Source organism: Oncorhynchus nerka, linkage group LG3 (assembly GCF_034236695.1).
Source record: "Oncorhynchus nerka isolate Pitt River linkage group LG3, Oner_Uvic_2.0, whole genome shotgun sequence".
Classification (NCBI taxonomy): Eukaryota; Metazoa; Chordata; class Actinopteri; order Salmoniformes; family Salmonidae; genus Oncorhynchus; species Oncorhynchus nerka.
The window spans coordinates 28725627-29013984 of NC_088398.1; the positions used below are offsets into that span (position 1 = coordinate 28725627).

At 42.9% G+C, this 288358-nt stretch overlaps 5 protein-coding genes and 1 long non-coding RNA gene across 7 annotated transcripts; 3 read left to right on the forward strand and 3 right to left on the reverse strand.

Moving 5' to 3' along the window:
• Positions 1 to 26217: 26217 nt before the first annotated feature.
• On the reverse strand, positions 26218 to 101843 carry LOC115106313 (R-spondin-2-like). The gene is made up of 5 exons (XM_029628914.2): positions 101641 to 101843; positions 65577 to 65765; positions 52531 to 52674; positions 51952 to 52140; positions 26218 to 27518 (listed from the first exon to the last, which is right to left on the reverse strand). Exons 1-5 carry the CDS (start codon positions 101738 to 101740, stop codon positions 27400 to 27402), a joined length of 741 nt encoding a protein of 246 aa, XP_029484774.1. The 5' UTR covers positions 101741 to 101843; the 3' UTR covers positions 26218 to 27399.
• Positions 101844 to 105164: 3321 nt separating this feature from the next.
• LOC115106326 (eukaryotic translation initiation factor 3 subunit E) lies at positions 105165 to 147260 on the reverse strand. The gene is made up of 13 exons (XM_029628934.2): positions 147148 to 147260; positions 142074 to 142191; positions 141658 to 141775; positions 135816 to 135858; positions 133297 to 133401; positions 127678 to 127803; positions 126972 to 127096; positions 124539 to 124665; positions 123676 to 123777; positions 112447 to 112556; positions 107158 to 107260; positions 106500 to 106634; positions 105165 to 105363 (listed from the first exon to the last, which is right to left on the reverse strand). The coding sequence occupies exons 1-13, from the start codon at positions 147235 to 147237 to the stop codon at positions 105328 to 105330; spliced, it is 1338 nt and encodes a 445-aa protein (XP_029484794.1). The 5' UTR covers positions 147238 to 147260; the 3' UTR covers positions 105165 to 105327.
• An 11955-nt stretch (positions 147261 to 159215) lies between these two features.
• Positions 159216 to 214952, forward strand: LOC115106333 (ER membrane protein complex subunit 2). 2 transcript variants are annotated; one of them, XM_029628947.2, is made up of 11 exons: positions 159216 to 159323; positions 161836 to 161949; positions 171422 to 171486; positions 178722 to 178807; positions 187804 to 187861; positions 196379 to 196464; positions 196835 to 196894; positions 199786 to 199867; positions 200137 to 200247; positions 203304 to 203408; positions 214406 to 214952. In XM_029628947.2, exons 1-11 carry the CDS (start codon positions 159284 to 159286, stop codon positions 214490 to 214492), a joined length of 894 nt encoding a protein of 297 aa, XP_029484807.1. In that variant the 5' UTR covers positions 159216 to 159283; the 3' UTR covers positions 214493 to 214952. The 2 variants fall into 2 exon arrangements, with proteins under 2 accessions (XP_029484807.1, XP_029484815.1); XM_029628955.2 differs by lacking the exon at positions 203304 to 203408.
• A 2447-nt stretch (positions 214953 to 217399) lies between these two features.
• On the forward strand, positions 217400 to 222064 carry LOC135564938 (uncharacterized). The gene is made up of 2 exons (XR_010461292.1): positions 217400 to 217837; positions 220314 to 222064. It is a non-coding gene; the product is annotated as an uncharacterized LOC135564938 (long non-coding RNA).
• Positions 222065 to 264511: 42447 nt separating this feature from the next.
• Positions 264512 to 267790, reverse strand: LOC115115050 (transmembrane protein 74-like). Its single transcript, XM_029643519.2, has 2 exons — positions 267649 to 267790; positions 264512 to 266990 (listed from the first exon to the last, which is right to left on the reverse strand). The coding sequence occupies exon 2, from the start codon at positions 266926 to 266928 to the stop codon at positions 266080 to 266082; it is 849 nt and encodes a 282-aa protein (XP_029499379.1). The 5' UTR covers positions 266929 to 266990; positions 267649 to 267790; the 3' UTR covers positions 264512 to 266079.
• A 7990-nt stretch (positions 267791 to 275780) lies between these two features.
• LOC115115058 (thyrotropin-releasing hormone receptor-like) lies at positions 275781 to 284951 on the forward strand. The gene is made up of 2 exons (XM_029643529.2): positions 275781 to 276636; positions 279975 to 284951. Exons 1-2 carry the CDS (start codon positions 275854 to 275856, stop codon positions 280410 to 280412), a joined length of 1221 nt encoding a protein of 406 aa, XP_029499389.1. The 5' UTR covers positions 275781 to 275853; the 3' UTR covers positions 280413 to 284951.
• Positions 284952 to 288358: the final 3407 nt, after the last annotated feature.

Genomic DNA, 288358 nt, shown 5'->3' on the forward strand with positions numbered 1-288358 from the left:
TGTTGTTAGGCATATCTTGTCGCTTGCTAGCTACTCTGTTGACAGTTAGATAACTAGCTTGTTAATTGTTTACAAATAAATGAGTGCATGTGCTAGAAAGCTAAACAGCTAGCTAGCTAGCTGGTTGACTGCTTTGGCTAGCCAAAAATGACTTGCTTTGAAAGTTGGATGCATCACATTACATTTACATTACATTTAAGTCATTTAGCAGACGCTCTTATCCAGAGCGACTTACAAATTGGTGCGTTCACCTTAAGACATCCAGTGGAACAGCCACTTTACAATAGTGCATCTAAATCTTTTAAGGGGGGGTGAGAAGGATTACTTTATCCTATCCTAGGTATTCCTGAAAGAGGTGGGGTTTCAGGTGTCTCCGGAAGGTGGTGATTGACTCCGCTGTCCTGGCGTCGTGAGGGAGTTTGTTCCACCATTGGGGGGCCAGAGCAGCGAACAGTTTTGACTGGGCTGCGCGGGAACTGTACTTCCTCAGTGGTAGGGAGGCGAGCAGGCCAGAGGTGGATGAACGCAGTGCCCTTGTTTGGGTGTAGGGCCTGATCAGAGCCTGGAGGTACTGAGGTGCCGTTCCCCTCACAGCTCCGTAGACAAGCACCATGGTCTTGTAGCGGATGCGAGCTTCAAATGGAAGCCAGTGGAGAGAGCGGAGGAGCGGGGTGACCTGAGAGAACTTGGGAAGGTTGAACACCAGACGGGCTGCGGCGTTCTGGATGAGTTGTAGGGGTTTAATGGCACAGGCAGGGAGCCCAGCCAACAGCGAGTTGCAGTAATCCAGACGGGAGATGACAAGTGCCTGGATTAGGACCTGCGCTGCTTCCTGTGTGAGGCAGGGTCGTACTCTGCGGATGTTGTAGAGCATGAACCTACAAGAACGGGCCACCGCCTTGATGTTAGTTGAGAACGACAGGGTGTTGTCCAGGATCACGCCAAGGTTCTTAGCGCTCTGGGAGGAGGACACAATGGAGTTGTCAACCGTGATGGCGAGATCATGGAATGGGCAGTCCTTCCCGGGAGGAAGAGCAGCTCCGTCTTGCCGAGGTTCAGCTTGAGGTGGTGATCCGTCATCCACACTGATATGTCTGCCAGACATGCAGAGATGCGATTCGCCACCTGGTCATCAGAAGGGGGAAAGGAGAAGATTAATTGTGTGTCGTCTGCATAGCAATGATAGGAGAGACCATGTGAGGTTATGACAGAGCCAAGTGACTTGGTGTATAGCGAGAATAGGAGAGGGCCTAGAACAGAGCCCTGGGGACGCCAGTGGTGAGAGCGCGTGGTGAGGGAGACAGATTCTCGCCACGCCACCTGGTAGGAGCGACCTGTCAGGTAGGACGCAATCCAAGCGTGGGCCGCGCCGGAGATGCCCAACTCGGAGAGGGTGGAGAGGAGGATCTGATGGTTCACAGTATCGAAGGCAGCCGATAGGTCTAGAAGGATGAGAGCAGAGGAGAGAGAGTTAGCTTTAGCAGTGCGGAGGGCCTCCGTGATACAGAGAAGAGCAGTCTCAGTTGAATGACTAGTCTTGAAACCTGACTGATTTGGATCAAGAAGGTCATTCTGAGAGAGATAGCGGGAGAGCTGGCCAAGGACGGCACGTTCAAGAGTTTTGGAGAGAAAAGAAAGAAGGGATACTGGTCTGTAGTTGTTGACATCGGAGGGATCGAGTGTAGGTTTTTTCAGAAGGGGTGCAACTCTCGCTCTCTTGAAGACAGAAGGGACGTAGCCAGCGGTCAGGGATGAGTTGATGAGCGAGGTGAGGTAAGGGAGAAGGTCTCCGGAAATGGTCTGGAGAAGAGAGGAATCACATCAGGCCGTGATTGGGAGTCCCATAGGGCGGTGTACAATTGGCCCAGCGTCGTCCGGGTTTGGCCAAGGTAGGCCGTCATTGTAATTAAGAATTTGATCTTAACTGACTTGCCTAGTTAAATAAAGGTTACATTTAAAAATATATATAATAATGATAAAATAAAGTGTCCCGGGACTCGTCTGAAGGTAACCCATACAAATTAATGGAAGTACGGAGGAACAAAATAGGGGTTAAATATGTGTCCAAAAAAGAACCATTTTCCTGAGCTTTCTTATATCTCTTAGATATAGGACATGATATGATTTATTTTTTGACTGTCATTTATGAATGTGTTAAATCAAATAGCTAGATGATCCATAGTATGACCATCTTTTTTTCACCTTTATTTAACCAGGTAGGCAAGTTGAGAACAAGTTCTCATTTACAATTGCGATCTGAAATGAAATAGGTTAGCTTTTTTTTACGCGAGGAGTATGCAATTGAGATTTTCCCTTGGTGTCCTATGGAGTTGTCTTCCTTGTGCTTTAGTAGAGAGTAAATTTCGTGGATAAATGAAGATAGTCCACTCAGGCCTTTTACCATTGAAAAAATGGTCAGTTCTGGTCAACTGTGTGTTTCTCCCATAGACACTAACGCAATAGCAGCTGGGTCTGGTCTACTTAGTTCATTGACCTTCATTGAACCAGAAAAAAATACAAAATACAACGAGTGCGGTGTCTCGCTTCCTCTTCTGTCTCTGGTAGAGAACACCTTTGTAATTATAAAATGGCTACCACAGCAGTTTCCTGAGCTGCAGCCAGGATTTGTGGGACAAATTAGTTCTGGACAAGAAAGACCATTGGCAACCTTTATTCATTAATCAAAAACAAAATTCTTATTAGTAGGTTATTTTTATTTGATAAGGATTCAGAGAAACAATGAATGGCTGATGCAGATGTTTCCTGTAATAGAGGGGATATGAAGAAGTGCAGCAAGCCATCCTGAAATGAAACTCACCCGGAGATATAATTATCTATGGCTGCTGTTAATGATACTTATAGAGCCAGAGAGAGAGTCAGCCCCAAGATGAGTGTAAGCTATTAGCCAGGGGCCTCAGTGGAGCCCTATCACAAGTTACAGCAGTAAATATATTTCCCACTTTGTTTTAAAGATGAGATGTTCTGTTGATAACCTCAGTTTTCCAATGATCACTTCTCTGCCTTCTGCCCTACTGATTTGGAGAGAAACTGAGCGTTTGAGAGATCAGATGATGTACCTCTCAACCCATGTTTCATCACTATAGCTCCATGAAGCACAGCTATTTGATCGTCTCTTGGATAATGTATCTTAGGGCTATGGTTTCAATAGTAACAGATTGCATGTATGCCATCATTCAGAGCAGATCTCAATAAAGTCATGGCAATCTGACTATATCCTCAGCAATTTTCAACAAACTTCTGTCTTTCTTTGGGCTAATCTAACATTCAGCTCACTCAGTCCTCTCATCAGTCTCTCTGAAGTCTTTGTTTGGATCCAAACCATCACTATAAAACCCCTAGATTTGGCCATGCAGCCAAAAGCATCAGAATGACTGAACAAAGCTGTGCACTGTGAGTGGTTAGGCTGCCGCTGCCCTTCTGCTTGTGTGGTGGTGCTGCTATTGAGACAATTCATTCAGTAGCACAGACCCTGTGTAACGGACTGTCTGGAGCCTCACTCATCCAGCCGTCTCTCACCCCACTCTGGCTGGGCTCTTCAGTGTGGGCTTCAGAGAAACAGCACTGACACTAACTCTCTGTACCTAAAACCAATCTAGAAATAGCCCACTTGTCAGGAGTCCAAGCAGGTCCACTTTCACAGGGAGCTGAGTCATTGTAATGTGCTTGGCTTGTCCAGCAAGGCTGTCCCAAGAGCCAAGAGGAGTCAGTCCAGTCCAAAAGTCCCCAGGCCTGGCCTAAATCCCCTCCATACCACTCTGAAATAGGTTGACTATTCAATATTCACTGAACATCATATTATTGAATTACTTAGCTAATAATTTGACGTAGGTGTTTGAGCTCATGCTTTATTTTTCTTTCACACATACTGCAATATTTATAGTTGTCTCTCACATATTTCCATAGGATATTTACATTTCGTTATCAAAAGTGTAACATCACATTTTGAGGAGACATTTGAGTGGTCAGGACAGGAGTGGTCATTTTCTTGGAGAGGGAAGGGTTAAGGCAGTGGGATGCACACAAAGGATCTTGGAAACCGACGGGGAGATGATCGCAGACCCATGTACATTGTTATTATCAGACTTACGCTGTCCTCCAGAGGACAGAAGAGGAAATACGTTACACAGAGCTGTTCCGTGCTCTCCCGTCTTGTTATTGTCTAATAGTCCACCTGTATATCAAGTCATGATAACACATATGATACATATGATTGGGCAAAGAGCTGTGACACCCTTGTTGTGGTCGTCTTTTAGTCACGAAGATGGAGCCAAAAAGTGGCGGCAATGGATGGTCATGGCCACAAGACAAAGCGGTAATGTGGCATTTTGCTCTGACATTCCCAAAGTCGTCCCCAATCACAATTTACACATCAGCCGGAGCATTTTGAAATGAGATCTGTTTGACAAGTAGCACACTCTCATGGCATTTACTTCCATAGCCAATACCTAATGTCACCCTTGCTTCTCAACGTCTTTTTTACATTTAAAACATTATGAGTGCGTGTCGAAATATACTTATTGTAGCTTCAGAGAGTAATCGCGCCAACACGACCACATTTGACATAATGCACGGATGGAAACCTGGCAAAATGGGGAAAAGTAGTGTTTTGGAACGGAGAGTAAGACTGATATGGTAGGGTACATTAGCATGTGGGCCCTGGAGGGCAGCAGAGTGCTTTATTTGGATTCTATTCACTGAGAGGAATGTTTCGTTGGAGATACCCCTCCCACAACCACACACGTATACTGTATACGTGCACGCTTAGGAAAACAAAGGTGCTATCTGGAATCTTAAAGGGTTCTTCGGCTGTTCCCATAGGAGAACCGTTTGAATACACTTTTTTTGCAGGTAGAACCTTTTGTGGTTCCATTCCTAGAAAAGGGTTCCTTCCTAGAAAAGGGTCCTACCTAGAACCAAAAAGGGTTATCCTATGGGGACAGCCGAAGAACCCTTTTGGAACCCTTTTTACACAAACAAACACACACACACACACACACACACACACACACACACACACACCAGAAACATCCTCCCTCTGTGTTGCAGACCCAGACACCGTGTACCAGTGCACCTCACACAGGGAGCCCCAGGCAGCAGGGGCAGTAGCAGCAACAGATGGGCACCAGCTGTATGCATCAGAGCCCTAAGTACACAGCTACTGAATGACACACACAAACACACGCATGCACACACACATTTACGCACACACATACACATGCATCCACCAACACACACACACTTTTGTGAGCATAGTCCACGGGTCCTGGAGGGCCAAAGTTCCGGTTCGTTATACCTAGTTAATTGATTGGCCAGAGAGTCCACTTACCTGGTGTCTCAGGTCTGAATCAGTCCCTGATTAGATGGAATGAATGAAAGACAGATAAGAAGTGTGTCTGCCCTCCAGGCCTGAAGTTGAATACCCCTTCACACAAAAGTAGGTGCTCCCGTGTCAGACTCACCGTGTACTAGCCACTGCTTATGAGCGTATTGCCATCCAGGGGGATGAACAGTTTACATACTACAGTGCACTGACCAGAACAGGTCTCAGTTGGGATATCGTTAGATTTACCATACTTACTGTAAGTCACAGCTTAGAAAATTGATTTATAATGACTAGTATAACTCTGTCTGGTGAAGAACGGTCAGCAAAAAAACATTTTCACGGGTTCCCTCTCTAACCATGGGCCTACAGTACATCCCCTGATCCCTCAAACAACCCAGGCTTAGTGAGGGGATGGATTCCGGAGGTGTTTTTCTTAACTTGCCCTCACCAACCCTGTACTTTCTGATCGAACCAAAGCCGTTGACTTATATACTATGTATCAGCTGAACTGGGTCCTTAACATATTTCTAAAACACGACCTTGTGAAAACCTAAGCCCTCGTTCTCTGCTTACTGCTAATGCCCCAAATTCTGTTGTGTCCCCCCCCCCCGAATGTCATTAGCTTCGTGTCTCAGTTACACTGCTGTTCCCTCTTATTAGATTGACTTTGAACACAAGCTGTCTCGTTAAGTAGATATACGGCATTGTGTAAAGTATACTTAGGGTGCAATTCATCAGTGCTTAAGATTCTGCTGTGACCACTGTGTCCTTCATCCCTGTGGGGGCTGCTCCGTTGCAATAAAACCTGACATTAAGGATGACAGGACGTCACGGGTTCTGACTGGCTGATGTCAACGTCACGGGTCTTACGGTTGCCTTGCGGTCTCAAGTGGTAAAGAGGACTGAGCACGAGTGGGAGGAAAAATAACCAAATGGAAACGGTATTGTGAGCGTGGCTGCCACGGTCGTCCTATGATTTCACCCCTCAGCCCCTGATGTGGTGGGCCCAGTGTGGGTTTAGAGGGCACTCTTCTGGAGCAGGAGTTTCATTGGGCCTGCCTCTCTGTGGTCACACAGGATGCCTTGTTGACCACAGTGTATTTGAACTGTCACATCTCACCATGTTACAGGTCAACCGTACTCACTGGCACATGCACAACATGAAAAGGAATGTGCAGAGTTAAATAAGAAAAATATGAAAGCTTGAAATTAAATCCGGGAAATGTAGTCGCTGTTAAAAAGACCACAACTGTCTAACAATAACAATAAAGAATGCCTTTAGTTGTGTATTCTTAAACCTGGTTTTAATCCCAGACACAGGCATGAGGCCTTCCTAAATGTTAGATCTAAATTTAGAGGCATCTAATCTAGAGAACCGTTCTCATCATACGGTAACTTTGATGTGACCTCAGACAAAGGTTATGGACCAAACAAGAGTAACAGTTTATTCCTGTGGTACCTGTCTATATAAGGTCCCACAGTTTACAAAGCATGTCAGAGCAAAAACCATGAGGTCGAAGGAATTTTCCGTAGAGCTCAGAGACAGGATTGTGTCACGGTACAGATCTGGGGAAGGGTACCAACAAATTTCTGCAGTATTGAAGGTCCCCGTTTTGTGTGCTGTTTGTTCTATACAAGACCAAGGTAATGCTGTTTAGAATTGTCTTTACTTAAGCATCACTCGGTAGCATGCATACAGCTCCATTCAGTGCATAGTAAGTAATGCCTAACTTGGCTAGTTAGTCCCAAAGAACACAGTGACCTCCATCATTCTTAAATGGAAGAAGTTTGGGACCACCAAGACTCTTCCTAGAACTTGCCGCCTGGCCAAACTGAGCAATTGCTGGAGAAGGGCCTTGGTCATGAGGTGACCAAGAACCCGGTGGTCATTCTGACAGAGCTCCAGAGTTCCTCTGTGGAGATGGGAGAACCTTCCAGAAGGAAATCCCTACGGTGAAGCATGGTGGTAGCAGTATCATGCTGGGGGGGGGGGGTGGGGGGGGGGGGTTCAGGGACTGGGAGACTTGTCAGGATAGAGGGAAAGTTGAACGGATGAAAGTACAGAGAGATCTTTGATGAAAACCTGCTGAGGACCTCAGACTGAGGCAAAGGTTCACCGTCCAACAGGACAACGACCCTAAGCACACAGCCAAGACAACACAGGAATGGCTTCTGGACAAGTGTAACGTCCGTCGTTCGAATGAGACCAAGATGCAGCTTGGGGTAGGTTAATCATATTCTTTAATGATAACCACAAAAACAAGAACGAGAGAACCAACGAAACGTACAGCCTTGTAGGGCTCAACAGCAACAATACAAGGACAAGATCCCACAACATAGGTGGGAAAAAAGGCTACCTAAGTATGACTCCCAATCAGAGACAACGATAGACAGCTGCCTCTGATTGGGAACCATACTCGGCCAAACGCAAAGAAATACAACACAGAATGCCCACCCAAATCACACCCTGACCAAACCAAATAGAGACATAAAAAGTCTCTCTAAGGTCAGGGCGTGACATTTTGCTTTGTCATTATGGGGTATTGTGTGTAGATTGATGAGGGAAAAAAAACAATTTGATCAATTTTAGAATAATGCCTGAACGTAACAAAATGTGGAAAAAGCCAAGGGGTCTCAATACTTTCCAAATGCACTGTAAATTCACATTTGTAGAGCATGAGGTTACCTACTACAGTATGTCCACAAGATGGGGTCACTGGTATGAGCATGTAGGAGCGTGAACCATAATGCCTGACTCTTGTGGCAGCCAGAAATAGAAAACAATATGACCCCATTATGTGGTGATGGTTCAGTGACCGCAAGTGTTGATATGGTGCATACTGTTTCCATTTCTCCGAATTGTTGTTCAAGACCATGCGATAGGAAACTCAAAACATTTTCTACCCAAGTTTGATCTTGTGGGCTCTTGTGAAACTGGAAATGAACAGTGATTAGATATGATAAACTACAGGGTGTCATGTGAAATGTTGAGTGCCAAAGAACAATTGTTTTCTAAATTGATATTACTGGTGATTACAACATATTTCTAGGATATAAACTGAGTATGCCAGACATTAGAAACACCTTCCTACACCTTCCCCCAGCACAGCACAGCCTCAAACCCAGCAGCATTGCAGTTCTTGACACAAACTGCCCGGCACCTACAACCATACCCTGTTCAAAGGATATTCAATATTTTGTTATTCCCATTCACCCTCTGAATGGCACACAATCGTCTCAAGGCTTAAAAATCCTTCTTTAACCTGTCTCTCCTCATAGCTTTCACCTGGATTCACCTGGCCAGTCTATGTCATGGGAAAGAGCAGGTGTCCCTAATGTTTTGTATACCCAGTGTATATGTTTCTTTGTTGAAAGTATAGATGTTTTCAGTACTATGTGTATGTTGCCATGTCCACTGTGGGCCAAGGTGTATGCAGTCACATGACACCACGTTCTATTCTCTTACTGACAAATTCATGGACCTTTAGTACCTCTAACTTCCCAGCCTCCGTGTTGATGTGCGTTGCAGTGGGAGATTGCGTTCTGGGGAGTGTTAGAGGGATATGGCTGTGATTAAAGCAGGCACTAAAGCAAAGGTGGTAATTGAGACCAATAAACACTCACTTTCCGTTCACCCCTCTAATGAAGCGCTCATGTTTATTTTGAGTGCGCAGATTCATCAAAAATACTGCCACCACTTAACTTCTCTTTAAGACGTTTTTGTTGTTGTTGTACCACCAATAAGATTTGATCAGTGGAACTTGTAACACCTCTCACCTTATACCGTTCCTGAACAGTTGCACACACATGCACATGCCAGGATGCAAATCACACACAATTCCCCCATGCATGCAGGCAAACACATGCATGCAGGCACGCACGCACGCACACACACACGCGCACACACACACACACACCTGCACGCACGCACGCACACACACACGCGCACACACACACACACGCGCACACACACACACACGCGCGCACACACACACACACCTGCACACACACACACACACACACACACACACAGAGAGAGTGTGAGAAGCAGACGAAGAAACACTGGGACCTAGATCAGAACATCTGCTGGCTGGGACTGCTCCTTCGTTTTTCACATGGGAAATTGAGACCATAAAACAGAGGTCTTTACAGCAGTGAGGATGAGATACAGTAGCACTGTGGCTCAGAAGGCACGAGGGGTCAAACCCCGGCCATAACTCCTTGGCATAGCACTCATTTTCACCCTTTTTCTCTCCTAACATCCGAAAGGACGGCAGCGTAGCTAACAGACGATGGAGCTGTCAAGCGTGGCAGTGCAGAGTTAGTTTACTGCAGCTGTGGGGCCTGGCTGGCCTTCCTGACACCCCGAGTGTTTAGCTGAGACCCAGCCATTGGGGTAGATAGCCCAGGAACTGGAATCTCATAATAATCATAAATATTAGGAGGATATTTACTTAGTTGCTTTTCTCATCAGTGCAGAAGTGTTTTCCATCAAGACAGAAGAGTGAAAGTCATAGCTTGTTCTATTGAGGCATGACACGGAGAGCTGTTGGACGGAGCCATAGTCACTGTCACTCTGTGTGATATTGATTTTAATAACGTACGTGTATTCCCCTCGCAGAATCAAGACATCCAAGATGTCAGAGAGGCTGAGTTAGGGACAACAACAAGAGTTTATGTTCACTGTTTTGACAGAATCTTTATTATCATTGGAAGTCTTTAACTAAATATCACGTTTGCCACCTGGCTGCCTAGACTGAAATCTATAAAACATGACCTTTGCTTTACCCTTCACCGCAACATATATCTATTATGGATCGTCTGCCGTTGAAGTTCAACCGAAAAAGTCAACCTGACTTTTCCATTGTTAACGTGATTCCTTTTGGACTTTAACTGTGCGCCCAGAATCTAGGCACGTTAATTCATGGTAATCCTTTGAAGCTTCGACCTGGAGGAAGCACACTCACAGTGTTCCCCTCGTTGTTCCAACTCTAAATGCTTTGTGGCATGTTTGACATAGGGAATGAAACAAATAACGCAGGTTGTCAGGTAGGAAGGAGCTGGGCGGCTACGAGGCCACAGCAATTAGGAAAACTCTGTCCTGCGTTAGGCACGACTTCAATAAAATACCTCCAGCACCGCTTTTAAAAAGCATTAGTCCAAGGCAAATTAAAAAGTCGAGCGCAATTAAAAGAAATCACTGTATAAATGTTAGCATGTGGAAGTTTTTTTATTTTCCTTTCTCTTCTCTTCTCTTTAGTGAAAAACAAAGAATGCCCTTGGGGGCAGGGTTGCACAGCTGTTGAATATTACTACGTACATGTGTATTAAATAAGGCGCCGTTATAATCAAAACACAAAGTTCATGTATTTGTGTATTTTTTTTAGTAGTTCATCGAATGACTTCGAGGAAAACAGCTTCAGCAGCAGTCGTAAGTACAAGGTCATGTATAATCTACAGTACATAAAGGGTGTACATTTTATTCTTATCTGGGGACAGATGATTCTTGCACTTGAGTGCACCTTGTTTTTGTGCTCAGTTTTCACAGTTTAGATAGACCTTTTCCGAATCAAACCTTGGGATTTCAGAACATCATGTATCAAACAGTTGGCAATAACATACCAAGGAGAAAAGAAAACAGAAAACAATCCTTCTCCACATGAGAAGTTCTTACACAGGCTCTTATCCAAAACAACTTTTAATCAGTAAATTCAACTTAAATCTAGAAGTAGGGCCTTATTAAATCCAAACAGGTAACCGGATACATACTACATGGCCAAAATGTATGTGGATACCTGCTCGTCGAACATCTCATTCCAAAATCATGGGCATTAATATGGAGTTGGTCCCCCCTTTGCTGCTATAACAGCCTCCGCTCTTCTGGGAAGGATTTCCACTAGATGTTGGAACATTGCTGCTGGGACTTGCTTCCATTCAGCCACAAGAGCATTAGTGAGGTCGGGCACTGATGTCGGGCGATTAGCTCTGGCTCGCAGTCGGCATTCCAATTCATCCCAAAGGGATTTGATGGGGTTGAGGTCAGGGCTCTGTGCAGGCCATTCAAGTTCTTCCACACCAATCTCGGCAAACCATTTGTCATGCTGAAACAGGAAAGGGCCTTCCCAAACTGTTGCCACAAAGTTGGAAGCACAGAATCGTCTCAAATGTCAGTATGCTATAGAGTTAAGATTTCCCTTGACTGGAACTAAGGGACCAAGCCCGAACCATGGAAAATAGCTCCAGACCATTATTCCTCCCCCACCAAACTTTACAGTTGGCACTATGCATTCGGGCAGGTAGCATTCTCATGGCATCTGCCAAACCCATAAAAGTCCTTCCAACTGCCAGATGGTGAAGCGTGATTCATCACTCCAGAGAACTCGTTTACACTGCTCCAGAGTCCAATGGCGGCGAGCTTTACACCACTGCAGCCAACGTTTGGAATTGTGCATGGTGATCAAGCTTGTGTGTGGCTGCTCGGCCACCATACAAATGCCTCTGGTTGTTTTAGCAAGGCTACTTAAAAATCAAGAACCTTGGCTTGTATATACATAACAAACATGAGAATGTTTTAATGCAGAAAATAACGTAGACAACGTTGCTTCCAGAGGCAGTTTGGAACTCTGTAGTGGGTGTTGCAACCGGGGACAGACGATTTTTACACGCTACGCGCTTCGGCACTCAGCGGTACCATTCTGTGAGCTTGTGTGGCGTACCACTTCATGGCTGAGCCCTTGTTGCGCCTAGACGTTTCCACTTCCCAATAACAGCACTTACAGTTGACCAGGGCACCTGATTTGACGAACTGATTTGTTGGAAATTCTATGAAGGTGCCACGTTGAAAGTCACTGAGCTCTTCAGTATGGGCCATTCTACTGCCAATGTTTGTCTGTCGATTTTATACACCTGCCAGCAATGGTGCGGCTGAAATTTGCCAAATCCACTCATTTGAAGGGGTGTCCACATACCTTTGGCAATGTAGTGTAAGTAGAACATTACATTTCACATCTGCATTCTTACAGTGTACAGATTTTAATCCCAGGAATTCAGAGTTTGATTAAATAAAGAACAGTATAGAGGGCAATACGTTTAGAAGATGCACGTCAGAGCAGGACAGTGTAGAATGCTGAAGGCTGTGAAAAGGCGAGCCACTCAAACCTTCCTCTTAAACCAATGTCTCCAGCTTCCTATTACCAGACCTCAGAAGAACCTTCATTTAAGTGACATAACTCCGTGCTTGCCCGCATATGCTCTCCTCTCCCTAAAGTCACTGGGTGTCGCCTCACATCAACGAGAGATGAGAGTCGGGACAGATGAGTTTCCACATGAAGAACGAAACTGTCTGGCCAAATCCACTTTTCCCCCATATTAAAATGGATATTTCCGAGCTGTCAGAGAGTCTGGGTTTTGAGAGTGTCTCTCCGGTGAAAGAGGACTTCGTTTCCCTATCGGTTCTCTCTATCCCTCCCAACTCCCTCCCTCTCATAACATGTGGGCAGTGGGCTCCCCACGGATCACAAACCAGTGCGGCGCTTGGCTGGCAAGCGGCTCACTTTTCACTTAACTGCACGCACTAATTTACTGAGACCCGAGACTGCTCCGTGTCCGCGGTGCGATTCCTACGTTCCAGCTGAGAAAATATATCATTAGTCCCTTACCATGTAATACTTGCCACATTACGTTATAAAAGCTGGGTGTAAAGCAACATAGATTAAAAAAAAGGAGTGATTTCCAAAGTGCCTCATTTTGACAGCATGCTGGAAGAAATGGTGGGCGAGAAACCAACGAAAGGAGGACATAACGTGGTGTTGAAAAAGCCCATTTTGCTTACTAAATGGTCCTGGGTGGCTGCAAGACAAGACTAAGCATTTCCATTGCGAATGTCTCCATAATGTAATACAAGTGCTAGTGTATGTCTTTACGAGTATGTTTTCAGAGTTCCTTTGCAAGCAAATTAAGATTTCCCGGCTAATTGCAGTCTAGTCTAGTAGGTAGGCTATGCTTACAAGTAGTAAGCTAATGAGATGTAGACAGAGGATGGAGATTCCACCACAAGCTATTTCCACCACTGGAGAGACATTGAATGAATATAGGATGTTTAATTGGCTTGCCTGAGGTTTAGCGTCTTACTTTACTGTACTGTTTTGTAGACATGGTTTTTAGGCGCTTTAGTAGTGAAAAGGTTTAATACTTGTGTTCACTGACAGCTAAAATAAGAACAGGTTCGTGTGTCATTCCCTTGGGTAGATAGATAGCTGAAGAAACTTGAGGGCTGCTCTGGCTTCACTTAGCTGACATCCATGGGACCTATGATGACTGACTGTGACCTGTGGATTCGTTTCGCTCTTTCATTACGCCCTACTATATGTGTGTGAAGACCCTTTTTCGGCATGAGCACCACAGCTCCGAGAGGTTTTCACTTCACAAACATTTTTACAACTTCAACTGTAATCTCCAACCGAGAAGGCCACGGCGCACAGCAACCTCCTTTAAACAACCACCCCGCGGTGCCACAATAGACGGCTAAATATATCTGCCTCCATCAGGAAAGGAAGATATAGAACAGTTGAGCCTGACGACGGTACAGGACCAGTGTTGGGGAAGCTACTCTCAAAATATAGCTTACAAGCTACCAATTACTTCACACTAGAAGAAGTTAAGCTATAACTAAAGCTACTTTTATAAAGTAGTTCACTACATCCAAACTACTTCATGAAAAATAATCATAGAAATCGGAAATGTCATAGAATACAATTTGCAAGAACAGATCACTATGTCATCAGATGTTAATATAATGTGTCATTTATAGTCATTTATAACATAATGTGTTCCAGTAACATGGTAAAAAAAAGATTAACTACTGAAAACACTACCAATATTTGAATTTAGTTCAGCTACCACCAAGCTACTGCAAAATGTAGTTAAATGACTAGTTGAACTACGTATAGTTCACTACTCCCCAACACTGCACAGGACATAAGAAACTAAGAGACCAACACAACTTGAGTAACTGGATGGATCCACATGGTGGCCATGATGTGATCAGCCCCTCTCACATCCCTCACCCTCCCTCTCCCACGCTCAGAGCCCCTTACTTAGATGATTGTGTTGTGTCGACACACTGGTCATCCCTCAGGCTGGATTGTGTAGATGCTAAAGATGCGTTCAAGTTTGGCCGTGTCCCTTTAGGGCTCAATTATGCACCATAGGAACCTATTTTCAACCCTTTTCCCCCTTCGTTTCCCAATCACAAGTGCACAAGGCGTTCATGTGGCAGCAATTTGGCCGGCTGACACCCAGTGGAGAGCGAGCCTGACCCCCTCCCTGCCCCCTCCAAACCCCCTGACACCCTCTGAAAAACCACATCTATAGGGCAGGAACCAGCAAAGCACTAACTGGCAGCCCCCGGCCCATTAAAGGAGGGCCGTCTGCTGTGTGCGCAGGTTCTAACCAGAGGCTATGGGCAAGCTGTTCCTAACCAGTACAGCCGTCTCCTCAGTAATGACCATGGCAGCCTATTGTAACAGTATTAAACCAGAAACATGTCACCCTGCTCAGTACCTCAGTACCTCTATAAACCACTATTCATGCAGTCTCTCATGGCTGTTTTTAATGGATGCCCCAAACAAGCATCCATGTTACCTAGCACATAATTAAAAAAAGAGAATCAAATCAGCATGCTCTCCTTATGCACTCCCTCGTCCACGTTCGTTCATATATCTTTTATCGGGGTTAATGCGATCATTAAAAAAAGGTCTTGAATTAAAACAAAAATCCACACGCACATTTTTATTGCATCCTCATATTATAAAAAATAAAGGAGAGCAGTTCCACATTTTGCTTCCTCGGTAGTAGAACACCGGATTAGTTAGTGCAAGTGCTCCCGTGAACTCGTTTCATTGCCACCGAATGAGAGAGCCCTTTGACACAGCGCAGAAGACATCATCCGCTTGCAAGGTCTCACAATAAAAGCCATGCGTGCCACAATAAAGCTCTGCTTTGTTTCCAATACATCCACGTTAAAACATTTATTAGGCTAATTACACCGGTCTCCCATATAATTTTCTTCCTGTGTTACAGTTGCCTTGGCAGAGTTCCCATGTCACAATGTATTTTTATTCGTGGCTCTGGACATTGCCAGAGGAAGGAGGGAAAGAAGCACTTTAGCCTAAATGTGAATTATGGAGAGACGTTCGCCCTGGTTGCCCTTTGTTCACCTTCACTCTGATGTGACGTCACCCACCATAAGTGACACATTTTTATTTATTTAACCTTTATTTAACTGGGCAAGTCAGTTATGAACAAATTCTTATTTACAATGACAGCCTAGGAACAGTGGGTTAACTGCCTTGTTCAGGGCCAGAACGACAGATTTGTACTTTGTCAGTTCGGGGATTCAATCTAGCAACCTTTTGGTTACTGGCCCAATGCTCTAACCACTAACCTACCTGCTGCCCCAAATAGGTCAGCTTGGGTGTCACTATAAATATTAAATGTCACTATATTTGAGGAAATATAGTATACCATACGTGCGTGTATGCATGAGAGAGTGACCTTTGTAACAAGGAAGAGGCTGCTTCAACCAATGAAAAAACATAGATGAGAGCGGAATAACCCCGGGGGGGCGGGGGGATCATAATTACAAATAATATAATTTATAGACTAAGAAGTTGTTGACTAAAATTATTTCAAATTATTTCAAACCTTGCTTACATTTGTAAACAATCACTTGTCTCTACATTATGCGTGGGAATACACATTTCCAAAAACGTTATCACTTGGATCGGATTTTTACAGAAAACTTGGGGGGCCATATAAAACCATCCGTGGGCCAAATTCGTCTCTTGGTCCGCCAGTTGCGGAGCCCTGCTCTAATTTGCAAATTCTCCAGAAAACAAAATAATCCCTGGAGATATGTATTCCTGGTAACAAGACCTCATGCTCAAGATGACATATTCAAATGAGACCATGTTATTTAACTTTATTTAAGAACAAATTCTTATTTTCAATGACCTAGTTGGTTAACTGCCTGTTCAGGGGCAGAATGCCAGATTTGTACCTTGTCAGCTCAGGGATTTGAACTTGCAACCTTTTGGTGAAAAGTCCAACACTCTAACCACTAGACTACCCTGCTGCCCCACGTAAGGATGTGAGGAGTAATGGTCACAGGTGTGACTGACGACCCCTTTTTATTCAGCTAATGAGGAAAACATTTTCATTGGACAATTGAACTGATTATGTGACTTCAATGTCTATTTAAACCCTACTCTTGTTGTGTTCTAGATGGCTGTCCACAGGAAGTGAATGCAGCCCGCAGGTATGGCGGGTCCTTGTGAACTACAGTGCCTTGCGAAAGTATTCGGCCCCCTTGAACTTTGTGACCTTTTGCCACATTTCAGGCTTCAAACATAAAGATATAAAACTGTATTTTTTTCTGACGAATCAACAACAAGTGGGACACAATCATGAAGTGGAACGACATTTATTGGATATATCAAACTTTTTTAACAAATCAAAAACTGAAAAATTGGGCGTGCAAAATTATTCAGCCCCTTTACTTTCAGTGCAGCAAACTCTCTCCAGAAGTTCAGTGAGGATCTCTGAATGATCCAATGTTGACCTAAATGACTAATGATGATAAATACAATCCACCTGTGTGTAATCAAGTCTCCGTATAAATGCACCTGCACTGTGATAGTCTCAGAGGTCCGTTATTCAGTCAGGCATACTTTCAGTCAGCTGTTTGTCAAGAACTCATTACTGGTGTACTCAGGTCTTGAAACGGTAGACAGTTTGAGCTGTGTTACCCAGTTGTGTTGTGCCCACAACCATGAGGTAATTCAGCCCTGCATTGACCTAGTGCTTTCTCGAATCTCTTAATAGTCTGTTGGTGACTTACCTTATCAACCATCGTCAATGATTTGCTCCCACCTAGAACCATTTTGAGTTGTTTCAGGGAGAGAAACTTTTTAGTCAATATGGGTAGTGAATGGTTGTGTTTTTTTTTTTTTTACCAGGATATCTAATCAAATTGTATTGGCCACATACACATATTTAGCAGATATTATTGCGGGTGTAGAAAAATGATTGTGTTCCTAGCTCCAACAGTACAGTGTATCTAACAATTCACAACAATACACTCAAATCTAAAAGTAAAAGAATGGAATTAAGAAAAGAAAACAATTATTTAATAATATAAATATTATGAAAAGCAATGTTGAAGTGGCATTGACTAAAATACAGTAGAGTAGAACACGGTACATACATATGAGATGAGTAAAGCAGTATGTAAACATTATTAACGTGACTAGTGTTCCATTGTTAAAGTGGCCAACGATTCTATGTATATAGGGCAGCATTCTCTATGGTAAATGGTTGAGTAACTGGGTGGTTGCCGACATGTGACGGCTATTTAACGGTCTGATGGCCTTGAGTTTTTCAGTCTCTCGATCCCACCTTTGACCCACCTGTACTGACCTCGCCTTCTGGAAGATACCGGGGTGAACAGGCCGTGACCTTGATGATCATTTTGGCCTTCCTGTGACATTGGGTGCTGAAGGTGTCCTGGAGGGGTTAACACTCCAATATTTGAGGTCAAGTTACATGTAAATGTTTGTTGTTCATACTATCCTTCTGACCTCTTGTCAGGTTGGCCTTACCAAAGAGGTTTCTAACCTCGGGTCTTTTCTGGTTAAATATTGGTTCAAGAATGATCACAGGGAAACAGAACCAGAAACAGTGAAGACTTTGAGCCGACCTCTTTCCAGCCTGGAATTTCCACTTGTGTACCACACAGGAGAATGGAGAGCCACATAGGAAAAAGCTTGTCTACAGGCTCAACATACCGGGGCAACTTGATTTTCCTAGGGTGGTCTTCCATCCAAGTGCTAACCAATCACAGCCCCACTCTGCTTCATTTCTTCACCAACAGGGGAGTTATGGCTGTTGGCCAGGGTGGCATGTGTGCTATTGTATTACGTTAAGCGTGGATGGGTCACACCTCGCCGTTATAATGGCCACTAAGTTCGTTAATGGCATGGTGTTAATTGAGTGAGAAAATGTGTAGAAAAACACAGACTGAGATGTGTTCACACATTGTAATCTGCTGTCAGTTGCTGTGGCATACAGTGGGGCAAAAAAGTATTTAGTCAGCCACCAATTGTGCAAGTTCTCCCACTTAAAAAGATGAGAGAGGCCTGTAATTTTCATCATAGGTACACTTCAACTATGACAGACAAAATGAGAGAAAAAAAATCCTGAAAATCACATTGTAGGATTTTTAATGAATTTATTTGCAAATTATGGTGTAAAATAAGTATTTGGTCAATAACAATCCCCTCTGTTGGCAATGACAGAGGTCAAACGTTTTCTGTAAGTCTTCACAAGGTTTTTGGCCCATTCCTCCATGCAGATCTCCTCTAGAGCAGTGATGTTTTGGGGCTGTTGCTGGGCAACACAGACTTTCAACTCCCTCCAAAGATTTTCTATGGGGTTGAGATCTGGAGACTGGCTAGGCCACTCCAGGATCTTGAAATGCTTCCTACGAAGCCACTCCTTCGTTGCCCGTGCGGTGTGTTTGGGATCATTGTCATGCTGAAAGACCCAGCCATGTTTCATCTTCAATGCCCTTGCTGATGGAAGGTTTTCACTCAAAATATCACGATACATGGCCCCATTCATTCTTTCCTTTACACGGATCACGACTGGCCTGGACATGTACTGGCTTAAGCAGGGGGGCACGTCTGGCACTGCAGGATTTGAGTCCCTGGCGGCGTAGTGTGTTACTGATGGTAGGCTTTGTTACTTTGGTCCCAGCTCTCTGCAGGTCCTTCACTAGGTCCCCCCGTGTGGTTCTGGGATTTTTGCTCACCGTTCTTGTTATCAATTTGACCCCACGGGGTGAGATCTTGCGTGGAGCCCCAGATCGAGGGAGATTATCAGTGGTCGTGTATGTCTTCCATTTCCTAATAATTGCTCCCACAGTTGATTTCTTCAAACCAAGCTGCATACCTATTGCAGATTCAGTCTTCCCACCCTGGTGCAGGTCTACAACTTTGTGTCTGGTGTCCTTTGACAGCTCTTTGGGGTTGTGGACAGGTGTCTTTTATACTGATAACAAGTTCAAACAGGTGCCATTAATACAGGTAACGAGTGGAGGACAGAGGAGCCTCTTAAAGAAGAAACCTGTGAGAGCCAGAAATCTTGCTTGTTTGTAGGTGACCAAATACTTATTTTCCACCATAATTTGAAAATAAATTAATTAAAAATCCTACAATGTGATTTTCAGGATTTTTTTTCTCATTTTGTCTGTCATAGTTGAAGTGTACCTATGATGAAAATTACAGGCCTCTCTCATCTGTTTAAGTGGGAGAACTTGCACAATTGGTGGCTGACTAAATACTTTTTTGCCCCACTGTATGTGTGATCTGTCTGATTGTAAGTGGATGTCAATAGTGTATGTGTGTGGGCACTAGTAAACCCATGGTCTCCATAAGCCTGTTAGATTGGGGCTTAACCCCACCACAGAGACTGGAGCCTGCCTGCTAGACTCCCACAGAGACTGGAGCCTGCCTGCTAGACCTCCGAGCAGCCAACCATTGCAGGGGGTTGGTTGAGCAGTACACTGCCATGCTTAGCGCCCAGACAGATGCCCGCTGTACACCCCCGTACCAGCACAAAACCACTGCCAAGCCGAGCCACACAGGGAGACAGACAATGAAGGCAGAGAACTAAGTCCGGCAGCTGTCTCTCTCGTGCGCACGCACGCACGCGCGCAGGCGCGCACACACACACACACACACACACACACACACACACACACACACACACACACACACACACACACACACACACACACACACACACACACACACACACACACACACACACACACACACACACACACACACACACACACACACACACACACACACACACACACACACACACACACACCATGTGGTTTATTTTTATTTCACACAATGCATACAAGCCAGGCAGGCAACAGCAATTAAATGTCTGTCTCATTGGTTTGCTCCAGTATACTGGCCTTATAAATCTTCACGGTAGTGTTATAAAGTGCAGGCATTTCCACGCAGGGCGGTAAAACTGAGGATCCCACAGGATGCTGCCATTGTTAGTCATTTGATTAGCAGACACTCGTCGCTGGATGGGTTACAAAACCGGTTAAATGCTACTGGGGGTCCTGCTGAAGTACTTTATTTGATAGTACAACCTGAATATGGCGTTACTGTATATTCTCTGCTCCAATGGCTTAACTGCTTACTCCTCGGCTCTCCCAGCTAATAAATACATGCTATGGATATATATGCCAGAACATCTACTGTATGTTTGTTTGGTAATGTGAGACTTGGTAGGAGGTGGATTTGCTCAGATTTGATAATGAGACAACCACCTTAAAATCCACACACGCACGCACGCACATTAACACATACACACACACACACCTCAGAGGGATGTAGCTTGTGCATGTACTGGATCATTGCTTGTTATTAGCATTTAACTTATTAGCATTTAACTTAAACTGATTGTTGTGGATAATGTGCAGTTATATGGATTGCGCTGTCTGTCAGGCTACCTCCCATTAGTCATTACTTTCTTACAATTGATCACTTCTACCAACAAAGAGTCCTGAGTGTGAACTAGTGGCTGAACCACAGATCACACTTCACACCAAGGCCTGGGAACCATTGACATGAGGTCACGACCTCCCCTATGGTTAGTTGATTAAACCCATTTCTGAGACCCACCGCACAATGCAGCCAATAAAAGCTGGCGCTGGCTGCTGAGGAGGAATGAAGGGCAGGCGGGAGTCTGAGGGAGGCTGATGGAGTGGAGGGTGTTCTATGGCTGGCTCCATGGCTCCAGACAACAGAGGAGTCAGGAGAGACAGCAGCCATGACACCCTGCTGCAGCCTGGCCCGGCTCCAGCCCAGATCAGACCCACACCTACCACCTCTAAGAGGAGACCGCCATCGCTGGCTGGAAGCAGGAAACAACAGGCTCCTTATTGTGGTGTAGATTGTGTGTGGTGTATGTGTGTTTGTGGGCGCACACGCGCGTGCATATGTGTGTGCATGCGTGCATGTGTGTTTGTGTGCGTGTGTGGTGTGTCTGGATGAAGATTTCCACTCAAGACCCTCCAAGTCGAGGCAGAGGTTGACTATGAAGCATGGCGCTGCATAATCCCCCTCTCAATGAAGACATGGGGGAAGGTGAGGTGAACATTCCAGGACAATGAGACCCTCTTACCCCCTACTTTATACCCTCCTAACCACCCTTACCCCCTCTCACCATGAATGCAGGACTCTTGGCTCTAATGCCTAAATGGCCCCCACTGGAACCTGTGCTCCCCTACACGATAGCGGACAGCCCCTTCTTCAGGGGCCACTTGAGTCGGCTCCATGGAACAGATATGGCCCTTTTGGGCCTTTGCTGGTCACATTATATCCAACACGAGTGGTCTTAACATGGTTTAATAAGAACTGTTTTAGATTAATTCTCCCTTGAAACCAGTGGTAACGCGGCTACTAGGCACATATAAAAAGTCAATGAATGGAGAAGGGCTGCCAAAAAAAGGGGGGGAAAATAGTAGTCTTCGTGGACGTCCTTAGCAGCTGGCTCCCGAGGTAAATACAGTTATGCCAATGGCTCTCTGTCTGCCAGTAAGGGGAATTGTTTGCTCCTCTAGGTGATCACTAATGTTTTTTAAGTGCACAGTATGATTCAGCTGGGGTCATAAAGACCATGTGTGTCACATCCTGAATGGAAGGACAGGGTCCCTGTGCTTATTTCCCTCAGGTGGGGGTGAGGGACAATGGTTGTGTGTTTTCATTGTTTGGGTCTCACTGTTGATTTATTGAACCTGAGGAAAATAGCAACACTCGCTCCGGGGTGCTGCTGGTGGTGGTTCACCATCAGTAAAATGAGTCATTGGAAAGGAGATGAGGAATGTTAGGTGAAACAGGCCGAAAGTAAACCTCATACCAGGTCAGGAATATAATATAGATTTGCTCTTCTGGGGAGTGTATTATGGAACTGCATGGTCCCATTTCTGCACCTGTTGAAATGTAGCCAAAGAAACACAGCCCAAGGAAATGAGTCATAAATATCCCCCTGTTTGACAAAGTCGAAGTCTGGACATCATAAATATCCCCCTGCTTGATAAAGTCGAAGTCTGGACATCATAAATATCCCCCTGCTTGATAAAGTCGAAGTCTGGACATCATAAATATCCCCCTGCTTGATAAAGTCGGAGTCTGGACATCATAAATATCCCCCTGCTTGATAAAGTCGAAGTCTGGACATCATAAATATCCCCCTGCTTGATAAAGTCGGAGTCTGGACATCATAAATATCCCCCTGCTTGATAAAGTCGAAGTCTGGACATCATAAATATCCCCCTACTTGATAAAGTCGAAGTCTGGACATCATAAATATCCCCCTGCTTGATAAAGTCGGAGTCTGGACATCATAAATATCCCCCTGCTTGATAAAGTCGAAGTCTGGACATCATAAATATCCCCCTGCTTGATAAAGTCGGAGTCTGGACATCATAAATATCCCCCTGCTTGATAAAGTCGAAGGCTGGACCTTTGAAAGAATCGAACAGAGCATGATGAGGGCAATGTAAACAGGAAACAATTGACTTCAGTAAGAGTCATTAGGTTGGTCCATCTCTCTCCAGCAGGTGGGACAGATGTTTAAGAGGTCAGACAGCTATAGTCACGAGCACTGCCTAAGATAGCCACCTTCAAAGCATCACTTCAGCTGCACTCAGGCAGAACACACCAGCATTAGCTATGGAGTCCCATTACCGGGCCTGGTCCCTTTCAATTTCCCGTCCGATTTGTCTCCCAAGAACGCAGAGAGAGGGTCACAGACAATTACCTTTTATTGACGTATTTATTTATGCCTGTAATAAACGTGTTACTTAGCAACTTTTTCTTAATGAAGCCAATCTGCTTTTCAAAAGGAAGTGGATACCGGATACCATTTTGCAATTACGAGGGAATTTGTCCGAATTTGGTGGATGAAAGACATGGCGTCTATGCCTCCACTCAGTACCCCTGCATATGATAGCTGACATATGGTAAACTTGTAGAAAGTCTTAGACTGGTTTCATTGTACCTACTCTGCGCGGCCTGCAATAGGCCGTGCCAAGCATCATCATAACCCATGTGAACACTAATAGTTCCAGATTTCCTTCAGCTCAAAGGGCAACCGATGCCCAATTATATAGTTATTAAACACAGCAAATGATTTCAACGTTTATTGTCCCGGGCAATGTTATTAACCCGCCAATGTCATAACTTCCACTTCTGCCATCTGGGGTTGGAACGAATGTGTCACTCACAAAGTGCTGCACATTTGAAGTAGCTGAAGAGAGGGACTGCAATATATGTACGCTTGAAAACCTTAAATCCGTCATCTGCATTGGCCGTGCAGAATTTATGGTGATATGGCCTCTGCAGAAGTCAGGGCATTCTTACTACTTGTGCTTCGCAGAGCAGAGCTGTTGAGCAGAACTGTTGTGAAGGAAGGTGTCAAGGAAGTGAGTTTGTGTTTAGAGAGGACCTCCCACCCCCACCTACCGTCAACCAATCATGTCAATGCGGAGCAATATGAAGCCCTCCAAATTGTTACAATAAAATTGGAAACGGAACGAAGCTCGATTTGGCCTCTTCATGCCTTCGGAGGCACCGCAATTGCGTCACAACCTCCATTCGGAGCATAAATGGGCTTTTACCTTTGTTACCTGCAAGATACACAGTTCTTAAAGATATAGCCATCAAATTTACAACATTACATGATTTTGGGCAATTTGGTAACCTGTCAAGACTGGATGTTAGTATACAATTTAGGTGAACTATCCCTTTAACAGTACTTCACTGTGCTACTCCTGTATTACAGTATGGCTCTCTAGTGTGCAGAGGCCACTGGGACATTTCCTGTTTGTGGTTTCACTTGTTGGGCCTTTGAAGAGGGCTTTAATAATAGGACTGAACTGAACTAATGACAATGCACCCAGTCACATGAAAAGGGAGCCTAGCTATGTCCTTCACACACACACACACACACACACACACACACACACACACACACACACACACACACACACACACACACACACACACACACACACACACACACACACACACACACACACACACACACACACACACACACACACACACACACGGTGAGAAACACAAACGCTTCCTTTAAGCTGCCTCGAAGTTTACAGAAGTGGTTTCACTAATAAAATGGGATTAGCATGGCTACCTTCTGATGTGTGGGTGAGCGTTGATGCCCTAACTAACATTAAAGAAACCCTGAAGGCAGTTTCTCACCGACGACCCAAATACACCCAGAATGGATGACAGACAGAGGAATAATTGGAAGCGGAGAGGTAAGGGAAACAAGACATTTAGAATTATGCATTGTGGGGTCCCCCCCCACTAGACATTGTGTAGTGTTTCAGTGGTGTTGGTGGTCTTCTCCTTAATGAATCCACTTCAGTGCAGTTAATTCCCAGTCTGAAGCAGTGACAGTCTGGCCCTGGGGATGACATCTGTAAATCGTTCATTAACTTTTAACCAGCAGCAGACGTCTTTTAAAACACTTAGTACTTTTACATTTCCATTCGCTCTTCACTCACTGTTCTGCACTCTAGGCTTTATGGATATCTCTACTTGCTATAAGGCGCATCAAAGAGGATATTCCCCTTTTATGATAATGAGTACCGGTACATCTCATCAAGGGGAAAGGTTAAGGGAAGTGTTAAGCTGTAAAAAATGAAGAGCACGTCAAGCATCCTACTCCGTGCTCCTTTCCAACACCTGTGAAAGACCTTCCTTGTACGTTGAGGCATTCGCCGTTCCCAGCGGAGGCTACTGTTTCACTGTCAGAGGTTGGTTTCACTCCTTTTCAGAGAAGGCTACATGGATAAACCGGGTATTATGGGTTATTTGAGCATCAACACCGTCACCCCTTTCCCTCTGGAAATATCATGTGTGACTTCAGAGGATTACTAGGAACAGGAAGCCTGTGGTCGGTGTCTCCCAGGATAATATAGGACACAACGTTGATTCATTCGCTACTGTGCGTCCATAAGCTGTCTGGCAGATACGGCCTCACATTTTCTAAGGGGCAATGATTATACAGTATGCATCACTAGGTTAATTAGCCGTGACTGCCGTTAAACCTTTCTTGGCAAGCCAGCACATTTTGGATTTATATATTTATTTATCTGATGTTTTGAAACCCCTGAAAATGAAAGAGATCTGATGAGTGCACAAATAAAGAGGGGGTGAATGTGTGTGTGTGTGTGAAGGAAGCATAGTAGGCATTTGTATGGCCAAATCAAGTGTAAGATAATGAGGATGGAAATGAATGATACGGTGGTGACGTGTGGTATTGCACCATCCGCGAGGTCACGTCAAGTCAAGATGACTTACAGGCCCGTTCACAGTGACGTCATGGTCAATTGACCATATCGAATCTCCCTGGCTCGAAGGCAGCTTGTGTCATTGCAGCGCACAGTGCATGATTGGGATCACAAATGTTTTACAAAATGACACAATTGTACACTAACAAGCTAAAGCTACCGCTCTTAGCTATTCATGAACAATAATACTGAAAAGCTACAACGACAGTCACATGACATGCATTTTAATAAAGCAAATGCACACACGTCGTCCTATGACCATATATTTGTTGAATCCTGAATATCAAACGAAGTCCGCATTTTATTTTGCCCTTTTTGAAACATTGAAATCGGTAGATGAGACCAAATGAACGCGATGCAACACTCAAACTGTTTCGCATGACCAGACACAAACAAGAGGCTCTTTTAAAGATATCTGTATTGTGGGATTCAAATCATATTTCAGCACAGAGTAGTAACAGTATGAGACAAAATTGTCACGAACACAAAAGTACAAAATAGAATCAATAAATAAATCAAATATATACCATATAAATGTAATAGCTATGTGGTGGCTATGTTTATTACTTTGTTTTCAATCTTTTTGAAACTGTGGCTTGATATTACAACCTTTTCACTAAAACATTTAGAACGCTGAAGGAGAGTCAATACCGAAAACACAGTAATAGGTTTTATAATTGGATAAACTCATCAACTATGTACACATGAGTTTTTTTGCCATGCTAAGTCAAACAACTACATTTATTTATCCACACCGTACAGTTAGAGAGCTGAAGCGGTTCTGGACGTAAACATTTTGTGCTGAGAATAAAATACATTGCAACTATGCAATGGTATTCCTTAACATGACTCTCAAAAATGTACATAGTGAACAAACAGGCAGTACATGGAACACACCGCCTCCGATGGGGGGAAAATACGAGTTGGCTTTGAAATAAATACAGAAAAGTCTAAATGATTTAAAGATGTCACTTAGAGCCGTCACCCTCGTTGCTTCTGCCAAATCTCTGCTCTTCTCTTGATCATCCTCTCATTCCATCTCTTTGCACGCTCTTCCTCTCTCCGTCGGAATCGTCGTCTCGACGTCTTCCATTGCCCCCTTAGCTGGACCGTCATCACTATTATCAACATCCATCTCATTCCTCATTCTCCTTCTGCTCCTTCGCGTCCTCAGTCCGTCCGTCTGTGTGTGTGTGTCGGTCGCCCCTCGTTTGGTTTGTTCTAACCAGACGTACATGACGTGTGAGCAAAGGGAACAAATGTTTCTATGAGTTCTATGATGTCACAGTGGGCTCAAAGGAGGAAGCTGATTGGCTGATCTGTCAGCGGTACACTACGATGCGGTACTCTACGGTACGAGGGAAGCAGCAGAAGGCAGAGAGAGACAGGGACAGAGGGCATATGTGTACTTTACTACAACCATAGACATGTGTAGGGTCATTAATAGGGTGTAGTGTGACTGTGTGCTGGGGTAGGAGGGTGGGTTGACGGGGTTGACGGAGGGTGGGGGGGATTTGTGGAGCAGCAGCTAGCAGCTTTGTGTTGTTTAGGTTCCAAGGGGAGGGGGGGGGGGGGTTCCAGTCCTCTATTGGCTGGAGCTCATGGAGGCCAGGTGGTCACTGTGCTGGTTCTGGGCCTGGAACCGGAGCCTCTGCTTGTTGGACTTCTTCTTTGGTTCTTTGGGTCGGTGCTTCCCTGATTCTCCTGAAACAGAAAGACAAGAAGGAAAAGAGAGCCTATTAGAAAAGCAGTGCATCAATGTAAAAAGGGAACACGTCCCTTTGGTGTCTCTAAAACCTGCTAATGTATTTACACTACCGTTCAAAAGTTAGGGGTCCTTGTTTTTGAAAGAAGAGCATTTTTTTTAACGTCCGTTAAAATAACATCAAATTGATCAGAAATGCAGTGTAGACATTGTTAATGTTGTAAATTACTTTTGTAGCTGGAAACGGCAGGATTTTATGGAATATCTACATAGGCGTACAGAGGCCCATTATCAGCAACCATCACTCCTGTGTTCCAATGACACGTTGTGTTAGCTAATCCAGTTGATCATTTTAAAAGGCTAATTGATCATTAGAAAACCCTTTTGCAATTATATTAGCACAGCTGAAAACTGTTGTCTGATTAAAGAAGCAATAAAACTGGCCTGCTTTAGACTAGTTGAGTGTCTGGAACATCAGCATTTGTGGGTTTGATTACAGGCTCAAAATGGCCAGAAACAAAGCCCTTTCTTCTGAAACTTGTCAGTCTATTCTTGTTCTGAGAAATGAAGACTATTCCATGCGAGAAATTGCCAAGAAACTGAAAATCTCGACAACGCAAACTGGCTCTAACCAGAATAGAAAGAGGAGTGGGAGGCCCCGGTGCACAACTGAGCAAGAAAACAAGTACATTAGAGTGTCTAGTTTGAGAAACAGACGCCTCACAAGTCCTCAACTGGCAGCTTCATTAAATAGTACCTGTAAAACACCAGTCTCAACATCAACAGTGAAGAGGCGACTCCGGGATGCTGGCCTTCGAGGCAGAGGTGCAAAGAAAAAGCCATTTCACAAACTGGCCAATAGAAAATATTGAGATGGGGAAAAGAACACAGACACTGGACAGAGGAACTCTGTTCATTTCTCAGAACAAGAATAGACTGACAAGTTTCAGAAGAAAGTACTTTGTTTCTGGCCATTTTGAGCCTGTAATCGAACCCACAAATGCTGATGCTCCAGATACTCAACTAGTTTAAAGCAGGCCAGTTTTATTGCTTCTTTAATCAGACAACAGTTTTCAGCAGTGCTAATATAATTGCAAAAGAGTTTTCTAATGATCAATTAGCCTTTTAATATTATAAACTTTGAGTAGCTAACACAACGTGCCATTGGAACACAGGAGGGATGGTTGCTGATAATGGGCCTGGGATATTCCAATAAAAATCAGCCGTTTCCAGCTACAATAGTCATTTACAACATTAACAATGTCTACACTGTATTTCTAATCAATTTGATGTTATTTTAAATGGACAACAAAAAAAGTCGCTTTTCTTTCAAAAACAAGGACATTTCTAAGTGACCCCAAACTTTTGAATGGTAGTGTATATACCATATATCTTGGTTCCCTCCTTACCCACTCACAACCAGCAGAGCTATGCCACTGGGCAGAGGGACTGGCAGGAGGATTCTGCCTTTTTTCAGCCCCATCACTTCTCCCTCTCGCTTGCTTTCTTTCTCTCTCTCTATCACTTCCACTCACTCTGCTAGGGTACACAGGGGGGAGAGAAACTGGGGAAATTGCATAACACTCTTTCCGAACTGGAAAAATCCTCGTTCGCAAGCCCAGGGTTAATGTAACTTAATGTATCCCAGGTGTCATTGGTGTGGGGCAAAGCATGTTGGCAATCTGTGCTATTGGAACCGTGTGCGGTGATACCTCGGTACCCATGGTTCGCTATGACAGAGGCGACTGCACCAAAAGGCAACAGTTTGTCTGCCAAAGGACACAAATGATATAACGAGGTGTGTGTGTGTGTGTGTGTGTGAGTGAGTGTAAGTGTGTGAGAAAGACGGAGAGAGAGAAGTAAAGAGGGGGAGAAGTGATGGGGCTGGATACAGGTTGGCTTTGGGTGGTGGTGGGGGAGGGCACAATCCTCCTGCCAACCCCTCTGCCCAGTGGCATAGCTCTGCTGGTTTTGAGTGGGTAAGTGATCTGAGGAAAAATTAAATCTGATAGTGTGTGGGGGGGGGGGGGGGGGGTTAAACTAGAGTCAGGCTTGGATGATGAGATGCTATCTGGATCCTGATTTGGCACAGCAAGAAACAAGGCATGCTATGGTTCGCCGAGGGGGGAAAATACAGAAAAATGCTACATAAATGGATGTCTCAATGGTAGATTTGCAAAACTTGGCTCCGTGTCCTATTATTGCACTTGCTAATGCCATTTCACTCAGGAAAATAAGGCTAAAGTGTGTCATATGTGGCAGAATTACCTCTAATTACCTTCTCATATGGCCTGGCCAAACGCCGCCCATTTAAAGCCGCCCCAAAAAAGTCTGGTTCAATTGAACATCTCAATATACACTGTAAAATATATTTGAAAATATTATTTCCAAGAAATGGGGACGTATAAAATTAGAAAAAAAGATATCTGTTTTTAACGAGAGTAATTTTACAGTTGCACAAATGTCAAACAATGTCACGTCCACATTTCACAGCCATTTCCTGCAATTAATTCAATCTAGCTAGCTATTGTTGGTCACATCGGCCATTCCGAGGGCGAAAAATAATGTTGCCTGTACCCAATATCTTATTAAAAAAAAAATCCCTCTTCAGAGCATAAAGGCTTTAAAATCACATCTCGTGAGGAAAACAAACATCTTGCTCTGAACTTTCCGTGACCTCCAACTGAAAAACATTAACAGCAAAGTTGCTATGCTCGTTTAGTAAATGTCGCTTTCGATTCTTTGGGTAAGCTACTGTATGGTTATGACTGCTAGTGCAGGCATAACGCTCAAGTCAATTTCGGACCACAGCCTTCAATTACGATCAACTCAAGACAAATTACATTTTGGTGGCTATAAAGTACACCTTGCTGAATTAAAAATACCTCTGTAGCTGAGTTAGGCCCACATGGGCCATTCCTTGGAGCCATTAGGCTGTTTGTGTGTAGCGCAAATAAATGTGTGAGAGCTCACGCTTAACAGTATAGATTTCCTAGATATAATCCACACGGCTTTAAGATGTTTGTGAACTGCATAACACATGTCTTACACCACACACAAACATGACTACAGCATGTTCATGGAAAATGTGTTTACACATCTCCATGGCATTACATAGACCGTGATTCCATGTCACAGTACTGCTCATCTTATAAGATGTAAGTAAGTCAACGCTGCCTCCAGACCCTGGGTCAAAATATACACACTTTGTCAAACCCTTTCAAAAGCTTGAGCCGTGCTTCATTTGGTTTCCCCCCAGTCCAACGTAACCAATGGGTTTAAAAAAAAAAAAACTATTACCTTGACATGTTATGTATTTGTCCCAGGTCCGAGGTCTGTTTTCCTCACGTCATTATTACGTTTCTCATATCTCAAAATATCTCGTTTATTCCAGGACAATGTGAAGTGTAAAAACCAAAACGTCCGGGAATGTCATCAGAGCTGTCCAAGTGAGCTGATGAACTCTTCTGTATCTGTTTGACCACCGTGTCCATGAAAGCATGGACCAGGCTGGGTTCTATTTCATAACCAGACAAGAGTTCTCTAGGCTGACAGCTAGAGGGCAACCAATACCAAGAGAACGTAGATCTTCCGCCCTCCTGTGCATCTGATATAAGGCTCGTGAGATGGCACATCATCTCAGGGTCTTGTCTCTTTCACTTTTAGCATTTACCAGGGTGTAACACAGAGTGAATACACAACGCTTTTATGATGTCATATTTACAACCAATGTAATCACTTAAGATGATTATGCAAGCCAGAGTTTCCATCAGGAACAAAAAAAAAAAGTTTAATTTGCCAGGAAATAAATGATTAAGAAGTCAACTCGATTACTTTCCAAACAAGGAACAAATTCATAAATCTTAGAGCGAGTACAGATAATTTGCCTTGGAAGGAAAATAAATCTTCAAATCATTTTTGCTATTTTTGTTTTACCCCACACTGACCCAGAATTGAAACTTGCTGCCAAAATTGAAGAATGGCTTTCGATTCATTAAATACATTAAGTTTCCCCCCCCCCCCCCATTTTCTTTCCAGTTTTGGCCACAATCGTTAATTGCATAATGTTTGTTTGTTTTTTGTAGATACAATCTGCCAACTAAAGCTTTGCATGTGGACAGGTTCGTAGTCAGAGTAAATTGAACAAACAAACAGAACATTTATAAGCAAATCTAAATGTTTTGTAGTTTTGAATGAAAAGCAGAAGCTGTTGTGGTAGCAGAGGATGACCCCACCATTATCACTGTGTGTGTGTGTATTATAGACGTGGTGTGTGTGTGTGTACATTAGTATTTGTACCTGTGTGTGAGGAAGCTCAATCTTGGTCTCACTGCATGAGCCAGGTCTGGTTCTGGTAAAGTTCTTGCTACCTGAAGAAAGACCTGGAATGCGCTCCAAGCCTGCTTTGTATCTGTGTGTTTGTCTAAGACGAGGATATGTACGCTCTTCCATATCAGCTCAAGGTCTTTAAGACATGTGTCTTGGACCCTCTAGTGTCAAAGCACCTGGCAGAGGCAGATTAGACTTCCCTTACAGGCACTGGGGTGGGAGTTCCACCCTGACCTCTGCTGACTGGGATATTCCAGGACCAGTCCGGTTGAGATCCATCACTTTCCATTTCTCATCTCTCTCTCTCTTTCGCGCGCGCGCGCGCTTTCCTCTCATTCGCATCCCTCTCTTTCTCTCTCTGTCCATCTCGGATGGTAATTGAGACATAGCCAGATATCCAAACAGGAATGCTGTTCTGTAGGCTTGTTGTATAGTAACAATAACACTATGCTATCTCTCAGGAGATATGGCACTCTGAGTTGCGGTCCATTCAACTTGTCTAATTGAATCACAATAACATTTTATACAGGGGAGTAAGACGGAGCCAAAACTCCCTTCACCTATCTCCAAATCCAATAACTTTGTTTTGGAGAACCAAATAAACCGGAGAAAATGTATTCTTTACAATGAGTGAGTGTTTGAATTATGTAAAAAAAAAAAAAAAAAAAATTGTTTTGTTGCATCATTAGGTCAATGTTGTGGTCTTCACGCTGCCAAAGAATGGGCTCAATTCAATGAGAACATTGACAAAAACAGACCTCGATAGAGACAGAAAAGGAAAGGGATGATTATTTTGATACGGACCTGGTGGCTGCCACTGTGGGAGTGTGTACCTGCATGCAAATATATAATCACTGAGGCCATGACCACCGTGTGTGTGTGTGTGTGTGTGTGTGTGTGTGTGTGTGTACTGACTGACGGCACGGCCAAGTGACTTCATCCACCCAGTGCTCGGGCTCCAGCAGGCAATGCACCAATCGAAGGCCTAACCTTATCTGCTCCGCTTGCGGTTGGAGGAAATCGATGGGACCAACCTTGAGAAGGCATTAAGACAAACGGTAAATGGGTTCCCCCTCTGAAGTAAACCCTCTCCTCTCCTGTTTGTTACCTCATCCCGCCAGTAAACGCCGCAATCATCCTGAGACCATCAATTAATACGTTTCTTAAGAGAAGGGGGGTTGAGGGTCAAAACAATTCCGAAGAAGATTCTGGTGGATTTAGTACGGTAAAAGCTGGAATTTTTTGGGCGGCTCATCTTCTTCATAAACATGCCAAAGCGAAAGCCATTATTTGTGAGGGAAGGAGGGGACTACTGGCGCCAGCGAGATTTGATTTCAGTGGCAGAAATTGGATTAGCAGCCATTAAAGGCCTCCTCACACATACTTTTATAATGCTGTGAAGGGGAACATATCTGTAGCCAGCTCATCTCACTCACACCGATGAGCTCTACTGTCTGGAATAAGATACACTGCATGGACAGTGTGTGTGTGTGTGTGTGTGTGTGTGTGTGTGTGTGTGTGTGTGTGTGTGTGGATATGTAAAATGGTAAGGACATATGGTGAGCCAAGGTCTACAGATGTTCACATGAAAAGATATGATCTAAAAGTGACAGAGAGTTTAGAGAGTGAGTACTAGGGAAGAGACAGGGGGGAGGATGAGGATGAAGAAAAGGAAGAAATGTAGGGGGGGCTTTTGAGTGACAGTGTATGAGAGAGAGAAAGGTAGGAAAGAGGGCGAGAGAGGGGAGAGAGAGACAGAGATGGAGGGAAATTGGAAGGGGAAAAAAGGGGAAATAGTTGAGAACAGGGAAAGATACACAGAGATGTGCCGGCAAAAACAACACGCCCTCTTTGTCCAGAGAGGACAATATTTTATGAGAACAAGTCCGTCTTGCCAACAGGATGACAAGAGCCTCTCTGCACAGCATCATTTATCCTAACAAGATTACTCCGAATCGTACTTTCTCTTCTCTCTCTCTCACTCTTCTCTGTTCTCATTCTCTTTCCCCCAGTGCTCTGCTTACAATCACCCATCCTGCTTAGCAGGAATGATTTAAAACATACGCATTCCGATTTAAAAAGCTAATGTTGGGATTAGGTGGGTCATTATTTTCTCATCTATGCGACGGAGGCTCTGTCGGGAGATTAAGCAGCAGGTTAGTCCACCGGTCCCGCCTTTGAAGCTCTTTTTTTGCTGACAATAAGTCAAATCGAAAACCCAACTCGGAGATTAACGTCTTTAGCAGGGAGAAGCCCCGGCAAATAATGCATGACTGACACCGTGATTAATCTGCCCGGTGGGTAATATGGAGTTGGGGTTCTTCTCCTTGGAGCTGCTGAGTGACTGTGACAAAGACAATGGAACGTTCCCCTGGAACGGTATCCAGGACTGGTCCGGTATCTAGGAATGGTCCAGCATTGAGGGAAGGACACTGTCTGACGATGAAACCACATTCAACTTTCAGTCGACGCTCGGTCCGTTTCTGATCTGTCAACACTGAGTCTGTATGCTTAGACTGTGCTAATGAGAGAGCTACCTGTAAATATTTGGTCAATATTTGGCTAACCGCTAACACCACACCGCCAACAACCTTAACATAGGCAAGCCAGCAGACCAGGCCCCAATTGTGGAAATCAAAACTGAAACCTCTGCAGAGTCACTCGCAACTCTGCTCCCCTGAACGGTACCCCTCTCCGGGTTAAAATCGGTGCTTGCTCACCACCTCTGGCTCTACTTTACGGATGGTGTCACCACGGCAACGGCAGAGGGCCACGCAGAGTGCAGGCGTGATGACTAGGCCACCGTGTCTGATACGCCTGAAACTCAAATTCATCTGCAGTCTGCTATCGCTCCCCCCGACTGACTCACACACACACACATCTGGGCCTAAATACACGGAGCTGCTGACAAGGAGGAATAATTAGCTTTAGTTAACTATAATGAATGGCTAAATGTTGCGTTTCATTTCAGACGGGCAAAATAGCTCTGTCGTTATGTGTGTGTGTGTGTGTGTGTCTGTGGACATGCTTGCTTGCATGCACGTGTGCGTATGTGTTTGCGTGCTTCAGTGTGTGTGTGGCTCAGCTAGTGTGTGTGCTGGTTGCGAGCGTGTGTGTGTGTGTGAGTGTTAGCGAGCTGTGGATAGCTGTAGCAAACCAGGGGGTGGTGTAAAAGTGGGCCGGGGGTCCAATTAAAAGATCAAGGGGACTATGGGTAGAATATTACACATTTATCATCGTGGCTGGAATAATAGGGGAGATGTCAATTACGTTCCACTTCAGTCACATAGCAGAGGAGAGGGTGGGGCTCTCATTCTCATGCTGTCATTGTGGGGCGTCTTCCATTTCCAGGTCACAATAAATGATTTGATCTCACTCATTCATTTAATTGAATCTATTTTATGTAAATATTTCCCGCATGCCTTAGAAAGGTGCCTTGGGGGGTAGAAACAGAATCATTGATCTTCGTTCCATCGCACCGTTACATGTCAATTGATAGACGCAGGGTAATTCCCTAACGAAACAAACCATTTTAAAACGGGGAAACATGGCGCTGACTTGGTTGCATTCTTGACTCTCCCTTTGTTTGGAGTAGAAGTACAATGATTGCCTCTGCGATTCATTATCTTACGCCATGCCATTAAACAGTAAAAGCTCATAAAAACAGGACTTGGCAGTGCACTTTTACACACTCTGCTGTTGCCTTTTAAAACCAACTAAAGAGAATGAGGAACTCACACTCCAGAGCACCGTGACCTACCCAGTCATAACTGTATACTTTGAAAAGCATGCTCGCTAGCACCGAAATGGCAAAACGTGCGTAGTCCTGCCAAGGAGGTGACCTCCTCGCACCAAGGATTAAACATTGGATGGAACATTTGTTTTTCATTTCAGGGTGGTGAAGATGCATTTCCTGTTGCCTGCAGGGGGGGTTGAGTGGGCCTGGGTCGGGGGTGTTGAGTGGGCCTGGGTCAGGGGTCAGGGGCCCAAAGTGGGCAGCAGAACAGGGAGAGGGGGCAGGCAATACGTGGTCTGGGTGGTGGGATATCTTTTTGTGGGGCCACAAGGCGGAGGGTTCTTCTGCTAACGCTCACGGTGCCATCTGGAAGACCCTTCCTTACACGCACACGCAAATAAATGGTGTCAGATATACTGTACTTACACCATCATGAGCCCTGCTGAGTACGTATGTATTATAGTGCAGACACACACAAGCACGCACGCACCCACACACGATGGAGTGTGTTCTCTTCCAGACAGAGGGGCTCACATTCACTGAAATATCAAGGCTGTGTCAACAGTGCATCATACATCCATAAAGAATATCGTGTCTGCCTTGTGAGGACACCAAGGGGGCATAAGGGGCGACTCAGAGTCTGTCACACAGGCTGTCGGCTGTCTGGGGCATGTGTGTGTGCTCTCCTCTCCCTGGCCTGCAACAGCCCCCCTTGGCCTGGGGGGTTTGGGGGGATCTAGGAGGAAATTGTCCAGCATGATTCACTGCTTTATACCTAATTTCTCCACCATGTCCCTTCATCCCCCGATCCTGCACTTTATCCCCTTCTCCTCTGGGAAAATGAATGGGAGGGGAGGAAATCCCCCCCCATGTCTGGACACGGAGCACAACTGTCCCGTGAAGAGGAACTAGGCCCTAACGAAGAGGGAGCCATGCTAAATCAGACGGGCTTAGACGCTAAACCTGTGGAAATCATGGCACAATCCCCATGCTCTAGCGGATGACAAAGGACTCAAGGATATAACCTTGTTTTTGTGTTTTTATCTTCTTGGATTGTTTGGGCAACTCTGGACGGTTTTCACCCCATCTCCTTGCACTCACAAAGTGTGAAAACACTACAAACCATTTTGTAAAAATAGTTACTTTCGACTAGACAAAGTCTAATTTGAGCCTTGAAGTCTCAGTCTGTTTGATGTCCTAGCAGAGCTCCTGTTGTGTGTGTGTGTGTGTGTGTGTTTCCGTTAGAGACCCAGAGCAGTCCGCTCTCAGTAGTCCCTGATCCTCACTAAGGCCTGAGCTCTATCAGAAGCCTGTCACGCGCCAGTCAAGCAGACAGCTGACTGAAGCTGACAGATCTCACAGATCCCGTATGGTCCAGCTATAGGCCGCTGCTGTAGTCTCCTCTCCTACCCAGGCACCAGCCGCCTCCCCGTCTGTCAATAATACTCCCAATTACCCCTCCACTCGGTCAAACACAAACAGGGGGCTATCCTGACGTCTTGACACGTGGAAAACATTTGATGGGTTTGTTCTTTAGCCTCCTTTGATTACAGTGCCATGTCCATTTCGACGTCCGTTTCAGGGTCTCACCGAGAATGAGAGAGAGGGTTGTGTATTTCAGGCAACAACATCCTCCCAGAGAGGTATGACAGCATGATGCTCATCGAGTAACTCGTGATTCCATTCAACGGCAATACCCAGCCTCAAGGCCTATTGGGGTGGGGTTATGATCCCAAAGCCTGCCACCAACGAAGCAAACTAGGTGCACTTTACAGGGGATTTAAAACATCAACGATAGGGCACCTGGGATTGGTCAAACTCCCTTTTGAGTAATTCACATAGAGGTCTGAGAGGTCGGATGAGCCATGGGAGGATCTATGGTTTCTCAAGTTTTCCTTTGTGTATATCCACAATCACATTTCAAATCAAATCAAAAGTTATTTGTCACATGCCCCGAATACAACAGGTACTACGGTGAAATGCTTACTTACAAGCCCTTAACCAGCGATCCAGTTAAGAAAACAAGAGTTAAGAAAATATTGACTAAATAAACTAAAGTTGAAAAAAGTAACTCAATGACATAACAATAACGAGGCTGAAACATTATGTACAAAATAACACACAAAATAGCACAATTGGTTAGGAGCCTGTAAACGACAGCCATCCCCTCACCTCAGCCGTGTAATAAAACACGTAGTACAGTTACAGACAGCCCAAACGGTTGCCGTCTCCTCAGAGCCCATGGCGTATTGCCTTCGTGTGCTGAGCTGAGTACAACCTTTATGAGCGGGCCTCAACTTAAGTGCTCTGCTTCTCCTTCCCTGTGTTTGTCTGTGTTCACAAACACCGACGCACACACGCACGTATGCTCGCGCGCACACGCACACGCACACACACACACACACGCACACACGCACACACACACACACACACACACACACACACACACACACACACACACACACACACACACACACACACACACACAGCGCAGCAGCTGGTAGGCCTGTACTTGTTGCTTTGTTGTGTCTGTGTGTCTGTTCCCTGGGTCCAAGCTCCTGGACATGAGTGGGTCAAAAGCCGCAGCCTCTCTCTGTGAATCATCAGGCTCTAATTAAAAGCTGTGATGTCTCTATGAAGACCAGGCCCGCCAGAGGTGGATGGAGAGGTGGGAGGGGAGGGGGGAAGAGAGAGATAGAGGGGGAGTGAGAGAGTGAGAGGAGAGAGTGGGAGGGGGGAGAGAGAGCTAGAGGGGGGAGTAAGAGAGAGAGCGAGAAAGAGGGGAGAGAGTGGGAGGGGGAGGTAGAGGGGCTTCTGGTGGCTGAGCCGGTGCAACTGTGCACCAGATGTTCCCAGCCGGCCCCCTTCCCTTCTCCTTACAGCCAGCACACTCAAGGGGGCGGACGCGGGCATGCCAATGTTCCCCTAGAAAATGTGCACAACTACCACCACACTAAAATGTTCTCCTGTGTTGTGTGCACTGCACATTGTCTGTCATTCCGATTGTCTTTGTCATATAGTGCTTGCATGTCTGAAATGTGTGTATGCTTGAGTGTAAGAGAGAGAGAGAGAGAAGACAAGAGTAGAGTAGAGTAGATAAACATAAGCTACACTATGTCCTTTTCTGCTTGAGGTCTGTTTGTCTGATTGTGTCTGTGTACGTGTTTGCACGTGTGTGTGTACGTGTGTGTGCTAAGATGTGTGTGTGTGTTGGTATGCTATGTGTAGTCTGTATGTGGTGATGGAAGCGTGTGCGGGCCACAGTCAGAGAGCTGGAGGTCTGGCAGACAGAGATGCATCCCGGGCAGGGGCCACACTGGGGGCTTTAGGGCCCTCACAGGGGCCATGGAGAAGGTTACTTACATTTGAACACATCCCCTCAATGCGAGTCTGTTGAAGCACCGACAAACCAAATGAACCCTCAGCAGAGAACCTGACTTTACAGCCCTAACGATGTCATGGACAACATCAAACTGTGACAGTACGTGTCTCCCACTTGTGAAACATGTTGATGGGGACTTGAAACGTTTTCCTTCTGCTCTGCTCCCCCTCCAGTGTGCTGCCACTTTGTTTGTTTGTGTACGTTCTGTTTTTGATGGGGCTGTTGCTGTTTAGGCATGTGCCGCCTCATTTCCTCCCAGCCAGAACCTCAGACAGGGAGGCTTTCCTGATCCGTGCTATTTCGCTCTACGCACACTGCCATGGACAGACACGCATACTCGTTTACATACACACGGTCCAAAACAGAGAAGCAGTCAGGCACCTGGACGGGCTACTCCGTGACACACAAATCATCTTGCTTAAACCCAGTCATAGTCCGTTGTTCCGTGGATGTTTCATCATTCAACGTGTCAGATTTCGTCTTAACGCGCCCCTAAACGTCCTCGCCTCACGTCAGAAAACCAAAGCAATAATTCACATGGTCATCGCCGTTAAAATGAACGAGAGAAATGCCTGGGATTTCCATGCTGTAATGTGACTACATGCGCCTAGCGAGTCCGTTCGGTAAAACGACTAGTTTGTCGGGCCAATGAGTGGGAGAACAAAAGCCCCCCCCCCCTCCCTCGTTCTTCCTGCTTGGAACCGACCAGATGACAATAACGTGGAGTATGGAGCCCCAGTGAGCACTAATGCACCCCCTCCTCCTCCACCCCCCTGGTCTTTGAAAGGCCTCCACATGTTTATGGCTCATGCCTGTGGTATGACGATGGATTCTCCATATAAAAGCCAGCAAGGATCATGGGGTGTTTCAAATATTGCTCTCCGAAGACAGTTGCTGACAAAATGACAGCGGCCATATTTATTTTGGTCAGGGAGCAGGGCACTTTGTGGGGAGTTAATCAGAGACTCCCTCCTCCGAAGCCTCCTTTGAGGAATGCAACCACGGCAGAGAAGGACCGGAGACTACTGGTAATGACTTTCTCCTCCTGTGGAAGATTTAACACCGCGAAAAACGCTCGAGAGGCAGAAAAATAAACCCAAAGTTTGGTCAGGGAACCGTCAGTATAAATCAAGTGTTGATTGGCTGTGCGCTTGGATAATCAATTCCCATCCGGTTAAGAGACGCAAGAAATAATATAATAAGTGCTTATAGGAAAAGGAATGATCTACGGCAGCGACTGGTGGGGACTGAGGATGACTGAAAGCAGAACTTGTGTGTTAACTTGTGAGTGCGACCGCAGCGTATGGCTATAACTGCCATTGGCCCAGGGCTGCAGAGGTCCCGGCCAATCCAATGGCAGGTTGATGTCTTTCCTTCTGACCCTCTATCTGAGTCTCAGAAACACGGCAGTAAACACTCTCTAACCTCTCTACCTCGCCATTCCAATAGATCTCAAATCTCAAGCTCAGAGGTGAAATGAATGCCACACAGCGCTCAACGACGGCCTCATTATCACCGAGAGCTACCGGTTCCCTGAATATCCTGACTCGTCACATCTTAATGAATAATCTTAATGAATCATTTCAGATACATTACATAGTTAATGCATGTCACCGTGTCACCAGCTCTGGAGAACAGTGGCGAATGGTAGATGTCAGAGGGGGACAGAGCTGCCCCTGTGGCCGCGAGGAGGCGCGGCACTTCTGAAGGCCCCACTTAGTGGCTACCGTGTCGGCCGTGCCGTGCGGGCTAATTAAATGAAGATTAGGCCATGGCTCTCGCAGTCACAACAGGCTGCCGCGTGGGGCGCGCATAATCACTCTGACAGGCCAGCAGCCAATTAGTGCTCTCCATCTGCCCTAGGAAAGCACTTGGCGGCTCACATTTATCACTTGGCGGCTCACATTTACATTAACCCGGGCCGGAGTTTGCCTGTTAATCATCGGCCCCATTCCGGATTTGCCACGGAATCATCAGGACTCCGGAATCATCATCTACAAATCATCTCCTTTTTGTTTCGCGAGAGCATTCAAGAGGTTTGGTCGAGTGTGGTGGCAGAGGCAAATCACTTGCTGTTCGGTTTGGACGAGGCCTGTCCCGTGAACTTCTCTGGGGAGGAAAAGGAGCGCACTCCATAAGAGAGGAGTCTGTCAGCCTGTGTTCCGCAAACTGGCGTGATGATGGCAGCAGGAGAGGGAGCGGGGTATGTCTGACAGGCACACAAACATCCAGAAATTTGTTGGGGGATATTGGTTTTCCAAATCAACAAACACGGACCAGAGTCAGATGTGATCAGCGGATAGCCTTTGCTAGCACCTAAATCTCTTGGCTTTCTGACTGTAAACAGGCAAATTCTGTGTGACACAGTACACATATACACACACACACACACTAGAGCTTGTAAGTAAGAACTTGAATGTAAGCATTTCACTGTATGGCTTGTATTCTGTATTCTGTATGGCTTGTATTAGTTGTATTCTGTCATGTGAATCAACTTTGATTTGACACACACACACACAAACACATCAAGCGAATCCTAGCTTGAGCTTGTTGGTGTCACGGACGGTGTGTGTTACAGACAGGCGGCCGCGCTTCCTCCCAAACGGATTTGGGGCAGTCACACTTCTCAGTGCATCGTTTTACAGGAGGACCAAACCGACCGCCACACATGGTTCCCAGACGGAGACGGCCAGGGGGTCCACAGAGCTGTGTGTTCCCTACAGAACCACACTGCAGAACCACACTGGGGTAGACAAAATCTACAGACCCACACTTAAGGGTTAGACAGAACCTGGTCCACAGCCCTGTGTGTTCACTTCACAACCACACTGGGTTAGACAGAACCTGTGGACACACTCTGAGGTGGCTGCTGAGCACAAAGTTGCTGCCTATCACTCTCTGTCCGATTCCATAGCTCTTTAATGGCTGACGAAGACCTCACAGGCCTTCTAGCTTTCATCTAGCCATGTTACTTTATATGGACACTGAAATACTGAAATACTACTAATACTGAAATACTAATACTGTATAACAAGTCACAACTTTTTTCATAGGCTGAAAAAAGGTACCGTATGCATTGCACAATTGTACAGACACGGAAACAGACACACACACAAGTGGTTTTCCAATGAGAAGCATTTGCAGCCTGGCTAAGGCAAGGCAAGTGCTCGGGGCCTGTTCTGAGACGTTTAGCTAAGTGTATGATTGATGATAGTGCGATGGAGGGCTTGGCCTCAGATGAGCTCTACAGCAGAGAAGGTTTCTCCTCTTACACACAGGGGAGATCATTAGCCCCCACCACACTGGCCTACTACTTCTGCTCCTCTCCGCTTCCAGCACAGGTACCTAACCCAATGACCGTAGACAATCATTATGGGGTCTCTCTTTCACAGGTACCTAACCCAATGACCGTAGACAATCATTATGGGGTCTCTCTTTCACAGGTACCTAACCCAATGACCGTAGACAATCATTATGGGGTCTCTCTTTCACAGGTACCTAACCCAATGACAGTAGACAATCATTATGGGGTCTCTCTTTCACAGGTACCTAACCCAATGACAGTAGACAATCATTATGGGGTCTCTCTTTCACAGGTACCTAACCCAATGACAGTAGACAATCATTATGGGGTCTCTCTTTCACAGGTACCTAACCCAATGACAGTAGACAATCATTATGGGGTCTCTCTTCCACAGGTACCTAACCCAATGACAGTAGACAATCATTATGGGGTCTCTCTTTTTCTAACAGTCTACCTTACACTCTCCAAATCCACGCTGTCGCCATGGTGCCTGGGAGTCTTGGCTCATCTCATGTCTCCGTCTTTTAGAAATGATCCCACTCTGGGCTGGCTAGTCAGTATTTACACAGAAAACGCAAACAAGAGTTACCCAAATGTCACGCTTGTCAATGACAACTGGCGACTTCAGAGCCGTCTGTGAATCTGAGAGCGGATTTGCAGAGCAGTAGAAAATTAGCCAATGAGGTTCAATGGTGTGTTTGTGTAAGACCTGACCACTCAGCCTAAATCCAAAAACCAGGGATCACAGAAAGATTAAGTAGGCGTTTTTAGAGCTTAAACATTTTAAGTTGTTTACACAGCATCTAATACTATTCAAATGGAATAACCCATCACTTGGAGGTTAGGAGAAGGATGGGGGGGGGGCTGTCTGCAATGAATTTAAGCAGAAAGAGGAAGTTACAGTGTAAAAGAGAGAGAGGGAGAGAGACAGAGAGAGGGAGAGAGAGAGGGAGAGACAGAGAGAGAAAGAGAGACAGAGGGAGAGAGAGACAGACAGAGGGAGAGACAGAGAGAGAGAGAGAGAGAGAGAGAGAGAGAGGGAGAGAGTGGGAGAGAGATAGAGGGAGAGAGAGCGACAGGAATAGAGAGAGAGCGAGAGAGAGAGGGGGATATGGAGAGATGTACATGTTATATCTCTGTTTGTAAACCAGAGTCTGATGACAGGATTAATGTTTCTATATTTTTAGGATTGCGGTGAAATCTCCTGAGGGAGAATCCTAATTGGAGGTGAATAATAAGAACACATACATTGACTATTGGCAGTCCCCCCCCGACATCATTGCAAGAGCACAATATGTACTGCAGTTTTGACTATGCTGTGCAACGTCTCTTCAGCTTGGCAACAAAAACAATAACAACGGTGGTGGGGTGGACGCTGCGCTGTTTCCACCTAATGCAGATTTAATCTTTAACTAAATACATAATTAGTAATCGTAGCCTGGCAATTGAAACAGGATGCCACAACAAAAACATGGCTGGCCAGAGCGACTATGTCATTACAGTGGGTCAGGAGAAATTGAAATTGAAGTACACTTTCTAATCTTTTGGCCCATACATATTGGTTCGAGATTCCTTCTTCCCCAAATGAAAAATGTAAATGTTCCCATTCACAGAACGATCAAACAAAGAGACACTTATACTCTATACTTTTGTGGGAAAGGTCTGATGTGTATTAGTGTGCAGCACAATATGTCACAGCTTGCCACAAGCTAAAGGAAAGTACTTCAAACAAAACAAATTCTCCATGTACTGAATTAGATTTCTGAACGTTCACCATTATTACATTTTTTGTATTGGATATATATATATATATATATATATATATATATATATATATATTTTCAATTCTTATTGAATTGTTGCTGTTGCTTTCCTAATTGTTATGCATCACTTTGCTTTGTCAACATTGACCTTGTTATCATGCAATTAAATGCATATTGAAGTTGAAGAGAGAGAGAGAGAGAGAGAGAGAGAGAAGAGAGAGATGAGAGAGAGAGAGAGAGAGAGAGAGATGAGAGAGAGAGAGAGAGAGCGTCAGCATGTCATTGCAGAGGCCAATGGAACAGCTACTGATAAGGCATGTTTATGGCCCTTTCAGCAGACCACCCTGGGGAGAGAAGAGAGGATGGAAGCAACAGAACAGCAGTCTGTCATCCCTGAGGGAGGGAAGAGGTGAGGAGAAGAAGACTGGCACCCAACAGCAGTGGTGGAAAAGGTAAAGATAGTCAAAATAAAGATACCTTAATGGAAAATGACTCAAGTAAAAGTCACCCAGTAAAATACTACTCGGGTAAGTCTAAAAGTATTTGGTTTTAAATATACTTAAGCATCAAAAGTAAACCGAATTGCTAAAATATCCTTAAATTGGCTAATATTTTGACATTGATCAATGAGATTACAACCTATATTAACCCACTTAAAGACAGCCAAAAGTTAGTTGAATTTCCAATATCATATTACTATGATTTCAACCATCTAAAAGCACAATCAAATTCCAATAAAAATAATAATTCACCCAATGTTTATCACAGTGCTTTCAATCATTTTAAAAGCATGGCAAGGTTCAAATAGGAATACAATGTCAGATATTATGTTTATTTATACCACATATTAATGTGTAATCACTGTGCTTCATCTAATAGCACAACCAAATGACCTGGATTGCAGATTCTGCACAGATTATTACAGTGATTGTGAAGATCTCACAAACCTGCGACAACCGATTCATGCCATCTTGAACATGCACACTTGATGATTACATGTGACGACAACTGTGGTTACAGTAACCTCAAAATGTGGCCATGGATGTGTAACTACTTTTGAGGTTGAATGTTACATTAGTTTGTAAGATAGCCTTAACTTTAGGCTATTTACTGTGAAAGTAATATTGAATTGTGTTTGGTTGACAACGCAACAAATTATCTACGTTTAAAAGAGCAGTATCTACAGTACTGCTGGAAAAGTTCCATTTGAGCCTTTGGCTTAAACCCATTTTTCAACTTTCATTTTTGGTTGAGTTGGAGACGTGAATCCAACATGTCATTTGTTAACTGTCGTCAAGTTAATAGGCTATTTATTTGACTTCAAAAGTGATATTCAATTGTTTGGTTGTCAACGCAACCAAATATCAACATTTGAAGGAGATGTATCTTCTGTTTGGATAGTTCCATCTGTGCACTGACTTGGTCTGGCTTTAATTCCAGTTGGTCTACAAATGAATAATTGCCATGTTGGATTCACGTCTCTATCTCAAAACAAAACAAAAATCTAAGTTAAAGAAGAAGTTATAGGACTAAATCAAATCCAACGTTAAATGCACTTTAATCAAATTAAGTTTGATTTGATTCACTCCTATTCTTTTGGTAAACAAACATACATACTGTACTCAACCAGACACGACACTACAGGTTTCTTCATGGTTCCCAAACCAAAAACAGATTTAATGCGTTGATCAGTTATGTATAGAGCCGTGTCCTCCTCTTTCTAAAGATCTAATTTAACTGTGCTGGATATAAGAATAAGAATATGTGAATAGTGCGTAAATAGTATTTTTTTTTGTCTCTTGGTGTCGTGAATATATCAGACACCCTTCAGACGCATCTTCCCATTTCGTTGAGAAATGCTTTGTTTCTTGACATCCTTGACATTATCTGGGCTTTGACTATCTCTCTCCATGTACATTTTCTTGATGAGGGATTATGTCTCTCAGAAGACACTGAGGAAGAAAGATCCTTGACTCGAGCTGGGCCATGTGCGTCAGAGTTAAGATGGGTGACATGAATCTGTAAAGGACTTCCAGTGTTATTTAGGTGCATGGAAATGCAAGCTGGAGGTGATCAGATAAACATTAGCATAAATAATGTATACTTACATACACGTAATATATACATTTATACATAAATATATATATTTACACACAGGTTTACATAAACTGAGTTTAAATGTATTTGGCTAAGGTGTTTCACAATTCCTGACATTTAATCCTAGTAAAGATTCCCTGTCTTAGGTCAGTTAGGATCACCACTTTATTTCAAGAATGTGAAATATCAGAATAATAGCAGAGAGGATGATTTCAGCTTTTATTTCTTTCATCATATTCCCGGTGGGTCAGAAGTTTGCATACACTCAATTAGTATTTGGTAGCGTTGCCTTTAAATTGCTTAACTTGGGTCAAACGCTTCAGGTAGCCTTCCACAAGCTTCCCACAATAAGTTGGGTTAATTTTGACCCATTCCTCCTGACAGAGCTGGATAACTGAGTCAGGTTTGTAGGCCTCTTTGCTCGCACACACTTTTTCAGTTCTGCCCACAAATGTTCTATAGGATTGAGGTCAGGGCTGTGATGGCCACTCCAATACCTTGACTTTGTTGTCCTTAAGCCATTTTGCCACAACTTTGGAAGTATGCTTGGGGTCATTGTCCATTTGGAAGACCAATTTGCGACCAAGCTTTAACTTCCTGACTGATGTCAATATATCCACGCAATTTTCCTACCTCATGATGCCATCTATTTTGTGAAGTGCACCAGTCCCTCCTGCCGCAAAGCACCCCCACAACAATGTGCTGCCACCCCCGTGCTTCACGGTTGGGATGGTGTTCTTCGGTTTGTAAGCCTCCCCCTTTACCCTCCAAACATAACGATGGTCATTATGGTCAAACAGCTCAATTTTTTTCTCATCAGACCAGAGGACATTTCTCCAAAAAGTACCATCTTTGTCCCGATGTGCAGTTGCAAACCGTAGTCTGGCTTTGTTATGGCGGTTTTGGAACAGTGGCTTCTTACTTGCTGAGCGGCCTTTCAGGTTATGTCGATATAGGACTCGTTTTACTGTGGATATAGATACTTTTGTACCCGTTTTCTCCAGCATCTTCACAAGGTCTTTTGCTGTTGTTCTGGGATTGATTTGCACGTTTCACACCAAAGAACGTTCATCTCTAGGAGACAGAACACATCTCCCTCCTGAGCGGTATGACGGCTGCGTGGTCCCATGGTGTTTATACTTGCTTACTATTGTTTGTACAGATGAACGTGATACATTCAGACATTTGGAAATTGCTCCCAAGGATGAACCAGACTTGTGGAGGTCTACAATGTTTTTTCCGAGGTCTTGGCTGATTTCTTTTGATTTTCCCATGACGTCAAGCAAAGAGGCACTGAGTTTGAAAGTAGGCCTTGAAATATATCCACATGTACACCTCCTATTGACTCAAATGATGTCAATTAGCCTATCAGACGCTTCTAAAGTCATGACATCATTTTCTGGAATTTTCCAAGATGTTTAAAGGCTTAGTGTATGTAAACTTCTGACCCACTGGAATTGTGATACAGTGAATTATAAGTGAAATAATCTGTCTGTAAACAATGTTTGTAAAAAATTACATGTGTCATGCACGTAATAAATTTCCTAATCAACTTGCCAAAACTATAGTTTGTTGATAAGAAAAAAAAAGATTTAATGACTCCAACATAAGTGTATGTAAACTTCCGACTTCAACTGTACAGTCGTTGCCAAAAGTTGAGAAAGACACAAATATACATTTTCACAGTCTGCTGCCTCAATTTGTATGATGGCAATTTGCATATATTCCAGAATGTTATGAAGAGTGATCAGATGAATTACAATTAATTGCAAAGTCCCCCTTTGCCATGCAAATGAACTGAATCCCCCAAAAACATTTCCACTGCATTTCAGCCCTGCCAAAAAAAGGACCAGCTGACATCATATCAGTGATTCTCTCGTTAACACAGGTGTGAGTGTTGACGAGGACAAGGCTGGAGATCACTCTGTAATACTGATTGAGTTTGAATAACAGATTGGAATCTTCAAAAGGAGGGTGGTGCTTGGAATCATTGTTCTTCCTCTGTCAACCATGGTTAACTGCAAGGAAACACATGCCGTCATCATTGCTTTGCACAAAAAGAGCTTCACAGGCAAGGATATTGCTGCCAGTAAGATTGCACCTAAATCAACCATTTATCGGATCATCAAGAACTTCAAGGAGAGCGGTTCAATTGTTGTGAAGAAGGTTTCAGGGCACCCAAGAAAGTCCAGCAAGCTCCAGGGCCATCTCCTAGTTGTTGATTCAGTTGCGGGATCGGGGCACCACCAGTACAGAGCTTGCTCAGGAATGGCAGCAGGCAGGTGTGAGTGCATCTGCACGCACAGTGAGGCGAAGACTTTTGGAGGATGGCCTGGTGTCAAGAAGGGCAGCAAAGAAGCCACTTCTCTCCAGGAAAAACATCAGGGACAGACTGATATTCTGCAAAAGGTACAGGGATTGGACTGCTGAGGACTGGGGTAAAGTAATTTTCTCTGATGTATCCCCTTTCCGATTGTTTGGGGCATCCGGAAAAAAAGCTTGTCTGGAGAAGACAAGGTGAGTGCTACCATCAGTCCTGTGTCATCCCAACAGTAAAGCATCTTGAGACCATTCATTTATGGGGTTGCTTCTCAACCAAGGGAGAGGGCTCACTCACAATTTTGCCTAAGAACAGAGCCATGAATAAAGAATGGGACCAACACATCCTTTGAGAGCAACTTCTCCCAACCATCCAGGAACAGTTTGGTGACGAACAATGCCTTTTCCAGCATGATGGAGCACCTTGCCATAAGGCAAAAATGATAACTAAGTGGCTTGGGTAACAAAACATCTATATTTTGGGTCCATGGCCAGGAAACTCCCCAGACCTTAATCCCATTGAGAACTTGTGGTCAATCCTCAAGAGGATAAACAAAAACCCACAAATTCTGACAAACTCCAAGCATTGATTATGCAAGAATGGGCTGCCATCTGTCAGGATGTGGTCCAGAAGTTAATTGACAGCATGCCAGGGTGGATTGCAGAGGTCTTGAAAAAGAAGCGTCAACATCGCAAATATTGACTCTTTGCATCAACTTCATGCAATTGTCAATAAAAGCCTTTGACACTTATGAAATGCTTGTAATTATACTTCAGTATTCCATAGTAACATGTGACAAAAATATCTAAAGACACTGAAGCAGCAAACTTTGTGGAAATTAATATTTGTGTCATTCTCAAAATATATTTCCTGTCTCATTTTAATCCATAGCAATCTAACCCAATACGTATCCCAAATACTGGTGTTCAGTGGGAAGAAATGACATGCAGTCCAAATGATATTTTCTTAACCCAGCCTTTCCTCCGTGTCACTCGGGATTCTACTCTAGTTCACACTCTAACTGATTTTCTTGTTGGTTTGTATTGTTGTAAAGGTATATTTAGAAGAAAAAAACATACATTGTGGTTATAGCCTGGGAAAAATCCTATTTACATCTAATTTGTTATACTGCGGAGCAAAGCCATGGTGTATTAGATTGCATTGGAGGGACTTACTGACCAAAGTCCCTTGAATATGTTGTAATTTAAAAGGTCAACTGGGAGGTATTTAATAATGAAACCGGGCATAATGAGGCCTTTCCATGAACCTCTTGATCTTCATCCACCAGCTTGGACCACTTCCTGGTCACCTGCACACCAAAGGGAAATACAGACATTCCTCCCATTGGATTACTCTTCACTATCACTTATGTGAAGTGATTATTTTACAATGTCAGTCGGTCTGGAACTGGGACTGGGTCCATGCTGCCTGCCTGAAATGAATCTCTGTGCTGTGTGGAACCCTGAGGATTTCTTGTTCTTTTCTTTCTTGGCATTCCCTTATCCCGCTCGACTTAAATGGCTTCCATTTTACATAGTATTTATTTAAACAGCTTGACATGGACGAGTCTTTCGTTTCACAGGCTTAGTTTTGGGGGATAGGATTTTTCACTACCACTTGAGCGGCTTGAGGGTCGGGGAGTTAACAGTTCCGTTTAAGTACAAAACTCAACTTTATGATACGAGCCACCTCTGCCATTCTTGTAACCAAAAAGAGCACACAGCAACGACTACAGACAGCTTTAACAACACAACTCAATTGAAGCCATGGACCATTCCCAGAAACATTGAATGGGGTGAAGACACTAATAGATGACCGTATCAACCATGAGCGAGGTTGACGTTAGAGGCCCCCACACTTGGTTTCTACAGGCTAGCAGAAAAATAGCTTTGCTATGCATTCAATTGAGACTTTTCACAATAACTCTCCATCACTGACCTCATACTAGATAATTGATGCCAGTAACACAGGCCCAACAATGGCAGGTTTTAATTAAAGAAGAGACCATAAAATACTTTGGAAAAGGTCAAGCAAGCAGTGCTAAATTAGGGGGAGAAAAATTCCTAAAGAAAAAAACAGAACAGGGGATAGGAACACATAATCACCCCAATGGGCACACATTATTTGAATCAATGTTGTTTATGCATCATTTCAATGTTTCCACGCCAGTTTCACTGGGCACAGTTAATTCAACGTATTTTCAACGTTGGTTCCATGCACATGGACCAGCTAGAGTCAAAAAACTGCCAAATGGGACAGTTTCCAAGCCAGAAAGCACTGCCTGCCTCAATATTGCTCAATCATGGTTTATTTCAAGTTTATTTACTCTCTCACCAACTCACTAAATGGTACTCGGATTTAACATGCAATAACAAAAATGGAGGAAGATCCTGGAGAGAGTAGGATATTTTCCTGCTTTTTTTGAACAATGTTCTCTTTCATCATTTTCCGAGAGGCTTGAACCCAATCTACCGTTCTGTCCCTATAACTCCTATATCTCCTTGTTTTGCCTAAGGAAGCGTATACACAGCACATCCTAATCCGAAATCACATTGACTGGAGTTAGGGACATATTTGAGTGAGGGGCAACTTTTCTGTCATCACCTCGTCAATAAGCACACTTGAACGAGGCCACCGCTCTAAATGGTGTGTTTGGATCATCTGTGAAGAACTGAATACCTTCAGAAAAAATATTTTCCTAGCTGTATTTACACAAAAAAATATTTCCAGATCTGACTTCTCATTTAATGGTCAACGTACATGCTGTGCGTACCGCAAATAACTTTCAAATGGACGGGAGGAAACAGAGAGTGCCATTGAGGAAACCTGCAGTTCATACTTTGAAGAATTCCACTGAAAAGAGAGAGAGAAATATACCCAGAAAAACCTGGTGAGCTGGCTTGAATGGGGCGGCCATGGAAAAATACTGATATTTCATGCATGAAAACACCACTGTGCACCCAAAAGGTAAAAAGAAAAAGGCAGAACGTGGTGGGTTTGTGTTTGAGGGACACACAGTGTTAAAGTGGGCTAGAGCAGCAGACATACCTGTTGGGACTCTGAGACCAGAGAGGGGAAATGGTTTCTCCCAAGAGGGAGTTCTGGCCCCTTACCCTAGATACAAGTCTCTAAAACACAGGTGTCAAACTCATTCCACGGAGGGTCGAGTGTCTGCAGGTTTTCGCTCTTCCCGTGTACTTGATTGATGAATTAAGGTCACTAATTAGTAAAGAACTCCCCATACCTGGTTATCTAGGCCTTAAATGAAAGGGAAAAAACTAATACCTGCAGACACTAGGCCCTCCACGGAATGGGTTTGACACCGCTGCTCTAAAGCACTATAATCCTTGAGGAGAGGCTAGACTTGCACACGACAGACACACCACAGACCAAAAACACCCTAAAGATAGAGATGGATGACACACACACACACACACACACACACACATTATCCATCTACCCACCCAAACAGCTGTCTGCCCATATGGCGTTACGTCTTACCTCTCCTGCAGTGCCTAATGGCCATTTTGCATCTCTTGGACTCGGCGATAGTGGGGCAGGGTATAGTGTCCTTGGGCGGCTTCTTCACGATGTGCCGCGTCCGGGTCTCCAGACCCCACTTGAAGCCGCAGGTTTTGTTTCTCCTGGTGCAGGACCCCCACTCGCTCCACTGGCCCACCTCGCAGCCTTCTGCGTGGGGAGAGACATGAGTCATTAAAGGGTAGCGCCAGGGAGACTCGATGGAGGGTCCAAATCAAGGTTCCCTACAGTACATAGTGAATAGACTAGGATGGCCATAACCTCCTGGTGTGTGGTCCTTTCCATCCTTCTACTGTTTCATTCAAAAAACATATACTAGAGGTTACAAGGCAAAATACTGTTGGGTAAAGCCAGAAGTTCTAGGAGATCCTGCCTCAATGTGATCCACATTGTCGACTTTCCACATTTCAAACACAGTATGAATTACTCCAAAAAGACACCCTATTCCCTATATAGTGCACTACTTTGGACCAGAGCCCAGTAGTGCACTACATAGGGAATACGGAGACACACACATGTCTTTGCTGTTTCCCGTCTTACCTCCACACTCCATGGTGTCCTCCAGGGGCGCAAAGCCCTCGGGGCACTTCTCGGAGCAGCGCCCTTTGTGCAGGTAAAACCCTGCCTTGCACTTGGTGCAGAAGTCTTTACTGAAGCAGGACTCACAGTTATCTATCCTGCACCCTGTGGGGAGGGAAGAGGAGACGAGATGAGAGGCGACGCGGGGAGAGGAGGGGAAGAGAGGAGAGAAGAGGTCTCGGCAAGGCCAGGACTAGGCAGCGGTACAGTACAGTATACACTCATACCATCTGGAGTTGATAGAAGACTAAGGGGGTTTGGGGAAGGAGATGGAGTTCTTGAAAGGATTACTGCCCCCCTCCAAAAGAAAGCCTCTGTGTTGATGTCCTGTGAATCATATAATCATATATCTCCAGGGCTGTGCTATATTTCAGCACACTCGGTTTTCAGTGTGAGCGGGTGAAGAGTGCGAACTGTGAAATAACAACAGCAAAGTTAGTGAAACATTACCTCACTGTGACCCCTTTCAACACAGGCAGGAAAACAGATCACTAGCCTGACATCCGACAGTCTGGAGACAACACAGAGGTCTGGGCCTGGTTCTCTTGTCCTAGCCATGAATGGGTTTGAGGGATTCCATTTTGTTTTGGGGGGTGGATTCTATTTCGATTTGAAATATATTTTTTTAAAGCAAGTTAGTGTTACCCATGATTCCAATGTATGTTTGATATGGCTTATTCTAATCTTAGTGTTATCAGACATTGCATCATTGGTGGGGGTAAGAATGAACTTTTGGTGATTAGGAAGATGGCATACAGCTGTGATAGAATCCTCAGTTTTGTGTTAGTTTGGGTTGGGGAACAAAAAGATTGCGAGCCCCTGCCAAACGAACTAACCAACGCTGATGTCTTTGGTGAGAAACACAACGCCACACTTATCGTCCCACGCCCCACCCTGCCGGGCTGAAACGCAGCACTGTGCGGCGAGTCATCAAGCCTTTTACTCTGCAATTAGCACGTTCAGGCAGGGGCCCAAATTACACGAGCCGCACCGACGGGGCGACGCACTGGGCTGCATGATTAAAAGGAAGCCCTCACCCGAGCTGTCTAATTTATGACACTCCTCAGAATCCCTAAATCGCCTGATTGGTTGGCTAACCCCAATCTATATCAGAGGAGGCCGGTGGGAGGACCTATAGGAGGATGGGCTTATTGTCATGGCTGGAATGGAATAAATGGAACGTATCAAGCATATCAAACTTATAGAAACCACATGTTTGACTCTGTTCCATTAATTCCATTTCAGCCATGACAATGAGCCCATCCTCCTCCTCCCACCAGCCTCCACTGACCTATAGGCTAGCGAACTAGCAGCAGTCATCTCTATCACTCGCTCTACTAGACTTTCTCAGGTATGGTGGTAACATCTGGTCTTCTCTGTGTCTCCCGGAGAGTCACCATGTGTGCATGTGAGTGTGTGATTGTGTGTCGAAGTAATTATCCACATGTAACAGATATAGAGTACAAGGCCCAAAACTCTTATCTAGGACCCTATTGCGGGCCCGGAGAAGGTTCTCACAATCACGCCCCTTAATTACACCATCTCCAGCTAACCATCGGGCCTCCTCTGCATTCCTCCGCAACGACGGAGGTCCCTCCCCTTTTCACTTTGAACCCCTAAGTATGGCCTCTACCCACTCACTCTGACTCTCACGCTTTTCCAACCCTGACCAGTCTAAACAAACCCGCCGCAAACACACACACATAAGTACACAAGTACGCACATATACACACACGTCACGTCATGTACACACACAAACATACACACGTGTACACACACATAATTGAAACACACAACCATACACACACACGCACATAATTATATATACACACACACCAGAGTTGGTTGGGGACACACCCATCGTGCTGTCGCCCCTGTTGCCTACCTTCTGAAAAGATGACAGGAGGACAAGATGTTCAAATACCAGCCTCCACACCATTCTTGATTCTTTACCTAGATAGATACAGCTGGTTCTCTGGCTGGTCATTGGCATAATGCTTGATTATCACCCTCATCAAAGTTTAATGGATGATGTTCCTGACGCGATATGTATAGGCCTGCTGTAGGCCTATATCTTGAGTTTCAATGGAGAAAAAACATAAATAAAAATGTATATATATATATATATATATATATATATATATACACACAGTTGAAGTCGGACGTTTACATACACCTTAGCCAAGTACATTTAAACTCAATTGTTTTCACAATTCCTGACATTTGAATCCTTGTAAAAATTCCTTGTCTTAGGTCAGTTAGGATCACCGCTTTATTTTAAGAATGTGAAATGTCAGAATAATAGTAGAGAGAATGATTTATTTCAGCTTTTATTTCTTTCATCACATTCCCAGTGGGTCAGAGGTTTACATACACTCAATTAGTACTTGGTAGCATTTCCATTAAATTGTTTAACTTGGGTCAAACGTTTCAGGTAGCCTTCCACAAACTTCCCACAAAAAGTTGGGTGAAATTTTGGCCCATTCCTCCTGACAGAGCAGGTGTAAATGAGTCAGGTTTGTAGGCCTCCTTGCTCGCGCACGTTTTTTCAGTTCTACCCACAAAATGTTCTATAGGATTGAGGTCAGGGCTTTGTGATGGCCACTCCAATACCTCGACTTTGTTGTCCTTAAGCCATTTTGCCACAACGTTGGAAGTATGCTTGGGGTCATTGTCCATTTGGAAGACCCATTTGCGAGCAAGCTTCAACTTCCTGACTGATGTCTTAAGATGTTGCTTCAATATATCCACATAATTTTCCTCACTCATAATGCCATCTATTTTGTGAAGTGCACCAGTCCCTCCTGCAGCAAAGCACCCCCACAACATGATGCTGCCACCCCCATGCTTCACGGTTGGGATGGTGTTCTTCGGCTTGCAAGCCTCCCCCTTTATCCTCCAAACATAACAATGGTCATTATGGCCAAACAGTTCTATTTTTGTTTCATCAGACCAGAGGACATTTCTTCAAAAAGTACCATCTTTGTTCCCATGTGCAAACCATAGTCTGGCTTTCTTATGGCAGTTTTGGAGCAGTGGCGTCTTCCTTGCTGAGCAGCTTTTCAGGTTATGTCGATATAGGACTCGTTTTACTGTGGATATAGATACCTTTGTGCCTGTTTCCTCCAGCATCTTCACAAGGTCCTTTGCTGTTGTTCTGGGATTGATTGCATTTTTCGCACCAAAGTACATTCATCTCTAGGAGACAGAATGCGTCTCCTTCCTGAGCGGTATGAGGGCTCGTGGTCCCATGGTGTTAATACTTGCGTACTATTGTTTGTACAGATGGTCGTGGTACCGTCAGGCGTTTGGAAATTGCTCCCAAGGATGAACCAGACTTGTGGAGGTCTACAATTTTTTTTCTGAGGTCTTGGCTGACTTCTTTTGATTTTCCCATGATGTCAAGCAATGAGGTACTGAGTTTGAAGGTAGGCCTTGAAATATAGCCATAGGTACACCTCCAATTGTCAATTAGCCTATCAGAAGCTTCTAAAGCTATGACATCATTTTCTGGAATTTTCCAAGCTGTTTAAAGGCACAGTGAACTTAGTGTATGTAAACTGCTGACCCACTGTAATTGGGATACAGTGAATTATAAGTGAAATAATCTGTCTGTAAACAATAGTTGGGAACAATTACTTGTGTTATGCACAAAGGAGATGTCCTAACCAACTTGCCAAAACTATAGTTTGATAGCAAGAAATTTGTGGAGTGGTTGAAAAAAAAGAGTTTTAATGACTCCAACCTAAGTGTATGTAAACTTCAACTGACTTCAACTGTATATATACACATACACACATATATATATATGTATCCATGCATGTATGTATGTATATTTATATTTTTTTAACCTTTATTTAACTAGGCAAGTCAGTTAAGAACAAATGACGGCCTAGGAACAGTGGGTTAACTGCCTGTTCAGGGGCAGAACGACAGATGTGTACCTTGTCAGCTCGGGGATTTGAACTTGCAACCTTTCAGTTACCAGTCCAACGCTCTAACCACTAGGCTACCCTGCCGCCACATATATGTACTGTATGTATACATAATATATTTGTCATGTGAATGCTGTATATAAAAGTACCATGTCTGTAGTATGTAATATGTCAAATGTATGTACGTGAAGAAAAAAAACTGGGAAGAAAGTTACAAAACAAAACATGTTTCATCTTTGGGACATTAATCAAATCAGCTACAGCCTAAATGATCTAATGGTAAAAGCACAGTGCAACCTAGGGCAATATAATGGCATTTAATATAAGCTTTTATCCAAAGGAAAAGAGAGAAACTCTCCGGAGGTGACAACCATGTGTGACAACCAGCTGCGATTTGCAGAAACGGGATGTTGGGTTAGGAACCGTGTAAATCCAGTGCTACTGGAACGGATGTGCGGATGTGGTATATGGAGGCATACAACAGTCACTCTCCGATTCAAGAGGTGGTCTGAGGCAGCCTGTAAGACCTCACTGCACCCCGGGATCTTGTTCATTAGGGCACACTAAGGCAATTCCGCAGTAACAGAGTGATAGTGAGACTCTGTTTTTTTTACTTAAAAAATGCATATCCAACAAAAACCAATGAATGAAAAGTTATACAGACAATAGAACTCTATGCCTAAGGGACAACGATTAGCAACTTCCACTGAACATTTGACAAAAACACATTTACTTGAAGAACAGCGCTGATGCAATGTTTGGTAACAGAACGGAGCCACAAACAGCACGAACCGTCATTCTGTGTGTTTAACTTGGCAATCATTGTTTTTTTTGTTGGATATACTGTACATCATAAAGTGAAAAATCTGAGTCTCGGCATCACTCTGTTACAGTGGAATTGCCCTACACTGGACAAGTACAAATAGTTTTATTCCGTTTGGTACCAATTGAAGACAACCTAGACAGAAGAAAACAAACGACACATGGAAGGCAGCCAACATTTACAATATAGACATTTCTGCCTTCTCACCATCTCATCCATGGTCCAACATATCACACACACACGTGCTTATCCCTTGCTTGATAAACACACTGAGCCAATAGAGTTCCGCAGTGCTGTAGAGATTTTGGCATGGAATGAGTGAAACAGGGGAGGTAAGGCAGAGGCCCACACAAATGCAGGATGCACTCGCTCTCCTTTCCCTCCTCCCTACTTTATTTTATTTTTATTTTTATAGCTCTCATCCTTCTCTCCTCTCCTCTTCATTCCCGCTGAAATTAGATATTGGTGGGGCTCGGTGTCAATACACGTCAGGCCCAAGACAGGGACCCAACAGCCAATAAATCAAAGGAGCAAATTGGAAAGCAGCGTTCCTCTTTACCTCTCAAACACAAGCATTCCCAGGCCTGTCATCACCGAAGTCTTTTTCTTTCTGAAGAAGAAGTAAAAGAAAAAAATAACATCTGGCACTACTACGCTCTCAAGCACCGGCATGTTGCGCAACCTGCTGTTACTGACAACAAACAGGAATGGAGACGCTGGTACACCGAAACACACACAACTAACGAGTGCCACAACATTGAAGTTCATCTTACAATATAGAAGTCAAAAACAAGCTTATAGTGAAATGTATTAGCAAACACCGGTGGTAGCGATTCCTGTCCTACTCCTTATCAGATATAATCAAATAAGATACAGCATTCCTTTACAGATATATGACATATGCATAATACAGATAAAGTCGGAAGTTTACATACACTTAGGTTGGAGTCATTAAAACTTGTTTTTCAACCACTCCACAAATTTCTTGCTAACAAACTATAGTTTTGGCAAGTCGGTTAGGACATCTATTTTGTGCATTACACAAGTAATTTTTCCAACAATTGTTTACAGACAGATGATTTCACTTATAACTCACTGTATCACAATTCCAGTGGGTCAGAAGTTGACATACACTAAGTTGACTATGCCTTTAAACGGCTTGGAAAATTCCAGAAAATGATGTCATGACTTTAGAAGCTTCTGATAGGCTAATTGACATCATGAGTCAATTGGAGGTGTACCTGTGGATGTATTTCAAGGCCTACCTTCAAGCTCAGTGCCTCTTTGCTTGACATCATGGGAAAATCAAGACCTCAAAAATAAATTGTAGACCTCCACAGGTCTGGTTCATCCTTGGGAGCAATTTCCAAACGCCTGAAGGTACCACATGCATCTGTACAAACAATAGTACACAAGTATAAACACCATGGGACCACGCAGCCGTCATACCGCTCAGGAAGGAGACGCGTTCTGTCTCCTAGAGATGAACGTACTTTGGTGCAAAAAGTGCAAATCGATCCCCGAACAGCAGCAAAGGACCTTGTGAAGATGCAGGGGGAAAATAGGTACAAAAGTATCTATATCCACAGTAAAACGAGTCCTATATCGACATAACCTGAAAGGCCGCTCAGCAAGGAAGAAGCCACTGCTCCAAAACCGTTTACAACTCCACATTGGGACAAAGATGGTACTTTTTGGAGAAATGTCCTCTGGTCTGATGAAACAAAAATAGAACGGTTTGGCTATAATGACCATCGTTATGTTTGGAGGTAAAAGGGGGAGGCTTGCAAGCCGAAGAACACCATCCCAACCATGAAGCACGGGGGTGGCAGCATCATGTTGTGGGGGTGCTTTGCTGCAGGAGCGACTGGTTCACTTCACAAAATAGATGGCTTCATGAGGAAGGAAAATTATGTAGATATATTGAAGCAACATCTCAAGACATCAGTCAGGAAGTTAAAGCTTGCTCAAAAATGGGTCTTCCAAATGGACAATGACCCCAAGCATACACCCATAGTTGTGGCTAATTGGCTTAAGAACAACAAAGTCAAGGTATTGGAGTGGACATCACAAAGCCCTGACCTCAATTCCATAGAAAATATGTGGGCAGAACTGAAAAAGCATGTGCGAGCAAGGAGGCCTACAAACCCGACTCAGTTACACCAGCTCTGTCAGGAGGAATGGGACCAAATTAACCCAACTTATTGTGGGAAGCTTGTGGAAGGCTACCCGAAACATTTGACCCAAGTTAAACAATTTAAAAGACAATGCTACCAAATACTAATTGAGTGTACGTAAACGTCTGACCCACTGGGATGTGATGAAAGAAATAAAAGCTTAAATAAATAATTCTCTACTATTATTCTGACATTTCACATTCTTAAAATAAGTATGTATGTATGTATGTATGTATGTATGTATGTGTGTGTGTGTGTGTATGTATGTCTGGGGTCAGAGTTGGGTGGATATGAGGGAAGTTCCCACAGGGAGCTGCATCTGCCCGGCTGCTTGTCAGCCTCTGTGGTGGCCAGGGGCCCAACGGAGAGCGCCAGACGAGGCCCCCAGGGGCCCATGGCCCTCAGATGCATAGGAGCAGGTTATAGCCCTCTTTGGGATTAACCTCTGTGCCACCTCCAATGTCTCGTCTAGGTGCCTCTGGGAGACTAATAAGAAATAATGAGGTCATCAGATCTGGCAGGAATCTGATGAAAGGAAGGCTCAATGTTCTTATTGAGGGTTAAAACACATTATCTCCTCTTAGCCTTGTTTCTCAGTTTTTAACTCAATATCAAATCATTTCTGGGTAACAATTAAGTACTGTACTGTGATTGTTTTCAATTAAAAATGGTCAAAAGGAAAAATAAATAGCTTCTTAGTAATGCAATTTCTCAAGCAAGAATTGCAGTAGGGCTGTCTGGGAGTGGGGAGGGGAAACTGAAAAGTAGTTGTTATTGGCAGAGAGGTTTGGAACTCTTTTTCTTATTGTTCTATTATGCCAAAACGCCAACCTGCCAAAACAGGCTGAAATTTCAGGTGGTCAACATCTTTTAAGGGAAAGTCATGGTTGCACTTGTATGAATGTGACTGTTTCCATTTTTTTTGTTTTTTCAGTTTGTGGTTTTCATGTCAACTACATTTGGAGTTGAATCATGGAGCTTTAAAAGCGTGATCTAACCCTGCGAGTCTAGCTGGCAGCGACTCTCCCCTCTCTCTCTGCTGTGGTCTGGATCGAAAATCAGCAAATTTGATCAGGGACACTCAAAGCAATTGTCAATTTCAGAGGTGTTCTGCCTGAGATTGGGTTGACATGGGACATTTGCCATCACTTGATTTATTTCTAAGAATATTCATGTTAAAAACTGTAAATCATTTTTCATAAGATGGAGAATCTGTTGGGAGCCCAGAGAGGGCCTTTCTTGTAAGCTATGGGGGTTAGGTTGTCAAGCCAATCATCAGTCTAATGAAAAGTCACAAAGTCTTCCAGGATGCTAACCAGGACTGCTGTTGAACAAGCAGGCAGCGGCAGTGTCCATGTCCACGATCAGACAGAAAGAAGCTCTGGCACTCAAGTGGGGGAAAACAAACCCCATTTTTCCAGCCTTCCTCTCCAAGCGAGTCTGAGTGAAGCAGCTAGCCTTGTGCTAGCCTAATAGCGCTTTGACCTACTCTCTAAATCAGACGGTTTGGCTGGCATTTAACCCTGGGCTTGCTAGCTGCCACCCGGCCATGTCATGGTGGATTGATGGATGGCAGGAGTTTATGTCACAGGGAAAGGCTGCATGTTCTCCCCTCTGACATTCTCTTTTCTTTCCACGTGGATGTTCTCCAACACCCTGGCGTGGGGCTGGTGGGCGAGACAGAGCCGGCGTTCCCGTCAGTCAGAATGGGCCAGTGGAGAGGAGACACGACAGGCCTGTCAGTTGGTTGTGTCCATTGTGTTGTCTGGCAGTGTGTCTAAACTGTGGTTTGTAAAAGCTGTGATGATTAACTGTCCCTTGGTAAGGCGCAAAGGCCAAAAGCAACTGGTATTTTTCTGGTTAAAATGTGCAATGGAAATACCCACAGGAAGACAGAGATGCAGAGTAGCCCGTTTCTGCCTGTGCTGCCAACGTAGCTCATGGTATTATGAGTTAGTTCCTTTACAGAGCTTCATACTTCGGTACTCAATTGGCCCGGAGAACTGACGTGTGGCTACTGTCCACCTCAGAATCCACCAAACTCCCACGATGCACTTTAAAAATGAACTATCTTACAAAGGTGTAACCAGTCATCCAAAACGGGACAAACCAGAAACAAAATGCAACAATGATATTCAGTTACCAATTTGTAGTACAAGAGAGGCAATAAAAATAAAATCAGAAATGGAGTTTAAAAAATCAGCTCGGACAAGGGGAGTCTCGAGTGGCATATATATTGGCACGGGACGAGCTGTGATATTTGAACCACACTTCCAGAATATTGGCCATATCTATGAGCTCAGCTCGACATGGTTTCCATCCTGGCAGGGGGGTGATCGTTGCTGGGGTTTCTGTGAGCATTACAGCTGTGTGTGTGTGTGTGTGTGTGTGTGTTTGTTAAATGGGGTGCATATAGGGACAATCTATCCCAGACTTAAATCCTTGTCCACCAGGACACACCCCAAACCTCTCCTCCCCCCCCCCCACCCCTCACCACCACCACCACCACCTCAGCAGTGTTTAAAACCATTATTACAGCCCCTGGGAGGAAGTTTTGCTCAGAGTATTACTCTCATGCTTTCCCTGTCAACACTTTCCCTACAGTTAAACTCCGCACACTGTTATCCACCATTCACCCCCTCTTCCTAATATTTTAAACCCATATGAAAATACAGTTGATGCATGATACAGTCTATGCCATAGCTTGGGAATTAAATAATGTCATAAAAACCTGCGTTAAACCTAAATCATGCAGATAGATGTCCCAGACAAGTGGAATGATTTGTTTGCATTAGCACCGGTGCAAATGCAACGACCTTACACATAGTTTGCTAACTTACACATCACTTACTGTATATATGTGCACTTATCAGGACTGGGCCGTATATAAAGCATATGTGAATCTCTATCCTTAGAAATGTCCCTGGTAGAGGAGGTTGACATAGAGACAGATGAGCATAGAGCAGTATTAGCCTGTTGAGCTGATAAGTGCCTCCATGACTGCAGCTGGACTTACAGATCACATCAAACTCTTCACCATTAGCTACTGAAAGGTGTGTGTGTGTGTGAGTGAGTGTGTGAGAGTGAGTGAGAGAGAGAGAGATGCGCAAAACGCGGACGGAATCACGTATGCCAGACATTAAAACTGAATTCAGCAATATTCAATAATTTATTGAACTTAGTAGGAAATGAACTAGGTATAGAAAATCCATGAACAAAATGCATCAGTGATTTGTATTTTCCTGCAACTTTCTCAAAAGGCACAGGAATGCCCTTGTCTGTGCTGTGTACAGTGTGCTTTTATCTAGTCTACACTTTGTGTAGCCATTAGCATGAATGCTAATGATAATCATCTGCTGGTACTGCAGATGGAAAGGCTTTCACCAAAACCTTCTTAAGTAAATGTTAACTACAAAGTAGCCTATACCTACCTGGCAGGATTATAGCCATTTGTTTAGCTAACTCTGCAATCCCATGAGTGCTACAGAAACACTGCTAACCAAACAAACGTCTCTGGCTGGTGCACACTTGCATTAAAGGGTAACTACACCAATATTTCTTTGATTTTTCCCAGACCTTAAAAGTTTTCTCCTGGTGGGGTAAAACATTGTTGTGGACTTAGAACATACAGTTGAGTGTGTTTTCCATTTTTTTTAAAAGTGTGATTAAGAGAGCGAAAACGTAAATAAATAAATAAATAAAATGAAACCTGGAAAAACTACATGGAGAAAAATGAATTTGAGAAAAAACTACACTGAATCAGGCATCTTCCTCCCCTCACATTTCCCAACCATTAACTTTCCCCCTCTCTCTTCTAAATTCAGCCACTGGCTGGTTCAGTTGCCTGGTTAGCTTCAGTCACCTAGTCTTACTGCACATTGGCACACAGGTTAAAGTGTGTGGCTACACTCTTTCTTCTCCTAATGCCAAGCTGTCAAGTGGCGGCTGAAAGAGAGTGAGGAACTTAGCCATGGGGTTCCAGCCTCATCACGGCTGGGCCTGAGTGTGTAAACCTCTCTATCGTGTGGCTTTGGTTTTCCTTTACCCATGCAGTCCGCAAAACATTCTTGAATGAGATAAGATCACACAGACAAACTCTGGTGTAGTAATAAGCAGCTGCTCCTTAAGTGATTTCAGAGGCTGTTTTGAAAGACCATGATAACAGAGACGTAATGCCACGTTCCCGGGCCTCTTAGAGAACAGGGGCAGGCACTGGCTCTGGGGCACTGGTGGCGGGGAGGAACTCCGGTGTCTTTAAGCTCAGAGGAGAATCCAGCTGCCTTGTCAGCCCACAAATCGTTCCCAGTGACCCGACAATTAGCTTCGTAGAGCCGAGCTGATAGAACTTCCCGTTATGGCCGACAGACCCAAACTGTTTAGTGGAAATTACATGAAGAGTGCAACTTAAGGAGGAAGGTCAAATGCGAAGTGGGATTACAAAGTTACGGCTCCAATTGCGATCACATCAAAGAAGACCTGTCCGCCGAGATTTGATGCTACTTGACAATGGTAAGATTTTGGTTCTGGGAGCAGTTTGTTCTGAAAAGGACTCAGATTAACTTGCCACACGTTGATGCCGCACGTCGGTAACGCTTAAAATCAAACTTCGCGCAGGACAGAGGGACGGTGTGGGGAGGGATGGGGAAGAATTACCATCCGCTGAAGAACAAAATGTCTTTCTCCTCGGATTTTCCCTGACTTGTGAAGAGAGGGTGAAATGACTGCAGGCCCTTCCTTCTCCTCTTTTATTGTGGGGAATGGAGAGATGAGCATGTGTGTGCAGGGGGAGTGAGTGTCTCGGGGAGGGGGGGGAATCCAATTGATACCAGCAGTTTACGACAAGCCAGGCATTTCAGTCGTCAATCTGCTCTATTTTTCTGACTGACAAAACCAGCGGACGTATTTGCATGGAGGTTTTGGAGAGAGCGAGTGAGCGAGCGAGTAAGCAGCAAAATGGTTTCTCCTCCGGTGTCTGCAGCGCGTCTGGATTATTGGGCCTAGAGGTCCTGACACGCTCCTCTGGGGCCTCATTTCAGCATGTCTGTCAGGAGTTTGGCTAACAGAACCCAATGGGTTCAAGTTCTTTCGCAGTTTTCACATGAAACACTCAGCCAACGCCTCGGGCTCTCTATAAACCTATAAAGCCGGTCTCTCTCAAGCCAGACTCCATGTTAAAATAAGGTTATGAGATGGGGGCGCAGCCTGGTCCAATAGGAGTGGAGAGGGATACATTTAATTAATTGGATATTGTATTATTATTATTTATTTATTTTTTAGCCCATTGTTGGGTTTGAGTTTTTCCCCTTTCAGTTTTTAATATAGACAACATAATTAACAAGACCTGCGTCTAAAGGTGTCTGTTTAAGTTTGTCATGAGACCAAAACAATCCTGATATCGAATACAGCTGACTACACACAGAAAACACGTTGAACACACGAGTACATAAATCCCACAAAAAAAATGACATACATTTATACTATTGATATGGATGAATAGAAATATCTAATATGCTTGATGTTTTTTCATCATCATCAGGATAGTTTCCCCTCAGAATGACATCCCCCGGCCCTCTGCGAGTGCCTTAACCTATTCCGCTCGCTTTAATCTGCACATGGCAGCGTTCCGTTTGTGCAAAGCCTACAAACTATTGGTAAGCGTTACTAATCTTCCATTAAAACGAAACACCAAGATATGCCTGGAACTTGAATAACAGCCCGTTTAAGTACGTCTGAATAGCCTTCGTTCTGAAGCCCATCCACAACACCCTCTAACGAGCCTCTAAAATGTTCACCAAGTGGGACTGTTGGTGGTTGAGAAGCCTGGATTAACCAGACATCTCCAGCCTCAGATCCCACATCCGGGCCTATACTGGTCGCCCCTGGAGGAAAGGCCCTTCTTAATAAAGTCTCTGCACTAACATCCACCTGTGTTAAAGGTTCAGCCGTTCAAAATGTGAAGCATGTGTGTCTCCCTCTTCCCTGCATAAGGAGCGTGTGAACGTGACAATAGATCATGTGACGAGAGAGGAGATAGATGGAGGGGACGGAGGGGATGAAGGAGGGAGGCCTTACGGGAGCACGTGTTGATCTCCGGAGCTCGAATGCCATAGTATCCCGTCGGACAAGCGTGGAGACACTCGCCGTACTGCCTCATCCTCTCCCTCCGCAGGAACAAGAAGAGCTTGGGCTGGCAGTTCACGCAGCCATTGTCCTTGGAGCACACCGAGCAGCCCTTGCAGATGGGGTACACACCATAGCTAGCTGCAGGAGAGAGACGAGAGACAGAGGGCACAAACAGAGAGTGTGATTAGTTTCGACTACATGTAAAGCAATCCAATCAAGTAATCAATCAGTCGATCAAATGTACTTACAAATGTACTTACAAAGTGCCGTACAGTAACTCAGTTTAGACCCCAAAAAGCACAGTGGCAAGGAAAACACAATGCTTGAGTTTGAGAGTGTGGAATACAGGCACCGTCAGTATGAATGATAACTGCCTTTTATAGTATATTCCGCTGTAACTACTGTACCTAACATGTGATAGTGCAGCTGAGTTCACTGGGCCTAACAACAACATTGTCCTCTCACGGTGGTAAGACAAAACTGCGGATGGCCTTAGAGCTGAGGACCACACTTGAGGAAACAGACTATACCAGAGGAAAAAGTCAGCCGTTGAAAAGTCCATCACACAGTATAAAGCCAAACAATAGTAACAGATCTGTAACAAAGATATTTTCAAATTTGTAGGAAATCCGTCTAATTCAGCAATTTGTCATTCATGCAAACTTTGGTTGCCCCCTGCAACTTTGAATACAGATTGGTTTTGAATGTGAATATTGCATTCATTCTGGTCAGAACTGGCCCTCCCGAGCGCTGTGTTGACGCTGTGTTGAGACAGCCGATGAACGCCCCAAACCACATTGACTCTGGGCCCGGATCAAGTTGCCGGCGGAGGACAAAGGAGCCAGTAACAGCCAGTCCATTCCACAATAAGCGTCTCTTAATGTAAACTCCGTAGCGATCCCGTTTACAAGAAAATGTCCTTGGGCGAACACAATAGCTGCAAACGAGAGACACTGCTATCGATCGGAGCCAAGTTTTAAATATCACAGGCAGATATAGGGTAACAGCTTCCACCGAATTGGCAATTTACCACAGTGCTTAATAAAAAAAATCATAGAGGAGAAGTCAACTGACTGAACAGAGCATGTTTCTCCATTGGCCATGAATTTGCATATTACATATCTCCAACCCGTTTAAAGACGACAATAAATTGCTAAGTGGAACTATAAACAGCAGTTTGTAATCATGTGAGAAGCAGCACGAAGGAGATGTCAGTGTTTGACATGGGGTTCACTCTTCCCCCCGTTGAAGACTGAAGCAGAGTACTGAGGATTTACAGAGGAGAAGACCCGCCTGGCAGACTACACGCAAAACACACCAAATCGGTGTTGGGGAGAGATGAGATGGAGAGAGAGCAGAGACACTGAGCTTTAGTGTTAATCAGAGTGTGTCTGTGATTGTCTCCAGGGATTAAGTTCACCCCGACACCTCGTCGATCACGTTCAGATTAGCACCCACTGTACTCCGTGGCCTATTCATCACTGATTGCTCAACTCCACACTGCACGACTACTCACTCAGCAACGAGCAGAGACCGCAATACGTCAGACAGATAACACATTTCAAGATATTTCCGAACTGTAGTCAAAAATGTAGTATTTGGTCCCATATTCCTAGCAAGCAATGATTACTTCAAGCTCGTGTCTCCACAAGCTTGTTGGATGCATTTTCTGTTTGTTTTTTTGGTTGTGCTTCAGATTATTTTGTATCCAATAGAAATGAATGATAAATAATGTAGTGTCATTTTGGAGACGCTTTTATTGTAAATAAGAATATTGTATGTTTTTAAACACTTCTACATTAATGTGGATGCTACCATGATTACGGATAGTCCTGAATTAATCGTGAATAATGATGTGTGAGGTGCTGTAGATACAGAAGCACAACCTCTCGCCAACACACACTAACCTCTCGCCAACACACGCTAACCTCTCGCCAACACACGCTAACCTCTCGCCAACACACGCTAACCTCTCGCCAACACACGCTAACCTCTCGCCAACACACGCTAACCTCTCACCAAACACGCGCTAACCTCTCGCCAAACACGCGCTAACCTCTCGCCAACACGCGCTAACCTCTCGCCAACACGCGCTAACCTCTCGCCAACACGCGCTAACCTCTCGCCAACACGCGCTAACCTCTCGCCAACACGCGCTAACCTCTCGCCAACACGCGCTAACCTCTCGCCAACACGCGCTAACCTCTCGCCACAAACAACACGCGCTAACCTCTCGCCAACACGCGCTAACCTCTCGCCAACACGCTAACCTCTCGCCAACACACGCTAACCTCTCGCCAACACACGCTAACCTCTCGCCAACACACGCTAACCTCTCGCCAACACACGCTAACCTCTCACCATTACAATAACAATTAGCATTTTTGGGAGGTAGGATATTTATGCCTCTGTAACCTTTTCACTCATAATTATTCACAATCCACAATCATGGTAGCATCCATGTAAAAGTGTTTAGAAACATATTCTATTCTTATTTACGATAAAAGTTACCTTAAAATGACACAATACATTACTTGCCATTATTTTCTATTGGGCACAAAATAATCTGAAACACACACAACAACAAAAAAAATGCATCCAACAAGTTTGTAGAGTCACAAGCTTGATGAAATCTTTGCGTGCTAGAAATATGGAATCAAATACAAAACTTTTGACCTACTTTAATACATATAAGTGAATTTGTCCCAATACTTTTGGTCACCTAAAATGGGGGCTACTACGTGCTAAAAGTGCTGTAATTTCTAAACGGTTCACCCGATATGGATGAAAAATACCCTTAAATTAAAGTTGACAGGCTGCACTTTGACCTCATAGTCATTGTATAATTTCAAATCCAAAGTGCTGAAGTACAGAGACAAAAAAATATATACAGTCGAAGTCAGACGTTTACATACACTTAGGTTGGAGTCATTAAAACTCGTTTTTCAACCACTCCACAAATTTCTTGATAACAAACTATAGTTTTGGCAAGTTGGTTAGGACATCTACTTTTTGCATGACACAAGTAATTTTTCCAACAATTGTTTACAGACAGATTATTTAACTTATAATTCACTGTATCACATATCCAGTGGGTCAGAAGTACACCAAGTTGACTGTGCCTTTAAACAGCTTGGAAAATTCCAGAAAATGATGTCATAGCTTTAGAAGCTTCTGGCTAATTGACATCATTTGACTCACTTGGAGGTGTACCTGTGGATATACTTCAAGGATACCTTCAAACTCAGTGCCTCTTTGCTTGACATCATGGGAAAATCAAAAGAAGTCAGCCAAGACCTCAGAAAAACCATTGTGGACCTCCACAAGTCTGGTTCATCCTTGGGAGCAATTTCCAAATGCCTGAAGGTACCAAGTTCATCTGTACAAACAATAGTACGTAAGTATAAACACCATGGGACCACGCAGCCGTCATAACGCTCAGGAAGGAGACTCGTTCTGTCTCCTAGAGATGAATGTACTTTAGTGCGAAAAGTGCAAATCAATCCCAGAACAACAGCAAAGGACCTTGTGAAGATGCTGTAGGAAACAGGTACAAAAGTATCCACAGTAAAACGAGTCCTATATCGAAAGGCCGCTCAGCAAGGAAGAAGCCACTGGTCCAAAACCGCCATAAAAAACAAAGATCGTAAATGGGTTTTCCAAATGGACAATGACCCCAACCATCCTTCGAAGGTTGTGGCAAAATGGCTTAAGGACCACAAAATCAAGGTATTGGAGTGGCCATCACAAAGCCCTGACCTCAATCCTATAGAAATTTGTGGGCAGAACTGAAAAAGAGTGTGCGAGCAAGGAGGCCTACAAACCTGACTCAGTTACACCAGCTCTGTCAGGAGGAATGGGCCAAAATTCGCCCAACTTATTGAGGGAAGCATGTGGAAGGCTACTCAAAATGTTTGACCCAAGTTAAACAATTTAAAGGCAATACTACCAAATACTAATTGAGTGTATGTAAACCTCTGACCCACTGGGAATGTGATGAAAGAAATAAAAGCTGAAATAAATCATTCTCTCTACTATTATTCTGACATTTCACATTCTTAAAATAAAGCGGTGATCCTAACTGACCTAAGACAAGGAATTTTTACAAGGATTCAAATGTCAGGAATTGTGAAAACACTGAGTTTAAATGTACTTGGCTAAGGTGTATGTAAACGTCCGACTTCAACTGTATGTGTCACTGTCCCAATACCTTTGAAGCTCACTGTATATCTGGCTTCATGGTGTCAATCTCTCTATATGGAGAGAAAATAAACGGGAGTATTTTTCTTCCTCATCGCCTCACACAGCCATACATTAACGTAGAATATACACTCTGGGCATGTTTACATTGACCTGACATCCACTGTAAATTGGCCAAATGTACTCCCCTTTCCCAAACCCCATCCTCACATGATTGCTAACACACAACGTTGAGAGCAGGGGAAACCGGGCATGGAATGAAGATGGAAACTGTGAGAAGTTAGCGAGTTCATTTCCCACCCGTTGGGAGAGAAGGGCTTCTGGGTTCTAACAGCTCGGAAGGCGGGTCACTACTATCACAAAGCATGTCCCTTTCTTTCGTCATCTGGGCGGGTTAGTTACTCACTTGATCTGACCAGCGGCGCCTCTGGCTCACCTCTTTTTAGTGGTTGAAGGCCTACCGCCTTCTATTAGCAGCCATTTAACTGTGTGTTCATTATGCCTGATCGCCTCAGCCCACTGGTCAATCAATCAGTGAGAAAGTTGTCAGTGAATCGCTTCATCACATCTCTGGGCTCACACTCCATGCCTTTCCTCTTTGATCCTGTTGGAAAAAAAAATGTTTTGCTCGTTGCTAATCTTGCAACACATGCTGATTAAGGATAACAACAACCATGCATGCACTGTTTGGATCCGATGCCGATCCCACATCCTACAGTTAGAAATGGAAAGAAGGAAGGAAACACTCTGCAGGCGAGCAAGATTTTTTTTTTTGGTAACTGTTCTTTGGAGACTTCTTTGGATCAGGTCGAAGTCTGGAGTGCATTCGAAGCGCAGCCCGCAGGTATGTCAGAGGGGAGGCAAGGATTAAGTCTATCCGTCTGTCTGTCTGTCCGTCTGCCTGTTTGGAGTGGCCCTGTCCAACTCAACTCGACCTACTGGAACGGTGTCAAGCGCATTCAAACATCAACATTGCCAGCTGGTTTCAGTCATTCATCAGTTCTCAGACACGTCGATGTCAACCAAACATGAAACAAGCTCAAAAAAGGACGACAAGGTGTCCAAACGAGTTCTCTCCAATTTCATGCCTTCATAAAGACATGGATATTTAGCAGGAACATATGTTCAAGATACAAACCTCTCACAATATTCGTGCAGAAAACCAACAATATCCTTGAAAAATCCCAATAAACAAAGTTTAGAAAATCAACAATTTGGGGTTTTTCTAGAGGAATATGGCATCCACCACCGGCAGCCCAGTGCATTGTAGAGAGAGACACCGTGCCAATGGGGAGATAGATCCATGGCGAAGCGATCAGATAGATATCAAAAGAGAAGCTTCTACTCCCTTAGCTCGCATGCTACAGGGCCTCCAACCCGAAACAGTGAAAGCCATTGGGCTCTGATGTGTAAACAGCATCTATAGCCATGTTTTCAAGTCACACTAGAGAGGAGAAGATCAAAGTGCGTCGGTCTGGAGGAATTTCGGGCTCGCTGAAAATGACAGCATCGTAACCTAATTTGGCACCCATGTGAGCTTTAAAACGCACAGCGATGGTATGTTGTGTGAACTTGCAACGCACATCGTACATGAATCGTTTTCCGAACAGCAGATAGATTTGAAACCAGCCAATCAACTATTGCAAACCATATTTTGACATGTTCACATGCTAGACTTTTTCAAGGCGTCTGTAGGAGCACAGGCCTTTTCTTTCATGTCATCTTTCATCACCAGAACATAGGCCTAGCCGAAATGGTCATCGTGAGATTATGGATGCCATGGAACAGCCTGTTTTTTTGTAACTGTGGAGAGAGAGAATGTAAGCAGTGAACACACCATTACAAATGCCACTCCCTCTCCATCAACCAACATAGTTTGCAGTTTCAACCACAGAATAAATAGGACTTAAAACAAAACATCTCTGCAGTCCCCACTTCTGATGGTTTATCTAACGATCCCTCTGTGCCTCAAGTATTGCATTTACAAAAACCAGGGCCTCTTTGAACATCGCTGGAGAAGACACTACCACGATGGTTCCTTAGCACAGCAAGCCAACCGAGCAGACGACAAATATTACAAATCATTTGGAGTGTGACGGCTCTACAGTGAAATGGGACTGACATATAGCTGCTAGTTAATACTGGTCTTCTACTGGCACCACATACAGTAGATCATGTGAGAAACCCCTCCCCTGCCACAGACATCTAACGGTTTGCTGTGGTGGGTTTGAGGGTTCTCCTTGTATGTGCCTGTGTGAGAAATGCAGGGAGCAATTGTACAAATACCTGAAGTCCTCCACTCTATTGGCAGCCTCAATTCTACTACACTGATTTTCCCAACTGAACCAATGTATGTTGTGTTTTTGTGTTGCTGGGAAGTCCTGATAAGTTTCTACGATTCAACTGCCTGGGTTGAGTAATAATCATTCTTCGTCTGACTCGCTCTTTGGGCTTCAATGAGACTCCATTTAACAAGCAGTTCTGGTAGAACAAACTGTGCAATTTGATCTATGAATGAGAGCAATATCTACGACATTCAACAATGATTTCAGGCTCCAGACTATGAAATCAAATCTAATTTAAACTGAGAGGCACCATGTTCCTCCAACAGAGTTCCAGATGTACTGCCCAGTTTGGAGAGAGACATTCTAGTTCATTCAGGTGAACAAAGTTTTGGTCCTCCATTCATGCAAAACACAGGCCCATAATGTGAGTTATGATGACAACATGTTTGGAGGGTAGTGGTTTCATTCAGCAGGGCAGCGGTGCTGTTGCTGGGAGGTTTGTTTTGAACGCAGCTCAGGAGCAATTAGGCCCACTGTGAGATCCAGCAGGAACACAGTCTGTCTCAGGTACGTTTAACGACTCTGAAACAAGCGTAATGGGCATCACCGGCAGTTGCCAAAGCCCCACATGCAGGCAGGGGAGTTAGCCGGGCCTGGTCTGAGCCAACCACCTCCTGCCTCTCACGCACCTACCGCTCTCCATGACATCATCAACCACACTGACTCATTATAACTTTCTGCAACCTATGAACCATAAAAAGGCAAATTGCAGATCCGTTTTTGGTGTTTCTTTTATGTGAAAAGTTTGATTGTTCCCTGTAGGAATCACACACTGACTCACCCCTCGATCCATCCACCGCCCGGGATGGAAATGTAAAAGGGAGCATCCCACCCACATTAATAAGGCTAATTTACTGTTGAACCCATTTGTTGAAGTTGTGTAGGGATAGATGGGATGTCATGAGAGGGCAGAGGAAGAGGGGTGCCGGGGCCAGGGATCCATTCTCTCTCATCATTGGGCTTTCCCTAAGTGAGTAACTAAAGCTGCTATGCATCAAACCCCACTCAGGGTCTGATTAATGACTAATGTTCATCTGTAGAGGGGGAAAACTCTTACTCAAACTGTTGTGACTGGGAAACGTGTGCTAATGATACAGTACAGGGGATTCAGGGTCAAACGCACCAAACACAACAGGTTATATCCTTATATGTCTCCTTAGCTACTCAGGAGGGCACTGGTATGTCAGTCTAATAACACTAGGATAGCTATATCCCTAGTAGCTAACCAGGGTTTTGGAAGAGTTCTACTCTAGATTAATGTATGGATCCAATCATATTGGATGCAAACGGTGAGGGAGGACACGGTGCAGGGAAACCTCAGGCCTCATATGTCACAAAGCCGCAGCCTGGTTAGGAGGTTCACTCTTCTTATGTGGTGAGAAGAACATTTCGCCAACAGAACTAAATATGTGGACTTTTCTTCATAGCATCTAGGTGATTATTGTATTTTTTTTTTTTACCCGCAATGATGGTATAAGCCTACTGTCAAAAAGAGAGAAGCCGTATCCCTCTCATTTCAGTGGGTCTGGATGTGCTACCCCTGGGCGAGAGACATGCGGGACACCATCACAACCACCAACAGGCTGGCCTCGTATCGAACTTGGAGACGCGACCGCTCGCTGTATCCCTCTTCAAACCACGTAACCCTTGAGGCTTACACGCTGTAGCAGCGAGAGGCTGAACAGCCAATTCTACAGTGTAAAACTCACAGACCATCCACCCAACATTAACCAGCCCCCGGAACGGCTACACATTGTTCTAGCTTGTTAAAGTCGGTACATGGAAAAGGACATCAAACCACCCACATTTTAAGCATATGACTTTATTTGTCACGGTTCTGGAAATCACACTTCGCTCAAAATTAGGGGGAAAATCTGAAAGGTGGGGGGGGGACACCAGCCCTATGCGCTGTAGGCACTTTTCTGTTCCAATTTAGCAGAAAATATGTTGGACTCAGCTCCGACTCCTTTCCAGCTGGAAACAGTCAGGATTTAGGATCTATGTTTTTTTTCAGAGTTTACTTTAACAGATCGTACTGTATGCACATGTTTATAATTTAGGACAATTCTGCTGCTTATAATGATTTTGCAGCATGTGTCTGAGCAAACACATTTGTTTTCAGACGTATTATTATAGCCAAAGTGTTCCTGTGACACAGACCCACCAGGCAAGGCAAGGCAGGCAAGGAGAGATTTGATCACATCACTTGAAAGGAGCTAGAGATCTCCAAAGCAAATGGGGAAAACAGGCAGCTATATGAGTAGGAACCTGCAGCTTATACTAGGGAATAGGGTGGGCATAAAGAATTGTGGCACAGCCTGTACCTAGCATGTGTTCTCATTTCCATGCAGAGAAAAATGACCCTGATAGAATCACTGACTCAATGTCAGGTGGATACACATCCTTGGCAGGCCACATTAAATTGACTTGTGGGGCAGATTTGGCCTGCAGGCCACAAGATGAAGACTTCTGGCCTACAGTAGGCCTCAGCATAGGTTATTTCTGGCTTTGGCCTCCCTCACTCAATCAATCAATCAATTACTCAGACAAACCATGACTGATTCATATACTCTCCTCTCTCTGAAGCCACTCCCTTAACCAAGTCCAATCAGTCCTTATAAGCCCTTCCCTTTTAGAATTCAAACAGTGTCACAACACAACTGTCAAGATTTTATTCACATACTCTTTATAAAGAGACCCTTGGTATTCCTTTAACGAAAAGCATATTTTACTCAAGGCCTGACTAATATTCAATCCTATACTTCTGTTTTTATTTTAATTTAATTATTTAAACTTTCGTATACAGGTAAGTCATTTAACAACAGATTACAACAGTTATTTGCAATGACGACCTGTCAAGAGGCGAGCATAGCAGAGCTACAGTAAAAACGGACTGCTCAGTTACACGTGCAGTTGGTTTCTCCGATTGAAAATAACTCCTCGGGGGTTTCAACATGGCTACGTGAAGACGCGTTCCGAGGCCTCTCCACGAAGGGTTGACACTTTTGTGTTTGAACCTTTTACCTATCAAAACGAGAACACACTTTGCACACCTACTGGCTCTAGCAACATTTGGGTGGCATCATTGGATACGTCTGCAACCCGGGAAAACGATACGAAACGGTAAACAAGAAGACATGATGAAAACTAGCAACACGACGTTATGGAGACGCTTGTCACCATCCGCGCAGAAATGGCTAGACCACGCTCTGATTTCATGACCCAGCTTTGTTCCTCTGTCAAGTCTATGAGCTGAGATTATGACATACAACTATCGCGACACAAACCCCCAAAAATAAAGGATATGGAAACGTTGTTGACCGACATCAATAAGCGGTTTACCGAATTGGAGACCAAAAACGATGAGTTTACCTCCGAGAACGTGACGCTAAAGGTTAGTCTGGGTGAACAGGGAAACCATTCCCAGAGAAAGAACATACGTGTGGTCGGAATCCCAGAAGGGACGGAAGGGCGTAATTTTACCGAGTTCATGACCTCTTTCCTGCAAGGCGTCCTCGGCAGAGAGACTTTTGACAGAAAAACCACTGCCCGGTCGCCCTCCCAGAGCAATGCTAGTCCGCCTATATTACCTCCAAATCTTTGGTTCTCCCGCGAAAGAGGGCAGCTGAACTACAATGGCAAGCGGATCCATATCTTCACAGATTACTCGGCAGATCTGGCAAGATGCCAAACTGCATACAAAGATGCGAAAGCCCACCTTCACAAGACAGGAGTCAGATTTGGCCTGATACACTCGGCTAAATTGAGGATTATTTTCCAGGGGGCTAGCCACACATTTGACGACACCCAGTCTGCGCTCACCTTCTACCGGGACAATATCCACTCAACAGCGGCACAGAACCCAGATCTGTGAAGGCTGCTAGTTATGTTATTAAGGGTGCACACATGGTCAGTTTATGGACGTGAACATGAGTAACATTTATGTGCCCTATTTGGGCAGTCCATGCACCGCATATAGATGGCTGACTAGCTCGGGAGGGAACAGTCTACCATGGTATATAGCTAATAAGCGTTATGGTGTAATGTAACGAAGCTTTTCATTTATAGAACTGAGGTTCTTTTTCATTTTTTCATGAATGAATAAGCCAAAGCCCTATGATGTAACTGTTACTTTGCTACTATAGTTGGGCCTCAAGGTAGGCAAAGGGGTGTAATTACTAGGCTATGTTCATTTACTTCAGGCTTGCAATTTGTATTTTTTATTTATTTATTTAATATATAGGCTAGGCTACATGTGACTATATGGTGTGTGTGTTCGTGCATGTGAATAAAATAGCGTTAATGCTTAGGACAATTTAAACAACTAGGCTATTCATTTTTCATCCACATGTCCATAGATCGATGTTAATTCCCCTTTATTCAACATAGGACAGGGTGAAACATGTCGTTTTTTTTTAGCAATGTGACAAAACATTTTCGGGGTCTGTCGTTTCATTTGGGGACTAGGCATCGGGGTTTTTCTAAATTGTATTTTTATGTTTAATTTTAGTTTAGGGTTACACAAATGTTTTATTAATTGTTTTGTTTTTGTGATGCACTATTTAGTCTGGTTTAAGTTATTCTTTAATACTACTGAAAACAAACGGTTCACTTAAACCAGTCTCCTGGAATGTTCAGGGCAGTGAGCATGCGGTCAAGAGGAAGAAAATTCTTACATTCTTAAAAAAGGAAAGGGTTTCAATTGCTATGCTACAGGAGACCCATTTATCTTCAACAGAACATGCTGAAGTGGGACTGGGTGGGCCAGGTGCACTTTTCTTCTTTAGTTCAAACAAAAATATCCCATTTATATTTTGAGCACCAAGATACAGACCCTGAAGGACGATTTGTTTTGATTACAGGTAATATACTTGGTCAACATATTACTATACTAAACGTATATGGCCCGAAACAGACTCCCCCAAATGTAAACTCAGCAAAAAAAGAAACGTCCTCTCACTGTCAACTGCGTTGATTTTCAGCAAACTTAACATGTGTAAATATTTGTATGAACATAAGATTCAACAACTGAGACATAAACTGAACAAGTTCCACAGACATGTGACTAACTGAAATAGAATAATGTGTCCCTGAACAAACCCTCCGATCCAACAGGTCCCAGACGTACTCAATGGCATTGAGATCTGGGCTCTTCGCTGGCCATGGCAGAACACCGACATTCCTGTCTTGCAGGAAATCACGCACATAACGAGCAGTATGGCTGGTGGCATTGTCATGCTGGAGGGACATGTCAGGATAAGCCTGCAGGAAGGGTACCACATTAGGGAGTAGGATGTCTTCCCTGTAACGCACAGCATTGAGATTGCCTGCAATGACAACAAGCTCAGTCCGATGATGCTGTGACACACCGCCCCAGACCATGACGGACCCTCCACCTCCAAATTGATCCCGCTCCAGAGTACGGGCCTTGGTGTAATGCTCATTCCTTTGACGATAAACGTGAATCCGACCATCACCCCTGGTGGGACAAAACCGCGACTCGTCAATCAAGAGCACTTTTTGCCAGTTCTGTCTAGTCAAGCGACGGTGGGTTTGTGTCCATAGGCAACATTGTTGCCGGTGATGTCTGGTGAGGACCTGCCTACAACAGGCATACAAGTCCTCAGTCCAGGCTCTCTCAGACTATTGAGGACAGTCTGAGTACTGATGGAGGGATTGTACGTTCCTGGTCCCGCAGGTGTGATATTCGGATATACCGATCCTGTGCAGGTGTTGTTACACGTGGTCTGCAACTGTGAGGACGATCAGCTGTCTGTCCTGTAGCGCTGTCTTAGGCATCTCACAGTACGGACATTGTCATGTATTGCCCTGGCCACATCTGCAGTCCTCATGCCTCCTTGCAGCATGCCTAAGGGCACGTTCACGCAGATGAGCAGGGACCCTGGGCATCTTTCTTTTTGGTATTTTTCAGAGTCAGTTAATTGCCTACCGTCTGTAAACTGTTAGTGTCTTAACGACCGTTCCACAGGTGCATGTTCATTAATTGCTTACGGTTCATTGAACAAGCATGGGAAACAGTGTTTAAACCCTTTACAATGAAGATCTGTGAAGTTATTTGGATTTTGACGAATTATCTTTGAAAGACAGGGTCCTGAAAAAGGGCCTTCTTTTTTTTGCTGACTTTATGTTTGACATCATTTTGTTATTTAATCAACAGTGCAAGGGACTTGGGTTTATTTCAGGAGATTTTAATTGTACTTTGGGTACATTTGATAAATCATCAACTGTTCCAGTCTCAAATCATAGAGCCTCAAATGCTCTCAGAAGCGTTTGTGATTCATCTAGTTTAGTAGATGTATGGAGAGAGCTAAATTCTAATGTCAGAGACTATACTTTTACTCAAGACCCCATTATTCATATTCTACATGCATGTTGTCCAGTTATGTGCTATTGGTTCTATAGTAAGTTCTGACCATGTCCCAGTGTATATAGATATTGAAATTGGCAACAAAAAAAATCCCAAAAAGAGATATTGGAAAGCAACCATAAGGGGTTATATCATTTCCCAAGCCTCTCTGATCAAGAAGCTTAGAATTGGTTGGAAAATAGGGAAAAATTGGAGGCTGAAGCAAAGCATTTATAATTTTTTCATCAACAACCAACCCAGGCGAACTGGAATTCACTAACTTGTGCTAAGGCCAAACTCAATTTAGATCATACAAAGCACGTAAGCATTTTCACCAAGCAAACATACTATGAGTTCAGTAACAGTCCAAGTCGTCTACTTGCACACCAACTTAACAAATAACAGAATGAAATATCGATTAAGTCTACAAGGATGGCAGATGGCTCCACTTCTTATGATCCATTGCTTGTCTATAATATGTTTTGCGGCTTCTATAAATCTCTTTATACTTATACAATGTACAAGATCGAACGACAAAATGACTAAATATCCGAATAAGATCATCTTGCCCATTTATATCAGATGAGCAAAGACATAGACTAAATGCCCCCCCCTTACTCCTAAAGAGGTTTGAGAAACTATGAAAAAAAATGTTCACCTTTATTTAACTAGGCAAGTCAGTTAAGAACAAATAATTTTTTACAATCACGGCCTACCGGGTTAACTGCCTTGTCACACCCTGATCTGTTTCACCTGTCTTGTGTTTGTCTCTACCCCCCTCCATGTGTCTCCCATTTCTCCCCATTATCTCCTGCGTTTTCTGTTTGCCTGTTGCCAGTTCGTCTTGTCAAGTCCTACCAGCGTGTTTTCCCGTTTTTGAGTTTCTATAGTTGCTGTTTTCTAGTCCTCCTGGTTTTGACCATTCTGCCCTGAGCCTGCCTGCCGTTCTGTACCTTTCTGACACTGCCCTGGATTACTGACCTCTGCCTGCCCTGACCCTGAGTCTGCCTGCCGTTCTGTACCTTTCTGACACTGCCCTGGATTATTGACCTCTGCCTGCCCTGACCCTGAGTCTGCCTGCCGTTCTGTACCTTTCTGACACCGCCCTGGATTACTGACCTCTGCCTGCCCTGACCCTGAGTCTGCCTGCCGTTCTGTACCTTACTGACACTGCCCTGGATTACTGACCTCTGCCTGCCCTGACCCTGAGTCTGCCTGCCGTTCTGTACCTTTCTGACACTGCCCTGGATTATTGACCTCTGCCTGCCCTGACCCTGAGTCTGCCTGCCGTTCTGTACCTTTCTGACACCGCCCTGGATTACTGACCTCTGCCTGCCCTGACCCTGAGTCTGCCTGCCGTTCTGTACCTTACTGACACTGCCCTGGATTACTGACCTCTGCCTGCCCTGACCCTGAGTCTGCCTGCCGTTCTGTACCTTTCTGACACTGCCCTGGATTACTGACCTCTGCCTGCCCTGACCCTGAGCCTGCCTGCCGTTCTGTACCTTACTGACACTGCCCTGGATTACTGACCTCTGCCTGCCCTGACCCTGAGTCTGCCTGCCGTTCTGTACCTTACTGACACTGCCCTGGATTACTGACCTCTGCCTGCCCTGACCCTGAGCCTGCCTGCCGTTCTGTACCTTACTGACACTGCCCTGGATTACTGACCTCTGCCTGCCCTGACCCTGAGTCTGCCTGCCGTTCTGTACCTTACTGACACTGCCCTGGATTACTGACCTCTGCCTGCCCTGACCCTGAGCCTGCCTGCCGTTCTGTACCTTACTGACACTGCCCTGGATTACTGACCTCTGCCTGCCCTGACCCTGAGCCTGCCTGCCGTTCTGTACCTTACTGACACTGCCCTGGATTACTGACCTCTGCCTGCCCTGACCCTGAGTCTGCCTGCCGTTCTGTACCTTGCGGACTCTCCTCTGGATTACTGACCTCTGCCTGCCCTGACCCTGAGTCTGCCTGCCGTTCTGTACCTTACTGACACTGCCCTGGATTACTGACCTCTGCCTGCCCTGACCCTGAGTCTGCCTGCCGTTCTGTACCTTACTGACACTGCCCTGGATTACTGACCTCTGCCTGCCCTGACCCTGAGTCTGCCTGCCGTTCTGTACCTTACTGACACTGCCCTGGATTACTGACACTGCCCTGGATTACTGACCTCTGCCTGCCCTGACCCTGACTGCCGTTCTGTACCTTACTGACACTACCCTGGATTACTGACTGACCTCTTGTAAATAAACATCTGTGATTTGAACTGTCTGCATATTATTCTACAATGTAGAAAATAGTGAAAATCAAGAAAAACCCTTGAATGAGTAGGCGTGTCCACACTTTTGACTGGCACTGTATATCTGGAACAATAAGAAAACTGGAACCAAATTTACCAACCAAATTAGGCCTAAGGATTTAGGAGTCTCTTTGACAAATCTGCAATTATAATACTGGTCTGCTCAGATCAAGCACATGATTAGTTGGTGCCTCGACAGACGCCACTCACTTTCGGTTAAGATGGAATCAATAGCATGTCATCCAAGCGCATTGGCTTCCTTACCATTTATTAATAGCCTTGAAAAGATCCTGGCCTTCTCTGACAATTTTGCACAACATAATACACTCTTAGCTTGGAAAGATGCAAGGAGGTATTTGCAGATTCCAGACCATATATCACTCTGGTCACGGATTGCCCTTAATCCACATTTTCCCCCCAAAATAAGGAGTATTGGACTTCTGGACTGGAAGACGAAGGGTATTGCTGACCTTAACGCCTTTATTTACTCAGGACACTCAATCGTTTCAACAGATAAAAACTGAGTTTGACTTACCCAAAAAATATATATTTTTAAGTACCTACAACTTAGACACTTCATAGAGGGTCAGAAGAAAGTCGATAAACTATGTTTTCAAATGACTGAAGTTGAAAAACTATTTACAAATACTACTGTTCGGTGAGTTTTAATCTCAAACAGATTCTATTTTATTGAACAGAAGTGCCTCAGCCTATGATGTGTTGAGACATGTTTAGGAGAGAGACATTGGACATGCATTTGTGAGGAAGAATGGGCTTCTATCTGGAAAAGGGTCTACCCCAAATGAACCTCCATAAGCATACAATAACTACATTTCAAATGTTTTCATAGAACCTACTATACACCTCTCCGCCTTCCCTAAATGTTTCCCAATGCATCACATTTATGTTTCAAATGTAAACAGGACACTGGCACCTTCATACGCGTTTGTTGGTACTGTAGCAGAATCCAGTCTTATTGGAATGATATTCATTTACACATCCAGAAGATCTTAGGTAGATTACTTGGTAGACAACTTATATTTGCTCTGCTTGGACTGTAAAGTTGTGTTAGACCCATACCCTTGTTTGCTTAGCCCCCCCCCCCCCCCAAAAAAAATGCATATCGTTATTATGGTCCACACCTGAAGTACCATCTGCAAGAATTCGGCTTTCTTAAGCTTCTGCTATTCTACCCCTAAAGAAACTTACCATTGATCTACATCAGACGTCTGATACATTTTGAAAAATCTGGTCTCCATTGTGGTCCTATGTTGAAAACCTCCCATAAATGACCCACGTTATAATTGTGATGTTTGTACATTATTTTTTTTTCTCTCCGTTTTATGACTGCCTTTCTGTGTGTAATATTTTTGCTGTCTCCTTATTCCTTTTATTGTACTTAGTCTGTATGGAGCACTTTGTTTGGTTATCTATGGAACCCTTGTTAAAATAAAATTACATTCTAATAAAAATATCCTAAAAAAAATAACTCCTCACCTGGAAATTAGAACCCAGTCAGTCTATGACCATAATACCAAGGTTTCGCTCTCTCTCTCTCTCTCTGCAATCCGGGTCCATATTATTGCATCAGGTCGTAGTGAAACGTAGTGCGTTTCAGACACAATCTGGAAACACTCTGAGAACCTTTCACCCATCTGTCTAACTCAGTGAGGGGCTCCTCTTAGCTCTCACCCTATGCATTCTTTCCACATCTTATATGAAGAATCCAGGTTGGTTCACATTCTTATTCATTTCTTTATGATGGATTCTGCCTAAAGTCCCATGTACCCGGGTGAGATCCGACATCTGGGTTTTCTCACGTGAAAGAAACCTCATTATTTTTGCTTTTATGAAAATTGAAAAGGTGACTGACCCAATGGTATGGTAGTATGTGTTGCGGTCTGTTCCCACGTTTCATCCAAGTTGTGGAAAACCAAATGAGAATAACCTTGGCCATTAAAAAAAAAGATATATATATATATATACACACATACACACTAAATATATTTTCTATTGTGCACATTTTCAGCTACAAAAGCTGAATTGCAGCATACATAGGCCTAAGAAAGTAAGTAAATAAAATATAAAAAATATGAGATGTACTATAGCACTGGATGGACAAAGCAGGTGTAGATTGTCAGAAGGTCTTCGGGGGAAGGTTGAAGTGGCAAAGACGGTTCATCATGAAGAGCCTTCGGATCCCTTTGGTGGTAATGTCGGCGATGTGTGTTTCCCATTTTAGGTTGGCTTGGAATGTCACACCGAGCGCTTTGGCACTGGACACCACCTCAAGTGTGTGGTCGGAGATGGATAATGGCAGAGGTGGGTCAGGATTATGGCTGGATCAGGTAGAACATGACTGTATTTTGTTGGGTTGAGCATCTTGTTTTGTTCTGAACAGTCGGCTAGTTGGTTGAGATCCTGCTGCATGGTGGAAATGTCACATTAAAAGGTACAATTTGCAATATCCTACAGCTGTGGTCATGTCAATTCATTAATAATATATACCTATTGATTCTATAAGAATCTTACTTATAAAACCCCGTGAACTTAGTGCAATTGTCTTACCCCAACATGTCCTTGTTTTTTACTCAATAGTTAACAGTAGTTGTTGTAAACGCAACACGTATTGCCTCAAAATACCTCTAGCATAATAAAGAAAATGAATGAAGGATTGTGCCTTTAAAGAACTGGAAAGGACTGGAAAGACTCATAGCCCCATTTGAACTGAATTGCACAGGAAAAGCAGTGAGAACTGCCTTGACGTGCAGCTGATAAGTCAGTGTCATCTCTACACGAGGTCCCATCAAATACTTTATCGTGCAATCAGGAGAGGAAAGTAGAAACAACAGCAATACTATTTAACGTCATTAATCACATTACTTAAACATCCCATTAAAAAGCATGACTATTTTGATAGCATCATTTACGAACGCGACTAAACTAATTTAATTACATGATGCATTTATAACTGTGTATAGTTGACCTGTGGCACATCTTTAGAGAATTCTCTGTGATCTACTCCTACTGCCACTCTGAATGATCTTCCAGCTACTGACTGGCACGGTGCTCTTGTCTATACAGCATCTGCCTCTGGTTTTCATGTTGCTATGCTGTTTAGATGCCCGTATGGCCAATAGGTCTGTGCAGGTGCTACAGGGTTTACTAATCTCCAGAGAAGAATAACAGAAAGAGTTAATGGGTGACTCAACACAATGGATCTTATCACTCTCTGGCCATGCTCGAAGACACAAACATGTGGTTTATGTTTCTGCCCTGTGGTTTATGTTTCTCTCTCTTTTCGCCCTTCTTTTTTGGGGAGAATTTTTTTATATTTGGTATTTTCCACTCCCCGAATTCCTCTCAAGCTGCGAGAGTGAAATGTGTTTTCCTCTCTCTGAAAAGGGGTTGAAATAGAGAAGGGGTGGGTGGAGGTGAAGTGGCTTAAATTAGCACACCTGTTGGTAATTTATCACACATAAACCTCACACCTAATTTTCACACCTGTACCGCAATGTGCTACGAGTCCCAGTAATTCACTCCCACGTGGTGTTTGAGTCCTGGGTTTCCCCGCAACGCCTGGCTCGGAATGAGAGGAGAGTGGACATGACAGCCTATGAAGAGTGGACATGCATGCTTGGCATTTTTGCACCACATGTAGCAGGGAACAGTCTGGCCTCTTCCATCCCATCCCCTCCCCACCCCTTCCTTTGCTCATACTGCTTTCACTCTACCAGCCATGGATACTTCAGGTTCTTCACATCTGAAGGAAAAGGTGGATGGATACCAAGCTTCTCCCTGCTGTGTAGCACGAAAACAAACAACCCTGAGGGCTCGGTTCTATTTGAGACATCCCAAACAAACAAAAACATCCACACAAATTAACACACACCACACACACACAGGGCTCTAAATTTAAAAGTTTACTTGGTAGCACTGATGCTTCCAACCTAAAAAAAATGTAGGAGCACAACATAGAATTTAGGAGCACCAGAAAAGCAGACATTTTTTATTGATTGAGATAAAGCCTATATTGGGTCTATATGAATTATAGCTACTTCTGATGTGCCCTAGACACTAATAAAGACATGGTTTATTATAAAAAGCTAAAACGTTTATACAAATAGCTGTACACCGAGATTTACTGCAGATTATTTTTTTAACAGAACAGCTTCAATGCACCTCAACATAGACTCTACAAGTGTCTGGAACTCTATTTGAGGGATGCGACATCATTCCTCCATGACAAATTCCATAATGGTGCTAGAAAACGCTCCAGAATCTCCCATAAGTTTTCAATTGGGTTGAGATCTGGTGACGCTCCTTTCAGACCCCTCCTTCAAAGTAACTGAGATCTCTTCTTCTAGCCATGGTAGCCAAAATTATCTCCAACTGTGCATTTTTATACATGACGCTAAGCATGATGGGATGTTAATTGCTTAATTAACTCAGGAACCACACCTGTGTGGAAGAACCTGATTTCAATATTACATTGTATCCCTCAATTGGGCAGTTACCGTATAGGATCACACTGGCAATAGAGCAGGTGTTGTATTACTTGTGAGGCACAGCTGAGTGAGCCTACATTTCAATCATTTGCTTTTTAAAATATTACTGGACTGATGTTGTCTGCATCTGATGGTCAGTTTCAGCAGAGGGAGGGAGCAGCAGAGGGAGGGAGCAGAGGGTCTGCCTCTCACCATCCCTCCGTCAGGACTGACCGTGACCAAAAAGGGGACGCCCACTGGGCACACACTGATTGAATCAATGTTTGTTTTTTTATGGCGGTTTTGGAGCAGCGGCTTCTTCCTTGCTGAGCGGCCTTTCAGGTTATGTTGATGTTGATACTCGTTTTACTGTGGATATAGATACTTTTGTACCCGTTTCCTCCAGCATCTTCACAAGGTATTTTGCTGTTGTTCTGGGATTGATTTGCACTTTTTGCACCAAAGTACGTTCATCTCTAGGAGACAGAACGCTTCTCCTTCCTGAGCGGTATGACGGCTGCGTGGTCCCCTGGTGTTTGTACAGATGAACGTGGTACCTTCAGGCGTTTGGAAATTGCTCCCAATGAAGAACCAGACTTGTTGAGTTCTACAAAAAAATTCTGAGGTCTTAGCTGATTTCTTTAGATTTTCCCATGATGTCAAGCAAAGAGGCACTGAGTTTGAAGGTAGGCCTTGAAATACATTCACAGGTACACCTCCAATTGACTCAATTAGCCTATCAGAACTATAGTTTGTTAACAAGAAATTTGTGGAGTGGTTGAAAAACAAGTTTTAATGGCGAAATATTCACTTCCGTTTTACCGGTCAGGAAAAGTATGGCTTCGTTCCCAGAACCAATGGTAAACCAAAAACTTCCAAGGAACCTTTTTCAATTTTTTTAAAATTTATTTTACCTTTATTTTACTAGGCAAGTCAGTTAAGAACACATTCTTATTTTCAATGACGGCCTAGGAACAGTGGGTTAACTGCCTGTTCAGGGGCAGAACGACAGATTTGTACCTTGTCAGCTCGGGGGATTTGAACTTGCAACCTTCCGGTTATTAGTCCAACGCTCTAACCACTAGATTACCCTGCCGCCCCAATGTGCTAGCTGGGTCTCTAGTCATGGTTTTAAAACTTTTGACATCTCATAGTATCAGCGCTCGAGGAAGCTGCAGACATGGTAATCTGAGCAAATCGATTAGCCAGCCGTAGGCCTATAGGTGCACTTGATTTGCTCTCCAGGCACGAGGGGTATGGCACTTGGAGGCAGTGGTACAGCAAAGCCTAATCATAACAACAATTATTCTGGTAGATTTTTTTGGTGCAAAACATTTAGGAGCATGAGACCAAAATGGTTGCACGTTAGAGCCCTGCACACACACTGTATACATAGTCACACTGACTACCACTACGGCCCTCCCTTTCTCCACTGGGTGAACATGAAACGTGCCACACAGTTCTACCTCATTAACCCTTTAACAAGATACAACCTCACACCCCTGCTCGGCCCTGCGGGATATCTGAGGTGATCTACAGGGTCAAAAGTGGAGCGCTCCACAGGAGGGGCCGATGGCCGAGACACGGTCTTACTTTCACACATGGTCCACGCCACAAAAAGACAACTTCAAAGCATTGTTCACTGGCTCCAATATCTCCAATCCCACCACCACCTTTCACTTGAGAGTGAGAATTGAACTGCCATGGGTTTTCAAACTTCAGTAATTAAGGACTGTTTCTTACCCTTTGCAGATAGACTTCATGGTATGTCGCCTGTTTTTCCCAATTCATACAGTCCCATTGAACCATATTCTTGTTGCAATAAGCCTTTTATATCTCCGTGCACATGCATTTGAGTGGACATGGGCCAAATTGGGTGGACTTCTATTTTAATAAATCCATTATTCATTTGTTTTAGGCAGGTCCTAAGAAACATAAGACTAATCATTTATTTTAAAAATAATAGAATGGCTTATTTTGTGTGTGTAATGTCGTTACTGGTCTGTGCAGCCTATATGCTACATGGCTGTGCCATGCCATGCACATGAAATCAATAGTTGTTGTGCTCATTAAACAGACGAGACACTTAGGTTACCCTGATCACAGTCGACACAGACGGAGATTACGTGAAACAAAATCACATTGATTGATTAAGACGAGTCATAGGCTTTTTGGTCGGAAGTAAACCTAGGCTACTAAGTGACTGCGAGTGAAGAGCATCATTATCCACTTGTTAAGCTACAAAACATGCTGACAAATGTTCTGTTCACCAGTGCTTATACATGAGCCAACGAGACAAGATGATCATGAGCAGCATTCACCTCGACTTAGCTCACGTTTTTCTACAGCCTAATTGTCACCAATATTCAAATGTGGATTCCGTGTGGAAGAAAAAAAATCTGACATCGATTGATTTATCAAGACGAGTCCCCACCCTTGTCTCAATGAAGCGTGAAACGGTGTTGAAATAGTTGACCACACGAGGGTAGGCTATTGCTTCAAATGTATCATAACTATTGGATGACTTTCATCCAGCGTTTCAGTAAGAAACAATTTGATGTCTTCAATTGCATGGGCTTACTTTATTGCAATATTTTCGTAATTCAGGGATATTTACTGGAAGAGTAATTTTTTATGGATACGCCAGTTGTGGTTAAGAAAACAGTGCATGCGGTGGGCTATGAGAAAGAAATAAAGAGATGGGTGAAGTGACATGCCTCGCAAAGTTTAGAACTGGCAGGAGAATGGTAGTAATGGGCACTGCCTAGCAACCATCAAGAGCTTAAGAGAGTAGTCCGTGTCAATGCCGCCTCAGCATTACGGCTACACTTCATTCCGCCGTCGGAAATTTACTGCAATTATGATTAGGACGGTTGGCTTTTAGCAAAAAGTTGGCGGGATGCTAAAGTTGGCGGGAAAAAAAATTACTGGTTTAAATGGTGTATAAGTGTCACGACTGCCCCCGCTCCCCCTCCCGGGAATCGAAGGTGCCAGGCTTCCCAGCATTACGCACTCCTGCCACCATCATTACGCACACCTGTCTTTCCCCGTCACGTGCATCAGCTTATTATTGGACTCACATAGACTCAATCACTTGTTTATTACCTCCCCTATATGTCAGTTCCCCATCTCTGTTCCCTGCTGCTGCAGTGATTGTCGAATGCTGGCGTTTTGCCCGTGTGCTGATGTTGTGCCTGTCTTGTTTCATGTCTGTTCCTTATTAAATTTTGACTCCCCGTACCTGCTTCTCATCTCCGGCGTCAGGCCGTACAGAATGCAGCAGCCATCTAACGAAGCATCGGGGAGTGCTGGCGTTCTGGTTGGTGGTGACGTCGTGTCCGGGGGCCGCCACTGATGGAACCGGGGGTGCCTAAGCCAGCTCGTCGGGCTTCCACGCACTAGCTGGCTCAAGAGGTTCTCGTCCCGGTTGGCTCGGTAGGCACCCATCCCACGTCAGGCCTCAGCCGGATCGCCAGGGTTTTACGCCTCAGCCGGCTTGCCAGGCATCAACGCTTCAGCCAGCTCATCAGGCTCCCACGTGCCAGCAGGATCATCAGGCTCCCACGCCTCAACCGGGTCGTCAGGCTCCCAGGCCTCAGCAGGTTTGTCGGGATTTTACGCCTAGCCGGTTTATCCAGTGCCCGTGCCTCGGCCAGCCCGTCAGGCTCGCCCAGGTGGGACACCGGGTGGTGCCCCTAGAGGGGGGTACTGTCACGACTGCTCCACTCCCCCTCCCGGTGCTCGAAGGTGCCAGACCCCCCAGCATTACGCACTCCTGCCACCATCATTACGCACACCTGTCACCATCATTACGCACACCTGTCACCATCATTACGCACATCTGTCTTTCCCTGTCACGCGCATCAGCATATTATTAGACTCACATAGACTCAATAACCTGTTTATTACCTCTCCTATATGTCAGTTCCCCATCTCTGTTCCCCGCTGCTGCAGTGATTGTCGAATGTCATTGTTTTACCCGTGTACTGACACTGTGCCTGTCTTGATTCATGTCTGTTCCTTATTAAATGTTGACTCCCCGTACCTGCTTCTCATCTCTGGCATCAGTCCATACAAAAAGAGTCCTATTAGAGAGCATTTCCCATAGAAGTAATGAAATCGGATGGCAAAGTACAGAAACATTTTTAAGCACTCCACACCTCTAGGGGCAGTATGGTATGAGCAATAGGTGTTCACATTAGGATGGTAAACTGTATGTCTAATTCACAGGGATGGTTGACATATTAGAGCTGTGATCAGCAACTTTGATGGGGGTAAGGGCCACAAAAAATCTGAAATCATCATGAGGGGCCGCAGTGGTTTGCGGTTCTGCGTTCCCACACATGCAGTCATGCCTTTTGAGGGCCCTAAAAGTGAAAAAAAAATATTTGAAATTTGAAACATTTGCAGTTTTACAGCTAATTTCCTGCAATTTTTCACATTTTGCCATAGTTTGGATAAAAATATTTGCAGCTTTGAACATGACATCTGAGTGAGAGTGACTAACAAAACCAATGGGGGCCACTCTGTCAGTAATTCGACCATGATTAGTACAAGTTTAGATAAGTTAGTCTAGCCAACTATCAATCAATTTTTGTTGTTGCTGTCAGGCTAATTGAGTGACTGTCAGTGACTGACATAACAAGAATAAAACTGCTGATGCACAACCAAATTTCGAAATTGCACCTGGTGTATTCTACTATTCTAACTCAACAGTAAGTTGAGACCCCAACAGAGTTCATAAAAAAAAAACGAACAAACAAAACAAATCAAGACGTGTTCGATAGGATAGATAACGCGATATGCGTGAATTAGGTGGTGGCTTCCATCCAAAGACATGGGTGGTAATGTAAGCCCTGAGTGTCTCATCACAAAGAGGTCATCAGCATAGAGTAGGCTAAGTCCCTACCTTGCAGGTGTCAACATACCACACTACCTACTGTTAAAAATTTGCAGCAATTTGTTTTTTTTATGCAAGAACCGCTGCTATTACTCAAGCCCCCCGAGGCACTGGTCGTGCTAAGGAGTTATGATAACCACAGGAGTCTCTTCTCTTGTCTAAACAATCCTGCCTGATGGAATTCCTAGCCCTGCTGTGGTAGGGTTACCATACAGCGTCAGAAAACTACACTCTTAAAAAGAAGGGTTCCAAAAGGGTTCTTCTGCTGGCCCCATAGGAGAACCCTTTATGGTTCCAGTTAGAACCCTTTATGGTTCCATATTTTCCTTGAGTTTCAAGTAGAAAGACCATGTGAACCCTCTGTACGGGGTCTACTTGGAACCCAACAGGGGTTCTACCTGGAGCCAAAATGATTCTACATGGAATAGAGTTGCAAAGGTGGTTGCAAAGTTTACCAGTAAACTACTAGAATTTTGGTATCTTTCAAGGATGTTATGTACTTCAGATTATCACAGGTGTCTGTAATTATCTCTGTCCCCCTGTGTGGCCTTATCACATGTAAAACATATGAAATAATGAAATAAGAATTTTACAATAAAAAATATGACAAAAATGAAAAAATATTATCCTAAATACAAACCATCAATTTAGTGAATACCATTGATGTTTAATATGAGGGTTTCAGCATGAAATACCCTTTATATTTTATTACATGTTTTATTAACTATGTCAATATGTATTTGTTGTCAATGTTTTGGCATCAAACTGGTGGATTTTATATTTCAAAGTTAATTGAAAGTCATGTCATTTGATTAGATGCTTTTTTCATTAATTGGACTATTTTGTCTTGAACCATATGGTCTATCTACTAGAAACTCATGGAAAATATGGGCACAGATATAATAAATTAATATGGTACGTGAATACATTTTTATAAATTACCAAAGTTAATCAAGATTGCCATAGATTTTCTGTTAATTACCAAAATTACTCAAGATTCCATTAACTTACTGGTAGGTTTGCAACCCTAACCTGGAACCAAAAAGGGATCTTCAAAGGGTTCCATTGGGGACAGCCGAAGAACCCTTTTAGGTTCCGGATACAGTCTTGCTATCCTCCTCTTCATCCTGTCTCTGCATCCTAAAAAAAGCTGATGGGTTTTTAGGTATAATCCTTCCTCTGGCTCTTACATTTAAATGGTGTTGTTTTCAACCAAACACTGCTTGCTAAAACCACACTGTACAGTGTGTGCGTGTGCACGTGTACAAGCGACTGTGCTGAAATGATGATATCCAGCCCTAAATGTCCATTACCCTTCAATACTGTCCATTACGGCATCATGGCCGTGTCATCCCAAAACCCATTAGTGCGTAAACATGTACACTACATGTGACCCCTGCCTACTTACACCTATTAGTTAGGGCTCCTGTCTGTGAAAGTTGTTTATACAGTGTGCTCATGAGACCTGGCTGCCGTTCAAAGAAATCATATTGAGTTCAGGAGAAGTCGGCCAAGATGTAATACAAATAGCTGTAAGAAAAAGAAAGAAAGGAATTTGAAAAATGTTAATGGGTTTTTTCCCCTCCTTTCACTTTTTCTTCACCAATCTTCCCTGCTGCAGTTCTGTTCCACTGTCTGGTCCCTAAACCAAGTTAGCAAAAAATATTGTTTTTCAATGAATGGAGTTCAGTACCGCAACAAAGAGTATTCAGTAACCAAACAAGCTGGAAATGTGGGGTAGCCACACGGGACATTAAAATCATAATGCAGCTTGTAAATTTCCCTACACTCTTTCTCATCTCTCTGTCTGTCTGTTCTGTGTGTCCTGTCTGTGTGGCATGCAGCCAGAGCAAAGCACACAAACAAGCATGGCTTTGAGTCAGCACAGACAACAACAAGACAAACAACAACAATGACCACAACCACGCACTGACCAAAACCCAACCAGCTATATTGCAGACACTCTTATGTCTGGGCCCTTGTGGAATGACTTGGGATGCATTCCATCTCTGACAAGGTCTGACGAAGAGGAGAATGCTTGTTCTGATGAGCAGAAGCCCCAAGTACACAAGACTAGGAACTATGGTTTTAACGAGCTCTGCCTTCACTGTATTTGGGTCTTGCCGGGACAATCATCCAGAGAAAGTAACTTGGTGCAACTAAATGGGACATTTCATTTTCAGCACTTGGTGAGAATATCTCACTGTTCACTGTTCTCTATCTACAACTCTGTAACTACATACTGTATGTAATGCCAGTGCCACCCATATGGTTTGGTGCATGGCATGACTAGAGGGCTCTGTTCACATCTGTTAGAGCAGAGTGATGGTGCTGTGTTGACAGTCCTTTCCAGTATGGGACTATCAACTGTCCACATTGTTAATAGCAGCAACATAGTGAGCCTAATTAGATGATTGACGAGGCATCTCATTTGTTCGTCTTGACAATCTCTCTCGCTCTCTCTTTCTCTCTCTAAGCTCAGCATCAGGGCCCTGTAATGACTACCAGCACTTGGCCCCAGCCCGAGACCTAATCCTAGATCCAACCTTGTGCCCAGATCCTTAATAAATACAAATACTGCCCCGGTTCCAGCCTCAGCCCCAGCTGAGTAGTCCCAGCCTAGTTCCAGCCCCAAACAGCACATGCCCAATATCCCATCCTAAGCTTCAGCCCAAGTCAAGCCCCTGTCCAATTCCAAGTCCTATAGCTCTAGCCTCAGATCAAACCCATGCCCTACCCCCAGCCCAACACCAATCAAGCCGCAGGTCCAGCCCTACCCCCAGCCCAGCCTCAGTCAAGCCGCAAGTCCAGCCCCCAGCCCAGCCTCAGTCAAACCGCAAGTCCAGCCCCAGCCCTACCCCCAGCCCAGCCTCAGTCAAGCCGCAAGTCCAGCCCCAGCCCCACCCCCAGCCCAGCCTCAGTCAAGCCGCAAGTCCAGCCCCAGCCCTACCCCCAGCCCCAGTCAAGCCACAAGTCCAGCCCCAGCCCCAGTCAAGCCGCAAGTCCAGCCCCAGCCCTATCCACAGCTGCACTCATAAATCCAAAAGCCTCACTCAGTGGGTAAGGTGGGTTCGGGAGCACCACCACCACCACCACCACCTCCAGTACAGTACATCCATGTCCGGCGGATTCCTAAATTACAGGCAAGTTCCACACAGTGAGACAGTTTATTGCATCTGACCGGCTCACTTCCTCCCCATACCGAAGGCATTGCATGCTGGGCCTTATTTTTGATGTGGCGTGTAAGCATAATTAGAGGTCCAATAAAAGCAGAGAGGGGGGAAAAAGAAGGCATGTCCATCTGTCGAGTGTTAAAGGGTGGGGAGGGGGTAGAGAGAGCCCTGCTCTGCACTCCGGATCACACAGCTCCACCACGCCTCCCTGTTTGTTGTTGTAGCAGCCATTAGAGCAGGCGTGGATGTAAATACTCTGCAGAGCCAAAGACCAACCCCACACACTTGTCTGCCTGCGTGTCGTGTGTGTGTGTGTGTGTGTCTCAGAGGGAGGGGGGCTCCTGATCTCCAGTTACCAGGGCCTTGCAGAGATCGATCCAAAGTAGGTACTAGTCCAGCACGCACACGGAGAAGAACACACACAGACATGGCAAACAAGAGTCAGATATGTGGCTCACTGCAGTAGTACAACACTGGACCATCCCTATTCCCTCCCTGCCCTTGTGTCTCTAGCTATGTCCCTAGGAGCGGTGATGTTAATGCAGCCCAACGACTGCGAACCTGCTGGTCATCGAGTTCCAGCTTCCAACATATGCCCTCCTTTTTTATACTGTTCCCCATACTTACAGTATTCCTTAAGAATCACACCAGTTGTGACCATGTTATTGTCAATACACTGTTCTGAGTAAATGCTTGAGTGTTGTTCTTCACATGAGTATAGTGAGAGGTTCGTTGACGAGGGCCTCCCTCTCTCTGTCGCTGGTCCGCTCTCCTACCTCTGAAGCCCTCGCACGACTCGCTTCTGTGCTTAAATGCTTCTTTTGTGTTGTTGTTTTATGCCCGCCACTTAGAAACGATCCCCACATTATGACTTTTATGGCCTAATAAACTCAAGAGTATCGAACCAAACTGGCTGGCCATATTTAGTAGCTTTATGCAAAAACGTATTACGGTGTAATTGCTGTAGGCAGGCGCGCTATTGAGGGAATAACATAGGTGAGGGCTACAAAATTTCCCCTCGCACTCGAAAGGGACACTGGACCTTTTGTCTGCTGCTCTGGAGTTTCCAATCACCACTGGGAAATATGGAGTGTATTATAAGATTTATATAATAAGTCCATTTTATTTCACATTTCCGAAAATGAACTTTTACAGTGTGGTAAAATGTAGCCGGAAAGAAAAACATCTGTTTGGCATTTAGCGTTGCCAACATAATGGAATCCTCTGATGACAATGATTGAGGGTGGAAGAGAAGATCCCCCCTTGTGCATTGCCCTGAGAAAAAGAAAAAACAGGGACCGAATCTACACACAGCGACTTTTTCTCTGCAGTGACGTGATAAATGGAAACGTGTAGAAGCGTTACAAAGCCAGCCTTCTCCTCTGTGTGAAATGGATCCTCCTCAGTCTTTGCTCAAGACACGAAACAGCGCACAGGGGAAAAAAAGAGAGAAAGCGGGAAAAAAAAACTAAACCCTCTAGTTTGCGAACCTACTGCAAACGCCATCGAATCAGAAAGCTACGTGTTGGTGCCAATTTAAATGAATTAGGGCGAATTGAGTTTATCGGGTGAAGGGGGCTAGGCAGAGGGTGAATAGAAAGAGGGTGAACAGATTTTTTTTCTTTTTTTCTGGTGAGAGATAATGAAGACAAAACAGAAACAGATAACCCTCAGCTTATCACGTGGGTCCTGAGGAATCTCTCCGAGCCTCACTACAAGTTCATGACACCTGTGTTGTTTTTTTGTTTTGTTTTTTTACCTCAGGGGGAATTTCCACCAGTGTAGCATGGCATCGGTGCACTGAGGACTGAGAACCCTTTCACTGGCTTCATTTGATACGGCTGTGAATGAGACCTAGTAGGTCTGCTACATTACAGACAGACAGACTGGACATGCTTGGGTTAGTGGGTCCCACCAGACTGACCACGCCGCAACAGGTACTGTCGTTCACAGATTTTGTTTTTGTGACTGAATTTATTTGTCAATACAGCTGAAAACCTGAATTATCTGCCATGATTTTCCACAAAACTGCCCAGACGCAAAAACACACCTGCATAAAGACTTGCACGCACACACACACGCACGCACAAACATATCCACACACACACACTCACATTAACGGCTTGGCTGATGGGGCCTGGAAAGAGAAAGGGAACACGGTTCCTCTTAGACGCTGCAGCCGGGGCTCAGGTCAGGACTTGGCGAGCAGTAAATCCCTCTCAGGTGATGCAGCTCACATTCAGCCACATCCAGCTGATCTGCTTAAATATGTTCTCTCCCGTCCCCGTCCCTCCACTCCCTCTCATCTTTAAAAAGCCCCCTCGGCAAGGAGCAGAACTTGGGAGGATGGACGACATTGCTATTCCACACCACGAACCTCGGATCGCTTTTCAGCGTTTGCGTAAAGTGATCGTTCCATGTGCCGCTTGGCGCGCTGACTCAACGCACAGGGCTCCTTCATAACCAGCCTGGAGAAATGCACTGCTGCTGTGGAATAAAAAAAATAAGTCACACAGTCCTCCTGGCTTAGGAGAGAAACGCAGGATACAGGGCACCCATCCCGTGGATTAGAGTGGCATTATGTGAGAAAGCCTTGTTAAAAGACATGCCATCTGCGGGCCCCTTTTCACTTTTTCCAAAGGCAGAGTGGCAAAGCTGGTTTAAGAGAGGCCCCGTGGGGGGAATCACTCAAACACACATTAATTCTCTCCAAATCATCTCCAACTTAAATTACAAACCTTCTGACTCACTCCTTCACATCTCTCTCACTCACTCACAGTCAGTTTAAAATGGTTTCATGTCCACCAAACAATAAGAGGGACAATAAGCTATTTAATAGACAGTCATAAACTATTAATATATAATAATATATGCCGTTTAGCAGACGCTTTTACCCAAATTGACTTACAGTCATGCTATTTGTATCCATTTCTCTCACAGAAAATTCAGAGTATTAGCAAGTGCGGTCTGAGTGCTTTCAGGATGGCAGGTAGTCTAGCGATTAAGAGCGTTGGGCCAGTACCCGGCTAGGTGAAAAATCTGCTGATGTGCCCTTGAGCAAGGCACTTAACCCTAATTGCTCCTGTAAGTATCTCTGAATGAGTGTCTGCTAAATGACTAAAACGTAAATGTAAGGCATATCCTTCTAAGTATTACCCACACTGTACTGCCATGTCAAAGAGGTGCTCTTGACTCTCCTCCCCCTTTGAATGTGTGTGTTCATACTACAAGCAACAGGAAACAGGGAAACAAAAATGAGTGTCTCTTATTGGTAGTCCCTCGCTGTTTCAGTTTGTTTCCTTCTGCTTGGTGACTAGTGAATACAACTTCAGCAGGTACCGTACTAACACATCTGATGCTTGGTGACTAGTGAATACAACTTCAGCAGGTACCGTACTAACACATCTGATGCTTGGTGACTAGTGAATACATCTTCAGCAGGTACCGTACTAACACATCTGATGCTTGGTGACGAGTGAATACAACTTCAGCAGGTACCGTACTAACACATCTGATGCTTGGTGACTAGTGAATACAACTTCAGCAGGTACCGTACTAACACATCTGATGCTTGGTGACTAGTGAATACAACTTCAGCAGGTACCGTACTAACACATCTGATGCTTGGTGACTAGTGAATACAACTTCAGCAGGTACCGTACTAACACATCTGATGCTTGGTGACTAGTGAATACATCTTCAGCAGGTACCGTACTAACACATCTGATGCTTGGTGACGAGTGAATACAACTTCAGCAGGTACCGTACTAACACATCTGATGCTTGGTGACTAATGAATACAACTTCAGCAGGTACCGTACTAACACATCTGATGCTTGGTGACTAGTGAATACAACTTCAGCAGGTACCGTACTAACACATCTGATGCTTGGTGACTAGTGAATACAACTTCAGCAGGTACCGTACTAACACATCTGATGCTTGGTGACTAGTGAATACAACTTCAGCAGGTACCGTACTAACACATCTGATGCTTGGTGACTAGTGAATACATCTTCAGCAGGTACCGTACTAACACATCTGATGCTTGGTGACGAGTGAATACAACTTCAGCAGGTACAACCGTACCGTACTAACACATCTGATGCTTGGTGACTAATGAATACAACTTCAGCAGGTACCGTACTAACACATCTGATGCTTGGTGACTAGTGAATACAACTTCAGCAGGTACCGTACTAACACATCTGATGCTTGGTGACTAGTGAATACAACTTCAGCAGGTACCGTACTAACACATCTGATGCTTGGTGACTAGTGAATACAACTTCAGCAGGTACCGTACTAACACATCTGATGCTTGGTGACTAATGAATACAACTTCAGCAGGTACCGTACTAACACATCTGATTCCGGGATGTTCTACATAACTTTTTCCATCAGATGCATCATCACTGTGTTTCATCTTATCTCACATCAATTGAGTCCGTTTCCTCAAATAAGGCCAAACTCCATATTCAAGTAGACTTTGACACAATCGAGATAATTTATTATCAGTTAGTGGTTACAAAGTTACTTAGAGATGCAATCTAGAAGTTTTGTATAATTTCAGCCAGTAGTTTTGAAAGTAGTGCCGTTTTCTGTGTACTATGTCATCAAAAGATGTACATTTTACATTCTCATTTGAGTGATTTAGCAGATGCTAAATCCAGAGCGATTTACAGGAGCAATTAGGGTTAAGTGCCTTGCTTAAGGGCACATCGACAGATTTTCACCTAGTCGACTTGGGGATTCGAACCAGTTACGCCCTGCAAATATTATTATAATTTTTTTTTTGCAATTGGTATGAATGATACATTACGAATTTGTTCTGCTTAAGATCCTGGAGTACATTTTTGAGTATCTTCATCACAAAATCTGTTTCATATCATTTTGAGAAAGAAGAAGAGTAGGCGGCCAGTACGTTGCAAATAACTTTAGTAAACTATTAACAGAATGCATTTGAAAAATACTACAGAGCAGTCAGCATTGTACATCACAACTGGACGCACAACTGGAAAACGCACTTTGACTACTAGACTCTTCCTCAGGCAACGTTGGAAAAATAGCTGAAGATTATTATTTGAACGAATCTGATTCGGATTCTTTTATTACTGTAAAAAAAAAAAATCTGATTCTGGGAACATTCAAAACCGTATCATTTCTATGATCTTTTGAAACAGCTGACCTACAAAATCTAAATTCACCTTGGAGTGATTACAGAACACTAAGGGTACATGTTTTCTTCAGTGCTGTACAGTCTTTCACTACTATAGCCATGTCCTAGGAGTGGATTTACAAACTCCCCTGACTCATGGTGCATCTCTTCCTCCAGGCAACATTGGTACTTGAGTCTGTTTTTATGTAGTCAGCAGGTGGCATCATTAGCCAGAAAATAAAAATGAAAACCAATATCCTTGAGTCTAGCAATGATATCATAGCAGGCTTCATTGGCATGATTTCCTCTTTTTTAGTGGGCGGAGTGTGGGAGTAAGGAGGTGTAAATCATTGGTTTTATATGAAGAGAAAAAACAACAACTGCAGTGTAACAGGGGATTGAGTCATGTAGTAGATTATGGGAGCTGCTTGCAAGACATGATCAAACCATTTACACCACAGATTCCCTTCATTTAGCCTTAGCTTGACTCACAGTTTGCCTTTGAACACAGACTGTTGCTGACTAGAACAGCCCTGCATCCTCTTACTATACACCCATCTCCTTCCCATACACTTCCCAAGCTAATCCAATTACATACTGTATGTCAACGGCAAAGGCTCTACTACTTATTTCAGCCAATTTATTTGAATTTATTTCAGCCTGAAAGGTAAAGACATTTGTTCCTCTACACACAGGATATTTTTCTTTACGCATAAAATATATATGCCTGGGGAGCTTAACGTGACCAATTCCATATTCAGTTTTTAAAATGTGTCTGGGACTCAACACTCCAGACTGATTTGGAAACCTCACTACGTTACTGCTGTGTTCCAGAGCTGTCATGGTGAACCTTGAGGGCAAGGCACAAATATTCAGCCCTCTCAGAGCATATTGAACAGTGATCTCTCTCTCACATTCTTCTCTCAATAACCATAAAAAAAATAAAGGAAGGAAGTGAAAACCTAAAGCCTGGCTGCCTGCCAGTGTCTGCTAAATGTCGCTTTTGGCCTCAGTTGGACCATTCCAATCCAAAACAACAGGAACCAATCCTCCACCTTCCCTCAAAAAACAATCTGTACAAAAGCCATACATTGCTGAGGGCTGGGGCATCCAGTTTGAGATGTTCAGAGGGTCAAATGTAAGAGCTAACATTTTGCTCTCATCCCCACATCCAGCCTCCACCCCTCCCTATCTCTCTCTGACACACACACACACACACACACACACACACACACACACACACACACACACCTCTCTAGCCTGTTAGCCAAAAGCATTTCAACCACTTCTATCAACAGCAAACACAGACAAACACACACACACATCTATGCCATTATCAATTTGCCTCTCTCCCTATAACATCTCAAACTTAACCAGTTCCACTCTGTGCCAAAACGTTTGATCCCATTTAAGAACATTATATTACGGCGCATCTGAGATCACCCCAATCCTAAGAGAAAAATAGAGGAGCAGAGAAAAGTGTGTCTGTGCAAGTACCACACAGTGATTGCTTGATTATTTGCAGATGGGCAGTGGAAGGCTTGCAGGCAGGAGTGGAGGTTCCCCCTGGCATGCCTTGCATATGATTCAATCTGTGATTGCCTTACATTGACTTTACATTGACTTTGCATTGAGAAGAGGACCATCCTACTGTACTCCACACCACACTGTATAGACCTAACATGTTCTGTTTAGGGTATTGGTGCTATAACCAGGCTACCATGGGATCAATAAGGAATAGCACATGCACTTCAGATTAAGCAGTGTTCCCTCTCTCCCTTGCCACCAACGGAGTAAGGACCTTGCTTATGTCACAGATCCAGAGGGGTGCTGCTAACAGCAGACTGCACTGATGGTCACAGTCTGTTCATTCATTCCACATTGCTGTTTTTACCAATGGGCTAAATCCCCAGAGGCGATTGTTATGCATGTACCAACTGTTCAAAGATAACTCTGCGGTTATGAGATCAATTAAAACCAGCTTAGGAGGTTGGAGAGGTCGAATTCATATGACAAGGGAAGGGGTTCCGCATCTATTCATTAAAACTCCCACAATACGCCCCCCTAAGCCGCTGCGCTCCACAATAGATAGACAGAGCCGCACTACCAGCGTTTTATCGTCTCGTCGCTGTAGCCTACTAAGCAGTACCACATTTAATTAAAGACACAGACCTCTCTTTGTTGGCACGGACAGTCGGACAGGTAAGAGCACAGAGAGCCCGAAGCAATTTGGGGTAAACTAGGCTATTTGACCAAACGACTCACCAACAGCAACTATGTAAGAAATATGAAGCAGATAATATCACAAATCTTATCAGGCATTTTATGGTTGGAAAACCATGACGGTTATGTGTCCAAGACGCACATTTTGCGCATTTGCCAAAATGTCCCCAAAACTGAGCTTCATGAATGACCTGTAATCTAGTAATACAACTAACAATGTCTTTAAGTGGTGAAGTCTCAACAATTTGTTCCAATTTAGAAAAATAGTTTCCACGTTGAACTCATGAAGTTCCGAACAGTTGCCTCGTAAAACATACCCACAGTCTGGACAGACTCGGCTACTGCTTTACATCGCTGTGGGACTTTTCGTTTTTGGCGGGATGGATATATTAGGTGGATCGAATACATTTTTTCACTGCGCTTTTAATCTTATACCGGCAGTCGGGTGATAATAGCAGAGTCCAGGAACTCACGAGCGCATTTACCAGATATGCATCACCTCAAATAGCCTAGCCCTAGTCTACAGGATGCTGGACGGTCACTGATCAATATACCGTGCTCAGGGCGATGATAGTGTCAGTGTGTAGGAGACGTGCCAACGAGTTTTGTTTGAAAACATTGGCACGGTAATTATCTAATCATGTTTATGATGACATCATCATAAGCAGAACCGGATATACAATGACAACAAATGTTGATTAAACTCTTGGTCTCAGAATGTTCAATATTATCTTTCCGACCATGTCGATTTTTCTTTTTCTAATGTTGCTGTCTCAGAAACTATCCAAAACTTATCGCTTTCAACTGTCACATTGTCATTGATGCTATATGCAGAGATGGACGATTTTTTTCACGTACCTCTTTTGTTCCTCCTCCAGCGATTTGACTGCGTTTGACAGTTGCTGTACTCCATACAGTTCAACACGATTAAAGTCAATGAGAAAAGTCGAAACTGCATCTGGACGGCTGGTGTTCCGACTCGAATAAGAAGTGCCAATGGTGTTTGGGATGAATTATCTGGTTCGCTTCCTCCAGTTTCTTGAATGATTCCAATTTGTCACACATTAAACGAGCAGCGACAACATAGTATCTCACCGCGGGATAATATCATTTTATGAAGATCACCGTTCCTTCATTCACAAGTGTCCCTTTGCGTGCTGTAAAAAAAAGATATGGGTTATTGTGATAACACACGTGACGATATCCACATCTATCCAAACATGGGGAAAATACTTGATCTAAAGAGTTTAGGAGGCTAAGCCTACTGTATTTAAATACACTGCAACAATGAAACATTTCTTTTCTGCCACACGTGTTAATTTTCTCTCCATTTTCGACAAAAAAAAAGAGCTTGGCATGAAATGAATTCTAACGCCTCTAAAAACAAGCAATAACCGTCCAATATAATGAGCGCAATAAGCTGTGTTTAACAGTGAACACAACATGAAACATACCTGCATATGTGACAGTCTAAATCCACTTCAGAAAGCCACAGCGGGTCTGGAGCATACAGCATCACCTCTTGTATGAAAAGTTATTCTGAAGAGAACAGAGGTCCGAGTGATCTCCCTTCTCCTTGAGACGCACGCGAGTTTTATTCCGGTAATACCTATTTCCCTGCGGAGAGCGTGTCCTTTTTCACTCCAACTTGTCTACACCATTCGGACGTCCCGTTTATCGTTGGGGTTTTTAAAAGCAAAGGATGTGAAGCCAGTAGATTCTCCTCTAGATTGTCTGCATTTGCGCTTCGAGCAGATGGTGAAGTGGTAGGTTACTACTGGTCCTGATGCTTGGGCTGCTTTCTCATATAGCTGCTCCTGTCACGTGGAGATGTCTAGATCTTTGGGGCTGCTCAGAATTAGAAGCCCCTTGACCAGAGTGAAGTGTTTTTTCTTATTATTTTAGATAATGAAGATGACACATGCTATTTAGCAGCCTAGGTCCTCACGCTACACCGAGGCTCCCTCAGGGTCCTAGTGCATGAATCAACTCAATCGCAGCCGTTTTGATTCTCGCGTGAAATTACGCACAACTCGTGACGTTAGAGTGGGGTATTGTTGAAGGCTATCAACCCCTAGTTTGGACGTTGAATGACCGAAAGACTCTCAAATTCAAAATGATAAAAACAAATATTACGGTACTTTACGTTAAAAAATAAATAAAAAGGTTTTCTATGGGGTTTGGAAACGGAGATTGTTTGGTCGTCCAAATTATTCACATTTGACCAATGAGAAGTGGTCTTTGCTAGTACCTGCATGGTTAAACTGTTATTTCCACTACATTACAAATAGGCCTATTCATGTCTCGAAAAGATAGTGAATTGCAGTGCAAGTTACTCATTTTAGGATTTCAAAGAAAACATAGTTGTATGGCTTTGGTCGAATTTTAATGGATAAATTGGTAAGACAATGAACATAACCATCAACATCAACGTTTTACCTTCATCGTTGCCATCATTCTTGTAATTTGCTCTCAAGGAACAAGAATGCATGCAACTTCAAAGATGCGAAGGCCTTACTCTAGGATAATGTAATTGTACAACTATTTACTCCCACTAATGGATGTGATATAAAGTTGGTAACAGTTAAACTATCTACCTAATCAACCGACACAAAACTAGACATACTTGCATGACCTCAAAACTAACTGAAAGGTAAGTCAATTGATTACCAGAGAATAGGCCTACCGGTCCTGCAAAAAAGACCAGAAAAACCCCAGGTTAGGCCCTACTTGAGATTCTGATACCCACCTAGGTCCATCATAGCATTCACCTCCAGTTCTGATAGAAATAGAATGTAAGTGCTGTACCCCCTTTGACCACTAGGTGTGGCACTTAATCTTTTATTTATTTTAGGAAATTAGTGTGTGTCGGGCACTTATCAGAACACAACTGTCTGCCCCCAATTGGGAAGCAATATTCTACTCAAAATAAACAGGAGGTAGAGTTTTAGGAAATGACTGAGGCCCAGTGGTTACAGATTGGTGTAATGCATATGGTACGCTCCAAACGTAGTCCTTGTATATAAAGCACACATCTAAACCTTGGATGTTTTCTTTTTGAAAAGCCAGAGGTCAATTCAGTCTGACTTGTCAAAAAGAAAACGGGGGACACACGCTATATATATATATATATATATATATTAGACACGCTATATAAAAAAATATTTTTGTAACGAATGTTAAACTCACTACCATAGGCTTTGTAGTGAAAACATTCAAATATAGCTATGGAAGAGCATGATTAAAAATGATTGTAGATAATGGAAAGAGGAGCAACATCATAAGAATACCATTCCAGAGAAAACCAGAGACCTTCCATGACATTTTTACACATTTTGTCAAACTGGTTTTCTACAAGACAAGCGTTCTAACCTCAAGCAATAAAAAGACAATGTAAGTCTTCCATTTCATCACTGGGACTGCTTGCAAACCTTTTGTGGGGGGAAAACCTTGGACAATATGTAAAAACAGAACCATGGAAGTTTCCCAGCCAAAACCGATAGTGACCTTTTGCCTGACTGTTTATTTCTTTATTCGAGTGCAGTGACAGACATTGTGGTCAAAGGGCTGTTTGCTGCAAGTCTGGTATTGGTCTGGACAACCTACTAAAACAATACAGGAGAGTGCACTGGTAAGGTGAATGATAATTAAGGGCTAGGATAACTTTTATTTTCATGATGCGTCATGGCAAAGGACTGGCAAACCAATCACTTTATCCTCCCTGCTGGCCTGGTCCAAGGTGACGTCAGTGTTTGAATCGTCTGGCTCCGAGCCCTGAGTGCCAATGGAAGCTGAAAGCACCTCTTCTTTGCTCCCCAGAGACGTAGCAGCCCATGAAAGTTTGTCTACCAAAGCACCACTAGTCACTCACAAGAGTAGTCACCTACCTGAAACCATCTCCCCTTTTAGAACAAGGTCAAGTTGAGAGGTAAAGGGAAAGAAAGTTACATGAGAAAGACAGAAGCTGAAGTAAGATTTGGTGAGAGAAGGGGGGCGCAAGAGGCACATTAAACTGATTAGTCTGGCTAATGGAGGTTTACGAGTCCCTCATGTCCTCAGAGGGAAAGATGACTGGCAGAGAATATGACCACTATTAACTGTACATCACCTCTGTCTGCTCCCCCTCCTCCCACTTCCCCTGCTGTGTGACTGCCATGGTGAACCGGGCCACTAAAACACCATGAAACCCAATAGCCTAAACACTCATTCATCATTACAGTGCATACATGAGCCGCATTACCTAAAACAGTATTAACTGTCCCACTCAGTGACTTAATTCACACATTAAAACTTCCAATTATTACCAATGCAAAAAAAGTCTAACCACTTAAGCCTCAACCACCATCTGTAATGTCCAGAAATAAAGCAATCATTGGTGAAAATGGTTTTTGCACGTCTGTTTTATTCAATCACTGATGACTTGAACCAAGAACAAAAAATAAATAAATCCTCTGCTCCTTGAGACAAGCAGAAAAAACAGGATGTTGTTGCTGGATGGGAATGCTGTGTAGGAACAGGAATAAAAATATTCTCGGTGGTGTCTTGCTAAAAGCCAGTCTCTTGACCTGCCCAGTTGGGTGTCTGGGGGGGAAAAAGGAAGGAGAGGTTAGACTACCAGTTGACTGACAGACATACAGTATTTTATTTCTGGGCTTTAATGAATTCTGTGATGAATTAGAAACAGAAATCCCCATGAGTGTATGTAGTCGAACACTAGAAGTTGACATCAAATGTGAGCAAGTGTGTATCCGCCCGTGTGTATAGGCATGCGTAACAGACCCCCAACAGCCCACCCAGATGGCAGGCAGTAAATGTATTAGAAGTGATTTGTAGCTCTGAGGATGTAATGACACTTGTTTGCAGCCTCTTATCTAATTAGAGAAATTCCTTAACGAGGGTCTCTGCTTTTACTAAACAGAGTTATAGCAGCTCTCTTCCTGCAGATATTCAAACAAGAGAGAGGTGGTAACTGAAAACATCAAAAGATACCTACTCAGAACTGGACAGTTAAAAGGGGACATTTATAAGCACACTTGGCCCCGTTGTGATTAGACATACGTTTATAATAACTAATTTGAGGGGGTCCTGGAGGCGGTGGGCTGACTCTTTTGAAAGTTTAAGAATCCGTTTGATTTTGGTTTTTACAGACATGTCCTTCTCTCCCTAACTTCAAGGAGTACTGCTGGCATGGGGAGAGGGTGGGGCTCAGGGATGTGTGTGATCATTGAGGATTACCTTCGTGGATTAGTCTTACATACTATTCATACATGGTCAAGATCAAAAACAAAAACAAATTTGGGCCCCAAGCCAAACATCTGTGGGGACCTGTACTAAGTGCAGGGAACTCCGTAGTTTGAGGCTAGTGTGAGAATCAACCTTATTTGCGCAGTGGTAGCTGAGTCACAGGGCACAGGCCCTGTTTTACGGCGGCATTGACATCTACCTTGTCATTAGGCCTATAAAGATCAATGGGATGATGAAAGTGCCTGCTAGCTCCGTTAAAACCTGCTCTTACTGGCTGATTCCATGTCAAGTGGAGTATTTTGTTGAAGCTGGTTCGTCGACATTCTTCTAGCCCTGTTCTCTCTGAGCTGATCATTTCGAGAGGGCTTTGAACTGTGTCCACCCACGTAAGAGACAGTCAGTTGGAAAAGGGAATAGGTAGTCTAGTCTTTGACAAGGGATGGGAGGGTGGGTAGTGGTGACAACTCGCTTACCTCGTTCCTGCTGGCGTGGGCCATCTTCTTCTCGATGTTCATGGCCAGCATCTGGCTCCTGAAGGACAGGCTCTTTGTCTTCTCAATCACCTGCTGGTACGGCGACACAGCGTTGTTCCCCATCACCACGTGACCCTGGATAAGAACAGGACAGGGCGAGGGGCGCACAGTTAGGCCTAATCACACAGCGGGGAGAGCCAATCACATCTGGTCTCACAGACACGCCAACCACCAGCCTCTCAGGACACATTTATGTAAATTTCAGTGCACATCTAGGTAATTCTATGTCATTCCAGGCAGGGTGGCTAGGGTATGATTTGCTGATTACAGAGAACTCGGTGCCGTGATGGGTACGCCAAAACATGCAAGACCCAATGTGGAGCTGTACAGAGGAGAACAAGGACTTAAAGGGTAAGGTATTGTGGTTGCTTACTTCGTACTGTGTTGTATACCCTCCTATTATGATAATGGCCCATCCCATGCCTTGTTATTCTCGTCTCAGTCATTCTACAGTTATGCACTTATATTGCATCTAGAGGTACACCGGAGAATAAGCTCCCCGATTATGAAGGAGTAAAAAAAACAAAACTGACTAATCAATTGCGTGGGAGCAGAGGTCATTGATTGTCGAGGCAGACAGACAGGGCGTCAGTCTTACCAGTTTGGAGTCTATCTTGGCATCCAGCCTGGCGTTGCGGATAAGGTTGACAATCCATCTCTCCGCCTCCTCGGGGGTCATGTTCAGCTTGTCTGCCAGCATGCTGAGGAGGAGCAGAGGAGAAACAGGATTTTTAGAAGGCGAGTGGAACAATACACACGTGTTCTCAGATTAAATAGGCGGTACAGATGTGAAGTTGCTAATTGTTTAAAGAAAAATGTGGCCTGAGTGTTGTCTATATAGTTCATACACACACCACATTAATCAACTGGGGTGTGGGAAGGTGTACCCCTCTGTCAAATGAGGTCATTTCTGGACAATATTTGACCCTTCGGGGGACCAAAGTAGGGTATAGCCTCTAACAAACTGAAGCAGACAGCAGAAAGGACCACACATCAAAAAAGCCAAGATCACACAGTGTACATAACATGCTCTTTCATTGTCAGGCTGACCAGGTGAAAGCTATGATCTCTTATTGAAGACACTTGTTAAATCCACTTCAACTCAGTGTAGATCGAGACGTGTTAAATATTATTCTATATTTAAAAATAAAAAAAATTAAAAATGGTAGCAGGCGCACCGGATTGAGTACGTCACGTACTGCAACGCTGCTGGGTTTCACGCTCAACAGTTTCCCGTGAACATCAAGACATGTCCACCATCCAAAAGGAAATCCAACCAACTGTGGGAAACAGAGTCAACATGGGCCAGCATCCCTGTGGAACACTTGACACCTAGTGGACTCCATGCCCTGATGAATTGAGGCTGTTCTTAAGGGCAAAGGGGAGTGCAAGTATATATTAGGAAGGTGTTCCTCATGTTTGGTACACTTCGCGTATATGACAATCCTTTTCAGTGGAGGTCTGAACCGTACCTCTACATTTGCTACACTACTAAATATGATGAATGGGCTGCATTGACTGTAAGAAAGTTAACAGGACAATGCTAATACATTACCAAGGCATACACATTCTTAGGCTAAAAAGGCCAATAAAGTAAAATACAAATGACATGTTGAAGAAACCAGATCAGGGGAACACGCGCAAATGATCTAACATGAACTCGAACAGAAGATTTCATGACTCCCCTGGCTAACACAATTAGAGGAGTAAGTGGGAATCCCGTTCTCTCCCTAGCCAGACACTTTACTCTTTGATGTCCTCTCCTGGACACACTTCGGTTCACCCCACCGGGCCCAGATCCTGCCGTGACAGAGCGGGACCTGCTACTGTCCCCAAATGAAAGCCAGGTTGCTGCCGTGGAGCTCTTTGATAGAGCGGTGGGACATGGATGTGTCACAGAGGGAGAGGGGGAGGTGGTGGGCGCCTGGCCACCTTTGATCCAAAGCCTTTTCCAGTGCAGCAGGCCTCCATTGCGGCTTTGAAAATAACTAAACCCCCTTGGTACTACTACCACCATCTAGAACCACTCCGTCCAGCCTGCCCCACATTCCCTGCTGGTCCTCCATTTCATAGTAGGGGCCTATAAATATACCCATCTCTTCCACAAGTAGTATAGCTAGTTCCTTCTCATCCCACAGCCCAGTCAACTAACACACACACACCTTTGAACGAACCTCATTAATACACACGTTCAACAACAGATACTAGTGTGCGTGTGGACCGTGGGGTTATGACGACTATGAAAAGTGCACCCCACTCATTACAATTTCCTGCTCCATTAATCAAGTTTCTTCTCCCCCAAGGAGATCGGAGAGACAGACCTGCGAGTATGCCAGACCCTGGCCACCCCAAACCACCTCTTGCCAATACCAGCAGGACAGTTTCAGTCACTTCCCAAACGCTGACTTCTTTAAGACTTTCTCTCTCGTAAATTCCCATTTGGAAATAACCTCATTTGGGATAATGTTTGCCTTACCTCAAGGCCCGACAGCAAAAACACATTCTCGCTGTTCTGACCCAGCTTGGCATCTTTTTTGAAAGTAGCAGCAAAACTACGTACGGAGGGGGTTGAAATTACATCAGTGTCTGGAAGGACTCAACCCCCCCCTAAAAAAAACAAATAATAAACAGCATTACCTCAGCATAAAGAGGCAGTGCCTTGGGGGATTCCAAGTAACAAGAGCATGATGATCCATCACCACTTTCACCACAGCACAGTGTTGTAGGTGGATACCAGAAGAGAAAAACACCAGTTAAGAATTGATTAATGTTGAATCCCCACGGGCTGGAGGAGTGGAAAGGGGTACGACAAACCTGTCACTCACACCCAAATGTGATGTTGCGGAAAACAAAATTGCACTTAAGGCTCACTATGAATTACCTGACAAGCAGGGGGGGGGGGGGGGGGGTCAGTTGTCCATTCACGTGAGGTTAGGTCATGATGGCTAACATGTGTCTGCCATCCATGAGTGACACAATCAACACTAACAGGAGACACAGGTCGCACCAGTTTGGGCAAAATGACTGGTGTAGGTCTATAAACACGGTTCAGTTTCCAAATGTAACCCAAGAGATGTGTGACTGCCGCAGAGGGGTATGCAGAGTGTGCTTGTTTGGTGATTCCATCAAGTGGAGGGCACATGTCAGTCAAACCAGACTCAGATCAGAGATCAAAACAAACATGACCCAGTTTCCTCATGGAGAGTTCACCTCAGCCCTAGCAGAATGTGATCTCCCCAGCATACCACAGTAACACACAGTGCCCCAAAAGTCCCAGGGCAGCCCCTGCATGCACCCAGGGCGACTTCGGTGATAACAACCTGCTAATTCATTACAGGAAATCTGGCAATGCTTTCCCGTGGAAGCACATTGATGTATCATATTTTACAAAGGACTCTGGTTTATCTTCCTTATAGACCAGGTCTCAACTTTTAACCTAGAACTTCAGAAAATGGGGAGGGGGGAGGCTAGACCTAAAAACGAAACTATTGACATATCCCTTGGCCCTTAAGCCAACTAGAACACCTCACCTTCACTGGTTTTGTTTTACACAGCCATAGCCCTGTTCCTTGAGGGGGGGGGGGGGGGCTTTCATTTCAAACCCTCACTTACTGGCTTCTCAGCACTCAATTGAGTCTCTCAACCACCCTCACACTCAGGGAGGGAGGTCAGGATGACTGTTAGAGGGAAAACTCCCATAAGGGGGCACTTCTAAAAGTGGCTGGGCTCAGACGAATGCATTGTTAAACACTACCATATGATAGCATTAAGAGATTCCAAGCCATTTGGAACGACTCCCGCTTTCGGCTTCTTGGTGTAAAATAGATTGTTCAGGAAAACGGAAAATGACCGCGTGGTTTTTCTAATGACTATTGTGAAGTGGAAAGATATTCCATTTTACATTCAAGTACACAACAATACTATTCCAACTATCAGAGAACTTAAGTGTTAGGAAAACATTTTGAGTGATGGGAAAGATGTCCACTACCTTTCTATGTGCCACATTTCAGTGTCGGCTGACCGGCTCGGTCTTATGTACGTACTGTCACTGGACCGTGTACCATCGGAGGTCAATGTTAGAAATATGACTGGCTATCAACATTCAAAGACAGTCAAATATGGTAATATTTAAGTTTGTGAATCCAGAAAATGAAATCAAAATTGTAAAAACATACCCAAGTCTAGACAAGAGGATATGTGGACGCAATTATGGAGCAAAACCTCAAGTCGTGGGGTCACATTTTCACAGCTTCCTTTTTTACATGAGCCTTTTTGCATAAAATAACTCAATTACCCGCACTTCTAGTCTACTTTCGTCCCAAGTTGTGGGCAAGAAAAAAGCAAGCTAAATATCTGTGAAACGTTCATAGCCAACAGCTGTAAAAATGTCCTCATTAAAAACGGGGATCAGATTCATTTAAGCCCATGCTTGGATGCAGAGGGCTTCTGGGTAGCAGACTAATGACATTGAATTTGAGCGTTTGTCAAAAAATAAACTACGTGTTCTGTCCATCGTCATCGCAACGGCTTTAAATAAACACGGAAATCCCTGACACTGCCGAGGACCGCTCTGTTTAACCTTTCCTTTACAATCTCAGCTCACAAAAGACGTACAAACACAGGACAAAAATTTAGAAACATCACAATTCTACTTCCTACTGTTACCACTAACCTTTGTGGTCTTTAACAAGTAAATGTATCCAATTGCAGCAAGTCTGCCAAAAAAAAGAGCCGGGACTCCTAATCAATTCCAGACAATCTGCAACTGGAGATTTCGACAGAGCCCTATCGTGTTCCATGGTTCAACCTTGACTACAGACCTCCACAGCTCTGTATAACAGGCAGTGCAATAATTTCTCTGTCAAAAGTTATAATTCATTCACCCTTTCCATTCAATGTCCATGACAGCATATTCTAAATATTCCATTCAAAGTTGTAGTATAACCATTTTTGCCTTAGTAGAGTAACTGTCTTGCTAAATGCATTTCCACAAGTGCAAATGTTCAGTGTACACTAAAAGCTGTGAGGTAAAACTAAAGTAGTATATCAGTCTAGAGTGAAGAGTGAGCGAAGTCCACAGTAAGATGAGAACTAAAATGGTAGACTGGGCCCTAGATGCACCTAATCTGTATAGCTATACATTTGTTATTTTCTAGAATTGATGCACAAGGGGCAGCCAAATCCTCAATTGTGGACCATTACCATCTCCCTCCCCTAATGCTCACCATAATTCGCTTTGACTAAATGTATTGTTTTGGTGACTGTCTAAGGTACATTTATTGTAGTGGGTGTAACTAGGCTTGGGAAAGAAAGAGAGAACTTCAGAACCCTCTGAACACTAGTCAGCCTGACCCAGGACGACTCAGAAGTGGAGCTACAATGTTCCTCTCTCAATCGCATCAGCAACTGGCAAAATCTAAAGCCGTCAAAGCCCATCTAAACCCTGACCTCTCCCCGAGAGAAACCTGTCCCTGGTTTGGTCTCTCACGGAGGTGGTCTTTAAAAGTTTAGTGAGCAGAACAACCAGGAAGCAGTTAAAGCTCTCATTGCCTAATCCCTAAAATGTGTATGTGGAGATGTGAGTGTATTTGACTGGGGAAAGGGGCAATAAACGCTTATCTATGGGGGGGGGGGGCATTCCTGTATTCACTGCACATATCCACCCCTCTTCCTGCAGCTGGTCTGCTTAGCAAGCTCATTGGCTGGTGACAGACTTTCATGACCTTCCTGTGTACTTTAGCTAGTCTGAGCTGCCCACTGTAGTACATGAAGCACATCTTAGCATTTGGACAGCGATGGCGAACAACGGTCTAGCAAAGACAGATCTCTTGCAAAGTCCTTCCTGTCAGTTCCCCAACTGGTGCTTTGCATCACTCCCTGGTCTCACCTGATGCTGATGCACTGGTGGATCCTGCAGAAAGTCTCAAAGATGAACAGACGGGCATTCTCAATGAAGTCCTCCAGGCAAGCCACCAGGAAGAAGTCATTCACAAGCACCTGGAAGAGATGGAGGAAAATAAAAGTTAGCAGTAATACAAATATTGTAGTGAGTATTTGCCTCGGTGTATGCATTTCTATAAAAGACCACTGCAGGGTTAAATGAAGGTAAAACAGTTAAATGAATGTTAGGCTTTTTAGTAAACTCATTAGGGCAATCAAGATTGGATTCTGACTGAGTGGCCCTGGAGCGCCATAAAAGTGCAGCAGTAACAGGTTTCCCCCTTGCAGTCCTTATTTGGGATTGAGGCCCCGATTAAATTGTGGGAAAACCAAATTCACTGTCAAATTAAAATAGAACAGAAGGATTATTTATATTTTTCTTCATACATGCAGAGTAAAGGGGGATGGGGGTCTTGCTCTAACCACATTTAAGTTACCAAGCGATTTACTTTGGCAAAAGCCTCAAAAGGAGAAACCCCCCATCTGCAAAAGAAGCACTCCCAGGCCACTCGGGGTGCTCCAAAATCGACCACAAATCTTTTAATTCAGCTGCCTCCACATGAAACGGGAGACAAGAATGGAGCCAGCCACTGACCACAGTGGCTGTGACTTATCCCTGTTCATCTGTGCAGGGTCAATTGTGCAGTGCGGGAGAAACCAATTTAAAACGCCACCACACTCTCAGGGGTTCTACAGCCACCATAGGGGCAAGAACACCCTCTGCCCAGCATTAGAAAACATGGGCTAGCTACACTGACAGATGGGCTACAGCAAAATTGAAATGTTTACGCCGCCATAAAATACTGTGTTCACGACCCCATTGTGTACGCAAACGTTGGGTCAAAAGGCTTACATTCCTTTGTGGTTATTACAGCGTTCCTACTCTCGAGTACTAGGTTCACGTCACAGACCTCAGTTTTCAAAAGTTCGAAGAACTCACAACCCTTTGCATGCTTAGAGCTGTTTTCACCCTCCATTTCTGCTTGAAGAAAACCCAATTACATGGCGCTATCAGGCAACACCACATTTCAGCTGTGACAACGCTTATCTAGGCATGATAAACTTTGAACATCTAAGTGTCCTAATCAGTGTCATCTGGGATTCAGCCCAAGATCCTCAAACACGTTTTGAAAGGGCTAGAAGTGGCCTTTCATGCACAATCTGATGAGCTAAACTTGGAGGTAGGCTTTCCCCCAACATGCAAAAGTTGCCAACATCTGACAGCGATTCCGGCTGGAGCGAAGAAGGAAAAAAAACTGCAAGGAGAAAAACACAGGCGCTTACTTACATGACGGGGGTGCATTCAAATCAGACTGGATTTCCCACTTCCTTTCAAATCAATTTCTACTCACTGTTGAAGGTTGCAGTGAAGACATGGAAGGTGGAAAACACTGATATCTGACATTTACAGCAATCAGTAAATAGTTGGTTATCACCCAGAGTAAATGTAACCCTTTTGTTCTCTCCTCAATGACTCCAAACTGATGCATTACACATGCTGATCAAGGCAAAAGCCCATCCCCAATGGAATATCTTTCTACCTCTCAACCATCACTACACAAAATTGAATGTTCTTTTTCGTGGAGTGTGTGTCTGCAAAATCCCCTTGCCTTTATTGCTTTCAAATGAGGCCATTTTGTGAAAATGTTTGCAGACCCATCACACTTAATGCACTTAAGGTGCAGCAGCTTAACTGTTGCACAACCACCCACCTCGACAGAGCGCGCTCCGATTAACCCGTTGGCGTGTAAGATCATGTGATAATTGTTGAGGTCCCTGCAGCGAGCCACGGCAAAAACGTGATTGAGAGAGTAGCAACTGAACGTATGATGCAACAAACGCCTAAAGAACATAGTCTGAAAAGCATCTAAACATTGTTTTTGCACCGATGGGAAATAAAAGGTCTTCAACCTTATTCCTCAATTTCACCTTCATTGTAAAATATATATCTTTTTTTATTTAACTAGGCAAGTTAAAGATAAATTCTTAAGATAAACGCGAACTTAATCATCCAAACATCACATCCACAGCCAAACTCATTCCAAAATGTGTTTTTTTTACCATTATTTAACTAGGCAAGTCAGTTAAGAACAAATTCTTATTTACAATGACGACCTAGGAACAATGGGTTAACTGCCTTGTTCAGGGGCAGAAGAACACATTTTTACATTGTCAGCTCAGGGATTCGATCTAGCAACCTTTTGATTACTGGCCCAACGCTCTTACCACAAGGCTACCTGCCTCCCCATAAATAAATAACAGATTTCACTGACAAAAAAACCCCTAAAAGTTCACAACCTAACAGTTAGACTTCTTTAAAAATGTACCATATCTCTGGTGAGCACAAGGGAGAAATGTAATATGGCTTGGAAATGAGATGCGTGTCAGCTAGCTAACAGCAGCTAAATACTTTGATGTCAAATATAAAACAGTCTCTCCGACTGGGAAAATGTGTTCTGCAAGAAACGGAATGCATGATTTGTCACCAGTACATGAAAAACGAGAACAAAACAGGAAACACATTAGACTCCATACAAAACAGCACTACAAAATAAGGCACTATGACAAGAATGCCAAATTATTATTATTTGTAAGGAAAACAATGAAGGCAATTCATGGGCCAGCCAGAAAGTGTGCCACGGGGAAAGTTTGGCCTGTTTTTTTTTTTTTACCCCTTCTCCCCAACTGGTAGTTAGTCTTGTCCCATAACAGCAACTCCCCTACAGACGAAGGTCGAGAGCCATGCGTCCTCCAAAACACGACCCTGCCAAGCCACAGTGCTTCTTGACAAACTTCTCGCTTGACCCAGCCGCACCAATGTGTAGGGGGAAACGCTGTCAAGCTGGCAACCATGTCATCTTGCAGGCGCCCTGTCCGCCACAAGAACGGGCCAGGACGCGATTGGACAAGGAAAATCCGTCCGGGCCAAATGACGCTGGGCCAATTGTGCACCACCTCATGGGTCTCCCAGTCACGGCCCGGCTGATACTGCCTGGAATTGAACCTGGGTCTGTAGTGATGCCTCAAGCACTGCGCTACTCGGGAGGCCGTGTAAGGCCTGTTCTAACTAGAGATGCGCAATGTCTTCATACTTGATCTGGGGAAATACTGGGGAAGTGCTTGGACTCTAAGAGAAGTTGTCTGGCTCAGTAAAGCCTCAAACAAATTGTAACAGTGAAATAGGCTACTTATGTGAATTCATTAACACACTTCAAGTCAAACTGTTAGAAAATAATTTGAAGTTGACAAGTTGAAACACAGCCTATAGATAATTAGTAGGCAGCGCAGGTTAACTGTCCTGTTGCATAAGACATCACACTTTGTTACAGTGAGTGCATTGACATGCGCATAACAAATTTAAAAAATATATAAAAAAAAAAAAACAGGGCGACCATTGGAGAGATTTGGAACTTGTGCGAAAAGAGTACGGTATGTGTGTGCTGGGCCTGCTCTGAGAAGACTAACAGGACACGACTCCCAAGACAATGATGCTAAAGCACCGAGGAGAACTGGTCTCCAACCTGAGTAGGAACACGGAGCAGCATCTCCGACCACATGGAGTCTCTCTAAACAAGACCCCAAGCAGGGAAGTCGAAACCAACCTCCAGGGGTCTTCAAAAGTGCACGCGTGTTCAACGAGCTTGGTGATTGAGAGCGCATAAGGTTTTTTCTGAAATGGGATTGTGTTACAATATTGTTGGTAGCATGACACTTAGCGATTGCTGCCGCCCCCTGCTGAGGCATTTGCACAGGAAAGATCAGTTTTGGAGGCAGTGCTTTGGATACTTTGTGTCAGAGCACAGATTTGGCAAATAAAAACTTCCAAATAAAAAAATGAATCTGTACAAATGCGTTTAGTTATAGGTTCCTCATTCGTTAAGAAAGACTGGGGGAGCTAGAGGCTCTTTATATTAGCTTAAAAATAGATTAGGATGAAATGGGAGCTTCAGTAAACCACTGACATGATTTACTTCTGTGAGAACCATTTGATCAGGCCAGATGTTTTTCATTCAGAGCGTTTATTGTCAAGAAGCAAAGATGAAGGGGGCCAAATAGCCCAAAGTTCAGCCTTTTATTTCTCAGCAGGTCCAAATTATCAAATCATTTGGGAAATCTCAATTATACTCATGTATGCAAAGAATGAAGCTGGGAGATTGGGTTTCAGAGAATATACCCAGGGCACTGCACCAATTAGCACACCTGGTTAGTCTCTAAACCCGATTCCTGTCCAGTGATTGAGTCTCCAGAACCTGTCCAGCCCCTCTTCAGTAAATTAAAGAACCACATAAGTTACCCTAAATGCCTGATGACAAATTTAGGTACAATTACAAACATCTAACCAATATTAGAAGTAGATGAAACACACCACAAGTTTTAAATATGTTCACAGGGACATTGTCAACACTCAAACCTAGAAAATCTTAATACCAACGTTGTATTACTAGTTCATACTAATGTTATTTTACAGCATTTCAAGCTGAGTGGATGAGTCTTCCACCTAAACTCTTGATGACTCTGAACAGTGATATTTTTGACAGAACTACTCCCAGATATTCCCTGAAAGGGCAGCTAGCTTCGGATTCAAATAACCATGGATGCCTTTTCCTTATTTGGCCAGTTGTCCAACTCCGTCTAGCTAAGAACAATCATATCTTAAGGATCAGCACCTTTAAAAAAAATGTTTTTACCTAAAATATCATACCCAAATCTAACTGCCTGTAGCTCAGGCCCTGAAGCAAGGATATGCATTTTCTTGGTACCATTTGAAAGGAAACACTGAAGTATGTGGAAATGTGAAAGGAATGTAGGAAAATAAACACATTAGATCTGGTAAAAGACAAGAAACAAAAACATGTATTTTTTGTACCATCATCTTTGAAATGAAAAGAGAAATGCCATAATGTATTATTCCAGCCCAGGTGCAATTTAAATGTTGGCCACTAGATGTCAGCAGTGTATGTGCAAAATTTCAGACTGATCTAGTGAACCATTGCATTTTTGTTCAAAATGTATCAAGATTGCCTAATTTGTTTATTCTTTAACTTTGCTTAAAACTGTGCACCCTTTTCAAACAATAGCATGGTATTCCTTCACTGTAATAGCTACTGTAAATTGGACAGTTCAGTTAGATTAACAAGAATTTAAGCTTTCTGCCAATATCAGATATATCTAAGTTCTGGAAAATTCTCTTGTTACTTACAACCTCATGCTAAATCGCATTTGCCTATGTTAGCTCAACCGTCCCACAGGGGACCCACCAATCCTGAAGATAACTAAATGTAATATCTTCAAGCGTTAGCATGGACACTTATAGTAGTCGAGTTTTGCTACAAAAGGAGAGACTCCAATGCATACAGCTTTGTGTCTACAAACTGCATCCTTTCTAAAATTGCTTTCACTACAACTGAAGCCTTCTGTAGATGCAAGGATCCATCTTTCTGTTGGCGTTCTACAACGTACGTCAAATAAAAGTGAAATTATTTGAGCCAAAAGGTCTTAAAAATCAGCCATGGTGGGGATTAAGTAGAGCGTTTCAACCTTGCCATCCACATGTACTAGAGAAGTAATTACTCTTGCCAAAGAGCCTGCCCTTGTACATCACAGTATTTTGCAGAACTAATCTACTCTTAATGTGGGCTTCAATTCCATTCAAGTCTGTGGCTAGTTAGCACAAATTAAACAGCCTTACTGCAAATCAAATTATACTTAACAGAAAGAAAATGCAACGTGTAACATGTCCTGTTGCATAAACTGGAAAAATGTTTCCAGAAATGTTCCACACAACAAAAGCTTCTCAAATTATGTGCACAAATGTGTTTATATCCCTGTTAGTGAACATTTCACTTTTGCCAAGATAATCCATCCAACGGACAGGTGTGGCATTTCAAGAAGATGACTAAACAGCATGATCATTACACAGGTGCACTTTGTCCTGGGGACAATAGAAAGCCACTAAGATATCTGTGGTGTTGAGACAACTGCACATCTCAAGTTGAGGAAGTGCGCACTTGGCATGCTGATTGCAGGAATGTCCACCAGAGCTGTTGCCAGAGAATGTAATGTTCATTTCTCTACCATAAGCCCCTCCAACCAGCCTCACAACTGCAGACCACGCAAGCCCAGGACCTCCACTTCTGGTTTCTCCACCTGTGGGATTGTCTGAGACTGGTCACCCAGACAGCTGATGAAACTGGAGTGTCTGTCTGTAATAAAGCCCTTCTGTGTGGAAAAACACATTCTGATTGGCTGGGCAAGTGGGTGGGCCTATGCCTTCCCAGGCCCACCAATGGATGTGCCCCTTCCCAGTCACGTGAAAGGCATAGATAAGGGCCCAATGAATGCATTTCAATTTCCTTGTATGGAATGTAACTTTGTTGCTTTTATATTATTTCCAGGATATGCACAGACAGAGCTTCGAAGTTTAGTTTGAGTCTGGGACACTCCAATACAGTAGATGGGGTTGTGAACAATTGGTGTTATGCATTCGTTTCCGTTGGTGAGAGAGTTGACAGCACTACTAGCCAGCCAACTTTTCACCTACATGGTATTTAATAATTTCTTGAAATAAACAAAATCAACTTAAGCGACCAGACTTGTTTGGTTAAGCTAACATGCTGACCACACCGCTCGAATCGCATGCGCTGCAAAATAAATGTACACATACATGTTATTCAAAGTCGGTTGCCAACCGCCATAGAACATCCAAAGAAGAAGCTTGAAGGAGGAGAGATGACTAGAAACAAACTCCGTTTACCCTTTTAATCAACATGTGCGTGATGGCACACGCGGTCTGGTCAGCAGCTAACTTATATCCAGTTTATTTCTAGCTAGCTATACCTAGTGGCAAATAACCAGCTACAGTAACATGAAAGAAGAACGCAATCAATCCTTACGGAAACTGTGTGTGTGATCATAAACCAGAGATTGGTATGCAGAGATTAAATAAGCCCACCACCTACTAGTCTGCACTAGTGAAGAGTTCTGCTAAAAGCAGCCAAGGCAGCAACCACCAGTAACCCGCCCACCATTGAATTTGACCTATCACAAAGTCCACCACTTTGGAGTAAGCCAGAGAGCCATTTTTTGTACGTTTTGAAAGAGTCATCTTCGCAGTCCACCACGAGCCAATACCTCTGACGAACAGCTGGCATCAAATACAATTTTATTTGTGGCATACTTACAAGCACTTAACCAACAAAGCAGTTAAGAAAATATCACCAAAAAAGAACAACTAATTAAAGAGCAGCAGTAAATAATAGTGGGGCTATATACCAGGGGGTGCCGGTACAGAGTCAATGTCAATGTGCGGGGGCAACAGTGGAGAGGTAATATGTACATGTAGGTAGAGTTATTTCAGTGGCAATGTATAGATAAGGGGGGGGCAAAGAAAATAGTCTGGGTAGCCATTTGATTAGCTGCTCAGGATTCTCATGGCTTGGGGGTAGAAGCTATTTTAGGAGACTCTTGGACCTAGCCTTGGGTATTCTTCCACAAGCTTCCCACAACAAGTTGGTGAATTTTGGCCCATTCCTCCCGACAGAGCTGGTGTAACAGTCAGGTTTGTAGGCCTCCTTGCTCGTACATGCTTTTTCAGTTCTGCCAACAAATTTTCTATAGGATTGAGGTCAAGGCTTTGTGATGGCCACTCCAATACCTTGACTTTGTTCTCCTTAAGCCATTTTGCCACAACTTTGGAAGTATGCTTGGGGTCATTGTCCATTTGGATGACCAATTTGCGACCAAGCTTTAACTTCCTGACTGATGTCTTGAGATGTTGCTTCAATATATCCACATAATTTTCCCCCTCATGATGCCATCTATTTTGTAAAGTGCACCAGTCCCTCCTGCAGCAAAGCACCCTCGTGCGTCATGGTATTCCTCGGCTTGCAAGCCTCCCCCTTTCCTCCAAACATAACCATGGTCGTTATGGCTAAACAGTTCTATTTTTGTTTCATCAGACCAGAGGACATTTCTCCCAAATCTACGATCTTTGTCCCCCTGTGCAGTTGCAAACCGTAGTCTGGCTTTTTTATGGAGGATTTGGAGCAGTGGCTTCTTCCTTGCTGAGTGGCCTTTCAGGTTATGTCGATATAATACTGGATATAGTTACTTTTGTACCGGCTTCCTCCAGCATCATCACAAGGTCCTTTGCTGTTGTTCTGGGATTGATTTGCACTTTTCACACCAAAGTACATTAATTTCTAGGAGACAGAACACATCTCCTTCCTGAGCAGTATGATGGCTGCGTGGTCCCATGGTGTTTATACTCGCGTGCCATTGTTTGTACAGATCAACGTGGTACGTTTGGAAATTGCTTCCAAGGATGAACCAGACTTGTGGAGGTCGACAATGGTTTTTCTGAAGTCTTGGCTGACTTCTTTTGATTTTCCCATGATGTCAAGCAAAGAGGCACTGAGTTTGAAGGTAGGCCTTGAAATACATCCACAGGTACACCTCCAATTGACTCAAATTATGTCAATTAGCCTATCAGAAGCTTCTAAAGCCATGACATCATTTTCTGGAATTTTCCAAGCTGTTTAAAGGCACAGTCAACTTAGTGTATGTAAACTTCTGACATACTGGAATTGTGATACATGGAATTATAAGTGAAATAATCTGTCTAAACAATTGTTGGAAAATTACTTGTGTCATGCACAAAGTAGATGTCCTAAAAGACTTGCCAAAACTATAGTTTGTTAACAAGAAATTTGTGGAGTGGTTGAAAAACTCCAACCTAAGTGTATGTCAACTTCCGACTTCAACTGAAGGCCCTGGAGGGCAGGAAGCCTGGCCCCAGTGATGTACTGGGCCATACACACTACCCCCTGTAGTGCCTTGCGGTCGGAGGCCGAGCAGTTGCCATACCAGGCAGTGATGCAACCAGATGCTCTCAATGGTGCAGCTGTAGAACCGTTTGAGGATCCATGCCAAATCAGTCACATGAGGGGGAATAGGTTTTGTCGTGCCCTCTTCACAACTCTTGGTGTGCTTGGACCAGTTTGTTGGGGATGTGGACGCCAAGGAAATTGAAGCTCTCAACCTGCTCCACTACACCCCCGTCAATGAGAATGGGGGAGTGCTCGTTCCTCTTTTCCTGTAGTCTCATTTCTCTTGGTCACATTGAGGGAGAGGTTGATGTTCTTGCACCACAGGGTCAGAGCTCTGACCTCCCTATGGGCTGTCTCATCGTTGTCGGTGATCAGGCCTACCACTGTTCTGTCATCAGAAAACTTAATGATGGTGTTGGAGTCGCAGACACGAGTGAACAGGGAGTACAGGAGGGGCCTGAGCACACACCCCTGAGGGGCCCCTGTGTTGAGGATCAGCATGGCTGATGTTATTATCTACCCTTACCACCTGGGGATGGCCCATAAGGAAGTCCAGGATCCAGTTCAAGAGGGAGGGGTTTAGTCCCAAGGTCCTTAGTTTAGTGATGAGCTTTGAGGGCACGATGGTGTTGAATGCTGAGCTGTAGTCAATGAATAGCATTTACACATAGGTGTTCCTTTTGTGCAGGTGTGAAAGGGCAGTGTGGAGTGCAATAGAGATGGAGTCATCTGTGGATCTGTTTGGGCGGTATGCAAATTGGAGTGGGTCTAGGGTTTCTGGGATAATTGTTTTGATTTGAGCCATGACCAGCCTTTCAAAGCACTTCAGGGCTATAGATGGTCTGCTTGAAACATGTTGGTATTACAGATTGACAGGGTGAAGTTGAAAATGTCAGCGAAGACACTTGCCAATTGGTCAGCGTATGCTCGTAGTACACATCCTGATAATCCGTCTAGCCCTGCGACCTTGTGAATGTTTACCTGTTTAAAGCTCTTACATCGGCTGAGGAGAGCATGATCACAGTTGTAGGGAACAGCTGATGATCTCATGCAAGTTATTTAGCTCGTCTGGTTGGCTTGTGTCACTGGGCAGCTCTCGGCTGTGCTTCCCTTTGTAGTCAGTAATAGTTTTCAAGCCCTGCCACATTCGACAAGCGTTGGAGCCGGTGTAGTACCATTCGATCTTAGTCCTGTATTGATGCTTTGTCTGTTTGATGGCTTGAGGGTAAAGCTTCTGGGATAGAGTCCCTCTCCTTGAAAGTGGCCACGCTACCCCTCATTGAGCCCAGTTTAGTGCCAGCATCGGTCTGTGGTGGTATGTAGACAGCTACGAAAAAGGCAGACATACTCTAGGTAGATAGAACATCTCATGATAAGCTCTAGACCACACTACCTCAGGCGAGCAAAACCTTGACTTCCTTAGATATCGTGCACCAGCTGTTTCATATATATGCCTCCGCCCCGTGTCTTACCAGAGGCTGCTGTTCTGTCCTGCCGATGGAGTGTATAACCCGCCAGTATGTTCTTAATGTCGTCGTTCAGCCACGACTCGGTGAAACGTAAGATACAGTTTTCAATGTCCTATTGGTAGGACATATGTGCTTTCAGCTCGTCCCATTTATTTTCCAGCGACTGAACAGTTAGCAGGGCGGAAGGCAAGGGCAGATAAGCCACTCCTCGCCTGATCCTCACAACGCACCCAGATCTTTTTCCACGGCATGTTATTACCTCGTTTTGTCACAGAACTTGGACGCGATGGACGAAGGCATTGCTGGAAGTGCAGCTTCTATTTTTAGCTGATGCACTACAGTTACTTCAATGGCAGTACACATCAAGCAATTACAAACCAAAATGGAAATAAATTATCCCAGCGGCTATCTATGACACATCTCTCAAATGAGTGTCTGAACACCCTGCAAAGACCTTTGCTTATAGAAGCTTTTACTGTTAACTACCAGGCTGATGGACTATTACAGGCCATCATAAAAATCTGGCCCGACCAAGGAGTCATAGGGTTTCCCAGAGGACTTCTGTATCACCCAAGTGACCTAATGCAATTCTACCATCGGCTATTATGTATGGCCCCATGTATTTAAAAAAAAATAGTAGTCCAGTCCAATGCTGTGAGAAAGGTCAGCCAGTCTTGCATGATCCCTAATGGCGTTTACTTCTGTGCTAGCTACAAGGGAACGTTGGGAGGGCTGGTTGGCTAATCCAAATCCCTCTGTAAAGCAAGGAATACAGAGTTGTGTTAAACTTTTAAAACATAGGTCTGAAAAGGAGAAATTATTCCCAATTGATTGCAAATTGATGGGTGGGTACGGGGGAGAGAGTCTGCTGGGACTTACCGACTCACACTCCCTCAGTTTCTTCTGAGCGCTGTCAAAGTCAAAGTTCACATACAGGCACTCCACAAACTCTGTGATTGGATCTTTGTAGGTGTAGGACTCCTGGAAACAGAAAAAAAACATGTCTAACAATTTGCATATGCCTGTGTGTGCTAGCTCTATTTTTCAGCAGTGGAAATAGCGCAGGTTATCTCGACAGGCAAGGTGGCATGCCTCCAACCCATTACTAAAAAATAAAATAGTCAAATGTGGAGAAACATGGCTAACCAAATACTAGAATTTACAAGGCAGTGAATAAAAGCAGATTCAAAAAGTTCCCTAAACAGTTCCAAACCATGGTAGCGGGGAGAGACCCAAGAAGACCCAAAAGACAGAACAAGCATCGAGCACATGTTTTAGTGATCAAAAAGAGCCCACCGAGACAGCGCTTATTTAGCTTTCAGAGCCATTGATCTCTGAAGAAGCTACCGATGTTGGGCTGGGGAAGAAATCGGTACTCTACAATCAGACAGTCTGCTGCCATTTATCAAATGTAATGGGTTCAAGACCTCTCTAGCCAGGACCAGATCTGATAGAGTATACTCTATCAGCCAACGCCTTGCATTGCTCATAGATGTGTGGTTCCTCTGTATTTTAATGGGGTTGGGTTAAATGCAGAAGACATTTCAGTTGTACACCTGACTAGGTATCTCCACCCCTTTTCCTAATTGTTGGTGACATCTTGTGTCAAAATGCCAAAACCTACACTGACAACTAAGGTTGGCTAACACGTTACTGTCCAGAAAGTGAGAGAAAATTAGTAGGACATGTGTTCAGAGAAATTGGGGTAAGGAATGTGATCAGATGTTTTTTTTTTTTTTTACCTGCTGTATGACCTTGACCAGATCTTTCAGGACCTGCCGCCGCTTGCGAACGTCTTTGTTTGTGATGACAGCTGTGGTCAGGTAACGCAGAATGTGTGGGCACATGGTCTGAATGGCGTTGAGGTACCTGAAATGACAAAACAAAGGTCACGACAAGAACAAATACATCAGGGGTCTTAAAAGGACTGGAGGAACTACATGGCAAAAAAGCAATGGCCCATGATGTGAGTTGATATTTATGGAGGTGAAGGCTATACAAAGTCGATAAACCTATGCATACACCAACACACAGTTTAAGGGCAGAAAGGTCTATTTATATACGCAAGTAACTTAGCAATTAGGCTCATGGCATTTAGGACGTCTGACCTTATCGACCAAACAGATATGTCCGTAACAGTGCATTCTCCGCATGACATAGGTTTAAGCACTCCCTTTCATTACCCCTGTATAAGCGGAGTGAAGGAAAGGAAACCCTGGCCTCTGCAGTAGATACAGATCACTGAGCAGGGGATCTGCCCAGTAGCTGAAACCCTATCCTTCAGGGCCTTGTTTTTCAGCCACAGGTCAACTTGCTAAGGGCTGAGCACGAGAGGGGGCCTTGTTAGAAGACGATTAGAACCCTAGACAAAATTCTTATTCTGTAGACAGTGTTTCAAGTCCTTTCCCAACAAGCTTCCGTCAAAAAAAACATCCCATTCCTTGTCAAAAGGAGTGGTCGACTTGAGTTAACTGTATAACTTCTTCATCCTTATCTGAACAGCCATCATTGACGACCCCCCCCCCCCCCCAAAGGGGGCCTTTGCCACTTGTGATGTTGCTGTCTAAAATCAGCAGCGAGCAGGCGGGCTCGTCAGTGAGCGATCATCAACCTGGTTAGAGAAGCCCTCTTTCCTCTCCCTTTGCAGTTGTCAGACTCAGTGGCAGACCACAACAAGCCATGCTCTGTTCCTGATTAACTTACACCTACTCTCTCTCCAGGGGGTCTCCAATAGCAAGCAACCCTGCATGAGAGTCATATCTGGGAATAGCTGAGGAAAAAAAGAAAATGTAACATTCGCCCTACCCCACTTACAGGACCTAATCATTTTGGCATTTGAGGGAGCAACATCGCTTTACTGGTTGCTGAGGACGCTTCACAATAATTGAACCAAGAATGAGTGTCAAAATCAAAACGATTTAGACCCAGGCACGAGCGAGTGTGTGAGTGAGGAGAGGATGGAGATGAAGGGTAGCGAGAGAGGTTACAATTTCATTGCCCATCTGAGAATGATTGAATAATGTAAAGCAAGTGAAACTCTGAACCAACTGCAAGGGCTTGAATAGCATTACTAAAGTATTAATTTTCCCCCTTTGCACCTAAATCATTGATCATTGCATGACAATATGCTCCCCATGAGTGCCCTTGAACTGATGCTTTCAATAACACTAAATAGGAAGGCCTGGTGCAACTTGTGCTGACTGTGGGGTTAACAGAGGTCAAACATTAAACAAAGGCCTAGCCATTGGTCACCAACTTCGGCCAAAGGAAGTAATGGTCAAGGGGTGAGGGAATGAGGCCAAGCCTCACTGTGGAATAAGTGGTTTCTTGACTGGGTAATTGCAACGCACATAAAACTCCCTCAAGTTTGTCCAAAACAGATGCTTGTGAGAGCTTGACATGACTAATTATTGGGCAGCCTTTCCTTCATTATCTGAATTAGTTTTTAATTTAAGTAAAACTCAAGAGAACCAGACATCCCTATCTGCTATGGTGGCATGTCATACTTTCAGATGACTACAAAAATTGGTTCAATTACACCAACCAGCAATCAGAACGGGGGGTGCATTGTGTAAATTTTATGCAGTGCATAGTTTGCGATCTGCAATACACGTGGACTAACTTGCAGCTTCGAGAGTAACTAGACCACACAAAAACAAATGGACTGCAAACACTTTAAAAAATACCTAGAGTAGGTTTTTGAATCTACCCCCTTCCCAAAGTTAAGAGTAAATGGCTTCTTTTTCAAAATCAAGTTTGTCTAATAAAAACGAGTCTACTTTCTACACATCAAGCAGGACCTGACCCAGGCGGCTGCCAGCAGGACCTGACCCAGGCGGCTGCCAGCAGGACCTGACCCAGGCGGCTGCCAGCTGAACCACTTTTGGTCCCTCCTGGGCCAGCAGCAAACCCTGGGGCCCAAGGTTCAGCCCTCTACTGTGCCTCTTCTTTAGGGATAATTTCCTTCCACCCCCCCAAGGATGCCAGCAGGCCACATTTTAACAATCACCTCTTGGGTCACTCAAGGGTTTAGTGTGGATCAGTGAAGACACTGTGCCTTGGACTGTAGAGATGGCAGCTTCTACAGACCAATATGTTCAGGGTTAGTCATCAGGTCTAAATAGGCCAACAGTGTTTTAATAAAGAACTCCAGTGTGTCAGAAGAAAATACTTACTGGGGTTGATACAGGAAGAGCTCAATGATGTTGTCTCTGCCTTTGGGGTGGTTAAAGAAGACGAATAGGGACCAGTGGATCAGCCAGGTCCTCTGCTGAAGAGACTGGAGGGGGGAGCTCACCGACTGGACAGGAGAGAGATGTCATTATTTACTAGTTCTGATTGAGGTGACACAGTATACTGTAAGACAATTAAAAAGTTCAGAGTACCCTAAGGGGCGGCAGGTAGCCTAGTGGTTAGAGCGTTGTGCCAGTAACTGAAAGGTTGCTTGATCGAATCCCCGAGTTGACAAGGTAAAAATATGTCATTCTGCAAGGCAGTCAGTTACGAACAAATTCTTATTCACAATGACGGTCTAGGAACAGTGGAAGAATTTGTTCTTAACCTTTCATTTAACTAGGCAAGTCAGTTAAGTAAAGAAAAATAACTTAAGGTCTCTGTTCCCTTCCAAACGTTTTCCTTCCAAGCCAGAGCCCGCACCCCTGCACCCTTCCCAGCTATCTATCCAATAAATTAAAATAAAAAAATCTAACTAGATCCACATAACCGCTCCATTTGCAGTTCCACTGGAGTCAAGACTGAAGGGTGGGGGGTGCATCAAGCCGCAACAGCGCTTTGCTGAAACCCAAAGCGGTCAATAAGGGAGTCGAATCTATGTAAGGGAATCCAAGTGCAGTGTCAAATTCTGAGAAGTGGGGCATTTACGTTGTTATCGATAGTCTCCCTCAGGCGGGTGAGGTCTTCCATCGCAGCCTCCCAGTTCTGCATCAGGATCTCAGAGGCCAGCTTCCCCCACAGGGAGTTCAGGGCGTTCCTGTCTGTGGCCGGGACCTGGGAAAAGACATGTCATACTTGTTAGAACATGAAGCACACAGCATCACCTCACACTGCAGCATAAGTCAATCCACCTGCAAAAATGACCAGGCACTGGCAGATCTAATCCTGATAAATGCCTCCGCCTACAAACAGTGTGCTCGCAAACAGGCACAGTCAGTGAAGGAGAGGCTGGTGCCACCGCCGCTTGGCTTTGGCAGGCAAAACTGTTCGGTGGAGTTACTTTTATTTATACTGGATAAACTGATTAAATTATGTCATCTTGAGGGAATGGGGCTTGACAGAAAGAGAAATGGATCATGAAAGAATGTTTAGCTTTTTATAAAAACCTAATTTGCAGCACTTCGTGATACGGCAACCGCTGCATTGCAGATGTTCTGCGATCCTTTCAGACTACCACCATAATTAGGAGCACATTTGAAGCACATGTGAGCTTCTCTGTACAATGTGCTAGAGCTAAAACATTTCGTTACTGTCATTTACTTAATGCTGCAACTCTTAAAAAAATAAAAATAATTGCAGGGTGGCACACGGCCTTGGGAAGACAAAACACATTACTAAGGATGCATTTCAGCTTCGGTCCTCCTCTCTAGAGTTAAGAATGGAATGTGTCACTTAATTTAGCTATGCTGAGTTCAAGCTACCACCTTGATGTTGTGATGTTTCTGGGGCAGGGGCAGCAGGTCAAAGGTCAGCTTGTCTGTGACATCGCCATTCCACAATTCTATCTAAAAAATAAAATTGTTGAAGGTACCTTGAGTTCACAACTCCGGGTCCAGATATTACTCCTTTGAAATAACTTTGTCCTCGTTTGGATAATTAACTTAGCAGTAAAATAGAAACTCCCCCCATCGCTGTTCCTGACTCTGCATTGACCTTCGGTCAATCCCCTCTTACTTTAAAGTGTCTGGTCTTCTGCCCCTCTCTGAAGGGACTTTAACGAAGTGCGCATGCAGCTACTACTTCTGGTGGTGGTTTTGCACAACGTCAGAGCATTGATCAACAAGGCTACAAGGAGAAGCATGCAGTAGAGGCAGTGTTCTCAAAATGTCTGTCAGAGTTCGCCAACAACTGATGTCCTGCTCCAGCCACAGAAACCTAGATGCACTGTGACCAGCAACAGCCTGGGTTTACTCAACACCATTTGGGAGTTGTTCGTTTTCTCAGAGCCAGGGTAATCCGTCTAGTCTAGATTAATGACTGTTTGGATGCTTTGATTGAAAAGGGGCATCAAAGACAAAATCTGTTAATGCCCTTAGGAAAATGTCCCTGATTGGCTATCAAGCTTCTCAAAACCAGGTAAAAATGCTTTTTTGAAGTCTATGCCTGGTACATTGCCAGTAGGACACTTAATTTCGGGTTTGATGTACAAACTGCATGTCTTTGAGAGGAATGTTTCAATAACTTCTACAGCTTTTCAAGCCTGTTAAAATATAATTGTGATAATCTACCATTAACACAGAAGGAAAACATCCTGTAGAATCATGCTAGCTATAAAGTCTTAGTACAACTCTTCCATTATCACAAGCTAAATGCATTGGTATGATATGAAATTGATGGGACAGACATCAAAAGGTCAGGAGATACCATTTTTTTGATGTAACTAGGCAAGCCAGTTAAGAACAATGACTGCATACACCGGCCAAACCTGGACCAATTGCGCGCCGCCCTATGGCTGCTTAATCAAAGGTTGGCCTCCACCCTACGGCTCATGGGAACCTCTGGCCCACAGTAGCTTATGATAACACCAAACGCAGTCAGTGACAAGAGTCAACCTGGAAGTGAGGGCGGGTGTCTGCTGTAAGGCCAAGGAAACCTAGACGCAATCCACCACACCCCTTCTTTCGGACAGCCAGAGGAGTGGACAAATTATCCATGAGTGTAGAAGGAAACCACATTTGTATTTCTATCAAATTTCAGCTGGGATCTCTTAGCGATTGAGAGCAGCAGATTCTACCTATAGATCTCTCTCATATACAACGGATATGCGCAGTGAGTGTTGTTTTACAGGGTCAGCCATAGCAGTACGGCACCCCTGGAACAAATGGTGCCTTGCTCAAGGGCACAGATTTTTCACCTTGTCAGCTCGCGTATTCGAACAAGCGACCTTCCGGTTACTGGCCCATCGCTCTAACCGCTAGGTTACCTGCTAGGCTACATGAAGACTATTAGGCTACACATTAACTTTTAAATGAACTGCTACATAAAAGATGATAAATGGTGGAAAATTATTCTGATAGGAAAAAACAAGTGGGGAATGTCAGCGGCAAGATAGTCTTCTAGAGTAAAACACAAAGAGGAGCAGAAGGCCATCCATCCACTCACAACAGTAGAGTTCTTTGATCATAAAACTTGGGATTGCTTTTTATTACGTTAAAAAGAAATAGACCTCATAAGATTAGCATTATAACTTAAAGCCAACCATGCTGCCAATTTAAAGGTCGTAGTTTCATCTCTAAAGAGGTTTGTTGTTTTTTCTGCATTGGAGGTCCCTGTCTGCTACGTTTAGCAGACATCCATGTCATTGTGGCAGCTTTCTACACACTGCCTGGCATTCACTAGTAGCCACGCAACAATAGTTTCACTACATGGGTTTTTCCAGCAGTTACCTAGTTTCCGTTGGTTGGCGAAACGGGGCACATTCACTGACTGACCAGCAACAATAAATTTACTGTGCTGGAGAGCAGTCGGGACACTCAATCTTTATTCGCAACATCCAATACCTGCATTAACTGATGATATGAATAAGTTGCTCTTTTCGCGCTACGCCACACTGTAACAGAACCCGAGGACTGGATTTTACAAGCCTGGCTTCCTCTGTTTAATTGACTGGCTTTCCCACGTTCGATGACTTATGGAGCCTCACCTCTACCTTACGGGGGCAGTCTGAGAAAATGGGAGGTCCACAACAATAGGGGGGAGAAATACAGGGGCTGGTATTAAGTATAAAGACAGACATTTAGGCATTTGTAAAAAGAAAAAGGAATGTGAGCCTTTGGATTGTCAAGAGTAGACAGCAGCTACCTGGTAAAAGTGCCTGCCCTGGCTGGGGGACACACAAAAAAAAACATAACTGAGCAATTTGGGTTTATTTAAACTGAGCTAAAAACCATAAACTATGCAGAGAGGGAGCGCATCAATTGCATGCTTTTGATGTGGGTTTTGCTCATGTCCGATCAAGAGCCACCATCAAGCTGTTTACAGAGAATAGGGCTCGTTGCTAAGTCGCCGCAAAGCCTGTTTTTCAGGAGGCCACCAGCATCACCAACGAGCATGACTAGTCACAGACTTCACGACAGAGGGAGAGCACCAAATGTCAATTAAAATGGGATTCAATTGGTTGTAATGAGTGTCATTCTGATGAACATGTAAATGTAGATTTTATTCTTTCGAGACTGGCTTTGGCACAAGTCTTTGCTATACCGCAGAGCTCAAAAGAGGACATATGCTAACAAAACTAAAACAATTGAATAAGACTTGGGAAACACTGGTTGTGCTTGTTTGGTGGGAGGAATTACAGGACACTGATAGTAGAGATGAAATAGTAAACAGTGGCTTTTGAGTAACAATGGCAAAATCTACCACCAAAAACATAGGCGCGTTTGTTAATCACATTTGCAAACAACTTTCCCAAAAAGAAACACAGGCTTCTGAAAGGAGGCACACAATAGTAGATGTGGTGCATGGTCAGACCATAGAAAAATAAACACACACCTCAAACCAAAAGCACTTACACTGGGTCTGGTGCTACTACAGTACAAATTAACCTCATTGGCCAACAGATGATTTTTGTTTGGAAATTAGGTTTGACGCAGAGGCTTTCTGAAGACTGAACTCGTTAAAGTCAACGATAGCACCAAAGGTCAGCCAAGCATTCAGACCCACCTTACAAGCCGCTGGTCCTGGAGAGTGACTAACAAAAAAAAGGCAGCACTGAAGATCTGGTGGCACCTTCCACTGAGGTCACAGGCTGTCCATTCCCAGGACTTATCTAGTGTTACACCACTCTATTGTGACACAAAACACTTTTCTAGCCTTCCCTCTCAGTCAGGTTACCACCCCTCTAGGCCTAAGAGGCTTCCAACTCTACATACAGCAGTGCACACAGTCCAACTGCACCTTGGCCATTCTCTGTGTAGTTCATCTTTCACTGATTTCTGAGGGCAGCGGGAGAGAAGCCACAAACACAAGAGCAATGATCCCTTTGTTTATAGAGGAAATAAGAAGTACGCATGTGTAACGAGAATACTGCCAGTACTTTCAGTGAACTGTAATTACCCCCCGCCCCAACCCTCTTTGCTATTATCTGATTTCCAAAGTATTTCACTGCTGCTGAAAATGATTTAATCCAAGCACTCCTCCATGACTCAAATTTTAGCCGTACAGGCCGAGAAACACAATGGAATAATGTGCAACATTCAAAACTAGGGATGTTCATGGTTAACCGAAAATATATTTGAACGGTCAAGCTCAGTCCGTTAAATTGCATAATTTAGTGGAACTAAATTGGCTACAAAACTTATAACGTACATCCCTAATTTGATTAATTCAAACAAGATAGGAGTAAATGAGTGGACTTTGCAAATGTATAGCCTAAGTGGTTGGCTAGTTCTTTGTTTAGTAAACCTGTTCGCTCAGTGACAGTCGATTCTTTATTTGAGTGCATATGACTTTCTCTAAGACCACCAGAACATGTTACGTAACTCATAAGCACTCTGATGCCTGACAAGGAGATATCTGGCTTCAAATCAATACGTCGTCCGCAGCAGCAGCAGCCCCCCCCGAGATGACTAAAGACAGATTATGAAGTCTGCTGCTGAACACTTGGCACAGTAAAACATTTATTTATTTATTTAATCCTACCCTTGTCCTTCAATATCAGCTCATCCGAATACTGAAGATGTGTAGAGAATTGAATTGAGCGAATGACGGAAGCTTTTCACATGCAATTACTGAGGGTGTTCCTTCCTCTTGTGCTAGCCCCTTGAAAAATGAAAGAACCCTGGCCAAACAACTGAGCAGTGAAGTAGGAAAATCCATTTTTCATAACAAAATTCATTGAGCCAAAAAAGTATACATCAACGAAGTGTCTAATTCTAAAAAATGCCATGTTAAGTAGATGTACACTGGTCATAATTGATGGGGTTTGGCACTGTGCAGTGCTGGAAAAATCACATAATGACAGTGATTAACGCACAAAATGGGAGTCGTTCCTGAGAAACTAATACTTCTTATTGAAGCTTCAAACATAGTCTAACCGTTTGCCCTTAAAGAGCTCGCTAATATAAAGCACTGCCCAATAGTGTCAACGTTTGAGTGGTCCAGTTTTCATTCAGAAAACTACTGATGAAGTTACAAGGGTACAAATCCATAATAATCTAAATAAAATAAAGTCTCTAGATCTATTAACTTGCTGTGAACATCTTGTATCCAAGGTTGCCAGTTTGATATTTGATAAGAGTACACTGAAATGAGGGCAACTTGACTTACCAGGACACGGAAGAAGTAAAGGTACTCGGCAGCCCCAGAGTAGTTTCCACACTCATACTGGAACTTGGCATATCTGTACAGAGTGTCCAGGTACTCCTGACGGAACTGGAAGAGAAAAAGGCTGATCAATGGTTTCGCTCGATAACTATTCAGAGCATAGACACAAGCAATTGTTTATTTGATGACTATATTGTCAGCTTTCTCGCACGCCTCATGTGAGATTATGGTCCTAGATGAGAGCCATGATGTTATATCATGTAAATGCCAGACCACGCCAGAGTGGCTGGAGTAAGAAGGGCAATTCTAGAATAATCTATGATTTCAGAGCCCATTCTGTTTGATTACCATCACTGATCAATGGGGTCAGCAGGTAGCCTAGCAGTTTGTATCTGTATTTATTATGGATCCCCATTAGCTTCTGCCTAGACCAGTTACAGAAGTGGGAGGGTTGCCAGTTCGAATCCCTGCTCAGATGGGAAAATACGGTGAGGAGTGCGCGGTCAACCAGAGGTTTACTGGTATCATCCTAGATACCGTTAACCTGCTGTTGTGCCCTTGAGCAATTTAAGTGTGGAATTGTATATACATGTAGCTCCATGTCAACATCCCATACAGAATGCTGCATTACCACATGTAGGCCTATTTACTTTGAAATGTAAGTTGTCACCTGTGGCTATTCGGGAAAAGCCTTCAACAACGGACCTGAGCCCTATACTACGAATAAGATGAGTCAACTTTGGTCTGACTTCCACTTGGGATAACTGGTACCACAAAAGTGGCTCACCTTTTAGCCAAGTAAATTTCTGAGTACAACACCTTCAGAACTAAACTGCTCCAGGGGGAGGCTAACACAAAGCCAAGTCCATTTATCCTCAATCTAGTGTCTGAGCCACCAATTGAGGAACAATGAAATCAGATACACTCCCTCTCACAAAGAGTCATCAGCCCCATCATTTGAGGGACAAAACTGATTAAATGTTTTAATAAAAAATGCTTTTTGTCAAAAACGTTACTACCTATCAATTTACACATTTAGTAATGGACAGCATTTGCTTTCCAAACTAAGTTTTTCACGTGGTCGTATTTTGACAATTGCAAAACGCTGACTGACAACCACAACCATAATCCATAGAAGGAAATTCCCATTCATGTCAAGAATGTGAGGCATTGCTAGTGTAACCATCACTTAAGTAAGCTTTTAACTAAGGTCTGCACCTAACGTATTCAGCTCAGCGTATGTGACAAATTGATTTGATTCGTCAGATCTTCCAACTGGCCTCAACCACAGACCACATGCATGGCGTCATGTGGGCGAGCGGTTTGCTGATGTCAACATTGTGCCCCATGTTTGCGGTGGGGTTATGGTATGGGCAGGGATAAGCTACGGACAACAACTGCATTCGATCGATAGCAATTTCAATGCACAGAGATACTGTGACGAGATCCTGAGGCCCATTATCATGCCTGTCACTCACTGCCATCACCTCATGTTTCAGCATGATAATGCACAGCCCCGTGTTGCAAGAATCTGTACACAATTCCTGGAAGGTGGAAATGTCCCAGTTCCTCCACCAGACATATCACATATAGCATGTTTGGGATGCTCTGGAACGAAATGTAAAGCGTGTTCCAGTTCAAGCCAATATCCAGCAACATCACACAGCCACTGAATTTAGAGTAGGACAACACTCCCCTACCATATTCAAGGTATCTGAGACCAACAGATGCATATCTGTATTCCCAGTCAATGAAATCCATAGATTAGGAACCAATTTATTAATTTCAATGTATTTATTTCCTTAAATGAACTAACTCAGTAAAATCTTTTAAATTGTTGCATATTGTGTTTCTTTATGTTCAGTACACAACTGTAGTAATGATAAATGACCGTTAGGTGGCAGGGGTAGGGGAACAGCATGTTGGGAAATGTCCATAGGGGGCACAGAAGGGGGGAGATTAGTGAATGAAACCGTAAAAACAATAACTGTCCATTTTGGGGGTGGAATCTCTCTGAATGGAGCCCTAAACGGTATACTCCTGCTAACTCCTGACATATCACAACGCGCTGACGTCAGTTTGGAAACAGAGTCCAGTCTCAGATGCAGTGTGGCTTTGACAGGCAGTAGTTGCTAGCCGCTGAGATGCGGAGGGAGACTGCCCTTTCCCACAGCCGAGTGGCCTACGGGCTGTGGAGGTGCACTGAGGACAGGGTGCAGGTCAGAGGGATGCCAGGGGAGGGGGGTGTATAAAGTGTCACACCAATTATAGACTCCCAGGCATTCTTGCGGCCAGACCCATATGTCCCGAGCTGTTCCATCTATTCTTGACAATTCACCACAGACTGTAAAATGTCCACAGAATTTTCTGCAAGCCGTAAAACCCAAAAAAATGAGTTACGGTTTTGGGAAGTCATTACGTCTCCCTGTTTGGGCCCCCCGTTCCCAAAACAGCGGGTTCACACAGGAGTCATGGGAAATGTAGCTTAGAATTGAGACGTAAGCAAAGTGGTCCAAACCTACACTGTGTTTCTCCGCCAGATAGTTAAAAAGGGCCTGTCCATCCCTGAAAGAGAAAGAGAGTCACAGTTAGTGGCCTTGTTTCGTTAAAGTAACCAGTTGGCGGATGCAGGTTAAGTGTTGAGCCCCATTCAGGTATAATTTTTCCATTTCTGGACTGTAGCAGTCCAGGCAAATCAAGGGACTTTCATTTTCAAAACAGTTTGAGCTGATCCCTGACAGGCAGCAAAAGTACTTTTGTGTGTGAACATTTACAGGCTGTTTACAACATTCATCTTCAACACTGACGCCATTAAACTGTCAAGGTCCAACATTTAGGTGGGGGGGATCAATCCCACTTAAAACTAGAATTGCAGCCTTAGATTAGTCACTTGCCAAATAAATATTATTTTTTACAATCAAATGAAAACACTGTTCATGTCAAAATAGAGGCATAAAAAAAAAAACACACTACATGACCATAAGTAAGTGGACGCCTGCTCGACGTACATCTCATTCCAAAGTCACAAGCATATATGGAGTTTGTCGCCCCTTTGCTGCTATAACAGCCACCACTCTTCTGGGCAGGCTTTCCACTAGATGTTGGAACATTGCTGCGGGGACTTGCTTCCATTCAGCCACGAGCATTAGTGAGGTCGGGCACTGATGTTGGGCACTGATGTTGGGCGAATAGGCCAGGTTCGCAGTTTGCTTTCCAATTCATCCGAAAGGTTTGATGGGGTTAAGGTCCGTGCCCTGTGCAGGCCAGTCAAATTCTTCACACCAATCGACAAACCATTTCTGTGTGGGCCTAGCTTTGTCGTGCTGACACAGGAAAGGGCCTTGCCCGAAGTTGGAAACACAGAATCTTCTAGAAAGCCATTATTTACTGTAGTGTTAAGATTTCCCTTCACTGGAACTAAGGGGCCTAAACCATGGGAGTATCAAATAAAATAAAACTTCCTCCACTTAACTTTACAGTTGGCACCAGTCGGGTAGGTAGTGTTCTGTGGCTTCCGCCATATCCAGATTCGTCCGTCAAACTGCCTAATGGTGAAGCGCGATTCATCACTCCAGAGAACACATTTCCACTGCTCCAGTCAGATTGCTGCGAGCTTTACCCGGCTTGTGTGCGGATGATCAGCCATTGAAACCCCTCAAGAAGCTACCGACGAACAGTTATTGTATTGAATTCCAGAGGACGTTTGGAACCCGGTAGGGAGTGTTGCAACCGAGGACCAACGATATTTACATGCTTCAGCAATTGGCAGTCCTGTTCTGTGAGTTTCTGCAGCCTACCACTTTGCCACTGAGCAGTTGTTGCTCCTAGACATTCCCCACTTCACAATAAAAGCACTTACAGTTGACCAGGGCAGATCCAGCAGGGCAGGAATTTGACAAACTGACTTGTTGGAAAGGTGGCATCCTATGATGGTGCCACGTTGAAAGTCACAGAGCTCTTTTGTAAGGTCATTCTACTGCCAATGTTTGGCTATGGAGATTGCATGGGTGTGTGCTCGATATTATACACCTGTAAGCAACAGGTGTGGCTGAACTAACCAAATCCACTCAATTGAAGGGGTGCCCACATAGGTTTAGACAATTTTGCAAATATGTAAACAAGGCATTTGTTTCAATTTGAATACATTTGCAAACATGTCTAAACCGGTTTTAGGTTTAATGAAACAAAATGTGGAAAAAGTCAAGGGGTCTGAATACTTACGTAAATAAGATATTTTGGTTTTAATTTGAATACAAGTATTCAGAACCTTTACTATGAAACTAGGAATTGAGCTCAGGTGTATCCTGTTTCCACTGATCATCCTTGAGCTGTTTCTACAACTTGATTCAGGTCCACGTGGTAAAATCAGTTGATTGGAAATTATTTGAAAAAGCACACCTGTCTATACAAAAAGGTCACACAGTTGACATTGCAAGTCAGAGAAAATACCATGCCACGAGGTTCAAGGAATTGTCCGTAAAGCTTAGAGACAGGATTGTGTTGAGGCACAGATTTGGGAAATGATACAAAAAAATACAAAAAAAAAGAAATTCTGCTACATTGAAGATCCCCAAGAAGAATGTCCTCCATTCATGAAAGGAAGAAAATTGGATACAACCAAGACTTTTCAGCTGAGTGCCCAGGCAAACTGAGTAATCAGGGTAGAAGGGCCTTGGTCAGGGAGGTGACCAAGACCCCAATGGTCACTCTGACAGAGCTCCAGAGTTCCTCTGTGGAGATGGGAGAATTTTCCAGAAGGACAACCATCTCTGTAGCACTTCACCAATCAGGCCTTTGGTAGAGTGCTCAGATGGAAGCCACGCTTCAGTAAAAGACATGACAGCCCGCTTGGAGTTTGCCAAAAGGCACAAAAATGACTCAGACCATGAGAAACAAGATTCTCTGGTCTGATGAAACCAAGATTGAACACTGAGCATCATGTCTGGAGGAAACTTGGCACCATCCCTACGGTGAAGCATGGTGGTGGAAGCAGCTCCAATCGGTCAGTCCATTCTGAATTTGTGATAAATCTGTTGTGATTTTGGCAGGCAATATAGCTTGCCTACAAACGTTTTACTTATCTTTTTTTTAATGAGACTGTCATTTCAGTAATCAAGAGCTTGTGTGCAAGGCATGCACACGTGTGTAGAGAGCCAGAATGGAAATGAGTGAGACGATATAACGATGGGAGAAGTTGAGAATTCTGTGATTACTGCAGATCTAATCACTCAGTTAATTTCTTGATGCGAGTTGCTAAGTTAAGATAAACACCTGAACTAGAGTCAATGTGAATGAACGGTGGACTCCGGGATAACATTTCACTTGGCTTTCTTTTCAGTTCATCGGGAAACAGTTAAATGTCTCCCTGTACGCTATATATGTAGTTTTGTCAGTTCTCACCATCTCCTGCCTAGAAACTAATGAAGGACAGTGACTTCGGTAGCTCCTGGGTGACCAGCTTCCCTGTAGAGAGGAATGTATCTCCGATGAGCATTGCGGGATCACAGTCCTGACCTGTCCCCAGTGATTAATCCAAGTTCTCAATCTCTCCATGTGGATTACATAGTCTTTAGTAGGGCTGCGGCGGTCACGAAACTGTCAGTCGGTAATTGTCAAGCAAGTAACTGCTAGTCTCACAGTAATTTACTTAATTAACATACACATTTAGCATCCTACAAGCCACTAATGCAGACCTTTGGAACATCTATAATTTAAAAAGTTGAATAATTACATGTAATATAGCCTCCACTTTCACAATATATTATTTAATTTATACAGGTCTAAAATGAGGTCTAATTCAAAAGAACAGAATAGCATACTCTGAGTTGTCCTTATGTTAGGTACAGATATGGCTATGCCATATGGTTGTGAATTCCACTGCATTATTTTATAGTATGAGGAATACAATTGAAAAAAAATAGAAAGGATATTTTCTGCAAACAATTTAAGGGAGTGCGCACATGCGGCTAGTCGGTTAACAAAGAAACAGAATCCTACATGCTTAACAGTTATTTCTGTAACTTTAGTTGTGATGCACACAGGGATTTTTAATACATTCTAAGGCTGCATGACGCGACTATTGATGACTTGAAAAAGTTGCATGAACGGTATGAGCTCTGCTTAGTTTTTTTGTGTAGGCTCTACACACTTCAGTCTCATTAACAATTGGACAAGCACTTAATAATGTCATGTAGTAGGCGATAACCGCTAATGTTCCATTAACAACATTACCAAGTGACTAACTGTTATTACGCATTTAATGCTTTTATTTATTTTTATGTTAATTTTTAATGGTGAAAATGATCTCTCCCACCTTGAAACTCACTCGCTGTATATGTATGCCAGTTAGGCTCTACATCTGGTGTAAAGCATATTAATGTGCTTAATTTTAAGTTATTTGGCCACTTTAGTTATGATAAAAACCTTATCAAAACATAAGCCTACGGGCTAAGCTACATGAGGTGTGCGACCAGGATTTGAAAAAAGTCCAACAAAAGAAAACATGCATTGTTTCATGCCTGATCATACTATTCTTGATTTAATCGTGTATTTACAAATAAATTACTTGCCTAGTTGAATAAAAAATAAGGTGAAATGTGTTTTTACTTAGGTGGGTGATAATCATCAATTTTCTGGAAACGGGAAGGATAAAACAAAAATACATCTCATCTATGTATTTCCCATTCCCATCAGCTATAGAAAGCTGATGGGAATCTTTTTTATTTTAATTGAGCCCATCACTGTCCTCACGCAATTGCATAGCCTAAAGAAATGTTGCCCAATATGAGCTCTCATTAAGTGTTTTATTAGATTTGCATTAATGTAAGAGTGATTAGAGAGGCAATAGATCGCCGAGTACCGGACAATTAGCAAGTTTGGTAGGCTACTAATGACCACCAGCAGAATCAGCACTTGGAAAAGCGTAACTACCGTGACTAAGCAGTCAGGTGGAATTTGACTGCCTTCACGACCACTGGTGTGGTGGTAATATGGTCACCTTAACAGCCTTCACCAAGACCTGCCCCAGGTTCTCACATCCACAACTGCCTTTCAAGCAACAGTCCCCACAGGAATAACGGCAAGATAATGCACATATCCAAATGTAAAGGTCTACATTGCGCCTTGAATACCCCTTCAAAAAAAGGTAGACAGCATTGCATTACTACCACCACCGTCTGCACCAAAAAGAGCAAAGAAGCTATGGAAGTTGAGAAACTCAAGATCAATAGAATTGTTTAATTTCCTCAACCTATGAACATGGATCAGAAACATTGCAAAAATAATCCAGAGAGTGAATGACAATTTTAAGCATTTATTGGCTAGGCATAAACTATATTGGATTTGCTTCTTAGAGATATTAAGTTGAGGGCAGGCCTATGAGGCATGATGGCATAAAATGCATCTAAAAAGACAGTCTCTCTCCAACACAAAATATTATCACACAGTATTATCCCAAAAAGATAGGACTAGGGGATCTAAATACTGAACCTCTTTGCCATTTCCGGTCAGGCATGATCCACTATATAAATCCAAGATTACATCAAAAACACACTACCGCATCCAGAGTAACTTTAGCAGATATTTGCTCAGTACACTAAAAATGGCGTGGCTTGCCCTTTTGGTTTTGTGAAGAGTTTTTTGGTGATCCGGGACATGTCTTGTACTGTTTTACAAATCCAATGGTATCAAAACGAAACTCCGCATAACAAGAGAGAAACATGATCCTGCCCACGAAGAGAGATTACTCAAACGGAAATCTGAATAGAAAATAGCAATAAAACAGAGTGCACTCCAAAAAGTTACGTCACATTCACAAGGCTTCAAAACTCCCATTACTATGGCATAATGGTCAGTATAAATGCCTGATTTGATAAACATGTTTTAAACCCAAACCTTTAACAAATAATTCTAGATTGGCAAGTGGATGAGAAGTGTCCTTTGATGAACTGAACTTACTCCTGCCAAGAAGCCAAGTAAAGAACGAGGACACGAGTTTAACCAAACTATTTTAATCACGGCAAAGTCAGCAGAGACCAAATGTTCTTAACATTCACCGCAGCATTGTGCATCGGTCTCCTCGTCTGCGTTTGCCGAGTCTGAGTTTAAGATGTAACCCTAAAGTCACTAGGGAAATACTTGTATGCAAAATGTAGGCATACCATTTGTTTTTTTATTACCATCATCTCAATTAAATGCCACTTCAACTTCATCCCTTAAGCCTGCAAAGTTAGAGAATCTTCCGACAGAGAACACAACTCTGGGACCTCAAGAATTGCAAAAAAAAGGCAATGATGGATCTATAAAATGCAAATGACACCTAAACCATCCATCAGTCAAGTGGTGGGACAGGAGGTTCTAACTCACCTGGTTGACTGCATCTGTTTAGTGGTCTCTGGGTCCTCAAACATCTTCACAATGGGCTCGGTCTCACCCTGCAGCTGCTTCAGCTGAGCCACCACAGTGATCCTCTTCTCTTTTAGGGCTTCACATGGACATAGAGCAACCATTAGAGGCTTTGACCAAGGCAATACCCAGGAAAATACCATTAAATTAAACATTAAAGATGACTGTTTAAAGTAGTTTTTGGGACAGTGAGGATTGTATTAGTCATGACTGTAAAATGTGAAGGGGGGATGGTGTGCAATCAGTTCTGGCGCCATCTTGTGATTGTTCCATCAATAAGTGTAAACAATACTGAACCATGCATAACCCATATCACTGTACAGGTTTCTTTAACAAAACATTTAGGAGGTAGACCAAGCAGTGTGCAGTCTACTTACTGGCGGGGATCTCTTTCTCAGGGAAGAGGTTTTTGTGTACATCCATGGCAAAGTCCACCATGTTGGTCTCGCTAAGGAGATCCAATTTCCCATGAAGCAGTTCTTTCTCATTGTAGATCTGAAAGAGGAAATGGTTAAAAAGGTGGGAAATTGGGTTATTTTGGAATATACAGTTTCAAATCCTTAACTTTGATGACCCAGTTTAAGAGAACTGCTGACAATGACAGATGTAAGGAGTTCATCTTCTAACCTGACTAACGAAGTTAGAAAACATGTTTAGCTGTAATGGACACCTGGTTGTTAACGTCACCCAGCAGAGGGCAATGCCGCCCTCATTTTGACAGAATTCCTGCCCTAAATGCTGGTTTTGGTTACACCGCCGAAGAATGATACAAGATACATGTACATATTCACGAATTGGAGCTGGAAAATAGCGTTGTGGTGATTTCCACGTGGAGTGGAGAAACATGAACAAATACAGAACTGACAACTGCTCTTGTAGCTAGCTAGCATGCTAACCTTCACTAGACATCCTGCTAATCTTATCTAGCTAGCTAACGTTCTGTTGCTCATTTATTTAATATATCGTATTCAAAAGATTAGCCAGCTGGCTAGGCTGAAAACCTCGCCACAGATGGAAACCAGTATCTTTGACTTCACCATCAATTGTTATTCTCGCATCTTTCACAAGACACTTTTTAAAAGAACATTATACCGCACATGGTGAGACTCTGGGTAGGTTGGTTACGGTATAGCAAAGCAAAGTCATCACATGGTTTCTCACAGGGGGAAGTGAAATGATAGGTGACAATGACTGCTGATGCACGTCGCAAATGACATCTAACACCTTGAGCGCATTGGACACGAAACACCAATACAAATGTAACAGCACAACAAAACAGATACATGTTCCTTGAATTGTATTTTGCAGGTGCCTGTTCATTAGAGAATAGACACTTGTGGTTAAGCTGCACCAATCAATGTGGTGAAGCAATACTTTAGCGGTAAAAACCATTCATCTTGGAAGCAGGGCTGTAAAATTCAATCATATCACATTTATAAAATGGTCATACATTTTGGGGGAATACAGACCAGCATAAATTACCCAACAAGTTTGCGCGCCTTTTTAGTCTCTTAGGCAGTCAAGTGTATGCTACTTCAAAAAGCATTTTTGCTCAGTTGCAACTTGCGAAGAGTAAGAACTTTGCAGGCGTTTCTGATTAATAAAAACAATGCCATGCCGGTGGGTGGGTGGTAGTATTCAAATAAATCCAAGGATGCGAAAAGAAAAAGGACTGAAATTATAGCACGTCATATAGGGGAAACAAAACAAAAATCATAAAATAACCCTACTTCGGATTTCCGACTTCCAAGTCCAAATACATCATACTTTGACTAAAAACGATAACTTAAGAGCCGTCCACACCAAGGACCATAATTATATGTTTTGTTATAATTCTAATTCACAGAAGAGTTTAACACAATAACAACAAAAAGAGCGGAGAATGATGTCAAGAGCTATCGTTTGGATCACTTTCAGAGCGATTTTCCCCAACGATAAAACAATGACAACAAATAAAAAGAAATGTTCTATTGAAGTGTTCTTGGTTCTAGCTACGCGAGGCTGCCCGGAGAATAGATAATTTACCTTTATTTAAGGCAAAGCACAGGATTAGCTTTCCTGAATATCTGAGCATGTGAGCATATTTGTGGCCACATTAATTGTAGTAAAACTTGGGAGAACGATGAGCCGCGACAAACAGAAGGCCATATTTTCCAAAGGAAATCCCATCTTTACTCCGATACATCCTGAAAAGCTAGACAACAAGCTATTGCAGTATACTTAATTTGACCATCATATTTACTACTAGCCTATCTAGGAGTGATTCCAGCTTGCTGAATGTAGAATAGGGGAGTTTGAAAGGAGAGTGTGAGTGATGGCCTGCTGATGTACATTTCTGGACCTTTAAGTTCCAACTATGGGATTTTGGCTGGTGAAAACCATTGTCTCTGTGTCCAGTACAAAGGAACCATGCTAGCAGATACCCATAGACTTCATTCAATCCAAAAATGATATCCATGAGTTCATCTGACTCTGGGGAAGTAGGTAAAGGACATCATTGCCAAAAACATGAAGTATTCCTTTAAACTGTGGAGAACAAACCCATAACTGATCCAAATGGTTGCATAATCAGGCCTTGGCTGTAGGCAGTTATTTTGTAATTAACTATTCAAAACAGTATGTTTGAGCGGTTATTCAAATTGGCCTACATCATTGCAGTTTACAGCCCTAGACAATTGTGGATTCACTTGATAATACATTCCACTGTGTTGTTGTAGCTCAGGTAGAATAATTGTATTTTCTAAAAAAGTAGGCCTAATCAATAGTGGAGCTTTGAGTGTCCGGGAATGAATGGTGGAGAGGCTTGAGATGTGTAGCCGAAGTAAGAAGCTAGATATTAGGCCATTCATTAGCTAAGTAAATAGGTTTAAATATTTACCCGTCAAAGTGCAAGGGAAATAAAGTTAACCGACTAGGAAATGGCAGATCTGTGCATTTAACCCGGTTGCGTCCGGGACTGGTTAAATGCACAGATCTGCCATTTCCTAGTCGGTCAACTTTATTTCCCCTGCACTTTGACGGGTAAATATTTAAACCTATTTACGTATTTAACGAATGGCCTAATATCTAGCTTCTTACTTCGGCTACACATCTCTAGCCTCTCTCCCAGCTGTTTCTGTGCGCAGTAGGCTATTCAAGCCTCTCCACCATTCCCCTTCACATGAAATCCCAGGAAAAGCCACGGGATTATTAATTTAAAAAAAATATATATTGTTTATGCGTGAAGGAGGCTTGCTCTTGCTAAATGTAAAGCAGTCCTAGGCCAAATGAACTGTCGCACAGGTCATTTACATTTAAGTCATTTAGCAGACGCTCTTATCCAGAGCGACTTACAAATTGGTGCGTTCACCTTAAGACATCCAGTGGAACAGCCACTTTACAATAGTGCATCTAAATCTTTTAAGGGGGGTGAGAAGGATTACTTTATCCTATCCTAGGTATTCCTGAAAGAGGTGGGGTTTCAGGTGTCTCCGGAAGGTGGACATGAGCACAGCGAAAAAGAGCCAAACAAATTGACAACCATTAGAAAAATGGAATTCACTTGCAAACCACAAGTGGCTAAAGAGCATTTATTTTTGAATGACTAAATTTAAAATATGAGTTTCTATATTACATGTACATTGAAGTATTATGTGCAGTTGTCTCTACGGACAATAAAAACACAAGACCATCCAGTGCTTCAGGGTGTGAACACCTTATTGAAAGGACTACAGCGTGCAGCGTTTCATAATATTAACAAATGTCATAGCTTTGAAGCAATCACGAAAAAAACTGGCCTTATTTTAGGGCATTTTTCACCCTGCCTGCTCCTATTAGTTCTATTGAGCACCGTGGCACCAACTCCCCTTCCGAGCATTCTATTCCCAGCCTATTGTTCTACGTCACAAGGCCTGCTTTGCTATTGTTGGCAACGAGACCTGCCCATGTAGGTATAGTTTAAATGTAAACAAAAAAGGACACCTGGAACTCTGAGGTCATCCCATTGTTTCTAGAAGGGAAATATAGGCATGTCTGTTTATTTAGCCAAATGTCCCGCAAAGTGTATATTTAGATTTTTACAAATTGTACACCATTTTAAATACGAGAATCTGTCCTTTCTAATTATGTAAGGCTGGGCACCGTACTCTGCAGTCATTGATCGCTAGAACAGAAATAGCCATGTCTTTCTTACTTCCTCGTTATGTGTTGTGGTCTCTACCTTCTTGCCCTTTGTGCTGTTGTCTGTGCCCAATAATGTTTGTACCGTATTTTGTGCCGCTACCATGTTGTGTTGTCATGTGTTGCTGCCTTGCCATGTTGTCATCTCAGGTCTCTCTATGGTGATGCGTTTAGTTTAGTCTCTATGGTGATGTTTTTATTTTATTTTTAAATCCCAGACCCCGCAGGAGGCCTTTTGTCTTTGGTAGGCCATCATTTTAAATACGATTATTTAATTAGGAAAGTCCAACAAAAGGTTAAATAAAATAAAACAATGCAGACATAATCACACTTGGCACCATCGAGGTGCTGATGTTCACTTTCTACACAAGTTCTTTTTCAGTTTAGTCCTAAGAACAGACTGGTGGTAAAATAAAAAGGGCATAGGCAAAATGGAATTCTAAGCGTCACGAGTCAAAAACGTTCGATTCCATTTATTTGCTAAGGACTCACGCTGGTGTTCCAGCTTAGCCAAAGTTCTTTTGCCATTTTCAGCCTTGGGTGAATTTTGACTCGTTCTATTTTCCAGCCTACCGCTGGTGTGGATGCTCGCCAAGGTTTCGAGTTGTGTATAATTTTTAGTTATGGACCTTGGTGTGGATGGCCCTTTATTAACTTCAAACGTTGTGCAACGTCACGGGTAAGCTCTGGGCATCGTGAATTTATGGTATTGCCTTGTGGTAACGTTACTTTAAATGCATACCTAGTGTTTATAGTCAACTAGTCATCAACCTTTCTAGCTAGCTAACTAACAACAATAACAGTTAACGCGTTACCTAGTTGACAAAGACACACTAGTATAGTTATATACATCGAGACGATGATCTCGCTAGCATCTAGGAGTCATGTTACCAATATCAGCAGATAGTAATGTTGAAAAACAAAAGCTCAATGAACGTAGCAAATGTTTGTTCACTAGGCTAGCCAGATAACTAACGTTAGCTTAATTAAATTAGCAGCAGCCGCCAGCGCCGGTTAACGTTAGCTAACTATTGTTAGCCTAGTTTTTTTTTTAAATTAGCTAACGTTAGCAAGTGTGCTGAAGTTATGGTTATACAATACGTTAATATACAGCAAACTAACACCAACATAGAGTTTACTAAATAACCAATATAGCTTGCTAGCAAGCGAGGCCCAAAATACATGGGTGACTCTTTCACGCACGTGGCGTTTACATTATTTACATGGGTTATTTACACACTTCTACCGAAAACTTAGATTGTGGGTACAACTTAACAGAACACACGCATTTACCTCTTTGACAGAAAGGAATTCCAGCAAAGGAAAGACGAGATGTCGGTCCAAAAAATGGGCAATTTTGGTGGTGAGGTCGTACTCCGCCATTTTCACCACGAGAGAGGAGGAAGTAGACGCAAGAACGTGTTACGTCATTTGACCAATCAGCGTCACTTTCAGCATCAGTACCTGCATGGATTGGCCATATTGATGATTAACTATTATTAACTACTATTTTAATAACGACGATAATGACCATGTCTAATTATACTGTACATTATTTTAACTGGCTGTTCCAAAAAAGCGAATTGGGGGCACATTGTATCGTTCAAGATTCATATTCAAAATGTTATTTTTTTCTTTGACAGTTTTGTTGACAAGATACAACAAATGAGTGGATTGAGTAGCCTTCAACTAATAAACCAAATGTACAACACTGATAAAGTACCTTGCGTGTAAGTGCAAATACTGTCTAACAATTTTCCAGTCCTAATTTATTTTTTTATTTTTAATTGTTCCCGATAATGGCATGTGCATGAAGACATTTTCTTCTAATTAGACTTTGCAATTAGAGTATTATTAAGTTATCCCTTTGGCAACCAATTAGTTAATATGGTTGAACTTGTGTTGTGAGTGTACAACTCCTTCTCTTGTGACTTGCAGGGCTGTCTCATGAAGATATTTTATTATGTGGTCTGCTCATATGGAAATGTGTATTCAGCTTTTCTCCTGCATAGGCCCACTCAAAAGGAAGCATGGCTATGTGGTAAACCTTTCAAGACTACCATCATTTCACTGTAGTGTTGATACAATGAAACATGTCATTTATGAAGAGGGAGTTCTTTGCCAAGTGAACTTGTTGAAATTGAAAACATTGGGCCTCCCCAGAACCCACCAATATTTCTCCAACAAGAGAAGTGTCTAATAGAGTTCACCAAGCTCAAAGACTGACTCTTCACAATGAAATAAAGCACACGGGAAAACACAGAGATGTAAATAAACATAGACGTGATTAAATAATAATAATAAGGCTAATTAAACATTTTGGTTTTCTGTCTGCCTACGCAGTTATTTGGGTCTTGACTACCCAGCAAAAGCAAACTATTTTTTCCTCACTTCAGCAGATGCCTCATAAAAATGCCCATGTGTTGGCCATACCCAGCAGTGAAGAGCCAATATCAGATACTAAATGGTCCATCTCTAATAGGTTCCACTACTACCTTGTTTGCTTGACAACCACATGGCACTGTCCTATAGCACCAAACAATTGCCCCCTTGTTACAAGGAAGCTCTCTCTCTCTCTGCCCTCCGACTGCAGCTAGAAATTAGTCATAAACAGACACCACTCACCATGGCCGATGCTGTTTTACTGGGCGCTTCAGACACAGCCAGCCCTGACTTAAAGTCAGTGATCTTTAAAACTTGAAGAATAAGAATAAGGTAAGTATAACACCAGCACTGCTCCTTTGTGTCCTCTGCCCAAGAGTTCTGAGTAAGGTTTTTTTGAGGAAAATATATTTCAGATCTTTTCATTGTCTTGTTAATGTTATTGTTTTTGCACAAATTTTCCCTGTAATTTGATCTCTAGATGCTCGCTAGTTTGTTATTTTTTTTCAGGGAGCGATATAAACCTTTCATTTCCCTCAACATTGCATGTTGAGTTCTCACAATCATCAATAACTGACACACTGATCATTTTGCATTATGTTGGCCAATGGTAAACTATATTTACCCAGCCAGCTCTGAGGTGGACAAAATATTTGCCAAAGAATAGACCCATCTTTCAAACATGCCTCCATTTGGCAGCCATACTTCCATTTGGCTCACATACTTGTAGGCCAAGCAGTGACTTCACTCTAAAAATAGTTTTTTTTGTTTTATGACATAGCCTAATCTTTTTTATCATTTGGATCACCACTGACTGAACAGCATTCCTTTTGTGAAAATGGTGCCAAATTTGCTTAGTGCCTTGACAAATTCTGCATATTCACTTATTTGCCAGTTTTACTACTTGGGAGTCCAAGTAGTAAAACTGTCAAATTATTCATGGTTTATTATGAAGAAATTAACAGCTATTACTAAGTGGTTTGGTTTTACTCAGAAGAAGTGTCTTTTGTATTTTTTAAATATTTTTTTATGTTAAGATTTGTCTTCCTCAGTTTTTGAAATCTTAAGATATAGGGATATATTTTTGCAAAGTGAAAATGTAAATCTTATGACAACCAACCCTGATATGATTGGTTCTTCTCTTCCAACTTTGATTGCAGATTTTGTATTTGACCTATTTTATTAAACATACCCAACAAAACACACCATGGTACATACATTTACAAATTAATCTGGAGAAGGCAAAACCTAACATTTGCAAACAACAGCCAATAAATATGTTTTAACCATAGGTTAAATTGCACGAGCTAAATTATAATTGACAACGAATATTGTGTTTGAAAGAGTGATTCAAACACTAAATTGTTTTGTTTTCTCTTATTTCAACCAGCCAGTGATTTTAATGAAGGTGCCCTGGGGAGTATGTTGGAAAAATTCAAGCAAGGGATTACTCTCTCTTAAGATGGAATCAGTTTTCTGTTGAAGGGAACATTTTTTATTTCAGAAGCTATTCACATTTCCCCCTAGTAGGACACTAAGAGGATAGATACTGTGGTGGATTTGAATTATGTGGTATGCAAATTTCATTTGATAGAAGTCATCACACAAACTACACAATTTACACCAAATAAACATCTATCAGGTTTCAGAGTCACGCAAAAAGCTGTGATCACCTTCCCTTGCTGGATTTTTTCAGCGGGTTATTTCCTTACTCTGAAAAGAAGAATTAGGCCTATGTGTTTTACAGTGAATCATACCCAATTGTGGCTTGGTGGAAGTTTTAGGAAACTGTGAGAGCTAAGGTGATTAACACATCGAGGTTCCAACAAGAGGGAAACACTTACACAGCAAAAGGGGACCTGCCCGCGTTAGTCATTTGAGGTTACTGAACCTGAGCCTTTCTTGGACCTGAACACTGCTCTGAGGTCTATCGACTTCAGGGCAGACCACATTTTGAATGTTATTATTTTATAGGGCTACTGTACTTTACTGATGCGCTGAGTGAGCTCATAGCTCACAGCCCATGCTCATGTGTGCACAGTTGACATCCAAAGATATATACCCTCACTGGCGGGCCGGCTGCGACAAAGGTTAAAAGTGCTGTACTACCCAAAACTAAGGTGGTCTAGCCTATCATATTGGAATCTTCTTGAATGTTGTGTTTACTCACTGTGTATGGAAATGGGTGGTAACGTGACTGCGGAAGGCAGAACTATTCTCAATAGTAGCCCTAGTAGTACCGATTACTACTTCTGTGTGGAATCTTTGTGATACAGACTCCTCAGAATGTACTTGTGAATGCAGAATGCACGCCTATGCACTCTGCCCCTTTTTCACACTGAGAGGTGTTAGCATGCATTATTTTTATTGTAACCTTTATTTAACCAGGTAGGCCAGTTGAGAACAAGTTCTCATTTTGAACTGCGACCTGGCCAAGATAAAGCAAAGCAGTGCGACAAAAACAACAACACAGTGTTACACATAAACAAACGTGGTAAATAAAACAAAATAAAAGAAAAATAGACAAATCTATGTACAGTGTGTGCAAATGTAGAAGAGTAGGGAGGTTGGCAATAAATAGGCCCTAGAGGCAAAAATAATTACAATTTAGCATTAATACTGGAGTGATAGATGTGTAGATGATGATGTGCAAGTAGAGATACTGGGGTGCAAAAGAGCAAGAGGGTGAGTAATAATATTGGGATGAGGTAGTCGGGTGTGCTATTTACAGATTGGCTGTGTACATGTACAGTGATCGGTAAGCTGCTCAGACAGCTGATGCTTAAAGTTAGAGAGGGAGATAAAAGACTCCAGTTTCAGTGATTTTTGCAATTTGTTCCAGTCATTGGCAGCAGCGAACTGGAAGGAAAGGCGGCCAAAGGAAGTGTTGGCTTTGGGGATGACCAGTGCAATATACCTGCTGGAGCACGTGCTACGGGTGGGTGTTGCTATGGTGACCAGTGAGCTAAAATAAGGGCTTTACCTAGCAAAGACTTATAGATGACCTGGAGCCAGTGGGTTTGGCGATGGATATGTAGTGAGGGCCTGATACAGGTAAATAACATCGCAGAAGTCAAAGACTGGTAGGATAGTCAGTTTTACAAGGGTAAATTTGGCGGCATGAGTGAAGGAGGCTTTGATGCGAAATTGGAAGCCGATTCTAGATTTAATTTTGGATTGGAGATGCTTAATGTGAGTCTGGAAGGAGAGTTTACAGTCTAACCAGACACCTAGGTATTTGTAATTCTCCACATATTCTCGGTCAGAACCGTCCAGAGTAGGTATGCTCGTCGGGCGGGAGGCAGCAATCGGTTAAAGAGCATGCACTTAGTTTTACTAGCATTTAAAATAAACGTGCACACACAAGTATTTACCCCTCATTTATTTTGTTCTCTCATTAGATGGGTTCCAGTCTGGACCGTCCAGAACTGGAGGGCCTAGTCCAAGATCTTGACAGACTAGGATAGAAACTGGAACCTTGGAGCCAGACTCTGGAGACAGCACCAGGACGTTGGGGTCAACCCAAAGCAGACCTTTCCAGCTGGAGGGCCTGAGACCACACTCTCTCTATGTTTTGCAAGGCTCCCCCTTGTTCTGCATCACACTCAATCTCTGTGGGGGAGGCAGGGTGGTCTCCAAATCAGCGATATAAGCTGGGCTATATTTCTGACTGTATCTTAGTCTAGTTGACCACTGCCAAGGTGCTTCTCGGTCAACCAAACCATGTGGGAAAGGCAAAAACACATAACTAATGAGGAGATCCCAGCAAGACACAGCAATATCACACAGCCATTCTAATGAAGAAAGTGATCCAGAGTGGAGCCTTGTAAAACACTACACCGATAACTGCCGTAAATACACAGATCCACATGCTCATTTCTGTTTCCTTGAATGAAAATGAAAATGTTGTGAACGCTATAGGCGGAGGCCTTTGGAGACTGTGTGGGTTTGTGGCCACACAAGATCCATCAGTCAGTATATCCCAGTCCAATAAAAGGATGCTGTCAGAAACAACAACATATTTCAGCATGCAGAAAAATGATCCAGCTCTTGATGTGTGTGTCTTTCAGAGGATAAATACTTTTCAGCTTTTCCTAACTGGATCAACTTAAAGGGCCAATAGTGATAAGCCAGGGATTCCATGAAAAACCTCAGCTCTGTAGTTCTCTGAAAACCTCCTCAGTCAACGATTCCAAGAGAGGGATGAAGGCAGACAGTGCCAAAGACCCCCACCACCAGCCTCTCTTCTCTCTAATATCTATCAAAAAATAAATCAAAACGATCTGAAGACAAATGTCTCTGTGCTGGATGTTGCAAAGCCAAGCATCTCCTCTCAATCTGAATGCCAGTGTCTCATATGAATTTCAATTATTCTTTTAGATATGCATCACCTCGCGCGCGGTCTGTGTCAAGTTATAAATCAGCAGCCCACACTCCTGATCCAGAGCCCAATGCTGACATCGGCAGCGTCCGATTCGATGGCAGTGGGATCGGGGCTATCGACCGAGCCAGGGGGCTAGAAAACAATACAAACTCTCAGGCAAAAGGCACCCGGTTGCACCAAGCATGGCAGAGCATCTGCACAGCACATGTCCACTTTTTACACCAAGAGTAACATGTAAATACTTTTCTAACCCCGGAGAATCCTCACGTGGCCACGTGTCTTATCATGTCTTAGGAAAGACAGAGGAGAAGCTGTGTGTGTGTGTGTGTGTTGTAAGGATGTACAGTGCCTTGCGAAAGTATTCGGCCCCCTTGAACTTTGCGACCTTTTGCCACATTTCAGGCTTCAAACATAAAGATATAAAACTGTATTTTTGTTGTGAAGAATCAACAACAAGTGGGACACAATCATGAAGTGGAACGACATTTATTGGATATTTCAAACTTTTTTAACAAATCAAAAACTGAAAAATTGGGCGTGCAAAATTATTCAGCCCCTTTAGTTTCAGTGCAGCAAACTCTCTCCAGAAGTTCAGTGAGGATCTCTGAATGATCCAATGTTGACCTAAATGACTAATGATGATAAATACAATCCACCTGTGTGTAATCAAGTCTCCGTATAAATGCACCTGCACTGTGATAGTCTCAGAGGTCCGTTAAAAGTGCAGAGAGCATCATGAAGAACAAGGAACACACCAGGCAGGTCCGAGATACTGTTGTGAAGAAGTTTAAAGCCGGATTTGGATACAAAAAGATTTCCCAAGCTTTAAACATCCCAAGGAGCACTGTGCAAGCGATAATATTGAAATGGAAGGAGTATCAGACCACTGCAAATCTACCAAGACCTGGCCGTCCCTCTAAACTTTCAGCTCATACAAGGAGAAGACTGATCAGAGATGCAGCCAAGAGGCCCATGATCACTCTGGATGAACTGCAGAGATCTACAGCTGAGGTGGGAGACTCTGTCCATAGGACAACAATCAGTTGTATATTGCACAAATCTGGCCTTTATGGAAGAGTGGCAAGAAGAAAGCCATTTCTTAAAGATATCCATAAAAAGTGTTGTTTAAAGTTTACCACAAGCCACCTGGGAGACACACCAAACATGTGGAAGAAGGTGTTCTGGTCAGATGAAACCAAAATTGAACCTTTTGACAACAATGCAAAATATTATGTTTGGCGTAAAAGCAACACAGCTCATCACCCTGAACACACCATTTCCACTGTCAAACATGGTGGTGGCAGCATCATGGTTTGGGCCTGCTTTTCTTCAGCAGGGACAGGGAAGATGGTTCAAATTGATGGGAAGATGGATGGAGCCAAATACAGGACCATTCTGGAAGAAAACCTGATGGAGTCTGCAAAAGACCTGAGACTGGGACGGAGATTTGTCTTCCAACAAGACAATGATCCAAAACATAAAGCAAAATCTACAATGGAATGGTTCAAAAATAAACATATCCAGGTGTTAGAATGGCCAAGTCAAAGTCCAGACCTGAATCCAATCGAGAATCTGTGGAAAGAACTGAAAATTGCTGTTCACAAATGCTCTCCATCCAACCTCACTGAGCTCGAGCTGTTTTGCAAGGAGGAATGGGAAAAAATGTCAGTCTCTCGATGTGCAAAACTGATAGAGACATACCCCAAGCGACTTACAGCTGTAATCGCAGCAAAAGGTGGCGCTACAAAGTATTAACTTAAGGGGGCTGAATAATTTTGCACGCCCAATTATTCAGTTTTTGATTTGTTAAAAAAGTTTGAAATATCCAATAAATGTCGTTCCACTTCATGATTGTGTCCCACTTGTTGTTGATTCTTCACAAAAAAATACAGTTTTATATCTTTATGTTTGAAGCCTGAAATGTGGCAAAAGGTCGCAAAGTTCAAGGGGGCCGAATACTTTCGCAAGGCACTGTATGTTCATGTGATGCTGGAATCCTGTAGTTGGTACACCTCAGTAATATTATCCACTCAGAAAAAGAGAGAGAATATTTGACTCGCTCGGCCCCAACTCTACAGTACCTCACTAAACTCTGTTCCCATGCTAACTCCTCATGATATGCTTAGCTTGATTTCCCCTCTGCAATTTTCTCTGAAAACATGACATTACAGGGAATGCCGTGTTATCTCCAAATGTGTGGTCATGGACATTCTTACTGGAAAAGAAATGTGAAATCCAATAACTCCACGAACATACTATTTAGCAATGGCTTCTGCCGAAGTTGGGATGGGATTCATTTATACTTCTTCATCTGGATTCTGAATTTCTGGAATGATTGCAGTTGCATGTATTTATGTAACTTAGTTGAAGGCTCAGAAGAAAACCAGTCTCAAAACAATTGGAGGAAAGTAATTATGAGAGTGAAAAGGGCCATAACTCCTCTAAATGGTAAACCTCAACTCTGACCCCCGGGAGGATGTAGAAGTGTTCCATGTTTCAAGCTGTAGCAATAGCTTTGGGCTAAAGGTCAGACCACTACTGCTCAGGATACAGTTACTGAGAAGGGCCACCATCTGTGAGGGTAGCTCTTAAAGGATACTCAAATGTAGGCTCTACTCAAGAGTAAACTTTTTTTTCCTGATCTTAGTCAGTGCCAGTATAAAGTTATGCGAGGAAATCAACATCCAAACATTAAAGAGGCTCTCTACAGTAGATGACAGATTGGTCACTGTGTGGCGTATCATATGTGCGCGAGAAGTCAAAATTCAAAGACTGAATCTCTATCCTTTCATAAAGATTACAGTAACTGATACAGAAGAAATAATGTCCCATGTTGCAGCATCATATCAAGTACCTTTAAAAAAATAAAAAATAAATAAAGGTTGGCATTGAAAGATCAAACATTTCTCACACACTATTGTTGAATAGACTGCTCAACTACTAGGATGAAGTCAAGGAAATCTGAATTCAGCTTCAAGGCTCATACTTATTTAGGGATTTAGTTGATCTTGTACCTCTTAAATCAACCCATATATTGATGGGACATTTCATGCATGCCTAAATTGCAGTGGGTTACTTGTGGGTGAACACATCTGAACACACATGGAGAATGAGTCTTTTAAGATTCTTCTCTTGCCTGGTGATGTTAAACTTGTTTAAAATGAATTTAATGAGAAAGAACGGTGGACATTAATCCAATCCAGCAACACATCATGTACTGCATGTGGTAATACACTACTCCACTATGAGCAATCACGCTACTACACTAGGTGTCAGGGGAGCCATACATCCTGAGCTTCTAACTGTGTGAGTAATGTCAATTACTTGTGCGGGGGCTGACATTGAGCTGAATATTGTTCTTGGCATTGAAACCTAGGGAGAGTGAGTGAGAGAGTGAGGTAGCTAAATTGTGATGGGCCACAGTGTTCCCGCTCTGGGCCTCTCACACAGGCTAAGGGTAAGGTGAAAGGGTGCTACGGAGAGGAGATCATCAGAGGCAACGTGTGCTGAAGTCATCTGTAGAGAGTGATTCGCGGTGAGCTGAAAGCAACTTGGTCAGACAGGGGTTGTAGTCAGCTTTCAAAGCAGACACAGCACAGCTGGCTCCAGAGGGTTCAGCCCAAACATTGTTGCTAATTGCATCTGTCTTCATTTTCCGCAAGCGTATAACACCGGTGAAAAATAAAGAAAAGGCTGGAAACTAACAGGAACTGTTTCAAAACCGCAGAGCACTGTTCATTCGTAACTGTTCATTTTAGTGATGGCCAACTCTGATTGCTTCTGTCAGAAATCAAAATATAATGCCTGTGCAGTGTTTCTACTGTAAGCCTGTCTTTTTGAAGACAGAGAAAAGAGACTGAAAGGAAAAAAATATATATACAGTGGACAAAACATTATGAACATCTGCTCTTTCCATGACATAGACTGACCAGGTGAATCCAGGTGAAAGCTATGATCCCTTATTAATGTCACTTGTTACATCCACTTCAATCAGTGTAGACTAAGGGGAGGAGACAGGTTAAAGAAGGATTTTTAGCCTTGAGACAATTAAGACATGGATTGTGTATGTGTGCCATTCAGTGGGTGAATGGGCAAGACAGAATATTTAAGTGGTTTTGAACAGGGTATGGTAATAGGTGCCAGGCACACCGGTTTGAGTCAAGAACTGCAACGCTGCTGGGTTTTTCACACTCAACAGTTTCCCGTGTTTATTAGTCACACGCGCCGAATACATTTCTTACTTACAAGTCCCAAACAAAAATGCAGTTAAAAAAAAACAGTTAAGAATAAGAAATAAAATTAACAAGTATTTAAAGACCAGCAGTAAAATAACAATTGCGAGACTATATACAGGGGGGTACAGAACTGCTACGCTGCTGTGTTTTTCACACTCAATAGTTTCCTGTGTGTATCAAGAATGGTCCACCACCCAAAGGACATCCAGCTAACTTGACACAACTGTGTTAAGCATTGGAGTCAGCATGGGCCAGAATCCCCGTAGAACACTTTCAACATATCGTAGAGTCCATGCCCCGACGAATTGAGGCTGTTCTGAGGGCAAAAGTGGATGGGGTGAGGTGCAACTCAATATTAGGAAGTTGTTCTTATGTTTTGTACACTCAGTGTATTGCCTGTCTCATGTGCCATATGTGGGGCTCTCGCAGCATGAAAACCTACGTAAGCAGCAGTCAAGGAGTACAATTTGGGTTTTCAAGACGGTTGCTAATGATCTCTCCTCATCGGGACATTCTAGCTTGACCCTCTCCAAGTTAAACAGCAGCCGTATGTTGAGATGTTTTTTTTTCTTTCACTACTTTGTTTCACTCCAGATACAGCTGCATCTCATGCTGACAACGTTAAAGACCACTTGTTAAATCTGTACATGGTACAGAGGGCCTTTACCATCATGGCCTCGTCCTCTGAGTCTGGCCCCACTGTCTTTTCTGGTCGTTGGTGCAGGTCGGGAAGAGAGCAGGGCCCTGGCCTTTAACAGCACCCTGGCAGAGAAGGGAAAGCCCTTTACCCTGAAGGACAGTGTTTGCTTGTTTTAATGTGGTCGCCTCAGTATTTTGGTTTCCAGCAAAACCCGACCACATATCAACTGACTGCCATGTGCAGACTTGAAAATTACAAGTCCACGGATCGTTTGAGCTGAACGTAAGTTCAACCGCACATAATGTTATTTTTTGTATCCCTGACAGAGATGATGACATTTTATAGTCCTCTTGTACACTTGTACTTGCCCAATAATGACCATGCTCTGCCTTTTTACAATGGCAGTGTCCTGTAAAAAAAACAGTCCTGTTGACCTCAGACAATAGAACATTAACAAAGTATCTACAGTGCAGTGAGCGGTACTAGGGATGACATCAGGATTCTGAAATGTTTCTGTAAGTGAGTTTGTGCTGAGTCCACCTCAACAAGTGTGTAATGTGGTAGTGGAGTGTGGCGTGTAACTTACAAAGTCAGAGACATGGGACAGTCAGAGGCCCCTTGAGATGGAAATCTAGGCAATAAAGGGACAACACAGCATCTCAAATGTGCTTTCAACACACACAAGTCTTCTACTGCTGACATTCTGCTTAACCTACCTCAGAAGAAAATGAATTACAAAACTAAGCGTGAGACTATATAGCATCTCTGACCCCTTTCCAGCCCTCCCTGGTAACAACCACAAATCTAACCAGGCCTCGTGAAAGCTAGGTGTAAAATGAATATACATTTAGTGTGAGCAGCATTGCAGAACTCGGAGACCTAAACCTCTGGAGAGGGCTAGCGTTACGGTTCAAGCCCTGTTTTGTGGTGGGTTGAAACAGGGTAATTTTAGGCCCAGTTACATGAATAATAACTGGAAGCAGTGTGTAAATCAGCGTTGTCAGATTTAATACCTGGGTGTGATGGGGGGAAAGGGTGCATGCATTGCTTTTGTTTACATCTAGTCCCACATCTAGCGCAGTCATAACTCTTATGCTAACCAGTCTGTTATGATCCTCTTAAAGTGAGATTTTGCAGGCGTTGAAACTGTGGTCTGCTCTGAGTGTCAATTGTTAAATTTAAGCAATCTATGCATCAGATAGTAGGATTCAATTACCCCAATGATTGAACAACTGCCTCAAAGTGAACATCCATGATAGCTTTGCCTGCTCAATTAAAACACAGCCTTTGAGCAAGCCATGCTAAAAGTAACATTTTGTCCTTACCTCTCTTACCATTCCCGTTAATCATTCATTATTTGACTTCCATGAATCTTCTCATGTCAATAAAAATCGGACAGTTTACGCACCACCACTCAATCATAATCATAATTTAATTAAAATAGTCTGGGTAGCCATTTGATTAGGTGTTCAGGAGACTTATGGCTTGGGGGTAGAAGCTGTTTAGAAGCCTCTTGGACCTCGACTTGATGCTCCCGGTACCGCTGGAGTCTTTGACCATTTGTATTACACTCATATTAATAGCAGGGGAAAAAACTACGGAAGCAGCAGAAATATTTAAGTCCATAGAAATGAACAAAATACATTGAACATGTCTCAAAAACATGTTTGACTAGTGTCGAGCTTGTCGACTGATGGTCACTTGTGGTGACACTACTCCGTGCTCAAAGGGTCAGCAGAGACAAACCACACCCAGTTCAATGACGTTAAACCTGTGCTGCCAAGAACGATGGCGTCGGTGTCAGAAATGTACGACGTAACCTGGGAAGGTAAACACAGACGATTAAGCGTTTTAATGTACTGTATGGCCGAAGGTGTGTTGCTAAATCCTTGTCTAATTCGACGTAGTGCATTTTAGCCGTCGTTCGGCGGATGTAGCTGCGTATGTGCCATCTCATCACGCCAGCTGCTGACTTGTTCGCTAGCTAATTCGGCTGGCTAACTACTTAGCTAGCACATTATTTCTGCCTGGATTTCTTATTTCGAAGTTAGCTAGCTAACGTTAAGAATTGATTAATCTGTTTTTGTTGTCGTAGCTAACAGTCCACAGCATGTGTGAGTTTGTAAGGATACACAGCAGGCTAAACTAGCTAGCCAGTTTAAGTACCTTACGCCTGTCATCTGATTATAACTAAGTTAGCTAGCAGTCTGTTGTCGTTCTGCCTCTAGTTGGCTTGCTAAAATACACGGTCTTGCAATGGAACCTACTAATAGGCAGGGAAAACCCGTTCAGGTGATTTCTTGTCTAACATCAAAGTAAATCACAGCACGTTTTTGGTCTCAACAGTTAACTGATTAGTTTTGTACAATACCATTGGCCGTTAATGTTGTAAATGTAATTTAATTACTAAAACTGACATTTAAAAGGATGCGGTTTCCTGTTGACAAGACATTGATAAATAGCACAATGCCAAAATACCGTTTTAAAGTGTCCAAATCGGAAAGTATTCAGACCCCTTGACATTTTCCACATTTTGTTATGTTACAGCTTTATTCTGAAATTGATAAAATAAAACAAATTCCTCAGCAATCTACACTCAATACCCCATAATGACAAAGTGAAACACGTTTAGAAATTTTAGTACATTTTAAAATAACAGAAATGTAAATAAGTATTCAGACCCTTTGCTATGAGACTCGAAATTGAGCTCAGGTGCATCCTGTGTCCATTGATCAGCCTTGATGTTAATACAACTTGGAGTCCACCTGTGGTAAATTCAATTGATTGGACATGATTTGGAAAGGCACACACCTGTCAGTAAAAGGCACATGACAGCCCACTTGGAGTTTGCCAGAAGGCTCCTAAAGGACTCTCAGACCATGAGAAACAAGATTCTCTGGTCTGATGAAACCAATATTAAACTCTTTGGCCTGAATGCCAAGTGTCATGTCTGGAGGAAAGCTGGCACCATCTCTATGGTGAAGCATGGTGGTGGAAGCATCGTTCACACCCTCTTAAGCCTTAGCCCCACCCATCTCTTTAAGGATTCACATGTGAGGCCATGTGGTAAACACGCAATATCAAATAAAATCAGAGTTTATTTGTCACATGCATAGGATACATACGGCGTAAATGGTACAGTGAAGTGGGTTAACTGTATACATGGATGAACGCTTCACGGCAGACTGGAACCATTTAACTAAGTTTTGTTTGTAGCTACATCTTGGGTGTGTTCGTAAATTCAATATGGAGTGCCAGAGTGACCTCTGGGCGTTTGTAAATTCAGAGCGTTGTCAGATTGTCCGTTCGTAAATTCAGAGGGTTTGTTCAGTAGGGTTGGTCCGAGCGTTCTGTCCTTACAACGGCAGTCAAGCACCCAAGCTAACATCGACTACTTCCGGACACAAATGAGAGAGAATCTCACTCTGACAATTTTACTCGCCCTAGCAGACCTGGTTAGGCTGTTTTCATGTTATCCAGAGCGTTGGTGACTAACTGTGCTGCTGGCAACAATTCAATTGTTTTTTTAGGAAGGTTTACTTATTCCGGCAATATTCAACGAGTGTTGAGCGTTCGTAAATTCATCAGTTATTCTGTCGGAGTACATAGCCAGAGCGAGTTTACGAGCACACCCCTTGTCTGGCCAGCGTTGTGTCAAGTCACTCCGGTTCACACTGACTGTGGCGTGTGCAGGAAGTAGCCCATTACTTTAGCCAACTGATCTGTCGATAGCGCCTGCTAAATTGGGGTCATCAATGATGTTGAGAAAAGTAACAAAACTTTTGTAGTTCTCGATGGCTAATGTTATATCTTTCAAAAACGTTGCGGTAGAAAGGACTGTCATCACATACTGAACAGCTCCCGTTTTAGACAGACGCATGCTACATGGCAGACCAATCCAAACTCCTCTCCTGGCATGTCCAGCCCATCCATTATCTCAGCCAAACTAATTGTACAATCCAGGTGTGCAAAGCTCTAGAGACTTACCCAGAAAGACTCACACCTGTAATTGCTGCCAAATGTAATTCTAATATGTATTGACTCAGGGGGTTGAATACTTATGTAATCAAGCTATATTAGTGTTAGAAAAATGACAAATCCATTTTAATTCCACACAACAAAATGTGGAGAAAGGGGTGTGAACACTTTCTGAAGGCACTGTATGTCAGGAACCAGTAGGTAGCCCAGATTTTAGAGAGTTGGACCAGTAACCAGAAAAAGTGTGCACTGAACTGCCTACTCGAGTAGAGGGCTGCTGGTTCATGATCATTACCATCCACTACTGTTGTGCTATTTAGCAAGTTTTGATAATTGGAATGTTTTGATAATTGTGTTCACAGAAATGAGAGACAAGCTGCGGAAGTGGAGGGAGGATAACCACAGAAACAGTGAGCAAATCGTGGATGTTGGTGAAGAATTGATAAATGAGCATGCATCCAAACTTGGAGATGACAGTAAGTACATATGTATTAAATCAAGATTCACATCAGACCAATTTCTAGTGCTGCTGTAGTAGGCAGAATCCATTTGTACACAATGATCCACAACACTAGCCATCCATCACAAGATGTTTGGGAGCCAAGGACTTGATTTGTCAATTTGGTTTCATTCTTGACTTATTTTATTAATTGAAGAAATAGTAGCATTATAATATGAGGATGTCAACTTTGAGGCTAGACATTTTGATGATGGAGGTGTATAGTGTTTTCAGGCATCATAGATATACACAAAGCCAACATTTACAGTTGGGCAGCATGTTCCATTTTGACTACATTTAGTGGCAGAAGGGGACATTAATTAATATACTGTATTCTCAGTCTGGCAGAAAACATGCAAATACTCCAATCTAGATTTGATATGGACTGCTATGGTTTGTAGTTTCTCTGCAACATGATTGCTAGAACAGGTTGTACAGTAGGCCTATGACTGATTTGGTCTTGTCACAGTTCTCTGCTCATGAAAGCAAGGAAGGGCATCAATCTCTTAGAAAATGAATGGTTCTCCCAATGGTGAATTAATTCAGTGTGGAATCAAGGAGTACCGACTTCCTTTGTACAGGCATCGAATAACAGGGAACCAACCTGCGCTCATATGGATACCGCTGGAGATATGATTAGGCCTGTGTTATGCTGCGAAGACATTGAATACATGTTACTTAGAAGGAGAGCGACCATACACTTGTTAACACCTTCCTGTTCCGTTTACACCCTTTTCACTGGTAGTCCAATGGGAGACTGTCCACTCAAGCGGTCATATAATGTATGCATCGTTTTTGATTGGTCAAAAAAAGAGTCCCAACATTTAACAAGGCACACCTGTTAATTGAATAGCATTGAAAAATCTAAAATATATAATATATTTTGATTTGTTTCACACTTTTTTGGTTTCTACATGATTCCATATGTGTTATTTCATAGTTTTGATGTCTTCACAATTTGAGCTTCTGCTTCTAAAAATTCACCTTTCCAGAAACAAGTCTCTCACCGTTGCCGCTTGTTATAGACTGTGCCCTGGACACCATATGTGAATTTATTGCCCCCCCATCTATCTTCAGAGCTCATACTGTTAGGTGACCTAAACTGGGACATGCTTAACACCCCGGCCGTTATACTATCCAAGCTAGATGCCCTCAATCTCATACAAATGATCAATGAACCAGTACAACCCCAAATCTGTAAACACGGGCACCCTTAACTAAGCATGCCCATTAAAAAAAATATAGAACCAGGAACAAATATAGCCCTTGGTTCACTCCAGACCTGACTGCCCTTGACCAGCACAAAAACATCCTGTGGCGTACTGCATTATCATCGAATAGCCCCCGCGATATGCATCTTTTCAGGGAAGTTAGGAACCAATATACACAGGCAGGAAAGCAAAGGCTAGCTTTTTCAAACAGAAATTTGCATCCTGTAGCACAATCTCCAAAAAGTTCTGGGACACTGTGAAGTCCATGGTGAATAAGAGAACCTCCTCCCAGCTGCCCACTGCACTGAGGCTAGTAAACACTGTCACCACTGATAAATCCACGATAATTGAGAATTTAAGTAAGCATTTTTCCACGGCTGGCCATGCTTTCTACCTGGCTACCCATACCCCGGTCAACAGCCCTGTACCCCCCACAGCAACTTGCCCAAACCTCCCCCATTTCTCCTTCACTCAAATCCAGATAGCTGATGTTCTAAAAGAGTTGCAAAATCTGGACCCCTACAAATCAGCTGGGCTAGACAATCTGGACCCTCTCTTTCTAAAGTTATCCACTGCAATTGTTGCAACCCCTATTACTAGCCTGTTTAACCTCTCTTTCGTATGGTCTGAGATCCCCAAAGATTGGAAAGCTGCTGCGGTCATCCCCCTCTTCAAATGGGGAGACACTCTAGACCAAACTGTTACAGACCAATATCTATTCTACCCTGCCTTTCTAAGGTCTTCGAAAGCCAACTTAACAAACAGATCCCCAACCATTTCGAATCCCACCGTACCTTCTCCGCTATGCAATCTGGTTTCAGAGCTGGTCATGGGTGCACCTCAGCCACGCTCAAGGTCCTAAATTATATCATAACCGCCATCGATAAAAGACAATACTGTGCAGCCGTATTCATCGACCTGGCAAAGGCTTTCAACTCTGTCACTCACCACATTCTTAATGGCAGACTCATCAGCCTTGGTTTCTCAAATGACTGCCTCGCCTGGTTCACTAACTACTTCTCAGACAGAGTTCAGTGTGTCAAATCGGAGGGCCTGTTGTCCGGACCGCTGGCAGTCTCTATGGGGGTGCCACAGGGTTCAATTCTCGGGCCGACTCTTTTCTCTGTATACATCAATGATGTCGCTCTTGCTACTGGAGATTCTCTGATCCACCTCTATGCAGACGACACCATTCTGTATACTTCTGGCCTTTCTTTGGACACTGTTAACTAACCTCCGGACGAGCTTCACTGCCATACAACTCTCCTTCCGTGGCCTCCAACTGCTCTTAAATGCAAGTAAAACTAAATGCATACTCTTCAACCGATCGCTGCCTGCACCTGCCCTCCCGTCCAGCATCACTACTCTGGACGGTTCTGACTTAGAATATGTGGACAGCTACAAATACCTAGGTGTCTGGTTAGACTGTAACCTCTCCTTCCAGACTCACATTAAGCATCTCCCAATCCAAAATTAAATCTAGAATCGGCTTCCTATTTCGCAACAAAGCCTCCTTCACTCATGCTGCCAAACATACCCTCGTAAAACTGACTATCCTCCCGATCCTTGACTTCGGCGATATCATTTACAAAATAGCCTCCAACACTCTACTCAGAAAATTGGATGCAGTCTATCACCGTGCCATCAGTTTTGTCACCAAAGCCCCATATACTACCCACCACTGCGACCTGTACGCTCTCGTTGGCTGGCCCTCACTTCATACTCATCGCCAAACCCACTGGCTCCAGGTCATCTACAAGTCTCTGCTGGGTAAAGCCCTGCCTTATCTCAGCTCACTGGTTACCATAGCAGCATCCACCCATAGCACGCGCTCCAGCAGGTATATTTCACTGTTTACCACCAAAGCCTATTCCTCCTTTGGCTGCCTTTCCTTCCAATTCTCTGCTGCCATTGACTGGAACTAATTGCAAAAATCACTTAAGCTGGAGACTCATATCTCCCTCACTAACTTTAAGCATCAGCTGTCAGAGCAGCTCACAGATCATTGCACTTGTACATAGCCCATCCAACTACCTCATCCCCATATTGTTTTTTTTTCTCCTTTGCACCCCAGTATCTACTTGCACATTCATCTTCTGTACATCTATCACTCCAGTGTTTAATTGCTAAATTGTAATTGCTTCGCCACTACGGCCTATTTATTGCCTTACCTCCCGAATCTTACCTCATTTGCGCACACTGTATATAGATTTTTTTCTATTGTGTTATTGACTGTGCGTTTTGTTGTTTATGTGATGTGCAATGCTGTTGTTGTTTGCTCCGCACTGCTAGGCTTTATCTTGGCCAGGATGCAGTTGTAAATGAGAACTTGTCTCACCTGGCCTACCTGGTTAAATAAAGGTGAAATATAATAATACATTTTTTAAAAAGTCACATACAGTTGCAAGGAAAAGTATGTGAACCCTTTGGAATTTCTGCATAAATTGGTCATACAATCTTATCTTCATTTAAGTCACAACAATAGACAAACACAGTCTGCTTAAACTAATAACACACAAACAGTTATGTTTTCATGTCTTTATTGAACACACCGTGTAAACATTCACAGTGCAGGGTGGGAAAAGTATGTGAACCTTTAGATTTAATAACAGGTTGACCCTCCTTTGTCAGCAGTAACCTCAACCAAACATTTTCTGTAGTTGCAGATCAGACTTGCACAACGGTCTGGAGAAATTTTGGACCATTCCTCTTTACAAAATTGTTTCAGTTCAGCAATATTCTTGGGATGTCTGGTGTGAACCGCTCTCTTGAGGTCATGCCACAATATCTCAAACGGGTTGAGGTCAGGACTCTGACTGGGCCACTCTAGAAGGCATATTTTCTTCTTTTGAAGCCATTCTGTTTTACTTCTGTGTTTTGTGTTGTTGTACTGTTGCATCACCCAACTTCTGTTGAGAGTTAATTGGAGGACAGATAGCCTTTATTTTGACTGAGGCAGCAAATCAGCCCCAAACCATGATGCTCCCTCCACCATGGTGTGCTGTGCCTTTTTTTTTTTCCATACATAGTGTTGTGTTCCCTCCAAACAATTCTACTTTAGTTTCATCTGTCCACAGAATGTTGCCAGTAGCACTGTGGAACATCCATGTGCACTTTTGCGAACTTCAGATGTGCAGCAATGTTTTTTATTTTTGGACAGCAGTGGCTTCTTTTTATTTATTTATTTATTTTACCTTTATTTAACCAGGCAAGTCAGTTAAGAACAAATTCTTATTTTCAATGACGGCCTAGGGGCAGATTTGTACCTTGTCAGCTCGAGGGTTTGAACTTGCAACCTTCCGGTTACTAGTCCAATGCTCTAACCACTAGGCTACCCTGCCTCCCCTGTGGTGTCCTTCCATGAAACCATTCTTGTTTAGCGTTTTACGTATCGTAGACTCGTCAATAGAGATGTTAGCATGTTCCAGAGACTTCTGTAACTCTTTTGCTGAAACTAGGATTCTTCTTAACCTCATTGAGCATTCTGTGTTGTGCTCTTGCAGTCATCTTTGCAGGACGGCCACTCCTAAGGAGAGTATCAACAGTGTTGAACATTCTCCATTTGTAGACAATTTGTCTTACCATGGACTGATGAACATCAAGGCTTTTAGAGATACTTTTGTAAACCCTTTCCAGCTTTATGCAAGTCAAAATTCTTAATCTTAGGTCTTCTGAGATCTCTTTTGTTCGAGGCATGGTTTACATCAGGTAATGCTTCTTGTGAATTGCAAACTCAAATTTTGTGAGTTTTTATAGGGCAGGACAGCTCTACTCTCATCTCATTGATTGGACTCCAGGTTAGCTGACTCGTGACTCCAGTTAGCTTTTGGAGAAGCCATTAGCCTAGGGGTTCACATTCTGTTTCCAACCTACAATCATTTGCGTGTTATTAGTTTAAACACACTGTGTTTGTCAATTGTTTTGACTTAGATTAAGATCGGATCAAATTCAACGACCAATTTATGCATAAATCCAGGTAATAACGAAGGTTTCACATACTTTTTCTTGGCACTGTAAGTTGCATGGACTCACTAATGTGTGCAATAATAGTGTTTAACATGATATTTAAAATAAGATTAAGAAAAGGGAGGGCTAGAAATGTAATGTTTGGAAAAGATTTGGTGATGTGGTAAGAGGATGATAGCAGTGCCAGCTATGTTGTGTTGTGAGACGGTCACAAGACGGGACTTTAAATAGGCCTATGGCATGTCAAGAACTGCCCACTGTTTAGATGTGTTGAATGGAAACTGAAATCTGGACACTGACTGTAGGTCTATAACCTCTCACACAGCCTTATTTATAACTCTTCCAGAATTAATCATTTCTTGCAGTAAAATGATACACTAAATGTTGGCAAAATTTGAACTTGGGCACAGGAGTGAGAAATATGGTTTCTTTCTTTCTACATCTTGAGAGAATGCAATGCTCAGTTAGCACCTCTACAGATGGTATGTCTTTATCATAAAAGCTGATAGTATTTCAACCACCTAAAATATGCATCGAAGCTGAACTGAAATCTTATCAGAAACACCTTAGGTCTTTTTCACAGCTTTCTTTTTCCTTACCGGTCAAACTGATGTCATTTTGGACATTGTTTGGGGTTATTGTATTTTTTTTTGGCGTTATTGTATTATCTCCCCCGTCCGTAAACGTCTTTGCTCCGCGAATGACAAAGAGAACTTTGAATGCTTCAATCTAGTTGACAACAGTATTCTGTCGATCTATTACATTATTCTGTTGAGCCAAGGTTTATTTAGTCTTCTAAGGCAACATATCATGACAAAAGAGAAGCTACATGTATCTTATTATAGACAAGTTGACTAACAAATAGCTCACCAAAATGTCGGAAATTATAAGCAGAAACATATCTAAATCAGGCAAAACAAAATTCTGCAACACATGTCAAATTCGTTCTACTGTCTGACTGTAGCCTATTGCATTTTCTATATTTGCGGGTTAGCGTTGGGTATGGGCCTCAGATTTTCACTTTATTATGTAGTTGGGCGGTTGTGGATGGGTTATTGAACAAACAGCACCACTACCCCACACGCAATTATCTGTAAGGTCCCTCAGTCAAACAGTGTATTTCAAACACAGATTCAATCACAAAGGCCATAGTTTTCTTTGCCTCCCCAAAGAAGGGCACCTATTGATAGAAGGGTAAAACATTTTTAAGTAGATATTGATTATCCCTTTGAGCATGTTGGAGTTATTAATTCAACTTTGGATATTGTATCAATACACCCAGTCACTACAAAAATACAGGCGTCCTTCTTAACTCAGTCGCCGGAGAGGAATTAAACCGCTCAGGGATTTTTACCATGAGACCAATGGTGACTTTAAAACCGTTACAGAGTTTAATGGCTGTGATAGAACACTGAGGATGGATCTACAACATTGTATTTACTCCACAATACTAACCTAATTGCCAAAGTAAAAAAAATGAAGCCTTTACAGAATAAAAAATATTCAAAAACATGCATCCTGTTTGCAACAGGGCACTAAAGTAACACTGCAAAAAATGAAATTAACTTTATATCCTGAATACAAAGTGTTATGTTGGGGGCAAATGCAATACAACACATAACCGAGTAACACTCCATATTTTCAAGCATAGTGGTGGCTGCATCACGTTATGGGAATACTTTTTAAGGCCTGGGGAGTTTTTCAGGAGAAAAAAATAAACGGAATGGAGCTAAGCACAGGCAAAATCCTAGATCAAAACCTGGCACAGTCTGCTTTCCACCAAACACTGGGAGATGAATTCACCTTTTCAGCAGGATAATAACCTTAAACACTTGGCCAAATCTACACTGGCGTTGCTTACCAAGGCAGTGAATGTTCCTGAGTGACCGAGTTGCAGTTTTGACTTAAACCTACTTGGAAATCTATGGCAAGATCTGAAAAGTGTTGTCGAGCAATGATCAACAACCAATTTGACAGAGCTTGAAGATTTTTGAAAATAATAATTAGCCAATTTTGAGAAATCCAGGTGTGGAAATCTCTTAGAGACTTACCCAGACATACTCATAGCTGTAATCTCTGCCAAAGGTGATTCTACAAAGTATTGACTCAGGGGTGTGAACACTTATGTAAATATCTTTATGGGATATTGTGTGTACAGTAGATGGATAAGGAAAAAAATCTATTTAATCCATTTTGAATTCATGCAGTAACACAACAAAATGTGGAATAATTCAAAGGTTATGATTAATTTGTGAAGGCACTAGTGTAGCCTGAAGACTTTTTAAAATCCAAAATAATATATTCCCACCTCAAAAGGCAAACTGTATAGGCTAGTATCTTTTAAAGCTGGACTCCTTTTGGTGTTACTGCCATGTTCGTTTGGGTTATAATAACAAATAGTCACTTCAGACAATTTTAGAACAGAGCGGTATACTACAAAGCAGGATCAATAAGTTAGCCAGCTATCTTTGCTAGGCAACCAGAAATAGCTAATTTCTCGTTCATTAAAAAAAAAGCTAAACTTGGATGTGTTTTTGTCCGTTGAATCAATTAGACCATGCCCATTTTAACTTTACATTTTTTGAAAGAAACGTATCAGAATATTTAGTCTCGTTAGCTGGCTAACTCCTGGATCCGACTTTGTAGTATACCCCTCAGCAGAATATGTACTGCGACATAAAAAAAAAAATTGCAACGATGCTGGTTGTTCCTCTCCTCCGTTTCAATAACAAAACAATAACAAAGACGCTGGGTCAAACAGTAGTGTTTCACCTTCTTCCAATTCGAGCTTTAATGTGTCACAAGTTCTCAGAAGCCTAGGCCTAGTCAGTATTTTTAGTAGCCTCACCAATGTGACTCAACTTTTGAATTGAATGATGCAGAAGCTTGGTAAGCCTCTTCTTGATTAAAAAAAAGACCCCATATGTGATAGTTGGTAGCGGCACACTCGGTTTTGCCTTTAGGCTACATAATAGTCTGCTCCTTTCTCACTAGGTAGTCTTGCTGAACAACTCTGTGGAAGTCTCTTTTCCTTGTAGTCGTTATGATTCATAGTCTTTAAAGAGCAGGGTAAACACTTAACACGCCCCGGTTTTATTGAAACCACAGCCAGTTCTTAAATTGGCTGTGAAACAAGATGGCAATTATCAAAACAAGAGCTGGAATCATAAACAGGCAAGGAAAAACTCCAGGAGTTTGTTTGTTTTGGCATATCAGTTTTCTTGTTGAGTTGGGTTTTATTGTTCTTTCTCAATTAACAGTTAGACAGCGTTTGGCAGAGGACGTCTGGCGTGCTTGTCAAAACAGTCTGACATTTAGCATTAATTCCATTAATTGGATCCATTGGCCAAGCATATTATTAATCACTGTCTTTTACTGTTACAGTTGAGTGATTGAATAAACACTTCAATAAACATTTAATCTTTATTTCTAAAACACTGGATGAAATGTATCTGGCTATATTGATAAGCCTTGTGAAGGCGTCACACCGTAACAGCGAAATGAGGGGAAATGACATAATATTCTGTTGCCCTGGATGACCGCTGTGTAAGCTTTCTTTCTTTGTGCTTTTGGAAGGGGCTGCGAAGCGTTGTCTTTTGTATGGAGTTGTCCAATATCTTATGAGGTTTAGGACATTTTCCGTGAAGAACAAAATCTTGGAATACCAGCAGAATTTGGTCAACGGTCATTCACCATGATTGATCCTCTAAATTAAGGCTAATCGAGCGGTTTGTTTTGTTGTTGTATTGAACTGTCCATCCAGTCCTTTAAATACATGGCTTTATTTCTATGCAGCATATATTGATGATTATTAATAATAAAAGTGTGAGGATTGAGGAGAGAAATTATACTTGAAAGCAATTCCCCAGGACTGAAGGGCTAAGAGAGCAGACATTGTAGAACTTAATGGTGTTAACGAGTTTCTGGGTTGGTAGGAAACCATGCCAAGATAGCAGGCAGACATTATTTTCCCTGTTCAAGATATTGTCATATGCAAATGCAGGTGAAAAAGTTTTGAAGTGAATGCCCCACAGTTGAAAAGAAGCATGCTAGGAGAGCAGATGGGGCCTAATCCCGATTCCTGTTGAGGCATCACTTAGGGCCATCTCCTGTCCTACCTATGATCCAGTAGAACAAGAAGAAAGCACCTTGTGTTAGTCAGAACTAATACTGTAATGACAGTCTGTGTCAATTGATCATGTTTTGATCTTCCACTTGACACTGTACTGCAATATTAAAACAGTGTTTTTTCTCTTTGTCTCCTGTGCCCAGTATGGATTATTTATGAGCAGGTGATGATAGCTGCGTTGGACTGCAGTCGGGATGATTTAGCTTGGGTAAGTGAACTACCGACAGCTGCCACACACGCCCAACGACTTCAAAATCCATCTCTCACAGTCATTGCTGCTTTGTCACCCCCGCTGCCAAATGTGAAAATATTTTTATTTGTCCAAAAATATTACCGCATCTGTCTGTACTTTGGAAAAGCCATTTGCTGAGCAGTGTTGGAATAAGGGAGTGTAGAAAACTCACTATAGATGAACACCATAGATAAACACCAGTGTTAGTGTTAGCTGGAAACCTTTATGGAGTTGAACTTCCCCTTTCCTTGTTGATTCATCTGCCATCCCAGGGAGAGAGGGGAGAGATCAAGGGGTGTGAATTCTTTCTGAAGGCACTATGATTTTTTTTCCTCCCACATATTTTTGGATTGAACAACATAAAACATACAGGAGAGAGATTGATACAAAAGGATGATTATTTTATATTTAACAAATAAATAAATTGTCCCTTGTACATTAAATACATGGTTTTATTTCTATGCCGCACATATTGATTATTCTTAATAATACAAGTGTGAGGCTTGAGGAGAGAAATTACACTCAGGATTCAAGGGCTTTATGAAAATGTATTACATTTAATATGACGAGAGCACAAAGTTAAGATCACTACACTTTTCTAATATACATTGGGAATTTAAAACCACAGTTATTAGTGTTTAATCCAGTTTATTTTTAAGATCTGATTGATTATTTGTAAATCCAGCACGTGATAGAATGAGATTATTCTGTTTTACTCATTTTAGGACTGAATCGTGAGTTCTGGGTTGATGACAAACCATGCCTAGATAGCAAACGGACATTATTTTTGGACCGAATGGTGATTGAGTGGGTTATGAGTCTCTGGGTTGATAAGAAACCATGCCTAGATAGCAGAATTCATCATTTTCCTGTTCAAGATATTCTCATATGCAAATGCAGGTGAAAAGTTTGAAGTGAATGCCCACAGTTGAAAATAAGCATGCTAGGAGAGCAGATGGGGCTGATTCCTGTTGAGGCATCATTTAGGGCCATCTCCTGTCCTTCCTATGATCCAGTAGAACAAGAAGAAAGCACCTTGTGTTAGTCAGAACTAATACTGTATTAAGTCAATGTATCATGTTTTGATTTTCCGATACGTTTTGGATTGGAATTAAATCAAATTCGCATTGTGGATATACAGTGGGGCAAAACAGTATTTAGTCAGCCACCAATTGTGCAAGTTCTCCCACTTAAAAAGATGAGAGGCCTGTAATTTTCATCATAGGTACACTTCAACTATGACAGACAAAATGAGGGAAAAAAATCCAGAAAATTACATTGTAGGATTTTTAATGAATTTATTTGCAAATTATGGTGGAAAATAAGTGTTTGGTCAATAACAAAAGTTTATCTCAATACTTTGTTATATACCCTTTGTTGGCAATGACAGAGGTCAAACGTTTTCTGTAAGTCTTCACAAGGTTTTCACACACGGTTGGTGGTATTTTGGCCCATTCCTCCATGCAGATCTCCTCTAGAGCAGTGATGTTTTGGGGCTGTTGCTGGGCCACACGGACTTTCAACTCCCTCCAAAGATTTTCTATGGGGTTGAGCTCTGGAGACTGGCTAGGCCACTCCGGGACCTTGAAATGCTTCTTACGAAGCCACTCCTTCGTTGCCCGTGCGATGTGTTTGGGATCATTGTCATGCTGAAAGACCCAGCCACGTTTCATCTTCAATGCCCTTGCTGATGGAAGGAAGTTTTCACTCAAAATCTCACGATACATGGCCCCATTCCTTCTTTCCTTTACACGGATCAGTCATCCTGGTCCCTTTGCAGAAAAACAGCCCCAAAGCATGAATTTTCCACCCCCGTGCTTCACAGTAGGTATGGTGTTCTTTGGATGCAACTCAGCATTCTTTGTCCTCCAAACACGACGAGTTGAGTTTTTACCAAATAGTTCTATTTTGGTTTCATCTGACCATATGACATTCTCCCAATCTTCTTCTGGATCATCCAAATGCTCTCTAGCAAACTTCAGATGGGCCTGGACATGTACTGGCTTAAGCAGGGGTCACGTCTGGCACTGCAGGATTTGAGTCCCTGGCGGCGTAGTGTGTTACTGATGGTAGGCTTTGTTACTTTGGTCCCAGCTCTCTGCAGGTCATTCACTAGGTCCCCCCGTGTGGTTCTGGGATTTTTGCTCACCGTTCTTGTGATCATTTTGACCCCACGGGGTGAGATCTTGCGTGGAGCCCCAGATCGAGGGAGATTATCAGTGGTCTTGTATGTCTTCCATTTCCTAATAATTGCTCCCACAGTTGATTTCTTCAAAAAAAGCTGCTTACCTATTGCAGATTCAGTCTTCCCAGCCTGGTGCAGGTCTACAATTTTGTTTCTGGTGTCCTTTGACAGCTCTTTGGTCTTGGCCATAGTGGAGTTTGGAGTGTGACTGTTTGAGGTTGTGGACAGGTGTCGTTTATACTGATAACAAGTTCAAACAGGTGCCATTAATACAGGTAACGAGTGGAGGACAGAGGAGCCCCTTAAAGAAGAAGTTACAGGTCTGTGAGAGCCAGAAATCTTGCTTGTTTGTAGGTGACCAAATATTTATTTTCCACCATAATTTGCAAATAAATTCATTAAAAATCCTACAATGTGATTTTCTGGATTTTTTTTCTTCTCATTTTGTCTGTCATAGTTGAAGTGTACCTATGATGAAAATTACAGGCCTCAAATTTTTAAGTGGGAGAACTTGCACAATTGGTGGCTGACACTGCCCCACTGTATAAGTGTTCTTGCTTAGCTTGATTTAAATCAAAACGTGCATTTTCACTGCAAAGAACAGGAACCTATGGCATTTTCCCACTATTCTGGACTGATTTGAACTGGCTAAATGTACTATTGAAGTCTAGTTAATGTCCTCTCAGTTGTTTTGCTCCTACCTTTTTAAAATTGAGTGATACATTTAAAAAAATATATATATATACATTTTATGGGTGATGGGGAAATAGTATATAAGGATGTTTTGCAAGGATTCCCTATGCATTGCAAAGAATATTGGCGAAGACGAAACGAGATTACGTGAAGTTGTCCAATCACCTGCTCCCAGTGAGAAAGACCATGACTGTAGTTGGATAGGTCAAATGATCCGGGCTGCAGAACAGATTTTCCATCTCATCCAGAATATCGTTGGACGTGACGATAACCATTCCTCACCTCTGTCATGAGTGTGTGGAAAAAAACAAACTCCAGTTCCCTCAGAGACGGGAGGGGAAAAAAACTCTCCAAAAGAGCATCCTGCCTCTCCTTTTTATGGTAGCGAGTGGTGAATTGTGGGTAGCCACAAGGCAACATGGTCTTCAACCACGTCAACTGCTGATTTTCACATAATTTCTTCAGGACTGTGTTGTTGTTCTTTTATCATGGATCCCATGAATGGAAACCAGCTATCCCTCTCAATGGTCTGGGCAGACTGGATTGCGTCATTTAAAAAAAAAACACACACAAAAAAATACACTGCATATGACATCTCAAAACCACATATGTTTTACATGGATACAGTATATTTGTTTGTGTTTAAAGGGGCAGTGCGGTCAAAGTCCATTTCTTTTTTTGTATGATATTTCCTCACTATGAGGTTGAAATAACACTCAAATTGTGAATTTATGATAATGCCCTTTAGTGTAAGAGCTTTTTGAAAAAAACTCCTCGAGTGTCAGCCTTTTAGGATGGAGTTTTTCCCCACAGCATGACAAAATCTGATCTGATTATTCTGAACAATGACCAGTTGCTGGTGTTGAACTTTTGTGCCATTGTTTTAACAATTGTTGCAGTCCACTAAGCCAAAGAAATGAATTGTACCGACGTGGTCAAACCGGGCTCTCACCTGAACATTGATATTGTAGTTGATTGTCCCACTCTACTCTGATCAGCTGTTTACTTCGACTTGCACTTTCTGCCAGGCCCAGTTCATCGCATTTCAGCTCGATTTTCTCATAGGAACTATCAGTCTTGTCGCTGCCGTTCCAGTGCTTTAATCGTGTCGCTGATATGGGTACTGCAGAAACTCCTATCCATCACTTTGTTCTGCAGAACATGGAAGAGCGACTCAGTTTTATTGAAAATTCCATCATAGGCCATGAGCAAAAACCAAACCAGGTGGCGGTCTCTAAACGGGGTTGCTAACATTTGTTTCAGCCAAGGCATGTAGTAGTTCCACATAGTTGCCCCTGAGCCTGTTTGATGAGCTGGCGCTCATTGTTGCTCTCTGACTGCCTTTCGAAGTCCGTTAGCTGGCAGCATATGGTAGAAACTCAAATACACAAGTCATGTCAAGGAGTTTGAAGGGAGGGAGAAAGGCACAGCGAGGCTGCCTTTCCCTTGGCCTCCTTGCGCAAATTCGGGAAGTACGTACATGTTCAGGAATCGATTTTTATCATGCAGAAAAAAACATGACAAACTGATTGGTCAAATGTATATATATATTTTTTTATTAGTTCTATTTTTCTTCATTTCACAGAGTAGGCCCTGACTCCACGTCACTCAGGCTGTGTATGTTAATATATTTACATTTTTATTAACATGCCCAGACGATCAGGCTTAGCATTTGAGTGGCAAAAGGAGGCTCGGGGAAATAAATTATGACAAATATATTGGGCGGCAGGTAGCCTAGCCATTACGTGTGGGCCGGTAACCGAAAGGTCTTAATCTTGATTTTTTTCTGTAGGGCATATAACATTTGCGTTGCGGAAAACGCAGACGGAATCCAGATTTTTTAAATGGAATTCAGCAATATTGAAAAATGTATTTAACTTATTAGGAAATCAACTAAATGTATTAAACTTATTAGAACATGTATTAATTTGCTGAAGTTAATCATAAGATATGAACATGCATCAGTGATACTTATTTTCCAGCAACTTTCTGAAAAGGCACAGGAATGCCTCTGTGTTGTGTGCAGTGCATATATGTCTAGTCTACACTTTGTAGCCGTTAGCGTTAATGCTAATGATAATCGTCTGCTGGTAGATGGAAAGACTTTCCCTAGAATCTTCTAAACTAAATGTTAACTGCAAAGTAGCCTACCTGGCAGAATAATGTCATTATTATTTGCATCAATCCAGTGGCCGTTTGTTTTGTAAATTCTGCAATCACATGAGCGCTACAGAAACACAGCTAACCAAACAACTGTCTCTGGGTGGTGCAAATCAAAGTTTATGTGTCACGTGCACCGAATACAGTGAAATGCTTACTTACAGGCTCTAACCAATGGTGCGTAAAAAAAAAGAAGGTGCGTGCAAGTAAAGAAATAAAACATTCGTAAAAAGACGTGAAAAAAAGAGCAGCAAGGATATATACCTGTTATATATATATACCTATATACCTGTTAGTCAGGCTGTGATTTAGCTCGTCTGGTAGGCTCGTGTCACTGGGCAGCTTCCCTTTGTAATCTGCAATAGTTTGCAAGCCCTGCCACATCCAACGAGTGGCAGAGCCGGTGTAGTATGATTCAATCTTAGCCCTGTATTGACACTTTGCCTCTTTGATGGTTCGTCGCAGAGCATAGCGGGATTTCTTGTAAGCTTCCGGTTTAGAGTCCCGCAACTTGAAAGCAGCAGCTCTACCCTTTAGCTCAGTGCGAATGTTGCCTGTAATCCATGGCTTCTGGTTGGGGTATGTATGTACAGTCACTGTGGGGACGACGTCCTCAATGCACTTATTGATAAAGCCAGTGACTGATGTGGTGTATTCCTCAAAAATATTTATAGACCGAGTCACTGGTGCTTCCTGCTTTAAATTTTGCTTATAAGCAGGAATCGGGAGGATATAGTTGTGGTCGGATTTACCAAATGCACACTTGTAACAAAGGCTAACTACACCCAAAATACAACATTTCTTCTATATTTTTTTTTATTTCTCCTCTCCCAGTTCTAAAAAGTGGTGTCCTGATGTGGTCCTGATGCGCGTGCGCCATCGTACATAAATGTATTTTGTCCCCCCCACACTAAACGAGATCACCACACGCCGGTTGAAATCAAAACAAACTCTGAACCAATTATATTAATTTGGGGACAGGTCGAAAAGCATTAAACATTTATGGCAATTTAGCTAGCTAGCTAGCTTGCACTTGCTAGTTAATTTGTCCTATTTAGCTAGCTTGCTGTTGCTAGCTAATTTGTCCTGGGATATAAACATTGAGTTGTTATTTTACCTGAAATGAACAAGGTCCTCTACTCCACCAATTCATCCACACATAAAACAGTTAACCAAATCATTTCTAGTCATCTCTCCTCCTTCCAGGCCTTTTCTTCTCTTGACTTTACTTTTCGTTTGTCTTTCAGTTACTCATGTGGGTATAACCAATGACGAGATGGCACGTGGGTACCTGCTTCTATAATCCAATGAGGAGATGGGAGAGGCAGGACTTGCAGCACGATTTGCGTCAGAAGTAGAACTGACGTCAGAAGTAGAACTGCGCAATAATTGAATAATATAGATTTCAAAATGTATTTTGCAACGCTCGTGCATGCAACGCTCGTGCACCGCGAGCGGTGTAGTCAGCCAATAAGACATGCTTCGCCATTTTGGTGTCAACAGGCTGGATGTGTCAATGTGTAGTTCATACATGCATAATCTAAGGAGAATTACTGTTTTACCTCAATTAGCCATGATATAATATGCCATTTAGCAGATGTTTTTATCCAAAGTCATGTGCGCATACATTTTACTTAGGGGTAGTCATGAAATCCCTAGTTTGAAAGCATTTCCCCCCATGTGGGCCAGCCCCTTAGCAATTCGAGTTCTCGTCAATGAGCTTCAGCCCCTCTCATTTGAGTGACCGCTATCAAGTGGCCCACCCAGCGTTATCTGCGGGGCGGACCCAACGGCACAGTGAAAACATCAGAGAGAGACCGATAGGGAGAGCAATGACGTGGTGCACATATGTGACGTAGTACGCAATTTTCAGGGGACCACATTTGGCTCGTGAGTGCTAGTTTCAGAACTACTGGCAAGAAAGTTGACAAAAGTACCGGAGAATCTCTAAGTGCAGTAACTGTAAGTCGCTCTGGATAAGAGCATCTGCTAAATGACTAGAATGTAAATGTCAAATGTTACTTTCATGAAATAAACAGATTTTAAAAATACAATTACAAAGACTGCATGGGGGCTTTTAAGTAGTAGAAAGTTGATGTGTCCTGTACGTTTTGTAACATGTTGCAACCAGCCAATTCTAATTGCACCTCCCCTCTGCCCACTTCCCTTGCAGACTTGTCTACAGGAACTGAAGAGGCAGTTTCCAGGTAGCCAACGAGTGAAGCGATTAGCAGGCATGCGGCTGGAGGCTTTGGAAAAGTAAGCTTCAGTCTCTCACTGTAACATGGCCGAAAGACCAAAGGGTAAATCCATTTGAATTCAATCACTTTTTGATTTGAACGAAACATTCCATACATACAGTTGAAGTTGGAAGTTTACATACACTTAGGTTGGAGTCATTAAACTAGTTTTTCAACCACTCAACAAATGTCTTCTCAGAAGTTTACATACACTAAGTTGACTGTGCCTTTAAACAGCTTGTAAAATTCCAGAAAAAGATGTCATGGCTTTAGAAGCTTCTGATAGGCTAATTGACATCATTTGAGTCAATTGGAGGTGTAGCTGTGGATGTATTTCCAGGCCTACCTTAAAACTCAGTGCCTCTTTGCTTGACATCATGACAAAATCAAAAGAAATTAGCCAAGACCTCAGAAAAAAAATTGTAGACCTCCACAAGTCTGGTTCATCCTTGGGAGCAATTTCCAAACTCCTGAAGGTACCATGTTCATCTGTACAAACAAACAATGGTACACAAGTATAAACGCCATGGGACTATGCAGCCGCCATACAGCTCAGGAAGGAGACGCGCTCTGTCTCCTAGAGATGAACGTACTTTGGTGTGAAAAGTGCAAATCAATCCCAGAACAACAGCAAAGGACCTTGTGAAGATGCTGGAGGAAACAGGCACAAAGGTATCTATATCCACAGTAAAACGAGTTCTATATCGACATGAAAGGCTGCTCAGTAAGGAAGAAGCCACTGCTCCAAATCCGCCATTAAAAAAGCCAGACTACAGTTTGCAACTGCACATGAGGACGAAGATCGTAGATTTTGGAGAAATGTCCTCTGGTCTGATGAAACAAAAATAGAACTGTTTGGCCATGATGACCATCATTATGTTTGGAGGAAAAAGGGGGAGGCTTGCAAGCTGAAGAACACAATCCCAACCGTGAAGCACGTTGGTGGCAGCATCATGTTGCGGGGTGCTTTGCTGCAGGAGGGACTGGTGCACTTCACAAAATAGATGGCATCATGAGGTAGGAAATATTGAAGCAACATCTCAAGACATCAGTCAGGAAGTTAAAAGCTTGGTCGCAAGTGGGTCTTCCAAATGGGCAATGACCCCAAGCACACTTCCAAAGTTGTGGCAAAATGGCTTTAAGGACAACGAAGTCAAGGTATTGGAGTGGCCATCACAAAGCTCTGACCTCAATCCTATCCTAGAACAATTGTGGGCAGAACTGAAAAAGCGTGTGTGAGCAAGGAGGCCTACAAACCTGACTCAGTTACACCAGCTCTGTCAGGAGGAATGGGCCACACTTCCACAATTTAATGTGGGACGCTTGTAGAAGGCTACCCAAAATGTTTGACCCAAGTTAAACAATTTAAAAGCAATGCTACCAAATACTAATTGAGTGTAGGTAAACTTCTGACCCACTGGGAATGTGATGAAATAAATAAAAGCTGAAATAAATCATTATTTTTACTATTATTCTGACATTTCACTTTCTTAAAATAAAGCGGTGATCCTAACTGACCTAAGACAGTGAATTTTTTACAAAGATTAAATGTCAGGAATTCTGAAAAACTGAGTTTAAATGTATTCAAATCTAATTGTATTTGTCACATACACATGGTTGGCAGATGTTAATGTGAGTGTAGCGAAATGCTTGTGCTTTTAGTTCCGACAATGCAGTAATATCCTAACAATTTCACAACAATTACCTTATACACAAGTGTAAACGAATGAAATAAGAATATGTACATACAAAAATCTATGAATGAGTGATAGTATAGAACGGCATAGGCAAGATGCAGTGGATGTAGTACAGTATATACATATGAGATGGGTAATGTAGGGTATGTAAACATTATATGACGTGGCATTGTTTAAAGTGACTAGTGATTAATTTATTACATCAATTTTGCCAGTGGCTGGAGTTGAGTCAGTATGTTGGCAGCAGCCACTCAATGTTAATGATGGCTGTTTAACAGTCTGATGGCCTTGAGATAGAAGCTGTTTCAGTCTCTCGGTCCCTGCTTTGATGCACCTGTACTGACCTCGCCTTCTGGATGATAACGGGGGAACAGGCAGTGGCTCGGGTGGTTGTTGTCCTTGATCTTTTTGGCCTTCCTGTGACATCGGGTGGTGTAGGTGTCCTGGAGGGCAGGTATTTTGCCCCCGGTGATGCAATGTGCAGACCTCACTACCCCCTGGAGAGCCTTACGGTTATGGGCGGAGCAGTTGCTGTACCAGGCGGTGATACAGCCCGACAGGATGCTCTCGATTGTGCATCTGTAGAAGTTTGAGTGCTTTTGGTGACAAGCAGAATTTCTTCAGCCTCCTTAGGTTGAAGAGGTGCTGTTGCGCCTTCTTCACCACGCTGTCTGTGTGGTTGGACCATTTCAGTTTGTCTGTGATGTGTACGCAGAGGAACTTAACGTTCTACCCTCTCCACTACTGTCCCGTCGATGTGGATAGGGGGGTGCTCCCTCTGCTGTTTCCTGAAGTCCACTATCATCTCCTTTGTTTTGTTGGCGTTGAGTGTGAGGTTATTTTCATGACACCACACTCCGAGGGCCCTCAACTCTTCCCTGTAGGCCGCCTCGTCGTTGTTGGTAATCAAGCCTACCACTGTAGTATCGCCTGCGAACTTGATGATTGAGTTGGAGGCGTGCGTGGCCACGCAGTCGTGGGTGAACAAGGAGTACAGGAGAGGGCCGAGAACACTCCCCAGTGTTCAGGATCAGCGGGGTTGAGATGTGGTTACCTACCCTCACCACCTGGGGGCGGCCCGTCAGGAAGTCCAGGACCCAGTTGCACAGGGTGGGGTCGAGACCTAGGGTCTCGAGCTTGATGACGAATTTGAAGGGTAGTATGGTGTTAAGTGCTGAGCTGTAGAACAGCATTCTCACATAGGTATTCAGATTGGTTAGGGCAGTGTGATTGCGTCGTCTGTGGTCCTATTGGTGCGGTAAGCAAATTAGAGTGGGTCTAGGGTGTCCGGTAGGGTGGAGGTGATATGGTCCTTGACTAGTCTCTCAAAGCACTTCATGATGACGGAAGTGAGTGTTACGGGGAGATAGTTGTTTACCTCCGTTACCTTAGCTTTCATGGGAACAGGAACAATGGTGGCCCTCTTGAAGCATGTGGGGACAGCAGACTGGGATAAGGATTGATTGAATATGTCCGTAAACACACCAGCCAGCTGGTCTGCGCATGCTCTGAGGACGCGACTGGGGCTGCCGTCTGGGCCTGCAGCCTTGCGAGGGTTGACACTTTTAAATGTTTTGCTCACGTCGGATAAGGTGTGTGTGTGTGTGTGTGTGTGTGTGTGTGTGTGTGTGTGTGTACGACTTCAACTGTGTTTGCCCATTGCAGAAGTGCTCAGAAAGTGACTTTGGACATGAATGCCAAAACATTCAAGAGATAAAGGTTCTCGGTTGAATGCTTTCCGTTGTGCAACTGACTAGGTATCCCCTTTCCCTTTCATTTCCCTTTCAAAGTTTACGCTTTGAGACATCCATATCTTCATCACTGAAGATCACTATTTTCATCACTATTTTATAATGATATAATGATTTTTTTTATTGTAAATCTTTAAAAAATCTAGCATCTCAATGCTAGAGACATCACAACCGGCCATGATTGGGAGTCCCATAGGGCGGCGCACAATTGGCCCAGTGTCGTCGGGTTTGGCTGGTGTAGGCCGTCATTGTAAATAAGTATTTGTTCTGAACTGACTTGCCTAGTGAAATAAAGGTTCAATTAAAAACTCTATTTGACATAATCTAAGGTTTTTGTGTTGTGCCCGCCATCAGTTGAGAGACAACATTTCTCTTGAACACAGGATGGTTGTCATGTTTTGACTGATAAATGTACTAAAATCGGAATAACATTTAAACTTTCAAATGGTACCACAAAGATGGTTGGAGGTCCACACATCAGAGAATGTTGACTTGGAATATGTTATTTTAAATGATACTGTCAATCCTCCATAAGAAACCTAATGAAATCATTGAAATGTAGATACTGTAATAGAAAAAGCATGAAATTCGATGGTGAGTGGACACGTGTCATATTTGTGGCAGTAATTAGAAATAAAAATGTCAATTCATTTTACATTTCGATGATGTACTGGCTAAATTTCAGTAGTCTGAAGGGATTTGTCCATTATATGAATTATATTGCTATGCTTGAAATAACACTAGGGCTGTCCTTTTTTTAAATTTAATTATTATTATTTTTTTAATACACGTTTATTTTTCCATAGACACACCCTATGTATTTGAATAAAATCAACTCTATGTACTGAGCTTGTCTGATGCTTTAACCCTTTACACTCGTACCCGTATGTATACTGGTTTAAAAAGGAAGATTTGGGCACTAATAAGTGCCTAAATTGGAACGTAGTGGCTGTACAGTAACATGCTAGAACTCTGACTGACAGCCGTTCTGAATTTATGCACCGCGCACGACAAGAAGTTGCCCCTTCCCTCCCAATAATTGGGCAACTTTTGCCGTTTTCTTTTTTGTTGTGTGAGGGAGAGAAATGCTGTAAATTAAGATGAGACATTGAAGATTATAATAAATACCTCATTGATGTCATACAAGCTAGCCAAACACCCGTCAGTCCAAATGTGCACTTCACATTTCCAAATCTTAAAACCCATGTCATTTGTGATCACTATGTTTGATGTAGGGTTAACATAGGGTTAACAAGTTGACATGGCTTGTTCTGAACAGAATGAGCCTATGTTTGTTGTGAAGAGAATTTAACGGCACACGCTAGCGTTGCACGGTATACCGAAACCTCTGTACTTTTTCGATACTATAACATGAAAAACGGTTAGGTACTAGAATTGTTACTTTCGGTACTTCAGGCCTTCGCAGATTCTACCATTACGCTCTGGAAGTTGCCGCCAATGGGCTACACGATAAGTTTTGTTTGAACTATATTTGAGAAGGCCAAGTGAAAATGAAGAGTTATGTTGTTTAACATGCAAATCACGATTGCGCCAATTCAACAGCTCAGAGTGTTTCAGAATGGCAGAGAGCGACCGCTGTCCAATGCGGGAGAAAGCACTCAATGACGATTCAGTTCATCACCTTGGAGAGCTCCACTGCAGCGGCTTCTGACAAGCAAACACAATCTGTCAACTAGAATCTTCAACTAGAAAAACAAAGTAGGCTAATTTTCTGTTTTCAAGTGTTATGTCTTCTTCGTTGTCCAACTATGGTAAGCTGTTTGCAGGTTTTGCATTCCTCTTTTTTGGCGTCATCCTTCACTACAATGAAATGCTGCCATACTGCAGACTTTAAAAATATTTTGTCTTAAGTAAGCCTAATAGAGCCCCACAATGGAGGTGTCATAAAACCTAGCGGTCAAATGGGGGAAATGGTTTCCACCATTCATTTTTCCCATAGGATTTTTTAAAAACACTTAAAATAAGGGCTGTGTTTAGTGTAGGCTTTACCCTGGCGTGACGTTTTGATAACCATGTAAATCTCTCTCTGACAAGTTGACTTTTATCAATATATTTGGCTCTATTTCTACAATTAAAATGTATTGAATGCTTGAATGAATGTGTTTTTTTTGTTGTTGTTTTTTTACATATAGCCTACAGTAACATCAACTAATGAAAATTATTATAATTTAAAAAATTATGTTATCATTTATTTTTCAACAGGACAATGACCCAACACACCTCCAGGCTGTGTAAGGGCTATTTAACCATTTACATTTAAGTCATTTAGCAGACGCTCTTATCCAGAGCGACTTACAAATTGGTGCATTCACCTTATGACATCCAGTGGAACAGTAGTGCATCTAAATCTTTTAAGGGGGGGTGAGAGGGATTACTTTATCCTATCCTAGGTATTCCTTAAAGAGGTGGGGTTTCAGGTGTCTCCGGAAGGTGGTGATTGACTCCGCTGTCCTGGCGTCGTGAGGGAGTTTGTTCCACCATTGGGGGGCCAGAGCAGCGAACCAAGGAGGAGAGTGATGGAGTGTTGCGTCAGATGACCTGGTCTCCACAATCATCCGACCGTCAACCCAATTGAGATGTTTTGGGATGAGTTGGACCGCAGAGTGAAGGAAAAGCAGCCAACAAGTGCTCAGCATAGTTAGGAACTCTTTCAAGACTTTTGGAAAATAAATCCAGGTGAAGCTGGTTGAGAGAATGCAAAGCTGTTATGAAGGCAAAGGGTGGCTACTTTGAAGAATATAAAATATATTTAGATTTGTTTAATACTTTTTTTTGGTTACTACTTGATTCCATAGTTTTGATGTCTTCACTATTATTCTACAATGTAGAACATAGCAAAAAATAAAGAAAAACCTTTGAATGAGTAGGTGTGTCCAAACTTTTGACTGGTACTGTATATCTGGGGAAGGGTATAAAACAATTTCTAGAGTCCATCCATTATTGGGAAATGGAAAATAATATAGAACTACCCAAACTCTGCCTAGAGCTGGCCGTCTGACCAAACTCCGCAACCGGGCAAGAAGGACCCTGGTCAGGGAAGTGACCAAGAACCCAATGACAGAGTTCTTTGGCTGAGCCTGTCAATAGGACAACAGTCTCGATAGCACTTCACCAATCTGGGCTTTATGGGAGAGTGGCCAGACGTAAGCCACTCCAGAGGAAAAAGCCACTGTGGCAAAGATTTATATTCCAACAGGACAATGGCCCTAAGCATAGAGCCAAAGCAACGCTGGAATGGCTTCAGAACAAGAATGTGAAAGTCCTTAAGTGTCCCAGCCAATGCCCAGACTTGAATCCCATTTGAAAATCTGTGGAAAGACTTGAAGATTGCTGTTCACTGCCACCCCCCATCTAACTTAACAGAACTTGAGAGAATCTGCAAGAAAGAATGGTAAAAAAGCTGATAGACATACCCAAGACGACTGAAAGCTGTAATCCCCCTCAAAGGTGCTTCTACAAAGCATTGAGTGTAACCAACAATTGCATGTTTCTCTGCCCGCGGTACCCCTGAAGTACAAACAATCGACCTGTCGACTAAATGGGGTCAGCCCTAAATGGCGCTCACCCTGTATTCAAGAGCATGTTGTGTCTCAACCAATAGCGGGCACAACACAAAAACCTCAGATGTGAAATAGGCTCTAAGCTACAATATTTGTGAATATGGAAGGAAATCTGGAGTTTGTGTTTTTAGATAATTGACGTTAAAGGTTTATTTTTTTATTACAAAAGTTTGACCACTTTTTGTAAGCTTTTAAATTCTCAAACTCAACTGTTGATCTTTTCCAGTGATGAAGACATGGATGTTGCATGGTATGGAAAATGGTTGCACTTTGAGCACCTTTTATCTCCTGAATGTTTTGGCTTTCAGGTCCAAAAAGTCACTTTCTGACCACTTTTTCCATGGGCAAATGTATGGAAAGTTTAGTTTAAATCAAAAGGGATGCTGTCAAAAAGGGATTGAATTCAACAGAATTTACCCTATAGGCCTGTGGTAAAGGGGGGTTAGGGTGTACTGTAGATCCTAAGTGGTATGATGGTGTGTGTGTGTGTGTGTGTGTGTGTGTGTGTGTGTGGTGGGCTCTCTGTTTGTGTTGGAAACAACCATTCCACTGGCAAAAAGGGGGAGAAAAAATAAGTGAATGTTTCAGTGCTCTGCCCTTTTTAGCCTGAGCGAGGGATTCCCCGGGAAGGAAGTGGTTTGCTCCCACTGCTATTCTGGGGGTCCCTCAATCAAGTTTAAAAAATAAAAATAAAATAAAAAAATTCTCTTGTTGTGCTTTTCGTCTCCGAGCTGAGAGGCAAGGCCTTGCCTGCCTGTAAATATTGACATGCCACCACAGTTTCAGCTTTGTTTCCTCTAAGCACTCTTTATTTTTTAATCTGCAAATGTGATTCTTAAAAACAGAAAGGGATTAAGATAAACACAGTATTTTTGACTGGAACTGGAGTAAGGGTAATTCAATCTGTTTACCACCCCTGATCACCATGACTCGTTTATTGGTTATGTCAGAGTTGATGTGATAATTGAGATTGATTGCTCCTGCACTGTCAGATTAAATAAATGGCACACTGGCCTCTAATTGGCTTCAGGCGGAGGTACACTGGAATGACACAGCTTCAAACAACTAACTATCCCCCCACCCCCGACACACAAACACACACTGTGTCTCATTGAGCCCCCCCCCCCCCCAGTAAATAAAGCATATCAAAGTGGCTCAAGAGTGGTTGCCTGGTGCCATCTGAAATCTCCCAGAGTGCAGTTGAGCAATAAAGTGGATGTGAGTGAAGGAGTGGCACTGGAAGTGGGGCTGCTCACTACAAATGGGAAACAGAGTTGCTTCTGTTGTAGGTTGTGGTGGGCAGAACAGGTTTTGATCATGGAGCCCCGGCTTTTTGGCTGCTAAACCGTTAGCATTGCAGTTCGCCTCTAATAAAAGAAACAAGTTCAAAATCATCCCTGCGGACCCATGATTTGACATGACAAGTGAAGTGAACACGCCTCCCCACCTCCCTGTTGCCAGGAAATTTCTGCATGGTTTGATGTTTACAGTTCATAACTCACTCATTTTAAACAGAATCGTATGGATTCCCCCTTTGCCTCGTAACTTTAAAACACACATTGTGTTGAATATAACTCTGATCAGACTTGTATGTAATGGAAGGTAGCTTATTATTCTACACGGCTCAAAAGAAAGGCCTTTAAAACGAAACTGAACAGATTGATTAGATTCACCTTTAAAGAAATCAAAGGCAATAATTGTGTATACACTCTTCAAATCAGTGTGCTTCCCTACCATTATGTACTGGTTTCTTAACTCATTGTTAAGTGGCGTAAGCCTCTCACAACTCAAGCTATTTGAGCAGCAACAGTAATGATTGTTTATTTCCTCTTTTAGGTCACTGCTGATTTTGGCAAGGGTTCACAGTGTAACCATAGAGACCAGCTGCATTGTGTACAGAAACTTGATTGCCTTGAACTCTGTTTGATTTCCCCACCACCTAATTTGTCTTGACTGGTGAGTCCTTTTTTTTCTGCCTTTTTGAAGGTACGAGGATGCCAGCAAGCAGTATGATTCAATACTGCAAGACGATCCCACCAATACGGTAAGTGAGGAAAAACACACACTTATTCTTATTTAGTTACAGTTGTTGTCCAAACTTTTTGGACAGCTTTTGAATCTGCTGTAAAGTTTTGGTATTAGTGGTGCGAGTTTGCTTAGTTAAACTCCCCGTGGCCTTTTTTGACCTCAACCACATTGCTGATCAGGCTCTCACCCACACAAATGACAAGTGTTTGATGGGGGGGGGTTCATGGTCTTAGGCAGTGTTGGACATGTTGGGCGGAACTAAGGCTAAACTAAATGCCTGCTCTTTGAAGACGGTGATATATAGGTAGTTCTTAGACCCCTTCTGGGGTGAGCAGGACTGTGCTCCTGTATTACATCCTCCATTACTGTCGTGAAAATGCCCATCAGTCCGAGTACGTTTTCATCATTTAGTGGTATTAAATTGGCGCTTGTGTATTTTTTTTGTTAGTCATCATGTACATTATTTATCACACGTGCACAGCATACATTACCTTGTTTGAGGAGCGGAATAGCCAATCACCTGTAAAACGAGAGTAGCTCCTCAAAGAGCTGGTACTGGAGTGAAACCAGGGAGATCGTTCAAGTTTGACTTCGAAATTGGACGTCTATCCATGTCCTTGGGGCAACAGTGAGCGCTATTACCATGTTTTGGTTTTGCTAGGGTGTTGTGGATGGGGTTGGGGGGTGTGCCTAATCCCATGTTTCTGGATCAGAAGGTTCTGTGTTATATCCCAGTGGTGGACACTTAATTATTATTTTTTTGGTTTCGTTTTAACCCATACCTGTACCATTTGGGAATGAGTGCCTAAACTTAATCCTTCTAAATTTGGCATTTGAAGAAATGGAACAATACAGAACAGCAGGATCAACCCAAGGTGTCAAAGGCACTTTGAAATGGAACGTTTGGGGCAACTTCAAAATGTGGTGTTTGGAGAAACGTGGATAAACATTTAATTATGCACTGAGACTGCGGGAGCTTGAGCGAAACATGCTTTTGTAAGCCTTCGGCTACGATTTTATTTTGATGGCTATGATTAAAAAGAGCTAATATTTTTGTTTCTATCTCAACTCATAATTAAAACGCGCCTCCCTTTCGTCATTTGAGTGCATAGGCTCTAGTCAACGGTAGACAGGTTATCAGCCCTGTCACCCACCATTTTGCAATGTAAGCATGAGGCAGTATAATTGTTTGAAACCTGAACGGTTTACTTCAAATAATGAGGCATGTCTTACCTTGCTTCAAAGTAGCCTAGTAGCCAAAATCCATCCATAGAAACATGGAAGCTATTATTGACTTCCTCATGCCATTAACCAGCATTTCTCTCCTGTTCTATTGGTTTTCATAACTTTCTTTTGTTGTCCAGAAGCCAGAGACCATCCTAGTTGTTGCTATTAGAGTCCCCCTCGTTCTATGTTTCTAACTGAGATATTCATCTGTCACATGTGGGACCGCTCACATTAGGTGTGCTGTTCAGAACGGGTTTTCCGCAAATTGAATTTTGAAAATGCCGTTTTATTAGCTGCTTCATTACTGGAGGACCATGTTCAATAATAGGCTATAGCCTTTTGACTAAAATACAATAGGCTTGCTATTGTTGCATGGTTCTCTTAATAAAAAGTGGCAATTTCTTGTATTCATGCATAGTATTTTCTGTTAGTCACAATTTTTCTGTCTGGATTTTATTTTTATTTTTTTTACAATTTGTTGACCGGTTTAATTAGGGTCGGTTAGTCGACAGCAAAATTGATCGAAATGTGCATCCCTTCTTCAGGCGTGAAGCCCAGCGTTCACTTCTAAACAGATACAGGAAGCCGTTTGACTTTTACTCAAGTTCTTTGTTATATTATATCTTAGGCCCATGCACAATGCACTGAGATTTGTAGAGCATTTTGGCTCTGACAAGGCTGCTACTTTCCCACTATCTTGATCGCCACTTGCCGTATCAGTTCTATCCATATGTTGTCTTTTGTGTGTCATATGTATTACTGTATCTGCCAATTAGTCTGCATTATCATCATGATGTAGCAAAACTGATTTTCCCACAAAACAATTCCAACAAATGCAACGCTCTGGCTTACACAGCAGTTAACCATTTGAGTCCGTCAGATTATAAATGGGTACAGCCTTTAGATATACACAATTGTAGCCTTAAGTTCCATACAGTCTTCTCTCAATTTATATTGAATTTCAGCTGAATGACTTGCAGGACCATGTCTATCCAGTGTTCTGCCAATCCCTGACCACCAACCCAAAACACATTGTACCTGCTGTTAATTGTTTCCATAGGGACATGTGGCCACGCAAGAAAATACATGTTTTAAAGGGTTTTCAAAAGAAACCATGACCTTCATTTGTTTTGGCAGTCCTCCTGTAGACGTTCAACAAGCTTCTGCGTTGCCCTGACACATGGACTTGCTTAGATATATTAAACATTTTCTCTTGGCTGGCAAAGTGTGAGAGACGAAGCATAAACATTTGTCCTTTGGACACCATGTGAGGATTCTGCACCTCACCGACTGTCTGTTTCAAACAAACGGAGGCCTTGCTGACAAAATCAATAAACTTGGGTATGCTCTGATGCAGTCGCCTCCCCATCTTTCTGGTGTGGAAGAATTGCCCCCCTCATCTCTATCGGTTCCCTGGCGTGTAACTGTCTGTTCCCCCCTCGTTCAGACCCCTTTACACCTTCTTCACTTTGTCATTTACCGTCATTCTTTATTTTACTCTCTGTTTCTGTTGGGACAAAACCAGTCACACTGTTAATTCTTCTATGAAAATGTTTTACACAGGTTAGATCCACCATGTCCTATTTCAATTATAAGCACATTGAATACTCTGTAATGGAAGACAAGACAGGTGGTGGGAAGGGGAGCACAAGTTAGTTTGTATAGGCCATGATGCCTCCAGAGCAACTGCTTTTGGTCGTCAAGTTGCCAGTGTAGGCACTTCCACAACCTCAGCAATAAATATACTTAACAAAAATATAAACGCGACATGTAAATTGCTGGTTTCATGAGCTGAAATAAAAGGTCCCAGAAATGTTCCATACGCACAAAAAGCTTATTTCTTTCCAATGTGTTGACATCCCTGTTAGTGAGCATTTCTCCTTTGCCTAGATAATACATCAACCTGACAGGTGTGGCAAAATCTGATTTAAACAGCATGATCATTACAATAAAACGGCACTCTACAATGTGCAGTTTTGTCACACAACACAATGCCACATATGTCTCACAGTGTGTAAATGATGTATCCAAATTGTCATACCTTTTTTATACCGACCTTGTGACTTACAATCCGAAGGTTAGCCATGCTAATAACTACATGTAAAATCTCATAGAAAATAATAACTAAATGCTAACGAGCACAATACAATGCAAACATTTTATACAGTCTCTGACCTAAAATATACAAGTAAAGTATAGAAGTAACAAAAAACTGCTACTCACAGTTTGCTGCACGCACAAAACAAATATTAGACAGCAAGGCTCATGATCCAGGAAGGGATTCGCTGCAGTTAACAGGCGAAGCTTGATTTTGGAAGAAGCTAACCACTTAGCTAGATACAGTGCCTTGCAAAAGTATTCATCTCCCTTGGAGTTTTTCCTATTTTGTTGCATTACAACCTGTGATTTTAAATGGATTTATTTGGAGTTCATGTAATGGACATACACAAAATAGTCCAAATTGGTGAAGTAAAATGGAAAAAATCAAGTTTCAAAATATCCCCCAAAAAATATATCAGGAACTTTGAATATCCCACGGAGCACCATTAAATCCATTATTAAAAAATGGAAAGACTATGGCACCACAACAAACATGCCAAGAGAGGGCCGTCCACCAAAACTCACGGACCAGTCAAGGAGGGCATTTAATCAGAGGGGCAAAAAAGAGAAGAAGGTACTCTGGTAAAATTTAGCTTTTTGGCCATCAAGAAAAACGCTATGTCTGACGCAAAGCCAACACCTCTCATTACCCCGAGAACACCATGGTGGTGGCTGCATCATGCTGTGGGGATGTTTTTCATCGGCAGGGACTGGGAAAATGGTCAGAATGGAAAGCATGATGGATGGCGCTAAATACAGGGAAATTCTTGAGAGAAACCTGTTTCAGTCTTCCAAAGTTTTGAGACTGGGATGGAGGTTCACCTTCCAGCAGGATAATGACCCTAAGCATACTGCTAAAGCAACACTCGACTGGTTTAAGGGGAAACATTTAAATGTCTTGGAATGGTCTCGTCAAAGCCCAGACCTCAATCCAATTGAGAATCTGTGGTATGACTTATAGATTGCTGTACACCAGCGGAACCCATCCAACTTGAAGGAGCTGGAGCAGTTTTGCCTTGAAGAATGGGCAAAAATCCCAGTGGCTAGATGTGCCAAGCTTATAGAGACATACCCCAAGGGACTTGCAGCTGTAATTGCTGCAAAAGGTGGCTCTACAAAGTATTGACTTTTAGTGGGTGAATAGTTATGCTCACTCAATTTTTCCATTTTTTGTGTCTTATAGTAGGCATGTTGTGTAAATCAAATGGTACAAACCCCCAAAAAATACAGGTTGTAAGCAACAAAATAGGAAAAATGCCAAGGGGGTGAATGCTTTCGCAAGCCACTGTAGCTAGCTAGCTACGAAATTAGAAAACCACATGCACAACTGCAGAGCATTTAGCACATTCTAGGCAGTTAACTTAATAATTATAAGATATCTAGCAAGCAAACATTTAGTTGTGAATTCCTGTAACTAGATCACCTGGTGTGTGCTGCACAACGGTGAGTGACTCACAAGGCTCCGGTCTCTCGTCTGCTTGTAAACTCCACGTGACTGTGGACTACCGGTAAGCTCTATAATAAAAAAGGATGTTGCAGGTGAAATGAAGAACGCAATCTTTTTTTCCCCTAACATATTACACAAGTTGACTGCAGGTATTTACTTAAAAAGTACCTGCAAATATTCAAATGTATAAAAAAAAAGTCAAATAAATCCCGTGGCCATTTCCAAATACCCTGGTATACCGTCAAAAATGTTTCCCTAATCTGAACTTGGAAAGGCAGAGCGTAAAATCAGCCTTCGCAAAGTACAATGTTTTAGGTAGACTTCGCTGAAAGTCTACCGGGTTCTGAGTTATCAAAGGCTTTCTAGAAGCTTTACTTATGACACATAATAGTTTACTTAATGGGTAAACTAGTTCAAACATCCATTGCCCTAATCATTCTTTGGGTTGTGAGATCTTCTCCAATGGGAAATGGGAGGTGCCTTGGGAATAGTACCCTTGTGGGAATGGTGGGTACTAAGTACTCGCTAGCCAATCAGAGCACCACCCAGGTGATGTCCTGGGGATGTGATCGGCCCGTTTCCTGATCTCAAGGCTGGGTGGTTGCCATCCGTAACACCAACGCCCTTTCGGTTAAGCCTGAGGGCGGGAATGGAAACAGGTCCTCACTGTCCCCTGGTGTCTTCCAGACCAGATTTTTTCCCACCAACCCTTCTTGGCTGGTGAGGGTGTGGTGTGGACGGGGGCTGACATCATTTAGGTCACCTGTCTTTGAATGAAGGATCTCCACTACTCCCAGTCCAGCATGTTCTCTAACATGTTCTGTACAATGAGGGAGGGGATGGAGCTCAAAGAAATGGCGGAAAATTGGCGACCACAGCAAGGACTTGTGAGGCATCCCAGCATGCCGAGCTGGAGATTGGAAACTGAGCTGTTGTAATTACAGGCTGTGGAATAGATGTGGTACCCATTAACCAAAATTGTTGAATCAACAAAAATTGCTCAAGGTTTCTTTGCCATGGCGGTGTCCAAAGAATGTGTCGAACTCTTAGCCCTTCCATAGTTTTATTGTGTTCCAATACCTACAGCAATGATCTGGAGAATTTCTCGTCTGCTTGCGTAAATGCATTTTTGTGCTTCTCATCTTTTTTTCTTTAAGAACTTTGGCTAAAAAGCTAGAGCCTAGCCTAGTGTCTGTCTACCACAATTTCATACAAAAGGTAACTTCATTAATTATTCATTCAGAGTCCAAATGACACTGGATGATTAATCTGTTAAATGGAATTCCGACCCTCATCTTATCGTTATTGTTGTGTAGAGGTAATTGAGGTCACTAAGAATCCCTTACTGAGGTTGAATGGGAATTGTATGCAGTTAGAGTGTAGGACAAGATCGTTTTTACAGCGGTAAAGATGCACTCAGATTTCTACGGAGCTGAAACCAGATCCTGTTGAAATTGAAAATATTGGCTCTTTGCAACCATATGATTTAGGCACTATTTAGACAATGCTTCTGTATTTGATTTCTGGATGCCTTAGTATACTTTTGATTCCAAGTAATACAAGTAAAACTCCCTAAGCTCTTAGGCATTTGAAACATCTGTGTAACATTTTTTATTTATTTATTTTTTTACTGTAAACAAATGTTTTACTCTGAATGTTTTAGTGTTGCTTTTAATGCGTTAATACCTTAATCTACCTGCTATTTCACAACAGCGGCACATAGCTTCGTTCATGCCCCCCCCCCCTTCTTTTTCTCTGCATTCTTCTCTCCATCTCTTTTCCCTCCATCTCTCCCTCTGTATGTTATTTAACATTATTATAACGTGCTATCTAGGTGTCCAGTGTTGTCCTCACAGTCAGAGCCTGGGTTGTGGTGAGTCCTTCTCAGTTAGCGCCAGGGTTGATTTAAAAAATCCAGTGCTCTAAATGCTCCTCGAGAACCCTAATTAAAAAAGAATCATGACAACGGTGGGATTATCCCTGCTGCCAGGTTCTTCTGGATCATTAGTTTGGAGAGGGGGAGAGAGCAAGAGGAGGAGCGGTTTGGAAGAGGTCCGCATTTAATAAAGTTCTGTGTGACTCCTTCGGGGCTACCAACTTCCATGTGTTCTGAGTGAGCCCCAAGTGGTTCTTTATCAGGAATGAAGGACTGGGAGAGAAGAGAGGAAGGGGGAAAGAGAGGGGTGTGGGGTAGGCCTACAATTGCAAGAATCACACTGAAAGTTGGTGTTCTGACAGATTTTTGGTATCGGACAGGGAAAGTACACATGTTAGCAATTTGGTTAGAAGTGAGTAAAAATTCCTTAATCTCACATAGCATCAATCCCCAGTAGAATATGGTCCATGTAGAATAGTTTGATATTTTGAGGAGATATGTGTTTTATGGGTAGAGGGGGGAGAGAAGAGGAAGTTGGTGCGACCCCCCCCCCCACCTATAAATTCATCCTTTTGAATAATATTTTCTCGATGAAGCTTGTGTTTAATTGTGTGAGGACCACTCTCAAACGGCAATTCACATGGTATGTGTTTATTTTTAGAACAAATGCAAGCAATAATACAGGTCAACAATCTAGATATTTATAAAAAATTGCTGACTTTAGATTAGTGGGTGGTTGTGTAAGTAAGCACTATAGCCAGGCTGTAGTGCAGGTCCCTGTTTCAGGGTGATGGATAAGTGGATTTATTGTGACGGCGGTGTCAGTGGATTCCCAGATTTATGGCGGCTCAGACATGACTCATGCACAGCCCTCAATGGCTTTGGTTATGAGTGTGGGAGAAAGGAAGCACCACTTAATCAAATGCCAGTCCATAAATAAAATGGGCCGTGGCAGGCAGGGCAGCACCATTCTAATGGCAACAGCAGCCCGCTGTTAGGTACACACACACCCTCGCAAACGCTGCCTGGAAAAGTCAGAGGAGCGAGTGTAATACTTTCTGATTCAGATTGATGAGAATTTAATCCACTTTAAGGTCACTTCAACATCAAAATGAAAGAAAAGGCAATTGGAGGCTGATGTAAGTTAGCATGGCTTCAGAAGCTCGTTCTGAATGCGCTGGCCGTCGAGTTTGGGGTAAGGCCCTGTTTTCCCCACTTAGACGGGGATGACTCACCACTTTATGATTTATGATTTGTGTTCTTCTTTCCACAGATATAGCCTAGCTAGCTAACCATTACCTCTTATGAGATGCTGGCACATCAATTTTAAAGTTGCCCCATAACAATATCAATAATAGTAGGGACATCAGCATTTTAAGTAGTGAGGCTTCTCACTGCTGTGTAAGAACTGTAACAGGGAAGTGCTCAGTAAGGCTGGTTCATGCGGTCAATATCTCTCCTAAATGAAGATATCTCTTAACTGAAATTATTTGGTACTGAAAATCACCACTTCACATCAACGCTGTTGGCTGATGATTCCGTAGAGAAAATGTCAAATCCCGATTCCCACCACTCCAGTCCTCCACTCTCCATCGACTTGGCGTTCTGTGAACTGATGGTCCATATTCCCAAGGGGCTCGGGCCAGGAGCAGAGAGGGGGGTAGCGTTGACCAACATCTCATACACCCCCCCCCCCCCCCAACTTCCACCTGAGCATAGTTCCAAGACTCCCAAACTCATTTAACACATACACACCCCCCCCCCCCCATCCTTTCTCTCCTCTCCCTTTTATTTGTGTGAGCTCTGAGGAGACCCCCTCTCCTCGGTCAAACACTTGAGGAGCTAAGACCTTACTAATCCTCTGTTGATGCGGATCTCCACAGGCGGCGAGGAAGAGGAAGATCTCGATTCTGAAGGCCCAGGGGAAGAGCGCTGAGGCCATCCGCGAGCTCAACGAGTATCTGGAGCAGTGAGTAGTGTTTTACAAGGGGATTTGGACAATCTCCTCACACGCACCCCCCCTGGCCTTTTTAATTAAAAGGGGGTTTGCATTCGATTTGATCCGGGCTGGGCCACAACCTGTCCATGAGACCCCCTCATCTCGACTCCATCTTGGGAGCTCTCTGCCTCTCTGCCCTGTCCGTCTGTTAGCCTAGTTATATAATGCCACGGTTTTTGATTGATTTGAAACGTGGAGATTTCAGCTATTGTACTATATATTAGAGAGGTTATTGTTGATGATCCTCTTGCTAATCAGGGTTCTAAAAAGCATGGTGTGACGTTGCTGAACTGCATCCTCAACGGGAGACTCCCTAAATTTCTCACTGTTTTTTTTACAGGTTCGTCGGGGACCAGGAAGCGTGGCACGAGTTGTCGGAACTCTACATCAACGAGCACGAGTAACCATCGCATTTCTTCCATCACATTAGCTTACCTCATGTACATCACTTGTGACGTTTTGACTGACGTATTATTCCAGTGCTGAGGAATGACCTGTGACCGTTCCAGGTTTGAGTGGTGTGGGTCATTCTCGCTCTCGTGCTGTGCCAGCACTCCCTGGTGTCAAGACCTGGAGGCAGTACCTTATCATACCTGTCAGCTTCTATCAGACTCAGGGGGGTAACTCCTCTCTCCCAGTCTCGGTGACTGACCTGACGGCTTGATCCCAGAGGGGGGATGTATTAGGATGGGCACAATGGAGAGGGGCGTTGAAATGCCTAACTCAGCCAGGGGTCCGCATTGAGCCCCTGTCTATGTTTGTCACATGAAGAGGAGGGTAATAGGATTTTGACCCTAAGCCCCCCGCTCATACATATGGGGGTAAGACAACCCCCTACTGATATCTCTGTTGCCAGGGGTAATTGTCAGGCTCCCAAGACAAGAGCATTGTGAGAAATGTTTTTGTTTGGTTTTGTCACTTTTTATTTTTTATCCCTCCTTAATTGTCTTGGGGGCTTAGGAGTCAGGGAAGCAGACGTCTTTCATGGAGGTGTGTTTGTGTGTGTGTGTGTGTGAGCAGCACACCGGCTCTGTGGTCACCCTGGCAAGAGGGCAGTGTCTGCAGGAATGTTTAGCGCAGTGAGAGGGCTGCTTATTGGATATTTCACGTTTTTGTCCCGAGGGGCTTTATTGCTGTAGTAGAGGGAGGACATCCAGGGGTGAGCGGATTATCTCCCAGCTTAGCCAAACTTTTGTAATATCACCCCATTCACTCCCCGAGCCCCTTATCTACTGGCGTGTCCATTTCTTTTCTCTCTTTTTCTTTATTTTGGGTTACAAACTCCCTTTTTTCCCCCCTCCTCTCTTCCGGACAGCATGGCATTATCACCTCTCTTTCCACAGAGCGAGAGGCAGGGAGAGTGGCTGCAGAGAGATTCCCAGGAGAAGTTGGTGGCACTTTGTTTCCAGAGCCAGAAAAAACAGAGGCTGATGGAGAAGCGAGGAAGAGCAATGAACTGCTCCGCCCTCAGTGTGTAGCGCCCCGCAAGCTAAAAATATACAAATCACTCACGGCCTGCCATTGTTACATGTCTACAGGCATCAGTGTTCAAACATTATGACAGTAATTAATAGCCTAACGCAGTGGAAACCTTTAAAAAGAAAGACACAAAAAACAACAAAAAATCCTCATACCGCTGAGTGATATTCGGACATTATTGAGATTGTGCCTTTTTATTATTGTTGCGTTGAACCGTTGAGATGCTTCGACTCATTGGGAATCATCTGAGCTTGTAGTGCTGTTGAATTAGGCGTTATTTAACTACTGTCTAACGGTTCAGATTGGCCTGGTCATCCAATGGAGCATGATGACTTTTACTGTGGTCAGTTTGCACAGTCTAATGGAGGAATCTTGATCCGTTTGCCCAAGTCTGGTTGGGAAAAAGCTTTGAGGTGGAACTCAGTCAAACTGTGGTATTACAATTGATAGCACTAAAAACCAACTATTGTCTGGTTTGGTGTTCAAAGAGAACAAAGCATATGTGTGAGTCATAGTAACAGTGCTACCACCACGAGGTAGCAGCGTGGTCTCTGAACCCAGGTGTAGCGAGTTGGAGCTGAGTGGTGGTGATGATGATGGTTGGAGATTGGAGGGTGCGGTACTGCAGTCAGCCAGGCCTCTGCCTGCTGATGGAGGCTGCCTCTCCTCTCCGCTGCAGGCCCGGGGCCACTGCAGGAGCACATCTGAAAGTCTTTATGGGGAGGAAGTGGTAATTGTAAGCAGCCCCCCAACCTTCCGAATACCCCGATCTCTCTCTCGCTCTCCCCACCACTCTAATGCTGCTCTCTTTCTTTTGAAGTCCTTTAAACAGACTCTAAATGGGCCCGATCGTCTCTTCATGTCGTGCGAGGCAGCATTTGGTCCTGTCTGTTCCCGCCAAAAACACCCAGCTTGCGTCAGAGCTTTTTTTTTCTTCCCCCGACCCTTTCTCCCTCTGTGGCAGTGAAATGGCTACAGATTAGCATCCTTATCTTGTGTCATTTATGATCCCAGCCACCACAAGCACCATTTTTGGTTTTTCTGCACATTGCCAAGCGCTGATACAGCATATGCTGGATCACGTACAGTCTCTCTACACTAGAATTGAATGCTGGGTTTTGTGTTTTGTCCAATTTTGTTTAATAGCCCTGTTTTGGTTTTCTGAGTTCATGTAGTCTTTCAAGGCGTGGGAATTGAGTGTGTGTGGACTGTAATTCTGACTGTGTGCTGGAGAGATAAACTTGCCTTCCCTTGGACGGGTCCCCTGAAGGGGAAACTGTGTGTTTTAAGATGTGGAATGGCTGCAGATTAGCGTGAGGTCAACAGCTCCAGCAGTCTGCTGAGAAGTGATCTCATCTGAAGTAGGGCACAGTGTGCCAGTTCCTACTGTAACGCTGACCTCAGGAAGGTATTTAACTACACATTACCAGAGTGAAAAACACATCGCCGGACAGATTGATCCTGTGTGTCTGGAGCCCCCCCGCTCCTCTCCTTTTCAATGTTCCACTTTGCAAAACTGAAGAGTTTCGCCAATATAGACATAACCACGTAGGCCACCAGATCCCCTTAGTGTGAAAATAAACTTAGTTTGTTGGATGCATCTTCCTAGATCCAAACTTGCCAAAATGTACAGTAAACCAATCGGCAAGAGCACTTTCTGCAGAACAAATGTACACTCTCGGATTGGAATGGGTGGACTACGTCACAGATGAAATGGAGCACATTTTCCCCCCCGTACTATTTTAAAGCTGGATGATGAACTGTCCATCGCTCTAAGTCATCAATCTATTCATTGTTCCCTTGTTCCCACAGCTATGGAAAAGCAGCCTTCTGTCTGGAGGAGCTGATGATGACCAACCCTCACAATCACTTGTACTGTGAGCAGTACGCTGAGGTAGGTATAACTCTCTGCATGTCCGTCATCAAGCGGCCTAACTATGGAATAATGTTTCCCCCCTACCCTCTACGTGAATGCTCTCTCTCACTGGAGGAGCGGGCCGCTGCACTTAACGTCAACGGGGATACACGCTCATGAATGTCGAAATGTTTACACGGCTTGTCATGTCGTGCTTATCCAGATGCCATGTAGGCATTGCGTAAGCCCCCCCCCCCCCCCCCCAGTTGACACGCCTCATGCCCATATTTTAATGCCTTGTCTCACAGGTGAAGTACACCCAGGGGGGGCTGGAAAACCTGGAGCTGTCCAGAAAGTATTTTGCCCAGGCTCTGAAGCTGAACAACAGGAACATGAGGGCCTTGTTCGGTCTGTATATGGTGAGTTCGCACATCTAACTGTCGCATGATGAGAGGAGCGAGGGAGGGGGGTGAAAGAGCAACAACTCATCCCTTTTTCTCCTGTGGTTTGTCAAAATGTGCAGGCCTGCTACTGCCTTTTTGTGTAGCGACCACAGAGCCCAGCTTTCAGATAGGTCAGTGGGTGAAGCCAGTGGGTAAACCCCCCTGGCTTGGAAAGGCCTGCCCCTTCAAGCGCTCTATTTTGGTAATTTTACCCCTCTAGGCTTTCGTACGGAACCTTTTTTCATGTTGAGGACCAAAATGACTCAAATAAATAAAGAGCAGTGGCAGTAAGAAACCGGGGAAGAGAGGGCCACTGCCTCCTTCCTGCGTTCTGTCAGTCGCAGGCAGCCCCCCAGCCCCGGCCCAGGTTAACGTTTTGATTTCGTCTGCGCCAAATGCCCCCCTTTCATCTGCATATTTATTTCAACAGGAAGTTGTCCGTTAGCACCAATGCATCATATGTAAGTGAGTCCTGACATAAGAACACAAACGGAGAGTGCAGGAATAAGGGTGGGTGGATGGCCAGAGCAGAGAGAAGCAGCGACACAGGCCTTCCAGTGTTTTCTCTCTACTGCCACAGGGGTTCAAGCAGTCAAAACATCTCATACCCGGAAAGGGGCACAACCACTGGATCCGTTCATGGTCTTTGAAGAGGTATCTTCACTTTTATAGACTAACTTTTATGTTTCTAAAAGTAGTCCATGGGGTTCAAATGAGCTAACGTTATTTAAACAAATTCAAACCGTCAATGACTGTCTCTCCCGGCCCGTAGACTACTTTCAGGGTAAATGGAAAAAGAGGTAAGTCTAAGAAGGTCTTCAAGGTGCTAGCTAGCTACAGAACGTGCATAAAAAGCAGCATCAATTTAAGAATTTCAGGTCTCTTAACCTCCAAAGTTATTGTTGTTAAGAGCACCTAAATGGAACGGAATTATCTTTGTATGCACTTTTCTCTCTACACATTTGATAAGAGCGATTTGATAAGCACTAGGTAAATGAGTAAGCCATTTGGATAAGGGGATTGTAAATATAAATGACAATTGTTCTAGGTCTATTTCACCATGCCACTGTCAGTTATACCCACATACATTTACAACGGTCACTTTAGTGTTCCTCTCCTTACATTTTGCATCATTCCATTACAGTCAGTTTACCTTTCTTCACTCTGTCACGTTCGTGTGGTTGTTCCTGAGGATCGCTAGCAATAGTGGATCATATCGGGCTAACATATTACAAGTTGTGCAATCATTTGGGACATGTAGCCTATTGGAACCATTACGAACTGTAGACCATACATACAGTACATGTAGCAGGTTAAACCTGGAGACTGGCACACTGTTCACGACAACTGGACTGTTCTCATCACAGTTCCATGATTTAGTGTGGACTTATTGACTACTGTTCAGCCACTACTGTACACTATTCTCACCTTCCAATATTTTATGGCTTGAACAATTTGAATAGGTCAGCTTTCAGGATGAATCGAACCACTGTATTTTTGATTGACCAATATCTTTTGTGCGTATAGGCTCTCCAAACCTGTTTTTTTAAATTTTTTTTATTCATAAATACTTTCCTAACCGTAAATAATATAGATCAGAATATTTTTTTAAATCTAGCAATTGGTGTTCAAAATCAGAAATAGGTGTGTATTTAGATCTACAAGGCTTTCTTTCATTGATCCCTAATATTCTGAACCGTTCTTTCCATATATTTTAGTGAGTCTGTCGAGAAAATTCAGATTAAAGGTACGCCAAATTGAAGGGGATGGCTTTAGATAAATGCACTGAAAATCCTATTGAATGAAAACTCCATGAGAAAGTCTGTTGGCCAGCAAGTGGGAGGGTTTTCAGTGGTTTGAATTAAATGTATTCAGCGCGCGTAAGGGAACCACGCCTGCAAGGCCCGTTACGCACCTGCATAAGGTAAGTCTGAATATCAACTACTGAGAAGTGCATAGGAAAGGCATACATAGTTAAATAGAGGACTTTATGTTCCTCTGTCAAATCATCCACTGCCACTTGTATATTGGCCTAACGTGGGTTTCAGATTTAAATTTGATTGTAAAAAAGTTAGTGTGCACGAGGTCCAAAGTTGAAATCCTTGACAAGTGCAAGTTTGTTCCTGACATGGGATTGTGCCAAGGCGATGACTTTGACCATTTCATCTGATTCTGGGAGACTGTGAAGCTTCACGAACACCACTGTTGGGCAGCTCCTCACCGAAGAGCTATTTGATTGGTTCAGTTTAGTCGTTCAGAGTACCTGGTACAGCTGAGTAGTTGGTAGCCGTGATCACTGTAAGGTTCAATCAATCAATCAAATGTATTTATAAAGCCTTTTTACATTTATTTTTTACATCAGCCGATGTCACAAAGTGCTGTACAATGCAGATGTAGAAGCACTAACACTAGTTAGTGTTAGTCAGTGCTGTGTCACTCCACTAGCGGGGATCCTTACGGAAGACGACATAATTCTGGGGTAGAGCTGACATCATACGCCGGAGGTTATGAAGAAGAAATCCAGAAGCAAAATCGTTTACATTTTTTTTAGAAATGGGGGGGGGGGGGAAGTTGATTGGGGTGTAGTTAAAGTTTCAGCATGTCCACAGGGACATCTTTGAAGTGCTGCCCGTTTAAGCCTAGTGGGGTTTGCACTTCGGAGACGATGGCAGTAGCATGGAAAATACATGGGTTTTGTGGTTCTGAGGGGAGCTGGGGCGGGCAGAGAGCATGATTCACATCGCGCTTCACTCGCCACAGCACCGCGGGTTCTGAAGACACACTGAAGACATGCCGGGCCCTGTCATCACCGGCAATCTATGGTGTTGGAGAAATTAGGGCCCATTAAGTGACACTGCACTCGGGGAGCTGGGGCATTAAATAAAGCACTCACTTTTTCCTCTCCCGTAAAAGTTTTCTTCGTGTCGTCGGGCCAATTCATCTCATTTATGCTTTTATTGCTGTTTTGATATGACGACACCTTTCTTTCCTCTCTCCCTTGCTTTCCACTCCCTTCTTCTTCCCCTGTGTAGTCGGCAAGCCACATTGCTGCCTGCCCCAAAGTGAACGCCACGGTGAAAAAGGCAAATGTGAGGTATGCTGCTTGGGCCACCAATCAAATCAACCGAGCCTATCAGGTGAGTCACGCCATGTGTCTACTTTAATTATGAAAGCTACACTATTTACATTTTAGTCATTTAGCAGATGCTCTTATTCAGAGCGATTTACAGTAGAGTGCACACATTTTCCTACTTTCTTTCGTACTGGTCCCCCGTGGTAATCGAACCCACAACCCTGGTGTTGCAAGCGCCATGCTATAGCGACTGAGCCGCATTTTCCACTTGCCTTTTCCACTTAACTGTTCCTATACTGTTCCTATACAACAAGGCTAGTCAGCCCTGGTTTAACAACAGGCTGAAACTGAGTGAAAACATGGTTGTTGTGGATGTTGTTTCAAAGCCAAACACAACGAAATGGACAGCGCTTTCTAAGGTGATTTATTAATTCAAAGCATTAAGAGGTTGTGTGTAGAACACCCATACATATATTACATCTTATGCATAAACATTTGCCGATGTATGAGCCCAAGCCTGAAAAGAACCCTGAATTAAAATAATGTGCCGTTAAACAATACATAGCCTACCGCATATTACACAAGGCAGAATAAAAAAGCGTAGGATTTAATGTATTTTGTACATTTTTCTTGCCGATATTCCCAAATTAAACAAATTCTAGTAATCGCCTTTGAGTGTGGACTATTATTATTCATACTGGATGGACTGGTTACCTGTTTGTTTGTTTTTTTAATTTTAAGGGGTGCTACGCTCCGAGTCTGGGAGAGAATTTATAGGCCTAGGTGATGCTGTTGATTCATTGATTGTGCAGGGCAGCTTACAGAGTTAGCCTACAATTATAGTGAATTTGTATTTGATTTTGAATAGCCTAGTAATAGAGATTTTTTCCCCCATTATCAATAGGCTGGTACATTACCTTTAGCTACAGAATATCCCACCACTGTGCATTTCCATTTCCTCCTATCTCCTTCATTCCTTTCTCGAGTGAGCAGAGATGGGAGCTGTCAACAGTTTAATTAAATATGTTTCGTTGCGAAAACATGTTACTAGCGAATTCCCGAACAGATTTCACTTGGTTTCCCAAATGAAACACTTGGTAGCTGCAGGAACAACGGGTTGGAGAGCCCATGGCATACAGGGTTTGGGCGGAACATTACCTGTCGCGCAGCGAGAGGCTGTGTGCTCCTCAAACAGTGATGCGTGAAGTGAAATATGTTATTTTAGTCCAGACATTTCTATATGCAATCCTGTGTGAAAACAGAGTTTTGATGGTTGTCACTGAAATGAGGAGGATCCCAGCTGCTACTATATTTAGGCCTATTTCTCAGCTGCTCCAATATTGAACTGGAGTAGCCAACCCGGCAGGATTTAACTCCGGGTAAGTGGCCTCCATTCGCCATCCAAGTGCATCTGCATTGTACAGCACTTTGTGACATCGGCTGATGTAAAAAATAAATGTAAAAAAAGGCTTTATAAATACATTTGATTGATTGATTGAACCTTACAGTGATCACGGCTACCAACTACTCAGCTGTACCAGGTACTCTGAATGACTAAACTGAACCAATCAAATAGCCCTTCGGTGAGGAGCTGCCCCCCCTTGCCTCTACCCATTTGATGGGCCATTCTAGGGCAAAAACCAATTTGACATATTAGTAAAGACAAGATTAAATTGAGAGTAGTAGTGATAGGTAAAATATGATCGCTTGATGAGAGAACAGGGTGTGCAGCCTGAGGCAAGGAACAGAGCTCAAGCTTTTTTTAAGCACATTTTTCAAATAGTCAATAGCCTATTGTTGCATCATGCAGCCCATATATGTTTTTAATTTCTAAGACATTCTAAGGTTTGAATCATTCACAACTAAATTAGCCAAATAACTCTAAATCTAGATTATAAAAATGATTGTTTTAAAATGATCACTTTTACGCCCAACATAGCCACTTCATATGCGTACTGTCCTTTCAATTATAGTTCAATTATACTTACAATAAAATCAGAACATCATCCAATAGGCTGACTCTTATCCGACTCGGTTCTTCTGAAATACATTTTATCCATATCATAATGTTTCTTTTAGACCTGCCATCAAATAAATAATGGATATATTGTGTTGGTGTATATTAAATGGATCTATTAGACTATCTTTTGTTTTCAAATGTTTTTTTGTAGATGTTCCTAAGGCAATAACCAGCTGCCAAAATGTCATGACCACCATAGCCCTAGTGGTGCATGACTGTTTGGGACAAAATCCTGCAGTGGCACTTCAGGACCAGGTTTTCCTACCCCTGCTACGCACAACCGAATGCCTTGCATATACTCTTGAGTTCCAGACCTGTCCACCTAAAGGTCCTAGACCCAGGGCTTCAATTCAGTGTCTTACTGTTTGGGTAGATTTCAGCTAATGTGTTGACTTAAGACCACAAGGCCTGCTCTGATTTTTCTTTATTTACTGTGCCTTTAAGTGTGCTGCTGGGCTATTGATTCCCCCCCCCCCACACACACACACACACAGATGAATCATGTATGATTTGAGTGGAACAAAGATGACTAGTGGTGGCACGGTGAGGTATGATGGGTCTACCTTTCTGAGAAAAGGGGCGGGAAAGAGCGAGGAGGATATGTGGGGAAAGAGCGGAAAAAGTGAAAAGCTGCTCAGATGGCATCACTAAACCGGTTTACGCTGTTGCCATGGCACCTTGAGCATAAATGTGTGTTTAATATAACTCTTTGCTGCCATAAGGGCTGATATGCATTGCTTATTTAGGCGTTGACAGTTAAACATGCAATAAGCAGTTCCTTGCTCTGCATGTGCGGGCTCTATCGGGAGAGTGGAACCACGCTGAGCCACTAAAGCCCACGTCTTGACACGCTCAGCGCTGTCTTTCCCTCCTGGAGTGCTGGGAGGGTTTCCACCACAGAGGCACGGAATGGCTCTGTTAGTAGTAGTAGGGGTGTTGGGTATCTAACGCTTTGGGTGTTGATTAATCAAGAACACTTAACTGTGTTAGTCAATCAATCAGGCACACTTTATAATGTTAAGCTCAACAACGTGGCTGTGGAAAGTGTATTAACATTTTAAGTATTTCTATTTGGTGTTTGAGCAAATGCACAAGGGAAAATATCATGTGTTTTTGGTCTCCACTCTGACAGAGCCAGAGCCACACCCTTATCCAGGGAACAGGAAGAGGCTCCCGGTGGGCCCGGCCAGCAACCTGTTGGGCTGTGTTTGTTTTAAGTTGCCTGGTAATGGCAGGGGCAGCAGAGCAGCGGGACCCCACCCTGCGTGTGAGAGGAAAAATGACAGGGCGCAAGGTTGACTTGACTCTTAATTCAGACTTTTTTCCCCTCCTTTTTAAATGGGTGCTGGGCTATTTGAAAGGGAGCCGCTGTGGAACATTGTGGGCCTCCGCAGGGCTGGCCTGGCTGCTGTGTGCTTGTGCTGACTGATTGATGGGGGCTTTAAAGGGCTACTCGTGTCAGTCGTCCCGCTTTTATGACCCGTTGTACCTGGTGATTGTCATACCTCAGTGCGAGAAAAGGCGACAGGTGAGTGGTGTTGTGGGAGCAGACGTCACAATGGGGTCAAAGCAACTAGGGCAAGGTCGTTAAAAATGTTATTACTGAAAGCAAGGTCCCGACTTTGACATGTTAATGACCCAGAGAGAAGTCCTGATAGCGTCATAATGACTCAAAACAAAATCACTTTTTAAATTACTCTGTCGTTGTTAGAATCTTAATATCGCAAACAGAATTTGTGTTATAGGCACTGCCCATCATTCACCGCCCGTCATTCACTGGCAGTCAGCCTGCACAGCTGATGGCCCATCGAAACTATACTGAACAAAAATATAAACGCCACGTAAAATGTTGGTTTCATAAGCTGAAATAAAAGATCCCTGAAAGCTTATTTCTCTCAAATTTTGGGCACAAATGTGTTTACATCCCTGTTAATGAGCATTTCTCCTTTACCAAGATGATCCATCCACCTGACAGGTGTTGCATATCAAGAAGCTGATTAAACAGTACAATCATTACACAAGTGCACATTGCGCTGGGGAGAGTAAAAGGCTACTCTAAAATGTGCAGTTTTGTCACACAACACAATGCCACAGATGTCTGAAGTTTTGAGGGAGCGTGTAGTTGTCAATGCTGACTGCAGGAATGTCCACTAGAGCTGTTGCCAGAGATTTGAATGTTATCTTCTCTACCATAAGCCGTCTCCAGCATCGTTTCGTTTAAGATAATTAGGCAGTACGTCCAACCGGCCTCACAATTGCAGAGCACTTGTAACCATGCCAGCCCAGGACCTCCACTGGCTTCTTCACCTGCAGGATCGTCTAAGACCACCCACCCATACAGCTGATGAAACTGAAATACTCATTCTAATTGGCTGGGCCTTGCTCCCAAGTGGGTTTGCCTATGCCCTCCCAGGCCCACCCATGGCTGCTCCCCTGCCCAGTCATGTGAAATGCATAGATTAGGGCCTAATGAATTTATTTCAATTGACTGATTTCCTTATATGAACTGTAAAATCATTTAAATTGTTGCATGTTGCGTTTATATATTTTTTCAGTATATAGCTAAACTAATTTCACACATATAATAATAGTTACCTTAAAGACCATGTTAAATTGAATATAGTCTGTGTGATAATAGTATCAATTGTTAAATTGTATATGAAGATTGATGGAACAGTGCAGCTTGGAATTGACAGAGGCAGGGAAATGAAAGTGAGTGCCAGAAAGTGACTTTTGCAAATTCTACAAAGTCACAAGCAGATGTTTTGATGTCTACATACACTTAGGTTGGAGTCTTGTTAACAAACTATAGTTTTGGTAAGTCGGTTAGGACATCTACTTTGTGCATGACACAAGTAATTTTTCCAACAATTGTTTACAGACAGATTTATTTAACTTTATAATTCACTGTATCACAATTCCAGTGGATCAGAAGTTTACATACACTAAGTTGACTGTGCCTTTAAACAGCTTGGAAAATTCCAGAAAATTATGCCATGGCTTTACAAGCTTCTGATCGGCTTATTGTCATCAATTGAGTCAATTGGAGGTGTATCTGTGGACGTATTTCAAGGCCTACCTTCAATGCTACCAAATACTAATTGAGTGTTTAAACTTCTGACCCACTGGGAATGTGATGAAAGAAATAATAGATGAAATAAATCATTCTCTGTACTATTATTGTGACATTTCACATTCTTAATATAAAGTGGTGATCCTAACTGACCTAAAACAGGGAATTTTTATGAGGAGTAAATGTCAGGAATTGTGAAAATGTATTTGGCTAAGATGCATGTAAACTTCCGACGTAGTATCAAAAAGAGCAGATTATGCAGTTTCCAAATCACCTATCCTTGCCAAACAACAAAAATAATTACCCTTGAGTTGACATGAACTTCAATTAAGGCTGCCCTCTGCACCTCTCTGATTTGAGGGGTTGGGTTTAAATGGACAAGACACATTTCTGTTGAATGCTAGTCAGTTGCACAACTGAATGCATTCAAGCGAAATGTGTCTTGCGTATTTTTATTTTATTTCAGCTTTATTTAACCAGGTAGGCAAGTTGAGGGGGGTATTGGAGGCTATTTTGTAAATGACATCGCCAAAGTCGAGGATTGGTAGGATGGTCAGTTTTACGAGGGTTTGTTTGGCAGCATGAGTGAATGATGCTTTGTTGCGACATAGGAAGCTGATTCTAGATTTAATGTTGGATTGGAGATGCTTAATGTGAGTCTGGAAGGAGAGTTTACAGTCTAACCAGACACCTAGGTATTTGTAGTTGTCCACATATTCTAAGTCAGAACCGTCCAGGGTAGTGATCGGTTGAAGAGCATGCATTTAGTTTTACTTGTATTTAAGAGCAGTTGGAGGCCACGGAAGGAGAGTTGTATGGCATTGAAGCTCGTCTGGAGGGTTGTTAACACAGTGTCCAAAGAAGGGCCAGAAGTAGAGGTCTGCGTAGAGGTGGATCAGAGACTCACCAGCAGCAAAAGCGACATCATTGATGTATACAGAGACTGCCAGAGGCCCGGACAACAGGCCCTCCGATTTGACACACTGAACTCTATCAGAGAAGTAGTTGGTGAACCAGGAGAGGCAGTCATTTGAGAAACCAAGGCTATCGAGTCTGCCGATGAGGATGTGGTGATTGACAGAGTCGAAAGCCTTGGTCAGGTCGATGAATACGGCTGCACAGTATTGTTTCTTATCGATGATGGTTATGATATCGTTTAGGACCTTGAACGTGGCTGAGGTGCACCCATGACCAGCTCTGAAACCAGATTGCATAGTGGAGAAGGTGCGGTGGGATTTGAAATGGTCGGTTATCTGTTTGTTGACTTGGCTTTCGAAGACCTTAGAAAGGCAGGTTAGGATAGCTATAGGTCTGTAGCAGTTTGGGTCAAGAGTGTCCCCCCCCCCTTTTTGAAGAGGGGGATGACCGCAGCTGCTTTCCAATCGTTGGGACTCTGACAACACGAAAGAGTGGTTGAACAGGCTAGTAATAGGGGTGGCAACAATTTCAGCAGATAATTTTTAGAAAGGTTCCAGATTGTCTTTTGTGGGTCCTTTGCCCAAAGCAAAGAGTGGTAACTAGTTTCTCTCAACCATCTATTTCTTGAACTGCATTGTTGGTTAAGGGCTTGTAAAGTAAGCATTTCACTGTTGTATTCAGAACATGTGGCAAATCCATTTTGTTTTGATCATGTGTGCTGCCACTCTTTTCCACTAAGGAAAATCACGAGATGAAAGTTGGTATCTATATTACAGGAGTTTCACCTTGAAATGTCCGTGGTAAGGACAACTTGGTTGCTGATTTTGTCTTTTCAAGGATGGGCAGTCAACACGTTTTTGGTTTAGCCAGTGTGTAGCCCGCCCTGCCTCACAATTTATTTTGACTGCACATTTTGCCGTTTTGGAGACAAGTTTTTTGTTTTGGTTGCGCTCGAAGGGGATGAGAGTTATAGAAGCATATGTGAGTTTTTCGAAATCTTGTGAGTTTTCGGCAACTATAGAAAAAAGATGAAGGGAAAAAATTGAGCTTTCTGTTTTGTCTTGTATTTAATTGTTGACGGCCAGTAGACGCCATGTTTTATATTGGAGAAGGCGACTCATTTAAGTAGCGATGCATTTAAGTTGGTTATGTTGTGCAATGGAAGTTGTTTTCTGTTGGTGGTAAGCAACTATAGGATATATTTGTTGTCTGAAGAGGGGAAGGTGTTACAGGTTTTGGTTTTTCCATTTATGTTATGAGCTTGGACGTATAGCTCGTTTGCACACAGGGCGCATCATTGGTGTCACCTCATTAGTCAATATGGGACGGTCCCAGTATCCCGCTTAGCCATGTTAATTCCTAGCGTGCATTCTCAACAATCAACGCACAGTAATATATTTAAACTCAAAATATGTAATTCTGTTCTTTTGAAATGCATTTTCTTTCATTCATGGTCCTTATGATCTGTCCTTAACGAATGAATAATGAATGATCTTTGTGGTGGTGTTTATTTAATGGATTTTAACACTTGAATTGTGGTGTTTTTTCGTTTGTACATTTACTCTACAGTTACATAAACTAATGGAATCTAGTCTATATTTTTTCCCGCTCGTCGATTAGTCTTTCTCGAGTCGGATTGTTCGGTTTTTGGGCTGGAGTTAATACAGTCCCCTCACCTTAGGCAGGCGAGATAATTGGCTGCCTGGCTCTTTGGTTGGGGATAATGGGAAATTAGGGAAGCACACAGCGAACCGCGCTGACCCCTCAGCCACACCACACCGCCGCCACACCACTGCTTTAATACGTCTGCATGAGTCACGCTCGGAAATTACTTCTTTGCCAAAGGTACATTTTCACCAAATGCCCTCTCTATGACACTCTGAAAACAGTTTCCCCCCATATGGAAACATTATATTGGCTATGCATGTGTGTGTATACTGTATGTGAACAGGTTCATAAATGGTTGACAGCAAGCCCTGCGTCACTATTCCCGATAATAATGGAATATATTTATATAGCTTTTCCAGGTTCTCCAAGCAGCATTTCTATGTTGGGAAACTCACCTTGTATCATGTGGATTTGTGTTGGAATATACACATTTACTGTAAAACCTTCTGCTATTTAGCAAGCTGGTAGAAGCCAGATGAAGAGGGTTAGTTTGGGATTGAACGTTGGTCTGTAATGAGGAGTCGGAGCATCTCCGGAGACCTATCGCTCATTCCTGAGGACAGGCCGAATATGCTCCTCTCTTTGTCCAGCCAGAAATGGCACATCAGCCATGTATGTGGGAGAAAGAAACACAATCTCTGTTTTAGCACAGGGGGTTAGTTAAGCAATAAGGCCAGAGGGGGTGTGGTATATGGCCAATATATACCACGCCAATATACCGGAGTGCTAGGGCACAACCCTTAGCCGTGGTATATTGGCTATATATCACAAACCCCAAGGTGCCTTATTGCTATTATAAACTGGTTACCAACATAATTAGAGCAGTAAAAATAAATGTTTTGTCATACCCATGGCATACCGTCTGATATACCACGGCTTTCAGCCAATCGGCATTCAGGGCTCGAACCACCCAGTTTATAGTGGGTTTCATAATGATTTTATTGAGAAAAGGCCAAAGATGTCCTCCGCTGCGTTGCTCTGACTTGTCTGTGTGCTCTCCGCCCAGAAACAGATGTGGCCTTACACACACACACCAACCCTGCTCTCAAGTCTTAGGAAGCTTGCCCCGACGCTGCTGTCCCTGTGCCTAAATAGCAGTTATTATAATGAGAACAGAGGAGTAGTCTACCGTACAACTCACTAATGCCAAGTGCCTGTGGGTGTTGTTGCAGGGGGCACATGTCGTAGCTCCTAGCGTGGCTAAATTAGGTATTTCTGTTAGTCTCTGTAGTTTGGGGACAGGGCCGAGAGGAGAGGACCCCCTCCTGAGTTCAGATAATAGCAGGGCTGATTGTGGTTTAATTGGGAGATAGAGAGGTCTGAGGGGCTGTGTGTGTGAGTCACAGAGGAAGTCCAGTCTTGCCGGTGTACACACATATACAGAGGGAGAGAGTGGGGCAGAGAGAGGGGGAGGGAGGAAGAGATTAGGAGCAGTGGTTTATGGTCATGATGCACCAATATAACATTTTTGGTCGATACCAATATCCAATATTTTCCTTGCCAAAAAAGCCTGATACCGATATTTAACATTTTAACAGCCTTTTAAGCATTCTAGTAGAGTTAAGTAGTTAATACACACATGGACGCAGCGGTCAAAGGCACTGCATCTCAGTGCAAGAGGCGTAACAACAGTCCCTGGTTCGAATCCAGGCTGTATCACATCCGGCCATGATTGGGAGTCTCATAGGGCGGCGCACAATTGGCCCAGCATCGTCCGGGCCGTCATTGTAAATAAGAATTTGTTATTAACTGACTTGCCTAGTTAAATAAAGGTTACATACACACAACACTGACCAAAAAGTTTGTTGGCATTTACGTATGTCCCCATTACCAGTAAAACATCATCAAAACTTATTTATTTCACTTCATTCTCAACCAGGATTTCTATGGAACGCCGTTTGGGTCTTTGCGTGTCAAAAAAGATACATGTCAAATAACACCATTTGTTGACCAATCAGGACCTGAAATATAACAGCATGTCACATAATAATTTAACGCGTTCATTCATTTTTTTAATGTAGTTATTACATATTGACTACACTCACTCGTATTTCGTATGTCACAACGATTCATCGATATATATGCTATGATGCTGGAAAAGTTGTCTCACGCACATACAGTGCTGGTCATAATAAAAGCTAGATAGCTAGCTCATGGATGTAAACAATGTTCTTCCCCAAAAACATAGCAAAACGACAATCTGTTTCAGTAGCAAGAGTTAGCTAGCTAGGTGTCATCTAAAATAACCCTAATTTATAAGACAGTTCTTATTTGATTAATGGTGTTCGGACCCATCTATGTGAAGCTAGCCACAGTAAGGATTAGCTACAATAGTTGACTTTGCGGTTAGCCTTCAAAATAAAAGTATTGTGGCTAGCTTCACAACACATTAACCAGGTCCGGTCGAGCCTCACTATCCAGATGAAGCTAGCTGGCTGCTCCACTTGTTGACTGCTCAATCCACACAGCAGACATTATGTGGACTAGGTTAGGAATGCTGTGTTGCACGTGTAGCACAACATTTTACGTGGCGTCATTATGTCATGTACCTACGTTATACAGGTATGCACGGTAGCTTAGACATCAGCGTTAAACTAGACATCGGGATGATACCAATGTTGGCATTTTTAGATAATATCGTCCGATTCCGATATGTTCACCGATATATTGTTCATCCCTAGTTTATGGGTTAGTTTGGGGCTGTCCAGGTGAGGGGCCTTGAGACAATGAATCATCAGGACATCCTGGCCCTCCCTCTCTCTCTCACCTCTCCCCCTCCTCACACAGACACAGCTTTTTTTGCAACAGGCCAGGAACATCCCTGACTCCAGGTGGTGCTTCTCTTCTCTTGGCCCCGTTAGTCCACAGCATGTGGATGTGTGTCATTCAGAGGGTAAATGTGCAAGACAAGATTTAAGTGCCTATGAACGGGGTATGGTAGTAGGTGCCAGGCGCACCGGTCTGTGTCAGGAACTGCTACACTGCTGGGTTTTTCACGCTCTTCAGTTTCCCGTGTGTATCAAGAATGGTCCACCACCCAAAGGACATCCAGCCAATTTGACACAACTGTGGTAAGCATTGGAGTCAACATGGGTCAGCATCCCTGTGGAACGCTTTCAACACCTTGTAGAGTCCACACCCGGACGAATTGAGGCTGTTCTGAGGGCAACTCAATATTAGGAAGGTTTGGTATACTCTGTGAAGTTTAGTCTGTTTCGACTTGATGTGTTGGAGCGTGAGACAGGGCTATGCGGTTATCGTGACATTCTGAGTGTGCGATAGTGTTTTGGCTTGGCTGGCTCTCCCTCAGCCAGCCCTGTGCTTTGGCCTCTTTAAAGATGTTATGAGCTGATGTTTTCTCTCTCCTCTCTCTGTCATGCAGCTGGCCGGTCGCGGGACGAAGGAGAACAAATGCTCCGTGAAGGCCGTGGAGGAGATGCTGGAGTCCATGCAGATCACCATGTCCTAGGCCCCCCCCGCCCAACCCCCCGTTCTACATGGCTCAACAAGGCAGCTCTGTTGGCTCAATGCTGTGCACCCCCCAGACTTGATCACCACCTCCCCTCCCTCTGTTTTTTGATGATTTAGAGCAGGTCTGTCCTTTATAGTGCAGTACTTTTAACCCAAGCCCTATCTAAGCAAATATAATGCACTATATGAGATATAGGGTGACATTTGAGATGTAGGCCAGGTAGAGGATGCTCCCGCGTTGTCAGGGACTGAGATGTGAGTAGAGAAGAGGCTTTAATAAATACTAATATAAAGAGAGGGCTTAGACAGGTCCGTCTGTATGCAGCTAGGCCCTCCCAACATTTCCTTATGTCTGTAAATGAGAAAAAAAAATGGGAAAAAATAAAACGTTTTTATCATAACTATTGTTTTTTTCTCTGTCAGTCCATCCAGATGTCTTAATAAAGGCTTGAATTGTTTGCGGTCTGGAGCAAATTTTCTCATTTCAGTGGGTTTGGTGTTCTGTGTTTTTCCTGGGTTCTATTAGGTTTTTGTGTATAGTGCCAATCTTTCTTATCAGTACATTGACTCAACTGTTAATGATAACGTCGGATTCATTACTTTTATGATAATGGTAAAATCTATGAATTTACGGTAATTGACTCCCAGCCACTCTCACCACTCTACCCCACCAGTAGCAACAGCAGAGCAATCAGCAACACTAGAGCAGTCTGCTTAAACCATTTCCCAGCGAGCGGGAGAGAAGCGACCTCATTAAACGGGCAGCAGCGAGGCTAAAGGCTTTTGCTTCTCACACTGGATCCAGCTGAGACTCCCGCCCTTCAATTACCCAGACACCGTAAGGACTCTTAACTGCAACGTGTGGCGGCCGGGAGAACACCTCTGTCAGTTCAGTTTAGGGAGACCCAGAGTACACGGACTGGCTGCCAGTAATTAAAACACAGACAAAAATCTAATTCATGAAACTGGGAACGTTCAGTGCTGGCAATTTTCTTACTTGAGTAAAAGTAAAGATACCTTTAAAAGAAAATGACTCCAGTAAAATATTACTTGAGTAAAAGTCTAAAAGTAATTGGTTTTAAATGTACAAAAAGTAAAAAATAAATAATTTAAAATGTCTTATATTAAGCAAACCAGATGACATGATTCAATTTTTTTATTTACGGATAGCCAGGGTCACAGATCAACACTCAGACATAATTTACAAACGAAGTATTTGTGTTTAGTGAGTGCCAGATCAGAAGCAGTAGGGATGACCAGGAATGTTCTCTTGATAAGTGTGAATTAGACAATTTTCCTGTCCTGCTAATAAGCATGTAATGAGTACTTTTGGGTGTCGGGAAATGTAAGGAGTAAAAAGTACATTGTTTTCTTTAGGAATGTAGTGGAGTAAATGTAAATAGTATAGTACAGATACCTAAAAAAAACTACATAAGTGGTACTTAAAAGTATTTTTTACTTAAGTACTTTACACCACTGGGAACGTTTATAACGGAGGGGGTAAAAATAGATATTAATGCCGTGAAAAGGAGGTCTGGTTTCCTATACCACACTCATTTGTGATTGCCGGATCCGGGCTGGTCCAAATGAATGTCTTGTTCCTCACTCACCCGTGCAGGGTCAGCTGGTACTTCGATCGCTTTTTGTTTATTAAGTCGCAGCAATTGTCTCATTTCACTCGCAGACTGATGGAAAAGTTGAGCGTTGAGTTTATGGCCTTTTTTTGGACAGCTTTGGGATTTAAAGAGGTCGCGGAGCTCTATGCCGATGTGGAGAAAGCCATTTTTCCCCCCAGTTTTTAATACCCTGGTCAGTGTATGATGTGTCTGCTTTTGCACACCAATCTGTCAGAACCAATGAAAGCCAAGGGACTTTTTCTGAGCATAAACTGATAGTGGTCACTTTTACAGGATTCGCTGAAGGTAAATGACACCTTTTGAAGAGCTATAAGGGATGTTTAATTTGAGAGAGGATGTCATTTACTTGCCGACCCATGCAACTAGTCCTGTTCTTGTGGTGAGGGTAATTAAATGCCTGTAAATGGTCTATAAAGGCTCATTGTCAATCATAGTGATGTGTGAATGATCAGTTCAAGGCACTGACATATAGACACTGTCCAATAGTGACTGATGCAATAGTGCCATCTGTAGTCTGAAGGTAGAACTTAGAGAACCTCTGGGAGTTCAAGGAAGAAGTTTAGAGAATATTAAGTTATGAGAATGCAAGGTTACACTCTTTCATCAGAAGTTCTTTCCTACACGTTATAATACAAGTGATAGCCTATCTTGGTAACCAACTTATATGTAAGGATCGTGATCAATTACAGACCTATGGATATGGAAAGGGTCTAATTAATGTCTGTCAAAAGATCGAAATAACATGACGCAAAAAGAAAACACCTAATCACGTATAAATGCACCTCCACCAGGCCTGTTGCCAAGTTCATGTGCTAGTAGGAACTAGGAAACTGACATTTCCAACTTGAACGTGTACAACTACAACCAGGTAGCAAGTCGGAAATGTACGAGTTTCCTAGTTCCTACTAGCACGTGCACGTGGCAAGTATTGTATATGCAACTGTCTTAGTAGAAAAAGATCGGAATTGGTCTGGCTGTGTAAACTCAGCCTTATAGTCCTGTTCTGATTTAGCTTTTTTGTACTCTACATGTAGTCAGCTTCAGTCCACTGCTGTGCACCACACACACACAGCAGTGTGAAGATTCCCAGACAGACCAGCAGCAGGAAGGGAAACCCAGCCTCCCCTAAACTGTTGGCTCGGCTCAGTGGGTTACAAAGTGCAGTGGATTAGCCATTAGTGTTGCCTGTAATCCCTTATTCCCAAAGAGATTAGCCTGAAGAGGGCTTGCTAGTGTCTAGAGGCTGTATTGGATCCAGGCTCCACGGTGGTCAGGTCAGCTGAAGTGGATAAGGCTCTGTGATGAGCTTACACTGTGACTTAGCCGTCTTCGCCAGAACATCAGTCAAGATCGGGATGATATGTGAATTCCGCTAGCCACGGATTGGACATCTTGATTGGGAGCTAGAGACACGATTGGAAGACCTCCAGAAAGAAAATCCTGAACCATGCTATGCATGTTTTTTTTTTGTTTTTTTGAACCAAAGATATCCATACAGTAAATTATATTTCTGCCAGGCTTGGAGAGAAGAAAACAATGAATATGTCATCATTAATGTGAACTATGAGTATGAGTGGATGTTCTCGAGTAGCTTTGCGTGAACCATCTGTCATGCGGCGCAGTGGAAGGTATTGACACTAGGGCGAGGGCCGGGCGAGGGTGTGGAAGCCCCATCCATTGTGCGGACTGGAGAGAAGTTTCACAAGGTGAGGGAGTGGAGTGGGTAGACGGGGGAACGGGGAGCCCATCCGTCTCTTTCTGTTTTGGGGGGTGGGGGTGATGAAAGTGTTTGGTTCGGAACGGAGACCCCCGGGACCAACGATTACGGATTGCTCAAATAACACCTGACACAAAGTAGAGAGATGTCAGTGGCTCGTCTGCCAGAAACACACATGCCCACAGATGCAGATGGTGTCGAAATAAGAAGTGTCATTGGTGTTACTATATTTAAATGTGAGCAAAATGATTCATCATATCACTTTAGGAAATCCTCAATTACCTCAAATTTGTCATTGGTGTTACCGTCTTTAGTGTTACTACTCCTATTGGTGGCACAGTGTTATCATTCTGGTACATGTTATGTAAAGTCATTAAGGTAATAGTTTAGAATGAGACAGAAGATGTATCCAAATACATTTAAATAAATACAAAACATGCCCAAATGCCACCGCAATTCAAGAATGACTTTTTCCCTGTAAAGCTATTCAAGGATTTATCAGTACGGACCAAGATTCCACAGGCTTGCGTGTCTAAATCAAGCCCATCACGAGGATCAAAAACAGTATGTGATCTTGAGGTCCTGGTCTACTGATGTGTTCAGATTCCTGTTACCTGCACAAAAGGGCTTAAACCCCCTTTGAAAAGAGCATAGAAGATCAGCATGTTGCTCCAGAGAAAACTCGACAAAAAGAACTTCTTTTAATCTGTTTTCTGAGCCATGAATCTATGAATATTAACTCCACCGCAATAAATTCACCCCCATTTATGCAGATCTGTTTACACACAGATATACTTGAAAAGTCACCAGTAAACTTATTGTGATTTCAAGTAACTTTGTTTTTCAGGGTGAAATTTATTTGACAGAAAACCAGTGACCCTCCAGTTTCATGCCATGAAAAACAGAGAGTTGGGTTTAGAATTGAGTAAATTTCTCATTCAACTAGTTGAGACGGAATCTCTGCCACACCGCAGCGTTTTGACATTAGTAACGAATATGGTTATTTTCGGTATTAAAGATAGGTATCACATAACTTTCCACATTGGAAAAGAAGAGATCGCTATTGCATAAGAAAATGGCAACATTGCAAAAATGAAACTGAGGTCAATTGGCAAATTCCAAAATGCTAACCTTTCTCTGTTGCTGCACAATGTCTCCTTTCAGAACCCAGCCAATTCACAGATTCTGAACAAACTGAGTTTACTCTCAAAGGGCAATGATGCTCGGAAATAGTTATCTCAAAGCAAAAGGACAACTCACTGCCAGTGTGTGTGTGTGTGTGTGTGTGAGTGTGCGTGTATATCTCTGTGTGCGTGGGTGTGGTCATTTCTGAGATACTGTGAGCTTTGCATTGGGAAATGAGACTGGCTCTGAATGCAGCTCATCTCCCAGGCCACTTGACCATGAGGCTCCAGACTGCTGCCATCTCCTTCCAGCCAGGAGATCTTCTGTGGCCTCTAAAGGCCTGTCTCTGCTCTGCTCTGGTCTGGTCGCTGGGCCCTGCGTCGGGCTCCACATGGCCGTGGTGATGGGTTGGCAATCCACATGCCGTCCCCGAGTAGCATCCTGTCTGCACACTCCGTCACAGCACATGGCATGTGTCGAATTAGAGATAGAGAGAGAGAGAGAGAGAGAGAGAGAGAGAGGGGCAGGCTGCTGGCTTCAGTAGACAGTTGCTCTTTCCAGCCCAGGCTTCACAGACCACAAATCCCCTCTCAGAGCGTCTTCTCGGCCAGAAGGCATGCGGCTTACCCCACAAAAGGCCAAAGACCTAATTACAAAAAAAGAAGGAAAAAGCAGGATCGGCTACTGATTGTGCTTCCTGGGTGGATGTTGCTGGCAACCACAGGGATATTTTGTACCCGGAGCTGGATATGAGAGAAAGACTGGGGGATGGCAAAGTCAAGAGAGTTGGGGATGGAGAGAGAGGTTTCTGAAACCTACAACCCTTTTATGAGTGGCGTCCTCAAGCCGTTACGTTTGCTCGCCAACATGGCGGGTGTTTTGTGTTTCAGACACCTTGTCAGTGTTTAAACTCACAACAGAACACAACACAACATAGCCAGGTAGGTAGGTATGGGTAACATATCTTTAACTGCTTCACCAATGCTTAAGTCAAAGGAGTTCCAAGGGCTGTGTGCCAGACCTCATTCCTTACGGCAACAATGGGACATGACAGGTATTCTTCTCCATATTTCCCCAATTTCTCCTTTGATGTGAACACTTCCTCCCCGGGGTTGTGATTTCATCGGGACAGATGTAATCAGGACCCACACGTCGCAGGCCTCTCCTGCCTGCATCCCATCATGACTCAGTCTTTTCCTGCTTTTCTTTATCATCTTTTTAACCTCTTTTTTTTGGCACCAATAGCACACCGAAGTAACCTCCAACCCCCATCCCTGGAAATGTGAGTATTGTTGTATCCATTACAATAACATGTTTCTTCTTTTTTTTCTAATCTCTAGAACCAACAACAGCGTTATTGATGGCGTCCACATGGGCCACGTGAGGATCTGTGGACACGCATGGTTTGACTTATCAGTAGTCTGGTTAGGCCTCGCCTCACGGAAAAGATTCAAACTCCTCCACAGTCTGTAGGGGTAATTGGCCACAGCTTATTCCCAACAATGATAATTGGGAAACATGGAAGGGTTTAAGACAAACCCCAAAGATCTCGTCTGAGCAGACGGACTCGCTCCTCTTCTGTGTGATTTGTTTATCGGTTGAAATTGAAGATCCAGACTGACGATCTGCTGCGCTAACTGTACAAACTGTGGAGAGCTTGGGATGACAGAGCGGTTGGTCGCTTCGACTGTGATGAATTCCCCCACTCAGTCAGTGATAGTGTGCAATTGATTCACTCTGTTACTGTTTGGCATGCTGAGGTTGCCAGACATATTCTGTTGGATACATATTTGGCAGGGAATATATATAAAGTAGCAACTAACATTCCTTTCTCGCTCTCTGCTTCTGAGAGAGGATGAGCTACTCTGATTGAGGTGACATACAATCATATTTATTTTTTGGGCTGACAAGATGAATAGCCGAGCGGCGAGTGTTGAGATGGGAGATTATTTTAAAAGTGTTGTTAGTGCTGTGTGTGTACGCATGGGTGTGCATATACATGCGTACCCGCACACATCCAAACGCACACGCACATCCTCCTCCCAGGAAACTTGGCAGGCGGCAAATGCTAACCATCTGTTTGTGAGGAAAGTCAAGGTGATAGTGATGGGTTCCACTCAGTCTCTATCTCCGAGACAGTAGCAGGGACTCTTCTCTTCATTCCTTGACTAGAATTATGCACTGGAGGCAGGCTGATGCTGCTATTACTAATGAAAGCAAAGGGCCCTAATTATTAGGCTGCACATGGAAACTCCACAGCTTGTTGTTGTCTAGCGTCTTATGACTGGAAATAAGATTTATTTAGTTTAAGATGTGCTAGTTGTCACATTGGCTCTTAACTTACGATATGTTGACTGATGGTATATTATTTAAGAAGTTTGTTCTTATCATAAACACACTCATACTACTCTAAAACTTCAATCATACTATTTTTGTCCAGCTGCCCAGATACACGAGCCTACCAGATGGGCTAAATTCCTTTTATGCTCACTTCGAGGCAAGCAACACTGAAGCATGCATGAGAGAAGCAGTTGTTCCGGACGACTGTGTGATCTCGCTCACCGTAGCCAATGTGAGCAAGACCTTTAAACAGGTCAACATTCACAAGACCGCGGGGCCAGACGGATTACCAGAACGTGTACTCAGAGAATGCTCGGATCAACTGGCAAGTGTCTTCACTGACATTTTCAACCTTTCCCTGACCGAGTCTGTAAAACCTACATGTTTCAAGCAGACCACCATAGTTCCTGTGCCCAAGAAAGTGAAGGTAATCTGCCTAAATCAGTACCGCCCCGTAGCACTCACGTCGGTAGCCATGAAGTGCTCTGAAAGGCTGGTCAGGGCTCACACCTTCCTCCTTAACACCTTCTACCCCTGCATATGGCCTCGTTATTGTTACGTATTTTCTTGTGTTACTTTTTGATTAATTTAATTTTAATATTACTTTTAATTTTACTTTAATTTATTTAGTAAATATTTTCTTAACTCTATTTCTTGAACTGCATTGTTGGTTAAGAGCTTGTAAGTAATTATTTCACGGTAGGTCCTGTTGTATTCTAAGCATGTGACAAATACAATTTTATTTGATATAGTCTCATTGTATTTTATTGTGTAACTTTAAATTTTTTTACTTTAGTTTATTTAGTGAATATTTTCTTAACTCTATTTTCTTAAAACGGCATTGTTGGTTAAGGGCTTCTAAGTAAGCATTTCATGGTAAGGTTGTACACCTGTTACACCTGTTGTATTCGTCGCATGTGAAAAATACAATTCGATTTGATTTGATTGGTTGTCTGTGGGTGTGCCGACTGGGTGTGCAAAATCTTTTATGCATATGTTGTCTTGACAAAATATTTTTCCCTTTTCCCTCCTATTTCCAATTACTTTTTATGAACTGCTGATCGAGAATGTTCTGTCTGTGGAAAGGATATTTTGGTCATGGGAAATATAAGGGGAGAAAAATAACATATTTATAGAGAGAAAAATGATATAGCCGGTCCAAAAAGAAAGGTTAGCCATATGCTGAGCCAATAATAGAAAGGCATTAAAAAAATTAAATGAAAGAACTTATTTTATGAGTTGGGTCCTCAACTAAATGAACACTTTAAATCATTGGCCAGAAAATGAATATAAAAAGCATTCAAAGTCATTATCAATGGCACCCTTTTATAGACACAATTGTGTTCAACCAGACTCTGTAGACTCACATTACGAATACTAATCATACACAGACACTACAAAATATCTATCCAGGGATATTCTTAGTGGCACTAATGATACTTGTTAAATGGAGTTGAAATGAACAGAAATAAAAAATAAAAAAAAACAAGTGGATGCTATGCAAGTATGCAGCTGAGTTATTAGAATATAATTCTTGAGTTGGCCTTCAATACTTGTTTGCGAGACGTTTGAGGGGACTGTGTATTTTAGAATATGTTATATTATAGGATTCTCATCAGCTTGAATTGATGTGTGTATTCTTTTCACAAGGGGTACATATGGGTGAAACATGGAACATTGAAATACAATTAGCAAAATCAAAGCATTGATGTATAATGCCTCACATTTACTGTGGTGGCAATTCCTTCCCTTTAAGCAATCATTAACTATGATTCAAAGCATAGGTGGCAATGAGTCATAGAATTTTTTTATTCAATGTCATATTTTTAAGCGATATCATCACGCGGCCTTGAGATAATATTACACGACTGAAACCTCTCTGGTTGGGGAAGCTGCGCATTCAGCACATCCAGTGGAGCTTCAATGTCACCACAATGAATCTGACGAGGAGATTGAGTTCTCCTTAAAGGTATCCAATTCTGCATGGTCCAGTCATTTTCCCTCTCGCCCCAGGCTATTGAGCTCATTTCGGAGGGGGTGGGGCACATTTTGCTACTGGTTTTCAATGCTAATTTTTGAGAAAAGGATACAGACAAAAATCTGCAAATTTACAAGGCTAAGGGGGACATGGCAGAGGGCACTTTCTCTGGTACAGTCCAATCAGTCTTAGGGCCATTCATACTGTACTGAATACCAGTGTGACTGTTAATGTGTATATTTTCAATTAAACAACCATTGTGTCCTTTCTCTGCTACTGATAGTATTTTTCTAAACTTCCGCTATGTCAGGTTGTTACTACTGCTGATGTACATACTGTATGGCTTGAAACGTAACTTAATATTTCCAACAAGTTATTACACATAAAAAAAAAATGCATGAAAGGTCAAACTGAAATGAATCAATCTCCACTACACATCAATCAAAAATAAAATATACTGGCTGCCTTTCTCCTGTATGGAGTTAACACTGCTAATATTTCAGAGATTATATATTATGACAGATCGTCAGTCTATGAACTCTATGAGCTTTTGGAGAGAGACACTTCTCATGAGCACACCTTTTGCTTTGTGGTCTCTCCCTCTCTCCCTCTCTCCCTCTCTCCCTCGCTCCCTCTCTCCCTCGCTCCCTCTCTCCCTCTCTCCCTCGCTCCCTCTCTCCCTCTCTCCCGCGCTCCCTGTCTGTCTGTTCATGGCTGTCACTCTCTTGCCATGATCATGGTAGCACCAAACAAAGTCTTAACACATGGAACACACCGCCATGACCCATAATCACTGTGATGAAATTAAAGACGTTTAAGCTGAAAGCACAAACATTTGCCATCTAGTTTGGCAGGGGTGGTGTGCAGGCAGTTGCAAAGTACCCTACTTACAGTTCTTTGCACTCATTTGAAAAAAAAACTATTATGAGCTCTTTTTGTTCTCTTCTTGACTGCTGGTACGTTCACTATCAGTTTTCACACAGCCAGAACTACCCACCCAGCATGAGCCAGAGATAAAAACCTGACACAGATAAAAACGACTCAACTGTAAACGTAAAACTAACTAGCTACTAGCCAGGAGAAAGCATAGAGCTGCTCACGTACTTTCTAGCATATCAAAGTTTATTCACATTCATACACTTTGTACTTAAACTTACTTCATTGTTGCCAACAACAATTACTTTCCCCAGTGCAGTGAGTACTGATGATGGTGCTGTACAGTGCATTTTCTCTCACTCACACACTGCCACAATGCTTGTAACAACCGAGAGTTCGATTGAAGCAGTCAGTAGGGGCAGGGAAAAGTACCTCAGGGAATCTGGCAACTTGTTTTTCAAAATAAAAGTCTTAAAAATTATTATTATTTGGGAGGGACATGTCCCCCTGTCTCCTAAGCCCTTGCACACGAGGAAACACTGTAGTGTCACTCTTAAAGAGAGACTGTGAGATTCTGGAATTTAAAAGGATCGGACCCTTTATTCCAATTTCTGCCTAAAATAACATACCCAATCGAACTGCCTGTAGCTCAGGACCTAAAGCAAGGATATGCATATTCTTGATACGATTTGAAAGGAAACACTTTGATGTTTGTATAAATGTGAAATTAATGTAGGAGAATATAACACATTAGATCTGGTAAAAGATAATACAAATATTTTTTTGTTCCATCATCTTTTAAATGGAAGAGAAAGGCCATACATTCAGATAGGAGTCTAGGTGTAATTTAGATTTTGTCTACTAGATGACAAACTGTAGAATCCAGTTCCTACAATATAAAAATAGATTTTATAAAACAAAAATATGCTACATTTTATCTCTGGGACCCTCATGCTGACAAATCAGAGCAAGGTTACTGAATGTAAGTACATTATTTACCTTCAGAGATGAATGTGTCAAACCAGTTGCCGTGCTAAAAGTGTTTTGTTGTTGTGCACTTTCCTGCACTTTTTTTCACTGTAATAGCTACTGTAAATTGGACACTACAGTTACATTAACAAGAATATAAGCTTTCTGCCCATATAAGATATGTCTATGTCCCATAAAGTTGGCTGTTGTTTGCAACATCATTCTAGTCACATTTGCGCACGTTAGCAACAACCATCCCAGCTTAGGGACACCGATCCCGTAGAGGTTGGAATGTCTCTGCGTGCAGTATGAAGGAAGTTAGCAATAGCATTGTTACTCTTACCTGTAGACTTCCAGTCATTACGCTTTGTCACGCCCTGACCATAGAGAGCTGTTTATTCTCTATGTTGGTTGGGGCGTGATAGTGACTAGGGTGGGTCATCTAGGTGATTCATGGTTTATGTTGGCCTGGTGTGGTTCCCAATCAGAGACAGCTGTTTATCGTTGTCTCTGATTGGGGATCATGTTTAGGTAGCCATTTTACCCATTGTGATTTGTGGGATCTTGTCTACAGTAAGTTGCATTTGTGCACACCAGTATCTTCACGTTTTGTTTGGTATTTTGTTGTTTTTGTTCGGTGTTCATTTATTAAATGAAAATGTACGCCTATCACGATGCACCTTGGTCCACTCATTACGACGATCGTGACACGCTTGTAACGGTTCCATAACTACAGACGCTGGGAGACGGGAAGCAAATACAAGGTGTGGATTTAATAATAAATAGACATGAAACTAAACAAGAACAGCGTCTGGACCAGAGAAACAAAATAACATCAATGCAGACACGGGAATTAAACTGAGGAAGTGACAGATATAGGGGAGGCAATTAATGACGTGAGTCCAGGTGAGTCCGATGAAGTGCTGGTGTGCGTAACGATGGTGACAGGTGTGCGTAATGATGGTGACAGGTGTACGTAATGATGAGCAGCCTGACGACCTTGAGTGCCAGAGAGGGGGAGCGGGAGCAGACGTGACAACACTAATGCTAGGTAGAAATGGCTCGCGAAACTACCGCTAACTTACTTCATACTGCAAGCAGAAAACCCTTTTTAATGCCAGAACCTCGCAGTATGCCTTTAACTGTTAAAGTCAAATGGGGAAACGTGGCCAACTTTTCTCACACAAGAGTTTGGCACTTTATTGTAGCTTTATTTATTTGTCCATTTGGTGTGTACATTTTGGAGCTTTTTCCTGTGACAAGTGATCCTGAATGCTAATTCAAAATGTTGTGGATGGACCCAGTTTCCTCAAACCCCAATTTTGAGCTATTTTTCTGGGGGCGGATGAGGGGCAGAGGAGGGAGATTAAAACCAAAACAATGAAATACTCTGAGATCATTACTGCTTGCTTTTCCGTTGTGCGTCACCACAGTTGAGGTTCTTAGTATTTAGTTTTGCTCCTCTCATGGAGTATTATCAAGGACTTATCACGTTGAACCCAGGAGTTTATATGTTACCTTTACGTATAATCCACATAGTTTTGACCCAAAGAAGTCAAAATGCTTTGACCTCTCACATTCGAATCACAGTACAAACTTTAGAAAACAGAAAGTTGGGAGAACTAGTGTGTTCAAATCTGCATCTCAAGTGAGCTCCATATGGGCCCTTCTTTTTTTATTTCAAGGGAGTATGTGGATGCCAAAGTATTTTTGGTGGGGGTTAGTTGGTGAGAGAGGTAGAGAGGCAGAAATGGAGAGTGGGTGCACAGTAAAGGCAAGCCTCAACTTCCCCTTCTCCCCTATCCTTTCTCCCCTTCCCCTTCTCCCCTTTCTCCTTCTCATTTCTCCTTCTCCCCTCTCCCCTGGAAGAGCCCAGCCCTGGTACATGTGTATTGGGTTTGGATATAAGAGTGGTGAACAGCCTGATCTCTGACAGCTGACTGCCTGGGAATCAGTCACAGGAGATTAATGAGACAGCCTCCATAAACCACACCGTCCCGCAGACAGGTCGGCCATTTTTCACACTGACAGATCAAGGCTTGGCATTTTTGGCATATTTTATGTTAACACTTAACTCTCCCCGGTGACGCATCCCCTCCAGCGTCTAAGAGACCAAGGCTATTCGGTGTAGTCCAGAACAGACATTAACGTCATATCCACCACCAACTCCCCTGCCCATGTCAACGACCCTGTGACCTGACCTTCGAGCTACAATGGAAGCCCTGCATGTTCATGCAGTGGGACACTACAGGGTTAGAATTACTGGGCCTCTTGAAGGTTCTCTCTGTTTTCCCTCTCTCTCTCTCTCTCTCTATCTACAGTGTGAACAACAGAACAAGGTGAGGATGAGGAGAGATAGTGTACTCGATAAGCGGTGGAGGAGAGGAGATGGTGTGATATGTCCCTGACAGTTTCCAATCATTCATGGCATGCTCCCAACAGCTCTTCCTGGCGTGATAGCCCGCTCTCTCTGCATCCTTGCCTGCTTTTTTAATTTTAATTTTAATTTTTACCCCTTTTTCTCCCCAATTTCGTGGTATCCAATTGTTGTAGTAGCTACTATCTTGTCTCATCGCTACAACTCCCGTACGGGCTCGGGAGAGACGAAGGTTGAAAGTCATGCGTCCTCCGATACACAACCCAACCAAGCCGCACTGCTTCTTAACACAGTGCGCATCCAACCCGGAAGCCAGCCGCACCAATGCGCCGGAGGAAACACCGTGCACCTGGCCACCTTGGTTAGCGCACACTGCGCCCAGCCCCCCACAGGAGTCGCTGGTGCGCGATGAGACAAGGACACCCCTACCGACCAAGCCCTCCCTAACCCGGGGTTAGGCCCCACGGACCTCCCGGTCGCGGCTGGTTACGACAGAGCCTGGGCGCGAACCCAGGGACTCTGATGGCACAGCTGGCGCTGCAGTACAGCGCCCTTAACCACTGCGCCACCCGGGAGGCCCTCATCCTTGCCTGCTTTGAAGTCCTGGGGGCAGGGGGCGCTGTCACTCACATGTCAGCCAGTGAAGTGGAGAGCCAAGGCTTTCTGATGGATGAATGCTTGGTGGGTATATATTTAGATATCTGTGGAGCGGGGCCCAGTGGAGCGCCTACTAGAGGAGCTCATCTGTGGAGCCCAGTCAGGTCGAAAACGTGCTAGAGTCACGTCCTGAACCACATCGTGAAATTGGGATTAACACGAGTCCTCTGTCTCCAAATAAGCCCCTCTCATGGTTTTCCAATAAATGTGATGGCTCAATAACATCAAAAACAGAGCATGATTGACAGGATTCCACTTTTGGGTTGAGTTGTTCACACATTTCGACAAATCCAATGCTCTTAGAACCGTATACTTTTAAACATTATTATGTTTTTTGGTATGTTCTATCTGGCCTTTAGATTCTATGGTGTTTTCTCTTGCTTATGGAAAAATGTTATGACTGTTCCCATGCAGTGGTCAGTACCCATACTGATCCCAGCAGGTCATAGATCCCACTGTATATTCATCTCAAAATGTGCACATTTCTGAAATCTCCTTATGACTGTCAATGTTTCTGGGCGTGGGGAAAGGAGGTTTTCAGCAATGGGGGTGGCGTCTATTAACTGCCCTCTGGTTGAGGAATCTGTGGGAATGTGTATATGGTTTCTGTGTCCGATTTATCTCCTGGAGAGCGCTTGGCTCGACGTGAAAGGTGCCGGGTTGCTAAAGAGGCTCATTAGGGCCGAGAGGACCAGCGGACAGGTCTCAGGACAGCAGTGAGCGATGGGGGTCCAGGGGGGTCGGAAGGGGGTCATTAGGGGTTGGCGGGAGTCTGGGAGAGCGTGAAACTCAGGACACATGGCCGTCCGCACTCCGCACGATAACATGCAGGAGAAAGAATGGGAAGGCTGGGAAAACATGTGCTTATTCTAGATACATCACATACTGTACCTGTGTTTCTGTCTCGGTCTTGAATATCTCTGACCTTTTCCACTGAATTTGTCTAGGCCGACTCTTTCTCTCATTCTCTCTCGCCCTCACTTTTTCCCCCTCACGGTCTCTCTCCCCCTGCACTGTAACAGCTATACAACTGAGACAACGTCTTATGAGAGCAATAAATATATATGTGTGTTTCCAGATGTATAGGAGAGAAATGGAGAAAGAGAACGTAGGTATGCATTGCACGGTCTTGTCTTTCGACAGGAAATTAGCAAAGCAAATCGTCCCATCAGTCCATAGGATCGGGTGAATTTCATGTGTTTTGATCCAGTCACTGGGTCTAATCATTACAGTGGAGGAAACACAGAGGACAACATACAGTAGATCTTCAGTCTACCGCACATGGCATTGTTATTACACGGACTTGAACTGTGGACACGATTGGATTTCATTGGAAAACAAACACATACATAGAAAACTTAGCAGGGCTACTGTGGTTGATGTCTGAGTAGCTTCAGACTACCTCAGATAAGTACCGTATAACTAAGTATTGCGGGCGGCACTTCATTTTACAGACAAAAATAAATACCTCTTTAAATGATTTCTCCTGTGAACTCCTGGACTAACAGATTCCAGGCACTCTGCAGGTATTTCTTTCTAAACCCAGCGCCGTATTGGTCTAATGGATATCACTTCAAACACATACCACATGCTCTTTATATCCAGGACGGTTATGCTTCCAAAAAAACAAAATGCATGCAAACCTGCTCCGCGTTAAAAAAAAGAAGCCAATGGTTAATTTGTTTACTTTCAACAGCTCCACTTCTCTTTCATGTGATCTCTGTTGGGGAGCTACTGGCACCTGCCAGGGACTTTTGGGAGGCACGGGGTCAGCACCACTCACAGGTCTGGAACTGAACAGAGCTTCAGGTCCAGCAGTCCAGCCCACGAAGGGCTGGACTGCTATGAAATAACACAAAGGGCGGAGTCAGTCGGGTATTGTGATTCTGAATATCCACAGGGATAAGTGCTATCTCTGAAACCCATTCTATTGGGGGCAGTGACCTGTCCACTTCACATGAATCAACAACATGTACAGTATACGGCCTCTGTTAGCATCGATCCCTGCACGTCAACAGACATTACTCCTCAAGTAATACAGTACATGCTTTGTATATGATATGTGTATCTGACTCATGACACACCCAACCATGTATAGGAAAAACACACTCAAATGGATGCATTCTTTCGGCTCCACTTGGCTCTGCAGTCAACACTTTGGGTATGCTGTCTCCTTAGTCGTTCCCCTGTGTGTATTTGACTTACGACACCCTCAACCATATATACTGAACAAAAATATAAACGCAACATGTAAAGTGTTGGTCCCATGTTTCATGAGCCGAAATAAAAGATCCCAGAAATGTTCCAGATGAACAAAAAGCTTATTTCTCTCAAATTTTGTGCAGAAATTGGTTTACATCCCTGTTAGTGAGCATTTATCATTTGCCAAGATAATCCATCCACCTGACAGGTGTGGTATATCTTCTTTACCTGCGGGATCTGAGACCAGCCACCCGGACAGTTGATGAAACTGTGGGTTTGCAAGACCGAATAATTTCTGCACAAACTGTCAGAAACCATCTTAGGGAAGCTCATCTGCGTGCTCGTCATCCTCACCATGGACTTAACCTGACTGCAATTTGGCGGTGTAACTGACTACAATGGCTGCTGGCACGCTGGAGAAGTGTGCTCTTCACGGATGAATCCCGGTTTCAACAGTACTGGGCAGATGGCAGACATCGTGTATTGCAATGTGTGAGCGAGCGGTTTGCTGATGTCAACGTTGTAACAGAGTGCCTCATGGTGGCGGTGGGGTTATGGTACGGGCAGTCATAAGCTACAGGCAACAAACCCAATTGCATTTTATCGATGGCAATTTGAATGCACAGAGATACCGTGACGAGATCCTGAGGCCCATTGTCGTGCCATTCATCCGCCACCATCACCTCATGTTTCAGCATGATAATGCACGGCCCCATGTCACAAGGATTTGTACACCATTACAGGAAGCTGGAAAAGTTATTCCATGGCCTGCATACTCACCAGAGATGTCACCCATTGAGCATGTTTAGGATGCTCTTGATCGACGTGTACGACAACGTGTTCCAGTTCCTGGCTAAATCCAACAACTTCACACAGTCATTGAAGAGGAGTGGGACAACATTCCACAGGCCACAATCAACAGCCTGATCAACTCTATGTGAAGGAGACGTGTTGCACTGCATGAAAATGAATATAATCTTTTGTCTTTCTGTGTTTCTTAAATGTCCTTTCATTCGCAAGGCTGAATGTTTCACACCGGAGAAAGCATCCTAGCGAACGAAACCATGCCGCTCTGTGTCAGTATGTGTAGTATATCTATCTGAGGCGGTCTGGTCAGAAAGAGTATGGTATTGTTGCTTCCCGTAACATTGAATGCAAGGGAAGCCAGCGAGTATTTGGCCTCCGTTGATAAAAAATAATAGCCAATCTGCGTAGAGTTAAACTGAGTGAGCTCAGGTGTGAAGGGAAGCAAATTTGGATTTGGCTTCAGACCAATCACATCACAAGACAAATGTCATTAAATAAACTTGAATTGTTGCATCTCATTGTGTTGTTGTTTTCCGATGGTTAGCTAGCTAGCTAAAATTGTCCCTTTCTTAAATTAGCCATGGATAGACATAAGGATTTGGACTTGTGGTTTTACTTAATTCTCCCTACTGGCCAATGATTGTAACAGTGATTCTGATCCAACCATAAATTCATACATTGTGCCCCTGGCTTGAGAGGATGGAAGTTCAACATGTAGCTAGATGTAGTATGCTAATGTTAACCAGCTGGCCTGGCACATCATTGCCAGTGAAAGGAAGTTAGGCTAGCGAGCAAGTATTTTAACCAGTTGGCCAAGGACAACAAATATTAAAGTGTGTACTGTATGACAGAGTCATAGACCGTTTCGGCAACATGAAAGAGAGGAAGATGACATTTGCGTTTCTCTCTCACATACACACAGAAATCATTACCATGGACAGCCACATCATATTTAGCTTACGTTGATTGGACTAAATCGTTTTTTGGTATATTTTAGTTGTCACTGTATTAGTCTAAGCATAGGTGATTCGTTGATGTTGAAGTTGAAATGGTGCTGGAATAGTGTTTTCAATTTTTTATTATCCACATTTATTTTAGTTACAGTCTTGTCTCATCATTGCAACTCCTATATGGACTCGGGAGAGGCGAAGGTCGAGAGCCGTGCGTCCTCTGAAACACAACCCAACCTGCTTCTTGACACAATGCCCGTTTAACCCAGAAGCCAGCCGCAGTCCGAGGAAACACTGTACACCTGGCAACCGTGTCAGCGTGCACTGCACCTGGTCAGCCACAGAAGTCGCTAGTGTGCGATGGGACAAGGACATCCCTTCCGGCCAAACCCTTCCCTAACCCGGACAACACTGGGCCAATTGTGTGCCGCCCCATGGGTCTCCCGGCTGCAACAGAGCCTGAACTCAAACCTAGAATCTCTAGTGGCATAGCTATTATTGCGATGCAGTGCCTTAGACCACTGCGCCACTCGGGAGGCCTGGCAGCTCATGTTGTCTTTGTGCCTTGCAGTAACTATGTCGTTCTAAATCAATAGTTACATAGTAGTCCGAAAATGTCGGTGACATTACCTTGCTTGTTACATGCAATATGTTTTGTGGACTTGCGGACAGATGTGGCTCTTCGGTTTTGTAATGAAACAAATGCGTGATTGAATTTATTCTGCCACTGCGTCTTCTTATTTTCTCGGCCTTAGGCCTATATATCACAGTGTCAAGGCATATGAACTAGCAGGTTACAGAAAAAACAACGTAATTATCACAACACATAGGTTTTAATAATGCTTTTCTTCTGGATTGGCTTCCCGGGTGGTTTTACCCACGCACCGCTACTGCATGAGGCAAATTGTGGTCACACCAGATACTGACTGGTTTTCTGATCCAAGCCCCTACCTTTTTTAGGGTATCTGTAACCAACAGATGCATATCTGTATTCCCAGTGTATTAGAGTCTAAGGAATGTATTTCAATTGACTGATTTCTTTATATGAACTCAGTAAAAAATGTTGCATGTTGCGTTTATTTTTGTTCAGTATTCATAAAAACACACTCATATACAGATGCATGCACACACATACATTAAACATTTATACAAGATGATTCGTTGTGGTATTGTATTCATTGTATTGTTTTGCCAGTGTCTTCCAGCAAACCCAAACAGATCCGAGAGGGCCAGTAGTTCAGAAGAACATGAAACTGGGACATCCGGGTTGGTGATTGATGCTCCTTGTCTCCCCATCCCTGGCGAGTGGAACATCTGAACTCGATCAGAGAGGGTGTACGATTGCGCCTCGCACGGAGGCCGTCTGAACCAGCCGCACAAAGGGGACACCAGATCCTCCGGGTCCAGAGCAGGATGACTCATGCTGGGTTATATATTGGTCCCGGCGGGGCCTCCCATTTTGGTCCACAACTCCTGAGAGGATGGCCTCCAACAACCACTATGAGGCTAGATTCCACATGTGCGTGTTAACTTCTGTTACTTCTACCTAGAGGGAAGGAGGGAGGAAGAGAGATTAGCAGGTGTTACAAAAAAAGAGGACGGAGAGCCCCCTCACAACATGAGACAGTGACAATGAACTAGGTCGAACCGAATGACCTGTTTTCTTTAAAGGGAATAAATGGAAAAAAAAGTGGAAATGGCTGTGTATCCATCCAGAATACTGCATTGAGTCATATTTCATAAATATGACCCAAAAAAATTATCTCTGAACATCTACTTTGAACTGTAACTTAGACGGTTCATTTAGAGGGTATTGGGTTTTTCCATAATATTGTCCTTCATGAGAGACCACTGGCCCAAATCAAATCAAGTGATGCATGGAACGGTGGATCCATTCCAACAGCCAGTATAACGACACTGTGATACTTTATCCACACGAATACTTCCAGTTAGCCTGGTTAACAGTGTTGATGCAACATCAAATGAGTCATTACCATGCAATGCAACACCAATCAAACAATCATATTCACACGGGCCCGGGCATACTTGTAAACTGACACTGGCTGTCTCCATAGACACATTTGTTCTAAGTGATGATCGCTTAGCACTCATGGTTCCACCATCATCTTAAGATCACATAGCATACCGTCAACTGTTCTGGCTGAGAGTGGAGAGTGGAGTTCAGCTTCTACGTTCTCCTTTTTCCTTTAGCTTCGGCTTTACTGCCTCGCCTTTAACACTTTGGGGTTTATGGAGGGGCCATTCTTACATCCACCAGAGGTTTATGAACCCAGTAAAATGTTATTGTATGCAGTTTTCTAAACGGTCAGGCCACACAAAATATCCAATCATGGGCTTTTAACAGTCGGTATTGACCTGTTTTTCTGCCTAGGCCTTCTCTCGTGGCCTCCAGTCAAAAAAAACTGAAGAGAGAGGCCCAAACCCTTGATTTGGACGTACCGAGCAGAGCGAGCAGAAACAATTCTATTCAGTGCTTCTCCAGAAATCTCAGATGTCTACCGTGGTTCTTTAAGTGATTCAAGTCTGCTTGGACCGGTGCGGTGATCAAAGCATCCAATCCTCAGTTGCTGGGATGTTTTCACATATCCCGACATGAACCGAAGAACACCCAGGGTCAAATAGTTTTCATGTGGTATTCAGCGAGAAACACAATAATTTCTGATTTCACAGTGTATGATGGAGATGTATTATAAAGGCAACATAAATATCGATATACTGTACAGCTAGCAATATTATATTGATATACTGTATAGCTAGCAATATTATATTGATATACTGTACAGCTAGCAATATGATATTGCTACACTGTACAGCTAGCAATATTATATTGATATACTGTATAGCTATCAATATTATATTGATATACTGTACAGCTAGCAATATTATATTGATATACTGTACAGCTAGCAATATTATATTGATATATACTGTATAGCTAGCAATATTATATTGATATACTGTACAGCTAGCAATATTATATTGATATACTGTATAGCTAGCAATATCATATTGATATACTGTATAGCTAGCATTATTATATTGATATACTGTACAGCTAGCAATATTATATTGATATACTGTATAGCTAGCAATATTATATTGATATACTGTACAGCTAGCAATATTATATTGATATACTGTATAGCTAGCGATATTATATTTATATACTGTACAGCTAGCAATATTATATTGATATACTGTACAGCTAGCAATATTATATTGATATACTGTATAGCTAGCAATATTATATTGATGTACTGTACAGCTAGTAATATTATATTGATGTACTGTATAGCTAGCAATATTATATTGATGTACTGTACAGCTAGCAATATTATATTGATATACTGTATAGCTAGCAATATTATATTGATATACTGTACAGCTAGCAATATCATATTGATATACTGTATAGCTAGCAATATTATATTGATATACTGTACAGCTAGCATTTAACATTTACATTTAAGTCATTTAGCAGACGCTCTTATCCAGAGCGACTTACAAATTGGTGCATTCACCTTATGACATCCAGTGGAACAGTAGTGCATCTAAATCTTTTAAGGGGGGGAGGGATTACTTTATCCTATCCTAGGTATTCCTTAAAGAGGTGGGGTTTCAGGTGTCTCCGGAAGGTGGTGATTGACTCCGCTGTCCTGGCGTCGTGAGGGAGTTTGTTCCACCATTGGTGGGCCAGAGCAGCAATATTATATTGATATACTGTACAGCTAGCAATATTATATTGATATACTGTATAGCTAGCAATATTATATTGATATACTGTATAGCTAGCAATATTATATTGATATACTGTATAGCTAGCAATATTATATTGATATACTGTACAGCTAGCAATATTATATTGATATACTGTACAGCTAGCAATATTATATTGATATACTGTACAGCTAGCAATATTATATTGATATACTGTACAGCTAGCAATATTATATTGATATACTGTACAGCTAGCAATATTATATTGATATACTGTACAGCTAGCAATATTATAGAGATATACTGTATAGCTAGCAATATTATATTGATATACTGTATAGCTAGCAATATTATATTGATATACTGTATAGCTAGCAATATTATAGTGATATACTGTATAGCTAGCAATATGACATTGATAAACAGGCTTGAGTTCTTTCTTGAGCCACTGAATTGAATGACTGCCATAAATCCAATTATCTGTCTGTCTACTGTCTACAGAATAATAGCAGTATAATAACAATGTAATAATAATAACCATGTAGGGTATTATCTCAATTATGTTGCTGAGTCAGGATGTCCGTATTAAAACCCAGGTTACATAAGTGTAAGAGGAGACGTAAAAAGAGATGGAGCGTAGAAATGTGTATTTATTCAGGGTAAAATTCTAACTTCAGAAAGGAACTTATTTTTGTGTGCAAGTCTCCCATTGATATAAATGCATGATTTATGCTACAGTGCGCGTTAACGTGCATGTCTCTGTACTTGCTTTAACTCGACTGGCCTGTTTCCTTTGTTTATGTTCATTGTCGTCAAAGAGAATTGTTGGCAAATCCACTTTGAGTGATGATTCAGACCAACGACTCTAACTTGAGGCTATTCTTCATAAATGACGTAGAACTGATGTGAGACGAGACACAATATTGGTTAGTTACTTGGTATGATGACAGAAACATTTAGCTTCTGAACATTGACACAGCTATGCGTCGGTTCACCATAATCCATCTGTGAAAATCCATGCCTTTCAGTGAAAACAAATGACAACATGAAGTCAACCTTGAATATTGTCTTCTTAGGGGAAATCTCTGGGTTATTTCCATCACTTGGAATGGCATCTTGTGCGTCATCTGATTACTGGGTGCCCTTCCCCATATAGCTGTGTATCCTATCGGCCATCTATGTTGGTCATCAGGCTGATGGTCATCCTTCCGCCCGTTAAACAATTCCACTCTGAGGGTTCAATGCCCGCTACACACCACTCCACGCCATCTCCACTGCAGCAGAGCCTCTATCTCTCTTTCGCTCGCATGGAGGTATGAATGGACTGAGCGCACAGAGACTCCATGCTTACTGGAGGGGCCGTCTGAGTTTTCATCTAATCAGAAGGATATTGACCAAGTCACTCATCAGATAAGGCTCTCCAGGCCCAGGATAGAAAATAGAAAAAGTATGTCTGGCTGGGGTGGTTAATAATAGATTTTGTAAGGGTTTCTTCGTCATATTGGCTGTTGTTAGTGGTGAGGATTTATTATGTGTTGACTTGGTGTTTAAATCCAAACACTTGGCCTTTCATTGAGCCGTGCCTCCATATCCATAAAGTCACGTGAAGTTGCCAAAGACAGGTTTGGGGATGAGCTGATCGCTGAGTGATTATTTTGAGACCCTCTCTGATCCTGGGCTTTGTCCATCTTTAGCCTCAGTCGTTTAACAGGATCAATATTCTTTTGGCAAATAGTCATGGAAATGGTCATGTGGGCCTAATTTGGTTCTTATATGATGGGTTTAATAGACATTAAAGACGGAGAAAGACTACTGTTCAAAATAATGTAATAATCTAATTGACTAATATAAGAGAGACAGGATTTTAGATCAAGTGAAATATATTGTGTCTTCCTAAAGTCCATATTGTTACTTTTAACATAACCTCGGCTCCAGGTTTACTCACATCTCAGTTTGGTACATTTGGAGAACCAAATTCTCAAAAAAGGGGAGAAAAGTTGACACTTACAACCAATCAAATATTTTGTATAGGTGGCGCCCCCAAGAAGAGTTGGAATTTTTAAACTACTGCTATACACTAAACACTAGGAACACCTGCTCTTTCCATTACCTAGACTGACCAGGTGAATCCAGGTGAAACATATGATCCCATTTTGATGTCACTTATTAAATCCACTTCAACCCTTGTAGATCAAGGGGAGGCGACAGGTTAAAGAAGGATTTTTATGTATTGTGCATGTGTGCCATTCAGAGAGTGAATGGACAAGGCAAAATATTTAAGTTCCTTAGAAGGGGTATGGTAGTAAGTGCCAGGCGCACTGGTTTGAAAGTGTCAAGAACTGCAACGCTGCTGGATTTTTCATGCTCCACAGTTTCCCGCGTGTATCAAGAAATGTTCACCACCCAAAGTACATCCAGCCAACTTGACACAACTGTGGGAAGCATTGGAGTCAACATGGGACTGTTATGCAGGTGAGTGAGGACCCAAAAGCGGTTTAACAGAAACAGAGTCTTTTAATGTCCAAACACAGGGAAGACATAAATCCTCTTCAGATGTATCGGTTGACAAAATAGACAACCCGCAGAGAGGGCGACAAATAAATCATAAAGTCCTCTGATCTTTACAGGAGAGTCCCCTTCTAGCAGCAGAGGAGAATAGCAGGGTTAGCGGCAACAGACTGCTGGTCTCTCCGGGTAGGCGCGGGTTGTAGAGGACAGAGGTACCTGATCACACGTAGCATCTGATGAAGAGGCAGATTACGACAGGACGGGACAAGGGTGAAGCAAACGAGAATCTGACAAAGACAGAAGCAGAAACAGAGAGAGAAATAGAGACCTAATCAGAGGAAAAAAAGGGAACAGGTGGGAGAGAGTAAACGAGGTAGTTAGAGGAGATGAGGAACAGCTGGGGGAAGGAAAGGGAGAGAAGGTAACCTAATACGACCAGCAGGGGGAAACGAAGTGAAGAGAAAGAACAGGAACAAGACATAACATGACAATACATGACAGGGACAGCATCCCTGTGGAAGGCTTTCGACACCTTGTAGAGTCCATGCCCCCAACAAATTAAGGCTGTTCTAAGGGGAAAAGGGGGTGCAAACTCAATATTAGGAAGGTGTTAATAATGTTTTGTACAATCAATGTATATTTGTTGGTGACAATAAAGTATTTATAAAACCTTTCTAACAATCTAGTTACATTGCTAGCTAGCTATAGCTACCATATGGTTGGACCTAGTTTCAGTGGATTCAGAAAGTATTCATACCCCTTGACTTATTCCACATTTTGTTGTGTTACATCCTGAATTTAATTTTAAAAAATGTCACTAGCCTACCCACAATACCCCATAAAGACAAAGTGAAATCATGTTTTTTTTTTTTTCAAATGAATTCGAAATTAAAGGCTGAAATGTCTTGAATCAATAAACCGTAAACCGTTGCATGGGCTCACTTTGTGTTCAATAATAGAGTTTAACATTATTTTTTCATGACTACCTCTTCTCTACTCTACACATACAATTAGCTGTAAGGTCCCTCAGTCGAGCTGTGAATTTCAAACACAGATTCTCAAAGAAGGGCACCTATTGGTAGAAAAAAAAGCAGACATTTAATATCTCTTGGAGCATGGTGAAGTTACTAATTACACTTTGGATGGTGTATCAGCGCACCCAGTCACTACAAAGATACAGGCGTCCTTCCTAACTCAGTTGCCGGAAAGGAAGGAAACCGCTCAGGGATTTCACCATGAGGCCAATGGTGACTTTAAAAATAAATACTAAATACTATAAGGACTGCTTGGTGTTCTGAAGAGTAGACCCCTTCATCCGTAATATGGCTAACTGTCTCACATCCTATGGTTCTCATCCCAGATACATGGACACAGACAGACATTGCATGGCGGTTCATAGTCCCTGGAAACAGTGCTGCCAGGGTCACGAAACACTCTGACAAATATATTCCCATGTGCTCCTTCCAAGGCAATGAATCAATCAAGCTTACATGCAATAAAAGCAAAAAGGGGGCATGATTATTATTGCAATAAATACCACGTTGTAACAGAGCCACGTTTTTTTTTTTTTTTCCTCTGCTGCTGTTTTTATTGCTGGTTACAGATGAGCGTTTTTATGGTCCCATGGGCCCCTAGCACACGGGACGGAGCAGTAATGGGGCCCCAGCATTCCCGTAAGGCTGCGTTTTGAAACAGGCGGACATTGTAATTACGGCTGTCAGAGTGCGATGACACATCGTTGGCGATGGGTATATCTTCACGTGGCCTAAGAGTTAGAGCCTCTCCAGGACGCCGGAGGCCTGCCAGACAGATGACCGTAAGAGGGGCGGCGTGGTGTGGATGCCTCTGGAGACAAGCTCACACGACCCTTGCCCAGTGGCCAGAGAAAACCACCCTTCGTGGGTTTTTAAATTCTAAAATAACAAAGAGGGAACAATGCAGGCGCCGGCGGCCGCAGCATAAGCTAATCTGGACACACCTAGAACAGCATTTTTTGGACAACTGAGCGCCCTGTACTGAAAATATTGCAACTGTAACTATGTGCTGTTTGTATTGTAAAAGTGTGGGGCAGAAAAATGAACAGAACATTGTTTGAGAGTTATGGGGTGAATATTTGGGCCCCGACCGAGAAGAACCCTTGTGTACCCTGTAAGGTGTGAGGTCATTCAGTCAGTCAGAGGCTGGGAGCTGTAAGGCTGCTCATGGCCGTCTCTCTGTGGGTGGCGCAGGCAGAGTGAAGGGGAGTGCGGGGGCCAAGTTATTAACTGTCATAGTCGTGCCCACATATTGGATTTCGCTGCGATAATATTTTACTTTCCTGGTGACTCCTCCTGCCCGACCCAAGATTCTGTACAGACGGTTCATTGGGCCCAGAAGCCCAGAGAAGCAGCGTGTGAAAATGGAGAATAGGACGCAACCGTCTCAACAGTGTTTAAGAAAGTATGACAATCCCCTTGGGCATTACTCCTGCTTCCCCTCTACGTCTACCATCTCTCTTTAGGCTAAGAGGTCTGGCGAACAGCACAGCTAACAGAGTGTGCCAGTTGGAACATATCCTCAGGTAACCCGTGCTGTGAGTTCACAAAGACTCGTATTTGGATACAGCCTAGGACACCTACTTTAGTTGATATTGAGGGAAGTTACTGAAGAATAATCTAAATACGGTGTCTTTTATAATGTCTCATTTATTCAATTGAATATGGTTTCAAGGAAATAGGGATATGTAGGCCAACTCTCAATGTAGGGTACAGTCTCTCAAGTAAACTTTTGCTGAAGTGAATGTCCTCCTTTTCTGCTTGTCTAAAAGACGTTGATGCGGAGAATCCAGTGGAGGTAGGCAGGAGGACACCAAAGTGTTATCGATGGATCCACTTATACAGTAGCAAAGTCGGGAACATAGCAGAAGGGGGGGTTTACCATAAGCCTCTTATACAGTAGATGTGATCAGCCAGTCTTAGGTATTCACGTCTCGTCCTACAGCTTTTTAACACTGATTGAATTGGACGTGGCATCTGGGGGCGAGCGTGCTCAACTGCCTGTCGATCAGACTCATACAGGAAACTGCACAGCCAATCCCAGACTCACCCTTCCTGTGTCATTTCTCAACAGGTCAGTGTTAAGGGCTTTTCTTGCTACCGAGCCAGAACCAAGTCAAGCCAAACCAAGCTGTACCGAGCAGTTCTGGTTATTCATCCACCATATTTGCTGGAACTGTGCTATAAACGACAACGTAAAAAATAAATAATCCAATACTAATTGGCATGGTATGATGTGAAAAAGACTATTGTACACTAGCGAAAGGCTCTGCTCCGTAAAAAAACACTGAAGGAGTGTTTTTCGCACAGATATACAATATATACAGTATGCCAGTCTGGTGTCTGACACGGTGCCAGAGTACAGGAGAAAGAACACAGCAAGCACCCACCCAGACAGAATAGAAGGGGAATAACCATGACTGACCGTGACTATAGCCATAGTTAGCAGTCATAGCATAGCGTTAGCGAGACCCCACAGTAATATTCCCGCAGAGGAGCTGTTCATTTAAACTGAGCCTAGAAGCCAAATAAAAACAAAACACCATCAACGCCAGGGTGCCACAATCCACTTAAGCACATTGCTGTTTGGGAAGTGGGAGATGTTGAAACAGATGTTTTTCATATTTCCGTCGAACTGATGAGCGTTCCGTTACGTTAAACACAGCGAGCTCTGCTGCTGAATTTATTTCTCCCTAATTACACACAACCTCTCCCCCAGCGTCCATTTACACGGACGTCTCAGAGGATCCACTCCAGAGCGTGGGCGATCAACTCGTCTCCGTCCTTTTCAAAGGTAGTATTAGTATGTTTCAATGCCCTCGAAAAGGTCCATTAAAAAAAAACGGCATAACATCATTCAGACAATTTGCATTCAAGTGTTAAGCCGAAAGCAGTTTGTGTTTTTCGAGAGTAAACCTTTCCCACGAGAAACAGAAACGTAATCCAAACACAGAAACCAAAAAATAAATAGCCTTTTATGATGAACTTTATTGACCTGAATGAGGTGGGAATATTTTGGAGTTTCCAACCTGCACATCGTCAAAACCCTCAGCGGATTTATTACCAGGTTATTTAATATTATTGTACTGGTACGCCCATACACACCCTACCACCTGGCTCTATAAATAATAATACATCATTTTGGAATTGTTTATGAAGTCATAAGTCGGGATATTGTAATGAAAACATAATAGTTAAGTACCCAATGTTGATTTCGGCCGATGCTGTATATGCAGTCTAGCAGGAGACATGAAACTGACATTGCTTTACTCTGAAAAATGGCAGCCAAATTTGTCTTCTCCTGTCCTCTCCTCTGTCACTCTTCCCCTCTCTCTCCTCCTCCTCCTTGTCCTCCTCCCTGCCTGGGATGGAACTGGACAAGCAGTTAGCGATATTAAAGATAGTCCGACGTCGACCGCTTGCATTAGCCCTGGCTGCCTCCATCTCTCTCCATCACGTCCTTGTCGTTTGGGAAAGAGGTAGGGTATGTGGTTGATAAGGTCTGTCATTACTGTCTCACCAGACGGGCCAGAGAGCAACGTGGAGCAGCCTTCTTCTGAAACACAAGGTTCAAATATTACTATCATTCGCCTCAATCAACTTTGAAGGGCAGAGGGTCCCAGTGAAAACACACATATACAGACACGCACGGACCCACACACGTGCTGAATTGTAGAAAGAGTGCCTTTATGTCATTCTCAATATTTATGTACTGACAATTTTATTACTGATGCACATGAAACCAATGGAGAAAAAAAACGGACTCGACCAAGGCTCCCAAATATTACACTACTGTTAAAATAAACCAGACTATTGCTGCAACCGATCACCCTATCAGCAATCTGGTATTTTATGTTGTTAGACATTGTTTTTGTCATCTACGTTCAAGTCTAAGTGACTCATCATTTTCGTGAAGAGCATCCTTAGCATATGGCAGAACTCCTCTCCCTTCCCTCCCCCTCGCCCTTTCACCTCCAGAAAAGGGTTAACATTCCAGCGAAACGCCAACAGCCCCTAAGCACACAAACGCTTCTCATTTCCACTGCAACCTCTGTATGTCTCTTTTATGAGGCTTTTGCCAGAGCAGGCCGACTCCTCGGGTTTAGGAATAGAAAAGGGCCGGTGGCTGCCAAAAACTCTCTGTGGTTGGGAAACAATGGCACGCCCTGTGAGATTCTCACTGCTCCTCAAACCCCAGACGTCCTCCGAGCAGTAATCCTCTGTTCCTTTTGTTTGTCAAATCACAGTTGCCTCCTCAAACGGTTTGTGTCAGCCTTGGCCCAGGAACACCGAGACGACTTGACCAACATGGTTGCCTCTGATGCCAAAGGGACAGAGAAGAAAGAAGTGGGGAATGGGAGAAATGCTTTAATTGCTGCAGGAATCTAGACAATCTAGTTTGGGAAAATTTGTTTGAGAAATCTGAGGGTAATACAGAGGTGAGCGGTGCGATCCAGCGGGCTCAGCCCTTGCTGCACTTCCAACGGCAACTTGTGTGGCAGCCCCAACTTACGCCTGGCCATGTAGAGACAGCACTGGAGAATTGTGACCAATTTTATAAGCGTGTGTGTATGTGTTTGTGTGTATCGGGGAGTGGAGGAAGTTGTTGTGTAGAGGCAGGGTTAATCCTGGGGTAATTGACGTTGACAGATGTGGAACGGGCATGCTCGTCCAAGATGCTAAGAGAAACTATTAAAGAGTGGAGCAAGCAGTTCCCATAGACATGAACCCAGTGCACTTTTCCTTAATTAAAATGGGAAGTTTTTTTTTGTTCTATAGAGTAAATATATAGGAACGAGTGAGATCACACTCTGAGATGACGCAGTCTGCAAGAACTGGAGTATTGGGTCAATCTTGAAATATCATTTGACAGAATATCAAGGATTCACTTTTTCAATAGCACCGATTCTGGATGAATTATGTATAAGTTAGAGCTAGAGCACTAGTCTAGGCTGAGTAGGGCTGTTATACAGCTTGGGGTTACATTGCAAACTGTAAAGCGATTACTGTCATGGTTTTGTCCACGTTCCAAACGTCTGCTAGAGTTTTATTCACTGCTCAGTATTGGCAGTATACATTTGAATAAAACACAAACTTCTGTCATCAAAAAATACCTTTTATTCCCTCCTCAGAAATGCATAGCACAGAGACGTTTATGCCCATTTCATTGAGTTTCTTTGAAGGGATGAGTGAGGAGTGGGAGAAAGAAAATGAATAGCTCAAGCTTTATCTTGGAAAATCAAATTCCAATAAAGCTTAGAGAGAAATTAAAATCTGGCCGGTGTGAGAACGAAGCTTTGCACTTGATTGATATAACGAGGGAGAGGAGTTCCAAAAGGCTACAGGTGATTCTTTTACAGCCTGATATCTGATGCGAGCTGGAGTTTCTATGAACATTAGAATGTTGACACAGGACGGCTCATTTCCTAAACGAGAGGCTGGCTTATCTGGAGACATCTGACAGAGAGTATGATTTATAATGCTCTGTTCATATAAGGTTTCAGTGTATATAAACTACAGGACATTTAACGTGAACACTTCATCCAAGAATATATTAGAAAAATAGATGTGTTCCAACTAACATCGGGGAGGCTAGTTGCTCGGTTGCACTCTGCTGCCACATTTAGTCATTATTAGCTATTTGGTGTCAAACTTGATATAATGCCTATTGCAGAAAGAGGGAGATGACATGCTTCCAGAGGTGACTGATGGAGAGTACTGAGGTGGAGCGTGAAATTAGAAACCAACATGGAGAACAAGTGCTTCTTGGGAAATGAAACACTTAGAACAGTGTCTGTGGTATAAAACAATTGTTTTACCATGACTCAAATAAGGGGGTTCCTAGATGCCCTCCCTACCTGGACAACAGACAACAGACAGCGGGGAGAGGCCAGGGGGGAGGGGCCTGATGGGCCCTTCCGGCCTGGGTTGGAGAAGGCCAGGCTGAGGTCTTACAGAGAACCCCACTAGATAAGTATGTTTAACCTGACAAGAGAGGGTGAGTGTAACCTCCCTCATCCTACCAGACCACGAGCATGTGAACTGAAACCCCCACGTCAATGGTAATACAAGTCAACCTGCTCACAGACACACACTCACAATTCTGTATAGGACACAAACTGACACCACATGCCTCACACACCCCCCTGTGTAAGGGTAGGAGACCATAGGGAATGGGGGGGGGAGTGGGTTTGGGTATGGTCTGTAGTCGGCAGTGCCATCAGGCAGAAGAAGCCGATCCCTGAGAGGGAAGATATCACCATAGCCTGGTCGGCTGACAGCTCCATGGCTCCTTATTGAAAAATCAATGTCCATTTGTGCGTCCAGCTCACCTGGCCGCCAGCCAGCTCGCTTGAAGTCACCTAATGTAGCCTGATCCTGTTACCTGATTCCTGATTCGCTGAGCCAAAGTGACTTTGCAGCTGAAGTCATTGTTTTTCCTGGGAGTGACAGACACCAGCTGTGGCTAGCCACACTTTGTGTTGTTGTGCACAGTCTACACTATAGCAACGTCCCTCCTGACATGTAGATCTGGTGATTAGGATTACCTTGTTGTTGTTGTTGTTGTATCATCCTTCAGTAGAGCCCTCATTCCTACTGTAGCAGTCCTGTTTTATTTCCAATACTTTAGGCACACTTGATTTAACTCACCCCGTGCGGGTAGGCAGGACTTGCACTTTTGGGACTATTCTATTGATCCCATTATGCCAGGAAAGCTACTGAAAATCAAGCACACCTAAAGCATTTAAAAGAAAACCCATGTTTGAGGTATAGTCATTACTGGTAAATATTCCAAGGTGAATTTTGCCTTAGGCAATGGGATAGTAAACTCATAATTCGTCATTGAATTACATTTGATGAAGTAGGCTATTATTATCTCATTATAATAATATAATGTGGATGAACTGGTATAAACTATGAGCTACAGGAGCACTGCTTGATGCAAGGTGGATGACACATCCAACAATAAAACCCATATCCAAATTAAAATCCAAATAACTCAGGATGGGTGATGCTATTCCAAGTAGCATTTACAATATCCAGAAATACAATCCTCTCTGGTTTACAGTACATTGTGTTCCTTTCCACTCAAATAAAATAGATTTTAATGAAGAGTTTGGAAGAACTTTGCTGATTTACCTTTAATGCATGGTGAACTCATTGGGTTAAGGGGTGGGGGAGGGGTGTGAAGGAGTTGGAGGAGGACGGGTTGTGATTGACTCATTGAGTAATGGCAGGGGGGAGGGGGGAGGAGTAGGGGCTGATTGATGATAGGGTAGCATTGTGAGGGACAGAGCTGGGACAGGGTGGGGGGATAGAACAGGTTGCAATGGCACACCTTAGACCAGCTCTAAAGCCCCCCTCCATCCCCTTCACTGTACACTGTGCATTGCTAACAATAAGAGCCACGAGCAGCTGCAGGAGGGCGTGTGTGTGTGTGTGTGTGTGCCCATGTGTGTGTGTAAATGCGCTCTGCACTGATAATCTGGAGTTGACTTAGCATTCGTGATCAAGATGACGTAGCCGCTGGTCTGTATGGTATAAGACTCGGAAATGACATACGTTCAACATGTCATAGTCACACAATTTTAAAAAACAACGGCCCCCTCAGAGAGTCCGGTTGGTGCCCTCTGCCCGGCCCAGTCAGACTCTCCCCTGCTGCTTTCCTGCCAGGGAGCCTCGCAGCGGGAGGCAGCACTGGGTGTATAATGCAATTTGATTGATTAAAAGAAAACATTAAAGCACTACCTTATTATTGAATTTGACGGCACGTACGGCTCCGGATCTCACTGGCCACTCTCTTTTATTGGCTGGGATAAAGGAGATCACGTCACCCCCCCCCCCCTCCCCCTCCCCCTCCCTAGACAAACCTTGGCTGGAGGACGTCCTGCAGGACACAGATTTATTTAGACCCCTCCCCCCACCGAATGTCTCCCTCGCGCCACTCTAACCTTGGGCACTGGAGAGAGAGAGAGAGAGAGAGAGAGAAAGAGAGAGCGAGAGAGAGAGAAAGAGATCCATTGTTTTAAAAGACTCCAGCACTAGGTAGGAGAGAAGAGGCGGGAAGATGGAAGGAGGGGACAGAGAGAAGGGGAGTGACTCCCCACTGGGTGAAAACTAGGTGTGCCGCAAAACTAGGTGTGCCGCAGAATTTTAGATCCCATCAAGGTGTACCATGGTTTAAGGCTAAAATGCCCCTATTAATGTATTTATGTCAACCTTTTTTTATTATTCAATAGGGTTTATTGAAGTATTTTCTTTGTTTCTATAGTTCCTTACTCATGATGGTTCATTTGTGTGTACCCTTTTAAGAGCATCCCGTGAATCTAGCCACTGTTGTCGTCTAAAGATGCAACAAAGAACTTCTTAATCATCATCAATGGACAGCTCAATGGTTAAATGAAAAGAGAAACTCTAAACAGAGAGGAAGAGGAAGAGAGGCACAACTCGGCTCAAAATCCAGCTCCCTCCAGCAGGTGGCGATTTTTCATTGTTTTGCCCAACAAGCAAGGAGTTTGTATGGAGGTCAATGTATGGCATATTTGCTATGTGAAGTTTATTTGATCGAATAGAATTTTCTAAATGCTTAAGTTCTTTTGAGTGTACTGACATAAGCCCCGGCAACTTTGATAAAAAAACTTTATATCGGAGTCATCTCGAGATGGCTCTGCATATTCCTGGCATGAGGCTAGTAGCATAGCATCTCTCTCCATTGAATACAGGCAGTTGACGTCAACAACCCTCATCGAAAATGTCAAAAAAGATTACAATAATGAGAGATATCCACCCATCAAAATAAATGATAGGTGGGAGCTAGACAGCCCGCCATGCCACTTTGTGGACAACAACTCCCATTGTTAGGGTGGAGAGAGGTGTCTGTCTTGTCAATATATCCATAACTTTGCTCTAAAGAAAGAGTGTGGTATTATGTATTCACAGTGAACCAGCAAAGATCCACACTGATCTGAAGTTTCATAAATCAATGTGCTGAGTCAGAATCTTAGTGATAACTATCGGTTATGAATTTCAACAAGAGAAGATAGTTTGATGGATAATTACTTCAAGTGGGACAAGTTGTGGTAAGTCCTGGGTTGGATGTAAACATTTGTTAAACGGTGATGACGTACAGTGACATTTATTGTTGAGTTTCGAACATTTATAGTCACTTTATAGGGATCATATTTGGCTGCTTCCCCAGAATCAGATTAACTCATGGATACCATTTGTATGTCTCTATGTCCAGTATGAAGGAAGTTAGAGGTAGTGTTGTGAGCTAATGCTAACTTGCATTAACGCAATGATTGGAGGTCGACAAATCATAGCAAATCAAGTTTTATTAGTCAGATGCGCAGAATACAACATGTGTAGACCTTACAGTGAAATGCTTACTTACGAGTCCCTAACCAACGATGCAGTTTAAAAAAATACAGATAAGAATAAGAAATAAAAGTAACAAGTAATTGAAGAGCAGCAGTAAAATAACAATAGCGAGGCTATATACAGGGGAGGTACCCATACAGAGTCAATGTGGAGGCACCGGTTAGTTGAGATTATATGTACATGTAGGTAGAGTTATTAAAGTGACTATGCATAGAAGATAACCACATAGAGTGGCAGCGGTGTAAAAGAGGGGGAGGTGATGCAAATAGTCTGGGTAGCCATTTGATTAGGTGTCCAGGAGTCTTATGGCTTGGGGGGTAGAAGCTGTTAAGAAGCCTCTTGGACCTCGACTTGGCGCTTCGGTACTGCTTGCCGTGCGGTAGCAGAAATAACAGTCCAGGACTAGGGTGGCTGGAGTCTTTGACAATTTTTAGGGCCTTCCTCTGACACCCCCTGGTATAGAGGTCCTGGATGGCAGGAAGTTTGGCCCCAGTGATGTACTGGGCCGTCCGCACTACCCTCTGTAGTGCCTTGACAAATCTTTTCAGTTTCCTGCTTGGACCATGTTAGTTTTTTAGTGATGTGGACGCCAAGGAACTTGAAGCTCTCAATCTGCTCCACTACAGCCCCGTCAATGAGAATGGGGGCGTGCTCGGTTCTCTTTTTCCTGTAGTCCACAATCATCTCATTTGTCTTGATCACGTTGAGGGAGAGGTTGTTGTCCTGGCACCACACTGCTTGGCACCTCTGACCTCCTCCCTATAGGCTGTCTCGTCATTGTCGGTGATCAGGCCTACCACTGTTGTGTCATTGTCAAACATAATGATGGCACCTGGTTGTCAGGAGTGAGCAGGGAGTACCCGAGGGGACTGAGCACACACCCCTGAGAGGTCCCTGTGTTGAGGATCAGCTTGGCAGATGTGTTTTTAACTATCCTTACCACTATGGTGTTGAACGGTGAGCTGTAGTCAATGAATATCATTCTCTGATAGGTGTTCCTTTTGTCTAGGTGGGAAAGGGCAGTGTGTGTTGCAGTAGAGATTGCATCATCTGTGGATCTGTTGGGGCGGTATTCAAATTGGAGTGGGGCTATGGTTTCTGGGATAATGGTGTTGATGTGAGCCATAACCAGCCTTTCAAAGCACTTCATGGCTACAGATGTGAGTACTACGGGTCGGTAGTCATTTAGGCAGGTTACCTTGGTGTTCTAGGGCACAGGGACTATGGTGGTCTGCTTAAAACATGTTGGTATTACAGACTCGGACAGGGAGAGGTTGAAAATGTCAGTGAAGACACTTATTTATAAAAATGTTTACCTTTATTTAACTAGGCAAATCAGTAAAGGACAGATTCTTATTTTCAATGGCGACCTAGGAACAATGGGTTAACTGCCTAAATGACTACCGACCTGTAGCACTCACATCTGTAGCCATGAAGTGCTTTAACTGCAGAACAACAGATTTTTACCTTGTCAGCACTGGGATTTGATCTTGCAACCTTTCGGTGACTAGTCCAATTCTCGAACCACTTGGCTACCTGCCGGACTACTTGCCAGTTGGTCAGTGCATGCTCACAGTACACGTCCTGGTAATCCGCCCTTGTGAATGTTGACATGTTTAATGCTCTTACTCAACACTGGGACGGTGCCAGGTTTTCTACAGACATGGCACTTGGCATTCAGGCCTAAGAGTTCAATCTTGGTTTCATCAGACCAGAGAATCTTGTTTCTCATGGTGTGAGAGTCCTTTAGGTGCATTTTGGCAAACTCCAAGTGGGCTGTCATGTGCATTTTACTGAGGAGTGGCTTCCGTCTGGCCATGCTACCAAAAAGACCTGATTGGGGAGGCAGGGTAGCCTAGTGGTTAGAGCGTTGGACTAGTAACTGAAAGGTTTCAAGTTCATATCCCTGACCTGACAAAGTACAAATCTGTTGTTCTGCCCCTGAACAGGCAGTTAACCCACTGTTCCTAGGCTGTCATTAAAAATAAGAATTTGTTCTTAACTGACTTGCCTAGTTAAATAAAGGTTAAAAAAAATACAAAAAATAAGTGGAGCGTTACAGAGATGGTTGTCCTTCTGGAAGGTTCTCCCATCTCCACAGAGGAACTCTGAGCTCTGTCAGTGACCATCGGGATCTTGGTCACCTCCCTGACCAGGGCCCTTCTCCCTCGATTGCGCAGTTTGGTCCGGTGGGTGGCCAGCTCTAGGAAGAGTCTTGGTGGTTCCAAACTTCTTCCATTTATGAATGATGGAGGCCACTGTGTTCTTGGGACCTTCAATGTTGCAGAAATGTTTTGGTACCCTTCCCCAGATAGGTACCTCGACACAATCCTGTCTCTGAGCTCTCCAGACAATTCCTTTGACCTCATGGCTTGATTTTTGCTCTGACATGCGTTGTCAACTGTGGGACTTAATATAGACAGATGTGTGCCTTTCCAAATCATGTCCAATCATTTGAATTTAGCATAGGTAGACTCCAATCAAGTTCTAGAAAATTTTCAAGGATGATCAATGGAAATAGGATGCACCTGAGCTCAATTTCGGGTCTCATAGCAAAGGGTCTGGATAGCTATGTACAGTGGGGCAAAAAGGTATTTAGTCAGCCACCAATTGTGCAAGTTCTCCCACTTAAAAAGTATTTTACACCAATTTAAAGATACACTTGTTGTAAATCCAGCGACAGTGTCCTATTTCAAAAAGTCTTTACGACGAAAGCACACCAAACAATTATGTTTAGGTCAGAGCCAAGTCACAGAAAAACACAGCCATTTTTCCAGCCAAAGAGAGGAGTCACAAAAAGCAGAAATAGAGATATAATTAATCACTAACCTTTGATGATCTTCATCAGATGACCCTCATAGGACTTCATGTTACACAATACATGTATGTTTTGTTTGGTAAAGTTCATATTTATATCCAAAAATCTGAGTTTACATTGGCGCGTTATGTTCAGTAGTTCCAAAACATCCGGTGGTTTTGCAGAGAGCCACATCAATTTACAGAAATACTCATAAACATTGCTAAAAGATACAACTGTTATGCGTGGAATTTTAGATCCACTTCTCCTTAATGCAACCGCTGTGTCAGATTTCAAAAAAGCTTTACAGAAAAAGCACACCATGCAATAATCTGAGTACAGTGCTCAGACAACAATTCAAGCCAAATAGATATCCGCCATGTTGGAGTCAACAGAAGTCAGAAATAGCATTAGAAATATTCACTTACCTTTGATGATCTTCATCAGAATGCACTCCCAGGAATCCCAGTTCCACAATAAATGTTTGTTTTGTTCGATAATGTCCATCATTTATGTCCAAATACCTCCTTTTTGTTTGCGCATTTAGCCCAGTATTCCAAATTCATGACGCGCGATCACTAGGAGCAGACAAAAAGTCAAAAAGTTATGTTACAGTCCGTATGAAACATGTCAAACGATGTATAGAATCAATCTTTAGGATGTTTTTAACACAAATCTTCAATAATGTTCCAACCGGAGAATTCCTTTGTCTTCAGAATTGCAATGGAACGCAAGCTAACTCTCACGTGAACGAGCGTGGCCTCTTGGGCAGACCTCTGGCTCATTCCCCTCTCATTCGCCCCCACTTCACAGTAGAAGCATCAAACAAGGTTCTAAAGACGGTTGACATCTTAGTGAAAGCCTTAAGAAGTGCAATATAACCCCATAGACACTGTGTATTTGATAGACCAAGAGTTGAAAAACTACAAACCTCAGATTTCACACTTCCTGGTTGTATTTTTTCTCATTTTTTTGCCTGCCATATGAGTTCTATTATACTCACAGACATCATTCAAACAGTTTTAGAAACGTCAGAGTTTTTTTCTATCCAAATCTAATAATTATATGCATATTCTATCTTTTATGGCTGAGTAGCAGGCAGTTTAATTTGGGCACGCTTTTCATCCAAAATTCCCAATGCTTACCCTAGAGAAGTTAAGCCATTTTGCCACAACTTTGGAAGTATGCTTGGGGTCATTGTCCATTTGGAAGACCCATTTGTGACCAAGCTTTACCTTCATGATTGATATCTTGAGATGTTGGTTCAATATATTCACGTAGTTTTCCTCTCTCATGATGCCATCTATTTTGTGAAGTGCACCAGTCCCTCCTGCAGCAAAGCACCCCCACAACATGATGCTGCAATCCCCGTGCTTCATGGTTTTCCCATGATGTCAAGCAAAGAGGCACTGAGTTTGAAGGTAGGGCTTGAAATGCATCCACAGGTACACCTCCAATTGACTCATACTATGTACATTAGCCTATCAGAAGCTTCTAAAGCCATGACATCATTTTCTAGAATTTCCCAAGCTGTTTAAAGGCACTGTCAATTTAGTGTACGTAAACGTCTGACCCACTGGGATTGTGATACAGCGAATTATAAGTAAAATAATCTGTCTGTAAACAATTGTTGGACAAATGACTTGTGTCATGCACAAAGAATGTCCTAACCGACTTGCCAAAACTATAGTTTGTTAACAAGAAATTTGTGGAGTGGTTAAAAAATAGTTTTTATAACTCCAACCTAAGTGTATGTAAACTTACGACTTCAACTGTATATATACGGAGGATACAACCATCCCAGCTCTGCAGCTTTTTCTGCGAAGAGACAGAATCATTAGATCATCAGACAGTGACATTCAATACCGCCTCGCACACTCTTGCCTGCATCTACCTGATATAGGGTATAATCATTGGTCCAACAGTTGCAAACAAGAGTTTCTATTGGATAAATTCAAGTATGCTTATTCCCGTTTTGCTCCGCTTGCTTCCGTTTAAGAAACGTTTTTCAACTAAATTGGTGTAATCACGCATAAACAGAGTTCACTTTCATAGCAGGCACGTTGTATTCCTTCTCGCATTTCTCCTCCTCTCACCTCTTCCCTTCACTTGTGGACTTCAGTACACAACACATCAGCTGATACACACAGCCTACATCGTTGTCACCATCATGCAATCATGCAGTAATGTTACAGTCAGTAAGCAGTTACACCAGCGGGCCCCTGTGGCAATATATTAGTAATATCAAAAAAGCTTAACTTGGAAGAGTTCCAGTGTTGTGTTGGAAAGTCACAGCCAGCTAGCTAACATAGCATCCATCTGTTACGTTGAGCAGGGTGTTTCAGTAGGCTAAACTAGCTAGCTGCATTTGCTAGCTAAGTAAGTGAAACTGAAAGTGGATTTTTTTTAGAAATTCTCTCTCTGTATTTCTCTCTTTTTTCTCCTTCCTTTTGGAATAAATTAAATTGTTCAAAACTGTTTGACTATTGTCTTTATCTCTCTTTGACTCAACTACTCACCACTTTTTTTTCCACGGCAGTGTTAGCTAGCTGTAGCTTATGCTTTCAATACTAGATTCATTGTGATCCTTTGATTGGGTGGACAACAAGTAATTCCATGCTGCAAGAGCTCTGAAAGGCTGGAGGACATCCTCCGGAAGTTGTCATAGTGAGAACCATGAGCCTAGGTTTTGTATTGAAGTCAATGTACCCAGAGGAGGATGGAAGCTACCTGTCCTCTGGCTACACCTTGGTGCTATCCTACAGAGTGCTGTTGAGGCCACTGTAGACCTTCTTTGCAAAATAGTGCGTTTTAATCAAATATTTGGTGATGCAATTATATTTTGTATATTTTTATCATTTTACCATTTATGGTTTTACCATTTATCGTTTTACCATTTAAATTTTTATGAAGTTCACTGAGGAGGATGGTCCTCCTCTTCCTCCTCTGAGGAGCCTCCACTAATCATTTGTTTTGGTACTGTCCATTTGTAGCTTGTTTTTGGTTGCAGGTTCAGGAATGTCTGAAGAATTGCAACGTTTACCTGGAGGTAACTCTGCAAACAGCATTGCTGGGTGATCTGAAAAGTCATAGTCCAATCGATCCAATAATATAATGATACTCTTTGCAAAAATGTTTATCTTTAATGTTCAATCTGTAGGAACTATGAGAATAGAAAGGTTCAGAATGTTTGTGAAACACAGCACCGTTGAAAAATAAATGGGGGATTGGAAATTATGCAGACAATTTCATTGATAGAAGCCACAATCTATTTGCAATATTCAAACTGATGCACCCCCTATTTTAACAAAAAAATAAAATACAAGTTGACAGAACAGGCAAAATATTTACTTCCGCTCTCACAACGTTTAAAAAACGTTCAGTTTTATCGGTTAGGAAACGTATTGCTTCGTTTCTCAGAACCAATGGGAAACCAAAAATATACATTCCCACAACTTCCAAGCAACCAAATGTGATAGTTGGGGCCCTCTCTAAAACCGTTCTAATAGCCAGCCCTTTCACTTAACATGAATCTATTTTGGGCAGTATTAACTTTAGAAGCTTGTCACAGTATACACCAACACTCTACTCATGAATCCTTGGCAGGGAAAAGTCTGGAAGAGCAGCTCCAGACTTTTTCCGTCCTAGCTCGCTCATTAACGTCTTAATTGAAATTACGGATGGCCTCTTATCCACTTGTCATCCCCTTATGCCATAGTTTGTACATCTCAATTGTCAGTAGAAACCACATTTGTTTAAGCAAGTCAGCCATATCAGCTATGTTTTTTTAAAGGAATTAAATGACGCTGAATGAACTGTTTCGCTGCCAGACAAGGCTCCGCTGATAGCCAGGTGTAGCAGTGGTGTAGTGCAATTAATGTATTGTTTAGTGTTGTGTAGTGTAGTGGCTTTGCTGGCATGCATCCCACCAAGATGTACATGCTAAAATCGCCACTGCTTGTACATATCCCTTTCCACCCCTCACATCATCTCTCTCTCTATTACTCCCCCCTCTCTATCTGTGTTATTGTGAAGTGCGGGCCGGAGAGCTGGCTGAAGGTTAGAGTGATGAGTATGCATCACGTCTCTGACTGTGCCACTAGAAACCTGAGATGGTAGCAGATACGATTGTATGATACTGTTTCCCGCAAAGAGGCTCTTTCCTCCAGTAGACCTCAGAGGAGGGCAGGGTGGAGGTTTTATTACGTTAAAGACATCAGATCACCGGTCTCATCTATATCAGTGCAAAACACTCCATGCCACAGCAGTAAGATAATAAGAAACTGTTAGAGAGAGAGAGACAGAGAGAAAGAGAGAGAGGGAGAATGAGAGAGAATGAGAGCGAGAGAGGAAGAGAGAAGAGTGAGAAAGAAAGACAGAAAGAAAGAAAGATGCAGAAAGTGAGCTCCATAGAAAGGAGGTGCTTTCATTTCTACGGTCAGCCCAGAATGCTGGTGCTCTGAGGGCCATTGACCAGACCTGGATGAATAATTCAGCTCCTGGTGAGTTGGTCTCTGGAGGGATCCTGGGTTGGCGAGGAGAGCTCAGCTCCACTTGATGGTAAATGTGCAGTAGTGGGACAATCAAGAGGTCTTTAAAAAGGCCTTGTGCACTTAACTCACAGGAGCCTCTCCATGTTGACCCCAGCCAAGATCAATACAGAGCCTGGGCCAGATGTTGTCCAATACCACGCTAGGGTCTAGGCGGAAGGCAAGGAGGGGGCTGTTATTTAGGAGGAGGACTCTAGAGAGAGTGGTCTGTGGGATTGCATTTATGCATGTACTCAAGGGTGAGTGGATCCATTGTGGAAGAAATACTGTAGAGCACGTGTCAAACTCATTCGACGTAAGGCCAAGTGTCTGTGGGTTTTCCCTCCTCCCATGTACTTGATGATGAAGTAAGGTAACTAATTAGTAAAGAACTCCCCTCACCTGGTTGTCTAGGTCTTAATTGAATGGGGGGAAACAACTAAAAGACACTAGGCCCTACATGGAATGAGTATGACACCCCAGTTGTTGTTGCTGTTTGACCCGCTCAGAATCACATTGGATTAAACATTTTACTGAAAGTGTGACTCATGAAAGCATACACTCATCCTGAGTGAGAAAGATAGAGAACAAAAAAATAATTTAAACAATTGCAATTTATTGCTTTCAACTCGAGACATCTTGAATGTTTGAGCAAGTTCCGAAAGTGTGGTTGTGTTTTTTTTTTTTAGGTCTAAGGCTGCCATCATCTGGTTATATTTGGAACAATCACCATGCCGAGATTATGCATGATAGTACTTTACTGTATCTGTGATATAGTCTGATCTGTTGAGTTGAGAAACATGACTGAATGGGAGATTATATGTAAGTAATCTATCTTGGGAAACAAGTCAACACAAAGGTTTATATCGTGTGTAGAGTGCGAGTGAGTGCCGGACCGTACTGTGCTGGCTCAGATATTTGATTTAGAAATGGTCCTTTCCAGCACCATTCCAACAACTATAGTGGATGTGAAACCAGGCCATCACAGTACAGATTAGCTCTGCTCGGCTCAGTAGTTAAAAAGGGTAATAGTGTGTTAGCGTTCGGCCCATTGGTATCTCTCTCTCCACATCACATACTGTTAATTGGCACTCTCCCACCAGACTGGTGTGTATCATCTTTCATCATCAGTCCACTTCTCTCCAGAAACACAACACAGGGAGCAAATGAAGTGCAGCGCAAACAATCAGCCCTGGACTGGACTGGATGTTTCTCCCAATCTGGCCCTGGCTCTCAGGCCGACCTCTAACTCTATGCAGGCATCCAGGGCCTATTGTCTAACAGCAGCAAGGCGTCTCCCAGTCTAAACAGAGCTGATTTGATCTCTGTCTCCTCTTCGTCAGCGAGCCATATTGTAGAGCCTTGAACAATGCATCAGAGGTGCTGCTAACCGCAAACATGGAGCTCAGTTGGGGCTTTCGGAGAGGGCTTCCAACTACAAACACCAACTAAGTTATACTAATTATCTCCCCCTCTCTCGTGCTCGCTCGCACACACGCGCACTCGCACAGACACACAGACGCAAACACACATACACACCCACCCACACACACACTTCGACATGCCAAATTGCTCAGGATGCTAGTTCATTTGTGTTGTATTGTTCTTCAGATGTTGCTCCAGGCACTGTGAGTTAAGATGAGACACACCGTTCCTCTGGCACACTGATAGCTTTCCACTCCACTAATTAAGTACCCAAACTTGGGAGCAATCATTCTCAGCCCGTAATTAAAGGCAAATGTAACAACCTACTGGACACCAGTGGTGGCTGGTGGGAGGAGCTCTAGGAGAATGTTCTCATTGTAATGGCTGGAACAGTATCAGACACATCAAACATATGGAAACCACATGTTTGACTATGTTCCTTTTATTCCACTCCAGCCATTACAATGAGCCCATCCTCCTATAGATCCTCCCCACCAGCTTCCACAGACATCAGTTCAATGTCTAGTTTTGATTTACATTTCTTTGAGTTGTCAACTAATGTGAATTCCAATGTGAAATCCACAAAACAATGTCACTGTGTCATTGGATTTGTGTTAAAAGATGGGTGAAAACAACCAAACATAATGTACATTGTTATTATGACAAACTCTCTTGCAAGATGACGCCAAAAATAATTTAACAGCAACATATGCAATACGCTTCTGAATATGCCTCTGATGGTGCAGTAAGAACTTTGAAATAAAAATATTTTTTTCACTGCGATAGAGTACAAGGGGCGGCAGCGTAGCCTAGTGGTTAGAGCGTTGGACTAGTAACCGGAAGGTTGCGAGTTCAAACCCCCGAGCTGACAAGGTACAAATCTGTCGTTCTGCCCCTGAACAGGCAGTTAACCCACTGTTCCCAGGCCGTCATTGAAAATAAGAATGTGTTCTTAACTGACTTGCCTGGTTAAATAAAGGTAAAATTAAAAAAAAAAAATTAAAAAAAAGTTAACATTTTAATGCCTAGATTACAATACTAGCTGTATAAAAAAAAATCGGATATTGTGTTAGGTTGATGATCCAATCAGTTTCCCATGTTGATTCAACGTCATCACATTACATTTTTTGTTGAAATTATGTGGAAACAACATTGATTCAACCAGTTTTAGCCCTGTGGGAAGTGGTACAACGTAGAGGCTGATACACTCATATGAGAGGCCACAACTCACAATCGCATTAGCAATTTAACACAAACAGAGATCGAACAGAAAAAAGGAAAGAAGTTCATCTCTGATTTGTGCAAATACAGGAGGGACAGCAAGGTGATTTTTTCTGATATGGAGACAAGTGCTGTTCATCTCATATGCTACACACAGTGCCTTCGGAAAGTATTCAGACCCCTTGAATTTTTCCACATTTTGTTACGTTACAGCTTTATTCTAAAACTAATGACAAAGCAAAAACATTTTTTTTGAAATGTTTGTTAATTTATAAAAAATAAAGCTGACATATTATATTTATATACAGTACCAGTCCAAATGTTTGGACACACCTACTCATTCAAGGGTTTTTCTTTATTTTCACTATTTTCTGCATTGTAGAATAATAGTGAAGACATCAGAAGCATGAAATAACACATGTGGAATCATGTCGTAACCAAAAAAGTGTTTAAACAAATCTAAATATATTTTATATTCTTCAAAGTACCCACCCTTTGCCTTGTTGACAGCATTTGCACACACTTGGCATTCTCTCAACCAGCTTCACCTGGAATGCTTTTCCAACAGTCTTGAAGGAGTTCCCACATATGCTGAGCATTTGTTAGCTGCTTTTCCTTCACTCTGCGATCCAACTCATCCCAAACCATCTCAATTGGTTGAGATCGGGTGATTGTGGAGGCCAGGTCATCTGATGCAGCAATCCATCCTTCTCCTTCTTGGTCAAATAGGCCTTACACAGCCTGGAGGTTAATGGGTCATTGTCCTGTTGAAAAACAAATCATAGTCCCACTAAGCGCAAACCAGATGAGATGGCATATCGCTGCAGAATGTTGTGGTAGCCATACAGGTTAAGTGTGCCTTGAATTCTAAATAAATCACAGTGTCACCAGCAAAGCACCCCCACACCATCCACCTCCTCCTCCATGTTTCACGGTGGGAACCACATATGCGGAGATCATCCGTTCACCATCTCTGCGTCTCACAAAGACACGGTGGTTGGAAACAAAGATCTCAAATTTGGACTCATCAGACCAAAGGACAGATTTCCACCGGTGTAATGTCAATTGCTCGTGTTTCTTGGCCCAAGCAAGTCTCTTCTTCTTATTGGTGTCCTTTAGTAGTGGTTTCTTTGCAGCAATTCGACCATGAAGGCCTGATTCACACAGTCTCCTCTGAAAAGTTTATATTGAGATGTGTCTGTTACTTGAACTCCGTGAAACGTTTATTTGGGCTGCAATTTCTGAGGCTGGTAACTCTAATGAACTTATCATCTGCAGCAGAGGTAACGCTGGGTTTTCCTTTCTTATGGCGGTGCTCTTGAGAGTCAGTTTCATCATAGTGCTTGATCGTTTTTGCGACTACACTTAAAGAAACTTTAAAAGTTATTGAAATTTTCCGTATTGACTGACCTCCATGTCTTAAAGCACTGATGGGTTGTCATTTCTCTTTGCTTATTTGAGCTGTTCTTGCCATAATATGGATTTGATATTTTACCAAATAGGGCTATCTTCTGTATACCACCCCTACCTTGGCAAAACACAACTGATTGTCTCAAACACATTAAGATGGAAAGAAATTCCACAAATGAACTTTTAAAAGGGCATACCTGTGAATTGAAATGCATTCCACGTGACTACCTCATGAAGCTGGTTAAGAGAATGCCAAGAGTGTGCAAAGTTGTCATCAAAGCAAAGGGTGACTACTTTGAAGAATCTCAAATATAACACCAATCTGTAGAGATCCTGTAGAGATACAAACGTTTTACTGGTACTGTAAGTATTCTGACGGTTTACTCAGTACTTTGTTGAAGCACTTTTGGCAGCAATTACAGCATTGATTCTTCTTGGGTATGAAGCAACAAGCTTGGCACACCTGTATTTGGGGAGTTTCTCCCATTCCTCTCTGCAGATCCTCTCAAGCTCTGTCAGGTTGGATGGGGAGCGTTGCTGAACAGCTATTTTCAGGTCTCTCCAGAGATGTTCGATCGGGTTCAAGTCCAGGTTTTGGCTGGGCCACTCAAGAAAATTCAGAGACTTGTCTTGAAGCGACTCCTGCATTGTCTTGGTTGTGTGCTTAGGGTCGTTGTCCTGTTGGAAGGTGAACTGTCACCCCAGTCTGAGGACCTGAGCGCTCTGCAGCAGGTTTTCATCAAGGATCTCTCTGTATTTTGCTCCGTTCATCTTTCCCTCGACCCTGACTTGACTCCCAGTCCCTGCCGCTGAAAAACGTCCCCACAGCATGATGCTGCCACCACCATGTTTCATCGTAGGGATGGTGCCAGGTATCCTCCAGACGTGATGCTTGGCATTCAGGACAAAGAGTTCAATCTTGGTTTCATCAGACCAGAGAATCTTGTTTCTCATGGTCTAAGAGTCATTTAGGTTCCTTTTTGGCAAACTCCAAGTGGGCTGTCATGTGCCTTTTACTGAGGAGTGGTTTCCGTCTGGCCACTCTACCATAAAGGGCTGATTGGTGGAGTGCTATAGAGATGGTTGTCCTTCTGGAAGGTACTCCCATCTCCACAGAAGAACTCTGGAGCTCTGTCAGAATGACCACCGGGTTCTTGGTCACCTCATGACCAAGGCCCTTCTCCCCCGATTGCTCAGTTTAGCTGGGCAGCCAGCTCTAGGAAGAGTCTTGGTAGTTCCAAACTTCTTCCATTTAAGAATTATGGAGGCCACTGTGTCCTTGGGGACCTTCAATGCTGCAGACATTTGTTGGTACCCTTCCTCAGATCTGTGTCTCTGAGTTCTACGACCAATTACTACGACCTCATATGGCTTGGTTTTTGCTCTGACATGTACTGTCAACTTTGGGACCTTATATAGACAGGTGTGTGCCTTTCCAAATCATCAATTGAATTTACCACAGATGGACCCAGGAAACAGGATTCACCTGAACTCAATTTCGAATATCATAGCAAAGGGTCTGAATATTTATCTAAATAAGGTATTTCTTTAAAAAAAAATGTTTTAATACATTTGCAAACATTTCTAAAAATCTGTTTTTGCTTTGTCATTATGGGTTATTATGTGTACAGTAGATTGCAGATTTAATTTATTTTTATTTTTAGAATAAGTCTGTAATTTAACAAAACGTGGGGGAAAAATTATGGGGTCTGAATACTTTCCAAAGTCACTGTATGTGAAGTGACAAAAATGGTACCAATATTGCATTTAGGCCTTTACCAGCAGGCTTTTTATATCCACATAAATTCCTACGGTACTCTTTAACCACCACACTGGTACGACTATTATGGCCAGTGTCGTAGCAAACAGCCTATATTACACTACTGCTCATCCAATATTCAATTTGCCCACTTTGCAATTATACTCTCCTTCAGCATTTGAAATAAACACACGTGTGCACCATGGCATTTCATTCTTGCTTACATTGGTTAAGTGGTTAAGATTGACCAAAACTAATAACCTCATTTCCTGTTGGACTAGATGCCACAGCACAGAGTAGGCAGAAGGAGGCAGGCAGACTAATAGTTTGAGCTGTAGAAGAAAGTGATCGCAAAAGTGCCAAGGACAACACAGGAAATGACTGTGCAGGCTTGATTGTGGGGCTGAGGGATGATGCAGCTCAAAGAGTTCAGTGCATTTGGCTACAGAGCGAGTGACAGAGTGCCGCTACCCTCGACCGCCTCAATGTCAATGATGCAGAACACGGACAACCAGAGGTCGTAGAAGTGTAAATCGTTTTGACATTGAGCTGCATGTGTTGCCTTTTGCTCTTAAGAATGTCTCTATAAAACGCTGTATAAGACATTGCTGAAGCACTGAGTATCCCGAAATAGAAGGGCACAGAGGAGGGGGTATGTTTCAAAATGAGGTGTGCTTTAAGAGGTCATGTCAACATAAACCTGGATTTCCAAAGAGCATTAGACCTAATTTCATGCAAACATGAAAAATATGCAAGAAGGCCTACATGGGCTGAACAATGTAAATCGATGCATTCTAAATGAAAAACTCTATATTCTGAGCAAGAAGCTTTACTGGACTAAATTCACAATACAATAAGGTACTCCAACGAATGTAAATAACAGCTTGTAAGCGTTCCAGAAAATGCATTATGCACTCTTGTTAAAAATAACCCCTCTGAGTAAGGCTGGTGAGAGTGGCCAAGAGTGAAGTCATGTCCCTGGAGTGTTTGCCTTTAGCGTGCCCCCTCGAGAGCAATCAATAGAATTGGAAACTTTTCCTGAGTCGCTTACCATACGCCTGAGATGAAGGGATGAGCTCACCTCACAAAAGCCATAGAAATCAGTTGTATGGTAGAGGAAAGTAAGCTCTGCCTGTCTCACATACACACAGACACACAGACACACAGACACACACACACACACACACACACACACACGCACGCACGCACACACACACATGCACACACACACTGGCCAATTAACATAAATGACAGCACGTTAGCATGTAGTACACTTGGGAAATGAATGCTAATGGCAGCTCAGCCCCGCTCTCTTGTCTCTGATCCTGTCTTACCTTGGTAGATCTTCTTACACAGGGATCTACAAAATATCAATCAGTGTGTCTTAGCTGTGAAACGCTCTCTCACAGCTAAAGAGCTTATGCATGAAACCTCTGGAAATACACTTGAGCTTGACTTGTAAAATGCTGTCGAACTGAGCAAATCCGTGATCAAATCCCTGAGAGACATTTGGATGGCAGAGAGATAGTTGGCACGGTGGGAGCTCTACAGCTCCACATCAACAAGGAGGAAGGGATCTCTCACGTCCTCCACCTCGCCTCCTTTTGAAAATGTATCGGAGGGTAAAGTCAGACGGGAGGGACCTTAGACCTTCTCTTCCTTTATTGTCGGGAGGAAGGTCGAAGAGATAGAATGTGAGGAATCGAGGAGGCGAAGAGAAAGGATGTGAGGAATTGTGCAAATCGAAATTGAGATAGTATTCTCTATTATGTTTCCTTGCATCTTTGTGGCCTCTCCCCTCTTCATCTCCTTGCCTCCAAACATATTATTCTTGGATGTACAGAAATATATGTATTTTTTTATATAACTTTCTGGAAAGCTCTCTGATTTGGCATTTTACTCTCCTTTAACTACCAAAACACCCCGTTTCTCTGGTGCCGATACCTTTTACCGTTACTCCTCTGTGACCAGAGAATAAGGAGTATGTCCCAATGATCTCTCCTTCTTCCTGAAGTGTGCTCCCGGTCACTACTCCCCACAAAATTTAAAAGCATTGGATTGGTGTAGGCATGGGCTGGAGGAGTTTCTTATGACTGTCATTTCCTGTCAAATCAATTAAGGGAAGTGCACACGTCAAAGTAAAGGAGAGATTATTGGGATGCATCCTAGAAGTGAAAAGGGAAGAGGGAACAAGTGCTTTTCCACTGGAGGGATTTAGACTGAGACAACCGTGCCACCCCGTGTAGCTCAGTTGGTAGGGCATTGCACTTGCAATGCCAGGGTTCTGGATTCAATTCCCACTGGGGACCAGTACAAACAAATTTGAAAATGCATGCAGTCACTACTGTAAATTAGGCTAGGTTGTCTGATGTTAAAGGTACTTAGGACACGTGTCAAGTAATGCATTGAGTTGAAGAGTTTCTGTTTCACCTTCAGTCTGCTACTGGACAGTTACATGACCAGTACATGTATGTTGTATTACTGTACCATGCGTTAGCCATAACTGTGCAATTGTCACAAAAGAAGGTGCTCTCGAGACTGTAGGGTCTCCTTATAGTAACAAGAGTCTTACCATGTTGCTGTAATTCTTGGGGTGTATATTTTATTCCATTACCGTATATGCATGATCGAACAGTAGAGTGGAAAACACATGACGATTATAATTAATAGCCAACAACATGAATTTGCCCCACAAAATGACAACATGAATTTGCCCCACAAAATGACAACATGAATGAGCTGTTTCTAGTGATATCCAACACGCATATTTCCCCTCGAGGCAAGCACTTGTGATTGTGAATAAAGGCTTTTGAAGAATTGAAATCATGGAACCATTTTCAAGGTAACAAGTCCCCTTTGACGCCTCTTGACTCAAAGGCTACAGTAGTAGGCCGACAACACAGAGACGGTCGCAAATGACAGTGGTGATGTTGTCTCACTTCACCATGGAGAAAGTCATTCTCAACCAACAGTTCTATGAACTGAATAGAACATTTCCTGTTTTTGTTGCACCCATCGTTTCTGGTTTGTTAAAAGAAACAGATCCCTTTTCCAGTAACATTTTAAAGGCATATCTGAGACTCCTCGGGGGAATACAATACGGTTTAGAGTGTCGTAGGATGTACGTCCATTAGCAGCATATAATAAAAACATTGGTAGCGTAGGCCTAGCCTATAAATAAAAGCCTATTTCTCTTAAAGATTCATTACATTGTTATATTGTGATCCAGTGAGTTCTCGTGTTGCGTGATCATTCAAGTATGATAATTGCATATACTGCAGGTACAGTACATTAGAAGTAGATTATTTGACGTGTACTGTGCAACACAGTGCAGTACAATACAGTGCAGTACAATACGGTGCAGTACAATACAGTGCAGTACAACACAGTGCAGTACAATACAGTGCAGTACAACACAATGCAGTACAATACAGTGCAGTACAATACAGGGCAGGACAGCTTTATAAACTGGGGCAAGTCTTTCATGTGTGATTATGTGGCCCCCCTCCGTACACACACAGATACACACACAGGGAGAAACCACAGTGAGAATTAGGCTCACCTGCATTGAGGAAGTAAAAAAGTCCATTGGATGTTAGCATGTGCACCACTGAGCAGATATCAGATTTGATATAGTGCACTAGACTAGGCTAATACATCTCACTTTCTAAACTCATGGGACAGACATTTTTCCCTCTAAAATGCGTGTGTGCATCACATTACTGACTGTCGGGCACTTTCACATAAAAAATGGATCACCTTAATAATAAATGAAACCTCTCAGAGATTGCATTTATGAAAAAATGTGACCCAGCATTTCCCATTTCCCAAAACAAGTAAAAAAAAAAAAAAAGTAATGTTTTTCTTTTTTCTTTTTGTTGTCATGCTTATTCATTCTGCTTAAATAGGCCTATACCTTGCACGTCCATTAAATGATATGGAGATGATACTGTAAGACAATGTATACTTCATAATCTTGGATATTAAAACAAATGAACATTTGAACAGTTATGCTAATGTACTGTAGGTAGACCGACTGATGCGTTCCGGTTGCACGCTTTAGGTCTGGAGAACCTACATCATGCATTATTGTGTTGGCCTGGCTTAGTAACACAAGACACAAAGTATTTTGTCAACCGGATATCATTTTAATTCAAGGTCTCGTCTATCTCTTCCTTCATAGACAGGTGTGCGGACGATCGACTAGGGCTAGACCTCGTTTTTAAAATGATGGAGCCATATAGTTTCGCTGAGTGCTTGGAATATGCAAAGGCCTTTCTCCTGTACATCTCTCCCTGCCACATAGATATCATTAGCAGAGTGGACAGCACTACCCCGCCCAGCGTCAGTAGACAAAGCCCTGCTATCACGCACCTATCCAGGTGTGCCCCTACCCTGGCACTTTCGATTTCCAGCCTCTCCATCTCCCTCGCGGACACGCTCTCCGGGTCCACTTTGACCTCGCGAGGGACTGCATAGGATATAATCACTAACGAGATCCCAGTGACTAGGAAAGTGACTGCGCTTATAAAGCCGTAATCTACAGATGCCCCCGAACTTTCTGATGCGAGATCATCATCTGACATTAGGGAGAGCTCATGCAACCCTTCGGGCCGAATGTCGCTCGCACAGTCATTAGGCCTACACCAGGATTTGTGGATACTTTCTCCACTTTTCCCAGGGCTTGGCAGGCGCAAATTCACATTCTCGTCGACATAGGTGAAAGATGTCTCTGATTCCTCGTCGCAGCACACTCTGACCTTCTCCACCGCAGGGTGACCGTGTTTAAAATGCGGACGTCCGTTAAGGGGAACCGTCCTTGGTGCTGAATTACACAGTCCTTTGCAGCCCGGAGCTGAGATAGAGAGCGCCCCTCCGGCTGAACTGCTCGCTTTACGAACATGAACCGGATTGGAAGCCCAGTCAAGGACGCGGGGAGGATCGGGTTGTCTGCCTCTTCCTTCCTTATCTATATAAAGCAGCTCTACAGAAGCCATTCGATTCTTTCCGCTGGTTCACTTCAGTTATTTCCCCACGGCGTTCTGAGTCCGCAGCATCCCTGATGAGAAATAATTGGCAAAGCAGATGTCACATAGGGCCTGATTATTAAAAACTATCAAATTATTGCATTGGGGAAAACAGCAGCCACCTGTGCGTAATGTGTGGCGCTTCAAGCGCATTATGGGCAAGTATGCTCATGATGTTATCAGAAATACTTAGCCTAAAAATGTACAATTGTTTGGGTTTAAGTAATTTGCTCCATGTATACAAAGCGATTAAAGTGACAGATTAGCAGTATCCAATTAGTGTGCAATCCCCTTCAACCCGATTATCTGTAGTTATTTTTCAAACATAATGTATATCATAGTATGGAAGAACACACATACATAGTCATGAGAAGTGTACATAACTGTATCGTAGGGCACATACATTTTCCAATAATAGGCTGTTATGGAGATAAATCATTTCAGTAGGCTGCTCTGTGCGGGAAAGGGGATGGGTTTGAAGTAGATAAAAAGGCTTTCCACGCCATGCAATATGCTCTTATTCACAACATCGCTGTGAAATGTTGAAGATGAATCAAATAACGTGATAGTTTTTGCGATGCGTATTTGGAGCACGCACAGTCTTCCCTATAGCCACAGTGCATCTGCTTAGTGTGCTCAGCTAATATAAACTACTGTATTTCAGGCAATAAATAATATAAAAGCACTTACTTCTTTAGAATTCATTCTTCATCATGCCAGAATACTTTGCATATAGGAATCATAATAGATCGATGACTAAATGCCTTTAACGAAACTGAAAACGTAGCCTTGAGTCCTCGTCTGCTTGGGAGGAAAGATTTTCGCTGTAGTCCCTCCCTCCCACGCAAGGTTTAAGCTGCCTCGCTATGGTGCTGAAATGAGCTGGCTACCCCCGGTACCCTTGAGCAGATGCAGATTACTTCGGTGTGCATTCAAATAAACACACACCAGAGAGGATTTAATTCTCATGGACCTCTGCATTTGAAGTCCATATAGACTTAAACATTTTGCCCCTAAAGTATCAACCTTATGGACATTCGATATCGTTTATTTGATCAAATCTCAATTTAACGTTACTAGAGCTGTGCTAATAATCTTCTCCAGATGTATACTTGGTGTAGATGCTTGGTTGCATCAAGTGAAAACATGCACAGGCCTAAAAACCAATAGCCCGTTTACAGTGGTCAACTGATCCACATGGGAGAAAGGGAAAGGGGGCACCTAGTCAATTGTACAACTGAATGCATTCAACTGAAATATGTCTTCCACAATTAACCCAACCCCTCTGAATCAGAGAGGTGTCTGTGGGGGGGGGGCTGCCTTAATCGACATCCACGTCATCCGCGCCAGGGGAGCAGTAGTTGTTGGGGGTTAACTGCCTTGCTCAGGGGCAGAATGACAGATTTTCACATTGTCGGCTCTGGGATTCTCGATCCAGTAACCTTTCGGTTATTGGCCCAACAATCTGTGTGCCCTGGCCCCATGGAAGATTAATGGTCACTATGTCAAAGGCATAATTGAATCCATGTTTAATCTAGCGAGCTAGCCCTGAAAATATTAGTACATGTCATCCTCATCTTTGTAAAGCTTTAAAGCAATCCGAAAGATACAGTACAATGATCTTTCTGAATGGCAACACTTTGCATTTCAATTGATGCCATTGTCACCTCCACCTGCATATTTGTTAGTATAACCCTATCCCTTTATGCAGCTGTGCCCCATGCACCACAATTCAAAGCTTTTGAGGCCATGCAAATATCGAGAGAGCAAACTATTACATTCCAGAGCACAAACAGACAACAGCATCAGACAGAATTGCCCAGTCACACGTTGCCAGCAGCAGACCAGAAGCAGTACAGGGTGAAGGACTTTGGCCCGTGGCCCAATAAGCTACCGTTTAACCGATGAGGCTGGAGGAGAGAGGAGAGAGAGGAGGGAAGTGATTCATCTAGCCAGTTGTTACAGCGGAGCTTGGGAAGCAATACTGCCCAGTCATGGCTTGATGTATCATGACCCTGCATTATGAGAAGGGCCAAGCTGCTGTCTATTCCAAGTATGAACAGAGCTGATACAGTATGTGACTGTGTACTTGTCTCAGACTTACAGACCATCGGTTGTTATCTGCTACAGCTAGGCTACATCACTCCGCCAAGGACAAAAACCCTGCATGCGGCAAAGACAGCTACCCAGAGGCCAGTACATCTTCTTGGAGTGTCTCATGCCACTGGCACATCCAAATGTAGAATGGGTTGTAGATTATATACATGGATAGGCCACTCCTCGTGCATTATCTTTAGGGGATAAGTGATTTTGATTCAGAAAACGTTCATGTCCTCAAAGAGGCAATTCCTTTGGCAGCAATCACAATAAAGACAAATTAACGTATTAACAAACAACATCAAAATAGGAAAGGATATTTACAAGCAAGTGTGCTGGATGTACACAGAATATGTATGGACTATGACAATCTTGATGCTTTTTTAGAAAATAGAACATGAATAGAACATGAACCCTTAAATCTAAAACCTAAAGCGCTAATGTAAACAGTAAACAGCCTCCCACCGTACATGCCCATGTCATGTGATGAAATGTGATTAGATGAATCTATGTTACTTATTTCAATGACATTTATGAGCAATTTCAAGTGTACAGAAGGGAATATGATCAAGCATCAGCCTCTGGGCATCTAAAGGCCAATGCTTGGTGGATTATTAATAAGCTGGTGGCGTATGCCTTAGAGATTGTTTTTGGAGAGTTGGCACGCAAACCCTAGCTGCATTTGAGATGTTTTGACACCGTCTTCCAGGGGAGGCCCAGGCAGGGTGGCCAGAGCGTTACGAGAAAATAAAATGACCTCAGGGACTCTATTAGAGAAAGAAAAGTACAGAGTATAATAGAGAGATAGGGAGTAGTAGAGAAATCCGAAAGCGGTTGTAGAGGTTGATAACAGTTAGACAGGGTCATAAAATATTCAGTAGTTGGCACTGAAGGTTCATTGAATGGTTTTCCTAATTGGACCAAGGTCTTGCCCTGACATGGATACTATGGGTTATGTTGTAACTTCTCGCAATATAGCGCTGTTTTCTCTCATTTGAATATCAATCAGCTTTTTTTTAATGCCTTTCAGAAGGAATACACCTCAAAAGATGGAAGCAAATACAGGAAGGCAAGGCTGTGTGTGTGTGTCCCAGATTGGCAGATTAAAGAAGAAATTCATCTTTTGATGAAAAGATGAAGAGATAAAAAAAACTTTTTTTTGCAACAATCATTAACTCATGCTGCTCATTCGATTAAACTTCTAGGCAGGGATAATTGATTATTATTTTCTGTCTACCCGCACTCTCTGCATTATAATGAATTTAATGCTATCAACTAAGGCCTCTACCGTAGCGGGGCTTGCTTTGCATACTAATTTATCTGGAAGCTATTTTGTGCAATTCTACGACTTGCTCCTAAATGTCTATGCAACTGAAATATTAGTCCTATCTCTTTGTGACATTTAGATACTTTTACTGTGTCTAATTATGAAATTATTACACCATGCAGTTGAAAATCTAGTTTTAGAGTGAGCAAAATTTGCTATTATTGTGATCAAACCACGTCATGGGGATTTAGTGTTGGGTCATAAAAACAGCTCTTTTTGTGTTTTTGTATGCAGAGCATACTTTTGCAGGAAAGCTGTTTATTATGGAAAACACACAGGTTTGAAGCAGGGATAGGTTTTGTTCACTAGTCAAATTAAATAAGCTTGACTTCAGGCCAAATGTCATTCATTTTTGGAGACGAAACGTGCCAAACCTTGAGAAGTCTGTTGGCAAGGTAACCACGGCAAATACAAAAAAAATAAAACAAACTTTTTGTTGTTGTTGTTGTGGAGTTTAGCTTGAAAGTTAAATTAGAACAGGAATGTAATTCACAAAATGCTTTGTAATAAATAATTCATGGAATTAGCATAAAATATAATTACATCACAGTCAAAGCTTTTACGAAATAGATTATCACAAATGAATGGACTGACAACCCTGCAATAACTTAGTCAGTTACACATTCACATTTCAGTTTAAGATGAATGATAATCCATCACAGCCAGTCAACTATGACCCAACATTTTAATTATATTTCAGACTACTCGCTCAGCAAACACACCCAAGAGATTATTTAGCCTAAAGGAATACACCCGCCTCCTGAGAGAATGCAGCAGTTCAGAAAATTTAAATATGTTTGGTGATAATAGAGAAAACTTGTCCACACGGTGAAAAACAAAAGCTGTTTTTACCTCTTCCTCTATAATATAACATAACCCATTTGGCAAGAGTGCAGTTGAGTTGATACCAAAATAGTTTGGGGATTCAATTGACAGTTTGACTGTTTTTAAAAATACACTGACTGTATAAAACATTAGAATATTGAGTTGCACCCCCTTTGCCCTCAAAACAGCCTCAATTCTCCGGGGCATAGACGACAAGGTGTCGAAAAAGCATTCTACAGGGCTTCTGGCCCATGTTGACTCCAAGTTGGCTGGATTCCCTTCGGGTGGTGGACCATTCTTGTTACACGCGGGAAACTGTTGAGCGTGAAAAACCCAGCAGCGTTACAGTTCTTGCTTGACACAATCCTACCGGTGTGCCTGGCACCTACTACCATACCCCGTTCAAAGGCAGTGAAATCTTTTGTCTTGCCCATTGAATTCACCCTCTGAATGGCACACATACACAACACAAACATACTCATGTCTCGATTGTCTCAAGGCTTAAAGGGTTGGGGGGTGGGGGGGCAGTGGTCAGTGATGAATGAATCTGCATTAAGAAGTCACCGTTTTCATAATTATCCCCCTTGAGTATAATTGGGTCTGTTAAGAGTCCTAATTAAATGTTGTGTTTCATTTTCCTTTAGGCATTCCTTGACCTAAACAAAAGCACACAATTGTGGATGTATTTCCCCAAGTCCCTCTATTTGCAATTTGTCCACAAGATGGCAGTGAAGGCCCATTCTAATTAATACTTGTGAGTACCTGCAGAGTCATGCCGATGTGACGATGAGAACACTCCACTGATCAAGTCACATTTGTTTTGTGAGCGGTGTCCATGACTATTATTTAGGAGGTGTGGTATATTAATATATGAACTATAACTATTTTCTTACTGAATTATGCTTAAATGTCCAATTACAGAGAGGTTTTACAATGGGATATTTTTATTGCCTGTTATTTTTGCTGTAACAGCACCTACGACAGACTGGAAACAACAAGTAGCTTGCTCCAGGTCACAACAGCAGTAAACTGACATATTGATTCCAGTAACCCTTTGATTGAGTTTCATAAAGGTTAAATAAATAAATCAAATAAATTGACGTCAACCCAGAGATTTATCACATCAGCCTTGGGAGTCGAGGCCTCAAATCAACCCTTCAATATGTATCGATAACCTATTAGACTGAGGTCATTTTGAACCCCTATAGTGAAGATTTTGTGCTTAGGGTGTCCAATTGTAATTACATGTCTCTCTCCATCTGTACTTTGAAAAATGTGTGATCTTAACCTCCTGAACTCTGCCTGTGAGGACGGACACACTATATATATACCTACATGTACATACTACATACTGTACATACTACCTCAATAAGCCTGACTAACAGGTGTCTGTATATAGCCTTGCTACTCTTTATTCAAATGTATTTTTACTGTTGTTTTATTTATTTACTTACCTATACACACACACACAACCCCCAACTGTTGAATTCGGCGCACGTGACAAATACACTTTGATTTGATTTGATTTGCAAACATCACTAATACATTTACCCCTCTACTGACATGGTATGGGTCGATAGCGCCATGACAATAGAGTAATGACACACAGGAGCAGATGGGTCACAGCAGACATTATTAATAATTGATGCATTATCAGCGTTCACTGTTTCAGCCATTCAACACAGATGCCCTCTTGATCTTTATGTATAACTTCAGCCAGTAGTTTTGAAAGAGGTGCTCACAAGTCAAAACGGGTTACCTGTTTGTTTGTGTACTACTTCATCCAATTGTGTCATATGTTACGAATTTGTATGACAGGCTATGTTAGAAATCCAATTCATGGAATATGTTACACATTTATTGTGCTTAAAATCCCCTAGAGTCGATTGATGAACTGGTGCGTCAATCTCGCTAACATAATCCAAAAATCCCCATCAAAATCGGTCAATTTAAACTAGCGCTGTGGCAATTCCACGTCTGTGGTGAAAGGTGGCAGAGCTAGAGCGGTGTTTGTCAGACCATGACACAAAACCTCTGTAGCGCCGGAACGGTTTGACTTATAACTATTATGACCACTCTGTGGAAAGGGGAGACTCTCATGAACACAATGGTGGTAACCGGTACCGGTTAAAAAAAGTTTTTACGGAAGAATTACGGTAGTTTTGTACCTGCCCAAAAAAGGGGTTGAATATGTAAAAGAATGTGCAAAGATGTCATCAAGGCAAAGGGTGGCTACTTTGGAGAATCTCAAATATAAAATATATTTCGATTTGTTTCACACTTTTTTGGTTGCTAAATGATTCCATATGTGTTATTTCATAGTTCTGATATCTTCTCTATTATTCTACAACGTAAAAATAAAGAAAAACGCTGGAATGATTAGGTGTGTCCAAACTTTTGACTGGTACTGTACATTTTAGTCATGTAGACACTGTGATTCAAAATTACACTTTGTTTAGTTCAACCTATTCAATTCAATTTGTCTGAAATCAAATACCGAATTTGACAGATCAATGTGATTAATTTTTTTTTTTGAATTGATGCTTCTCAATTGCTTACAACACTTCATGCACATTCACATTGCATAGCGATGGGTGCAATGTAGTGGCGGAAGTCTAGCATAAGAGTTGGAGGCGTGGCCTAATGGGGCGTGGTTTTCACTTTGCAATTTTGGGCCACTCGTGAGAGTGAATGTCATTTCAGGTATTGTGTTGTTTTTTAAAATGATTTTATGTTCACTGCCAGCACTGACTCTTAAATGATATCTGCTTAAGTACTGTGATACTAAAAAGCCCGGAAAGGTTTCCGTTGATGTAATGGACACCATTTAGTTACAATATTCTAATCAGTTAATGTGAGAGTATTATGTAAAGAAAGTGTTTGGAGTCATTTATTCATGCAATGGAACCAACTTAATATCTTCATTAAGAGGAAATGTAATTAATTGCTTGTAACCCAATTGAAAATGTGGATAGGTTATTCCAAAGTTAAATATCCACTTGGTAAAACATGAAAAAATGGGTTTTATATATATATATGTATTAGTTTGTATTTGTTACATTTTTTCGGTGAAACCAGAAAGCCAAAGTAAGTTCGGTGCTGGCTGGCTTGCCACTGAACCTAAGCAGGCTTGCCCTCAGGGCAGTAATTGGGGACATTGCCCTGTGTAGGGTGCTGTCTTTCGGATGGGACGTTAAACGGGTGTCCTGATTCTCACTAATGATCCCATGGCACTTATTGTAAGACTAGGGGTGTTAACCCCAGTGTCCTGGCTAAATTCACAATCTGGCCGTCATACCATCATGGCCACCTAATCATCCCCAGCTTCCAATTGGCACTTTCATCTCCCCTGTAACTATTCTCCAGGTCTTTGCTGTAAATGAGAACGTGTTCTCAGTCAATTTACCTGGTAAAATAAGGATTAAAGAAAAAAACATTATTTGAATGTTCTGTTAAACCCGACTTTACATAGAACCACAGGAAACCTGTAGGAAACGTTTAAGTACTGAAATTCCCACTGAAGAACATTGTTTTTGAACTATTTGAGAACATTCCCAATGTCAAACCAGTTGGAGAACTTTCCTAGGACATTACCAACATTTTAATGAAATGTAACCATGTTTGAACTTTTATGAAAAGTTCTGTTAAAGTAATGAAACACCAATATATAATTTTTGGGGTCAAGTACCATAAACGTGCTCATAATGTGCCTAAGTCAAGCAACTATCCTGCACGGTTGCCAGAAAGTGTCGGGAAGGTTTAATGCAAAATGACCATAGGACAACCACGCTCTCACCAAGCTCTATGAAATATATAGTTCTCAGAACGTTATGTGCTAGCTGGGAGGTCAATGCAAGTAAGAGAAAGACACTGAACACATGTGATGTCATGATATCCAAGCAAGACTTTCAGATAACCAATACATCTGAAATATCCAATTTGAGTAGGATTTTACAAATGTACAACTTGAAATATAGGTGTGGTAATAATCAAATATAACAGTTGGCATTGAATCATATATTTGGCTAATATATTTGGTTTCACACAAAGGTAGCTTTCTAAAATTGAGAATACCTAACTCATTTATTGTTTTAGGCTTTATCCAAATAGTACATTTTTACTGTGTACATGTTTTATGTCCATTGTTAAAATTCACGTCCCTGCTCTATCATGCATGCATACAGGGCTTTTCTGTTGGCTACAACCACACTACTACCAGAACAGCTGGTAGAGAGGAGCCACAGTCAAAACGCTGTTTGGAGCTCTGTGCGTAATGAGAAGGCTGTCTTAGACTGGAGCAGCGCACGACATGTCACACCTCTTTACTTTACCTCTGCTTATACTGTCAGTTTGCCTAACTTCGTGCCTAAAGAGGACTAAAACATGGGTAAACAACACCAAAATCCAAACCTGGTCTTCGTATTAATCGAATATATTTTGCTTGATTTTATATGATATATCGCTTTCATAACCTCATGAAATGATTTACATTTTATTTTGGATAAGTAATACAAAAAACGTTATTGAATAATGACTTCGTTTTGGAACTAATAGATTTTTTAAATGGAGCTCTCGAGGCTATTTTAAATGTAAAGTCTATGTCTGAAATGAATTACTCCTCCAAGTGAAGTGTACAGAACTAAACCATGGAAAATGTTACTTCAAATCCAGATAACCAGACGCTTGGTCCATGGACTGATTATAGCATGGAATACAAAGTGGTCAGCATATTTTTTGTGATCCTCATCTGTGGGATAGGAATAGTTGGAAACGTTATGGTGATACTAGTTGTTCTTACAACCAAACACATGCGGACACCCACCAACTGTTACCTGGTGAGTTTGGCGGTGGCCGACCTGATGGTTCTGACTGCGGCGGGACTGCCGAATATTACAGAGAGTTTGTATGGAGGAGGCTGGGTGTACGGATACGTCGGGTGCCTTAGCATAACTTATTTCCAGTACTTGGGCATCAACGCGTCTTCATGCTCCATCTCCGCTTTCACCATTGAGCGGTACATAGCCATCTGCCACCCCATAAAAGCGCAGTTTATGTGCACTCTGTCAAGAGCAAAGAAAATCATAGTGGTCGTTTGGGCTTTTACCTCGCTCTACTGCGCCTTGTGGTTTTATCTGTCTGACACGAAAGAGTTGATTTACGACAATATTACCTTGGTCTCATGCGAATACAAAGTGTCAAGAAATCTTTACCTGCCAATCTACTTCACTGACTTTGCCGTGTTCTATGTGGTGCCTCTCATGCTAGCCACTGTTCTGTATGGATTTATCGCTAGAATTCTTTTCCTCAACCCATTGCCGGCAGACCCCAAGGAAAATACAAAAAAGTGGAAAAAAGAATCATGCCAAGGAAATAGGATGATGAGCACCAACAATTCATCCTGTAGCACAACTGCCCGCTCTCGCAGGCAGGTAAGTTGTCACTATTGTTTTAAAGTTTATTTTATAACGTGTATCTACAGTGTAATAACTACAGCGTGTTTGTGTGTGTGTGACTCCAGTATAATTCGATTATGAATTCAACAGTTTTATAATTGCACTGGTATGATATGTCGTGAAGTTGGGGTGTTCATTCCAAGAATATACTGTACACTCGTACAAAAATTGCTTCCAAAGGGGTTCTTCGGCTGTCCCCATAGGATAACCCATTTTGGTTCAAGGTAGAAGCCTTTTGTGTTCCATGTAGAACACTGTGTGGAAAGGTTTCTACCTCAAACCAAAAAGGGTTCTTCAAAGGGTTATTTTATGGGGACAGCCGAATAACCCTTTTAGGTTATAGATAATTAAGACCTTTTTTTCTAAGAGTGTATGATAACATCCGAGAGAAGTGGACACTTGCCCTCTGGGCACAGATGTCAATTCAACGTCTATTCCTCATCTATTCCACGTTAGTTCAATGTAATTTCATTGTAACGACGTGGAAACAACGTTAATTCAACCAGTGGGTAATCATTATAAGTAGATTACAGTGTGCAGCACGAGCGAGTCAACATGCAACGAACCACGTTAATATAGACTCATAAAGCCTCACCGCTATGCTGACAGCACACGTCACTGAATGATGTAGTTTGTAACGCATATAGAGCATACACAGCACCTGAGACTGAGCATGCTATCTGAAGAAAGGGAGCGGTCTGCTATATGGAGTGGATTTTCAAGTATTGTGGTGCCAGCAGTATGTTATGGGAATGCTTGTCACCAGCAGGTACTGGAGACAGAGTACCGGCAAAATAAAAACTGGGATACATGTACACCATACCGGTTGAACATGAGCCAACACAATATTTAAAACGAAGATGCCAATAAACTTTTAGGCTATTACACTACTATTTATCATTAACGCATGTCACCCTCGTGAAAATGAGTGAATGGACTAGAAAACTTGTAGAATACGCCGCAAAATGTGATGTGATTCGACGATAACGGTGACATTTTGTGAGGGCAGAGATGAGTGGCCGAGAAGGAGATGCGACTGGACAGTTTACAAGTGTAGGCCTAATGAATGACAATCACAGAATGAAATTCCTTACACTTTTGGGTGATTTGTAACAGATGTCTCTTTCCATTCATCAAATGGCCACTGCTCAGTGCACTGTATGAATGTGGGAATTATTTTAGAGTGGATTAGCATGCGACGCAAAATCAGTGTACACATACATGTTATTCAATCATTACACCCATACTGCTCGCTCACGGTTCCTTTTGTGATGCTCAATGGCAAGTCCTGCCGCTCAAATTTCCTCATTGGTTTTTAGAAACATGCCATCTCCTCATTGGTTTTTGGGAGTATATACCCACGTGGGTGATTGACAGATGAACTGACATCCACGCTCCAGTCGGTTGTAGTAATGCACCGTAAGGTTGGTTGCCAACCGCCATATAAAGTCCAAAGAAGAAAAAGAAGCATGTAGGAAGGAGGAGAGATAACGAGAAACCAATTCAGTTTACCGTTTTATCTGTGGATTAATTGTCGGAGTAGAGGACCTTGTGCATTTCAGGTAAAATAACAACCCAATGTTTATATCCCAGGACAAATTAGCCAGCACAGCAAGCTAGCTAGCTAAATTGCCATAAATGTTTAATTATTTTCGAACTGTCCCCAAATTAGTATTTCAACCTGCGTGTCCTAATCGCTTCTGGTGTGGGGGAACAAAATCTATGTGTGCACGATGGCACACTGCGGACGTACGCACGCGCCCGGTTTGGTCAGTATGTAACATGCGCAGGTTGCCAGGCTTACAGGAGCCCTTTGAAGTAATTGAAGTAATCAAATAACCCCCCCCCAAATGGCTTAGACGTTCCAGGTTAATGTGGCATTAACATAACCAGTCATGATCTCGCCCACCTTCCACCGCAGATGCGGAGGCATCTACCACAGATGCATAAGGCTGACATAGGCGGATGCGGTGAATTGAGATGCAGCCCATGCAAAAAAATGGAAATCTCTAGGTTAAACTGACAGATTTGTATTGGTTACTTAGATTGATGCGCGGGTGCATCAATAGACTCTTTGTTAAAAGGTAATGCATTTGAAAAGTTAAAACGACAGATTTTTACTAATAGGTCCACAGAGTTCCTATGAATTGAATAGGGATTATATATGTAATTCTACCTGTACGAAATTATATATATAGTACCTTCACCCCTGATAAAAATGAAAGTAGCAAAGCCCAGGTAAAAAGGTTAGAGGAAAACCGCCTCAGTCTTCTATTTTTCAGCGGGACAATTACACACATTTTAATGCCAAAGACACACCAGAATGGCTTTCCAAGAGATGTTAAGTATTCCTGAGTGGTCCAGTCTCAGTCCTGAATGAAATTGCTTGAAAATCTGAGACCAGGTTTGAATATTGCTGTCCATCAATGACCCCCAACCAAATTGCCTAAGCAATTTTGACAAAAAACACAGATATACTGTACATGTATGTTGCTTGTAGAGTTGAGCAAAGTTGGTAGAATATTAGAGAAAATGATTCCCAGCTGTAAGGGCTGCTGAAGGTGCTTCCACCAAGCATTAACTCTGGGGTGTGAAGACATACGCACTAAAGACATCTTAGATGTTTTATTTGTAATGAATTAGGTTACCTTGGTTGCACATCTTCAGCCTTGTCTGTACATGGACCAAGCCATTCTTGGGCTCTTTCTGTCTCAGTGGCATAGACAAGAAAGACAGATGATGGATCTGTGCTCACTGCTAGGTCATTTAGCAAAACAAGTCAGGATAAGGCTCTGACATAACACACGCATCTCTAACTGGCCTAGCGATGAATGGAAACCAGTGCCATCCATGCCACTTACCAGGGCCTGATGAATTACCTCAAAAGATCAAAATTGAATAAGGATAGTGATCAGGAATCTTCCTCGGGTAATGATGATAGTCGCTCCCTGGCCCTATCCAATAAGAGACATATCACTGGTATGAGACCTCACACCATAAATAAGTATGATAGAGTTTAATGTAAACATTATCACATCATAATTATATTTGTAATTAAAACTGCTCTCTAGGCTCTGTTGGTTTAGTCTTACAGATGCTGTTTTGTCCGTCCCTTCAGTCTGTGGTTGATATTAATTGTCAGAGGGTGCTCTCTGACCCATTTTAACCACTTTTCTTTGCACAGCAGGAACAGAACATTGTTCATGTTTGTGTCAAAATGTTTTTTTTTTTTACAGCGGTCAAGCTGAATTCTATTCTTTCCCCTGTCTTTTGATGAAAATGTCTGTTGATTTTCTTCCATGTGTTGTTGTCAGGTGACTAAGATGTTAGCTGTGGTGGTGGTACTCTTCGCCCTCCTCTGGATGCCCTACCGGACGCTGGTGGTGGTAAACTCCTTCCTGGACAAGGCTTACCTGGACCACTGGTTCGTACTCTTCTGCCGCATCTGCGTCTACCTGAACAGTGCCGTCAACCCGGTCATCTACAACGCCATGTCTCAGAAGTTCCGCACCTCCTTCAAGAAGTTGTGTCACTGCGGTCCGCAGCGATTGGAGAAGCCGGCGTCTTACAGCGCGGCCCTGACCTACAGCGTCATCAAGGACACAACCAATGGAGAGAGCCCTGACCACTTTACTACCGAGATGGACGAGTTGGCCACGCCCACACCCAGTGACCAGTTCCTGCCCAGCACCAAGAGGATGTCATTCGAGGACCCCTCTCTGTCAGGCAGGGTTGCCCTTAGCACTCCCTGACAGAAAAAGTAAATCCATTCAGGCTCTAGTTTGTGAATTCTATTCCATAATTCATTTTCTGCAGAGGAATTGCTCTAATATTTCAGCAGTACAACGGCAAACATTAAATACCAAAAATGTGTTGTTAATAGAGGAAGGAATGCTTAATTTCTTTATCTAGCATGGTGAAAATATATTCTCCCCTCTCTGTAGCCATCTTAGCACAAAGCACCCAATTTTAGGCATTGTTTAAATCAGTCCTAAACATTGTGTGACACACAGATTTCAATTTGCCAGGTAATACTGCTTTCACTGCTTTCACATACTGAGCGACAGTTTCCATCTCTGTAGAGTGGAAAAAAGGGAAAGATATTATCCCTCTTTTTTATCTGGAGAAGTCTAGGCCAGGTACTCAGTGTGTGTGTGTGTGTGTGTGTGTGTGTGTGTGTGTGTGTTTTTAAAGCTCACTCTACAGGAGGTGTCAAACTGTCTGGCCATAGTTGTTTGAACCATCCTGCTACTTTGCATGTTTGAAAACAGCATAGAGAGAATGTGATCACTGACCACATTTCAAAGGCAAAATTCAAAGGAGGCAGAGTATTAAATCCATCTCTGCTCGAGGAGTGTAAATATCACACATTGCTTTGAAACCCGCCTGTCAGGGAAATAGAGACGAGGTGGGATGAAATTTCTTTCAAGGTTACAGATGATGAAAAGGACTGAGAGCAAAGCAATGACACTCCAGGTCTTTCATCCGTTTGATTGCTCAATGTCATTTGACTTTGTTGTAACCTTATTGGTTACTATAAATCAGGCTCACCTGATATGGAACGTTCTGCAGGGGCTAGTGTCAAAAATGTATAGTAACCTTATTGGCTAAAAGGTTCACCTGATATAGAAATTTCCACAGGGGCTAGTGTCAAAAAAATGCAGCATGGTTAAACATCCTGCTGTACCCATAATGGACTACTGTGGTGTGGATTCAATCAAAAAGGCCCAGAGTCCATAATGAGAAAGTTATTTGATGACTCAGACACCTGGGTGGTTGATTGGTTGTCTCTAGGTCAGGGGCCTGACATGACCAGACCAAACATTATGTTGACATCTGCAAAAGCAGAGACTGATGGTAGCATTTCCCCTTAATGGATCCCCCCAAGCACATCCCACAGAGCAGCTATTCCCAAACTGGGGTACGCGCAATGCTGTCGGGGGTACGCCAAATAAAAAGGGGATTCACATTAAATAAAAAAAGATACAAAATTCTTCACATTTTCAAACAGTCCATTTATATTTTACAACAGGGCTATATATTTGGGTGAGGTTTTTTTCTCACCTGAGAAACCTCGTTTCACTGCCAAAAATTTAATTAAACCGTCTAGTGTTCAGCGAAATAACAACACAATGTCAAAAACAGGTAGCCTAGTCAAATAATGAACATCCAATCACATTAACCGTTACTCTCTCGCGGGAATTCCACTAACGGTCCGTATGTAGCCAAACATAGCTGCTGCTCATTCCGTTTGTTTGAAAATGGATAAATAGTTACAAAAAGTAAGGCCCACGTCCATAGAGACGCATACCAGCTCTACTGGTAGTACTGCTACTACCAGCAGTACTACACCTGCACCTGTCGACGACACAAGTTGTTTTGCTTCCACGAGCACATCCAATGCTAGCATCAGTAATTCTACATTTGTTGTTAGCCCAGCTAGCATGGACACTGACAGTTGTGAATCTGATACAGCCGAAGAGCTACTGCCCCCTTACCCGGGAAAGCACCGAACAACAGACAGGGACATTGGACCATAGAAGAGACGCAAATATGATGAGAACTACACTTATATTGGGAGTAGTGCCTTTCCTCAGCCGTAGTGTGTTATATGTGCAAAAGTACTATCTCACAACTCGATGAAACCTTCACTCTTGCGCAGACATTTAGAAACAAAACATGCCAATTTGAAAAATAAGCCACAGGAGTTTTTTGAGCGAGAATTAAGACGACTTTTGAGTAGTAAGACATGTATAAAAGCAACAGATACCATGAACAACAGATACTGTCTTATATGGTGAACTACCGAGTGGCTAGGACAGGCAAGCCACATACTATCGTGGAGGACTTAATTCTACCTGCTGCCGTGGATATGGCTGGTACAATCCTGGGGGAAAGGCCAAAAAAATGACACCTTCATCAAACAACACTGTTTCACAACGCATCAGTTTTTACAACATGCAGAAGTGCGCTGGTTATGAAGGGGCAAAGTATTGACATGATTTTTTGAATTGAGAGACAAGCTTAAAGTTTTCTTTACTGACCACCATTTTCACTTGTCTGACCACTTGCATGATGACGAGTTTCTCACACGACTGGCCTATCTGGCTCATGTTTTTTTCTCGCCTGAATGATCTGAATCTAGGATTACAGGGACCTCCCGCAACTATATTCAATGTGCGGGATGAAATTGAGGCTATGATTAAGAAGTTGGAGCTCTTCTCTGTCTGCATTAACAAGGACAACACACAAATCTTTCCATCATTGTATGATTTTTTTGTGTGCAAATGAACTCAAGCTTACGGACAACGTCAAATGTGATATAGCGAAGCACCTGAGTGAGTTGGGTGCTCAATTACACAGGTACTTTCCCGAAACGGCTGTCACAAACAACTGGATTCATTATCTCTTCCATGCCCTGCCTCCAGTCCACTTACCAATATCTGAACAAGAGAGCCTTATCGAAATTGCAACAAGCGGTTCTGTGAAAATTGAATTGAATCAGAAGCCACTGACAGATTTCTGGATTGGGCTGCGCTCAGAGTATCCTGCCTTGGCAAATCGTGCTGTTAAGACACTGATGCCCTTTGCAACCGCGTACCCATGTGAGAGTGGATTCTCGGCCCTCACTAGCATGAATATTAAACACAGGCACAGACTGTGTGTGAAAAATGATTTAAGACTGAGACTAATACAACCCAACATTGCAGAGTTATGTGCGTCATTTAAAGCACACCCTTCTCATTAACCTGTGGTGAGTTATTCATTTTTTTCGATGAACAAATAAAGTTGTATATGTAAGATGGCTAAATAAAGGCTCTGATCAGGCCCTACACCCAAACAAGGGCACTGCGTTCATCCACCTCTGGCCTGCTCGCCTCCCTACCACTGAGGAAGTACAGTTCCCGCGCAGCCCAGTCAAAACTGTTCGCTGCTCTGGCCCCCCAATGGTGGAACAAACTCCCTCACGACGCCAGGACAGCGGAGTCAATCACCACCTTCCGGAGACACCTGAAACTCCACCTCTTTCAGGAATACCTAGGATAGGATAAAGTACTCCTTCTCACCCCCCCCCCCCCTTAAAATAATTAGATGCACTATTGTAAAGTGGCTGTTCCACTGGATGTCTTAAGGTGAACGCACCAATTTGTAAGTCGCTCTGGATAAGAGCGTCTGCTAAATGACTTAAATGTAAATGTTAAATGTAAAGAGTAAAATGATTGATTATTATAATATTATTATTTGTGCCCTGGTCCTGTAAGAGCTCTTTGTCACTTCCCATGAGCCGGGTTGTGACAAAAACTCACATTCATTCTTATGTTTAATAAATGTATCGTATAGTATGTGTATGGCAGGCTTTAAATGATTGCAAAAAACAACATTTGAGAGTGCGCTGACCCTGGTGCTAGAGGGGGTACACATCTGGAGGTTGAACGTTTGAAGGGGTACGGGAATATAAAATGTTTGCGAACCACTGCTACAGAGCAAAGGCGAGATTAGAGGATTCATCAATGCCAAAGTGTCCTACTTTGGAGATTTGTGGTAGGCTGGTGTGTCATGGTACAGCCATAAAGCATGGGCACAGTGTTAAAAAAACAGAAAGATAAAGCATAAAAGGAACGAGCATTGATTGAATTTAGAATTCAAATCAAGAAAAAAGATACAGTTCTTAGCTGTTTATTTTATACTGATGAAACGCCCTCTCTGTCCCTTTTGGGATGCTGTAAAAATGCTTGCAAGTGATTGTTCGGTACCATGAGAAATGTATGTTTTTCAATGTATGTTTCAAGACCTGTTTTCAATCCGTACCTTTACCCCATTTAAATTGTCTGCCAGTAGAGCTAATTGCGTAATACCGTTGTTTGTTTGGTTCAGTTGTAATTGTTTGTTCCAATCAATGTACAATAGTTTTGCTATGGAGCGATCAATGTGGAGCTACGCTGTTCTTCTTTGGTAACACTACAACTGCAGTATGTTTCAGAGAAGGTATGTGCACTTTCATCTACTGTGTCTGCTGCACAGTTTCCACCATAAAAGGGAGTGGTGCCTGGTAGCGAGTTTGCAGCATGGACACTGTAAAACAAATGATGTTGTGGTGTGATTTCAAAAAGAAAGAAATCTATGTACAGTATACAGTTTCTCTTCACTCAGCAATGTTGTGCAACCTGGTCTCTGCAGTTCTCTGCATTGTAAAAACTGCTCTTGTTGTTTGGATGGTTTGTGTTTTGTATTTTGCATTGTTATTTGTCTATAAGAAAATAAATGGATCACTGATCATGTAGCCTGTCAAATATTGATAATTACTCTCAGAATCCTGAGATTCATGTGTCATTATTTGCAGTTAATCTCTGTATACTTTGACACATCTTCATTGTATTTTCATCAATTCAATTAGGATGCAATCAAAACACATGGTTACTTTTGCAACTTCGTCAAAACACTATTAACATAGGGATTTTATCCAGATGACTGCACAAATAAATACCATGGATTTGAACACATATGGCAACTAACAATATAGCAGTTTCCATCTGTCCTTATCACAGCACATTCATTTGGAGTAATACATGGGATATTGCTGTGGAAAGCAGCATTGAAAGCATCCGTTTATTTTTAAAGGTGCGCCCAGGCTGTATGCAGTGCTCAAGTGTATTCTTCACACACACTACATTAAATAATGGAGAGCTGTGATGACAACTGCATAGCGAATCATCAAAATGTCCTTCATAAATCGTAAATTGAGATACAGTATATTGAAAAATGAAATGGGACGACAGTATTGGCCACATCAATCTTTAAACAGGTCCCCTGATTCGGCACTATTCGGAGGACCTGGAATAATCTGGCCCCTTGTGAGCAATGTACTCCATTTTTGGATAGTTGGATAGACCCACTAGACCTGTCAATGTTATGGTATTTTAAAGTAAATAGCCTAGCTCAAGCAGACATGAGGTTTACCAGACACACATTTCTTATTTTATTACCGTAAAAAGTATTGTTATGGTAGCAAATTTGCATAAACATGTTGGCAAATTCTTTGTCTGCTAACTTAAAACTGCTTTCTTCTTTACAGAAGCTATAAAAGCAGCCTTCTCAGTAGGAACTAGATGAGAAAGACAATCATGAATGAAGGTTGAGGTGAAAGGAAGGCGAACAGAATACAGATAAATATAATAGCCAACCTCTATATCGTTCAATCATTCTCTATTTTTTTTTCTCTCTCTCACTCTTTATTTTTCTCTCTCTCAAACGCGAGCACTCATATACATGCGCGCACACACACAAAGACTTCTCCAAAGCTGGGGTAGGTTGTTAGGATTAATACAGTCAGATGTGACTCAAAGATGTTTGGGAATGAATGTGTGCATAGCCTGTTAACAGGATAAACTGGTCCTAATGACATTCCCATTGGTAAGGAGTTTGGGTATCCACATTTTCCCACATTATATTCCTCTCTGACTCCAAGGTTGCACACCCACACACCTGTCACCCTCTGATAAAGCGCTCTGTAAATAACCAGCAAAATACCTGAATTACAATTTTCTCAATTAAATGATATTATTTCTACAGATATGCACAACACGGCCTTCTACAAACAGGTGGCTATTGTAGGATTTATAATGAGAAGGCCTTAGAAAAAATGAATACAACTTTTCTTACTAAATCAAAAAAATTAACACAATCTCCCAAAGTCATACCAAGGAACAAGCAGTCAGTCATTTTTGTAAATAATTATTTTCAAAATTGCTTGTTAATTGACAATATAATGTTGCGCTTACGTGCAGCAAGGAATAAACAGTACCAGCCATACGTTTGGACACACCTACTCCTTAAAGGGTTTTCTTTATATGTACAATTTTCTATATTGTATAATAATAGTAAAGACATCAAAATGATAAAATAACACATATGGAATAATGTACATGGGGTAACCAAAAAAGTGTTTAAAAAAAATCTGAACTATTATTTTAGATTAAAAAATGTTCAAAGTAGCCACCCTTTGCTTAATGACAGCTTTGCACACTCAGCTGTGCTTCACCTGGAAAGCTTTTTCAACAGACATGAGTACTTGTTGGCTGCTTTTCCTTCACTCTGTGGTCCAACTCATCCCAAACCATCTCAATTGGGTGGAGGTTGGGTGACCGTGGAGGTCAGGTCATCTGATGCAGCACTCCATCACTCTTCTTGGTCAAATAGCCCTTACACAGCCTGGAGGTGTGTTGGTATATTGTCGTGTTGAAAAACAAATCATAGACCCACTAAGCGCAAACCAGATGGGATGTGTATCGCTGCAGAATGCTGTGGTAGCCATGCTGGTTAAGTGTGCCTTGAATTCTAAATAAATCACAGACAGTATCATCAGAAAAGCACCTCCACACCATCACACCTCCTCCTCCATGCTTCACGGTGGAAACCACACATGCGGAGATCATCCATTCACCTACTCTGCGTCTCACAAAGACAAAGGCGGTTGGAACTAAAAATGTCAAATTTGGACTCATCAGACTAAAGGACAGATTTCCATTGGTATAATGTCCATCGCTCATGTTTCTTGCCCCAAGCAAGTCTCTTCTTCTTATTGATGTCCTTTATTAGTGGTTTCTTTATTTGTGGTTTCTTTTTGACAATGAAGGCCTGATTCACGCAGTCTCCTCTGAACAGTTGATGTTGAGATGTGTCTGTTACTTGAACTCTGTGAAGCATTTATTTGGGCTGCAATTTCTGAGGCTGGTAACTCTAATGAACTTATCCTCTGCAGCAAAGGTAACCCTGGGTCTTCCTTTCCTGTGGCGGTCCTCATGAGAGCCAGTTTCATCATAGCGCCGGATGGTTTTTGCAACTGCACTTTAAGAAACTATAAAAGTTATTGAGTGTGCAAAGCTGTCATCAAGGCAAAGGGTGGCTACTTTGAAGAATTTCAAATATAAAATATACATTTGTTTAACATTTTTTGGTTACTACGTGATTCCATTTGTGTTGTAGATGTAGAAAATAGTAAAAATAAAGAAAACCCTAAGAAGGTGTGTGCAAGCTTTTGACCGGTACAGTATATATATATAAAAAAGAAAAACAAACAAATATATAGCCAACCAACAGATTGTGTCCCTTCAGCTCCTCTCATCCCTATCTCACCCTCTCCCACCCTTTTGCCCAAGGAGGGTTGGACAAATGGAGCCAGTGAAGCTGTGGAGCGTAACACATTGACACTAACCTCAGCTAACATTTTATGTCCAGGGAGAGACACATTGATCGGGGCTAAAGCTCCGGGCCTCTGTGGGTTGAAAATGAGATGTTGAGCTGGACTGAATGGGCTGAGAAGAGGAGGAAGAGAGGCTGAAGGAAGGAAGGAATAGTTGCAGCACTAGGCTGCTGGGCAGGATGGTTGATGAAATGGCCATGACCCTTTTTAGCCTCACTTCTAACTGGATCTGTCTTCTGGCTGTGAGGTTGGAAATGCTGTGCTCTTATGTTTATTTTAGGATGAGGAGCTTCAGGGAGTGACGCATCTCTGTCTAGTTACAATATGGTCAGCATTCGCACATACAACAACAAGATAAGCACAGGTAGCTGCCTAAATGGACACATTAAAATAGTCTATGCATACAGTGAATTCGGGAAGTATTCAGACACATTCTCTTTTTCCACATTTTGTTACATTACAGCCTTATTCTAAAATAGATTAAATCATTTTCCCCCC

Coding starts and splice junctions, on each gene's coding strand:
- LOC115106333 (XM_029628947.2), top strand. CDS start 159,284: ATGGCGTCGGTGTCAGAAATGTACGACGTAACCTGGGAAG. Junction 178,808..187,803: donor CGGCTGGAGGCTTTGGAAAA/GTAAGCTTCAGT, acceptor GCCTTTTTGAAG/GTACGAGGATGCCAGCAAGC. Junction 199,868..200,136: donor ACTGTGAGCAGTACGCTGAG/GTAGGTATAACT, acceptor CTTGTCTCACAG/GTGAAGTACACCCAGGGGGG.
- LOC115115050 (XM_029643519.2), bottom strand. CDS start 266,928: ATGGCTTCTGTAGAGCTGCTTTATATAGATAAGGAAGGAAGAGGCAGA.
- LOC115106326 (XM_029628934.2), bottom strand. CDS start 147,237: ATGGCGGAGTACGACCTCACCACCAAAATTGCCCATTTTTTGGACCGA. Junction 141,776..142,073: donor TGAGAAAGAGATCCCCGCCA/GTAAGTAGACTG, acceptor GTCCATGTGAAG/CCCTAAAAGAGAAGAGGATC. Junction 135,859..141,657: donor AAACAGATGCAGTCAACCAG/GTGAGTTAGAAC, acceptor TTTCTCTTTCAG/GGATGGACAGGCCCTTTTTA.
- LOC115106313 (XM_029628914.2), bottom strand. CDS start 101,740: ATGCAGTTTCGACTTTTCTCATTGACTTTAATCGTGTTGAACTGTATG. Junction 65,766..101,640: donor CTGGAGGAGGAACAAAAGAG/GTACGTGAAAAA, acceptor TCTCTCCTGCAG/CTAGCTATGGTGTGTACCCC. Junction 52,675..65,576: donor GGAGATCAACACGTGCTCCC/GTAAGGCCTCCC, acceptor CCCTCCCCACAG/GGTGCAGGATAGATAACTGT.
- LOC115115058 (XM_029643529.2), top strand. CDS start 275,854: ATGGAAAATGTTACTTCAAATCCAGATAACCAGACGCTTGGTCCATGG. Junction 276,637..279,974: donor CTGCCCGCTCTCGCAGGCAG/GTAAGTTGTCAC, acceptor TGTTGTTGTCAG/GTGACTAAGATGTTAGCTGT.